Source organism: Martes martes, assembly GCF_963455335.1.
Source record: "Martes martes genome assembly, chromosome: 1".
NCBI lineage: Eukaryota > Metazoa > Chordata > Mammalia > Carnivora > Mustelidae > Martes > Martes martes.
The window spans coordinates 104,985,595-105,198,826 of NC_137888.1; the positions used below are offsets into that span (position 1 = coordinate 104,985,595).

Genomic DNA, 213,232 nt, shown 5'->3' on the forward strand with positions numbered 1-213,232 from the left:
AGAAGGACACACAACTGTGATCTTTAAACAGAAATAATCTGGAGAGAGCATCCCTGTCAACCCACCATAACTGCTATTGAATGTATCTTTACCTCATTTACTCCTTGATTGAAATCCCTCATGGAAACAATCAACTGATTGACACTAGTTCATATACCTAGCTGGCTGCTAAGGGCCAGGGAGAGAGATTCCACCCCTTTAGGGAGAGGAAGGCTTTGCTTCTTGCCAAAATGAATACAATATGGAATTCCCCAAATCTTGGGGTGGGGAGGAGGAATGCTTCATGGGCATTCTGTGCCCTGGCTTTCTTCTTCTGGAATGCATGGCCTCCAGCTATCTCTCCCATTCTCTAAAAGAGCTTAGAATTCATTTCCTCAGGGGAACTCCCATGACCACTCTCTTCCCACCTCACTCTGAGTTAGATGAGCTTTGTGCATCCACTTTGCCCCCTTTATATACCTCTGTCATGGTACTTTTCTGTTTATTTGACTCTTTACCTCCCTATCCCAAGTTATGGACTCTTAAAAATCAGCAACCATTTCTTACTTGGTGAGATCCAAGGATCTAGCCAAGAATCCATTCCAAGGGAAAAAACCAGCTGGAGTAAGAAGCCTTAGTGGATAGTATTAGAAAGCCCAGGTCACTGAAAAGTGAAAAGAGAGAGAAGAGAAGGCAGAGTGCCAATGACAAATGACCTATTTTGAATTTGCCTAGAACTGAAAAAGCTCATCAATATATGTTAAATAATATTCCTAATGATTTCCTAGCATCTTACATAACAGTGACTTCCCCTGACCTTAACATTAGGTTTGGGTTTCTGTCTAAATTTAGGTTTGGAGCAACCCTTCCCTTGCTTTTGGGTCCACCTCAAATGCTGCCTCTTCTATAAAGCCTTTCCTGATTTTCCAAACAGATTTATTCTTCACTCCTTGAGGACAAGGACCAAGTCTATCTTGTTAATCTAATTCTATTCCTAGGACCTGACAAAGCACCTGGCACAGAGTAGGTAATAAGTATTTGTTTGACTGATAATCACTATGGGAAGCATAAGGGGTATGTTAGGAAACAAAGGAATAGGGAAGTTATAAACTTCAAAATTCTTTAGTGGTACCTGGTTTGGTTCAAAGCTACTGCCTGTCTCTTGTTACGCTAACTGGAAGTCTTAACTGATTGCTACACACTCTCCTATTCCTGACTTATTCTGCTACTGCTATCCCTACCCCCTATCTATTAACCCTAACCCCACAACTGTAATGATCCTGTTTTTATCAAAATGTTATAAATTACTCCCAGAATAGTGATGTGAAGAGTTTTGTGGACACACACCCCAGCGAAACAAACATAACTGGTAAAAATGATTAAAAAAAAAAAACAAAACATTTAAATTCTCTAGAAATTGCCCTAAGAGCATATAGTAAGTGAAGAAACATTTATTCAAGAAAATCTACTAAAATTTAGCAAGAACAGAGTCTGTAGCACTCAAGCCACTGCACATTCCCAACCTCACCCTCCCACCTAACTCAAGTGACAGAAGCTATACTCCACAAGACAGCATCACCAAGAAGGTGAGGCTCACCCCCGTTTCTAGTTCAGGATATCTCCTAGGAAAGGGCAGGCCACTAACATTCCTCATTCCCCACATGTCCATGTTGCCTAGGCTAATTTCCAGGTGAGTACCACTGAGAGGCGAAGACCCCCTTCTTCCAGCCCCTCCCTCTTGTATGTTAGAGGTTCCACCCAAAAAAAGACAGTCCAAGCAGACCAGGGGCTACCACCCCAATACAGCACTCTGCTTGTAAAGATGACTGGCTTCATTTTAAACCAGTGTGGGGAAGTTCAAGCCTAAGGGAGGTCTTGAAAATCATGGTGGGGGGTCATTAAGAAGATCCTGGTAGATCCAAGAGATCAGTGAACAACATCATAGGCAAGCTAGTTTATCAGTGAGAACTAGGGAAAGAAACCAGCTAAGAAGACCCTTTCTAGGATCTGAACAAACCTCAAAGGCTAGCCTCAAAAATGAACTCTGCAAGGGCACCTGGTTGGCTCAAAGGGAAGAGCATGTGATTCTTGATCTTGGGATCATGAGTTTGAGCCCTATATGGCATGTTGCGATTACCTAAATAAATAAAACTTAAAAAAGAAAATTAACCCTGCAAAGGAGTAAAAATTAAATTGAACTTCATGAAAATTAAAAACTTCTGTGCTCCAAAGGATTCCATCAAGAAACTGAAAAGACAATCCATAGAATTGGAGAATATATTTTCTTTTTTTGTTTGTTTGTTTTAAAGATTTTATTTGTTTATTTGACAGACAGAGATCACAAGTAGGCAGGCAGGCAGAGAGAGAGGAGGAAGCAGGCTCCCTGCTGAGCAGAGAGCCCGATGGGGGACTGGATCCCAGGACCCTGGGATCATGACCTGAGCTGAAAGCAGAGGCTTTAACCTACTGAGCCACCCAGGTTCCCTGGAGAATATATTTTCAAACCATATTATCTGATAAGGGACTTGGATCTAGAGTATAGAGTGTACTAGTTTCCTGGGTTTGCCATAACCAAGTACAATGGACTGGCTTGTTTCCACAACAACAACAACAAAAAAATGTATCATGTCCCAGTTCTGGAGGCTAGAAGTCTGAGATCAAAGTGTCAGCAGGATTGGTTTCTTCTGGGTGCTGTGAGGGAGAATATGTTCTGTGCCTCTCATCTAGCTTCTAGTGTTTCCTGGCAATCTCTGGTGTTTCTTAGCTTCTGCTGTATCATCCTGATCTCTGCCTTCATCCTCATATGATGATCTACCTGTGTGCATATCTGTCCCCAGGCTTCCCCCATTCATAGGATACCAATTATATTGGATTAGGGCCCATCCGAAGACTTCATTTTAACTTGGTTAGATCTGTAAAGGCCCTATCTCCATAAAGTCATATTCTGAGGCGTTGGGGATTAAGACTTCATATCTTTGGAGGGAAAGGAGGACACAATTCAATTCATAATGTACAGAGAACACTTAGAGCTAAAACTATAAAGTAGGGGAGGGGCACCTGGTTGGCTCAGTTGGTACAGTGTGTGACTCTTGATCTTGGGGTCATGAGTTCAAGTCCCACTTTGGGAGTAGAGTTTCCTTAAAAAAAAAAATAAAATAAATAAAGAATAAAATGAAGGGGTACCTGGCTGGCTCAGTTAGTAGAGCATGCAACTCTTGATCTCATGGTCATGAGTTTGAACCCCACATTGGGCATGGAGCTTACTTATACAAAATTAAATTAAATTAAAAATAAAGTAAAATAAAATAACCTAGTTCAAAAATAGACAAAAGATTTGAGTAGACATTTCTCCAAGGAAGTTATACAAATGGCCAAGAAGCACATGAAAAGATGCTCAATATCACTCATTATCAGGGAAATGCACATCAAAAGCACCATTACATAGCACTTCATGCTCACTAGAATGACTATAATCAAAAAGATAAGTTCTAGGGCACCTGAGTGGCTCAGTTGGTTAAGCAACTGCCTTCGGCTCAGGTCATGGTCCTGGAGTCCCGGGATCGAGTCCTGCATGGGGCTCCCTGCTCGGCAGGGAGCCCGCTTCTCCTCCTGACTGTCCCTCTCTTATGCTCTCTCTCTCTCTCATTCTCTCCCTCTCAAGTAAATGAATAAAATTTTTTTAAAAACCCTTAAAAAAAGATAAGCTCTAAAACTTTTAGTTTAGGGGCACCTGGGTGGCTCAGTGGGTTGAGGCCTCTGCCTTCAGCTCAGGTCATGATCTCAGGGTCCTGAGATCGAGCCCTGCATCTGGCTCTCTGCTCAGTGGGGAGCCTGCTTCCTCCTCTCTCTCTGCCTACCTCTCTGCCTACTTGTGATCTCTGTCTGTCAAATAAATAAATAAATAAAATCTTAAAAAAAAAAAAACTTTTAGTTTAAATAAATTGAATTTTGAAAAAAGGCAAATAATGACAAATGTTGGCGAGGATGGGGAAAAAATGAAATCTTCACATGGCGGCTGCTGAATATTTAAAATGATTTTGCTCCTTTAGAAAAGAGTCTGGCAGGTCCTCAAAAACTTAAACACAGAGTTACCATATGACCCAGCAATTCGACTCCTAGGTATATAACCAGAGAACTGAAAACGTATGTCCACACAAGAACTTAAACACCAATGTTGGTAACAGTGTTATTTATAACAGCCAAAAGCTAGAAACAACTCAAGTGTCCGTCAACTGATGGATGGACAAATACAAAGTAACATACGCATACTATGGAATTTTAGTCAGCAATAAAGAGAAAAGAAGCACCATGCTACAGCATGGCTGAATTTTTAAGACATTACACTAAGCGAAAGAAGCCAATCATAAAAGGCTACCTATTGTGTGATTCCATTCATGTGAAACATCTGGAATGGACAAATCTACAGAGACAGAGGTAGGTTGGTGGTTGCCTGGAGTTCGGGTGCCAGGGGAAAATGGACAGTGACTGCTGAAGGCCATGCAGTTTGTTTTGGGTGATATGTTTGAAAACTGACGGTGGTGATGGTTGCACAGTTCCATGGATATATTAAAGACCACCAAATTATGCACTTTAAGTGGGTTAATTATGCGATGTTTGCATTATATCTCAATAAAGCTGTTAGACTTTAAAATTCAGGTAAACTCTTTCCTTCAAGAAGCTCATCCTACCCAAAGTCGCTATCAGAACTGGAGTTGACAATGAGAAAGAACAAAGAATCTTCCTTGTTTTTATCCTTGAAAACTAGAGACTTTGCCCGGACAGGGAGCCAGATCTATTGATAGATCATTACAATGCTATGTGTGAAGACCTGTCATAGAGAAACAATAGGTATAGTACAGCAAGCACAGTTGTTGTTATTTTTTTAAAGCCAAATGGTCCTAGGTTTGAACCCCAGCTCTACTACTACCAAAATCTACTTCCTCTATAAATTGTGGGCAATAATGATGAGCCAAGATACTCCTGAAGGAATCAAAGGAAATATTGTCATTGAATCATCTATCACAATGTCTAGGATAAGGCCATGCCCAGTGGTGCTCCTCACACTTCTTTTTGCACAGGAATCACTTGGGGATCCTATTAAATTGTAGATCCTGATCCAAGAGATCTGGGGTGAAGCCTGAGAGTCTGCATTTCTAACAAGCTCCTAGCTGATGTCTCTAGTATTAGTGGAGGACCACAGTTTAAGTAACAAGGCTACAAAGTACCCTATGTATGAAGTGCCAAGGAATATAGAGGAGGAAGCAGCAAATTAATTCTTTGGAGCTGGACTTTCCTTGAAAAATTGGTAAGGGAGTTTGCCAGGAATGAGAAGGATGACATGCATTCCAGGCAGAGGGAAGAGAATGAGTCAAGACCTTGAGTTTCCATAGAAGTGGAAGGTGACTTTGACAATAACTTCAGGAATGTAGGGAGGAGTAGCGAGAAACTGGGAAGTTAGACTGTAAATGATCTTAAACCTGATGTTAATGAGTTTTAATTTTAACCTAGGCTGGTGGTTCTCAAAGTATAGTCCCTGATCAGCATCACCCCCAAGTTTGTTAGAAATGCACATTTTAGGAGTGCCTGGGTGCCTCAGTCCTTAAGTATCAGCCTTCAGCTCAGGTCATGATCTGAGGATCCTGGGATCAAGCCCCACAATGGGATCCCTGCACAGTGGAAATCTGCTTCTCCCTCTCCCACTCCCCCTGGTTGTGTTTCCTCTCTCCCTGTCTCTCTCTCTCTCTCTCTCTCTCTCTCTCTGTCAAATAAATAAATAAATAAATAAGTAACTTTAAAAAAAAGAAAGAAAGAAACTCACATTTTAGGGGGCTCCCGTCTGGCTCAGTCATTAGAACATGCTACTCTTGATTTCAAGGTTGTGAGTTCAAGCTCCATGCATGGAGCTTACTTAAAAAAAAAAAAATGCACATTTTAGGACCCACTAAATCAAAAACATGGGAGGAGGGCCCAGGAATCTGTTTGAACAAGTCCTTAAGTAATGCAGATGCTAAAATTTGAGAATCGCTGGCCCTAGGCAATGGGGGTGGGGCACTGGGAGGTGTTGTAAAGGGCAGAGGTGGTCAAATTCCTGTTGGAGGAAGTTGGCCTGCCAGCTGAGAGGCATTAGACGGGGAGACCTGGAAGGCAACACAACCAGTTAGGAGGTGTGTGAATCCAGGTGTGAGAAAGTGGGCACCTGGCCCACGTCAATGGCTGAGGGAGGAGAGGAGAGAGAGTTGACCTAAGAATTAAGAAGGTGGACTCAGTAACACCTGGAGACCAATTAATTGGATGACACTTGTGAGGGTAAATGCAGAGTAGAAGGTTCCAAAGTTTCTATCTTAGATAATTGAGTGGGTGGTGAAACTACTAACCAAAATAGGTGAGAAAGGAAGAAAAATAAATTGTGGATGGGAGAAAAATGAGTTTAACTGTGGATAGGCTGAATGTACTTCAGGGTCATGCAAGGAAAAATGTCTTAAAGGTACTTGAAAATAATGGTCCAGGTGCAGGATAGAGGCTAAAGTCATGGTCTAGATTGGAAACTCATTGGTATGTAAGGGGCAGTTCAAGCTGTACACATGGAGAAAATTATTCAAGAAATGAGAACAGAACAATGACAGAAGACGTAGAAACTTCAGTATCCAGGCATTGGCAGAGAAAGAGGAGGCTGGGACAGAGACTGAGAAAGAACTATTAGAGAAGTTGAGGAAAATCAGGAAAGGAACATATTGAAGAAATCTCATGTGTCATACAGGAATGTCCTAGGCTAGAAATAATAGAAAACCTGGTTACAAGTTGTTCAAACAAAGGATAATTTTCTTACATAGCAAGTTGGCAGTCTAGACCTGGTACAGAGACTCAATACCATCATTAAGGACCCAGACTGTTGCTTTCTTTCTGAGCCACTTTTAAGGTGTTGGCTTATAACCTTATAGCTGAAAGATGGCTGCTGGACCTTCAGGAATCACATCCAAATTCAAGGGGACAGGGGGTCAAAGGCAGGACTAGCTGCAACTCTCTTCCATCTTTGGGAGTTCTTTTCATTTGTTGAATTGTGGTTTCATCTCGGATACTGAGTCACATGGTTACTCCTGGCTGCAGGGGAGGGTAAGAAATTGAGTGTTCAACTCTCCAGCTTCTATAGAAGGAGGCACAGGAGAACAGGTTGAGGATGGATATGAAGTCTGCCAAGTTGTTGTGCAAGAGAGTTCATGGTGCCTGGGTGGCTCAGTCAATTGGGTGTCTGCCTTCAGCTTGGGTTGTGATCTTAGGCTCCTGGAATTGAAACCCTGCATTGGGCTTTCTGCTCAGCAGGGAGTCTGCTTCTCCCTTCCACTCTCCCTCTGTGCTTTCCCTCTCTCTCTCTCTCTCTTTGTAGCAAATAAATAAATAAAATCTTAAAAAAAAAAAAAAGGAAAGAGTTCAAGAAAGAGAGGGACAAAGTGACCCAGGAGGAGAGGCACAGCTTTTTCCACCTTTGTTGTTGCATAAATAAATCTTTTATGCAAAATATTAATGTCAACACTGGGATGCCTGGGTGGCCCAGTTGATTAAGTGCCTGACTTTTGATCTCAGCTCAGGTCTTGATCTCAAGGTCGTGAGTTCAAGCCCCACATTGGGCTCCATACTGGGTGTTGAGCATAGTTTAAAAAAAACAAAAAAAGTCAACATTGTACAGCATACAGTATACAGTTAAGGGTAACAGAAAAGTTTTCCCAGCTGTTATACTCAATATTATGGGGCTTTGTTCTGTTGCTTTGTTTTTCTACTTTAAAACAGACAACCTGGGGATGCCTGGGTGGCTCAGTCATTAAGCTTCTGCCTTTGGATCAGGCCATCATCCAAGGACCCTAGGATTGAGCCCCACATCAGGCTAACTGCTCAACAGGAAGCCTGCTTCTCTCCCTCTCCCTTTCCCCCTGCTTGTGTTCCCTCTCTCGTTTTGTCTCTCTGTCACACAAATTAATAAAATCTTAAAAAAAACAAAAACAAAAACAAAAACAAAAAACAGACAACGTGCATTTGGAGCCATGAAAACCCAAATTCATTCTGTACACAGAATCTTATAGCTCAGATTCTCCACTTGGTCTTATCTACAATGAATACAATATAAAACAGCAAGAAAAATTCCCTGTCAGATTCTCCTCCTTTTGTTCCCTTTATAATGTGAACAGTTATTTTCTAGGCACATTTATGACTGTTCTGACATTATCTGTTTCTCAGTTGGGGAACACCAAATCTGGATGAGTTTACTCTGACTATATGAACAAGGTATTTTATAAGCATGGGAGAAACATAATGGTCATACGAAGTATAAAAGTTTGGAGATGTTTGGAGAATGAATGTTATTGCCCACGTGGTTCAAATCAGTGCCAAGGTCAATTTGTAGAAGACTGCTCTTACCAACTAAAATCCCCTGCTCACTTGCACTGGAGGAACTGAGATCTGATTGCAGGGGCAAAATCCAAAATCTGCCATTGTGAAGGCAGATTAAGTCTTCCAACATCAGGGTCAACAGGATAGCACTCTCCCCAGCAATTGATTTTTGAAACCTGATATATGCAATGTTCTTTGCTTTGGCTCAGTTGAGGCCACTGGAGGCCTCTTATTATATTTGGGAATGAGGGCTATTTACAGTCAGGATTATATCTCTTGACTAAGGGCATTTGGGGGCATTTCTAAAACAGATGGATCATAAAATAGGAAGCCAGGAAAACATCATGATAAAAACTATCAGAGGACCGTACAAGTCAATACCATCAAGGAAATTAAAGGATATTAAAAATTCTGTCAACAAATAAGCTCAGCACTTACTTATCTTTATTCAAAAACAAAAAGTAATGAAAATATCTCAGTACTGTATTAACTGGACACCTAAAGCTAATTAAAGATATAAGAAAATGTAACCAAATTAAAACCAGAAGCCTTCAGGCTTTAGAAATTCATGCTTTAAAAACTTGACCCAGAAGTTTAAGTAGAACTACTTTGCACATTCACCTTTTTACATTGCTTAGGTTCCACCAGAATGAACTCATATTGGTTGGTTGGAAATTTTATACTTATTTTACCTTACTTTTACAAATAATTTTCAGACATTTTTAGCCTATGCTCAGAGATTTCTTTCCTTTCCTTTATATTTTCCTTTCCCCCTTTCCTCCCCCTCTCCCTTTCTTTCTCTTCTTCCCTCCTTACCCCCCCTTCCTTCCTTCCTTTCCATCTCTCTCTCTGTCTCTTTTTTTTTCAGAGACTTCTTTTCTTAAAAATCAGCTTCATTGAGGGGTGCCTGGCTGGCTCCATGAAAAGAGGATACAACTCTTAAGCTCAGGGGGTTGTGAGTTCAAGTGTCCCACTGGTGTAGAGATTGCTAAAAAATCAAATAACCTTAAAAAAAAACCACTACAACTTCATTAAGATACAAATTTTTGCAATGAACATTTGCATACGGATTTTTTTTTTAAAGATTTTATTTATTTATTTGACAGAGATCACAAGTAGGCAAAGAGGCAGGCAGAGAGAGAGAGAGAGGAGGAAGCAGGCTCCCTGCTGAGCAGAGAGCCGGACGCGGGACTCAATCCCAGGACCCTGGAATCATGACCTGAGCCGAAGGCAGAGGCTTTAACCCACTGAGCCACCCAGGTGCCCCTGCATACAGATTTTGTGCAGACATATGCTTCCGTCTTTTTTTCAGGATTCGCCTAGGAGTGTAACTGCTGGGTCATAGGGTAACTCTGTGTTGAACATTTTGAGGAACTGCCAAGCTGTTTGCCAAAGTGGCTACGCCCTTTCACACCCCCATCAGCAGTGTATGAGAATTCCAATTTCTCCACATCAAGAGGCTTTAGTTTTCTAAGAAGTAAACACAGAGGACCCCACCAGTTCCAGTCACAGAAAGTTTCCTTCCAGGGCAAATAAATATTCTTTTTTTTTTTTTTTTTGCAAGAATGAAAACATGTCTTGCATCATCTTCCCCATTGCCAGAGCTTGGATTCTGTGGCGACTGCACAATCCACGCAGGCTAGAAGCACTAGTAGAAGGTGCCTGGCTGGCTCAGTCAGTGGAACAACTGACTCTTGATCCTGGGCTTGTGAGTTCGAGCTCCATGTTGGGTCTAGAGATTACTTTAAAAAAAAAAAAAAGGCACTATAGCTGGCTGCTTTGGGGTTATGATAGGATCCAGTAAGATCTACAAAGGTGGATATAGTTTTGCCAAAATCAAATAGGCCAAACAGATATTTGGTTTCTTGTTTGGACCTGGTTGGAAATAATCGTTTTTGTGTTTTCTTTTTTGTAAGATTTTATTTATTTATTTGACAGACAGAAACCACAAGTAGGCAGAGAGGCAGGCAGAGAGAGAGGAGGAAGCAGGCTCCCCGCTGAGCAGAGAGCCCAACGCGGGGCTTGATCCCAGGACCCTGGAACCATGACCCGAGCCAAGGGCAGAGGCCCCAACCCACTGAGCCACCCAGACACCCCTCGTTTATTTTTTTAAATTACTTTTTTTAAAGTTTTTAAATTCCTTTTTAAAAGATTTTATTTATTTGAGAGAGATAGAGAAGAAAGAACAAGTGGGGAGGAAAGGGAGAAGCAGGCTCCTGCTTGCAGGGAGCCTGGAGCTGAGAGCCTGATATAGGACTCGATCCCAGGACCCCAGGATCACAACCTGTGCCTAAGGCAGATATTTAACCGACTGAGCCACCCAGGCACCCCTAAAGGTTTTTTATTCTTGCAGTAATCTCTGTACCCTGTGTGGGGCTTGAACTCACAACCCCGAGACCAAGAGTCACCCACTCCACCCACTGAGCCAGCCAGAAACCCCAGTTATTGTTTATTTTTAACTGTATGAGTGTAATTCCCAGGCACTAACTACAATTTGCTTGGGGCTGTAAATACATGAGATCTCATTTAAGAAATTGAATTAATATTGCAACCTGATAAGGGAACGTCATTACCTTAAGGGCTCTGGGGTCCCACTCATGTTAATCTTAGGAAGTATGGATGGTCTTCCTAGGGAATAGGCCAGGACACCTGAATCTCTGGGTCAGAGTTTAGAAACAATTTTCCATTTAAGCCAGTTTCTGCCTCAGGCAGAACTTTGATTTTGCCATCCTTTTCAGGCTTTCCTTGTTTCCCTGATTGCTGCTTTCAGTCTGCCGGCAGGGCCCCTCACCACTGGAGCCCTGCAAGGAGCTGTTTGGCACATCTCCCCGACTGACGCCCCTCCAACTACAGACTGCTTTTCCTGGGTCAGCGTCACCACTCCTGGAACCTTTCTTGACTAATGTTAATTACAGTTGATATTTTTTTCTTTCATTACTATTGTACACTTAACTTCCGTTATCAGTCTCTTTCCTCCCACACATATACTAAGGAAGACATTGGCAAGCAATCTAGACCCCCATCCTGGGGGGTGCTTGGGTGGTGCAGTTGGTTGAGCATCCGACTCTTGATTTTGGCACAGGTCATGATCTCAGGGTCGTGGGATCAAGTCCCACATTGGGTTCTGCCCTCAGTGGGGAGTCTGCTCTCTCCATCTCTCTCTGCTCCTCCTTGAACCTCCCTCCATGCTCTGTCTTGAAAATAAATAAAGAAGTCTTTAAATCATTCATTCCCCTTTTGCACTTGAGAAGCTATAAGTGATTACACAAACTATATTTTTTCCCCAAGAGTTGACACTAAGTTTAAGCATATTGTCAAAATCTCCCTGACCTCAGTCTATGGAGATCAACTTTATTTAAATAAAACTGTTCCAAATTTAAAAGTTGCCTAACATTTTAGTTGCCTTAGCTCTATCATTTTAATCTTATATACTTGGGAATAAGAGATTACCTCAGAAGTATGACTGTCTCAGAAGCACGGAAACATAGCTAGGAAACACAGTTAATTGTTTCTCATACATATTTAACCTGAATATTAATATGTTTCTACTAGTTTTATCTGATCAGATAATGTACAAACAGAAATTTCCCAAATAATTTTAAAATTCTTACCCATGGAAGTTAGACGTGTCAATATAATATATTTTTTTTTTTAGAGAAAGAGAGAGTGCACATGAGCGGGGTGTGGGGTGCGGCACAGAGAGAGAATCTTGAGAATCTTAAGCAAGCTATAGGCCCCACATGCAGCCACACACAGGGCTCAATCTCCCAACCCTGAGATCAGGATTTGAGCTGAAATCAAGTGTTGGATGCTCAACCAACTGAGCCACCAAGGCGCCCGCAGTTTAATATTTTTAATTTTCTACTTGGTATAGAGTAATAATTCTCTAATGTCAAAAAACAGCATCTGGAGTAAAACAGTAGATGGCATCTGCCTTCTGTATAGAATGCCCCCCACCCACGCCAAGACACGGGGAGGGGAGGGGGCAGGGCCATCCACTGCAGCCAATAGGGCTTCTCTAAATGGTATGCCTGGGGGGTGTGGTGGCTAACACCCTAGTGCCACAGGGTTTGGCTGTGTGGCCACCTCCACCACTTCTTAGCGGTTTGACAAGTGACTCAAACTTTCTGTGCTTTCATTTTTTCTTCCACAAAGTAGAGAATAAGGAAAAAGTTGTTATTTAGATTAAATTTGTGAAGTGCTTGGAACATTGCCTGATAGGTACATGGTGTTACTCAGTATCTAATTATAGTAAGGTGGGTCCAGGTTACCAGAGCTTCTGATTTTTCATAGAAGGAGAAATCCAGATTGTTATGTGATATTTCTCAATGTTTGGAGTATTGGCTTTTTAAAAAAGATTTTATTTTATTTGAGAGAGGAAATGCATAAACTGGCAGGAGGAGGGGCAGAGGGAGTGGGAGAGAATCTCAAGCAGACTCCATGCCCAGCGTGGAGCCTGATGCAGAGCTCCATCTCATGGCCCTAAGATCCTGACCTAAGCCAAAACCAAGAGTGGATGCTTAGCCCACTGAGCCACCCAGGTGCCCCTGGGTGAATGTTAGGCTTGTTCTAAAGCAAGGTGTGACATCAGAGGCTGTGGCTATGCAACCTCTCTGAACTGTACTGTCATTCACTGCTATCTCGCCAGCTCCCACCAACTGCCTGATCAAAGCATGTTGACAATGCCACCCACCAGGTTCCCCAGGGTCATGTGGACAGATGCCTGTTTCAGCTCTTCTGATGGATGCCTCATACTTAAAATTGTCCCAAAGGGAATTTCGATTCACCCAAGTCCCAACTCACAAAATCTGTTCTTCTTTCAGACTCTCCTCCCGCCTTAGGAAATGGCACCACTCTTCCCCATTTGCCAATGCCAGAAACCTGCAGGGGTGGGGGATGACCTCAGTTCTTCTCCCACCCAATCTTCTCCTCCCAGCCCTACCTCCCCTGGTTGTGCGTTGTGAGGGTGAATGCTGACTGAGGAGGCCTGGGTAAGGAGGGGCCTGAAATCCAACCTCCAGCTGTGCAGGCTGTGTCTGCTGGAAGGAAGGGGGCTTTGTCTATATGTATTTGGCTTAGCAGGGTCAGGCTCCTCCCAGCTCATTACCAAGTCTCTTGTATTTTCTCCAAAATTCTCTAATCTGTCTACTTCACTCCATCTCTACTGTTCAGGGTAAGCTCTCCTCATTTTTCATCTGGGAGACTCAGTTTGCTTTCCAACTGTCTAGCTGCTGCTTTGTTCACACAACCCTCCAGTCATTCCCCACCCACTCACCAAGATAAGCAATCTTTTTAGAAGGGCAAATAAAATACATGGCACCCCTGCTTAAAGTCCTCTCATGACTTCCTGTTGTTTTTATGGCAAAGATCAAAGTTTTAACACCACCTCCTGTGTGATCTTGCTCCCACCCTCAGCCCCAGCCGCTCTGCTCTTTCCTTCTCACGTTGCCTTAGGTATTATCATGCCCCAATGGTTTCTATTGCCTTCAGGTTTCACTTAATGTGTTTCTTGGGAGGTCTTTCCCACCTGCATATTAAATGTGCTCCCCCTGTACTGGGCTGTCTTTACTTTGCCCAGTTCCTTAGTAGAGCTTATCTCTGCTATGGAAATGTGCACACTGTGTGCATGTGTGTAAAAATCTGTAGCCATGTTATATTTCATTAAATGGGGCAAACTTTTTCAGAGGCTCTCACTGCTATCAGGGGCTGGGCTAAACTTAAGCTTGACAATTAAAGTTATCTGGTCTTGAAAGGTCTCATTTGGGGTAAACATTCAGTCAGTTTCAAGTTTCAGTCCTGCCAGAACTTTCCCTTCCACACCTTGACTTCCCAAGATGGCCTGTGGGATCAAAGGGAAGCTTCGAGACAGTGGCCAGAGGGGTCCCAGACCTGTGTGCACAGCTGTGAGATGTAGTCTGGGTCCTCATTGGCTTCTGCTCCCTAGTCACTCTGGTCACCACAGCCCTGCTGGCATCAGCTGCAAAGGTTGTTGGCTGGCAAACATGATCTGTTGCTTCAGCACCTTGATATTCAGATGTCTGAATCTCACTCACTCCCATCCCTGCATCCCTGCTCCTCTTACCAGCCGACCTGGGAGCACTTTAGCTCTTGCTGGGGGCTTCTGCTCTGTTCATCCTTGGGGTCTTACTCACATTCTCCAGCCATTCCCTGCCAATCGGTCCACCACTACCCCCTGGTTTAGGATCACCTGGTCTCTGGCACAATACCCATTGTCCCATTCATGGCTCTCAGCCATGCTACTTTGCCTGGCAGGGAGCATACAGAGAGGTCTGTGTTTCTGGCACACCATCTGTAAGTTGAGGACAACTAGCAGCAGCAGCCTCTCTCTCCCCAAGCCACTCTCTGCATCTGAGCCCTGTTTAATGTGACCTATCTGCCAGAATTGGGAAGCCAACCAAGCTGGACTAGAGGAAGTGGGTTTCTAGCCCCACCCCTATGCCCAGTTAGCCAGACACTTCTATGTGATATCTACATGTGGTATCCAATTGGATTGGGGATCGCCAAATATGGGGTGATGATCAGGTGGTATGGGCAGTGAAAGGATTCACCTGAGGCAGAACAAAGGCACTAGAAGTTTATTGAAAACACTGCAAGGCAGCAGCAGATGGGACAGCAAAGAAGAGTCTCTGCCATGAGGCAATGGGAGGGGGCTGTTTCTAAAGGGGGATGGTGAGGAGGTTGTAAGGAGCCCACAGGTTAGTTAGGGCCTATGGATATTTTGAACTGGGTTGCCTGATGGGCCTGTCTGTACTCAGCCAGGTGGTTGCTATGGGCCCTTCATTCCATTGCTCAAGCCTGTTTGCCTTAAAGCAATCTCTACCTCAGGGTTAGATGTCAAAAGCAGGGAAACACTGACACATTCATGCTGATCTCTTATCCTCCCTCTTTCTCCATGAAATTTATTTTTTTAACCTCTCCAGTTTCTATTCTCTCTTTGGGTCTTAGCTTTAGGATCAGGGAGGACTTTCCTGGCCTTTCAGATCACATTGTCTATAAATTTCACAAGGGCAGGAACTCTTTTGTTCTTTTCTGATCCCTAGTGTGTAACACAGTGCTTGGCACACAGTGCCAGAACAAAGAACAGAAACGCAATAAAAATTTGCTGAGTAAATATTATTTATCTGTCTTTACCTGTAATATACCTTAAGGTCAGGGGGCCAGGGGTGATGTATTACAAACCCTTGATAATTCCCTTATCATGCAGAGCTTTGGAGTAAATTCCTGGCCCTACTCTTCATTCATTCAACAAAAACTTTTTTTAAAACATTATTTATTTATTATTGAGAGAGAGAGAGAATGCAGGTGTGTGTCTAGGGTGGGGGAGCATAGGGAGAGGGAGAGAGAGAATCTCAAGCAGATTCCTTGCTGTGCAGAGCCTGAGGACAGGTTCCATCCCACCACCGTGAGATCAGCACCGGAGTGGAAACCAAGAGTAGGAGGCTCAATCGACTGTGCCACCCAGGTGCCCCCAACAAATGCTTTTTGAGTGCACCCTGTGCAGTGTACTGGGCTTGCTGTTGGAGATAAAGGAGTATATTCTTTAAAACATTTTTATTAGACATTGAATACATCCTAAAAAAGCATACAAAGTTATAAAGTGAACTCTCTCTAAACCTACTACTCAGCTCCAGTGGTTAATCTTTTTTTTTTTTAAGATTTTATTTATTTGTCAGAGAGAGAGAGAACATGAGATGCACAAGCAGGAGAAGCAGCATGCAGAGGGGGAAGCAGACTCCCCTCTGAGCCCTACCTGGGGCTCCATGTAGGGCTTGATTGTAAGACTCTGGGATCACCAGCTGAGCCAAAGGCAGATACTTAACTGGCTGAGCCACCCAGGCATTCTGGTAAATCTTTATATAGTGAGTTGAACAGAGTGAAGGGTGACAGAAACAGATCGCTGGAGAGCTACAGCAGTAGCTGTATTGTAGGAAGAAAGAAAGGAAAAGGTGGGCTCAAAAGATACTTAGGAGCAGGGCGCCTGGGTGGCTCAGTTGGTTAAACATCTGCCTTCGGCCTAGGTTATGATCCCAGGGTCTTCAGATGGAGTCCCGAGGCAGGCTCCCTGCTCAGCAGGAGTCTGCTTCTCCCTGTCCCTCCCCGGCTCATTCATTCTCAATCTCTCTCTCTCTCTCTCTCAAAAACAAAAATCTTAAAAAAAAAAAAAATATATATATATATATACACACACACACACACACACACACACACACTTAGGAGGTAAATTGGATATGATGGATTGTCATTCACTAGTTGTATAAACTAGTTAAGTCCCAACCTTTCGGAGCCTCAATTTCTGCATCTTTATAATAGGTTAGTAATAACTATTGTTATATGTATCCCTAGCACCTAACACAAAGCTTGGCTCAAGATGATAAACACACACAAATCGTAACTACTGTTGTTATTACTGTAGAAGCTTCATATATGCTGGCAGAATGAATATTCTGTCAAACTTGAGGCTGGAACTCGCCATTTCTACTGAGGAAATGATAAAGAACGGTGCCTTTGCCAGAACGGACATCCATACTCCCCAGGCAGTGCGGCAGCACAGGCCGGGATCAGGGTCTGGGCCACCGCCAATCCCAGCTCCCTCCTGGCGCGCGCCCCAGCACGGGCTGGAGCCCTGGCCCCGCCCACATCCCTGCAAGTCCCGCCCCTGGGGCCGCGCGCGCCACCGCCGCCGCCGCGCGCGTCCCGCCCCGCCCCTGCTGCTGACGTGCAGGGCCGAAAGGGACGGGCGGGCTCTGCCGAGTCGTGTGCTTCCGCGGGCTCCGGGGTCGCTGGGGCCTCGTGGCGGGGCGGCTCCGCGAGGCTTCGCCCGCTCCCGCACCTCCCTCGTGACCTCTCGCCGCGCCCAGCGGGCCCTGCGCTTCGGCTGGAGACCGGAGAAGGGGTGAGTGTTGGCGGGAGCGGGATCGGACGGGCCGGGCGCGCGCTCCACTCTCCGGGGCATTGTCTGGGCGGGGGCGGCGCGGGCACGTGCGCTCCCCTCCCCCACCCTGCCGGCCGCGCGGCCCCGGCGGAGCAGAGGGAGGGAGCTGGTGACTGCAGAGGACAGAGGACCGGGAGGGGAGGCTGGTTCCGGGGTGAGTGTGTCTGTCGGGGGAGTCTCCGAAGCGGGAGCCTGGAATCTGGGTGTGTTGGAGGGTCCTTCTAAGGGGCGCAGCCCTCCCTGAGGGGATGGGGGGGGTCCCTTGAGCCCCAATGGCTGGAGCTGTCAGGATGTTAAGCTTGGTGGCCTGGGATGGGATTGGAGGCGAGATTTGGCTCCAACACTGGCAAGTTGTGGGTTTACCGACAAGAACCGTGGAATCTTCCTCCAACCTGTCGCCATCCTTACTGTCCTCCTCCCTCGCGAAGGATGAGTGGGATTTAGAAAGGTTGGAGGATATTCCAGGGATATGCCAGAGTTAAAGCCCCAGACGTGTAACAGGGTGCGGGGTTAGAGTAGAAAGCTTGGGAAAGTGAGTACTTGGAAGAAAGGCTGGTTTGGTGGGTTGTGGCCAGATTGCAGAAGACAGTGAATGAGGTTTATATCATAACCTTTTTTTTTCTATCATGAGTGTAATTAGGTTAAAAAATAGAAAGTAGAAGAGGAAAATAACAATCTCACAGCCCTTGACACCTCATTTTTAGACTGTTCATGTGTGTTTGCTAGAATTTTCATCAATGCTTATAATAGTTACAGAGTTTACCTACAATTTTCATTCTCTTTTCTCCTTAGGGTGTAAAAATGCGATGTAATATACACTATTCAGCAATATCCTTTCTTCTTAATAAGCAAGTAGCATGTATTCATCATAGAAAAATTAAAAAATATAGACAAGCAAAGTAAAGAGTATTCATAGTTTTACTGCCTGGAGAAATTGTGTGTTTTTGGTGTGTATGTTCTTTCAAAGATAGGAGCAGCTAATGCCCTGATTAGGAATTTAGTTTCCACAGGAATCCTTTGAAGGTTTTAAGAAGGCAGGTAGCATAATCTGACTGCTGTGTGGAGGAAGAGGGAAAGAGTGGGAGCTGGGAGATCAGTTAGGATGCTGTTTGCAGTACCGTGGGGCTAGGTCCATGGCAGCAGAGATGGAGTACAAAGATTTAAAAATACTTTGGAGGTACAATGAACAAGACTTGGGAGTGGGTTAGTGAGGGGATGGGAAGATTCTTTGCCTTTAAAAAAAAATTTATATATATATATATATGTATTTAATGATTTATTTATTTTAGAGAAAGAGAGCCTGAGTGAACAGAGGGAGGTGCAGAGGGAGAGAGAGAGAGAATCTCCAGCAGACTTCTGCTGAGCGAAGAGCTGAAGTGGGGCTCCATCTCGTGCCCTGAGATCATGACCTGAGCTGAAATCAAGAGTTGGATGTTTAACCAACTCAGCCACTCAGGCACCCCTTAATATATTTTTTAAAATTAAGCTCTGTGCCCAACATGGGGCTTGAACTCACGACCCTGCGATCAGAAGTTGCATGTTTTATTGACTAACCTGGCCAGATGCCCTGAGAATTCTTTGCATTTTGGTATTTGTTTTGAGCTACTGTGAGTAGATTTTGACATTTACTGAGAGGAAGAAGAATGGAAGAGAAATTTGAGGTGGGAAAAATTAGTTCTTTTTGGGTATATTAAATGTGAGATGCCTATCAGTTATGAAATTGGTATATTGAAGAGGCAGTTGGATGTACAGGTTTGGAACTCATGGAAGAGATAACCAAGACCTGTTAGAGAAAAATTTGGAGTTCATTACATATTGAAAGGTATGGGACTGTATGAGATCATCGAGGGAAAAAGTATAGATAGGTGAAAATTGGTGCTTTGAGGTCAGTACTGGAAGAAGATTGAACATAGGACAGGAGAAACAGCCAGTTGAGGTAGGGAAAAAAACCAGAAGACTTGTGTCATGGAAGCCAAGAAAAATAAGTTCATAGAGGATAGAGAATTGGCCCATCCATGCTTCTGAGAAGTTTGGTGAGATACTCAGTTGGATTTGGAGGTTGATAGTTTTGTCACTGTTATTACTATTATTATTATTTTTGAAGATTTAAAAATTTTTAAGTAATCTCTACTCCCAGTGTGGGGCTTGAACTCACAACCCAGGGGTCAAGAGTCACATCCGCCATCAGCCGAGCCAGCCAGGCACCCCTGGTTTTTGGTAGTATCCAGAGTTCTAGAAGTGGGAGGTGGAAACCAGATTGGAATAATTGATTGGGGCTTAAGGAAGTGAAGATAATGAGTGCAGATTAGAAAAACCTAGACCTTTTTTTGAGATGCCTTATTTCCATTTGCTCCAAAACTAAATTTGGTAGGATAAAAAATGGTGTCTTGTTTAATTTTTCATTCCTTGATTACTAGTGTGTTTGAACACTTTTCCACATATATAGGCCATTGGTAAATTTCTCTTTCTCTCCCGTGTATATCTTTTTGTGTTTATCACTTCTGGGAATTGATTGTCAAGAGTTCTTGTAGATACTGAAAACATGTACTTTGACATAGAGCTTGTAGAATTTCCCCCCTTAAGTATTTTTCCGTTCTGGGAATAAATGAGGTTATTACATATGCATGGTTAATAACGGAAAAGCCATATTTAACATTTAGCTCCTACATATGCTTCCCCCCCCCAATTATAGTAGGATACACATAAAATTTACCACCGAAACCATTTTTAAGTGTGCAGTTCAGTGGTCTTAGATACATTTTTAACAGTGTGCAACCATACCACCATCCATCTACATCACTCTTTTCGTCTTATAAAACTGAAAATCTGTACCCATTAAGCAGGAACTACCTATTCCCCCTTTCTCCTAGTCCTTGGCAGCCACCATTCTGTCTCTGTGACTGATTTTGAGTATATATATATATATATTTTTTAAAGATTTTATTTATTTATTTGACAGACAGAGATCACAAGTAGGAGAAAGGCAGGCAGAGAGAAGCAGGCTCCCCACTGAGTAGAGAGCCCCATGCGGGGCTCGATCCCAGGACCCCGAGATCATGACCTGAGCCGAAGGCAGAGGCTTTAACCCACTGAGCCACCCAGGCGCCCCTGATTTTGAGTATATTAAGTATCTCATATAAAGAGAATCATATAGTATTTGTCTTTTTCTGACAGGCTTACTTCACTTAGTATAATATTTTCAAGGTTCACCCATGTTGTAGCATGTGTCAGAATTTTCTTTTCTTTTTTTTTTTTTTTTTAAAGATTTTTATTTATTTATTTGTCAGAAAGAGAGAGAGCGAGCACAGGCAGAGGGAGAAGCAGGCTCCCCGCTGAGCAAGGAGCCCAATGTGGGACGCGATCCCGGGATGCTGGGATCATGACCTGAGCCGAAGGCAGCTGCTTAACCAACTGAGCCACCCAGGCGTCCCCAGAATTTTCTTTAAAAAAATTTTTTTTAAAAAGTTTTTATTTTAATCCCAGTTAGTTAACATACAGTGTTTTATTAGTTTCAACACTTCTGTATATTATTACCCTGTGCTCATCACAAGTGCGCTCACCTGTTTCACCCATCCCCCGCACCTCCCCTCTGGTAGGTATCAGTTTGTTCTCTGTAATTAAGAGTCTGTTTCTTGGTTTGTCTCTTTTCCTCTTTGCTCATTTGTTTCTTAAATTTTACGTATGAGTGAAATCATATGGTATTTGTCTTTCTCTGACTGACTTATTTCACTTATAGCATTATACTCTCTGGCTTCATCCATGTGGTTGCAAATGGCAAGATTTCATTCTTTTAAATGGCTGAATAATATTCCATTGTGTATATATTCCACATCTTCTTTATCCATTCATTAATCAGTGGACACTTGGGCTGCTTCCGTATCTTGGGAATTATGAATATTGCTGCTGTAAACATAGCGGCACATGTATCCCTTTGAATTAGTGTTTCTGTATTCTTTGAGTAAAGAACTTTCCTTTCTAAGTCTGAATAATATTCCAGTGTATTTGTACGTATCACATTTGTTTACCCATTCATCTGTTGATGAACACTTGGGTTGTTTCCATCTTCTAGCTATTGTGAATAATGCTGCTAAGAACATGGGTGTACAGGGGCGCCTAGGTGGCTCAGTGGGTTAAGCCTCTGCCTTGGGCTCAGGTCATGATCTCAGGGTCCTGAGATCGAGCCCTGCATCGGGGTCTCTGCTCAGCGGGGAGCCTGCTTCCCTTTCTCTCTCTGCCTGCCTTTCTGCCTACTTGTGATCTCTCTCTCTGTCAAATAAATAAATAACATCTTAAAAAAAAAAAGAAAGAACATGGGTGTACAGATACCTCTTCAAGACCCTGCTTTTAGTTCTTTCAGTATATATCTACCCAGAAGTAGAATTCTTAGATCATACAGTAATTCTGTTTTTAGTTTTTTGAGGAACTGCCACACTGTCTTCCATAGTGGCTTGCACATATATTCCCAACATTGTACAAGGGTTCCAGTTTCTTCACATCCTCGCCAATACTTGTTTTCTGGTTCGTTCTTTCTTTCTTTATTTATTTTTTGATAGTCATCCTAATGGGTGTGAGGTGATAATCTCACTGTGGTTTTGATTTGTACTTCCCTAATATTAGTGATGGTGAGCATCTTTTCAGGTGCTTATTTGGTCATTTCTATATCATTGGAGAAATGTTTATTCCAAATCTTTTGCCTACTTTGAGTCACGTTTTTTATTGCTTTCTGTTTCAGGAGTTCTCTTTATATATTCTGGATAGGAATCCCTTATTGGATATATGATCTGTAAACATTTTCTCCTTTGACTTGCCTTTTTACTCTGTTGATAGTGTCTTTGATGCACAAAATTGAAAATTTTTCATGAAATCCAATTTATTTTTTTATGACATGTGACTTTGGGGACATATCTAAGAAATCTTTGCAAATCCAATGTTGTGAAGCTTTTAAGAGTTTTGTTATTTTAAGTTTACATTTAATTCTGCGATCGTTTTGAGTTAATTTTTGAATATGTTGTTAGGTAAGCGTCTGACTTCATTCTTTTGCATATAGATACTCAATTTTTCTAGCACCATTTGTTGAAAATACTGTCCTTTCTCAATTGAATGGCCTTGGCACTCTTATAAAAAATCATGTGACCATAGATGCAAAGCCTTATTTCTGGGCTCTCTGTTCTGTTCCATTGGTCTGTATATTTCTCCTTATGGCAGTACCACACTGTTTTGATTACTGTAGCTTCTAGTACGTTGTGAGTCCTTCAGTTTTGTACTTTTTCAAGATTGTTTTTGTCAGGGTCCCTTGATACTCCATATGAATTTTGGAATGGGTTTTTCTATTTCTATCAAAAAATGTCATTGGAATTGTGATAGGGATTGTATCACATTTATGGATGGCTTTGGGGAGTACTGACTTTTAAACAATATTTTCCAGTCTGTAAACATAAGATGTGTTTCCATTTAGTTATGTTGGTTTTAATTTCTTTCACCAATGTTTTGTAGTTTTTGTTGTATAAGTCTTTCACCTCCTCAGCTAAGTTAATTCCTAAGTACAGTTGACCCTTGAACCACATGGGTTTGAATTGTGTGTATCCATTTATATGTGGAGTTTTCTTGATACAGTGCTATAAATGTGTTTTTCTCTTCATGGTTTTCTTAATATTTTTTCTAGCTTATTTTATTGTAAGAATACATATATAATACATACAGCATACAAAATATTTGTTAATTGTTTATGTTGTTGGTAAAGCTTCTGGTCAATAGTAGGCTATTAGTAGTTAAATTTTGGGGGAGTCAGAAGTTATACATAGATTTTTGACTGAATGGGCATTGGTGTCCCCAATCCCTGCATTGTTGAGAGGTCAACTATGTTTTATTATTTTGATGCTATTATAAATGGACTTAGTTTTGTAATTTCCTTTTCAGATTTTTCACTGTGTTTAGAAATGCAGCAGAATTTTGTGTGTTGATTAAGTATCCTGCTACTTGGCTGACTTCATTTATTCTAAAAGTTTTTTTTTGTGGAATTTTTAGGGTTTTCCACATATAAGATCATATCCCTCCATATTAAAATGCCTTCACTTCATTCATTGGATACACTATAATTTGCTGTAGACTGCTTCCAGTCTTGTATTAGAAAGTATACAGCAAGAGGAGAACTGACATTTAAATTATAGATCTGTGAGTGTAGTCCACATATGACAGTAAATTAAGAGTGTGAATTTTTATTGCCAGTCCTTGAATTCACTCCCATCTTCCTGCCTTTAATCCTGCTCCCTCTTTTATCCTGTTTCTATATTGCTGCCAAATAGAGGGTAAGGGTCAGTGCTTTTTCCCTCATAGAAAACAAGACTTAGGAAGCAAATTGTTTCTATAACATCTGTTTTGTAAGTTAGAAAAAAAGTTTTTAAAGACTGCAGTGTACTTCATGGATGAGTTGGAATTTGATTTGATTCTTAAAAGATGAATAGCATTTCAGTAAGCAAGAGAGAAGATAGAGGTGAAATATGAATCCATTGAAAAGTAATTGTGTTCAGGCATGTGAGCTTTGGTGACTGCAGACAAAGAGAGGTAGAACTAGTTGTCCAGCCAAGGATTGTTTATCCTGTTTACCTGAAGAATGAGCTATAAGAATGGTGTGTGGGGGGAGACCCGTTATGTGTTGGTAGTGAAGACTGAGGGTAAGGAGAATGCTAAAGGGGACTTCAGCTTGATTTATATGTTTTTTCATTTAGTTAATGGATACATTGGTGATTGTTATCTATTTTGTTTCTTAAAAATTAGTTTCTTAAAAATTAATTTGGGTGGCGCAGTGGGTTAAGCATCTGGCTCTTGGTTTTGGCTCAGGTCATGATCTTAGGGTCCTGGGATCCAGCCATGTATGGGGCTCCATGCTCAGCATGGAGACTGAGGTCCCTCTCCCTCTACCCCACCACTTGTGCTGTCCCTCTCTCTCTCTCTAAAATGAAGAAATAAAATCTTAAAAAAATTATTTTGAGAGCATGTGTACCTTTAAAAAAAAAAAGATTTATGTATTTATTAGAGTACAAGAGCATGGGTGCATGTGTGAGCAGTGGGGAGATGGAGGGGGAGAGAGAAACCCAAGCTGACTCCGTGCTGAGTGTGGAGCGTGATGGAAGGCTCCATCGCAAGACCTGGAGATCACGATCCCAGCAGAAACCTAGAGTCAGACACCCAACTGACTGTATCAACCAGGTGCCCCTAGAGTATGTATGCTTTATGCCTTTTTTTTTTTTTTTAAGTTTTATTGGGGCACCTGGGTGGCTCAGTTGTTTAAGTGTCTACCTTTATCTCAGTTCATGACCGCGGAGTCCCAGGATTGAGCCCCATGTCGGGCTCCCTGCTCATCGGAGAGCCGCTTCTACCCCTGCTCCTCACCCTGCTTGTGCTCGTGCTTTCTCTCAAATAAAATTTATTTTATTTTTTTATTTTTTTTTTTTAAAGATTTTATTTATTTATTTGACAGAGATCACAATTAGGCAGAAAGGCAGGCAGAGAGAGAGGAAGGGAAGCAGGCTCCCCGCTGAGCAGAGAGCCCGATGCGGGGCTTGATCCCAGGACCCTGGGATCATGACCTGAGCCGAAGGCAGAGGCTTTAACCCACTGAGCCACCCAGGCACCCCAAATAAAATTTATTTTAAAGAGAGAGCATGTGATCACAAGTTCAGGGACAAGGCAGAAGGAGAGGGAGAGAGTCTCAAGCAAGACTCTGTGTTGAGTGTGGACCTGTGGTGGGGCCTCATCTCATGACCCTGCGATCACCATCCCACCCGAAACCAAGAGTTGGACACTCAACCACCTGTGCCACCTAGGCACTCCGAGAGTGTGTATACTTTTTATAATTGAGATATTTATACTATTTATAATTGAGATATAATTCATGTAATATAAATTCATCATTTTAAAATGTATAATTCAATGTTTTTTACTGTATTTACAAGATTATGCAACCATTTCTACCATCTAATTCCAAAATATTTCCATCACCTGAGAAAGAAACCCCATACCTATCAGCGGTCAGTTCTGGTTCCCCCTTCTCCCCTGGCACCCACTGTTTGTGTCTATAGTTGTGTCTATAGTTTGTGTCTATAGTTTTGCCTGTTTCTATACATTTCATGTAAACAGGATCATATAACATGTGGCCTTTAGTATCTGGCTTCTTTCACTTAGCATGCTATATTCAGTCCATCTGTGGTGTAGCATGTATCAGTACCTAATTTTTTTTTTAAGATTTTATTTATTTATTTGACAGACAGAGATCACAAGTAGGCAGAGAGGCAGGCAGCGAGAGAGGAGGAAGCAGGGTCCCTGCTGAGCAGAGAGCCCGATGCGGGGCTCGATCCCAGGACCCGGGAATCATGACCCGAGCCGAAGGCAGAGGCAGAAGGCAGAGGCTTTAACCCACTGAGCCACCCAGGCACCCCACAGTACCTAATTATTTTTATTGCTTAATAATATTCTGTATGGGGGCACCTGGGTGGCTCAGATGGTTGGGCGTCTGCCTTCAGCTCAGGTCATGATCTCTGGTCCTGGGATTGACCCCCATATTGGGCTCATGGCTGCTTCTCCTTCTCCCTCTGCCTCTCCCCCTGCTTATGCTCTCTCTCAAATGAATAATAAAATCTTAAAAAAATATATTCTGTATGAACATACCACATTTTGTCTAGTCATCAGTTGGTAGATATTTGGGGTGCATACTTTTTCAGTATCGTGAATAATGCTGTTATGAACATTTACATTTAAGTTTTTATGCATACATGTCTTTTCAGTTCTCTTGGACATATACCTAGGAATGGAATTGCTAGGTCATACAGTAAACCTGTTTAACTTTTTTTTTTTTAAGTTTTGTTTTTGGGTTTTTTTAGTAATCTCTACCCCCAACATGGTGCTCAAATCCACAACTCTGATATCAAGAGTCGCAAGCTCTTCCTGCTGAGCCAGCCAGGCACCCCGATTCTGCTTAACATTTTAAGGAGCTGCCAGACTTTTCCACAGCAACTGCACCATTTTTACATTTTCATGAGCAGTGTATGACATTCCCCATTGTGTAGTCTTCATATTTTTTTGGCAGAATATTGAGTACTTGTGTGTGTCTGTGTGTATGTGTGTTGTTTTTAAAAATTTTAGTTATTTATTAGAGAGCCCCAGTGTGCTGGGAAAAGGGGGAGAATAGCAGAAGGGGAGGGAGAGGGAAAAGAGAGAGAAGGAGCGAGAGAATCTCCAGCAGACTCCATGGTGAGTGCAGAGCCAGTGCTGGGCTGGCTCACACGACCTTGATCTCACTACCACTACCAGGGCCGAAACCAAGAGTTGGGTGCTCAGCTGCTGAGCCACCCAGGCACCCCAGTTGTGTGTGTTTTTATAATTTTTTTAAAAAGATTTTATTTGTTTGAGAGAGAGAAAGAGCAGAAGCAGGGGAAGCAGCAGGCAGAGAGCGGGAAGAAGCAGGTTGTCCGCTGAGCAGGGAGCCGGAGGTGGGACTTGATTCCAGGACTCTGGGATCATGACCTGAGCCGAGCAGACGCTTAATGACTGAGCCACCCAGGCGCCCTGTGTGTGTTTTTACGTATGTCATTGAGGTACAATTGGCATCCACAAACTGCACAGAGTGTGCAATTTGGTAAGTTTCAACAGATTTATACACCTATGAAACCATCCCCGCAATCAAGATAGTAAACATATGTATCATCCCCAAAATTTTTCTTATGCCCTTTAATGATCCCTCTCCCCTCTTCTTGTCGTTGTCCCTTTCCCTGGCAACCAGTGATGGCTTTCTGTCACTGTAGACGAGTTTGCTTTTTATATAAGTGGAATGATTCTAGTATGTACTTTTTCTTAAACTGGCTTCTTTGACTCAGCATCGTTTTGAGATTAACTCATGTTGCTCCATGTATCAGTCCATTCCTTTTTATTGGTGAATAATACTCTGTTGTACAGATATATCACAATTTGTTTATCCATTCACCTGTTAATGGACATTTGGATAGTTTCCAGTTTTTGACTCCTGAAAATAAAGCTGTGAACATGTGCTTGCAAGTTTTTGTATGGACATAGGCTTTTATTTCTCTTGGTTAAGTATCTAGGAGTGGAATGGCTGGGTCATGTGGTAGAGTATCCTTTATAAGATTTTAGTATATGTGCTGCTGAAGCGAGCACGTTAGAGTATCCTTTATAAGAAACTGCCAAACTGTTTTCCAAACTGGTACCCAAAGGGTTGTAGCACTTCACATTTCCAGCAGCAAAGTATGAATGTTCCAGTTGTTCCACGCCCTCTGGCTGTGTTCTTTTGAACATTTAGTGAAGAAGAAAACAGACATAAAGACCTCTATATAGGAATCCCCTGCTTTCTGAAAGTTCACGTTATGCTGCTTTGGTTTTACAAAGAAAGATGGTCATAGCTTTTCTCACAAAAGCAGAAATCCTCTTCTGATTTCTTCTGGCTGGGGAAAACCAGTACTGATGTAGGTTTTTGAAAAAGTGAGGTAGTATAATGTGAACTTTCATAAAGTGGGGGATACACGTTTCAGTTTAGGAAAGGATTCATAGGAATGCTGCACTTCCATAGCAGGGTAAAACTGTAATCCATCTTCCAGATTAGTCCTTTTGGCATTTTCCTCCCTAAAGTAATGCATGAACAGGTTTGGAAAGTTCAGATGATGTAATCAGGAATAACATAAGTTATGACAAGTTCACATGTTGTAGTCAGGAATAACATAAGCAAAATCACTACCCTGGGCAGGGGCAACTATTGTTAATCATTTTTTAATATTTTCTTCTGTGAAAACCTACACAGACATGTATCAGCATTTTTTAAAAATCTTTTTTCTTCCCTAGTTTCCACAGAAGGGATCAAAGTATACATATTATTCTGAACCTTGCTTTTTTTCATTTCACAGTCTATTTTGGAGTTTCTTCCGTATTGGCACATTCTTTCTCATGGCTGCGTTTCAGTCTTACAGTCAATGTTGCTTTAAGAAAACATGAATTTGCTCCAATGCAATTAAAACATCAGGGAACTATTTGAGTATAATGTGAATTTCACATTTGCTTGTGTGATTTCTTCTGCAGGACATGCTAGGTGAATTCAGAGAACTGTACTTTGCTGAAGGGACTCCACAGCTGTATGCAGGCACACGCCTAGCAGATATCTTCTTGTGACCTTACCTTACTTCTCTGTTGTGAGCCACATCTGGTGCTGCAACTTTCTTTTGATTTCAGATTACCTTGTTCTACCACTTCACAGTAATGCACAAGCCGTAACCTTTCAGTACCCACTTCCACAAGCAAACTTGAGGCCTTTTTCAGGATGAAGTACCCTATTTATTGTAGTGTTTATGTATTTTGTAACCCTTTAATGTGTAAAACTATGCTACTAGTTTTATTAGATTCCCTTTTTTATGTTGCTCATGGCATTTTTGAATGTTGTGGCCTTAACTCCATTTTCCCCTTGCTTTGTGGTTTTTATTATACAGTTTTATGGTGATTTTTAGGAATGTGTATGTCACATTGTAATGGAACTGATTTATTCCATAATATGAATGTACATCATTTCTTTAAGTTTTTTTTTTAAAATTTTTTAGATTTTATTATTTGAGAGGAAGAACAAACAATCATTAAGGAGGGGCAGAGAGAGAGAGAGAGAGGAGCAGACTCCTCGCTGAGCAGTTCGCCTGATGCGGGGCTGGATCCTAGGACCTGGAGGTCATGACCTGAGCTGAAGGCAGACACTTAACCGACTGAGCCACCCGGGTGCCCCTCTTCATTTAAGTTTTATTTTTAAAACATCATATATACTGAATAACATGTATAACACGTCTATATATAACACGTCTTTTTTTTAAGGTTTTATTTATGTGAGAGAGAGAGAGAGCATGGAGGAGAGAGCACAGTTGGGAGGGGAGGGACAGAAGGGAGAGGAAGAAGGAGACCCCCCCCCCACCACATCCCATCCCCCACTCCCACCCCCACCCCCCGCCTGACATGGGGCCCTATCACAGGATCCTGGGATCATGATCTGAGCCACCTAGACTCCCCACAAAGTAAAAGAATAATAATAATAAAACAGCAAAAACCTGTTTAGCTACCACTTAGTCTAAGAAATAGGAAATTGCTTATACTTTTAAGTGTCTTTAAGTACTCCCCTCACCGATCATTTTATATTTTTTGAATATCTGAAATATTTTATGATAAAATCAAATTTAAAAGTATTACTAATCTGGGGCACCTGGGTGGCTCAGTTGTTAAGCATCTGCCTTCGGCTCAGGTCATGATTCCTGGGTCCTGGGACTGAGCCCCACATCGGGCTCCCTGCTTGGTGGGAAGCCTGCTTCTCGCTCTCCCACTCCCCCTGCTTGTGTTCCCTCTCTCATTCTCTCTCTCTCTCTCTCTGTGTCAAATAAATAAATAAATAAATTTTTAAAGATTTTATTTGTTTATTGGACAGACAGAGATCACAGGTAGTCAAAGAGGCAGGCAGAGAGGTGGGGGTGGTGGTGGGAAGCAGGCTCTTTGCTGAGCAGAGAGCCTGTTGTGGGCTTGATCCCAGGACCTTGAGATCATGACCTGAGTCAAAGGCAGATGCTCAACTGATTGAGCCATTTAGGTGGTCCGAGGTTAATCACTTTTTCTAAAGAGTTAATTTTTTTAAGTAATTTTTACACCCAGTGTGGGACTTGAACCTTCAACCCCAAGATCAAGAGTTGCAGCCTGCACCCTCCTCTGAGTCTTGGTTTCATTTCAGGTCATGATCTCAGAGTTATGAGGTTGAGCCTTGAGTTGGGCTCTGCGCTGAGCATGGAATCTGCTTAAGGGTCTCTCCCATACCTACCCCCTACCCCTGCATGCTCTCGCTCTTGCTAAATAAATAAATCTTTGGGGGGAAAAAAAAGAAGAACTGTGCACTCTACTAACTGAGCCAGCCAGACACCCTATCATTGTTATTTTTTTATAATGACTTTAAAAAAGTTTATTGGCTTGAAAGGGAAGGTATTATGCTGAGCAAAATAAGTCAGTCAGAGGAAGACAATTGTCATTTGATGTCACTCATACATGGAACTTAAGAAATAAAACAGAGGAGCACAGGAGAAGGGAGGAAAAAATAAAACAAGATCAAGTCAGAGAAGGAGACAAACCATAAGAGATTCTTAATCGTAGGAAACAAACAGGGTTGCTGGAGGGAAGGGGTTGTTGGGAGATGGGGTAACGTGATGTAATGAGCACTGGATGTTACATAAGACTGATGAATCACTGAATTCTACCTCTGAAACTAATAATACTCTATATGTTTGATTAATTGAATTTAAATTTTAAAAGCGAAAAATTTATATTAAGTAATCTCTGCACCTAGGGTGGGGCTCAAATTCATGACCCTGAGATCAGGAGTCACATGCTCCTCTGCCTAAGCCAGCCAGGTGCCCCTATTCTGACTTTGAGGTCTAATTCACATACTATAAAAATCACTCTTTTAAAGTACAAAACTCGGTGTTTTTGTTTTTGTTTTAGCAGATTCACAAAGTTGTGCAACTATCACTATATCTAATTATAGACAGTTTTTATTAATAGGTGGTTTTTTAGACCAGGGAGTGTTGATTTAAGGAACAACCGATTTTCTAAAAAATGTTTCATGTTTCGGCACCTGGGTGGCTCAGTTGTTTAGGCTTTCAGCTCTTGATTTTGGCTTGGGCACTGATCTCAAGGGTTGTGGAATTGATGCCTGGGTCTGGCTCACAAGCTGGGTGTGGAGGCTGCTTGGGATACTCTCTTCCTCTTCCTCTGGCCCTCCCTCTCTTGAAAGAAAGAAAAGAAAAAGTCTCATGTTTTAAGGTACTTATATCCTTTTTAGAATCTCAGCTTCACATTGAAAAGCACGAGATTTATCCCCATAGAATTTGTTGTCCATTTGAAAGCTCCAGTGAAAAATCCCTACTTAGTGAAGTGTACAAGATTTGGTTCAACTTATATATCCTCAGTGACTATGTCCAAGAATTTGACACAATCTTGATCTGGTCCAGTTTCTTCCTGTCCTTTCAACCTGGATTTGTAGACAAGCTTTGTTTTCTTTTGCTTCTCTTGGAAAAAAAACTTATATGGCTTCACAGTTGAAACAACAGGATTGTCGTATGAATCAGAACTGTCATTTCAGACAATTCCAGTCAGTGATCTTTGTCTGAAAGTGCCACTAGGGAAATTACTGGAAGCGTATATGACCTCCCTTCTTTCTCTTTTTTCTTTTTTTAAAGTTTATTTATTTATTTATTTATTCAAGCAATCTATATCCAGCATGGGGCTTGAACCCACGACCCTGAGATCAAGAGTTGCATGCTCCTCCAACTGTTCCTCCTTCTGTCAGCTTAAGAATTTGCCTTCAGTATCTCAAAACCCTTGAACATTTCAAATAGTTCACTCTGTCCAGAGAAAAGATACATTAAGTGGAGGGGTGGGAGAGGGTGATTAATGAAGAGTAAAACCTACCTAAGGCCAGCTCTCTCCAGTTTTTGCATTAATAGATCGAAGTGGTGGCATGAATTATTCAGAATAGCTGTTTTATTCTAAACTCTTTTACATGTTGCTTTGCAGACTGGAGACAAAGTACTGGTCTGAATGGATCCTGGGGCTGACCTTATATAGCAACTTGCGTGGTCTTATGCAATTTCATTTGTAATAGGAAAGTAGGTATTTTTGACCTGGAAATATGTAATACTTAAATAAGAACACAATCTTTTTTTTTTTTTTTAAGAGAGAGAGAAAATGGCAGGGGGAGGAGCAGAGGGAGAGAATCTTTTTTTTTTTTTTAAATTTTTTTTTTAAAGGTTTTATTTATTTATTTGACAGACAGAAATCACAAGTAGGCAGAGAGGCAGGTAGAGAGAGAGAGGAGGAAGCAGGCTCCCCGCCGAGCAGAGATCCCCATGCGGGGCTTGATCCCAGGACCCTGTGATCATGACCTGAGCTGAAGGCAGAGGCCTTAATGCGCTGAGCCACCCAGGCGCCCCAGAGGGAGAGAATCTTCAAGCAGACTCCCCACTGAGCACAGAGCCCAAGGTGGGACGATTTTTGACCTGAGCCAAAACCAAGAGTTGGATCCTTAACTGACTAAGCCATCCAGGCACCCCCAATAACACAATTTTTTTGAGCTCAGCTATCTAGCTTTTCTGTTGTGCTCAGTTCTTTGTATGTCCATACTGGGAATAGCCCATATCAGACGCTGACTACTGACCTCTGGTCAGCTACCCACCATTCTGGTCCAGTGTAAAATTGTGACGATTTTTACTTAAAAGACTTATCTTTTTTTCTATACCAGATGACTTGAAGAAGTAGTGATTATGTTGACCAAGAAATGAGAGTATATTCAGGTGGTTTCATGTATAAAATCTGGCTTAGAATAATTAGGATACAGTTTTTGTCAGTACCAACTTAAAATCAGAACAGAATCTTCTCCCTTTTAGATTTCCCTTGATATGAATCTTTCATATAATACCATACTTAAGATTGCTTGTATTGTGAAAAAAAGCATGATTTGGGGGACAGAATTACCTGTGTATATTTTCAGTTACCTGGGTCAATGGGAGATGACAGTTCTATGACTAATCTTCAAATAGAAGAAAAAATTTAAATTGACATTGAAATATATTTTGATTTTTTAAGAAGTTTATTTTTTTAGTAACCTCTGCACTCAATGTGGGGCTCAAACTCACAACCCTGAGATCAAGATTCACATGACTCTTTCAGCTGAGCCAGCTGGCACCCCGTCTTTTGATTTTTTTTTTTTTTTGAAAAGACTTCTTTATGCCAAATAATTTTTCTCAGTGTAATATTAAAATGGATATTTTTTCATATAGTACATATTGCGCAGTCTTTGGGAAGCCTTGGATGGTGTTGGGGTAAAAGCTGCTATTTTAAATTTCCAATATGTAGTTTATGAAATGGATGGTATATATTCGGATTACTGAAAGTCACTTGTGTTAATATATTCCTAAAGGTTCAACATTAGACAAGTGCAGTGCAAGTCACCTTGCTTCTAGATCTCCCATTGCTGAATAAAAGCTTCTAGTTAGTTTTCTATTTTTCTAATACCCTGCTGGATTGGGGGCACCCGGGGGGCTCAGTTGGTTGAACAAGTCTGACCTCGGCTCAGATCATGATCTCAGTGTCTTGGGATCTAGCCCCATGTGGGCTCTGTACTCAGTGGGGTGTCTGCTTCTCCCTTTCCTTCTCACTCTGTCCCTCCCCGTGCTCATTCTCTCTCTCACACTCAAATAAATAAATAAAATCTTAGAAAAAAATAGCCTACTGGATTGGATTTGTATCTGTATTCACAAATGAAAACCAGTTTGTCATTTTTCTCTGCTGATGCCTTTGATCATATCTTCATAGGTTTAGAAATACTGTTCTCTTTGTTGATAATTTTAAAATAGTCTTATTTTAATTTTCTCTTTGAGCCGTGAGTTGTTTAGAAAAGTATTTTGTTTTTCATATCATAGTGAGTTCTTATTAATGATTTCTTGTTTAATTTTATTAGGATCAGAGAATATGGCTATAACATTTCTGTGTTTTTTTTAGTAATTGTGACTTCATATTCCATCTTATGATTTAATTTTTTTAAGATTTTATTTATTCGACAGAGATAGAGCAAGAGAGCACAGGCAGGGGAAGCAGCAGAGGGAGAGGGAAAAACAGGCTTACCACTGAGCAGGAAGCCCGATGCCAGGCTTGATTGATCCTTGGACACTGGAATCATGACCTGAGCTGAAGGCAGATGCTTAACCGACTGAGACACCCAGGTGCCCTGATTTCATTTAAATGACTTTTTGTAGATACTTTAAACAGAGTATTCTCTGTTGCATTCAGAGTTGTATATAGCTGTATTTTTTTTTAATTTTTGTTATTATTTTTTTTAAGTAGGCTCCACACCCAGTGTGGGGCATGAACTAATAACCGTGAGTTCAAGAGTTGGCCCTGTACTGCCTGAGCCAGCCAGGTGTCCCTGTATGTAGCTGTTAAATCTTGGCTTGTAAATTGTATTATCTATACCATCTGTATTTCTATCTGTTGTTTTCTTGATCTTTTAAATTTCTGAGAGACATATGTTCAGATTCTCCTGTAATGATTGTGATTTCTGTAAATTTTCCTTGTATTTCTGGTTTATTTTGTACATTTTTGACATGTTGTTTGATATCTGGTTTATGGCATATCTTTGTGACTGTATCCTTTAATAGTAACATAACATTTATTAAATTTTTTCATTAAATTATCCTCTTTGTTATTAATTATGCCATTCTAGCTGTCTTTTCATCTGCATGTGTCTGTATGTATTAACTTCACACATCCCAGAGCACCTGGGTGGCTCATTGGGCGCCTGGCTGGCTCAGCCCTTTAAGCGTCTGGCTCTTGATTTCAGCTCTGGTCTTGGTCTCAGGGTCATGAGTTCAAGCCCCGTGTTGGACTCCACCGTGGAATCTACTGAAAAAAAAAAAAAATTAAAAACCCACAAACTTTGACCATCCCTTTATTTTAAACATTTAGCTGTAATACCTTTGAAAATACAGTAATATCAAATAGGTTTATAAGTACTAGGAGTGATAAAAGTTACCATAAGTTAGTAGTTGTGTTCCCTGTGGTTGTTTATATTTTGGCATGTATTTTAGTTATCCCTTCATTTATTTATTCAACAAATATTTTTTTTTAAATTTTATTTATTTATTTGACAGACAAAGATCACAAGTAGGCAGGGAGGCAGACAGAGAGAGGAGGAAGCAGGCCCCCTGCTGAGCAGAGAGCCCGATGTGGGACTCGATCCCAGGACCCTGGGATCATGACCTGAGCCGAAAGCAGAGGCTTTAACCCACTGAGCCACCCAGGTGCCCCTATTCAACAAATAATTTACTGAGACCTTCCAGGAACTTTGGAGGAGAAGATAGGGAATGCTATGTTGGATAGTGTGAATAAGGAAGGCCTTCTTTGATAAGGTAGACATTTGAGCTGGGATCTAGTAAAGCTAATCTGGGGAAAGAACATTCCAAGTAGAGGGAACCTTAAGTCCAAAAACCCTAAGCAGGGGCACCTGGCTGGCTCAGTTGATAGAGCATATGACTCTTGATCTTGGGGTTGTGAGTTCAAGCCCCATGTTGGGCATAGAGCATACTTAAGCAAACAGAACCCTAAGAAAAGATTGAGGTGTATTGGAGGAATAGAAAGAAAACCCATGTGTCTGAATCTTAATTAAGGATGCTGAAGGAGGCAGGTCCCAATTCATGGAAGATCTTGTAGGACATGTTAAGGAGTGTGATTTTATTCTTAAGTGTTATGGGAAGCCATGGGCAGATTTTGAGCAGGGGATAACATGATTTGATAAATATCTTTGTAGTTCTTATGCAAATTGAAGTATAAGTTACATTCAGTAAAATGTACAGGTTTTAGGTGTACAGTTGGGTAAGTTTTCAAACAGCCTATGTGAAATGTACCTTTACGATAAAAAATTTTCTCTCATGCCAGAAAGTTCCCTTATCCTTCTTTCCAGTCTGTTCTCATCACCAGCACCTGAACTACAGTTCTTTTTTCTTTTACCATAGATTAATTTGTCTGTTCTAGAACTTCATATAAATGGAATCATTCATGTGTGTACTTTTGTGTCTGGCTTCCTTTGCTTACCAGGATGAGGTTTTGGTTTTTGTTACTGTTTTTTTTAAAGATTTATTTATTTTAGAGAGAGACGGGGAGAAGAAGAGAGCGCTGCATGTGCACGAGTTGGGAGAGGAGTACAGGGAGAGGGCCAAGCCGACTCCATGCTGAACATAGAGCTGGTCAGTTGTGGGGCTCAACGTGACCCCAAGATCACGACCTGAGCTGAAACCAAGAGTGGGGCTCTTAACTGGCTAAGCCACCCAGGTGCCCCTCTAATTGTATTTTTAATTACACAATTTCCTTTTAAAATTACTTTTTTCTTGAGGTTTATTTCAAAGTATAGAACATTATAAGGTTTTGTTTTGCTTTTGGACTTCAGCTTTTTTCAAGAACTCTGACTTGTTTATGTTACTTGAATGGGTAAGGTAGGGTATTTGCTTTCTTACATTGTATATAGGGTAAAATGTACTTTTTGAGTTTAAATTGACAATATTTACTTTTTCTTTCTTCTTTCTTTTCTTTTCTTTCCTTTTCTCTTGTTTTCTTTTCTTTTCATGTGAGCTCTACACCCCGTATGGGACTTGAACTGACAACCCTGGGATCATGAGTCATATGCCTTACCCACTAAGCCAGCCAGGTGCTCTGACAATCAATCAATCTTTCTTTCTTTCTTTTTTTTTTAATCCAAAATGTGTTTGTTGGGATGGTTTCCCCCTCATCTTTTTTTTTTTTTTTAAGATTTTATTCATTTATTTGACAGAGATCACAAGTAGGCAGAGAGGAAGGCAGAGAGAGAGGGGGAAGCAGGCTCCCTATGGAGCAGAGAGCCCGATGTGGGGCTCGATCTCAGGACTCTGAGACCACGACCTGAGCCGAAGGCAGCGTCTTAACCCACTGAGCCACCCAGGCGCCTCGGTTTCCCCCTCATCTTGATTCAGGATGCTTTTAGTGCTTCTTCTGTCTGAAGGAGCATCCTTCCGTAAGCCTTGTTTTTCTCCTGTGTGCTGGCAAAGGACAGTGGAGCAGCTAACACACAAAACTACTGCTCGTGCATGGCTGAACTGGTGATTTTGTAGCATTCTGGGGACGCCACACAGTTGTGAAGTAGGAGTTGGGGCTCTGTAGCAGGCGCTTCTCGTGCTTCCTCTTCTCCTCTTCCAGGGACCAGTGGAAGAGGTTCTTCATGAGGGGATGTTTTTACACATGGAGAGGTCATCACTATTGGAAAGCTGTTTAGTTTTATATATACATACATATATATGCGTGTGTGTGTGTATACATACATACATACATACATATTTATTTATTTATTTATTTATAAGTAACCTCCATGCCCAGTGTGGGGCTTAAACTCACAACTCCAAGATCAAGAGTCACACACTCCACTGACTGAACCAGCCAGGTGCCCCAAGCCATTAATTTTTTATAATGAGCCTGTTTAAATGACATAAATATTTTATTTTTTTTAATTATTGTTTTAAGATTTTATTTATTTATTTGAGAGGGGGAGAGAGAGAGAGAGAGCGAGCGAGCGAGCATGAGCACGAGATGGGAGGAGGTCAGAGGGAGAAGCAGACTCCCCGCTGAGCTGGGAACCCCATCTATCCCGGGACTCTGGGATCATGACCTGAGCTGACAGCAGTCGCTTAACCAGCTGAGCCACCCAGGCACCCAGTGACATAAGTATTTTAAATTAGAGGAATCAGCATTACATACATTTTTGAATGTGGATGTGGTCCCATGGTATGGAGAAAATCCTTTCTCACAGACTAATTATAAACAGTGACAGACTTTTTTTTTTTTTTTTAAGCAGTTCACATTTATCATTTCTGTACTCTTTTGTTTCTTTTGATTCAAAACCTAAAGAGGATTAATAGGACATTTTGTTTCAAAGTTGAATCTGACAATATCTAGCAACTGTTCCTGTTTCCTTTTCATAAATCTCAAAGTCAGACAAGAGTCTGAAACTTAACATGACCAAGGGTCATTTGTTACACATTCCATTCTCTCACTCATTCCATCGTGATGAGAGCACACCCAAGCAGTTGTTCCTAGCCTTAGCTGGTGGATACTTGAATGTGGCATGTGTATACTTTAGTATTGTTCTTGCTAGACAGAAGCAGACCTGAGTTATTAAAAAGTGATAGTTCTAAATCTTTCTTTTTTTTTAAAAGATATTATTTATTTATTTGACAGAGATCACAAGTAGGCAGAGAGGCAGGCAGAGAGAGAAAGGGGGAAGCAGGTTCCCTGCTGAGCAGAGAGCCCGATGCGGGGCGCAATCCAAGGACCCTGGCATCATGACCTGAGCCGAAGGCAGAAGCTTTAACCCACTGAGCCACCCAGGCACCCAGGTCTAAATCTTTCTAAACATGTTTATCAGAAGCTCAAATCTATGCCCAAAGAAGATAGGAAAAGCTTTATTACAAGGGCTGCATGAATTACGAATGACCTTGGCAGTACAAATTAACTCATTGGTGGTTTCTTCCTTATCTACCCCAACCCTCCACAACCAAACTCTTCCCATTTTCCCCTTCTGTTTCCTTAGTTTTAGAGCAAAAAGAGCAAAGGAGAGTTTTTGCTTTATCCCTTAAATGAGGGTGAAATAAAATACTCTTTTCTTCAAAGATCCCCAGCCTTCCTGGAGAGGAGCTACTATTACTCTAGGGAGGTAGGAGGAGAATATTCAGATAATGAGGCCCATGGAATGGGTGAGTGAAGGTAATGCTGAACTCACTCATCTTTACAGATAATCTCATAAGACTCTGGAAAGCTGTAGGAGACAGGGTGTCACCAAGAAATGGTGTTGCACAGAAACAGATTTGAAGACCAGCTAGGATGTGTCTATATATCTGTTTCTAGGTTTATCAGAGAATAGGATATATGTTTTTTTTCCATCTGCATTAGAGTAGAATGAGGTTTGTTGATTTTTTTTTTAAAGAATGTATTCTTTATCTAATGGCCCAAGATTTTTTCATGTTGTCTAAAAGTAGTTGCAGACCAAATAGAGAAGGCAAGAACTTACTCTCACTTAAAAAAAATATATATATATATATATATATTTTATCTTATTTTTAGTAAGTGCTGCACCCAACGTGGGGCATAACTCATGACCTGAGGCCAAGAGTTGCATGCTCTACCAACTGAACCCCCCAGGTGTCCCATTATGCTCACTTTTTATAAGCTTTAGAAACAGAAAATAACAGTTGGAATCAGGGCCTCTACAGAAGTAAAGACTCATTTATATTCTAAATTGTAGCAGGTGTGTAATGATGGTGAAGAAACATTAAATGGCTTGATTCTGGATGTTTATAAGTGCTGGAGTTTTTAGAACATTTTGAGCTTATTACACAAGGTAGCAGTAACGGGAAAAAATGATCTCTTAGATCTAGGACTTAAATATATGTCATTACATAATGGGTTCCTCTCCCAACTAAATCATGTGAGCCTGTGTCTGGGATGGGTAATAGAACTGGACTAAACCAAGAAACTTTTAAAGTGTTAGTTCTTTTTTTATTTTTTATTTTTTTAAAGATTTTATTTATTTATTTGTCAGAGAGAGAGAGAGAGAGAGCGCGAGCACAGGCAGAGAGAGTGGCAGGCAGAGACAGAGAGAGAAGCAGGCTCCCTGCGGAGCTAGGAGCCCGATGTGGGACTCGATCCCAGGATGCCGGGATCATGACCTGAGCCAAAGGCAGCCACTTAACCAACTGAGCCACCCAGACGTCCCTAAAGTGTTAATTCTTTTTTAACTTTCAATAAAAAATATTTTTGAGTTAACATTTTTTAATTAATTTTATTTTAAAAAGTTAATCACCTCAGTAAATACATATTGTATATTTTTGCCTTTTGGTTAGGTAAATAACCATTAGTGATAGAACAGAGGTTTGGAAATCAGGGAGCTCTTCTTGTCTTTTCTGTGTTGTAGATTAATGCTTTAAGGGACAACTCATAACTACCCTGAGGCTGTCTTCTTATCTGTATACTGTATCAGTAGGTCCTCATGCCCAGTAAGGGAGTCACTAGCCACAGGTGGTTATTGAGCCTTTGAAGTGTGGCTGGTCCAAATTGAGATGTGCTCTAACTGTAAAATACACACTGGATTTTAAAGACTTAGCACAGAGATAAGAATGTAAAATATTTTATTGCTAATTTGTTTATATTGACTACATTGTTGGAATGATAATATTTTGGGTACACTGGTTAAGTAAAAATACAATAAAAATTAATTTAATCCATTTCTCCCCCCCCCCTTTTTTTTTAAAGTAATCTCTACACTCAGTATGGAGCTCAGTCTCATGACCCTGAGATCAAGAGTTGCGTGCTCTACCGACTGAGCCAGCCAGGTGCCCCTTTTATTCCTTTTTTTAATGTGGCTGCTAGAGAATTTTAAATTCCATACATGCCTGGGGTGCCTGGGTGGCTCAGTGGGTTAAAGCCTCTGCCTTTGGCTCAGGTCATGATCTCGGGGTCCTGGGATCGAGCCCTGCATTGGGCTCTCTGCTCATCGGGGAGCCTGCTCCCCCCCCACCGCCACCCCCCCCCACTTGTGATCTCTCTCTGTCAAATAAATAAATAAAATCTTAAAAAAAAATAAATTCCATACATGGCTCTCATTATATGACTTTTGGACAGTACTGGTTTGGACAGCATTTCCTAAGCTAACTCATGAAATATTACTAAGTGCTCAATGTAACACAGTTTGGAAGAGGAACAGTGTCCAGTAGAACTTTTTGCAATGATATAAATGTTCTGTATCTGCTTGCCACTGATAGCTGTTGAGCACTTGAAATATATTTAGTTCTGAAATTAAAAAATTGAAATCTGGGATGCCTGGGTGGCTCAGTCGGTTAAGCTTCTGCCTTTGGCTCAGGTCATGATCCCAAGGTCCTGGAATCAAGTGCCACATCAGGCTTTCTGCTTGGTGGGGAGTCTGCTTCTCCATCTGCCCCTCCCCCTGCTCTTGTTCTCTTGTTTTAAAAAAAAAAAAAAAGAAAAAGAAAAATTGAAATGTGGAAGAAAGGAACTGAATTTTGTATTAACTTTATTTTTTTTATTTTTTAAATTTTTAACTAACTTTAACCACATATGAGTAGTTGTTAATGTATTGGGTACTCTACTGATCTAGAAGATTTATGGGATTGTTTTATTTGAAGACCTGTACATATAGGACTTACTATTTTGCAAACTTGCTTAATATGTCTGTGATTTGGGTTTATTATGAGTAATGAAAAATGGTCAGTAACAATAATATTTATTGAGTACCTGTTATGTAGCAGGCACTGTGTAAGTATCAGAAAGAGGACTTGTATGATAAATTATTTATTAAGAGCTTAACTATATGTATTGCTCCTGTTTTGTATTATGAATTCTGAGATGCTATTTGGACTTTACCATGTTTTCATCAAAGTCTGGTTTCTTTCCTTGACTTATGAACGCCCTTCTGTGAAAGCCTGGCTCCTTTTGAAAAGTCTGAGCGACGTGCTACTTTGTTAAAGGATTTTCTCTTGAAAGGGAAACCTACATTTTCTGACAGATGATGATGGTTTGTTTTTGTTTTTAGTTAACTTAAAAAAATTACATATTTATCAGAGAGTGTGTGCATGCAGCGGGTGGGGGATGAATGATAGATAGAGAGGGAGAGAAAATCTCTAGCTGACTCTCTATTGTGGGGGGAGCCTGACACTTGGCTCAGTCTCACGACCCTGAGATCATAACCTGCGTCAACATCAAGTGTTGGACACTTAACCAGCTGAGCCACCCAGGCACCCCTGTTTTTAGTAAACTTTTGAAGTTAGTTATGGTTTTGACTTTAACAGGGATATATACATGTTTAGATAGAGTCTTAAGAGTTCAGTATTATGTAGTATTGATTCTCTTCATTTATGTGTACGCATACAGTTATAAGTACTAGCATCAAGCAGTGTTTGTTTATTTATTCATTTATTACTACTTCACAGTGAAGAACGAATGTCATTATGTCTGGACTCAAGCGAACAATCAAAGAAACCGACCCAGATTATGAGGACGTGTCTGTGGCCCTTCCAAATAAGCGTCATAAAGCAATTGAGAATTCAGGTATGAATGCACCTGCTTTGAGAAATTATTTCTTTGTTGAGATGTGCTTCCTTATAAGATTTATGGGAATTAAGACAAAATGCATTTCCACCGTTTTGTATAATTTGAAGAGGGGTTAGTTAAATGCTGTGTTAACAGCAGTACACCATGTGTGCCAACAAAGACCAAAAGACAATCACATAGACAGTGAAAGTGTCAATAGTGAGACTGGCTGAAAGTTTTAGCTATCATGGTATGTTGGGCATAACCATAAAGTCTTATAATATGTAGTATGGGTAGATGATAACGGATGGTACATGGATTAAGGTTTTTTATTGCAATAGTGCCATATTATGTTAATGTCTGTTGGAAATACATGGTCTCATCAAACTTGTAGTTTCATGACTACTATTGCTTAGGATAAGGCTAAAATTATTTAAATATATTATTTAATTCTGTGAATTAGATGTTTCATATGATTCTCAGATGTAGTGTAGGTAACTTAAAGGTGGTATATGAAGGACCTAAATTTGGAAGATTCTGATCTAGTTTAACCCTTGCACTTAGCTGCTAGTAGTTTAGGCTCAGAGGCAGGAAATTACTTACCCAAGATCATGTGATTAGTTGAAGAGCAAATTACCAACTATGTGTCTGTAGCTATCCAGAATATTTTAAGCTATCTCAGGAGAAGGTGCTGAATTTGGGTTTTTAAAACAAATTGTTGCTGAAATTCACTACTATTTATTCAAATAATAAATCTATGTAAATTGACACGGCTGGGTACAGAAGACATCCAAGTCATAAAGTGTAGCTCCACAAAGATTAGTGCCCCTAGTGTTGAAGTAGTGAAAGAAAATTTGTGTCTCCAAGTGCAGTCAAGTCCTGTGTACCTCCCAAAAGTCTTTGTGGACCAAAAATTATCAAATTGAATTCCAAATAATGAAAACATTTCACTGCAACCTTTCTCCTCATTCAGTTATTTTATTTATAATTATTTCCTTTCAACCAAGCCAAAGACTTGTGACATTTAGATCCATTACTCAAATGCATCAGGTGGCATGACTTTTTTAATAAAAATAAGAAGGAAAACCGATTGTTTTAGTGAAGATAATAATTTCACTTTAAATATAGTGTAAGTTCCCAGGTACTTAGCCTAAGCAGGGACAGTTTTTCCTGAGGGATAATTTGCTATTCTTCCTCTTGGTGACCATTCTGTGCCTAATCCCAAACCATATTTTTATTTTTCAGAATTTTGCTTGAAGTAGATTTGGTAGGATACTTCCTTTTGCTTATATTGTTTTGTTTTTATTTATTCCATGAAAGACGTAATTTAGAAGAGTTTCTCTCTAAGGAGCTTATGACAAAACAGCCTTCAGTGATCAAGGTCTCTGACTTCAGCCTCTTTTCCCTAAGAGTATCTGCTGGTTTGTACACACAAGGATATATATGTGTATATATGTATGTATATAAGGATAGATAGCGATACTAGAAAATACTTTCGCAATGACAAAAAGCAGTCATTTTCCTCCATGCAGACTATCCATAAGAATGCTCACTTATACCACTATTGGTTTGAAGTTGCCAATTTAATGGCATATTTTACAGGGAGAAAATTGTGTGGGTCATCAGAGGGTCCAAATTTTCTCTGGAATTTTTCATACACTCCAATTTTTCATACACTCCAGCATGCGTGAACATCATTTTTTTTTCATATTATAGACATAGGCTCATTTTGTATAATTCCCAGGGTTTTTTTTTCTTTTTTAAGGATTTTATTTTATTTTTTTAAAGATTTTATTTATTTATTTGACAGACAGAGATCACAATTAGGCAGAGAGGCAGGCAGAGAGAGAGAGAGGAGGAAGCAGGCTCCCTGCTAAGCAGAGAGCCCGATGCGGGGCTCGATCCCAGGACCCCGGGATCATGACCCGAGCCGAAGGCGCCCCAAGGATTTTATTTTTAAGTAATCTCTACACCCAGTGTGGGGCTTGAACTTAAAACCCCAACATCAAGAGTCTCATGCTGTACTGACTGAGCCAGCCAAATGCCCCAAAATTCCAGGGTTTTCAAGCAGTTCTTCGGCTCTTTTTTCCTCTTGTATCTGACATTTTAAAATCTGAGTTGCATATTACTTTGAGTAGTCATCATCTGAATTCTGTCACCTCTAGAGGCATTTTCTTTTATCCTCTTTTTTTTTCCTTTTTTTTTAAATTTCAAGTTTTTTTTTTAAAGATTTGTTTGTTTGATAGGGAAAGAGAGCGTGCATGGGGGAGAGGCAGGGAGAGATGGGAGAATCTCCAGCAGACACCATGACTTCAGGCTCTGTCTCATGACCCTAAGATGATGATCTGAGCTAAAACTAAGAGTCACTCACCTGACTGTGCCACTCAAGTGACCCCTTGAGTTTTTATTTAAATTCTCGTTATATAGTATGTTATTGCTTTCAAGAATAGAGGCTTTTGGGGGTGCCTGGGTAGCTCAGTTGGTTAAGCATCTGCCTTCGGGCTCAGATTGTGAGCCCAGGGTCCTGGGATCGAACCCTGCATTGGGTTCCCTGCTCAGCAGGGAGCTTGCTTCTTCCTCTCCTCCCTGCTTGTGCTCTCTCTCACTATATTTTCTGTCCCTCTCTCGAATAAATAATAAATAAAATCTTTAAAAAAAGAGAGAGAGAGAGAGGCTTTTTTTTTGAGAGAGAGAGAGATTGAGGGGTGGGGTGCAGAAAGAATGAGAGAATCCCAAGCAGGCTCTACACCCAGGACAGAGCCTGCCGTGGGGCTTGATCTCATGACCCTGAAATCATGCCTTGGGTGGAAATCAAGAGTTGGACACTTTGGGGCGCCTGGTGGCTCAGTGGGCTAAGCCTCTGCCTTCGGCTCAGGTCATGATCTCAGGGTCCTTGGATTGAGCCCCGCATCTGGCTCTCTGCACAGCGGGGAGCCTGCCACCACCGCACACCCCGCCCCCCGCCACCCCAGCCTGCCTCTCTGCCTACTTGTGATCATTTTCTCCGTCGAATAAATAAATAAAATCTTTAAAAAAAAAAAAAAAAAGAGTTGGACACTTAGCCAACTGAGCCACCCAGGTGCCCCAGAAGCATTTTTTTACTTTTGAATTCTTTGCTCGTTCTTTTAGGTAGTTGTGATCAGGAACTGCTGAATTGCTTGCTAGATCCTTCTCTACGGAAGGAAGTTCCCTGCCTTCTTTATGAACTGCTCTTATGTCACAGACTATACCTCCCCTCTAGCTATCTCTTTATTTTTTTTCTTTGGGACTATGGTTTTTCACAGGTCACCAAATATTTCTGTCAGAATCTTAATGGATTTCTTTTTCTTGTTCAGTAATTTTATTTTGGTATAATTCCAAGCAGAAAAATTGCAAGGAATACTTTTATGTCTTTTATCCAGATTAATTTGCCAGTTGTTTATATTTGGCCCCATTTATCAGTCTTTTTCCCCACCCCCAAACACACACACACACACACACACACACACACGTGCGCGTTCTCTCAGATACATACATCTCTGCATGCAGGTGTATATGCACATCATTCTTTTTAAATCGCTGGAAAATAAATTGGACACCTGTAAACACAAGTGTTATATTTCTAAAGAGATCTCTCTTATGTAATCGCAGCGTTATTATCAGAAGCGGGAAATTTTAACATTCATCCATTACATCATGTAGCGTTCAGTCCATATTCTGGTGTTACCAGTTTCGCAGTATTGTATTTTATAACTGTTTCCCTCTCTAGGCTCCAGTCCAGGATCACACAGTGCATTTTGTTGTCGTACCTCTTTAATCTCTTGTAATCTCCTCAACCTTTCTACCTTCCTTAACTCTAATGTTTGAATCATGTAAGCCAGTTATTTTGTAGAATGTCCTTCAGTTTGGGTTTGTTTGATGTTTCCTGTAATTAGATTTAGCATTTTTGGCCAGAGTGCCTCAGAGTGATGTAGACTTCTCAGTGCATTATGTCAGTTTGCCGCCATATTAGTGATGTTAACTTTTCATCATTGGTTAAGGTGACAGCCACTAGGTTTCTCCATGTAGGAATTACTGTTTCCTGGGTTTCTTCTTTTGCATACTGACTTAAATCATGACAGTCACTGAGTAATTAGACCTTGGATTATTTTATGTTCATTATGCAGCTCGAGATGCTGCTGTGCAGAAGATTGAGACTATTATCAAGGAACAATTTGCACTTGAAATGAAGAATAAGGAACATGAAATTGAAGTCATTGACCAGGTATAGTGGTGATAAATAAATTTATTTATTTATTTTTTATTTTAAAGATTTTATTTATTTATTTGACAGACAGAAATCACAAGTAGGCAGAGGCAGGCAGAGAGAGAAGAGGAAGCAAGCTCCCTGCCGAGCAGAGAGCCTGATTCGGGGCTTGATCCCTGGACCCTGGCATCATGACCTGAGCCGAAGGCAGAGGCTTTAACCCACTGAGCCACCCAGGTGCCCCTAGTGGCGATAAATAAATTAAAAAAAAAAAAAGCTGTTGCAAAAAAATCTGTTGATGGACTCATGATTTTTCCCCTTTGCTGTTCTTTTATTTATTTAAAGATTTATTTATTAGAGAGTGCATGAGCAGTGGGGAGGGGCAGAGGAAGAGGGAGAAGCATACTCCCCACTGAGTCAGGATCCTGATGCACATGCGGGACTCAATCCCAGGACCCTGAGATCATGCTCTGAGCCATACAGACGCCCCTCCCCCTTTTGCTGTTCTTTTAAAAAGAGTGTTCTCATTTTGGAAAAAAGGTGTATGTATATTTTTTTCCCCTATAAATGAAATTGCAGAAATACATAATGAAAAAAATTACTTGAAATTCCATCCCAAAAAAAAATTCCTTTTTGCTCTTGTACCCACTATTTTTGCAGACATTTCTCAATGAGTATGCATACATACACATAAATATACACTAACATGTCTGCATACTATTGTAAAATTGGCTTTTGTCGTTCCTTTAAAAAATCTTTTGTGGTGGGGCGCCTGGGTGGCTCAGCGGGTTAAGCCTCTGCCTTCGGCTCGGGTCATGATCTCGGGGTTCTGGTATCGAGCCCCGCATCGGGCTCTCTGCTCGGCAGGGAGCCTGCTTCCCCCTCTCTCTCTGCCTGCCTCTCCACCTACTTGTGATCTCTCTCTGCCAAATAAATAAAATCCTTTAAAAACAAAAAACAAAAAAAATCTTTTGTAGTGTGATAGGTAGAGATGGTCATTTTTATTTGCCTTTCTTCTATTATTAGAGAATTGAGCTTTTGATCATTTATATTTCTTATTTTATGAATTTTTTGTAGTATATCTCATCTGTGATTTCTGTTTTTTAAAGTAACAAGTTGACATTTGTTTTTAGCGACTGATTGAGGCAAGAAGGATGATGGATAAACTTCGTGCCTGCATTGTTGCAAACTACTATGCTTCTGCAGGACTTCTAAAAGTTTCTGAGGTAAGTCTTCCTCATCTACAGTCATTTCTGGCTATCCATATTTGGTGTGTGAAGGGGAAATTAGTGTTGATGTGAAATTCCTGCCTTTGAAACATTTCTTATATTGACCTTTGGAACTCAAGAAGCCTAGCCTACCTTCCTGGGAAAATACATAAACTTTCAATAATCCCAAGTATCGTTTTTCCCTTTATTTATTTTTATTTTTTTTATTTAGAGAGAGCATGAGTGTGGGGTAGAGGAGGGGTAGAGGGAGAGAGAAAATCTCAAGCAGGCTGCAAGCCCAGCACAGAGCCTGACACAGGGGTCAGTCTCATGACCCTGAGATCATGGCCTGAGCTGAAATCAGGAGTCATATACTTAACTGATGACTTAGCCACCAGGCACCCTAACATTTTTCACTTTATATTAAATCCTTCTCCAGCTAATGTTTAGCCCTGTTCCTAGGCTTTGTTAGGTACAAAGTTGAGTGAGACTGTATTCTAACTTGTCTTATTCTTCCTTTGGTTGTGATCAGCTTTGAAGTGAGTTTTAGATAGACTGATTTTCCTAATGAATAGCAATTTGTAGTTTCAGTAGGTACACCCTATTCAGGAAGCCCTGATGTTTTCCCCTCACTTCCTATGAAAAATCTCAAATCCACAGACGAGATTAAATAAGCACCTGTTTTTGCATCATATTCACCATCTTAACATTTTGTCATCTTTGTTTTATCTATCTTACTTTTCTATAAAACATTTGAAAATAAGTTCCAGGCATCATGACACCTCACCCTTAAATCATGCATTTCCTAAAGGATATTCTTGTATGACTTCGTGATATTATTTGATAATCGGTCCATATTCAGATTTTCCCAGTCATCCCCAAAATATCTTTAAAGCTGTTTATTGATGTAGGATCTAATCAGAGTTCAGGGGCTACATTTGGTTGTTTGGTTTCTCTAGACTTATTTTATCTGAAATAGTTCACCTTTTCTCCCCATGATATTGACTTATTTAAAGAGATCAGGCCATTTATCTTTATAGAATATCCTACATTTTGTGTTTATTTTTTTTTCCTTGGGTTATTCCTTCATTCCATTTTTCTGCAAACTGATAGTTAAATTGAAGTGAGAAGTTTCTGGCAATAATACTTTATAAGTGATACTAGATACCTCATATATCACAAACTGTTTGGAATATTAAGTTTTTACCACTTTGGTAATGTGATTGCCACTGGATTACTCCATTTATTAAGGAATAGGGATAGGATTGAAACTGAAACAGAAGTGTTTCTTCTTGTTTGATATTTTGATAATTTCCTATAACTTTTATTCATTTTTCATTTTCAAATTTCCTAAGTTTTCTCAATTAGAATTAGGTAATTCTCTTGGATAGTACTGGCTCAATGAGAGTGGTAGCGGGCCTGGGGAAGGTACAATGCCGTACTGGTTTGCATTGTCTCCCATGGTTTTTACAGGTGAAATGTACCATGTTTTGGCTTTCATGTCATCCTGTGTTGCTTGAGGGTACCTGGCGTTGGTCATACTCCCTATGTTGTCTTAGAGAAATCTGGAGCATTATTTGAATTTAATCTTAATGTTAGGTAGTTGTTTCTTCTACTGCAGGAGTTTCCCTAATATATACTAGAGTCTGAACTATTTTTTAGAGCTACCATAACAAATTGCCACTAGCTTCGTGGCTTAAAATAAGAGGAATTTATTATTTCATGATTCTGGAGGCTAACAGTCCAAAATCAAGGTGTTGCTAGACCATGTTCTCTGTGAAGGCTCTAGGAAAGAATCCTTCCTCACCTTCTCCTACCTTCTGGCAGTTGCTGGCAAACCTTGGCATTCCTTAGTTTGTAGCTACATCACTCCAGTTTCTGCCCCTATCTTCACATGGATGCTTTACCTGTTATGTGTCTTCACATTTTCTCTCTCCACATTTCCCTTTTATTAGGTAAGCCCTAATCCCGTATGACATTATCAACTTGATTACATTTGCAAAGACCCTGTTTCTAAATAAAGTCACAGTCACAGGTTTGGAGTGGACCTGAATTTTGGGGAGACACTCTTCAAAACAGGGCAGATTTTACTGTTATCTGTTACATGGTTTGCTATTGGATCCAACAAGATGGACATTATAAGCTAGTATCTGTGTGACATGGGACTTGTAGCTACTCTGTTTGAAGAGGTGGTTGTCTATTTAATGTTTTGTTGTTGTTGTTTTTAAAATTTGTTTATTATTAGAGTGTGTGAGTGAGGGCATGATGGGAATGGGGAGCAGAGGGAGAGAGAAACTTCAGCAGACTGCCTGCTGAGTGGGGAGCCTGACATGGGGCTTGATTTCATGACCCTGAGATCACAACCTGAGCTGAAACGAAGAGTTTGTTGCTTAACCAACTGTGCCACCCAGGCAGCACCCCTCCCCCCTTTTTTTTTAAAGATTTTATTTATTTATTTGACAGACAGAGATCACAAGTAGGCAGAGAGGCAGGCAGAAAGAGAGGAAGGGAAGCAGGCCCCCTGCTGAACAGAGAGCCCAATGCGGGGCTCGATCCCAGGACCCTGAGATCATGACATGAGCCGAAGGCAGAGGCTTTAACCCACTGAGCCACCCAGGTGCCCCAAAATACCCTTTATTATTGAGATGCAATAATTTTGTTGCTCTGAAATACTAGCCTCTGGCTCCTTTCTTATTGCTAAATTATGTTCCTTGCACAGTTTTTTAAAAGCTGGGCTTCCTAGAAATCGTAGAGTGTATCCCATTATAACAGAATACACTGTATTTTGTATCCAAATAACAAGAAACACAGAAATACTCCAGGCCTCAGTACTGGACTTATGACAAACTTTATATGTAAGTATGAATCATTTTAAAGCATTCTATACTACATTTTACTCCTACTTGGGAGCCATTTTACATATACATTTTTTTTATATCTTTATATATTTTATAGGAACATCGTATGTAGAGCAGTTGATGTGTTTGTGTTAAAGCAGTGTGAGGCTTATTTTTTTTTTTAAAGATTTTATTTGTTTATTTGACAGAGATCACAAGTAGGCAGAGAGGCAGGCAGAGGTGGGTGGGGAAGCAGGCTCCCTGCTGAGCAGAGAGCCTGATGTGGGGCTTGATCCCAGGACCCTGAGATCCTGACCTGAGCCCAAGGCAGAGGCGTAACCCACTGAGCCACCCAGGTGCCCTAAAGTCAAATCTTTTTTCCCATATGTTACTTTATATTTACCTCTATTTTTCATTTAGTTTCAGAGAACTTGCACCTTTAGCTTTTAGTGTTAGCACCTTCACATAATTATCACTTTCTAGCTTTTGTTGGCTCAGACCACATTAAGGAGTTTGGACTTCATTTTATGGGTGTGGGCAGATTTTGAAGGATTTTAAGCATGATCCCTAAATAGATGAGGATTTGGGGAAGACTAAAATTTACCTACTTTTGGTAGGTTTGATTAAAAGTTTGTTTTGTTTGCCTTCATTTTTGCAGGGATCAAAGACATGTGATACAATGGTTTTTAATCATCCTGCTATCAAGAAATTTTTGGAGTCACCATCTAGGTCTTCCTCTCCTGCCAATCAGAGATCAGAGACACCATCAGCCAATCATTCAGAAAGTGATTCTTTATCTCAACATAATGACTTCTTATCTGACAAAGACAATAACAGCAATATGGATATAGAAGAAAGACTCTCAAACAACATGGAACAGAGACCAAGCCGAAATACTGGAAGGGTATAATTTGATGGGTGGGAGGGAGAAGAGAAGGAAACTAGTATTTTTAAAGTATGTACGTGTTATTCCATTTCACCTTCATAGAAATTCTAGGAAGTAGATTAATTATATCCCTTTTGGAGATGGGGAAACTGAATCTCAAAGAGTTTACAGTTATTTTTATCTAAAAGTATCAGAACTGAGAATTAAACTGAATTAAATGAGAATTAAACTGAATCAGAACTGGGCATGGCACAATCCTAGGTGCCATCCACATTGATAAGAGAGAAACCTTGAAGAATTGGCAATTCTGTGACCTTGTCCAGGGTCTTTCCAGCTTGTCATGTTTGTTCTCTCTCCATCATTTTTGTGAAACTTAAATGCTTTTATAAGGTAATTTATAACTGGGGGAAACTTGACAAATAATAAATAGAATTGAAAACCATTTATTCCTCTTTGATCCTGCCAATTCCTTATTTGAGTTCCCATCTTAAGCTGCTCTGAACTTCTTAGTGTATAATATTTGGCTATAGAGCCCTTATTGGATGATTTTTCTCAGCCAGGTGTTCTGTGATAGAGGAGATATCCAGGTTGCTTTTTGCATATTCAGACATCAAGAATTTGATTTATTGTTTTTTTAAGAGTTTATTTAGGGGCACCTGGGTGGCTTAGTAGGTTGAAGCCTCTGCCTTCAGCTCGGGTCATGATCCCAGAGTCCTGGGATCAAGCCTTGCATCGGGCTCTCTGCTCAGCAGGGAGCCTGCTTCCCCCTCTCTCTGCCTGCCTCTCTGCCTACTTGTGATCTCTTATAAATATATATAAATATAAATATAAATATAAATATAAATTTATATATATTTATAAATATAAATAAATAAAATCTTTTTTTTTAAAAAAAGGAGTTTATTTTTTTTAAAAAAAGGAGTTTATTTATATATTTATATTTATTTATATATATAATATATATTATATATATAATATATATATAATATATATTATATATATAATATATATATAATATATATTATATATATAATATATATATAATATATAAATATATATATATAAATATATATATATTTATATATTTATATATTTTTTTTAAAAAAAGGAGTTTATTTATATATTTGACAGACAAGAGATCACAAGTAGAGAGGCAGGCAGAGAGAGAGGGGGAAGCAGGCTCTCTGCTGAGCCCAGAGCCTGATGTGGGGCTCAATCCCAGGACCCTGAGATCATGACCTGAGCCTAATGCAGAGGCTTAACCCACTGAGCCACTCACGTGCCCCAAGAATTTGATTTATTTTTGATAAAAATTAAATTTAAAAATTTTTCTGGTTATAAATTCATGTGTTCGTTGTTGAAAATTTTAAACTACAAGAAAATAAAAAAGTTATTCATAATGCCACCACCCAAAAATGAAAACTTTTTTTTTTTAAGATTTTATTTATTTATTTGACAGAGATCACAAGTAGGCAGAGAGAGAGGAAGGGAAGCAGGCTCCCCACTGAGCAGAGAGCCCAATGTGGGGCTTGATCCCAGGACCCTAGGATCATGACCTGAGCCAAAGGCAGAAGCTTTAACCCACTGAGCCACCCAGGCGCCCCAAAATGAAAACTCTTAATGTTTGGATTTATTCGTTTCTTACCAGTATTATTTCTGGGCAAGTACTGCATTTTTTTTTGGGTGGGTTTTTGTGTTTTGTTTTCTTTCTTTCTTTTTTTTTTTTTTTTAAGATTTTATTTATTTTTTATCAGAGAGAGAAAGAACAAGCAGGCAGAATGGCAGGCAGAGGCAGAGAGAGAAGCAGGCTCCCTTCTGAGCAAGGAGCCCTATGCGGGACTTTATCCCAGGACCCTGGGATCCTGACCCGAGCCAAAGGCAGCTGCTTAACTGACTGAGCCACCCAGGTGTCCCAAGATTTTATTTTTAAGTAATATCTGCACCCAACATGGGGCTGAAATTTATAGCCCCGAGATCAAAAGATCGCATGTTCTACCAGATAACCCAGTCAGGCACCCATTTGGGTGTTTTGTTTTTTGTTTTTCTTTTTGCTTTTTTAATTAAAAAGAATTTAGGCAATACTGGTTATAGGAATTAGAAACTTACCATCTTGTATGTAATATACATGCTCATGTTTATGTAACATATGTTTAGTACTGACTGTATACTAGGCACTTCTTTGGGAACTGTACAAAACAATCATGTGAGATTATTCTTATTTTTAAATTTTTTTAGAGAAAGTGGTGGGAGGGGTTGCAGAGGGAGAGGGAGAGAGAGAATCTTAAGGAGACTCTACGCTCAGTGCGGAGTCCAGCTCAGGGCTCAATCCCAGGACCCTGAGATCATGACCTGAGCTGAAATCAAGAGTCAGATGCTTAACCAACTGAGCCACCCGGGCACCTTAGGTTTTTTTTAAATTTTATTTTTAAATAACCTCTATACCTAAGATGGGGCTCAAACTCACAGTCCAGAGATCAACCATCATGTGCTCCACTGACTGAGTCAGCCAGGTGCCCCTGTTATCCTTATTTTATAGATGAGGAAATTGAGACAGAGAAGAAGTTAAGTAATTACACAAAACTTCACATCTAGTCAATGGAAGAGCCAAGATTTAAACCCTGGCAGTCTGTCTGCATAGTCAAACTTTAGTCATTTGTCTCTGTTACTTCTCACTGAAAAATTTTTAATAAATACAGAAGGTTGAAAAGAAAGTAAATTCCATTGACCCCTCTCCCCATTCCCATTTCCCAGAGGTAACCATTGTAAGTTTCTTGTATATCCTTCCATATCCTATTTGCATATACAGCACAAGGGTGTCTGTTAAAAACACATACATACACATGGAGTTATAGCGAACAAATTTTTTTTGCAAACAAATGCAAAAGATACAGTAAAATTACTTTATGCTCTGAGAGGTACCACAAAACCAGAGAATTTTGTAATGAATAAAAAAAAATCTGAGTTGCTCCAATCATACCATGATTTTATGGTTTCTGCCCATTGGAAATTGTCCAAATTGAAAGTGAAAATTGATTATGATTTCTTTCAGGACACCGCTAGTATTTCTGCCTCTCATAAAACAGAGCAGCGGAATGCTGATCTCACAGGAGATGAGACTTCACGACTTTTTGTAAAGAAAACAATAGTAGTGGGCAATGTGTCCAAGTGAGTATCCAGTTGAATTCTTTCACTTTCAGTTATCCATTTATGTTAATATTCTGGCATACTTTTATTATTGTAGTATTACTGTAGGATGAGGCCTTAAGGATTTTTTTCCCTTAAAGTCTTAGTTGTTTTAAAAGTAAACTTGACGTCCAGAGACTTGAAACTGCCTCAGTATGTCTGCTAATCTTTGACATAGAGTAAAATTGTGCTTGGTAAACATTTCTGAGACATGAGCTTTTATACAAATGGGGTATTTTTTTTTTTTAAGATTTTATTTTTAAGTAATCCCTGTATCCAAAGTGGGGCTGGAACTCACAACCCTAAAATCAAGAGTTGCACACTCCACAGGCTGAGCCATCCAGGTGCCCCATTTACAAGTGGTGTATTTTATCAAGCATATTATTGTGGATAAGTTATAAGAACTTTTAACTTTCTGACCTAGGTCTATCCTTGGGGGCCTTAGCTAATTGCTAAAAACTGTTTGTTGTTCAAATTGAAATGTTTTAAATTTTTAACAGAAAGTTACAGAGCATGTCTTGAAGACAGAATTTCTCCAAGCTGAAGGACTAGCTCCTTAACAATATGATCTCATGGTGTCTTGTGGGAATGGTGTCCTTTTGCCAACTATCTAGAAATGGATAAAGACATAAATCCTCAAATAGCATAAGAATGCTATTTTCTCACAAAGTCTTTATTTACCTTTCTCCTCCCTCATTAGGCGTATTTTCTCTATGCTCTCTTGTCATCTTTTTCATATTATATCATCATTTCCTATTTCTCTGTATTTTTCCCAGATCACACTGGAATTTCTTTAGGGTAGAAAGTATGTCTTGTTTGTTTTATATCATACAGTAGTTGGTATTCACTAAATATTTGATTGTTGAATAAGTTGATAGATTTATGAAAATTGTAATTATATTCAGTTATTGAAAAAGGATTCAGGCAGATGGTAATTATTTGGGGGGAAAAATCAGGTTGGGGGGAAATCTTCCAACCCTCAGTTAATGGACCACAAATAACAAACAAGAACATTAAAAACTTTTAAAAAAGAACGTTTAAAAACTTTGGGATAATAAAAGCAAAGATTTCTAATGTTCTGTGTGATAGTTTTAAAATGGAAGCATAAAATATGATTAAGGCAATTAGATTTCTATTTATAGATTATTATAGAATTAGCATACATTTAGCTAGACTCTGAGACCTCTGAAGTGTTCAGAGTTGGCATCTTAACAATAATGTAAGACCGGTCAGCTCAGAAAGTCCAAAACTGGAAATCTAGATGGACCCACCAAAAGACTGGGGAGAAATCATCATTGACATTTTCGAACAATTACACTTAATTTGTAGGTATTTGGGTTTTTTCAAAACCAGCTACAACTAAAATAATGGTTCATCATGGATTTTAGGGAGAGAGGGTATGATTGGCATTAGAATTATAAAGTCCTTGTTTGTTCTGGAAGAGGGAAAAATTACTGATTTACATTAGACTTGTTAAGAATATTAGAGTGTCTAAGATAATAACTAAAAGAGTAGACATAGTTTTTTTTTTTTTTTTTTTTAAGATTTTTATGTATTTATTTGTCAGAGAGAGCACAAGCTGGGGGAGTGGCAGACAGAGCAGGCAGAGGGAGAAGCAGGCTCCCAGCAGGACTCAACCCCAGGACCTTGGGATCATGACCTGAGCTGAAGGCAGATACTGAACCAAGTGATCCACCTAGGCAACCCTAGACATAGAGATTTAAACTTAAAAAGTAGTAAGAGGAGGGGTGCCTGGGTTGCTCAGTGGGTTGGGCCTCTGCCTTCAGCTCAGGTCATGATCTCAGGGTCCTGGGATCAAGCCCCGCATCGGGCTCTCTGCTCGGTGGGAAGCCTGCTTCCCCCTGTCTCTGCCTGTCTCTCTGCCTACTTTTGATCTCTGTCTGTCAAATAAATAAATAAACAAAATCTTTAAAAAAAAAAAGTAGTAAGAGGAAGATGGGGAAATTGAATGAAAAAAAGGGGGAGGATCCCTGATTCCAAAAGAAGGCAAGCAGGGACAGGAGAAGGGATGTGAAAAAGAGAAAGAACAAGACAAATAATATAAAATAACTTAGGGACGCCTGGGTGGCTCAGTTGGTTAAGCAGCTGCCTTCGGCTCAGGTCATGATCCCAGTGTCCTGGGATCGAGTCCCACATCGGCCTCCTTGCTCGGCAGGGAGCCTGCTTCTCCCTCTGCCTCCGTCTGTCAGTGCTCACTCTCTCTCTCTCTCTGACAAATAAATAAATAAAATCTTAAAAAAAATAACTTAGTAACAAATCTAAATATATCAATAATCATAAAAATTGCCTAGGGATTTAGTTAGCTATTTAAAAGATAGAAATTGGGTGCCTGGGTGTCTCAGTTGTTAAGCAGCTGCCTTCGGCTCGGGTCATGATCCCAATGTCCTGGGATTGAGTCCTGCATCAGGCTCCTTGCTCAACGGGGAGTCTGCTTCTCCCTCTCCCACTCCCCCTGCTTGTGTTCCCACTCAAAATACTTGTATGAATGTAAAAGATCTGAACATCAGTTAATAAAGTTGATCTAATATATACATATAGACTAGTACATGTAATAGTTGAAGCATTTTTTTTAAAAGATATTATTTATTTATTTGAAAGAGTGAGAGCAAGAGCAAGTGGGGGGAAGAGCAGAGGGAGAGGCTGAAGCAGATTCTGCGCTGGGTACAGAGCCCAGTGTGGGACCCATGTCACAGAGATCATGACCTGAGTTGGATGCTTAACTGACTGAGCCTCCCAGGTGCCCCTAGTTAAACATTTTTAAGCACTTAAGGAACATTTATGAAAAGGGACTACACAATAGGCTATAAAGTAAGCTTCAAGGACTACAGACTACTTTTTTTTTTTTTTTTAAGATTTTATTGTTAAGCCATCTCTGTACCCAACTTGGACCTTGAACCCACAACCCCGAGATAAGAGTGACATGCTCCACTGATTCAGCAAGCCAGGTGCTCTCAGACTATGTTTTGGTTTTGTTTTGTTTTTTGCAGATTTATTTATTTATTTGACAGAGTGCACTTGAGTGCGTGAAGGAGGGGCAGAGGGAGAGAGAATCTCAAGCCAACTTTGCACTAAGCACGGAGCCTGACCTTGAGACCAGGACCCAAAACCAAGGCTGGAAGCTCAACTGATGGTGCCACCCAGGCCCCCCCAACCAGACTACTTTTTTGACTACTGTTACAGTAAAGTTAATAGGTAGCAGTAGGAAAACTAGGAAACTTATTCCTTTTTTTTTAAGATTTTATTTATTTGAGAGAGAGACAGGGCACAAGTTGGGGTTCGGGCAGAATGAGAGGGAGAAGCAGACAATGTGCGGCGGCTCAATTCCAGGATCCTGAGATCATGACCAAAGCCAAAGTCAGACACTTAATTCAAAGAACTACCCAGGTGCCCCTAGAAAACTTTGTCTAGAAATTCAAACTACTTCTGAACAACACGTAAGTCAATGAAAAATCACATTTAAATATCCAAAATAAATAATGAAATAAAAATTTGTCGGATAACACTAAAGGGATATTTAAAAGGAAATGTTTATAGTAGAAGAAAATGGAGTAGAAGAAAAGTTTAAAATTAGTGAACTAAACATCTCATTTACACAAAATAATGCAGTAGGAGAAGCAAAGAAATTAGGGGAAAAAGTATACACACACTTTCTCTTCTCCTTAGTTAAACTAAGGAGAAGAGAAAGAAGACAAAAATATTAGAAATGAAAAAGGGCATAGCTACAGATGCTGTACTATTAAAGAGATAAATAATGAACACCGGGGCACCAGGGTGGCTCAGTGGGTTAAGCCTCTGCCTTTGGCTCAGGTCATGATCTCAGGGTCCTAGGATCGAGCCCCACATCGGGTTCTCTGCTCAGCGGGGAGCCTGCTCTCTCTCCCCCACCCCCCGCCTGCCTCTCTGTCTACTTGTGATCTCTGTCAAATAAATAAATAAAATATTTAAAAAAAAATAATGAACACCTTTATGCCAATGGAAAATTTAGGTGAAATGGAGAGTTCCTAGAAAAATACAACTTAGGACTTAGGAAAAACCTTGAAGACTCTTAGAACTACTAAGTTTAATTACTGATTTTTAAAACATTGCCATCACAAAAGCAAACCAAACTACTAGGCTTAGATTGGCTTACAGGCTGAGTGAGCACATAATTCCAGTTGTATACGAAATCTTCTGGGGAGGGATGTTTGGTTGGCTTAGTAGAGATTCTTGATCTGGGGGTCATGAGTTTGAGCCCCACATTGGGAGTGTAGAGATTACTTAAAATACAAAAAAAAGTAACCAGAACCCCCCAAAATCTTCTGGGGAAAAAGAAACAATTCTTGTCAGTTTATGTTATGAGAGTAGCCTAACTTTTTTCATAAGGCCAAACAGTTTGTAAGAAAAGGAGAACTGTAGGATATTCACAGTTGTGAATATAGGTGCAGAAATACTGAACAAAATCATTTGGAAACAATTCATTAAATACAGAAATGATAATACTTCATGATCAAGACATGCAAGTTTGGATTAACATTAGAAATCAGTATAATTTGGGCCACTGCGTTAGTAAGGGTAAGCATAGGCATAGGTAAACATAGAGAGGGCCATGACCATATTTTCCAACAGAATTTGATAAGGAGGCCTCATGAAATAAAGGGAGAGCTAAAGATACTAGTTTTACCATGGTCAGGACTGAAGGGAATGGTTTGTTTTTGCTTTTAAAAGGTGAGAGACCCGTTTTAACCTTCCTGGCAGCAATGGGTAAGAACCAGAAGAGTTCAGGGTTCTAACACCCTGAAAGCTGAATGAAATCAACACAAAGGCCAGAGCATCCCTAACCCAGTAATATGCCAGTTTATCTCTATCTCATGTATCAGCTTGGAAAAGCAAGGTTGATTTTTTTTTTTTAATTGCATGGTGGTAATCAGAAAATAAAACAAACTTTAAGGGAATGTTCCTTAGACCAGGAAAAAAAAGTTTAAAAGAAAAGGATTAACTGCAAAGACTCACTTTGCTTGGTTAGGTGATAGAGCTGTTAAATCTGGGTGGGATTCAATTTTTTAAGAAAAAGTTTTTTTTAGGGGAGTGGGGATATAACCTTCCAGTTATGGAATGAAGAAGTCATGGGGATGAAAGGTCCAGTATAGGGAATATTATAGTCACTGGTATTGTAGTAGCATATGGGAACAGATAGGGTGAGCATAGCATAATGTATTGTTGAATCATTGTATTGTACACCTGAAACTAATGTAACATTGTGTCAACTGTACTTCAGTTAAAAAAAAATTCAGCTTTATTGACATATTAATTGACAAAAGATTTAAAGTGCATATTATGATTTGATGCATGTATGCATTTTGAAGGGATTCCTGCCATCAAGTTAATTTAACAACACATCCCTCATCAACTCACTTTCTTTTTTCAGATTTTATTTTTAAATTATCTCTACACCAAGTGTGGAACTTGAACTCACAACCCTGAGATCAAGAGTCTTAAACTCCATCAATTGAGCCAGCCAGGCACCCTCTCGTGTGTGTGTGTGTGTGTGTGTGTGTGTGTGTGTGTGAACATTTAAGTTCTATTCTCTCAGTGAATTTTATTCTCTACATTAGTTACCAATTATACGTTAGATCCTCAGACCTTATCATCTCAAAGCTGAAAGTTTATACCCTTTTACCAACTTTTCTCTGTTTCCCCTACCTCCAGCCTCTGGTAACTTTTTCTGCTGTGTTTCTATGAGTTTGACTTTTTTTTTACATTTCATATATAAGTGATACCATGTAGTATTTGTCTTTCTCTGTCTGGCTTATTCCACTTAGCATAATGCCCTCCATGTTCATCCATGTTCTCACTAAAACCAGAATTGCCTTCTTATGACTGAAGAATAGTCCATTATCCACACACACACACACACATACACATACACAGACACACACACACACACACACACACACTCAGTTGACCTTTGAGCAATCTTGAGCAATTCTAGGGTAGGGGCACCAACCTCCTGCACAGTTAAAAATCCATGTATAAGGGCACCTGGGTGGCTGAGTTGGTTAAGCATCCAACTCCTTTTTTTAAGATTTATTTATTTAAGAGATAGAGAGGGGAGAGGGAGGGGCAGAGGGAGAGGGAGGGGCAGAGGGAGAGGGAGAAAGAGAATACTCAAGCAGACTCCCCACTGAGCATGGAGCCTGATGCAGGGCTCAATCCCAGGACCCCAAGATCATGACGTGAGGTGAGATCAAAAGACAGACACTTGGGGTGCCTGGGTGGCTCAGTGGATTAAAGCCTCTCTTTCAGCTCAGGTCATGATCCTGGGGTCCTGGGATCAAGCCCCACATTAGGCTCTCTGCTCAGCAGGGAGCCTGCTCCCCCCCGCCCCGCCTCTCTGCCTACTTGTGATTTCTGTCTGTCAAATAAATAAAATCTTAAAAAAAAAAAAAAAAAAGACACTTAACTGACTGAGCCACCCAGGCACCCCAGCATCCAACTTGTGATTTTGGCTCAGGTCATGATCTCAAGGTTGCTAGATTGAGCCCCTGAGCATTGAGCAGGGAGCCTGCTTAAGATTCTCTCTCTCCCTCTCCCTTTGTGGCTCCCCTCATCCTCCCCTCACTTGTGCACTCATTCTCTTTCTTAAATTAAAAAAAAAAAAAAATCCATGTGTAACTTGACTCCCTAGAACCTTAACTGCTAATAGCCTACTGTTGACTGGAAGCCTTACCGATAACATTAACAGTTGATTAATACATATTTTTTTTTTTTTTTTTTTTTTTTTTTTAAAGATTTTATTTATTTGACAGAGAGAGATCACAAGTAGGCAGAGAGGCAGGCGGAGAGAGAGGAGGAAGCAGGCTTCCTGCTGAGCAGAGAGCCCGATGTGGGGCTCGATCCCAGGACCCTGGGATCATGACCTGAGCCGAAGGCAGAGGCTTTAACCCACTGAGCCACCCAGGCGCCCCGATTAATACATATTTTTTATGTCACATGTATTATATAGTGTATTCTTACAGTAAAGTAAGCTAGAGAAAAGAAAATATTACTAAGAAAATCATAATGGGGGCTCCTGCTGGCTTAGTCTGTAGAACATACTACTTTTGATCTCAGGGTTGTGAGGTCAAGCCCCACACTGGGTGTAGAGCTTACTTAAAAAAACAACAACAAACAGACAAAAAACCAGAAAAAAATCATAAGGAAAAGAAAATACATTTACAGTATTATAAAAAAAAATTACACATAAGTGGATCTGCACAGTTCAATCCCATTATGTGCAAGGGTCAGCTGTATGTGTATGTATATACATCTTGATCCATTCATGCCTTTATTCGTTTATCTGTTATGGACATACAGGTTTCCATATCTTGGCTATTATAAATAATGCTGTTGTGAGCATAGGAGTGCGGATAGCACTTTGATAACCCATTTTCGTTTTCTTTGCATATATACACAGCAATGGGGTAGTTCTGTTTTTAATTTTTTAGGAACTTCTTGTTTTCCATAGTAGTTGCACCAATATATGTTCTCATCAGTAGTGCACCAGAATTCCCTTTTCTTCATGTTCTTGCCAACACTTGTTATCTTGCATATTTTTGATGTTAGCATTCTGACAGGTGTAAGGTGATACCTCATTGTGGTTTTGATTTGTATTTTTCTCATTATTATTAGTAATGTTGGCCATTTTTATATTTCGTTTGGAAAAAATTTTATTTAATTCCTCTGCCTACCTTTAAATCAGATTTTTTTGGCTTTTTTTTTTTTTGTTTGTTTGTTTTGCTATTGAACTGTGTGCGAATTCTTTATATATTTTGAATATTAACCTTTTATCAGTTATATGATTTGTAAATATTTTTTCTCATTCCCTACGTTGCCATTTCATTTTGCTGATGGTTTCCTTTCCTGTGCACTTTTTAGTTTGATGTAATCGCACTTGTTTATTTTTATGTTCTTGTTGCCTTTGCTTTTGGTGTCAAATCTAAAAAATCATTTCCCAGACCAGTGTCATGGAGCTTACTTATGTTTTCTTCCAGGAGTTTTGTGGTTTCAAGTCATTCATGTGTTTTGAGTTGACTTTTGTGTGTGGTGTAGGATAAGTGTCTATTTTCATTCTTTTGCACATAGCTCTCCAGTTTTCCCGAGACCGTTTAGGAGACCATCCTTTCCCTATTGTATATCTTAGCTCTTTTGTCATAAATTAATTGATCATATATGCATGGGTTTATTTCTGTGCTGTCTTCTGTTCCGTTGATCTGTGTGTGTCTTTTTATGGCAATACCATACTGTTTTATTACTGTAGCTTTGTAATATAGTTTGAAATCAGGAAGTATGATGCCTCCTTTTTTTTTTTTTTAAAAGATTTTATTTATTTATTTGACAGGCAGAGATAAGTAGGCGGAGAGGCAGAGAGAGAGAGAGGAGGAAGCAGGCTCCCTGCTGAGCAGAGAGCCTGATGCGGGGCTCAATCCCAGGACCCTGGCATCATGACCTGAGCCGGAGGCAGAGGCTTTAACCCACTGAGCCACCCAGGCACCCCGATGCCTCCTGTTTTGTTTTGTTTTTTCCCCTAAAAAAAGAGGTTCTTTGGAAGTCTTTTATGATTCCACACAGATTTTTTTTAAAGGATTATTTATTCATTTATTTGACAGAGAGAGATCACAAGTAGGCAGAGCAGCAGGCAGAGAGAGAGGGAGAAGCAGGCTCCCCACTGAGCGGAGAGCCCGATGTGGGGCTCAATCCCAGGACTCTGGGACCATTACCTGAACCGAAGGCAGAGGCTTACCCCTCTGAGCCACCCAGGCGCCCCTCCATACAGATTTTACGATTGTTTTTTCTTCTATGAAAAATGCTATTAGGATTTTGATAAGGATTAAACTAAATCTATAGATTAATTTGGGTAGTATGGCCATTTTAACAATAATAATTCTTCTAGTCCGTGAGCTTGGAATATCTTTTTATTTATTTGTATCTTCTTCAGTTTCTTTCATCAGTATCTTAGAGTTTTCAGTGTGCCAGTCGTCCACTTCCTTAGTTAAATTTATCCCTAAATATGTACCATTTTTGGTGCAGTTATAAATTATTTTCTTGATTTTCTTTCTGATAGTTGTTAGTGTTAGAAACACAATTGATTTTTTATGTCGACTTTGTATCATGCACCTTTACTGAATTTGTTTATTAGTTTTATTTTATTTTCATTTATTTATTTTTTAAAGATTTTGTTTGAGAGAAAGTGGGGGGAGGGGCCGAGAGTGAGGGGGGCAGGGGACAAGCAGACTCCCTGCTGAGTGCAGACCCTGATGCAGAGCTTGATTTCAGGACCGTGAGATCATGACCTGAGCCAAAATCGAGAGTCAGACACTTAACCAACCGAGCCACCCAAACACTCCTGTTTATTATTTTTAACTGTTTTGCGGTGGAGTCTTCACATATGTTCAAATAGAGACACTGTTCTTCTTCCTTTGCAATTTGGACACATCTCTCTTTTTTTTTTTTTCCTAATTGCTCTGGCTAGAATTTCCAGTACTATGTTGAATAAAAGTGGAGACAGTGAGTATCCTTGTCTTGTTCTTGATCTTAGAGGAAAAGCTTTCAGTTTTTCACCATTATGTTAGCTGTAGGCTTGTCATATATGGCCTTTATTATTTTGAAGTGTACCCCCTCTATATCGTTTGTTGAGAGTTGTTATCAAGAATAGATGTTGAATTGCGTCAAGTATTTTTTTCTGCATCGTTGAAATGATCATACGATTTTTATCTTTTGCTTTGTTAGTGTATATCATACCGATTAATTTGCAGATATTGAACCATCCTTGCATCCCTGGTAACTACCACTTGGTCATCATGTGTGATCCTTTTTTAATATACTGTTGAATTCTGTTTGCTAATATTTTGTTGGGGACTTTTACATGTATATTTTTCAGGGATATTGGCTTGTAATTTTCTTGTAGTGTCACTGTCTGGCTTTGGGGTCATGGTAATGCTAGCTTTGTAAAATGAACTTATAAGTGTTCCCTCATATTTTTTGGAAAAGTTTGAGGAAAATTTGTATCAATTCTTCACATATTTAGTAGAAACCATCCTTTACGCCATCTGATCCTGGAATTTCCTTTGTTGGGAGGTCTTTGATTACTGATTCAGTCTCCTTACTAGTAGTTGTTCTGTTCACATTTTCTGTCTTTATGAGTCAGTCATGATAGTATGTGTGTTTCTAGGAATTTATCCATTTCTTCTAGGTTGTTCACTTTGTTGGCATACAATTTTCATAGTTTTTTTCTTAAACATTTTACTTATCTATTTTTAAGATTTTATTTTATTTTAATTTTTTTAAAAGATTTTATTTATTTATTTGACAGACAGAGATCCCAAGTAGGCAGAGCGGCAGGCAGAGAGAGAGAGGAGGAAGCAGGCTCCCTGCTAAGGAGAGAGCCCAATGTGGGGCTCAATCCCAGAACTCTGGGATCATAACCCGCGCCGAAGGCAGAGGCTTTAACCCACTCAGCCACCCAGGCACCCCTAAGATTTTATTTTTAAGTAATCTCTGCACCCATTGTGGTACTCAGACTCACAACCCTGAGATAGAGAGTCACATGCTCTATTGACTGAGTCAGCTGTGTGCCCCTATAATTGTTCATAGTTTTATGATCCTTTGTATTTGTGTGATGTTAGTTGTAATGTGTCCTCTTTTTAAAATTATTTTATTATTTGGGTCCTTCTCTTTTTTTCCTTGTTAAGTCAAGGCAGAGGTTTGTCTGTTTTATCTTTTTAACAAAACAGCTCTTTAGTCTTTAATCTTTTCTCTTGTCTTGTCTCTACTTTCACTTTCATCTTTGTTATTTCCTTTTCTGTACTAATTTTGGGCTTAGTTCTTTTTCTAGCTCCTTGTGGTGTAAAGTAGATTGAAATTTTTCTTAATGTAGGCATTTATTGCTACGAATTTCCTCCATAAAACCTTTTGCTTCATCCCTTAAGTTTTGATATGTTGTATTTCCATTTTCACTTATCTTTTTTTTTCTTCATTTTCACTTGTCATAAGATTTTTTAAATTTCTCTTTGATTTCATCTTTGACTCATTGGTTATTTAGTAGTGTGTTGCTTGATCTTCACATATTTGTGAATTCCCAGTTGTTTTCTTGTAACTGATTTTTAATCTTGTTTTAAGTAGGAGTTAATTGTTTTGTTAGGGTTTGAAGGAAAAAAGAATTCAAGTTACTTTCTTTTTTCTCTTTTAGGTACATACCTCCTGATAAGAGAGAAGAAAATGACCAGTCAACCCACAAGTGGATGGTATATGTCCGAGGGTCTCGTAGAGAACCCAGCATTAATCATTTCGTCAAGAAAGTTTGGTTCTTTCTTCATCCCAGCTATAAGCCAAATGACCTTGTGGAGGTTAGGTAAGCACAGTTGAGTTATTTAATTTAAAAAGTACAGCTTTACTGAAGTGGAAGAAGAGTGATTTAACTTGAGAACATTCCCTTTAATTATTATATTATTAATAATTTACTTAGCTTTGGCTTTTAGTCACAATAGAGTTTTTTTTTAATTTTTTTAATTTTTTTATAAACATATAATGTATTTATATCCCCAGGGGTACAGGTCTGTGAATTGCCAGGTTTACACATTTCATAGTACTCACCATAGCACATGCCCTCCCCAATGTCCATAACCCCACCACCCTCACCCTACCCCCCTACCCCCAGCATCATAATAGAGTTTTAACTGTGGTTCCCTCTTGCATATTATTGTGTCCCTGAAAAGGCAGTATCTCCTGTCAATTATATTAATGGATTTTGCTCCCCCTGGAAAGAACTGAATTTATATAGATACAGATAAATATAAAAATGTTCCTATTTTTTATAAATATCAGAATATAGTAGAATTAAACATAGGATTCTAACATTACAGAAATAATCAATTTTGGAAGTTCCCCATGATCTCATCCTCTTAGAAGTAACCCCAGTGATATTTTTCCTACATATATTTACCTAGTATAGTTGCTGTTTGTTGTTGTTGGTATTATTATTTCAGAAAGATAGAATAATTATATATATATGCTATTCTGAAATTTGTTTCATTTAGGTGTATTCTTTTTTTTTTTAATTATTTATTTTAGAGAGTGGGAGCGTGTGTGACTGGGTTGGGGGACAAAGGGAGAGGGAGAGATAGAATCCCTAAGCAGACTCCCCACTGAGCATGGAACCCAAAGCAGAGTTTGACTCCAAGACCCTGAGACCATAACCTGAGCCAAAATCAAGAGTCAGATGCTTAACCAACTGAGCCACTCAGGGACCCCTATTTTATTTATTTATTTGAGAGAAAGAAAGATCACGTGTACGTGAGAGTGGGAGGAGGGGCAGAAGGAGAGCATCTCAAGCAGATTCCACACTGAACTTGGAGCTCAATGCAGGGCTCAATCTCATGACCAATGAGGTCATGACCTTTGCCATCCAGGCACCCCTTATGTGTGTTCTTTATATCTTTATATGAGGTTACATATCACATACACATTCATTGTGTGATTGTATTGTAGAAGTGGTTTTGGTTTATTATCAGTGAAATTTCCTATATCCTCAGCTCTCTTCAGAATGTTCCCTCTACTCCTGACTCAAATAAAACATGGCTATCTTCTGAGAACACTGCTTCTGACAACAGCTTTCAAGGGCAGTTGTTTTTTCCTCTCACACCATGTGCCATTGGGTTGGGGGTGGGGGGTGGTGGATGGGTGTGTCTTCCTTGCACATATTTGTGGCTTCTAGACCTTCTTTTTCCTTTTTCTGTCTAAAAATTTTCAGCTCTTTTGGAGCGTTGTATGATCCTTCTTGTTGCAGACATCTACTGATTTCCCAGTTACTTCCCTCTTTCAAAAATAGTTTTAGCACCTTATTGTTCTAATGTTTCCTCTTGGTGTCATTCTTAAGGACTTTGACATGGGTGTAGACAACTCACCGAGAACTCTAATTTCTCTGTTCACTGATTTCCTCACTTTTATAATGAGGTTATTATGGTAGTGATACACTGTGAAATCTAAGCTAAGGAGAGAAGGAAATTATATAAAGAGAAGTGAGAGGTAATGAAAGTTGGTGTGGGTAATAAGTGGAATTCCCAGTGGGTCAGAGGATAGTTGGATTAGGGATGGAGCTGGAAAGATGGGAATTGATAGGTGGTCAGAAAGTGACATACTGGGAAATAGGATTTTTTTATCTTCTTCTTGTGGATGACAGTTGTCCCAATATCAATTTATTGGTTGATCCATCTTTTTCTTGTATTCAGTGTACACTAAAGTCCCATATAAGTATGGATCAAATGCTAGGCTCTCTTAATATTTGTTTATGTACCAGTATTATACTATTTAAATTGTTTGCTTTATAGCATTTTCTCTTTGCATGGGTATGTTCCCTTGATGATTATTACTGTTATTCTGAGAATCTTTTCTTGGCCATTCTTGAGCATACATGTTGTTCCAGATTACTTTAGAATCCAAGTGTCAAGTTATGGTTTAAAATTACATTGAATTAATGATTTTCACATATTTTATGATATTGAATCTTTCTATCTCCTGTCTACCCTAGAGAATGAATCATTATAGTGGTTTTCAATGCAAATCAGATTTTTTTTCCTTTTAGTGTTCATAAACTTACTTCATTGCCTTGACATATTTCACTGGGTAGAACCTCAGAAAATTGTTTGATACTTTGTTTTTTTGTTTTTTTTTTTAAAGATTTTATTTATTTATTTGACAGACAGAGATCACAAGTAGGCAGAGAGGCAGGCAGAGAGAGAGGAGGAAGCAGGCTCCCTGCTGAGCAGAGAGCCCCATGCGGGGCTTGATCCCAGGACCCTAGGATCATGACCTGAGCCGAAGGCAGAGGCTTTAACCCACTGAGCCACCCAGGCGCCCCTGTTTGATACTTTGTTTTATTCTAATAGTGGAGTTTAATTGATAAAAGAGCAATTTCATTTTTAGGCTCTCCAACATGAGTGTTGAAAAAACCATGTCTTTAGCCCAGTATTCTGTGGTTTTTTGTTCTTGGTCATTGATACATTTCACCTTCTGTGAAGAATCCAGAAATAAAGAAGTCTGTTTGGGGATGGCAGTCCTATTTCTGTGTGAAATTACGTGTATCTTTTTGAAGTTTAACATTTCCGTAGGTGATGTCTGTTGGTAAGTCTTAGATTCCTTTTTTGCTTCCAAAAATACAGTTAGGGAGAAATTTCCTGTTAAAAGCATTGTTCCTTTTTCCTGGCCTTTATACAGCAGTCTTTCCTGTTCATTCACTAGAGTTTAACCAAAGTACGGAAACTAAGGAACGCAGCTGATTTGCTATATCCATTTTAAGAGAAATCCAACATACAAATAGTATAATTGATGCATATTGCAGAATGAATTTAGGCTCTCTACTTCACTGGAATTTAATGACCAGACATGTCATCAGTAGAGCTGTAATTCTTTTAAAGTTCACCATGCCTCTAGGCTCTGCTGCATCCGTTTCAAACTGCTGTCTCAGGTAGACCTTGTCACTTGACTCCAAGCCTGTTCTTTAATTTCTGTCTGAAACTATCCCAGCATCATGGTTACTTCTCTGACTAACTCAGCCGGTGTTCAGCTGGTTTCTCCCGTCCAGGGCAGTCTAGTTTGCTTTGCTTTCTTCTCTCTGGTAATAACATAGCTATTGCTTTTTCTCCCTTCTGAGCCACTCTCACACTCAGAGATTTTTCCTGTGTTGAGCCCTTCTGGTAGCTTCCTGCTCTGTTCTTGGTAATTCAGATCTGTTGTTAGATTTCTCTCAGGTTGTGTTCTTGGACTTTGTCTTTACTGAATTCATGTCTCTTCTTAGTTTTGCAAAAACACATCCCACTGAATGTTCCTTTCTCCCTGTCATCTTGGCATCTTCTCTCATTTTAGTGATTCCAAGCCACTGATTCATAATGAACATTTTCATTTTAAAGCATTCTCTCTCCCCCATTAACTTAAACCATATTATTTTTGAGTACATGACGTTCTCTCAGTTAAATTTAAAATGTTTTTATAATGGAAAATTCCAAACATACTCCGAAGTAGAGTATCTTGAACCCTCGTATACCGAACATCATTAACAATTTGCTAGTCTTTTTTTCATCAACTTTCCTTTTTCTTCCCTTCACAAATTATGTTTTGACTGAAAATTCTCCAGTCCAGTTAGCATTCACACACATTCCTCCTCTATCCACTAAAATCATCGTCACTGTTTGGGGAAGATCATATGGTGAACATATGTTCTTTTAAGTCCTGTTAGCAGATAGTTCCAAATAAATTGTCACTTTCAGATTGAGCATTTGTGATTTTTTTTTTTTTGAGCATTTATGATTTATTCTGTTTTTGCCAGAGTGGGGGAATAAATATGGGTGTCTGGGGCAGGGAACATATACCTCACAGCCTGTGTCTGTCAAGTAGTCAAGGATTCTAATATGTAACAGCCATCAAATCACCTTAGTTCCCTGCCTGTGAAAATGAGGACATTGGATTATATACTACATGTCTCTTAGCACTAAGTGTTCAGTAATTGAAAGCTTAATGTAGGTTTGAGTTGAATTTTTCTTTTCAGCATTTCAGTAAAATTCAGCATTTATTGATTGAGCTTCAAATGAGAAAATGTAAATTATTGTCAGATGCTGTGAATTTCTAATTTACACAGTATGAGAAAACATTTCCTCTCTAGAGCATGACTATGGCTTAATGTGTTAATGTATGCTTTTGCCTAGAGAGCCTCCTTTTCACCTGACCAGAAGAGGCTGGGGTGAGTTTCCTGTCAGAGTTCAAGTTCATTTTAAGGACAGCCAGAACAAGCGGATAGATATCATACATAATCTGAAGGTAACAACATGTTGCTCCCCTGAAATGAAGTACCTCTTTTTACCTGGTTACTTAAAGCTGTTGGTTAGGCCTCCTGAGAGAAGTGGCCAAGGACAGTGGAAGCAGGATTAATGTTTTTGATTGTGTTATGCAGGCTGCTGCAACACCCCTTTGTTCTCTGAAGGTTGGTGGAAGGTTTGCATTATAGCAGAATGTATATTCTTTAAAAAGATGAACTGGCCAGATTATCAGAAGACTTGAATCTCTATCAGAGCTCACTGTTACTGTGTTACCTGAGACTAAGTGACTAAACTCTTAAAAACAAAATGTGTTTACTTTTCTGTAAAATGGGGCAAATTATAAGCCTCATCTGTTTATCTTATAAGAATATGGGTATGTTTATCTTATAAGGATAAAGACAGAAGTGAACATGTTTTAGGAAATTGAAAGCACTGTACAAATTTGTCATTCTTTTGATTTGTATTTTAAGAAATTCTTCATTGATATAGCCATGTGGTTTATTATGCAGCCATTATAATTTATATTTTATGAAGTGTTTTCTATACATGAGGAAAAAGTACCAATCACAGTAAATGAAAATGCAGAGTACCAAACTGCATGTTATAGTATGAAGTTAACTGTGATTTGTTGAAGTAATCGAAGTAATGACATTGTGGGCCATTTCTCCTGCCCTTATTATCTGGTGCCTTTTTTTTTTTTTTCTAATTTTGTATAATAAACATGTTTAACTTTTATAATTGAAAGACCATTTTTAAAATGTTTTCCTAGTCCCTCTCTATATAGTCTCATGTAGATTTTCTCTGTATAAGCTATATTTCTAATATTAAACTTATCCCCAAAACACCCTTACTTTGTGGTTTACCACATTGTTCCCATTAGTGGCTCACAAAATTGAACTAAATGAATCTCAGTACATCTGCAGAATTCCCATTTTGTTCCCTTTATTGTGACAATACAACCTTTTCAACCTTAAGGCTGAAATTTGCCCTCCATTGGTGATAGACAGCACTGTTTAACGTTGTGTTGAAGTTATTTTTTTAGAGATTACTCTAAGATTAGATTGCTTTATGACCTCAGAAAAAAACTGGAACAAAATAAAGAATATGCAGCCACTTTGTTCAGAGGGGCAGGATATGGTCCCACTTAATTAGAGGAAGGTCTAAAATAGTTTGCTTTCCTTTTATCTTATTTTAAGCACTGCACATACCATCTTCTATCACACTACACCCAGCCCTAATTTCTAAAATAAAAGGAATTTTTTACATAGTTCTCATACTGTTATATTGTCTGTATCACTTAGAGTTACTGGTGGAAGATTGAGACATAATTTTTTTATGTTGTTAAACATTTTTGAACATTTTAAACACTTTTTAAATTTTATTTAAGCAATTTCTACACCCAGTGTGGGGCTTGAACTCATGATCCTGAGATCAAGAACCACATGCTCTACTGACTGAGCCCTCCAGGTGCCCCTGTTAAATACTGTTTTAAAATGACAGTATTTAAATTTTCCTATCAGCTTTTCTGGAAAACTTAATTTTACTGTTTGCTATATATTGATTGGACTTGAGGCCAATATGATTTTTGTTTGTACTGGAATATTCTTTGGCCTGTTATTTCTGTGTTAATTCTCAGAGCTATCTTGGATTCTTGCCTCTTTGTTCTAAATATTTGTTCAGTTGCTGACTATTATTCTTCATCATCTTTCTTACCCTTTGCCCTTCCCTCTCTTGCCTAGGCCATTATTCTACCATCTCCTAATTAGCTTCTTTCATTCTAATCTGTCTCCTTTACCCTCAGTGCTTTCTGTATACCACCATCCAGTTAGTATTCCTGAAATAGGAGAACCATTATGCTCTTCCTCTCTGAGAAACCTTCATTGAATTCCCTTTACTCAAGTTCGGACTTCTTGCCTACTGTTCAGGGCTTTTCACATTTTGACTCAATACACTTCCCCTAGATTATCTTATACTAATCTCCTGCGTGGATATACTACTCCAGCTAGGTCAGTTATTCATGCATGCCCCAGAAGTGCCTCGGGCCTTCTTCTCTTGTGTCTTTTTTTTTTTTTTTTTTTAATGCTCTTGCCCTCTCTAGAATGCCTGTGTGAATTCTTTCCATTCTTCAAGTTCAAGTTCCTATGTACTTTCCCTGACTATTTAAGCCTATAGTGACCTCTCAGTATACTGAAATGCTGAAATACTTACTCTATATTTGATATTGTGTGATTACATTAAATACTAAATACTCAAGTGTTAGAAGTATATACTATTTAAAGTTTCCAGAATGTATGAAATTCCCACATCCTGTATTCCTGATCAGCCGTCACCCTAGAACACAGTAATTCCCCAAACAAATCATTTATCTGTTTGGTAAATAAACTTTTGGAAGGTTCTTTCATAAATTTAACTAAAACTGTGCTTTTTTTTTTTTTTTAACCTTGATCTTATTTGTGTTCATTGATTTCTGGAGTAGCATAGGACAGGACTTTGTTTTGTTTTATAAGAACCCTAAAAATGTTTGGCAGCCTTCATGTCTCTCCTTAAATCATCTCCAGGCAGACCTGTTCTTGTAAAATTCCTTGTGTATTGTGCTTTCTGGTTCCTCTTGCCATTTTGATAGCAGTGCTATTTTTATCAATGTTTCAAAGTGCGGTCCCAAGAATGAAACATAAGCCAGTGTGCATTATGGAGAGACTATTATTTCCATGCTCTGAAGAAAATGAAAATGTAAAATTAATAGGCATACTGTTGGCTAAGATTTAAGTATTAAAACTAGATCTCTTCCATAGAACTAGGATGAATCCACCCTGCATTGTCTTTCTGTTTTGAAACTAGATCACATAACCGAGTTGTCATGTCTGTGTAGGCTGCTAAAGAACTCAGCCAGACTTGAAATCTACTTTTTGCGAGTCTTAAGAGTTTTCTGTTCACTGATTAATAAATCATCTTTCCTTTTTATCCAACTTAATAGTTTTCCTCTGTTGATCTTACTGTGTGATGTTTATTTTTTTAAAAAAGACTTATTTATTTTTGAGAGAGAGGGAGAGGGGGAGGGAGTATGAGCCGGTGGGGAAGGGAGAGAGGGAGAGAGAATCTCAACAGATGCCCTGCTGAGCAGAGAGCCAGACTCAGGCTTGATCTCAAGACCCTGAGATGGTGACTTGAGCTGAAACCAAGAGAGTCCATTGCTTAACCAGCTGAGCCACCCAGGTGTCCCTGTGCAACGTTTATACTGATAAGGTCCGCAGATCCTTTTTTTTTTTTTTAAAGAATGCTTTATTGCTTTAAACAAAGCAAAAATGCTGTCAAATAACAGATTGTTCATGTTAGACAAAAACTTTTTCTGATTTTCATTTTGTTTTTATTGAAATATAGTTGACGGATTGTGTTATATTAGCTACGGGTATACAGCATAGTGATTTAACAATTCTGTACATTACTCAGTGCTCAGCTCTATAAGTGTAGTCACTATACAAAGTTACTACAATGTTATCAACTGTATTCCCTATGCTGTACTTTTCATTCCTGTGACTTATTAATTATATAACTGGAAGTTTGTACCTCTTAATCCCCTTCACTTATTTTGCCTAACACCCTACCCCTGTCCTCTTTGGCAACTACCAGTTCTGTGTGTTTATAGGTCTGTTTCTGGGTGTTGTTTGTTTATTCTTTTTTCTTTTTAGATTCTACAAAAGAGAATTTGTCTCTTTCTAACTGAATTCACTTAGCACAATAGCCTCTAGGTCCATCCGTGTTCTTGCAGATGGCAAGATTTCATTCTTTTTTTGGCTGAGTAATATTCTATATTTGTGTATAGATCTTTTTTTTAAGTGCTGGAATATAAATAAAATATAGCAGTAAGAACTTAGCCTCTTTGTAAGTGTAAATTTTGTTTATATTATTAACATTCCTTTCTTTCCTCTAAAATAAATCACTCATGATGCTAATACATTGGAAGTGATTATTAGCATTGCCTATATTGCTTAAATTTTCATTTATTTTTTTCAAAAGAGTTTAATAAATATACTTTAAATATATAATTTTGTCATCTATATGTGTATTTTTATAGCCAATCTCTTTACGTATTTATTTTTAAAAGATTTTATTTATTTATTTGAGAAAGAGAGAACAAGAGCAGGGAGAGGGAGAAACAGGCTCCCCACTGGGTAGGGAGCCCAATGTGGGACTCGATTCCAAGACCCTGAGATCATGACTGGAGCCAAAAACAGAGGCTCAACTGACTGAGCCACTGTCCTTTTTTTTTAGAAATGATTTTTAAACATTTTTTACTTAATGGTTTTTGTTTTGTTTTGTTTTGTGAGGGAGAGAGAGAATCTTAAGCAGGCTACATGCCCCGCTCAGAGCCCAACTTGGGGCTTGATCTCACAATGCTGAGATTATGACCTGAGCCAAAATCAAGAGTCAGGAGTTTAACCGACTGAACCACCCAGGTACCCCTAAAAAATGATTTTGTTTTTTAAGTAATTGCTCCACCCAACATGGGGCTCACACCTACAAACCCAAGATCAAAAGTCACATGTTCTAGTGACTGAGCCAGCCAGGCACCCCCATAGCCGGTTTTTAAAAATATTTTTTACATCATCTTTGTAAATATCCAAGTGGCTTGTAATACTTACAAATGATGGTTTAAGATTTACTTAAGGGGTGTCTATGTGGCTCAGTTGGTTAAGTGTCTGCCTTTAGCACAGATCACACAGGTCATGATCTCAGGGTCCTGGGATCGAGCCCCACATCGGGCTCTCTGCTCAGTGGGAAGTCTGCCTCTCAGAACCCTCTTTGCGTGCTCTCTCTCTCTCTCTCTCTCAAATAAATAAATAAAATTAAAAAAAAAAGATTTACTTAAACATTTCTCTGTTACTGGAGGGTCACATTTTCAGTTTATGGTTATAGATAATGCTGTAGTAAATATCTTTTTGTGTAAAACGTCCTCCATTTTTAGATTGTCCTTGGAATGTTTTTAGAAGTATATAGTTTATATTAAAAGTACAATACCTGTATGTTTGAAGTTGTTTTTATTAATTCTACTCATTCTACCCCAATTAAGAGGGTTTTTGTTGAACTGATGATAGTTTATATTATGGAAAAGTAGATTCTGTGTTATGAAGACTTGTGATGAAAGGGGTTTTAGATAAGATTATATCCTAAGATTTATAAGTAAGCTCAGTGAAACTTTACACTCTTCTTTTGTCTTTTCAATAGCTGGATAGAACTTACACTGGCTTGCAGACTCTTGGAGCAGAGACGGTAGGTTTTTTTCCTACAGCACTATTTGAGACTAAGGTAAAATGGAAATTGATTTTCATTTTTAATTAGGAAAAAAAGTGAGTGCTTAATTTTTTAAGAAGTTTATCTTCCCCTATTTAACTTTAAAAAATGACAAAATGCACACAGAATTTAAATTTACCCTTTTAACAATTTTTAATTGTACAGTAAGAGTAAGTATTAAATATATTCACATTTTTGTGCAGCTATTGCTGTCATCCCCCCACGCTATTTTTCATCTTGGAAAATTGAAATGGAACCTATTTACAGTAACTTCCAGTCCCCTCTCCCTTCAGCCCCTGGCAGCCACCCTTCTACTTTCTGTCCTGTGGCTTTTTTGACTACTCTAAATATCATATAAGTGGAATTATACAGTATGGTTTTTTTTTTTCTTATGATTGGTTTATTTTACTTAACATAATGTTCTTAAGGTTCATCGATGTTGTAGCATGCATCAGAACTTCCTATGAAAGGCTGAATAGTAGTCCATTTTGTGTATATACCACGTTTTGCTTATTTATCTGTTAATGAGGACTTGAGTTGCTTACATCTTTTGGCTATTGTGAATAATCCTGCATGGATATACAGGTATCTGTTTGAGTCTGTGTTCTCAGTTCTTTGGGGTATATATGCAAGAAAGTGGAATTGCTGGATCATAATAGTACCTCTATTTTTTTTTTTTTTTTTAAGTAATCTCTACATCCAACCTGGGGCTTGAACCTACAACCCCAAGATCAAGAGTCACACGCTCCACCACCTAAGCCAGCCAGGTGCCCCATGGTAGCTCTATTTTTAATTTCTGAGGGACTGCCACACTATTTCCACAGCAGTTGCACCATTTTACATTCCTACGAACAGTGCACAAGAGTTTCAGTTCTCCATGTCTTTGTCAACTCTTACTGTTTTCTATTTTTTTGATAGTAGGCAAACTGATGAGGGTAAGGTGGTATTTCATTGTGGTTTTGGTTTGCACTTCCCTAATGATTATTGATGTTGAGTATCTTTCATGTGTTTATTGGGCATTTGTGAATCTTCTTTGGAGAAATGTCTGGTCACATCCTTTGCCCATTATGAATCATGTGTTTGGGTTTTGTTGTTGAGTTTTAGGAGTTCTCTTTACATTCTTGATATCATCTCTTTTCAGATCATTTGTGGATTGCCTTTTCACTCTGCTGATTATGTCCTTTGATACACACAAGTTTTTAATTTTTATGTAGTCCACTTAATCAGTTTTTCCTCTGGTTGCCTGTGCTTTTAGTGTCATATCCAAGAAATCATTGCCAAATTCACTGTCATAAAGCTTTGCCCTATATTTCCTTCTAAGAGTTTTATTGTTTTAGGTCTTATGTTTGGGTCTTTGATCCATTTTGAGTTAATTTTTATAAATGGTGTGAGGGTAAAGATCCACCTTCTTTCTAATGCATGTGGACACCCAGTTTTCCAGCACCATTTGTTGAAAAGACTGCCTTTCCCTGGGGTCTTGGCAACCTTGTCAAAAATAATTTGACCACGATGGGAGAGGGTGGTGGGGAAATGGACATTGGGGAGGGTATGGGCTATGATGAGTGCTGTGAAATGTGTAAACCTGACGATTCACAGACCTGTACCCCTGGGGATAAAAATACATTATATGTTTATTAAAATAAAAAAATTAAAAAAAAATAATTTGACCATATATATGAGGGGGCATTTTATTCCAGTGGTCTGTATGTCTTCTTGATACCAGTACCACACTGTTTGGATTACTATAGTTTTGTAATCATCAGTTTTGAAGTCAGGAAATGGGACCTCTGACTTTGTTTTCCTTCCCCATACTCCTCTTCCCACCTATTTTCTTTTGTATTAATGATAAACCAGCAGTAGTCATTGTAGTGAGAATTAGCTAGTTAAACCTTATTCTGTTTAGAGAAGTGTGCTATGTTGAATCAAAAGACATTTATTGAGCATATACCATATACTAGACACTGGTCCTGGTATTGGGGATACAGAGATAAATATGATAGTTACTGCTTTTAAGGAGTTATCTTCTTGGTTGTGTTGAAAATGGGGAGAAGGTATATAGTAAACAAAAGCAAATGAGATAATTTCACTTAAAATATGTGCTATAAAGAAGAGAGTAGCTGGGGGACAAGGGGGTTGCTTTAGCTAGGTTGGTCAGAGAAGACATCTCCAAGAAGGTGACATTTGATTGAGACCTAATGATGAGAAAGAGACAGTTATGCAAAGATTGGGAGGGAGCGGAATATAGTGTTCTAAGGCATAGAAACAGCAAATGGAAAGGCCCCGATTATATGATTGGTTTCACCGAGTTATCTATCTGTTAAACCAAACTAGATTACATTCTGGGATAAATCCTTTAGTTCTTAGATTGAAATTGCCTTTGCAGTTTGATTAGAAATCATTTGTCACATCTCTTAAGAGTATCACATTCTTGGACAGGTTTGGGGGTTTCTGTGACATTGTTGATGGATTCATGAGCCCCATTGTTGCCTGATTGTATAGGTAGTGGATGTTGAGCTCCACCGACACTCTCTTGGAGAAGACTCCATTTATCCTCAGTCCTCTGAGTCGGACATCTCTGATGCCCCACCATCTTTGCCTTTGACCATTCCAGCCCCAGTGAAAGCTTCCTCACCAATAAAGCAGTCACATGAGCCAGTACCTGATACCTGTGTGGAGAAAGGTAATATATATTTCCTTGTATAGAAATGAATTTTTCCTTGTACAGAAGAGTCGCTCTCTGGGGCATTCCTTTCTCTCATTTGCATAATATGATTTTGAACTGCTGCCTATAGAGCTGTAAGAGTATATGGAAAATAAATTTTCCATAAGTAGGCATGCTGCCTCTACTATACAGTCCAATTATGAAAATAGACAAATCTTTATTCTTATCAGAAACAAATTTTTCATGAAGTTCTACTGGTATTTTGTAGAATATTAAACTCATAAAAAGGCATTAAATGTTTATTTTTTTGATGATTGTAACAGTTTCTTCTGATATGTTACAGGAAGACTTTTTGGTTTTGGTACTTAGTTGTGTGAACAAGAAATTGAATGTAAAGTATCTAATCTTATTTAAAATACAGTATAACAGCTGACACCACAGAAATACAAAGGATTATAAGACTACTATGAAAAATTATATACCAACAAATTGGGCAACCTAGACAAAATGGATAAATTCCTAAAAACATACACCCTTCCAAAACTGAATCAGGAAGAAATAGAAATTTGAACAGACCAATTACCAGCAATGAAATTGAATCAGTACACAAAACTCCTGGGGCGCTTGGGTGGCTCAGTTGGTTGAACACCCAACTCTTGGTTTCAGCTTAAGTTGTGATTTCAGGATTGTTGGATCAAGCCCCACATAGGGCACTGTGCTCGGCAGGGAGTCTGCTTAAGATTCTCTGTCTCCCTCTCCCCCATCCCCTGCTTGCATGCATGCATGCATACTCGCAATCTCTCTCTCTCTCGAATAAATAAATAAACCCCAAAACAAGGAAACCTCCCAACAAACAAAAGTCCAGGACCAGATGGCTTCACAGGTGGAATTCTACCAAACACTTAAAGGAGAGTTAATACCTCTTCTTGTCAGATTATTCTAAAAAAACAGAAGAGGAATGAAAGCTTCCTAATTCATTCCATGAGGCCAGTGTTACCCTGATAATGAAACCGGATAAAGATACTACCCCAAAAAAAGAGAACTATCGGCAATATCTCTGATGAACGTAGATGCAAACAAAATAGTAGCTAACTGAATCCAACAATAAATTTAAAAAAATCATACACCGTGATCAAATGGGATTTATTTCTGGGATGCAAGGATGATGGTTCAATATTTAAAAATCAATCAGTGTGATAGGTCACATCAATAAAGAATGTATAAAAGCCGTATGATCATTTCAATAAATGTAGAAAAAGCATTTGACAAAGTACACCATTCCTGATAAAAACCTTCAACAAATTAGGTTTAAAGGAATGTACCTTGACATGATAAAGGCTATAATATAAGAAAAACTCACAGTTAACATCATAGTCAGTTCCCCTAAGGTCAAGAACAAAACAAGGATATCCAACTCTCACCACTTTATCAACGTAGTACTGGAAGGCCCAGCCTTAGCAATTAGACAAGAAAAAGAAATGAAAAACATCCAGATTGGTAAGGAAGAAGTAAAACTGTCACTATTTGCAGATGACACGATACTATATTTAGAAAACTCTGAAGACTCCACCAAAAAAACTAGTAGAATTGATAAATGAATTTAGTAAGGTCACAGGATACAGAATCAATGTACAGAAATCTGTTGCATTTCTATACATTAATAATGAAGCAGCAGGAAGAGAAATTAAATAATTGCATTTACAGTTGCACCAAAAAGAATAAAGTACTTAGGAATAAAATTAATCAAGGAAGTGAAAGACTTATACTCTGAAAACTATAAAACACTTATGAAAGAAATTGAAGGTGAGACAAACAAATGGAAAGATATTCCATACTCTTGGGTTGGAAGAACAAATATTGTTAACGTGTCTAGGCTGCTTGAAGCAATCTATAGATTTAATGCAGTCCATACTAAAATAACAACAGCATTTTTCACAAACTAGAACAAACGATCTTAAAATTTGTATGGAATTACAGAAGACCCTAAGGGGCACCAGGTGGTGCAGTCGTTTGAGCATCCAGTTCTTGTTTCAGGTCAGGTCATGGTCTCAGGGTTGTGGGATCAAACCCTGCGTTGGGCACCCTGCTCAGCAGTCTCCTTGGGATTCTTTCTTCCTCTCTGTCCCTCCTGTTCTCTCTGTCTCTAAAATAAATAAGATAAATCCTTTTTTTTAAGACGACTTTATCTATCTATTTATTTTAGAGAGGGCGTGTGTGAATGCTAGTTGGGGGAGAAAGGCAGAGGGAAAGAGAGAATCTGAAGCAGACTCCTTGCTGAGCACAGGGCCCGATGTAGAGCTCAATCCCATGACGCTGAGATCATGACCTGAGCCAAAATCAAGAGTCAGACACTTAACTGACTGAGCCATCCAAGCATCCATAAATAAGATAAATCTTTAAAAAAAAAAAAAAAGATCCTAAATAGCCAGTCTTAAAAAAGAATAAAACTGGAAGTATCACAATCCCAGAATTTCAAGATATACTACAAAGCTGGAGTGATCAAAACAGTATGGTACTGGCACAAAAAAAGACACATAGATCAATGGACTAGAATAGAAAACCCAAAAAGAAACCCATGCTTATATGGTCAATTAATCTTTGACAGGGGAGGCAAGAATATGCAATGGGAAAAAGACCATCTGTTCAACAAATGGTGTTGTGGAAACAGAACAGCAACATGCAAAAGTATGAAACTGGGCCACTTCTTAACATCATACACAAAAATAAACTCATAATGAGTTAAGGATCTAAATGTGAAATCTGAACCATAAAAATCTTAGAAGAGATTCCAGGCAATAATTTCTGTGACATCGATAGTAGCAACACTTCTCTAGATATGTCTCCCAAGGCAAGGGAAACAAAAACAAAAATAAACTCTTGGGACTACATCAAAATAAAAAGCTTCTGCACAGCAAAAGAACTGAAACTAAGAGACAGCCTACTGAATAGGGGAAGATATTTGCAAATGACATGTCCAAAATACACAAAGAACTTCTACAACTCAACACCAAAAAAACAAATAATCCAATTAAAAAATAGGCAGAGGGGGGCGCCTGGGTGGCTCAGTGGGTTAAAGCCTCTGCCTTCGGCTCAGGTCACGATCCCAGGGTCCTGGGATTGAGCCCTGAATCGGGCTCTCTGCTCAGTGGGGAGCCTGCTTCCCCCCTCTCTCTGCCTGCCTCTCTGCCTACTTGTGATCTCTGTCTGTTAAATAAGCAAAATCTTAAAAAAAAAAAAAAAATAGGCAGAAGACATGAACAGACATTTCTCCAAAGAAGACACACAGATGGCAACAGACACATGAGAAGTTACTCAGCATCACCCATCATCAGGGAAATGCAAATCAAAACCACAATGAGAGATCACCTCACACCTGTCAGAATGGCTAGAATCAGAAACACAAGAAAGAGCAAGTGCTGGTGAGGATGTGGAGAAAAGGGAACCTTCGTGGACTGTGGGTGGGAATGCAAAGTGGTGCAGCCACTGTGGAACACAGATACCTCAAAAAATGAAAAACAGAAGTGTTATATATAATATACAGTAATTCCACTACTGGGTATTTACCCAAGGAATACAAAAAACATGAATTTGAAAAGATACACTCACCCCTCTGTTTATTGCAGTATTATTTACAACAGCCAGATTATGGAAGCAGTCCAAGTGACAGATGAATGGATAGAAAAGAGGTGGTACCTATGTAAAGTGGAATATTACTCAGCCATAAAAAGAATGAATCTTGCCATTTGCAGCAGCATGGATTGATCTAGAGAGTATAATTCTAAGTGAAATAAATCAGAAAGACAAATACCGTATGATTTTACTCATATGTGGAGTTTACAAAATAAACTAACAAAAAAAAGAGACCAAAAAAAAAAAGAAAAAGGAAAAAAAAAAACCAGACTCTTAACTATAGAGAATAAACTGATGGTTAGCAAAGCAGAGGTGGGTGAAGGAGTGGGTGAAACAGGTGAAGGGGATTATGAATACACTTGTGATGAGCACTGAATAATGTATACAGTTGTTGAATCACTATATTATATACCTGAACTTATATAATACTATATGTTAACTGTACTGGAATTAAGAATGCAATATAAGGGGTGCCTGGGTGGCTCAGTCCATTAAGCATCCCACTTTTTTTTTTTTTTAAGATTTTATTTATTTATTTGACATACAGAGATCACAAGTAGGCAGAGAGGCAGGCAGAGAGAGAGGGGGAAGCAGGCTCCCCGCCGAGCAGAGAGCACGACGCAGGGCTCGATCCCAGGACGCTGGGATCACGACCCAAGCCGAAGGCAGAGGCTTTAACCCACTGAGCCACCCAGGCACCCCAAGCATCCCACTTTTGATCTCAGCTCAGGTCTTGATCTCAGGGTTCTGGGATTGAACTCTTTGTTAGGCTCCTCGCTCAGTTCAGCCTACTTCGAAAAAAAAAAAACAACAAAACCAAAAACCAGTATAAGATTCATTGTCAGGGTGCCCGGGTGTCTCAGTCAGTTAAGCATCCTGCTCTTGAGTTCCACTCCGGTCATGATCTTAGAGTCCTAGAATTGAGCCCTGCATTAGCAGGGAGTCTGCGTAAGCTTCTCTCTCTCCCTCTCCTGTCCCTCCTCCCTCAAAATTAATTTAAAAATTAATTTAATTTTAAAATAATTTAAAAAGGTTAATCAAAGGTATTTTGACTATGGCATTTTTTCATTTAGTAAGTATTTAAGTGTATGATTTAATAATTTCTCTGACCTATACATGTAAGATATAAAACTCGTTCTAAATGGTGTCAGTTTAATCTCCAAACCTACATTTTTATTTATGTCTGTTTATTTATTTTATGAGAGAGAGAGGAGGGACAGGCAGAGGGGAAGAGAGAGAATCTTAAGCAGGCTCCACATTCAGTGTAGATAGAGCCCAATGTGGGGCTCAGTCTCACAACTCTGAGGTCATGACCTGAGCCGAAGTCAGCAATCGGACACTTAACTGATTGAGTCACTGGGTGCCCCCTAAGCCTACATTTTAATGTGATGTTAATATTTTAGTCCTTTTACAAATTTCAGTCTTATTCCTCTTTAAATTTCAGTTGCATCTTCATGGGCATTTAATAAAATAGAACATTATTAGATTAAGTGAATGCTTCAAGTTATTCTTCTTGTCAATTTAAATAGCTTTCTAATTCAGAACATAATACACTTGTATACTTTTTATGTTGTATGTGCTTTATAGTTAATATGTTTTCTAATTTTTTGAAAGAAACATTTTAATAAAATGATTCTAAACTGATAATTTACATTTCATCCAATTATGTGTATAAAAGGGTTTATAAATACTGTTAATTATATGCATTTTACTGGAAAGTGGTTTAAATGGTTGTTGAAATGAGAAGGGATTTTTATTGTTTCATTCTTTAACCACAGTAGAAAGGTTTTATTATGTCTAAGTGATTCATGACTTAAACCATTTGCCTGTTTCATTTCAAATAGGCTTCCCAACCAACACGGAAGCTGAGAGACACACTACTTTTTATTCTTTGCCATCTTCATTGGAACGAACACCCACCAAAATGACAACATCCCAGAAAGTTACTTTTTGTTCTCATGGCAATTCCGCTTTTCAACCAATAGCATCAAGCTGCAAAATTGTGCCCCAAAATCAGGTTCCTAATCCTGAGTCACCCGGAAAATCCTTCCAGCCCATCACCATGAGCTGCAAGATTGTTTCAGGTATACAGATGATGTATGTCAAGTTGATGGGTATAAAAACTGTTGTAATGGCAAAAGAAAGTATTATGGCTTTTTTTTTTTTATGTCCTATTTTTTTTTTAAGATTTTATTCATTTATTCGACAGAGAGAGATCACAGGTAGGCAGAGAGGCAGGCAGAGAGAGAGAGGAGGAAGCAGGCTCCCCGCTGAGCAGAGAGCCCGACATGGGGCTTGATCCCAGGACTCTGGGATCATGACCCGAACCAAAGGCAGAGGCTTTAAACCCACTGAGCCACCCAGGCGCCCCGAAAGCATTATGGCTTTTTAAAAATTCTTTTAAGTAAGGTGTTTGTTTATTTGATAAGTAATGACTGTTGATTAGCAAAGCTGTCAACAAAGGGAAAACAAAAGTCGTTTCATATGCAAACAGTTTTTGAATAAGAAATGAAATTCAAAAAGGTCAACTTTTCATGTCCAAAAAGTGGTGGAGGTAAAATGTTTACTAGGATGTGTGGTTGAAACTATGGTAGGAATTAAGTTTTTGAATTATCTATGGAAACCAGAGTGACCAGTAATTAAAAAAAACTTAGAGCAGGCCTTTTGGAGTGAAGTTAAAGTTTGAAAGGTGGAACTTGGTTTGGAATTGAAATGTCTTTTATACTCTGCACAGTAGATAGAAAATTAGTCATTCCCGTTATCAGTAGGTAGTTCTGAGCCTTCATTTTCACTGAGATTGAATTATCTACTGTCTCATGATGGTTTCACATTTATGTTACGTAGACTTCAGGTAGGAATATACTTTACGGTATAGGTTACATGACTTCAGAAAAGACTTGCAAGACAGTCAGTAGAAATATGTAGGCAATGGGAGGCCTCTTAATATATGAAGGTGGAGAAAAGGAGTCTTCACTGCTAAAAATAGACAACTAAGCAGAAATATGATCCCAGTCTTTGAAATTGATGATAGGTGAGGATTGTGTAATTTTACCTCCCAGTTAGAAGCATTTTGGAACTTGCTGTTTCAGAGGCGGAATAGGCTGAACATACAAATTGGTTACAAGTTTAGAGAAATTCATGGATGACAAATTTGATTGACAAAAAAACCACTGAGGATGTTGAATGGTACATGGGTAATCTTTGTGAGTGTTCTGTGGGAGCAGGAATCTCAGGATTGTAGCTGACTAGGTATTGACAGACTTCTGTTTAGGGTGGGTGAATTCCATGTTTTCATGTAGGAAATTAGTTGTAAATCAAGACTCCTGGTTTGTAAGTCTAGCTGTTCACTTACTAATTTCCTATAATTTTAGTGTCTTGGAGTATAACCATTATTATAACAATTGGCCCAAGTTGTGAAGAGTTGGGTTATCTAGGGATTCAGCAGTTCCACACCATTATGTAAAGCTCTGCTTTTTTAACTTTAATGTGCCCATGGGATGGGTATGTGTGTGGGGGAATCTTGGTGAAGTACAGATTTATATTTAGTAGGTCTGGGGGAGCACCTCAGAATCCGTTTCTCAGAAGCTGCCTACTGATGCTGGTGGAGGGATGAGTCCCCACCTCAGCTACATGGCTGCTGTTGCTCAGTACCTGAAACATAGAGTCCCATTCTCTTTTCCCCATTTGTCGCCTTTGTCCTCCATTGTCTTCAGTGTTTTCTTAGAAGGGTTGAGTGTACGTGTTTAGTTTATTTCATTTCTCTTTTTTATTAATAAAGGTTCCCCCATATCAACTCCAAGTCCATCACCACTGCCTCGAACCCCAACTTCCACTCCAGTCCATGTGAAGCAAGGCGCTGCCAGCTCTGTCATTAATAACCCTTATGTTATCCTGGATAAGCCGGGGCAGGTTATTGGAGCCACCACTCCCACTACAGGTAGGCATTTCATCAATATTTGTGCGATCTGAAAGGTTAGATCTTTCGTAAAGTCGAAATCCTGGCATGACTTAGTAGCCATCTAATGGGAGAATGAAGTCTTTGTAAACAAGAGAAGGAACTCTAGAATAGTAAATCCAGTGCTGCTTCTCTGAGAGAAGATGTACTATATGTAAAAGTTATATTTTTTAGGAATTTACTTATATTTTCTTTTTAATTTCTAAAGATTAAAAGAGAACTAGAATTAATGTTCTTTTAAAAAAAAAAAAAGTTGATTTTGTTTTCATTTAGAAGACATTCTTTTTGGGCCTGCAAGCAAATGTGGTTATTTTCCAAATTAAGCTTCAGAAAAAGAATACCTTTGTGGCCCACATATGTTTCTCACCAGTCAAATTAAACTAAACTAAAAAGTGATCTTTACTTTTCTGTGAATAAGATAAATTGTGTGTGTGGGAGAGAAATTGAACTCTGCAGTTTAAAAAAGGGACCTCTGATAGGAAGAATAAGAACTGGATTTATTGTATGTGTCACCGTAATTCCCTATAGCTACAGAGTGCTTTTCAGGTTTTTTCCAAGTATTTGCACTAACATTATTTTATGTATTTGTTTTATTTAAACTATGTGAACACATGCTTCTAAATGTAAACTTTTCTATAGCTCTCACTTCTAATTAAGAGAAATAGTGAGAGAAAAGAGAAGTGACTATAAGGTCATAAGACTTTTTTTTTTTTTTTAACATAATTGATCTTAGCACATGAATATATGCTGGATCTTTCTAAGTAGTTTTTTTGGAAAAGTTAGGTCCTTTAACAGTGATTATAATTGTGGAACTCCTTTAAAAAAAAGCTGCTTTCAGAAATTACTTAATAGCCTTTTGAATAAATTCAGGGATGTCAAATAGGTATCCTTTGAGGATGGTTAGTTATAGGAATTAGCCAGTCTTTGCAGGCAAGTTTGATAAATGGAGCAGGTGATCAAATACCATTTTTGGTCTTGACTTATTTTTTACTATAGGTAGTGGGACTTGTTTTTATCAGACCCTAAAGGCAGGTATACATGTGGAGTATAAATTGCTTAATGTCACTAGCACTTTGGAATAGGTACAACCTCCTGGTGAGAATATTTTGAAGGAGCTAGCATTCAGTTAGATTCATTCATGTGGTACATCATTATGTAACCAATACCCTTATGTTCTGGTGTCTGTCTCTGTATACAGGTAGTGTGTAATGTCTGCGTACTTATTCTTCTGCATGTCCTTACTAGCTTCTTGTCTGTTTTTAGGTTAGTGAGGTGGTCAGCTTCATAGGAGGAATCCTTAAGTATGTTTTCAATAATTTCAGGGTTGTGAGTTTTCAACACTTAAAAATGAAAAATAGTGGGGCATAGGGGTAAGGTGGTGGAAAATGCTTTTAAATTCCATTTTGTAAATTTTACTTTGTACTTTATTTTAAAATCTGCTTTGCTTATCAGGAAGTCCTACAAACAAGCTCTCTACTGCCTCCCAGGCCTCCCAAGGAACAGGTTCCCCTATTCCTAAAATTCATGGAAGTAGTTTTGTAACATCTACTGTCAAGGTAACACTCTTATTGCATTATTGCACTTTTCTAGTTTGTAAACACAGTAAGTTCAAGCCCAGCAAGAATTTGTCAGTTGATAATGCAAATTTCATTAAGTAGAATCTTCGAGCTAATAAGCATCTTGAAGATCATCTACTCCAGACTCCCCTATCTTACTGTTGATTTTTTCCTAGTGTGGAAAATGTTTCTCAGAACTTCCATCAGTTGGACAGTCGGTATCTATTTGAAAACTTACTATGATGAGGAGGCAGCTATTTATAGGAGTTGGGGGAGGTCAGCTTTGTTAAAGACTTTTCCTTATAAAAATATTCATTGAGCAGCATTCTTCTTTTCTTCCTATATTTGTGCCAATAAGGAGTAAATACATATTTTTTCTATTTGTCAGCCATGTAGTTACTTGAAAATAATTATTTCTTTCTTCTTTTTCTTTCTTTCTTTCCTCCCCCCCCGCCAGGGTAAGGAAACCTGTAAAATTAGAACTTCAAATATGATCTGACTTGTTCAGCTAAGAGTGCTAGGTATCTGCTCACTGTTTGGCAGAGACAACCCCTGCTATTTTGGTTAGTTAGTTACTTGTCATTGTCATGGCTCCCTAGAGCTTTTGAGGTATAAACTGCTGTGTGAGAACTGAGAATTCAGAGGTCATCTCCTACATGACAAGTGTTAACACGTTCTTACATATAGGTACTTAACAGTGATGATACTGAATAGTTTTCTGTTCTAAGGTGAGGTTTTTCTCCCGAGTTCAGTGCTGCCTGTGAGCACTATGTTATATGAATGCCTAAATTATAATAATTGCCTTGAAGGTCTTCATTCTCTGCCAGTCAGTTTTTAATGTTTGTTAATCTTTTCATCACATGGTTAAGCAGTATTAACTTTGTTGCTTGTCCCTAAGTTATGGTAAATTCCCTCTGAGATTTACATTTTGTATTTGAGAACTAGAGACAAATATCAGTAATTTTGAGTGTTTACCTTTGTTTTGTTGGTTTTGCCTTTATTGTTTAAGTTCTTTCTGTTGTTTTGTTTTTTAAATCCCTATTGAAAAATTTCCCTCTGTGTTGGGTATTTATTTGGAGTAAAGACAACAAATCAAGTTGTGTGACTACTACTGAAAGGGTGTATATACTGAAACACTGTAGCTCTTTCATTTATTTATTTAGTGCCTAGGCTCTCCGGATAGAAAAGAAATAAAATAAGCCTTTCGTGGCTTACCATCAGGCAGGGGACTGGACATGCAAACCAATGAATCAGCCAAATGCTAGAGGTATATCATAGTTTTTCCAGCATACACCGGGGCCCAGATGAGTAGGTTCTTGTCAGGTTATAGCCTTTCCTTGCATTTGGTTTCTAAAAACAATAATTAAAATGCAAGGGTCTGGGCTTGGAAAACTCCACAAAGAGTTTTGAGCTTTTGGGGTTTTGTTTTGTTTTGTTTTTCAGGTATGTTTCTAGAGAATGTCACAGGTTTATGTTAAATACAAGGGTCTAGAATATTTGAAGTCAGTTATTTTATCCTAATTATACAATGTGTATTTTTACATACACAGCAGGAGGATTCTTTGTTTGCATCTATGCCACCTCTTTGCCCTATTGGGAGTCATCCTAAGGTTCAGAGTCCTAAACCTCTAACTGGAGGACTTGGAGCTTTCACAAAAGTGAGTATTTATTAGGGCATTATCCCACAAGTCAGTATGATTTTGTTACATAATTATTTTTGTGGCATGTTGGAATTGATTGACACTACCCTACAACATGTGACTTTTTAGTATGTCCTAATTCTAAGACCAGATTCTTTTTTTCTTTTTTTTAAGATTTTATTTATTTGACAGAGAAACAGTAAGAGAGGGAATTCAAGTATGGGGAGTGGGAGAGGGAGCAGGCTTCCCGCTGAGCAGGGAGCCTGATTCGGGGCTTGATCCTGGTACCCTGGGATCATGACCTGAGCTGAAGGCAAGTGCTTAACCAACTAAGCCACCCAGGCGCTCCCTAAGACCAGATTCTAAGACTTCTGTAACATGCTGCCATTTATTTAGTCGTGTCCACAGGGCAGCTCTTGGTATCCAGCAAGGTGGTAACTCCTGAGAGTACAAACTGTGTGTGTGTTTCTTTCTGCTGCCATTTGCCATCAAAATCTAGAACAAATGGACTAGGTCAAGTTTGCAGAAACATAGGATCAAATCCAGATCCTACTTTTGGTCCCTTTGATAGCTATTATGGCTGTATTTAAGCAGTATTTCTATCCTTCTGGTGGAGTCATTTTTTTTTTTATAGACCAGGCTTCATTAATTCCTGCAAGCAGAGTAGCTTCAGATATTAGTGGCTTTTCTCATGGGATGGTTATTCAGCATCATTATCATGTTTGTTGCCAGGTGATCATCAAACAGGAACCTGGTGAAGCCTCTCACGTGCCTGCAACAGGAGCTGCCAGCCAGTCACCACTCCCTCAGTATGTGACAGTGAAAGGGGGTCACATGATTGCTGTGTCCCCTCAAAAACAGGTCCTAACTGCTGGAGAAGGGACTTCCCAGTCACCAAAGATTCAGCCCTCCAAGGTTAGTGTTGGGTAGGGTTGGGGAGGTTAATAATATGTCAGTGAATGTTACTTGCTTGAGTAACAGGCAGGTGCTGACAGAATTCAGATGACAGGGTTGCTGATCCCAGAAAATCCTGTAGATGGAAGCTGTGTTGGAAAAGCAAGTTAGTCAGTGTCAAACCCGTCTGCTCTTGCAGTAAGCATTGACAAGAGCAGGAGCTGTGTTATGGAGGGCCCACGAATAGTCAAAGAGGCATAGGGATGCTATGTTATCTCTCAGGCAGTGAAGATGGTAGACTTCACGGACACAGTTGATTGCAGGTGTAAAATGGGTAGCTGATAGGACCAGGGTCAGCTGTTCTACTTGTTTCTCGTAGGTGAGTGCTGTAGTTTATACCTCTGATGTCCAGGCTGTGGCCTCTGTTTACTGATTCTTGACTCTTCAGAGAATTTATTTGCTTTATAATTTGAAAGTGTGGGGAACTAATATATCAAGACAACTGTAAAATGGCATATAGGCCCATGTTTTCCTGCATTGGTTGTGCTTATGAGTGCCTGTCTGTGTCCCATTCTCATTTACATGCTATCTAATCCTCATGATACGCTCAACCCCATTTTACAAATGAGGAAACTGTCCTGTGAGGGGTCAGGCAACTTCTTGAGAGCACTTTAGCTAATAAGTGACACAGGATTTGAACCCAGGTCTTCTGACTCCAAAATCTCCCATCACAGAGCTAATTAAAATTTGTGAGCCATTTTCTGGAACCTAAGCATGCTTTTAGAACATATAGAGTTAAATTATCTCATTTTAAGGGGCAGATACATTCTAAAGCTATCAAGAATATTATGGAAAATATTTTTCAACTTGAAAGGCAGCCTGTCTAGGGATAGATGAATTGCTTAGAGAGGAGTACTTTATTTATTCATTTTATTTTTAAAAGATTTTATTTATTTACTTATTTATTTATTTATCGGGGCGGGGGAGAGAGAGAGCACAAGTAGGCAGAGAGGCAGGCAGAGACAGAGAGGAGGAAGCAGGCTCCCCGCTGAGCAGGGAGCCTGATGCAAGGCTCGATCCCAGGACCCTGGGATCATGACCCGAGCGGAGGGCAGAGGCTTAACCCACTGAGCCACCCAGGTGTCCCCCCGCCCCCAGAGGAATACTTTAAAATAGAAAAATGGTTTTAGGTAGTTTGGTTTAGGCTAGATATCTGCACATAGATTGTAACAAAAATGCGTATGTTACAGTTCTAAAGTCTGAATGGTTCTAAAATCTGTAAGAATCCACTAACCACTTTCCCAAACTTAACCTGGTCATGACTCATCTGATGATTAAAAATACATAGATACTAAGACCCCGTCTCATACTTTCTGAATCAGAATCTTCTTCGGGGCCTTGGGACTCTGGATTTTTATCAAGCTCTCTTGCTCACTTGTATATTTGGCAGATTTAAGAACCACTAAGCTATAGCATCAGATCTGACTTTGGGGCTTCCCTAGCCCAAATCACTAGAACAGGTACCCCCAACTGCTCCTAATGCACTCACTATTGTTTTGGCCTTAGATTGTCAAATCTTTTCATGAATCAGTTACTGTTACCTAGACTTCTTACTCAGACACATCGTGATTCTTCAGAATCTGTTTTGCTTCACCAAAGATACATGGACTCACTCATTTAGGGTGTTTTTTTTTTTTAAGATTTTGTTTATTTATTTGACAGAGATCACAAGTAGGCAGAGAGGCAGGCAGAAGAGGGGAGGGGAGCAGGCTCCCCGCTGAGCAGAGAGCCTGATGCGGGGCTTGATCCCAGGACCCTGGGATCATGACCTGAGCTGAAGGCAGAGGAGGCTTAACCCACTGAGCCACCCAGGCGCCCCTCATTTATGTTTTTGAGCCAAAATAGCGTTGCTGTTTATGCCCAGAAGCTCTGGATAAGTTAGTTTCACTTTTTTACACTTTGCATTTTGCAAATCCACCCCTCTGTAATGCTGAACAACTGTATTGGCTTTCTTGTCACATTGCCACCTACCTCATGGCATTATTGGACTAAGAAAAAGTGGATAATTTTGTGCTGGAATGCTCTGAATAAAGTTTAAGGGCACCTGAAAAGAAAAGCCACAGAAGAGGGTGAAAGAAATGTACAGAAGCAGAAGAGCATGAGAAAAGACATACCCTGTTTATCCAGGAAATTTAGTACAAACTCTGGACTCCAGATAAGGAGCTGTCTGCAAGTACAGACTGTCCCTGGTTATTGCTGAAGTACATTCCTAGAAACTATGCCAGAAAATAGAAGGGTGAACAAAACGATACTGTTTTACCTTCCATTCAACTTTGGCTTACCTTTTTTCTGAAAGTAAAGAGGGGTGCTGCTTTTGCCATAAAACGGGACATCTGAGCATTTAGTGGGTTCATGTGGGAAGGAAGCAGTGTGGCATAGTAAAAAGAGTGGAAGCTTTGGAATGAGAGCTTGTTACAGATCTCAGCCACTCATTACTTGTGCGACCTGGGCGGGTTTGTATTTCTGAGCCTTGTGTTTTTCCATCTAGTAAAAGGAAATAATACCCTCTGTCTTTCAGACCAGTAGAATTAGTAATCATTGTGTATGGGGTGCCTGGGTGGCTCAGTTGGGTAAGCGTCTGCCTTTGGCTCAGGTGGTGATCCCAGCCTCTGGAGATAAGAGTCCCGCATCCTGCGTGGTCCTGCATCAGGCTCCCTGCCCAGCAGGACGTCTGCTTCTCCCTCTGCCCCTCCCCCTACTTGTGCGTGCGCATTTTCTCTCTCTCTCTCTGTTAAATGAATAAATAAAATCTTAAAAAAAAAAAAATCATTGTATGGGAAGGACTTAGTACAGAGCCACTCACTAAGTGATAGCACCTAAATGTGACTAAGGACAAGTCCTGTGTAAATATGCAGGAGTACCATGATCATTCTCATTGAGTACTAAATTGTAATAGGCTAAATTTTTCAGTGTCTGGAGGAAAAATCACACACACAGAATCCTCCCTTTCTGGTTGTTAAAGTAAATTTTGACTTGCAAAAGTCTGGACAGGGCACAAACAAAAACACTGAATCAAAGCGTGAGTCAAAGGGAAGTATTTAAAACAATAGAGAACAGAGAGTGTCTGTTTTGTGAAACTAGAAGAAAATTACGAATGCAGAGAGAGGTGGTGTGGAATGGGAAGAGTTCATGTTCTAGGCTAAAATGTCTTGTTAAGAAAAGAAAAACTAATTTGGGGTTGTAGTGTCCTACTTAAGAGTCTTCCTTATGCTGTCCGTAGACAGCTGTGCGTAGGATTTTCCCCAATAGATGCCAGACTTCCTCCCCCCTTTCTTCAGACAGGAGGTGGGGTTAATCTTGTGAGTGGTATGCTGTGCTGGATAAACTCTGCTAATGAAAACTGCCCTCCTGTGGCCAGTTTGGGATACCACACTTTATTTAGCTTGTGGAGAGATTAAATGTGTCATATTCTGGAAATTTTGAAGCAGGTGAGTGAGGATAGAGCTTGGTACAAGGTAGAAGAAGCAAGTTAAGATGCATGGAATTTCGGAAAAGAAAATAGGTCCAATCCATATGTATTTTCCTTTAAGATTTTTTTTCTTTCTTTGTTGGCTTAGGAACATGAAAATAAATTGTATAATATAGCTTATGCAGTGAATTATTAAGTTTGATATATTTAGAAACCGTGAAGACTCTTGTCTCAGAAAAAAGTTTGACTACTATAATAGAGAAATCCAAAGCCCATAAAACTTAAATTTTTTTTTCTTCTTCTCACACATAAAAGACCAGTAGGCTGTTCTAATATGTTGGCTTCACAATCATCAAGAATCTAGACTCCATCTTGTTCTGCCATTCTCGAAATTTGGTTCTTAGCTTATGGGCTACCATAGCTATTTCATTTCATGCCACCGTGTTCACATTTCTGGCCAGCAGGAAGAGAAAAAGGGGGTGTGAGGAGGCATAAACCAAAAGTTGCACTCATCACTTTTCTTCCTATCCTTCTAGTCAGAAGTGAGATGACCAGCACTAGACTGAGAAATGTTCTGTGTGGCCATGTCCCTATTTGAAAACTGGGGGCTCTCTTACTGTGAGAAAACAAATGGATATCAGGGTTCAACTGGCACTTCCTGTCATTACCCAAAAATGTTTTTTACATTAAGAAACATAGTACATAAGTACATAGAAAAGTGTTTGTTTTGACAGAGAGAGAGGGAGCCAGAGGGGTGGGGAGGGGGAGACAGAGAGAGAGAATCTTCAGTAGGCTCCATACCCAGGAGGGAGCCTGATGCAGGGCAAAGTTCTTGATTAGTAACAGTTTCTCTGCCACTCTGTGGCCACAGCAACACTCCATGTTGCCTGCAGAGTAAGGCTCATACAGTCAAAATAGATTTGGATCATCCTAAGGGATTGTTTTAACCAAGCCAGAGAGTGGGAGGATTTCTTTTCCACTCTAAGTTAACTTGCTTTTTTCCCCCATTGGTTCTTTGAGTCTTTTTTTTTTCTTTCTTTCTCTCCTTCCTTAAACTTATGTAAAAGTAAGAGGCTATTATAATGAACCGTATGTGCCCATTACACGGTTTCAGTAATTATCAGCATTTTGCTAATCTTACTTCTCTTCCTAGGATATTTTAAAGCAGATACTGGATGTTACATGCTTTAATTTCTATTTGACTAAATGAATCTAGGAATGAAGGTCCTCTGCCCTAGCCAACTGTGGATCCATTTGGTGCTCTCCATCCTTTGCGTCTCCATGTAACCTCGTGGATTACTGTTGTTTGGTTAATAATAACAGGTGTCTTGGGCTGCAGCAGCTGTCATTTACTGTGTATCATATCTTATGAGATAAATATTATCCATATTTGATAGATGAGGTGTTTAAGGCTAAAGCTCAGAAACATTAAATAACTTATCCCTCTACCAACTAGTGGAACAAAACCAGGAAACCAAGTCTGACTGCTTACAAAATCCTGCGCTCTTTCTTCTTTGTTACACTGTGGTTTATAACAGTTGATTAGGAGACCATTTTCTTTACATCAACTGTAGCATCCAAGTACATGCAAATGTGTTTTACTGTATTTACATGTTTGCAAAGAAACCATGTATGATTTAGTAGTTATTTAACTGGAAAGTTCCATTCATCAGTTGCATATGTTTTGTCATTTTGTTCTATTTCTTAGGTAATCGTATTATAATTATTATCATTGCTAATCCTGTTATTTTTTTTTAAGATTTTATTTATTTATTTGACAGAGAGAAATTACAAGTAGGCAGAGAGGCAGGCAGAGAGAGAGGGGGAAGCAGGCTCCCCGCTGAGCAGAGAGCCTGATGTGGGGCTTGATCCCAGGACCCTGAGATCATGACCTGAGCCAAAGACAGAGGCTTAACCCACTGAGCCACCTAGGCGCCGCAATCCTGTTATTTTTAATTTAGAAATATTATAAAGTAAAATACAGAGAATAATATAATCAGTGCCCATATATCTTCCATCCAAAATTAACATATCTGTATTTATTTCATCTCATATTTTCCCCAAATAAAACACGACAAAGTTGAAGTCCACTTTGTTCTTCCCAAAAGCAACACTATCATGAATTTGGATGTGTAGCTTTCCAATTCATACTTTGATTGCATAAATCCACAGCCATAAATAACATGTAATGTTGTGTGTTTTGAAGATTTACATGAAAGATATTTATACTCATATTTTTCTGCAGCTCCCCTTTCAGTATTTGTACTGTCAGAATTTGTTGATGCTGATATATGTAGTTCTAGCTCATTCATTTTTACTAATGTGTGCTATTCCACTGTCTGTCTTATACCAGTGTATGCATTCCTCTACCTGTAGGCATTAAGCATGTTGTTCCATGTTGTAGGCATTAAGTTTGCTGACAATTTTCTGTAGTTATAAATACCTTGTAATTATAAATACCTTAATTCTATAATTATAAATACCTACGCTACCTTGGGCCTTCCGTACATGTTCCCTTGAGCACATGTCTCGGGTTTCTCTAGGACATGTTTCTAAAAGGAATTGTTACAACATGGGATATGTGAATTTTCAGTGTCAGTAGATATGCGGTACCTCTCTGGAGTACAGATTACTTTTCTTTCTTTCTTTTTTTTTTTTTTTAAGGTTTTTTTTATTTATTTGACAGGCAGAGATCACAAGTAGGCAGAGAGGCAGGCAGAGAGAGAGAGGTTGAAGCAGGCTCCCTGCTGAGCAGAGAACCCGATGTGGGGCTCAATCCCAGGACCCTGGGATCATGACCTGAGCCGAAAGCAGAGGCTTTAACCCACTGAGCCACCTAGGTGCCCCCAGATTACTTTTCTTTAACAGTGAACAAATGTTCCTGTTTCCCCATACCCTCCAGCCATTTCTTGGTGTTACCAGCCTTCTAAATTTTTTTCTCCAGTCTGATGGGTGAAAAGTACTGATACTTTATCATTTTCATTTTAGAAAGTGGATCTTTTGGTATTCTTTTAATCTTATAAAAGTCTTTTCATCTAGTTTCTGGTGAGAAGTTCTTTTTATGAAATAACTGAGTGCAGTGGGAAACACTCTCCCAGTTTGCCATTCATTAAATTGTTTCTTTTAATTTAACATCCTACTATTGACTTTTAAAAGAGTTCTGTAGTATTTTCTTACTTGAAAGGGTTCTCTTTATAATAACCTTCAGAACCAGATATTTCCAGCTTGCATAATTTGGGTATTGGAGTCTTTTTTTTTTTTTAAGATTCCTTTTTAAAGATTTTCTTTAATAGAGCACGAGAAGGTCAGAGGGAGAAGCAGACATCCCGCTGAGCAGGGAGCCTGACGTGGGGCTGGATCCCAGGACCCCGGGACCATGACCCAAATTAAAGGCAGACACTTAATTGACTGAGCCACCCAGGCATGCCCCTACCCCCCTTTTTTAAAAGATTTATTGAATTATTTTAGAGCACACGTACACATGCACCTAGTGGGGAAGGAGCAGAAGGAAAGGAAGAGAAGCAGACTTCCAGCTAAGCACAGAGCCCACGTGGCCTACACACATGACCCTGAGATCATGACCTCATCCAGAATCAGGAGTTGGCCACTTAACTGACCGAGCCACCCAGGCACTCCTAGACTTCTTTTTTAACCAAATATTTACCTTTAAGGAAAGGAAAAATTAGAATTATATAGAAAAAGATAATTTTTCTTAAAAATTCGTTGGAAGAAGTGTCACATGTTATACTATTTAATAAATGATGTGAATCGTTAGAACTTCCAGAGATGAAGAAATAGGCGTTTCAGATGGGATAATACAGGAATGGTTACTGAAAGAGGTGATCTTTAAAAGAATGGTGAGTAGTGGAGTTTCTAGTTCATATATGGAAATGTTTATTGCACAGTTTTTTTTTTTAAGATTTCATTTATCTATTTGGGAGAGAATATGCATAAACAGAAAGGGGCAGAGGGAGAGGGAGAAGCAAACTCCCTGCTGAGCGGGAACCCTACACGGCCTCGATCCCAGGACTCTAAGATCATGACCTGAGCCGAAGACAGAGGCTTAACCCACTGAGCCACCCAGGCACTCCTATTGTAGTTTTTCTTAATGTGAAGTTTAAAATTACCTGGATATCCACACAGTAGTGAATGTTTGCATAGATTATGGTATATCTGTTCTAATATATTTGGCCATCTAAAAATGTTTTTGAAAAATAGTAACATTGGAAAATGCTTATAATATGATGTTAAATTTAAAAATTATAAAACTGTACATGTAATCCTAATCTGTGTTTTAAAATGTACATTTAAAAAATCGGAAGCAAACATATTAAAAATATTAAGAAGTTATTTCTGGGGGTGCCTGGTTAGCTCAGTTGGGTAGAGCATGCGACTCCTGATCTTGGGGTCATGAGTTCAAGCCCCACCTTGGGGATGGAGTTTACTCAAATAAATAAATAAAATGAAAGAATAAGATGTTATTTCTGGATAAGTAGAATTTTTATCTTTGTATTTCTGTACTTTCTAAGTTTTTTATTTAAAAAACATATAAAATAAGTTCTAGATAGTAGCTGGGGCTAAGACAGAAACTATAGCCTTCTACTGTAATAATATCTAAAATGTAAGAAATATCGTTCACATCTATCCTTGGCATTCCTAGACGATTACATTAGACTCTGTATGTTATACCTGGGGCTTTGCTTTGATCTTTGCTAGAAGATCTGTGACTGTCCTATTCTAAGAGCCCATGAAAGAACTGAGAAGAAGCACTGGTGTATTCTTCTCTATCTTCAACAGGTTGTTGGGGTGCCAGTTGGGTCTTCTTTACCTTCAACAGTGAAACAGGCTGTGGCAATCAGTGGTGGCCAAATTCTTGTAGCCAAGGCCAGCTCTTCTGTTGCCAAAGCAGTTGGTCCAAAGCAAGTTGTGACACAAGGAGTTGCCAAAGCAATTGTGAGCGGAGGTGGAGGAACCATTGTTGCTCAGCCAGTGCAAGCCTTAACCAAGGCTCAGGTCACTGCTGCCGGCCCTCAGAAGACTGGATCCCAGGGTTCAGGTAACTGATGCTCTTTTGGGGTCCTTTCAGCTGCAGCTGTTTCTAGACTGTTCTTTGCTAGTGGTTTATTTAGTTCTAAGAAAACCTGTTAGGTTGATGCTATAACCAGTCTATAAAAACATGTTAACCTTTTTCAGGTAACATTTTACATAAAGGTCTGTAAGTGGTTTACTTTAAGGGGTGTGTATGTGTGTTAGCAAGAGAAATAAAAATAGAGGGTATTTCTTGCTAACTGCTTTCAGGTCTGAAGGATGATTTTCATTTGACCATATCTCTACTTTGGATTGTATTCAGACTTAAAATCTTGGGGTGGTCATTTGTCAGCAGCATTTTGAGATACTTGACTACTGTATTCTCTACTAAATAGGTTTTAACACCTTGCATGTGTTTGAAGCCTTGATGTGTTGTTTCTCTGAGGGCATGAAAAAATATACCTAAGACATTAGATACATTTACCAATTTTTGAAGGTCATGATGAGGCTAAAGAGTTGTTGCAGTGAGTCAGAAGGACAAAAGGCAGTGGATGTCTGAGTCATTATCTTGTACACCTGCTGCTCATGCTATTTGTTAATTATTCTTGAAAAAAAAAAAAAGAAAATGTAGAAACCAAGTAATAAATGGAAAGAATAACCAGAATCAACTTTATATAAAAAAATAAAATAGATTCAGAAGAAAAAAGAAAAAGAAGGTAATGAATGTCCAAAATAAAAGATTTCAGAGGTGATGAATTGGTGATGACAGAGTCCATTCCTGGCATTAAAAATGAGTGCTTCAGATGGGTTGGAAAAAGTGATCTCTGGAGTTTAGAAAATGAAGTGCCTGAGAAGCGGGAGAATTAAGCAAGTCACTTACTGTGTTCTCACTGAGGATGACCATCGTTGGCATTCGAGCAAGACTGAGTGAGGAGTCAGTCCTCAGCAAGTGAGGGGAAGTTGCTGGGAGTTCAGTAAATGAGAACAGAGAAGGGTGAGGTAAGGTGGTAGAGCCAGGCATGAGCCTCACAGGAACCAGCAGGTTTTCTTCTGGAATGAGGGGTGGTGATGGTCTGAAAGCCACACTGAAGTGCACAAAGGCGCCTCCCCTAGTCGTGGCCCTCAAACACTGAGGTGAGATTCAAAAAATAGCGTTAAGCTAAGGGGGCTGCTGGGGAAGTCCTGTGTCTTCAGAGGACTCAGTGTTTAATTACCACAAAAAAAGATAATGTTCAAAGAGGTCGAGGGTCTAGAGGGTATCATGACCAGAGCAGGAATTCCTGGGGGCGCGGTGAAAGAGCTGGATGGGGGAGGAGGGAGTGCTGAGGAGGTGGGTTCAGATCGGGAATGCAGAGCAGTGTGGGCTGGACTCCGGGTGCTGGCGACTGACCAGAGAGGTTTGCTGGACAGTGTACAAATGTACAGTGATGTGAGGTGGAATGAGTTGTGGCAGTAGTAGAGAGGGCTGGCTCTCAGATTTTAGTCAGTCCCTACTGTTCTGGGGCAGCTTCCAGGGTGCTTGCTTCCCCAGGCTTTCGCTGGAAGATGGTCATGAGAAAGAGGACTCGGGTCGCAGGCTGGGGGGCTCTGAGAGTCCTTTGCCTGTGGTGACTCACATCAGTCTGTAGGCTTCATTTCATGGAGATTTGAATTCAGAGTCGCTGCAGAAATTTTGATGTGTACGTTTTCACTGAAGAGTCACATTTAGAGGTTTACAGCCGTGTGCATGAAAAGTAAATTCTAAGAGAGAAACAACGTAAGTGAGATTTTAAAAAGGTGAACGATCATTTCATAGTATATGTGCCAGTTGTTGACTATGGCGTTTTTTTAGTTCTTAGAAAGTGAGAGAGGTTAGAAGCCTTGTTTCAAATCTGTAGATTCATTCATTATTAAAAATTAATTAAAAGGGCATGAAACAGATTTCAGGAGGAAATATGTATTCATCCACAAATGAGGTTATTATTTCTTTGATTGTCTAAGCCATAGTACTTTTGAGAGTAAAAAGAGTCACTGTTCATAATGATTAGGACATAGGTGTGGAAATGGGACACAGATGTAAACTGGAACTGTCCTGGGCAAACTGGGACATATGGTCGTCCTATTTATGTACAAATACAAATTCCTTTGTAATTTATAGCAAACTCTTCTTATACATAAGTTATTTTTTAATAAGATGTTAAGATATTTAAGAATATCAGCCTTTTAAGTATTATGTATCTAGGAGAACTGTGCAGTTTACTATTTGTGTTTTTTAAATAAGTATTTTATTATTCTGTATTTTTAATTTTAGTAGTAGCATTGCCCTCAGTTCTAATTTGTCTTACTGTTTTTTCCTCTTAATTTTTTTTTCTTTTTTCCCTTTACCATTTTAGTAATGGCAACATTGCAGCTACCAGCCACTAATTTGGCCAACTTGGCAAATTTGCCTCCTGGCACTAAACTCTACCTTACAACGAACAGCAAGAACCCTTCAGGAAAAGGGAAACTGCTGCTGATCCCTCAAGGAGCCATCCTGCGAGCTACCAACAATGCTAGTCAGTCCGTCATTAAATCATTTGGTTCTTGGGTCTCTGGGTATGTTCATCTCTTCCACCCGAGGGCACCTCTTACCTGTTTCAGGACGTGTTTCCCTAGCTCTCTGTGGTGGTATGATGGTAGCATTTGCCTACGTGGATTTAAAACTTACACATAACTTAACTAGAAGTGGGTCTGAGTAATCATAGTCCTAGGAGGCAATACTGTTATATTTTCCATTATAGCAATTAGGTTCAGAGTCTGGGGTCAGAACAAATCGCACGAGAGTGGGATGGCTCCTGAGCCTGCGCTGGGAGAAAGCTGTCCATGTGAACTATAAACGAGAGAGTTCTTTTCAGTGGTATCTAAAAACCTGGGATACCCGGGGAGACGGTAGCTTGAAGCCTGTGTCATTTATTTTGGAGGGGATAGCAGTAGGAGGGGAAATAAGTGTCTCTGCCTGCTGTTACTCAGATGTGCACCTTAAGTTTGCCAGGTTTGGAGCTGGAAAGAGAAATACAGGGTCAGCCTTAGTGTATAAGCCTCAAAACCCCAAGGAAATTAGGTGGTTTATCTAGACTTAACAAACTTTTCCTTTGACCTATACAGAAAAACAATTTGGATAGTGTTGGAAAGGAAAGGGTAAAGGGAATTATTTCCCTCTGAATCAGAAGTATAATTGATATAGCAATTAGATTCACTAGAAACGAGCTGCCATTGCCAAATATAGCCTGTGAGCGAGTCACCATGTTGTTTACTGACTGTAATGGGTGATTTCTGTTCTCTCACCCTGGAATTGCTCCGTCCTCCCTAAGCAGTGGTATATAAAAGTGAGATGTGTAAGAAAAGGACAACATGAGGATTCCATAGTTCACCCAGAGAGACACCTAGGTTTTAGTTTATATACATTATATCACCAAAAGGGAAATAAAGAGGATCCAAAGGCTTTAAAATGGAATTTAAAAGGAGGTGGGGATGAGGCTCTGGAGCCATTATCAATATGAGGAAAACACAGTTTTTTAGGACAGAGGGAGGCAGAAAAGAGAGCACTGAGAAATTACAACAAATTCCAGCAGTGTCACTGAAATTGAATGAGAGGCCAGAACGTTGAGAAGCACTTTTCTGAGCGTGTAGTCTATACTTGGTTAGAAACTGTCAGTATCAGACTCTTCCTTGTCTCCCACAACAAAGTTAGAAGTCTTATTAAAAGCCAAGTTCTTCACTGTATGGATTGCTAAACTAGTCAGCTGTCCTTTAGTCGAAAGGAAATCCATTTCAGTCCTTAATTCTAGGGCATTCTCCTTACCCTTCTCACAGAATAGGTATATTACCACCAAAAGCCGGGAGAAAATAGGAACAGGAAGGAATCTTGCTATAAAGGAAATGTCTCTCTGGGCTCATCTGTTTTTTCTGGTAAGCTTCTTACTATTTCTTATGATGTTGCTGTCATTTTGTTGTATTTTCAGACCTCCAGTCTAGCTCAGCTGCGGGTAGTGGCGGCGGAGGGGGAGGCGGCGGCAGTGGTGGTGGAACAGGAGGGACCCAGAGCCCCGCTGGCCCAGGAGGGATCTCCCAGCACCTGACTTACACATCTTACATCCTGAAGCAGACCCCTCAGGTCAGAACATTTGTAACTAGTGTCTTTCAAATCATTTCGTTATTTAACAATGGCCTTTAGTTATAGTGGATTTATCTTTACATCTCTGGAATCAGGAGTCAGTACTAACATTTTAGTCACGTTATAAATCTGTATTATTTGGGTCTTGTTTCGTTTTGAGAGAAGGGGACATGGAGATTCAGAAAGACTTAAGTAACTTTTCCAAGATCTCTCTGCTAAGCCAGTCCTTGAATTTGGACTTAAACCTAGAGCCTTCTGACTCATAGATTGTTGCCTCCTAAATCTGTGAGGTAATTAATAGTGTTAATAGGCAGTTGAAAATTTTCTGTTGGAAAAGAGTAACCAAAAAGATACTATCAGGTTTTGGCATTTGGAGTTAGGCTAGATTCATGAATAGGAACAAATTTCTACCTTCTTTCCTCTTGCTCCTTTTAGTCTTGACTCCTTTCTAAGGAAGGTTGTGGAGTTTTGGTCTAGATGTTTGTATTGAGAAGGATGGGTAGTTATCAGCCTGAATAACTCAGATTTAAGGACTAGGCTGTGGAGCTTGCGTTTCTGACAGCCTCCTCCATAACTCCTGTGCCAAGTTTCAGAAGTGGGGATAGCTATTGCTGGTGACATCGAGAACAGAGCTGTTCTTTTCAGTTATTTTGGCTGAGTTGCAGAATTGAAGAGGGGGCATTATAGCTTGTATCATGGGACCTTGTGATTTAAAGAGGGCAAGTCATTTGAACTTCACAAATTACTGAGTAGGTCTTTATTTGTTTCTAACTTAGGGTACATTTTTAGTTGGTCAGCCATCACCCCAGACATCTGGAAAACAGCTGACTACTGGGTCAGTGGTCCAAGGAACACTGGGAGTCAGCACATCCTCTGCACAAGGACAACAAACATTAAAAGTCATCTCTGGACAAAAAACCACTTTGTTTACCCAGGTAAATATTCATATACCCCAAATACAGGCTAGTGATGGGATTTATTTAAATGTTTACAGCTTATCTCTTTCCACAAAGAAATTAAGGTTGCATGAGAAAATGAACAATAAAATAGAATAGAAAAATAAGGATAAAATCTTGAGATTTGGGGAAATTTAAGTAGAATGAGAAGATAAGGCCAGAGAGTTCTTAGACATGCAGACCGTTATGTCCTGTATAATATTTGCCAAAGCAAATCAAAAGGATGATCAGTTATAAAATTCACACTATTTGTGAGAGGCAAAAAAAATACCTACATATTTCCTTAAAAGAAATAAAATTTTATTAATACCTCATTCTAAAATTTCTCTGGGGGAACTTCATATATAGGAGATTCTAAATGTGTAATAGGTGATGACAGCCACAATATCCTTATACACTTGACCCTGCTCAATGTGGACGTTGGGGCGCCAACCTCTCATACAGTGGAAAATTCACATATAACTGGACTTCCCCCACTGTTAATAGCCTACTGTTGACTGGGAGCCTTACCAAAAACATGGTCGATTAATACACATTTTGTACATTGTATGTATTATATACTCTATTCTGACAATTAAATAAGCTAGAGAAAAGAAAATGTTACTAAAAAGTCATTTTTTTTTTAAGGAGCACCTGGGTGGCTTAGTCTTCAAACGCCTGCCTTTGGCTCAGGTCATGATCCCAGGGTCCTGGGATGAGCCCCACATCGAGCTCCCTGCTCATTGGGAAGCCTCCTTCTCCCTCTCCCACTCCCCCTGCCTGTGTTCCCTCTCTTGCTGTCATTTTCTCTGTCAAGTAAATAAATACAATCTTAAAAAAATATCCTATACAGAACTATACTGTACTTATTAAAACAAACAAGCAAACCCACAGGGGCACCTACCTAACAGGCTTAGTAGAGTATCTGACTCTTCATATCAGGGTTGTGAATTCAAGTCCCACGTTGGGCAGGGAGCCTTCTTAAAATAACAATTAAAAAAGCCCCACATATAAGTGGACATGTGTAGCTCAAAGCCCCGTTGTTCAAGAGCTGGCTGTAAAAAAAAGTAAATGCTGGGGGCGCCTGGGTGGCTCAGTGGGTTAAAGCCTCTGCCTTTGGCTCAGGTGGTGGTCTCAGGTGCTGGGATCAAGCCCCGTGTTGGGCCCTCTGCTCAGCAGGGAGCCTGCTTCCCCCTTTCTCTCTGCCTGCCTCTCTGCCTACTTGTGATTTCTGTCTGTTAAATAAATAAATAAAATCTTTAAAAAAAAAAAAAAAAGTAAATGCTGTAGGGGTTTTGGTACCTGTTTCTATAGAGTTTTTTAGTATAAGCCAAAGAATAATGACAGGGAATTTTAGCTGGGTGAGGGATGTTATAATTACCTGCCGGAGAATCTATAGCTAAATCTCAGAAATTTACCAAATGAAGCAAACAAGGTATGGAAGGATGTAGGCAGTAAGATACCATTTATCAAAAAAACAGTGCATTTCCTCTGTGTCTAAATCAGTAGCTCTCAAAGCATGGAATGTGGATATTGGACTTTTGTCAAATTTTTTTTTTCTGTGTTGAGAAGATCATATGGTTTTTCTTTTTTTGTTAACATGGTGAATTACATTAATTTTTAAGATGTTGAACCAAGGGGTGCCTGTCTGGCTCAGCTCGTGGAGCATGTGACTCTTGATCTCAGGGTCATGAGTTCGAGCCCTACATTGGTCATAGAGATTGCTTAAAAAACATGAAAGTTTTTAAAAAGTGTTGAACTAGCCCTTGTAGCCCTTGAAAACCCACTTGGTTTTGACATGTTATCTTGTTTAAAGGTATTGTTGGATTTCATTTCATAAAATTTTGTTTAGAATTTCTGTAAGGGTTATTGGTCCATGGTTTTCTTCAAAATTCTTGTCTGGTTTTGATAGTAGAGTGATGCTGACCTCCTAAAATGAGTTAGGAACTTTGCTCTCCTATTCACTTTTTTGCGAAGATTTTATGTAGATTTGGTATTGTTTCTTGACTGTCTTGAGTATACCAGTGAAGCCATAATGGCCTGGAGTCTTGTTAATTGGGAAGGTTTTTAACTACAATTTCAGTTTATTTACTAGATGCAGGACTATTCAGGTTATTTGTTTCATCTTGAGGGAGGTTTGATAAGTTATAGCTTCAAGGAAATGTGTCCATTTCATCTAAGTGGTTGAATTTATTAGAATAAAATCGTTCATAATTTTCCTTTATTATCCTTTTAATGTCTGTAAAATATTTGGATGGCCCCTTTTTATATCCTTTTCTTTTTTTTCTTTTTAGAGCAAGAGTGCCTGAGTGGGGGTTGGGGGTTTGCGGGGAGAGGCAGAGGGAGAGAGAGCATCTTAAGCAGGCTCCACACCCAGCATGGGGCGGCCTGCTGCGGGGCTTGATCTCACAACCCTGAGATCATGACCTGAGCTGAAATCAAGAGTCAGATGCATAACCAACTGAGCCACCCAGGCTCCCCCTCCCTTTCATTCTTGATTATGATAGTTACACATCTTTCCCTTTTTTTCTTGATCACTGATCTTTTTATATTCCTAGTGTTTGGTTTCTTCGAGTACTAATTTCCCTTTGGTCAGATGTGCTTAGTATTTAAACAGATATGAGGTCCCAGAATTCTTCAGGCAGTTCTTTAAAATCTTAGCTTATTTCTTCTTACCTGCTTATGGTTGCAGCCAGTGTAGTGACATTCTCCCTGTTAGGCTACAGCAGAACAATTATCGTTGCTTTTTAATAAGTATTATTTACGTAGAGCAGTGCACAGATTGTAAGTGTACTGTTCAGTGAGTGTTGACCAATGTGTAAACTCACGCAAGCACTATCCCAGTCAAGATACAGAACATTTCCATCCCTCTAAAATGTACCCTCATTTCCCTTTCAATCATCATTTTTCTATTTCTGTCACTATAGATGAGCTAATCTCTGTCCGTTCCTGAATTTCATGTCAGTAAAACTATATAGTATATAGTCTTTCATGTCCATTTTCTGTTGTTCTAACATGTTTTTGAGATTTATCCATATGTGTATCAGTAGTTTATTCTTTCTTCTTCTTTTTTTTTTAAGATTTTATTTATTTATTTGACAGAGAGATCACAAGTAGGCAGAGAGGCAGGCAGAGAGAGATGGGGGGTGGGAAGCAGGCTCCCTGCTGAGCAGAGAGCCCGATGCGGGGCTCGATCCCAGGACCCTGAGATCATGACCTGAGCTGAAGGCAGAGGCTTAACCCACTGAGCCACCCAGACGCCCCTATTCTTTTTTATTCTTAAGTAGTATTTTCTTGTATGACTTTTATTCTGCTGTTGACAGACACTTGGATTATTTCCGGTTTTTTATTATGAACCATACCGCTACAAACATTCTTGTATAGCTCTTTTGTGCAGTAGAATAGTTAGGTCCTAGGGTAAGTGTATGTGTATAAGAGAGTTTATAAGAAACTGACAAATGGTTTGCAAAGTGGTTGTACCATTTGACTCTCCCATAAGTAACATGAGAGAGTTCCAGTTGTCCTATATCCTCAACAACACGGAGGATCTTCTTCCTTTACATTTTTAGCCATTTTTGTGAGTATGAAGTGATACCTCATTGTGGTTTTAATTTACATCAGACTTCAATGAAAATAAATTATGCCACGGCTACTGCTTCTAGATTCTAGTCATGGCTTCTCCCATTACTAACTGTGTGGTCCTGGTAAAGCTACTGACCTTAATCTCTTCATCTGTAAAATGAGACTAGAACCTACCCTCTGAAGTTTATGACAAGGTTGAATGATGTAAGGTACATAAAAATGCTTTCTGCATTTCTGACACAAAGTAGCTCCTCAAGGACTGAAGAATGGTCTCTGCTTGTGGAGTGTATTAATTTGGGCATTAAACAATCATTTGGGCCAGGGGGTCTGCTAACTATGCCGGAGGCTTCCTGTTTTTGTAAATAATTTATTGACACACAGCCACACTCATTTCATGCTGTAACACTACAGCTGAGGAGTTGAAACAAAGACCATATGGCCTGCAGTGCTCTACACGCTTATGCCATTTACAGGAAAAACTTGCTGAGCCTTGATTTAACCCACTAAAACTGTAGTTTGTTGAATGGTACTACATTTGTTGAGTGGTAGTAAAAATCTGAGCCTGAACCAGCCTAGAGCACTTAATGTACCCATTTAAATCTGGCTCATCTTGTTTAGATTTTCACGTTTAAAGGTTACGTGTACAGATTCTGATAACACATGACATGGTATCTTTGCAGTCACTGCTGCCAAATAGTGACTTGCAAATGCATTCCTTTACTTACTCTGCATTAGGGGTAAAGGAATGTCTGTATGTAAAAAGTAAAACTTGAGAGCTTACTGGAAAGGTGCCCAAACACCTCATATGTGACTAGCAAGACCTTCTTGGATATGCTCTGATTCATGGGCCCTGCCTAGGTAAGGAATAAACTGTGCCTGTGAACCAGGGCAACTTTATTACTTCCACCCATTTTGTTTCTGCAGGCAGCCCCTGGGGGACAAGCATCGCTAATGAAAATATCTGATAGCACACTGAAATCTGTGCCAGCCACCTCGCAACTCTCAAAGCCTGGAACCACCATGCTCAGAGTGGCAGGAGGGGTGATCACAACGGCCACTTCCCCAGCTGTGGCCCTCTCAGCAAACGGTCCTGCCCAGCCGGTGAGGATTAGCATGACAGTAGAAAACTGTAATGCAACATCAAAGTAGTAAAAACATAAGATACTTAGCAGGTATACCAGTGGGTCATATTTATCTTTTTTAAAAACTTGAAATACAGTTCACATGCCATGAAATTCTCCATTTTCAAGTGTGCAGTTCTGTGGTTTTTATTATATTCTCAAGGTTGTGCAGTCGTCATCTCTATCCGTTTTAGAATGTTTAATCACTCCTCAAGCGAACTCCATACCCAATAGCCATCACTCCCTGTTCCCCCTCTCCCCCCTCCCCCCCACCCCCGATACTAGACAACCACTGATCTTTCTTGTGTCTGCTTCTTTCTCATATTTTCAGGGTTCATCCATGTTGTAGCATGTATTAGTACTACTTTATACCTGAATAGTCAGTATCCAATTTTATGGCCATATCACATTCTGTTTATATATTTATTAGTTGATGGACATATGGATGGTTTCTACCTTTTGACTATGATGAATAATGCTACTGTGAACATTTATGTTCAAGGTTTTGTATAATCATATGTTTGGGGGGGTTTTTTGCTGGTCATATAATAAGCTGTTTAACATTTTGAGCAACTGCCAGTTTTTCCAAATAGCTGCACCGTTCTAGACTCCTTCCAGCAATGTATGAGGGCTCCAGTTTTTCCACATCCTTGCTGATGCTTGTTCTTGTCCATTTTTTCTTGTTGTTATAGCCATTCTGGTGGGTGTGAAATGGTATCTCATTGTGGTTTTGATTTGCATTTCCATGATAACTAATGATATTGAGCATCTTTGCATATACTTATTGTTCATTTCTGTATCTTCTTGGGAGAAATTCTCTTCAGATCTTCTGCTCATTAGTTAGTTGGATTATTTATTCTTTTTTATTACTGAGTTTTAAGTGTTCTTTAGATATTCTAGATATGAGTCTCTTATTAGATTTGCAAAAATTTTCTCCCACTCTGTGGGACATCTTTTCACCTTCTTTTTTTTTTTATTTTTTATTTTTTAAAGATTTTATTTCTTTATTTGACAGACATAGATCACAAGTAGGCAGAGAGGCAGGCAGAGAGAGAGAGGGGAGGAAGCAGGCTCCCCGCTGAGCAGAGAGCCCGACGCGGGGCTCGATCCCAGGACCCTGGGATCATGACCCGAGCCGAAGGCAGAGGCTTTAACCCACTGAGCCACCCAGGAGCCCCTCTTTTCACCTTCTTGATGGTACTCTTTGAAAACCACAAAATTTTTCAATTTTTGATGAAGTCCAGTTAATTTTCCTTTTATTGCTTATGCCGTTGATATAACTAAGAAGCCATTGCCTAATCCAAAGTCACAAAATTTAAGCCAGTATTTTCTTCGAAGAGTTTTACAGTTGTAGCTCTTACATGTAGGTCTTTGATCATTTTGAGTTAATTTTTACATGGTGTGAGGTAGGGGCCAAACTTCATTCTTTTGTATATAGATAGCCAGTTGGCCCAGCAACAGTTGATATTTCCCTGTTGAATTGTCTTGGCACCTCAAGTTCTTTTTCAGGCTTTATCTCCTCCTACTAGACCTTTCATATGCCTAATCATATCACTCTTACTTTGTAGTTCCTTGAACATATCGTGTTCTTTCATGCTTCTCTTTCTACCTACTATCTTCTGCCAACTTCTGCCAAGAAACATTCCTTTGTCTCCCCCTTTCCTTGTCTTGAATTTTGAGGATTCCCCTAAAGCGCCATGTTTGTATATGAAGTTTTCCCAGTACTCTCCGCTTCCCATCCCTAGACAGAAACAGTAATTTTCCTCTCCATTTTAATACTACCTTGTACCTGTGCCTACTATAGCACTCATCATAGTTTGGTAACCCTGTCCTCCTTGAGGGCTTTTATCTCTGGGCCCTAGCATTTATAAATTTTTTTTTTAACTTTATTCATTTGACAGACAGAGATCACAAGTAGGCAGAGAGGCAGGCAGAGAGAGGGAGGGGGAAGCAGGCTCCCCCCCCCCCCCCGAGCAGAGAGCCCGATGCAGGACTCGATCCCGGGACCCCAAGATTATGACCCGAGCCGAAGGCTGGGGCTTAACCCACTGAGCCACCCAGGTGCCCCTGGGCCCTAGCATTTAATGTCATGCCTGCCATGTAGTAGATATTGGTGGGATGAATGAGACAAATGTTAAGACATTATAGTGAGTTTTTAGTAAAACTCATTTTATTCTACTTTTATATTAGTTTATGTCCTCTATTTGGTGTTGAAATATCCTTTTATAAAGTGATGTAATAGGTGGTGAGGGTTTTTTGGGTTTTGTTGTTGTTTTTAATATGGTAACCATTAAAAATTTAAAAACTTTTCTGGTCCATGAACCCTGAAAGTGTTGGAAACACCAAACAAGAGAGGCAATGGTATTTAATTAAATGACATGGCATTTAACAGGTAGATAAAAATAATAGCTAATAGGTAATATTTTGAATATACTACATGGCAGTCATTGTTCTAAGTAAGTTACACTGCTTTCTTCTTAATTTGTACTATTTTTGGCCCTGTGTGTGAGCAGTCAGAAGGAACAACTCCCAGTTCATCATCTGCTATCGGTTCTGTAGTGAAAACTTCTGGGCAGCAAGCAGTGTGTGTAAGCCAGGCCCCCATGCCAACCTGCAAGGCTGCAGCTCCCTCCGTCATCAGCGCCACATCCCTGGTGCCCACGCCAAACCCCATCTCCGGGAAGGCCACCGTGTCAGGTCAGTTATATCATAAGGACGTTCTTGCTCTCTGCCTTCTTTGGGCTAGAACATTTTTTGGAAGGTCTTCAATGATATTTTGTATAGTAAGTTGTTAAAAATAATTAACTCAGCAATATTTTCCATATAGCTGCTTTTTTGATAATTTATTCCTAAAATCTACACATAAATCCTTAAGTCCAAAATGGTTTGTGGATGGAATAATAATTTTTAAATGATATAACAAGATTTTAGCCATCCGGAGCTCTGTGGAGTTTTTTAGCTGCTTTCATCACGTAACTTTGTGGAGAACTGAAAATTTACTTTACTTACATTATCATTTTCTTTTTTCTTATCATCAGTTTGAATGGAAGACATTATAAAACATACTTTCATAAACAGTATATAAAATATAAGTTAGCCTTGATGACTCCAAATTATGATTTTTAACATTAGTTGTTCTGTTGGGTAGTGTTAGAGTGACATGTGTGCAGTCTGGCAAGATGGCTGCTCTCTTTGGGCCCACCCCAAATGGCCCCAGAAGAGTGTGCCTTTCACTTCATTCGTTAACATACAGCACAAATCCTGGAGCCAAATTGCCTTAGTTGAAAAACTTGCTTCAGTTTCCTTGGTTGTAAAATAAGGTTGATAATAATACTGACATACAGTTGAGAGGATTAAATGAATCCATATGTAAGTGCTTAGACTGCTGTCCGACATGTAGTAGCCATTATATAAATAATCGCCGCTATTAGAGAGTTTAGTATCCTTGTCTGCATTTCCTTGAACTCTAAAATCCAAAAAAGCTGTGAAGACCAAAGGTGTTTTTTTGTTTCTTTGTTTGCGTAACTAATTTTAGTGTGAAACCTGACCTCTGTTGGACAGGCTGTTTATATGTCTGACTATGAATATTTGTGTTTTGCCACAAAAATACTAATGTGCTTGAGGGCAGATACTCCTGTAAAATACAGTAAAAAGTCACAGCAGCGTCACACTGTTAGAAATGTTTCTGAACACTCTTAGCTTTTGTGTGACCTTGTTACAGATTGATAACAGCTTACCCACTGGCACTGATTGACACACAAAAACATACGTTAACACACACATACACACCAGTACCTTAGTGCCTTTGGATAAAAGATTGTGAGTATTGTTATTCTTATTGCTATTGTTACTACGTTTCATACGTGTCCCCAAGCCCCCATGTCTTTTTTTTTTTCGGTAGTTCGAAACCAGAGATAAAGGCTGGTAGTTTTTCCCACCTACCAGTTACCATTGAGCAAGTTCTAGTATAGGGAGTGCTGTTCTCTGCTAACGGAATGTTTGCAGGCACTGTGTTGGGACTGGAGTAGAAATTGTAGAAATAGAGGATCACTTTATGAGAAATATATGCCCTCTCCTTTTCTTTTTTTTAGAGAGCTCAAATGGGGGTTAGGGCGAGGGGTGGAGGGAGAGAGCGACTCTCCAGCAGACTCCCCACTGAGCATGGAGCCTGGTGCAGGCTTAATCCCACCACCCTGAGATCATGACCTGATCCAAAATCAAGAGCCAGGTGCTTAACCAACTGTGCCACCCAGACACTCCCGCCTTCCCCTTTTCTAATTAAGTTTTTAACATGAAGTAAATGAAGTCTCCTGGCTTTAAGTTCTCATTTCCTGAGATGCTGCTGGTGAAACTTTCTGTATATAATGTTTTCACAGAAGAGCCAAACTATTTTCTGCTGCCCGTTAATTTTTTTGTGTATATGTCAGCTCTGTTTTTACTGAGGTAAAATTTATTTAACTTTTTAAATAATTTTTAAATAAAATTTAATTAATTTTTTAATTTAATTTTTTGTGTGTGCATTATGGAGTATTTTGAACAAGGTCACTGTTGTGACTGGAGCAGAGTGAGCAAGGGAAAGAGTACTGGGACATAAAGTCAGAGTGATAGAGGCCAAATCACATAGGGCCTTCGGAGGTCATGTTAAGAACTTTGACTTTTACTCCAAGGGAAGCCATTGGAAGATTGAAAACAAAGGCGTAACATGATCTGCCTTACCTTTCCACAGAATCACTGGCTGTAGCGTTTAGACTAAACTCTGGGGCACAAGGTAGAAGCAGAGAGCAAACTAAAAGTAGTGGACACCAAACAAGAAAATTCGGTGGTGTATCAGGGAGTCCTGGCAATATCAAACTAAAAGAAGTACCAGAAAGGAAACAAAAGATAGTGGGAAGGAAGTGATCCAAGAAAGGAAACAGTTTATCTCAGAATTGAAGGGACAAACTTCCAAGCTCAAAAGGCACAGTGTCTGGCACAGCGAATGAAAAACACCTCACATGGAGGCACCGTTTGTTCATGAAATCAAGACACCAGGGACAAGGAGAGGATCTGACAAGCCATCAGAAGAAGAAACAGGAAAGTTCAGAAATTACATTATCATTGGGCTTCTCAGCAGTGCTGGAAGCCGTGAGCCTGCTCTTCAAAATTCTAGGGGAAAATGACTTGTAGCCAAGAATTCTGTTGCCAGCCAGGTCATTCCTGAGAGTGAAGGTAGAAATATTTTCTGACAGGCACAGTTCTAACTCTCTCCTATGTTCCCTGTCTCAAGACATTACTAAAATATGTATTTTTTACCAGAGTGAAGAGGTGTAGAGCAAGAAAGAGGAAGAAACGAGATCCAGTATAGAAGGAAGGCAAAAGGAATTCCCAGGGTAATGGTGAAGGATGTCCCAGGATGGCCACGGGTCCGCAGGCCTGGAAGACTCAGTGGTGCAGATCAGAGAGCTAGGGAAAGTTCTCTCTTAGAAAGAGTGAAACTAGAAGTTACCTATGAGAGCTGACCATACGGAGAATTATATAAGGGGGGAGGTGGTTTATGGCAGTTTTGAAGAAAGTGGGAAGACTTGGTAAGATGTTGAAGGAGAACTAAGAACTAAAAAAAGAGCAAATATTACCTCCAGAGAACAAAATGGAATCACAGTGTAGTGGTGTTCTTTGGATCAGTAGAGAACACTACTGGTGGTGAGGGGTGGAAGTGCCTTAAAATGCCTGTGTCTACCCAGATAGCAAGTCCGTATGTGCCATCAAAATTAAGGCCTACAGTAGACAGTCTTTTAAAGTTACTGAGATAAATATTAAAAGAAGGAGCCAACAGGGTTGAAAGTGGATGCTGCTGAGGAACTACATGAAGACAGGGAGAGGTGGAGGAAAGGATGGCTGTATTTAATTCAAAGCCTTTTTAGCACTTTATTTTCAACTGATAAGCCTATAATATTTTGATAAAAATAAGGATTTTAAAAATATGAAAAATCGGGTCATAGTTGTCTTCTCTGAGGGTCTGTCTCAGTAAGAACTTACCACCAGACCGATTTGACATTCATCTGTTCCAAAGAAAGATTCTCTTTTTTATTTAAGACTTTGTTTCAGAAAGTATTTAAGTTTCCTTTCCTTTTGCTCATACCCGCTGCTTTCCAGTGCCTTAAAGTATCTTGAGCCTCAAATCCTGTAGTTTTTCTTTCTTTCTTTTTTTTTTTTTTTTTAAGAGAGAGAAAGCGAACATGTGAGCAATTGGGGAGAGGGGCATTGGGCAGTTCCTAAGCAGACTCCCTACTGAGCGCAGAGCCTGGCTCAGGGCTGGATCTCACCACCCTGAGATCATGACTGAGCCAAAATCAAGAGTCCGATGCTTTTTTTTTTTTTTTTTAAAGATTTTATTTATTTATTTGTCACAGAGAGAGATCACAAGTAGGCAGAGAGAGAGAGGAGAAGGCAGGATCCCTGCCGAGCAGGGAGCCCGATGCGGGGCTCGATCCCAGGACCCTGAGATCATGACCTGAGCCGAAGGCAGAGGCTCAACCCACTGAGCCACCCAGGCGCCCCCAAGAGTCCGATGCTTAACCGACCGAGCCACGCAGGTGCCCCTTGAATGCTGTTTTTTTTTGTTTTTTTTTTTAAAGATTTTATTTATTTATTTGACACAGAGAAGCACATCGAGAGAGGTAACACAAGCAGGGGGAGTGGGAGAGGGAGAAGGAGGCTTCCCGCCGAGCAGGGAGCCCGATGTGGGGCTCGATCCCAGAACCCTGGGATCATGACCCGACCCAAAGGCAGACACTTAACAACTGAGCCACCCAGGTGCCCCTCGGGAATGCTGTTTTTAAGTTTTATGTGACGGCATTCATCTCTCTTTTGTTCTGTGTGCTGTCTCATAATAAAAGCACTTTTGTTTTTTACTGGCCCTCTGAATGCCTCCAGTAGCTGTGTAAGGGAAATGGGAGTATGGAAGTTACCCCTAAAGGAAAGTAGGAGAGGCTGACACTTTCTAGAATGGTAAGTGGGGGAGCACCTGGCTGACTTGGTCAGTTGAGCATTCCACTCTTGATCTTGGGGTCTTGAGTTTGAGCCCCACATTGTAGGTAGAGTTTGCTTTAAAAAAATGATAAATTGAGAATGTTTGATGTTTGGAAGGTAAGAGCTGCAAAGAGATAAAGTTAGAAGACATGGTGAGTACACAGATTTTCAGAGCATTCGATCTTCTATAGGGCTGGTGTGAAGGGGACACAGATAAACTGGTCACAGATTAAAGTGGACTCTGAATACTTTGGAACTAATTTTGGAAACATTCTCTAGGCAGCCAGGAGCCAGAAAAGGTTTTTTGTTTTTTGTTTTTTAAAGATTTTATTTATTTGACAGAGACAGAGAATGAGAGACAGGCAAGGGGAGCAGCAGGCAGAGGAAGAGGGAGAAGCATGCTCCCTGCTGAGCAGGGAGCCTGATGTGGGGCTCGATCCCAGGACCCTGGGATCATGACCTGAGCAGAAGACAGATGCTCAACTGACTGAGCCATGCAGGCGCCCCCAGAGAAGGTTTTTAAGTAGGAAATGACAGTTCTCCAAATCAGTATATAAAATTTTACATCCAGTTTGTACCTGTCACAGCTGTATACAGAACAAAGAAATTGTCATAGAAAACAAACAAACATAGGAGAGAACTATCTTAAAATGTGAATGCTGTTGTCTCCACAGCTGGACTATAAGTGAGATTGTGGGGCAAAACTCAGTCCTCACTGTCACGTCATTTTTTTCATTGTGAAATCTGCCACGCCCATGCCTCATGCTTCCAGCTCTCTGTTCGTTGAAGGGGTAAATGCCCTAAGACCTTCCTCCTGTGAGAACATGTGAATGCTCAAGAGGGCAGGACTTCAAGAAAGCATCTGATCTTCAGCTTGGCCTTATCTTCCAACTTGTTTTAGGATTGCTAAAGATTCACTCCAGTCAATCCAATCCCCAGCAGGCTGTCCTGACGATCCCCAGCCAGCTCAAGCCACTCAGTGTAAATACATCCGGAGGGGTACAGACTATCCTGATGCCTGTGAATAAAGGTAAGTCCGTCATCCGGGGGTGTGCTGGCCTCCATGACTGGGGGACAGAGGGCCGTATTCTGCTGGTGGCCCCTCCCCATGCGGCCTGCCCTTTGACCATCTGTTCTCCTTGGCATTTTGAACTCTGGAGCACCGACTCTCGCCCTGAATATGAACCCCAGATGATGCATTGGTTTCTAAGTAGCTCCCCATTTCTAAAGTTCAGTAAAGGATAGTATTTTAAGGATTTATGAGAGTTCCAGGCTAATTGGATTTTTATTTTCTTAGTGACAAGCCCCCATTTCCAAAGTTGAAGATCATAGCTCACTTACCCTTATACTGTCAGTAAACAGCCAACCTTGTCAAATCACTATATTCAGTAAGGACCTTTTTAACGTTGTACTGAAACTGTTTCTGTGCCATTCGTCTAAAATGAGGCCATCACCTGGGAGTAATAATTTTTATATTTCTTACAGCCTCTCTCTTTTTTTTTTAACTTGTTAGTGGTTCAGTCATTTTCTGCCAACAAATCCCCTGCCATTCTGCCTGTCGCTGCCCCAACTCCAATTATCCCCAGCTCTGCTTCAGCAGCTGTTACAAAAGGTAGGTAGTTTCTCACGGTATTTTTACCTGGAAGTTTTGTGTAAGACATTTTTATAATCTGGGTCCCTTGAATTTTAGCCTCTGTGAATCATTCACGTCAGAAATACAAACGAGTATTTCTAGTTTATATAGTAGATTGGACACTGAGGGAAACAGGGACGGACAGAGCATCATCTCCCCTTCAAGAACTTCTAATCAGGTTGAAGAGAGTAGTAGTAGACAGCAAGCAGTGATTGATAAATGTGGGATAAGTGATCTGGAAAGTGAATGCTGCAGTGTTTCAGTCTAGGATGTCTGGCCAGGGGCGGGGTGTGTGCAGGGTGGAGGACTTCATATGCAATATGGAATACGGATTACAGTCTGGACTTGAGAAGAGGGAAGCACTGTGAGGGAGCAGGAGAGTGAATGCCGTAAGGAGAAGCAGTAGAGACAAAGACTCAGAGGGCTTGTTTGGGGAAGTAAACCAATTAGGGGGACTCACCTGGGAGGTATAGTTGTGGTAAAGGAACTTCAGAGGGGCCAGGTGTTGGCAGGCTGGCCAGGGGGACATTTTGAGTACTAAGTAGACTGAGCTAGTGCTGTGGATTAGGTCTGTAACATCTAGAATACCGAAAGCTACCACGTGCTAAGAGCCTCAGGTGTACCAGGCACCACGCTAGCTGCTTTATACCGATCACTAATTCTCACAGGACTTCCAGATAGCTAGTAGGCCCTTTTTGCAGATGAGGAAGCTGAAGTTTGGAGATATTAAATATCTACTTCCCAAACCTTGAAAGTTAAAAAGCAGTGCAGTCAGACATTGAAGTACATCTGCTTTTCAGGCATGCCAGATCTTCCACAGTAGTCTTGAGAAAAGGTGGATTTGTAACTTACGGCATGAGCAACTAAAATGGATTTGCCGATTACGGTCTCCTGCCTTTTTTAAAAATAAAATTAGTTGGCACCTAGCCATTCCCGTTTATTTACATATGATCTGTGGGTGCTCTTTCATGGCCGAGTTGATAAGTTCCAGTCAAGGTCATAGGACCCACAGAGCCTAAAATATTTACTAATTGGTCCTTTATAAGAAAAGTTTGCCAACCTCTGATCAGAAGATACTGACAAAAGAACTGGTATCAGCCTGGACCGGCATTTCTCCTCAATAGCAGTTAGGTTTCATAGGCCTTCCTCATACAGATTCGGATTCAGTTGATTTTGGGCCGGGGTCAGAGCATCTCTGTTTTTATTTTAATTGTGGCAAAATCTTGTGTATTGAAATGCAGAGGTACTAAGCATACCATTTGATGAACTTTGTTATAAACCCATGTAACCCATTTTCCATTTCAAGATACAGAAATTTTCATTACCTTGTGCCCCTTTCAGTCAGTTCCCAACCCCCATAGGCAGCCGCTGTTCTGATTTCCCTTACAATAGAGTAGTTGCGTCTATTTTTTTAACTTTATACGAGTGGAAGCACATGCATGTCTGGTTGTATTTATTCACTGTAATGTTTTGGAGATTCATACATATTGTACCTGAATAGTATTCCACATTGTAGGGAATACACTAGAATTTGTTTATCATTTCTCCTGTAGGTGGACTTTAGGGTTGTTTCCAATTTGGGGCTGTGTGTACAATTCTGTGAGAGCATATTCTCTAGTAGAATAGCTCTGTCAACCTGAAAATGCTAATTATATAATTCTGTAGTTGTTTGAGGGCCAGATTAATGTGAGTATACTTGTACCTCTAGAACTGGAGTATGTGAGCTTTTTCTAAGGACTTTCTTCTGATTCTTGAAGTCTTGGAATCACTAGGGATTGAGGGAATATATACTGCTAACAGTGAAATTAGCAGGGTCATTCACTACAAGTTAATATATACATGTAAAAAGTTAATTTTTTTATATAGAAGTGAAATGCTAACAACCTACTAAACAGTTCTGAAAGTAAAAAGACCTAAATAAATGGGAGGATATACCTTATTGTTATAAATACAGTTGACCCTTTAAACAACGCAGCTTTGAACTCTGCAGGTCCACTTAACACAGATTTGTTTCAATACAGTACAGTACTTAAGAGAAAATATATTTTCTCTTCTTTATTATTTTCTTAATATTTTCTTTTCTCTAACTTTATTGTAAGAATACAATATATATTACATATAACATACAAAATATGTGTTAATCAACCATTTATATTATCGTTAAGGGTTCCAATCAGTACTACACTATTAATAGTTAATAGTGTACTACTATTAACTATTTGGGGAGTCAAAAGTTATGGATGGGTTTTCGACTGCAGAGATTTGGTACCCTAACCCTCCAAGTTGTTTAAGGCTCAACTGTAATTTATTATAAATATGATAAATTATATTAATTTACAGAAAGACCTGGTGTGTTATCAGTTTTCCCCCCAAAAATGACATGCAGAATCAATATAGTCCCAGCCAAAATGCCTGCAGTGTTGGGGTGTGTGTGTGTGTGTGTGTGTGTGTGTATAGAAATAGGCTAAGTCTAATATGTATGTGGAAATGCAAAGGCGCAGAATAGCTGAGGCAGTTTTGAAGAACAAAAAGGTAAGGGACTTAGACCACCAGATACACATACTAAAATGTTACAGTATTGAGATAAGGTTGTATTCAAGAGTAGACAAAATAATGGAATAGAAAAGAAAGCCCCGAAATAGACTCACACATTTATGGTCACTTGATTTGTGACATTCAGTAGGGAAAGGGTGTCCATTTCCATAAGTAGTGCTGGGTTAATTAGATGTATCCATTTAGGAAAACAATGAACCTTACACCATAAGCAAAAATTAATTTGAGTTGGGATGCCTGGGTGGCTCGTGGGTTAAGCCTCTGCCTTTGGCTCAGGTCATGATCTCAGGGTCCTGGGATCGAGCCCCACATCGGGCTCTCTGCTCAGTGGGGAGCCTACTTCCTCCTCTCTCTCTCTGCCTGCCTCTCTGCCTGCTTGTGGTCTCTGTCTGTCAAATGAATAAATAAAATATTTTTTAAAAATTTAATTTGAATTGGTTTATGAACTTATGTGAAAGGTAAAACAGTAAAGCTTTCTAGAAGAGAAGATAAGAATGTCTTCATGACTTTGGGCACAGATGTTTTAAGAGCAAAAAATGTGAACAGACCCTGCACAGAAGAGGGTATCCAGAAAGCTCATAAAGATGTGAAAAGTTGTACAAACTCATTAGTTACCAAGGAAATGCAAATAAAAGGCATAGTGAGATGATGCTGTTAGAGCACCAAAATTCGAAACACTGGCCATATCGAGTTTTGGCAAGGATGCAAAGCAGCTGGAACTCGCCTGCACTGCTGGTGGCACTGTAAATTGATATAGTCACCTAGAAAGGCAGTTTGGCATTGCCTAATAAAGCTAAACATACATCTGCCCTCGGTTCCAGCAAATCCACTTCCAGGAAGTGCACACGTACGTCCATCCATCAAAAGACATACGCAAGAATGGCCATTGCATTGTTATTTTTAATAGCTAAAAGATGCTGATGGACAGGATTATGTACAGTATGATTCCAGTTATGTGAAGTTCAAAGTGGATGAAAGGTGGTTGTCTTTGGCAGGCAGGGACCGTCAGAAGTGTAGGGAGCGTGGTTGAGGACTAGGAATATGCCATCTTTTTCTTCTTTTTTTTTTTTTTTTTTTTTTTTGAGGTTTATTTAGGTAAGCTCTGTAACCCTTGTGGCATGACCCCAAGATCCAGAGTCCCATGCTCTTCTGACTGAGCCAACCAGGTGCCCCAAAATACTCTGTATCTTGATTGGAATGGTGTCCATGGGCGTGTACATAGGCAGTTGAGCCATACACTTGGTATTTGTGCATTTATGCAAGTTTATGCATCAGTAGAAAGGGGGAGAGATGGAGCATATCTCATTTGTAGACCCTTGTTATGTAGGAAAGTACTGAGGATGTTGAGTACAGAAAGGACACGACAAAGGTCATGTGCTGATGTGCAAGGTGAGTTTTACGGGGAAGAGACTGAAGGCAGGGAAGCTGATGCAGACGTAGAAGGTGTGTGGTCATGTTCTTTTGATCCCAGAAGACTGCAGAAGTACAGGGAGGCACGTGCACCTGAGACACTGCTATCTTCCATCAGTAAATTTGGTAAGATTCAAGCCTGCTGTGTTTGGCTTGGCTGTTTTCAAGCACAGTAGATCTGATTTTTGCTTCCTGTCTTATGTGTCAGAACACTAAGATAATGCCAAAAGTTGACAAACTTAGCTGGAGAGATGATATCCAAAAGGGTACTAGAACTTGGAACGGGCCAGCGTTGTATTTTAACGTGGCAGTGTGTGTGTGCGGTTTAGTGAGGGGGCTATCGCGTAGCAGTGTGCTTGGCCCTTGAAGAAATATATGAAAAGCCACTTTATTGCACTGCCTTGTCACGAGCCTGGAGTTGCTCCCCCTGAGACCCGCGGTAACAGTTCTTCCCTTGTCTGCTGATCCTGTGACGCTGGGCGCCATCGCAGTCCCCCAGCTGTGTCCCTACAGCAGCTGGTGTGGCAGTTTCCTCACTGAGTCTCCGTGGAAGAGCTTTTGTTTCTGCCTGCACGTGTCCTGTCATTGAAGGCTTACAGCTCTTTTTTGTTGCTCTTCCTTTGTAGTAAAGACTGAACCAGAAGTGCATGGGCCAGGCTGCCTCTCCCAGGAGGGTCAGACAGCTGTGAAAACAGAAGAAAGTTCTGAGCTGGGAAACTATGTCATCAAGTAATTATTTCATTCCTTTCTAATGGAGTTGTACATTTGGTGTTTTACCGGGTACTTTTTGAAACCCATGCCCGTGAGAGCTGAGTTTGTGTAGAGTTGTGTCTGTATAGAAGTTAACGCTTTGGAGGGTGGAAGCCCTCTGCCTACGTGCAGTGAGCAGGTAGGGGTTCACTCTTGATGCACGGCCGGGGAGTCTTCACTTAACTCTCCATATCACCTTGGGGCAGCCATGGACTTATTGCCTCCAAAGCCTCAGGTGGGACAGATCTCCCTCCAGCGGAGCTTGACAACATGTGCTTTCTTTGCTGAATCCTTGGGCATGAAATTTCTCGTTGTGTAATTCTTGGGTGTGGGTACATTTTACACCTGAGTATCCACACACCCGCCTGATTGTTAACAGCTACCTCTTCATGGGCCGTACATACTCTTCTAAAAATACTTCATGAGGTTTTCTAATTTCCAAATTGGGAATCCACCTCTGATCATGTATTTTGAAGTAAGTCAGATTATTGGGGATGGTGGAAACTTAGCCACTTTCACATGATCGGTGACAGCATGAGCTGGAATAATCCTAAGAATAGGCATTTGTATATAGTAATGTCCTGCCCTCGTGGCAGTCAGCTGCAAAAAGGTATGTGGCTAGTTAATTTTAAAATACAGATAAAATGATATTTGTATAATTTCCATTTCTGGGGTCTCATCTAGTCTATGTTTAGAATTTTATCTGTGGAAGGAAAGACACCCCCAATATAATTGGTTAATTCCCTTGGAAAGAAGGGAATATATACATGACTTCGTGTGTGTGTGTGTGTGTGTATGGCTAGAAACTGTTGTATTTTCTACCTTACTATTCTTTTTTTTTTTAATCCCTCTCAGGATAGACCATTTAGAGACTATCCAGCAACTCTTAACAGCAGTAGTAAAGAAGATCCCCTTAGTCACTGCAAAAAGTAAGACCATTATCTGAATATATGGATGCATTTTTAAAGCTGTGAACTATTGGGATATTGAGTCACCTTGAATCATCTTACATTATAAAGTAATATGGATGTGGTAGTTACCTTAGGTGGTTTGGGTTCTAACTATAGTTCATTTGCAGGATCTTAGAATTCACAATATCTTGATCAACTAGTTGGTCTTTCATTGTATGTAAATTATAAGTCTGTTGTGTATATAATTAAAACTGCATTAGTTTTTAGTGTTTATTAATAAGGAAAGAAATAAGCATTTGCCTACAATGTGCCAGACTCTGCAGGCTCCGTACTTTTACTGTCTCTCGTGGGATAGGCGGTATCACCTCCCATTTTTACAGATGAGAAAACTGAGGACAAGCGAGGTTAAGTAACTTGCTCAGGATCACTAGCTGTGGGTGGTGAGGAAGAATACTAACCTCGGTCATTTTGACTCCAGAGCCATTAATCTTCTGTCACCCACTGTCCCTCACTTTGTTGAAGTGCACGATTATGCAGACTTACAGCAGTGAAGTCTGCTGTCACTGCCTCTTGTCAGCAAGACTGAAACAAACACTTGCTTCTCAGCCCCAGTTGTTCTGACAGAACCAGCTGCCTTTAGGGGGCAGGTGGCCTGTTGATACTTAGGTGTGTGCACTCGAGCAAGATGACTGCAGACGTTTACAGGCAAGGGAAGAAGCAGATTATCATATTACATTCATGGGATTATGAAAACAATAGGCCAAGTACAGACTGCTCTGCTTATTTTTTTTCTAACAGCAAAGAAATTACCTCTTTTCCCTTGGTTCTTGAAGCCTGGGGATCATTCTGATGTAGTTCAAAAGTTCAAAGTACACACTCAGGGACATTTTTCTAGCCCCACAGGAAAAATTTTTTAAATCTCTGTGTTTTAAAATTTTAGATACAAAGAGAATATTAGAGCTGGAAGGCAGGTCAGAAACCTTCTTTCCCACCAGTCATTTTACAGGTTGGAAAACTGAGGCCCAGAGAGGTGCCATGGGTTGCTCGACGCTACTCAGTGAGTTAGGGCTGGATCTCACATCTGCTCCTGCTGGCGCACGCCAGGTGCACTGCGCCCGAGGGGTAGGCAGGCTTCTGCCATGAAGCCGGTTCCCCAAAGGCCCCGTTGTTTGCATATACATGGATAAATAAGATGCCTTCCCTTTTAGGCAGAAGGCCTCTGTGTTAGGCTGCAGGAGAGCTTGGCCGGTAAAGAACACAGGTCCCATAAACAGGTCTAGAGAAACTTCAGGACATACCTCTAGCGAAAAAGATTTGACTGCAGCCATAAGTTTATTGAGAGTGTGCTGGATATGTGTGTTCTAGGTGAAGACGCCAGCTGTTTTTCTGCGAAGTCTGTGGAGCAATATTATGGCTGGAACATTGGGAAAAGGAGAGCTGCCGAGGTAATCCCAGTTGCTCTGCAGGCTTCCCAGAGCCTGGGGAGACGGTAACCAGAAAATACGTGCATTCTGGCTGCTTCCATAAACCTCGTCTGACAGAAGAGTGATAAAATTTACAGTGCATTTTGTTAAATATTTAATGGTAGAATTTTTTCCTCCATTTAAAATCTCAGTCTTCAAACACTTGTAGCTGCTAGCCTTTGATAGGTCTACTTGTTTCTGCGTTGATAAAAATTTCTAAACATCTTTTATGATTTTCTTTCACTATATGAAAATGAAACCAAGTATTTGTTGAGTACTTACAATGTGGCTGCTACTGTGCCCAGTGTGGTGGGGCTCTAGGAGAAAGTGGTACAGCCTAAGGCATATGCTTAGGAAGCTGTGAGAAGGTTAGTGTGATGGGTTTGGAGAAGTTCAGTGGGGAGAAGCTGGAGACCAAAGGTGGAGACCAGGTGGAAAACCTTTTAGGCCACACCTAGGAGTTTCAGTGTTATTTCATGAACATCAGGTAGAAGTTCCTTTGCTTCTTTTTAAAACTTTTTAAAAACACAATCAAATTAAAAAAAAAAAAAACAATTCTAACAAGTTAAGTTAGCATGATCATTTACAGTTGGGTGATTTATTTGAACACACTGTGAAGTTTGAAATTGATTATGATTTTAAAAAAAATTCTGTTTTTAAGTGGCAAAGAGCAATGACCATGCGAAAAGTCCTACAAGAAATCCTGGAGAAGAATCCAAGATTTCACCACCTGACTCCCCTTAAAACCAAGCACATCGCTCACTGGTGTCGCTGCCACGGCTACACCCCACCTGATCCCGAGACCTTGAGGAGCGATGGCGACTCTATTGAGGACGTGCTGACCCAGATTGACAGCGAGCCAGGTATGCCTTCAGTGGGGCTCCCTGGGCCTGTCAGTATCCTGAGAGGTGGTTTCATGGAACAGGTGCTCATCTCTTCTGCTTCCAAGGTTCTTGGGCTGGGCCGCTTCAGCCCTGGAGGACTTGAGGAACTGGGGCCTTGGCTCACCTGTAGCTGTGTGTTCTGTCTCCCTCTGGTCCCAGTACAGCCCCTACAGAACTATTTGTGCCTGAGTGTCCCCAGCATTGGGCCTCAGCCAGGAATATTCCAGCCTGTGGCATACGACAGACACATACTGTTTGTTCCAGGGTCCCCCTCCTTAGCATCATTTCTTCTTTGAAGACTTTGCTAATCCCCCTCCTTTCCTCCAGATGGAACTGACTTCTCCTTCCTTTGTGACCTTTTGACCCCTCATAGACAGGTCTACCCAATCTCCTCGAAGATGTAGGCGCTGTCTTATGTGTTACTTTATCTCCAGACCTCGCTAGGACATACCCAGTGCTGGAGACACAGATGGAAACCACTAATTAGTACTGCAGATGAGATGAATTGTTTTATGGTAAACAAACAAACAGTTGTGCTCTGTGGGGTTGGGAGCAGGGCATAAAGGATACGTGGGGAGAATATTTTTGAGTTTCACCTTAAAGAATAAGAAGGGTTGTTTTCTTCTCCCAACCCTACTTTTCTAGAAAAGCAGGAGCTCTACCTCCCAGTTTGAGAGAGCCTGGAGCACAGGGAGTGTATGTGTGAAGAAGGGGGGGTTCTTAAGACTTAGCACAAGTTCCATTTCCTCCATGAAGCTTTCCTGAGAGCCCTAATACAGGATGACCTCTCCTTTCTCTGAAATCCAGCAACACTAATTCCAGAACCTTACTGGTTTGTCAGAAATAAGTATCTAAGTTCTTCGGAGGACAGAAAGCATGTTGGTCATCTCCGTGCTTCACTGGCAGCATATGGGAAGCACAGCACGTCACACACACCAGGCGTTCTGTTACCGTGACTGGTGAATTTGTAAGGGCCAGTCAGTGAAACAGAAGAAGCCAGGAGCTGGATGCCCCACCACCAGCCTGCCTGGGTATCCTAAGCCCATCTTGTACCTGGTGTGGACCTCACTTCCTCATCCGTAAGGTGAAAGGATGCGCTGGAAGGTTCTGAGGTCCCCTCCAGCTTTGTACTCTCTGTTAGACGTTGTGTACATCAACGTCTTAAGGACGACACTCAGTGTGTACTATGTGTTAACGTACTAGCCTCTGAGCAGTGAGAGGGGCTCAGCTGGGTGATATTTATTTTCCTCGCTGTGCACTTTAAGATTTTCCAGACTTAAACAATATGAAAATGGGTTAGTCATTAGTATCTGGGGCTTCAGGGCATGGCCTAGATTTGGTGGTGTGAGTCCAAATTACATACTCTTTTGTCTTAGATCGCAGTCGCATCACGTATATAGGTAACACGAGTCACCTGTCTCTGCTTGTCTGTCTCATAAATTCCTAGTTCTCACGGTTACAGATCCACAGCATTCAAGAACTGGAAAGAAGGTCAGCTCCCTTGATACTGACCCTTCTTCTCTGGGTCTCGGACTGTTGGTCTTACGGAGATGGTAGGTCCTTCCCTGTGGCCATCACAGCTGTCCTAAGACTGACCCCCTCTCATTTAGAGTGCCCGTCGTCATTCTCTTCTGCCGACAACCTCTGCCGGAAACTGGAGGACCTGCAGCAGTTTCAGAAAAGAGAGCCAGAGAATGAAGAGGAGGTGGACATCCTCAGCCTCCCGGAGCCATTGAAGATCAGCATCAAAAAAGAACAGGAAGAAAAGCAGGAAGAAATGAAGTTCTACCTACCACCAACACTGGGGTCGGAATTTATCAGTGACATCACCCAGAAGGTAGGGATTGTGGCCTCTGCTGTTTCTTGGTCACGAGCCAGACCTTCAGTCTTGTACGTGGACGCCAGACTTGCCTGGTGAAGTAAAGGTGTGAATTTCTTCTGCCTGGTGAACTTGGGGTGTGCTCTCTGGGCATCCCCCCCACATCAGGGCAAGAAGACGAACTCCACGTGAAGAGGTTGCTTGCTGGACATGGAATTGAAGCAGAGGCAGCTAGGGATAGATAGTTTCTTCTTTTCTTTTTTTTTTTTTTTAAGATTTTATTCATTTATTTGACAGAGATCACTAGTAGGCAGAGAGGCAGGCAGAGAGAGGAAAGGAAGCAGGCTCCCCGCTGAGCAGAGAGCCCGATGTGGGATCCCAGGACCCTGGGATTAGAACCTGAGCCGAAGGCAGAGGCTTTAACCCACTGAGCCACCCAGGTGCCCCGGGATAGATAGTTTTTTACTTTTGTCTTTGGTATTTGCCTCCGTGGAAGCACCGCTCCTTACTTGAGAGGCCGAGCCTTCCTTGACATTTTTCTAGCTCCCAGGGCCCCTGCCTGTGGTATGGGTGTGCGCACACGCTACCCTGTGGCGCAGGAGAGAATCCCCTCTTGGCCTCTAGCAGAGCTCAGCAGTGCGGCAGCCTCTGCCCACCTGTACCCGGTACAGCTGCTTGGGACCCCGAGTGGAGGCGGTGTTTGTTTCATTTAGACAAGAAAATGCAAGATGGGGCGAGCACAGGTGCCAGCTGTGTCTTCATCACCTTTTGCAAACAGCGCCTGAAGTCTGATTCTAGGCTTCCCAGTGGGTTGATTCCACTATCAGGATTCCTGGCAAATCCTGGCCATGTTCTTCATTTGGGGGTGAAAGCAGGACTCTAATAGTATGTTTAACAACCACTCAGAAGCAGAGAGGACCGTGTATTCTCCCAGGTGTTACATTTTGTGTTACTCCCACCGAGTTTTGTCCAGAGTGCTCGTAGAGTTACTCTTTCAGCCGGCCAGCTCTTTGGATATCTGAGAAGTGTGCTTGTTTGGAGAGAGGTGGTTTTCAGTGTGGAGATAGGAACAAACTGCTTTTCCACTTTTCCAGATCGGGATCACCCTGCAGCCCGTGGCGCTTCACAAGAACGTGTACGCATCGGTGGTGGAAGACATGATTTTAAAGGTGGGTGCCGGCTGCAGCAGGCCCGTGAGCAGCTGCCGCCCGGGGCTGGGGCACCGAGGTGCCAGTGGGCAGGATAGCCTGGGTCCCGGGCTGTTCTGAGTAAGGGATGGGACAGAAATGGAACAGATCATAAGTTTTAGGATTTTTCATCTTAATTGGGCTTCATGTTTTCTGATTTTTTTTTTAAGATTTTATTTATTTATTTGACAGACAGAGATCACAAGTAGGCAGAGAGGCAGGCAGAGAGAGAAAGAGAGAGGAGGAAGCAGGCTCCCCGCTGAGCAGAGAGCCCGATGCGGGGCTTGATCCCAGGACCCTGAGACCATGACCTGAGCCGAAGGCAGAGGCTTAACCCACTGAGCCACCCAGGTGCCCCCATGTTTTCTGATTTTTATTTTTACTTTTTTATTTTTTTATTATTATTATTTTTATAGATTTTATTTATTTATTTGACAGAGATCACAGGTAGGCAGAGAGGCAGGCAGAGAGAGGGAGGAAGCAGGCTCCCCGCTGAGCAGAGAGCCTGATGCGGGGCTCGATCCCAGGACACTGGGATCATGACCTGAGCTGAAGGCAGAGGCTTTAACCCACTGAGCCACCCAGGCGCCCCTGTTTTCTGATTTTTAAAAGAACTAAATAATGGGTCTTCTGAGTGTGAAAGCATCTACGAGTTTCTGTGCTGATGTCACTCGAATGATACTTTTTAGTGCCTTCTGAAGCAATCTGAGATGAGTGCTCTCGCTGCTTTAGGACGTGACAGAAGCAAAGCCTTGGGTTTTCTCCACATGTCACAACAACAGAGAAACAGCCACAATTGTCCCAACCCTGGGCAAGAGGATGACAAACTAGCTTCCTTACCCACCCTGAGGTAGCCCTGCAGCTACTTTTCTGGTCAGACCCCTCTCCCAGTAGGGATAACTCGCCAATAACCCTCACCGGTTTTCCTTTTTTTTTTTAAGATAGAAATAACCCAGATTTCTTTTTTAAGCTTTTATGTATTTAAGGGAGAGCACAAGCAGGCTGGGGGAGGGGCAGAGGGACAAGCAACTTTGTGCTGAGCAGGGAGCCGAAGAGCGGCTTGAGCCTAGGTTCCTGGGCTTATGACCTGAGCCGAAGGCAGATGCCCAGCCGACTGAGCCATCTTGGTGCCCCCCTCAACCCGTTTTTCCTTAAAAAGTGTCTGATTAATGAACGTTTCCCTGCCGTTCATAATTTCTCAGAATCTTAGGCTTTATTTTTGTAACCTAGTATTTGTGGTCTATTATTTAGACCTTTAGTTTTTCCTTAAGGAGTTTTGATCCTTAGATACATTTGTTTGCAAAGTTTTGTATATGGGATGAGGTCAGATGTGTCCTTCCTCACCAGCAGGCACATGGCCATTTTCGAGAGTAATCCTGTCTTCTGTCATAGGCCACGGAGCAGCTGGTGAACGACATCCTGAGACAGGCTTTGGCGGTTGGATACCGGACAGCCTCTCACAACAGGTACCGAGATCTCTTTCGTCAGTAGTACTAGGGTTACAGATACTTCCTGACAGTTTAGTTGCCCGTGAAGAGGTTTTCTACCTCATCCAGTTGGAGATGGAGGTGTCAGTGTTTGGGACGCTCTCAGAACCAGACAGACTCAGGGGTCTTCTTGGTCATTTCAAGACTCTTGTGATTGTAAAAGCTCAGCTTTACCCAGAGGTCTGTATCTAGTCACTCCTAGTCACTCCTTCAGACACGCTGTTCATTAGGACTCTGTTCCACTCCTGGGTGGAACAAATGCCAGTTCTTTGTAAAGAAAAGATAATATTGACTGTGATGTGTTAGATGCGGGGGTCAGACATCATTTACGCTACCTGATTTGTTTTTCATGGGAGAATTCTACCCCCTTTTTAAAAGTCAGAAAACCAGGCTCTGAATGTTCCCTTTCCCTGGCTTTCCCAGCACTTACGTGGTGGTCCTCATTGGCCCTAAAGCTCACCCGCTCACCACTGCTTTGCTGCCCACTTATTATCACTGGTCGGGACACGGAGTTTTGCCTTTTTCCTAGGACCCAGAGCATGGCAGACAGCCCTTTTGTTGTTCCACATCCTGGCATTCCTTTCCAGGGAAACAAGTATTTTATCCCAGTACCCTTCAAGCCTGTCCTAAATTTGTAAAACTGTATCAAAAGCATCTGAGGACATAAAGAGGCCTACATCAGAGGACTATTAGGTCAGACTTCACAGGATTAGAATACATCGGGCAGTGCAGAAGACCTCTTTAAGAAGGAAGGAAGGAGAAACAGGAGTTCTGGGAATGTTCCTTGTCTTGTGTAAAGCCCAGGAGTGTGGGCTGAGTGCTTTCTGTGGCTCTGCTCGCCTCCGTCATCCCAGCTGTGGAGCTAGGGTGGCTGGGATGCTCTTGATAAGAAATTTATCCCCCTGGCCTGGCTCGGCTCCGTATCCCATGCCCCCTACAGACAGAACTGTGGTCCCACAGTTCTGCAGCCCTTTGACTCAGCCCAATCGGCTCAGACAGAACGACGAAAACATCGTTGTTTTGCTGTCCACTTTACTTCCTTCCTCTTTTCTCAATCCTCAGAGGCTTTTTTCTTCATTGTTCAACCAATGCCTGGGACTGAGAAGTCTGATTTGAGCCCAGATCGGGCTGGCTGTGAAAAGGGCAGGCCAGTCTTTACTAAAACTAAAGAAATTAATGGGAAAGGAGAGTGAGCAAGAACATGTACCTGGCCTCCCCCGTGCCAGGAAGCCCTAAATCATGCCTCAGTTCTGAACCCCTTCTGGGAGGGTGGGGTGGGGGGGTGGAGGCCCTTTTGATAAATTGATTAAATACTTCAGAAAATTGCACCTAATATGCTTTGTTTTTGGACAGGATTCCCAAAGAAATTACAGTGAGTAATATTCACCAGGCCATTTGCAACATTCCTTTTCTGGACTTTCTCACAAATAAACACATGGGGATATTGAATGAAGACCAGTGAATGGAATGAAGATGCCCTTAGAAAAGCAGGATTTGCAGATGTATCCGAAGCTTCGAACTGCGACGACTCTTCTCTTTGGGGAAGGAGGTGATTGTCTCTGTGCCTCGAAATATTATGGCTACCAAACCATTGCCTCCAACCTAAATCACTGTAACACCGGAGTATTCGGTCCCAGATCAGATCCCTTTAGGACAGAAGTTTCTGAGTCTAGAATGAAGCTGTGAGGGGATGTGTGCTCTGTCAGCTTGCATTTGCTCGCTCTCTGGAAAAGCTTTGGGACAGAGTCTCCGAGCTGGGCGAGGCCACGTGCAGCAGGTCCTTCTCTGGGTGTCAAGGGGCACTTTGGGCCATGCTGGTGGTCCACCTGTTCTGGGGCTACAGGCAGCTCCCAGTTACCCTAGTAACCTCTGGAGCCAAGCGGGGCTTCTGCCCTCACCCGGTGGCTGTGGCATGGGGGACCCCATCAGCCTTAGGGGGCAATAACGCCTTGCAGAAGTCAGCAGAGCCTGGGAGCCCACACGCTGTGCAGAAGTGTTTCCATGGAGCACAGGGACATTACTGCAGCCAAGGTCAGCAACGTCAAGGGGTAGGCAGATCCCAGCAAATGTCCGGGAAAGGTCTGACGGTAACCAAGCAGCTCTCCATAGGTCAGTAATGAAGAACACCCGCAAATCCCAGGCACCTGGCTGACCTGGACCAGCTTTGTGTGTGTCAAGCAGAGCTGGTTCCACAGCATTCACGGGGTATGCGGGTCACCCCGTGGTGAGGGACCAGTGGGGAGCAGCCCCTGGGCCAGGCCTGCTGGGATGGTGAGTCCTGTCAGTGGACTTAGTGCCCTGTTCTTTTCCACTCGGCTTTTCCAAAGAAAAGCGTTTCAAGGAAACACTGTGAGTGCCTTAGAGAAATGACTGCCGAAGCCATGAGACAGGAATGTCAGTGCTCAGAAGCAGTGAGAATAGATTGTGCCCAGATGCAGAGCCCTCTTGGCAGGAGAAGTGAACGGGAGGAGGAGGGTCCACAGGGCCTGCGTGATACTCAGTTCCATTACAGATACTTTGTCCTGACATAGTTTGTGTCGAAGGAAAGGAGAGAATTTATTCTGTGAGGAATCTGCTCAAAGGAAATTTGAAGTTTGTGAATCAAACTTACCCAGTCAACATAACTGAAGTTTCCATGAATTGTGTAGATGTTTGTGTCAGGAACAGAAGGCAGGGAGGTGACCAAGAGATCTGCCCTTCTCTATTCAGCATCTGAGGATTGCAGATGCACAAGGAAACCTGTTCAGTAAGGCATCAGGCATGCCCGGGCTCAGTAAAAATTTCAGTGCATAAAGGCTCAGATACTCTATACATTAACTACTGCAAGCGAGGCCAGTGGACAGGTGCATAAATTTATTCAGCAGCGGACTGTGACAGTTCTACAGGATGGAGGATTTGATCCCAATGAGAACAGATCGATTTATTACAGGTATGAAAGCCTAAAGTAATTATCTTTTTGCAAAAGAAATATTAAATCATTTAACAGTTCCCATATGTGTTAATGTTTCAGATGTATTTATATCATAACATGTAACATAATTGTGTAACAAAATCTACAATAAATCTTTTAGTATTTGTGTTGGGTTTTTCTGAGTTCGAAGCACTACACTTTGGTAGGTGGTTCTTCCATGAGGTCCGAAGGAGCTGGGATTGGGCAGAGGTTATAGGTATTTGTGTTTACATTAATCCTGCCACTTCTTTCCAAGAATTTGCAGCTATACAAGATAAAGGATTACAGTTACATAAAAGTCTGAAAAAAAAATTTAGAAGATGCACACTGACCCAGAAATAGGGATTTTTGACAGCTTGGGGCAAAGGAAAACTACCTAATGGACCTCGGTGCCTCCTCAAAGCCAAGGAAGGAGGGAAACCGTTCCTGTTGTCTAAGGAAGAAGCACACTGCTCTGTCTGGAAAGCTGAAACTGGTGTTTGCTGAGGTCTGGAAGAAGTTACTCCGGGGACACAGCCCTGCTGTGACCATCTGCTAGCAGAATGGCTAAAAAAAATAAAAAACCTAAAATGTAGAAACATTTCAGAAATGACCACTTTTTACATCCACCCTTAACAAGACTAAGGGCTTTGAAAGCTTTGGTTCTTCAAAGGCAGGAAGTTCTGCAGGGCAGAGGCGTTGGGATTCCAGATCCATAGCTTTCCTGGGACCAGACTTCACCTCAGCCTTTAGGGAATCGAAGTGTCTAGAGGAAGGAGAATAGGGGTGTTGCTTAGGCTCCTTTCCTGAATGTTGATCTCAGCCACGGTTTTGACTGGAGCCCCAGGACAGAGATTCATGTCCCAGGCAGTTCCTCAGCTGGAGACTCCCTCTTACTGACAGAAGCCTGTGTGAACAGCGCTGGCAGACCTGACCCCACTAAAGGGGACGTTCCCCAGTCTGCCCAGGTGGGCTGTAGGGTCAAGGTTTTTCAAAAGCTGCTTTTTAGGAGTTTGGCTGAAAATCCTGGTGTTAGTACAGGTATGAAAGTATTCTCATTCGTACTGGGTTTTTCTGAGTTTTGAAGCACCATGGAGCACAGAGGCGGGACCTTGGTCTCAGCGGCTGTGGGGGAGGACTTCAGGGGCACCACTCTGCTTGGGTGTCACGGTGCATCCTCAGGGCAAGTTCTGGCAGCTGCTGGCAGTGCTAACACTGGTTATGGAATCACTGATCCTGAACGCTTGCTTCTGGCTGAAATTAGCTGACAGATTGAACTTTTTAAAAACATTACTCTTTACAGAATTCATACAAAATGCTTATTATATAGAAACTTTAGCAAATATAGTAAGGTGTAAAAAACTTAGTTACCCTTAATTCCCCTTCCCAAAGATAACCACCATTAGTATTCGCTGCATTTTCCTCTGTTTTATATATGTGTATGACGTATGTGGTCAGTACCACACACCCGAGACTACTGTCTCAGTTGCTTTGGAAAGCCTAATGGGATGTTAGGCCTTACTAAGACCTAGAGTGGGTGGAAGTTCCTTCTTCAGAACCCGAGTCTTCTAATAATGAAGCCTAGTAAAAAGGATTATCGAGTTGGGGGTTTGGTGAAAAGCTGTCTGTTCTGGTGCATTCCAAAAATGTTCCTGGGCATGCAGTCTGCCTTCAGAGGCAGGCCACGTGAGGCAGGGGTGCCCTTGCTGCTGTGGTGCCAAGGCTGCCAAGAAAGGCAGGTCTGTGGGATTCGGCTGAGGTACAGCCTTTCGGTCTGGTCTGCAGGCTCTCAGGGAGAGAAGGGGGACACAAGCAGGGTCTAGGGAGGACTCTGTCAGTGGCTTCAGATGGGCCAAACCTGCAAGGGAGAATAGAGCCAGCTCCCTGAGAAGGAGGGGGGCCTGGGCAGGAAACGACAATTGTCATGTCTGCACAATTGTCATGTTTGTGCTTTGCTGGCCATTCACTGTAATAATAAGCACGCTGCCCGTAAACAGAAACTCCTACTAGCAAGGTAGGGGTGTTCTCCTTACTCTGCAGATAAGGAAATGGAAGCTGAAGCTGCTCACAGTGAGTAGAGAAGTCAGGAGTTAGCCCAAGACTAGCTTCAAAGAGGGTCTTTTCACCCTAGCCTCGGGGCTGCGGAGGGTGGTGCACATGAAAGAGGGGAGGTTGGTGTGTCCTGTGAATACCGCGTAAGACACCACTGTGGATGGCAGTCCAAAGGGAGAGACCTTGGGATTTGTCAGCCTTCAAGGGGCAACCAGTAATAGCCACGATCCGCCAAAGTCCAAGAGGATGATAAAGACGTATGAGAAGGCGCTCCAGGTTTATAATTAAAGAAATAAGCTAACAAGAAATTGTAACAGTACATTTTTGCATTTTAGTAAAATCTGAGATTGTACGGTTAATCTGTTCATTTCCCACAGAATGCATAGCAGCAGGCAGTCTCTTTTCTCTTAGAAACGTCTAACATGCAAACCAATGAAGTCGAAATAATAGAACCCTTTGTGTAAGCATATGGTTTTGGTTCTGCCTTTAAAATGATTCAGAGCATTTCCTTTGCTGCACTAAGAGGAAGGCTGTGCCAGCCAGAGCCAGCCCTCCCTCTGAGGGACCAGCCCGACTCCAAGTCCTCCGAGGGTTTCGGGGCTGGGAAACGGGAGGTCCGAGCCTGTGGCTGCGGCTTAACTAAATGCTCACCAGACGCAGCATGTGGGGGCTGGAGAGGGAGGAAGAGCCACAGGGAAATCCTGGAGTTTCCTTACCAAGAACTGTCCTTAGCCTGTGCCTCTAATCTCCAAGGGGGACAGAAATGCCTTCGAATGTTTGACCGCCGGCTGTGCAAACTGGGCCAGGCTCGCTCTGCATGGCCACGTGGGCTGGGACTTACCGGCAAAGGAGGCAGCTTTCCAAAGCCGACAGCTGCCTCCTCACAGTGAGCTCCCCCAACTGTAAGTGAGAGAGCAGGGTGGGAGTCATCTAGGTGTAGATAACATGTTAAAGTCTTTCAGAGAATGAGGCTAATGCCACTTCGTCCCAAAAAATGCTCCCAGTTCTTTGCCAGTATGTATAGTGTTCCCTTTTAGTCGTCAACTGTAAGGGAAAAAACTGGAATTAGTAATAAAATGTGGGGCTCAGAAACCTACAAGGTCAAGGACATTCATTCAGCACTTCAAGCACTCCTCATAAGAAGCCTTTTGTTAAAACATAAGGGTCATCTGGGCCCTAAATTACGTCTTTGAAATTGAAACCCTGTGATTCTCTGTTCCTTTGGGAAATGACATCCTAGTTACTCAGCATCATGGTGAGTCGCATGCAGGTAATAACCCAAGATCTCTTCAACCTGAATATGTGGCCATTTGTAGGCATCTCCAAGGACAATCCCCTTGGGTTACCATAGGTCACAAAGTTCTCATGCAGCCTGGGAAAACAACTAAGTGGACTGGTTCTTTGAAGCACCTGTTATGTCTGTGTTCCTCAGCCCGCACAGACCAATTCTGTTTACAACAGAATTGATCCTTAAGCTCTTCAGACTTAAAAACTGAAGGGAGGCCAAAAGAGGCAATTAAAAGATCTGAAGCCTTCTGTACACTTCTAAAGGAAAAAGAGGATGATTGAGGCCCAAAGCTGAGCTGGGTGCTACCGTGTCCATCCATGCCAGGCCCACAGCCCGGTGGCAGCCGGGGAGGAGTGGTGCCCACAGTAAGGAATAGGGTCCTTCCCCTCACACAGCAGAGGGGCCATCCCAGGATCTCACCCAGTCCCTGAGTGGCCGAGGACAGCCCCATCTTGGCGCCAGTGTGGCCAGTCACACATTGAGGATCCGGGGAGCTGAAGCCTGAAAGATGGCTGATGGGTTAGGGGTGAACTTCTTCTTCCCCTCAGGGGCCTGAAAAATGAAATGTGGCCCCATATCAGTGTGCCTTTCCCTCCACTTTCCTTCCCCACCACCTTCCATCCCAGCTCCAGGAAGAAAATTTCTGCCTCTTGTCATCCCAAGAGTTGAGACTGCTGACCTAAAGGGTCTGTGTGGGAAACATGCACGGGGCAGGTCACTGCATTAGGTCAAGTATGGCACCTGGACCTTTTGTTCTGCTCCCTGAAGCCTCCTTTGGGTGGAATCAGGAAGCTGAACAGTCCCAACCTCCCTTCCATCTTCTAACACAAATGCCAAGGACATGGAAGGCTCATTGTTACTGCTCAGCGGTCAAGGGTAAGATTGGGATTTAGGAGGGAAAGGGACACGCTGCTCGGCAGGAAGTCGCTCTAGGGAGATGCTCCCCCTTGGCCAGCAACAAAGGACCATTGTGGCTCTCTGCTAAAGGATGACTCAGTGCTCAGACACTACTGTCCTTGGCCCTAATGCCATTTTGCATCATCAAAATCCGACTCCTAGTCCCTAACCTGGAAAGGGGGCCTCTGTTCCCACACCCTCTGCAGCCGGGAGCCCAGCCCTTTTCCCTGCTGCACCCATTTCAGGCTGACCTGGAAGCCACCCCCGGGGCTGCTGTCCCATCCGGAGCTGTGGGTTGTGATGACTGTGGCGGGTCTTGCCTTTGTGGATCTTGGCGGCTTCACTCCGGTCCAGGCCTGGAACTCCTGTCTGGAATAGAGGACGCGGTTACCACCTGGCTCAGGATCAGTCAGCCCTCCCGACTCTTCAAGGGCCACTGCCATTGTCCTGTGCTGCTTGGAATGTCCTGGCCAATCTCCACTGCTAAATTGGATCCAGATGTGAGCACCTGGGATGTGCTGGGCATCGGAAACCAAGTCCCAGCCCTTCCTTCAGTGCCCCCTCTTTAGTCTCCAGGCAACTCTAAGGGGCCTGAGACACCCAGAACCAGTGCAGGTCAGTCCCTCCAGCCCAGGCCACTGGTGGCCCTTACATCCACAGGAGGGAGCTGGCCCAGACAGTGCCCGGCACAGCAAAGGTCTTCTGTACCTGGTTACAACAGAAGGAAAAATAAGTTCAGTATTAGGTTTACTTCTTAATAACTGGTCTTATTAACTCCTACAAAACAGACCAGATTATAGTGACTATCTGGAACAACCACAAGCTGGTCTGGCTTCTGCAGGACACCAGGCACACAGGCGCTCCTGCCTGGATGCAGAAGGGGAGGACCTGGGGGTGGCTGACTCCATAGATAGAAGTGACAAGGCTGGCACAAACCAGCTTCATGTTCTCGGAGTACATTTTTTTTTAGTTCACGTATTTATTTTTTTAGAGGGGGAGGGGGCAGAGGGAGAGAGAATGTAAAGCAGACTCCCAGCTAAACTCCCTGCTGGGCAGGGCTCAATCTCATGACCCCCAGATCATGACCTGAACTGAAATCAAGAGTCGGACACTTAACTGAGTCACCCAGCCGCCCCTCAGAGTACATTTTTTGACAAAGATTTAATTCCTCGGTTCCTTTGCACTAAGACCTATTTTAAATTCTCTCAACTCCTGTGCTAGACAGTGAGCTCGGAAGGCAGAGACCTGCTGTGTCCATAGGAGCACCTGGCCAAGACAGTGTTCTGTAGAAAAGTGTCCAGCTGGCCAGGGGCAGCACCCACATGTGGGCTGGATCCATTCTTATCTCCTCCCACCCACAGCCCTGGCTAGGTTTCAGGCCCAGAAGTCAACAATGCTGCCTTTTGTCCTTGGCAGCAGCACAGCTGGGCACCACTAGGCCGGCCGCTGGGGTAGGGAGCAGCTGTGTCTGTCCGTGGTCAGCGCTCAGGGGTGCCAGGAGGCGAGCTGGGCCCGGGCCCTATCAGATCACTTTTGCTTCTGAAGCTGCAAGGTTCCAAAGACCAGCTGCCCGAGCCATCTGCCATTCTGTTTCTCCTGGGGAAGCAGGTCCCCCTGGACGCGCCCTTCTGTCCCCAAACTGAGCTGAGCCTTGGGCCTGGCAGCTGAAGCCTGTCACCCCAGGGTGGCTGCAGGGGTCCCAGCACAGAAATGGATCAGAGACAGGAGCTAGAGCAATGCCCCCTGGCTGCTCCTGGGCGGGGCTGGTGCCAGAGACCAGTGAGGGAAGACCTCAGTGGGGATGGAGATGGAACCTCAGACCTAGAAGCAGCAGGACCCGTTGATGGCCAGGGAGAAGAGAACAGATTTATGGCTCTGGTGAAGAGGATAATAAAAACACAAGACAAGCCACATACGCCAGGTGCCTCCCCTGACCAAGCATCTACCTGGTCTGGGCCTCAGCTGGACCCTGAAGGCTACAGTCCCACTAAAAGCCAGGGGCCACCAGTGGCAATGCCGAGTGCCCTCAGTTCTCAAGGCTTCAAATGCCTTTTCTCTGAGCCTCAGCTTCCTCATGAAAAGGGCTACTGATCTCCGTGCAGGAGGCTATAATGAACCTTGGTGCCGGGCACTTCAGTGGTCCGCCCTGTGCTCCACCCAGGAAAGAAAGAGGTAGAGGACTGAGGAAGGAGGTCTTCCAGAGTGAGTGGAACTAGATCCTGGGCCAAAGGCGCTGAATGGCACCTAGGGAATCCCAGAGGGGAGAGACCAGGGCTGGCTGCAAGAGCAAGATCCGCAGCGCCCCTCTGGCCAAACCAGTGAGGCCGGTCAGTTTTCTCAAGAGGAGCAGGGGCTGGCGAGTGACCACGAGGACTCCGGTACCCTCGGGTTCTCTGATCTGTTCATTTTCTTTGTGAATTTCTTCAAACAGTTCACTCAGATTACGTGGGTCTTACAGGGAGTCAGAATGGTTTCCCACATCAAGTCCTAGAGCTAGAAGGTGAGGGGTTCCAGAGGTCAGCTGGCATGCTGTTGGGGGAGCCAAGTTCAGCGGTGGTCCTGGATCTAGGCCCGATTTGCAGGTATGGGGACCCCAGGAGTCAAGCTCTGGCTATGTTTTACAGAAGAGGAAAGCGTCAGAGAGGCCACGTGACCCACCAAGTTATAACCCCAGAAAACAAGAGCTCCGGTGAGTCCCAACTCCGTGCAGTAGCTTTCCACCACTGCAGGACCCAGCTCAAGAAACGAAGGGATGCAGAGACGGCAGCATCTCAGGGGTGAGACCTTAGGGAGATAATCTATGGGAAGTCCTGAGCCTGGTTTCTGGTGCTTGGTAAGCAGAGAGTAACAACTTGTACCTTTAGTATCACTGGAGCTGGGAGGACCCAGCAAGATGTTCAAACCCACCATCTGCTCAACACAAGTGAGGGGCCACTTCTTTTTTTTTTTTTAAGTTGTTTTTTTTTTTTTTAATTATTTATTTGACAGAGAGAGAGAGAGATCACAAATGGGCAGAGAGAGAGGGGGAAGCAGGCTCCCCGCCAAGCAGAGAGCCCGATGCGGGGCTCAATCCCAGGACCCCGAGATCATGACCCGAGCCGAAGGCAGCGGCTTAATCCACTGAGCCACCCAGATGCCCAGAGGGGCCACTTCTAAAAGCCCTGCCTTCGCTGGAACATTATCAGTGAGGAGGAACTCAGCAACCTGGAGGCCACTCACTCCATCATCAGTCTATTGGAATTATTAGAAAGCTCTTCCCTCCCTGAGCTGAAGCTGGCTCCCCGCAGGCTCTGCTCCTTCTCCTGCTTCTGGCCTGGAACATCAGTCATCTGAAGGTGCTACACACCCAGGCCCTCGGGCCTCTCACCATTCAGGCCCCTCCAGCTGGCTCACTGCAAGCACACAGCAGTCTGAACCCTCTGCAGCCTGGCAAGGGCCCGAGCTGGGCTCAGTGTTGGCCCTGCCCGGACGTTCCCCTGTGCATTTCAATCAGGGTGAGTGGGCGTGGGTGAGGTCAGGACCCATCCCACAACTACCTTCCCCATTAGGTTCCTGAAAAACTGCATGCCCATGAAGGAAACCCTGGGGAGATGGAACCTTCTACACGTCTTAAATAATTACTCTGTGGAAATCCCACCTTAATACAGTTGATTTTTTAAATAATAAAACCGAAGGGGAAAGTTCATACCTTTTTGCTCCTTTAATTCCACAGGTCGGAATTTCTAAAGAAACTGAAAGGAGCAAAGATGTTTAGCTATAAGGATGCTCATCACAATTTTTTTCTCTTAAAAAATGTGTTTTTTTAAAAGTAACACATGTACATGTTAAAAAAAAATAAAAAAACAAACAAACAGTTCTTGAAAGGATGAGAAGTCAGTCAGTGCTCTTCCGCCCCGGCAGCATCCCTTCCTCCCCGGCCCTCCCACCTCTCCCCAAAGGTTCCTGTGTTTCCACACATCCACCCAGAGATAACCTATTTGAGCAGATACGCGTATATCATACCCCTTTTAAAAACACAAACAGCAGACACACTGTTCTGCATTTTGGTTTTTTGACATACACCCATCCAAGATCTTCCAGACCTTCTGCTATCACGACATCCTAGGCTTCCCAGTAGCCCATCCTATGGTGGAGTCATAATTAGCCAGCTGCATCAGGAGCACAGGGGACTGTTTCCATCTTCTGCAGTACAGTGTTGTAACATACCTTAGATTCCTTAGTTCCCACCCCACATTCAAGGATACTTGCAAGGAAAACTGGAAATGAAGTACTGGATAAAAGCAGTGTTTTTAATGGTCTCAAATTAGAAACAATCTAAATATTCAATGATGACAGATTAATAATTGGAATATATATCAATATATGGACAAATGTAAATCCTTTGGATAAAACACTGCATGTGTACTAAAATTCCTGTTGTAAAAAAAAAATCTAGTAACATGAAGAAATCCAAAATTGATGGGAAAATGTGTACAGTATCTAAACATAGAAGAATTACAAATGGGTATGAACTCAAATCTTAAGGATTAGAAAGAACTACCAGTTTGGGTGGGGTTAAAGGAATTTGTTGTAATTTCCAGGTTTTCTACTACAAGTTTTGTAATAAGACAAATAAGAATGCCCTGAGTTGTCCAGGGGCAGAGCTAAGGTGGGGGCAGGGTTGGCCCATAGATCTCAGTCACTCAGCGAGATTCCCTAGGGGGCCACCTACTGGGAGCCCTGTTTGGTCCTCACCAGCAATGCATCCACAGAGGGCACCGGGCAGAGGGAGCTCAGACAGCTTGACCCGCACATACCCTGCCTATGGCGAGACCCACCTGGTGGAAGTTAAAGCAGATTTTAACTCGGTTGACCGCAGGGCTTTCTGATAGGGCTGAGGTGTGAGCAAGGTAGTGAACTCCCTATCAGCAGAGGTGCTCGCTCATTCACTGGCGTGGAGGGGTGCGGGCCGTTAGGGAGCAGCGAAGGCGATACCTCGAAGTGCACTGGGACCTGGGACTGAAGGGGATGACCTCCGAGGTCGCCTACAGCAAGTGGTGTGGGATGGGGGCTCCAGGTGCCTCCTCCCTCCCCACCAAGGTGGTCCTCATGGTTCACAGCCTTCACTTCCTCCTACCATGGGGTCCGGACTCGATGCACTCCCCTGCCTGAAGCCCCATACCTGTACGACGTGGTCACCACAGCCGAGTCCGTGTCGCCGATGGGGAGCACGTAGACACCCCGGCCAGGGGCCGTGGGGGGCTTGTTCCTGCGGCCGCCCACACCTGACCCACGCCCCTGCGGAGCATCCCTGGGCCCCGCGGGGGCCGTCCACACGCCGAAGTCCCGCTGGTACTGAGTGAGCGGCACGTCCCGGCCGGGGTCCCGGGTGCCTGCAGGAGACGGGCCCCTGCGGGAAGCGGCGCTGCCTGCACCGGGCTCCTCGCTCTCGAGGTCCGAGTAGCTGTGCAGGGTGAGCGGCACTGCCACGTCGGAGCGGTCCAGCTGGTTCCAGCGCCGCGCCAGGCAGCATAAGCGGCTGATGCAGGGCCACGCCATGCCGCCCTGGTGCCCGCCGCTCGGCTCCCCGCGCTCCGGGCGCACCGCCCCCGCCCAGCGTCCCCGCCCCCGCGGCCCTCCCCGCGCCGCCGCAGCACCGCCCCCTGGCCTGGGGGAGGCCGGCCGTGGAGGGAGGAGGGCCCGGTGGGGCCTGGGTGCGCTCCGCCAAGGAGCACGGACCGGTGGGCGCAGAGGCGGGGAGGTGGGGATGGGGAGGCGGGGAGGTGGGGATGGGGAGGCGGGGAGGTGGGGATGGGGAGGCGGGGAGGTGGGGATGGGGAGGCGGGGAGGTGGGGATGGGGAGGCGGGGGGTGGGTACCCCCAAACGCCTGCAGGCATTCACTAGTGTCCAGCTGGAAGGTTTCATCTTTTAATCCAAAGTTCCTTTAATACTATTTTCTAAATCGGACCTGTTTCGCCAAGAGCGAGAGCCCGGTGGCAACAACGCGGTCGCCCATGGTCCTGGGCCGGGATGGGCGCAGTCCGCCGCTGTCGGGCTGTTGGGGCTCGCAGAGCAGCCAGGGCTGCCGCATTTGTGCTAGGCTGCTCCGCGGGGACTCGTGGGAGGGTGCACAGAGCAGAGGTGCCGCGATGCGAGGATCACAGGGCAGACGGGGCGGGGTCATGCTTCCAGAGGACACGTGCTTGAATCAGCCAGTGAGTCACTATTTGCCTTTACGACGCTAAATTTGTAACAGCCAATCCAGTTTTCATTGAGAACTGGCATTAGCCCTCAACTGACCTTTCCCTGAGTTCTAAAATCCCTCATTTTAAAGCATGGCAACAGAAGACTTGGCGTTATAAAGCTGCCGTCTCTGGCCATTGTCCTGTAAACATTCCCTTCCCTCCTGTGCATGCACTCTTTTTTTATTGCAACGTTTGGGTAATCCTCCAGGCTAGAGGTCAGTCTGTTTAATGCACGACAGGGCATCAGAAACATCTCCCTGGCCACACTCAAAAGACTTCCTGAGTATCTGACACATGCCCTCAATGTGTACTGCAGACCATTGACTAATCACACGACTGAAACAGCATTAATTAGCCAGAGCTCCATCTCCAGCACATACTTGGACGGTCTCCAGTCTGCATCTTAGAGCAAAAAACTGCAGTGGAGCCCTGACCAGTCAGGACACAGATTCCTCCCCCAAACCACCCCCTCTCAGCTTCCAGTCATAGTAAAGTGACAGACAGCTGCGGTGGCCAGGCCATGGCCCAGGAGGCAGCAGGAGAGGAGCACACTGGGAAGTCACTGGAAAGTTACACACCTGCTCTCCCTGGGCTGGACAAGCTTTCTGTGACCTCCGTACTCCAGGGCCCTGGGATAGCCACTTGGGACACTGGAGAATACAATACTCCATCCTGCAGGAAAAAAGAAAAAAAAAAGTGATAGCTCTTCCTTTTATTTCTTCATCATTCATTAAGCAACAAAGAGCACTTACTATGTGCCTGGAATAATGCTGGGGGACCCCAGAGGTTCAGTGTAGTAAGCGACAAGAGAACTGGATTAAGCAAGTGGGGGAGGGCCCCGCCACCTGTAATGAGGGAGGGTAGTTGGTTCAGGGTGGAAATGCAGGGTAGGGGATTGGGAGGTTCAGCCAAAGGCATCAGAGGCTGGATCAGAGAGCCTCGGGAGCCACAAGTTTTTCATGGAAGACAATAGGGAATGACTGAAGTGTTTTCAGCACTCTGTGGCCATATGAAGACACACAAGGAAATTTTAGAGACCAGCTGGAGAATAGTCTGAACAGTCCAGGTTAGAGATAAGGGACTGAACTAAGGCACAGGCACTGGAAATGGAAGGGGCACTGGATTCTAGACATGGGAGGGGAAGAAATCTAGAATGGCTCCCAAGTTTCTGGCTTCCAATTGGTGAGATCACTCCTTAAGCCAGGAGTGATACTTGAGACGTCTATGCAGTGGGATCCCAGCACCTGAAACCATACCTGGTATACAGTAGATGCATGTACTAAGGACGGAAACAGTCCACAGGCCCAGAGCTCAGAAGACATCCTCATGAAGATAACTGAAGCCAGGGAAGGTAGAGTGAGACGAGACAGCTGCTTTCCTGGGGGCACCACACTTAACAGGCCAGTTCAGGAGGCACAGCCCAAGAGGCACATGAACCAGGCAGAACACGGCCTTTGGGTGCTCAGGTGTCAGCAGAGAAGCCACAGTGAGAGAACACCCTAGTAGGCAAAGAGTAGGGACAACTGCCAAAGCTCTCGACTGTAAGGCTCATGCTTCCAGGGCTGGGCTCTGACCCTTCACAAGGCCTCTCTCACAGACAGAATGGCATTTGCCTGTTGAAAGGCACCAGCACTGAGGGATGTTCTGGACAGAGAAGTGATTTAGGGACTTGACCTTCTAAATGCTCCCTCCCTAACCATCACACAGCAGGAAAACATGTCTTCACAGTCCGTGTCCCTAGTCTGCCCACAGCAAGACATAAATTTCATTTTGGACTCTGTACGAAATGTCCATGTGATCTCAGCCTCCTATCCCATCTCTGGGAAATGCTTCTTGCCTCGTCTGTGTCTCACCGGGTTGTTAGTGTAGTATGTTCATAATGTCAAAGCACAGCAGTGTGATCCCAAGCAGTTCCCACACACAACTACCCTGGTTCCTTACTGGCAAAATGAGGGCTAGGTCAAAAGAAACACACACACACTCTCTCTCTCTCCTGGAAGTGACATTAGGATAGAACCCTTTCCTGCCTGGTAAGAATAACTGGTATGTCACTAGAGAAGAATCTGGGGGAAAAAGAATATGAACTGTCAAATCCTACACAAGTCCTCTGTGTGGGGACATGCTACCTTTCAGCTCAGCACGGTGAGGTGGGCACAACTCACTCCTTTCCATAAAGCCTGACCCCTCCACGACAGCTGGCTGCACTCCCTCCAGGTGCAAGAACCGGTATTACCTCCTGAGGCCACCAAAGACAGAAAACTCTCCTATAAATCATCTCAACAAATACTACTAAATTCTCAAAATGTGTTTCCTAGAAATAATTTTCAATCATGAGGGCAAACACGAATTCAACCATAGGGAAGCTGTTCTGATGGCCACTCTGCTATTTCAGTATGATGTCTCAATTCAAAGAATGTACATTTTCAAATATAAGATGCAATTAGGCTCAGATTCAAGTCTGAATTTATCCAAGATATTTCCTTCTAAGGCTTAAATTAGCTACAATTTTAATCTAGAAAACGAAGCCTAAAAATAGCTTTTTGTATATGCCACTCACTGCCAGAAAACATTACCTTTCTTAGGAAAACTTAGAAAATACTACCTCTGTTATTTCAGTCATGACAGACAGAAGATTTGTTTGTTTTAACCTGCCAACCAACCAAGGAAAGGGGTAGGTGAGTAAGCAGAGATGCAAGAAGGCCAAAGTACAAAAACAAGCATCTGAGTCTCAGCCAGACCTTGCCTGTGGAGTTCCACCAAGTTCACAGCTCCCGCTACATCAAATATAAAACTAACAGCATGATTCCAGGGCAGCATCAGTGCTCTTCAAAAGGGACACACACCCTCTGTTTACAAACTAGAGATAGAAACCTTTATTTCACAACTTTGTCATAATTCACTTTCTAATAAGACATGTACTGGGGATAGAGTTTAAAATACTGGGAAAGCTCAGTGCTGGGTATCTTCCAGGCAGGAGCAAAGACGTGGTCACTCCAGGGCCGATGTGTCCTGGGACTCTTGGAGCAGCACAGGACACACACACCAGTCTCATCCAATCCCAGTTTTACTTTGAGCCGCCTCCTTTTTTGGGGCTGTTAGTCCTCATTTCATGCCAAATTTTCACCAGAGGCTCCCTGTTCTTCCAAATGAGTTCATGACCATAAGTGATATACCATCTGGGAAAAAGAAAAACAAACCAAGTTCAACATACTAATGTTAAGGGCCATGATGATATCAAGTTGACATTTTAAAAAATTGAATGCCATGGTCATTTACTATCTTGCTTATTAAATAGCTGATTAATTTATTTGCTGTAGAGCAATGATTCACCTTTAATATGGAGTATGTGAAAGGTCGAAGCGGGCCAGACCATGTATGACACGTACTACTATTGATTCACCACTGCAATTAAGCATCAATCCCCATGAAGACATGAGGAAACCAAGTCTCAGAGAAAGCAATTTGCTCAGGGGCTAAGAGCTTCTAAGCAGTCGGTCAAGAACTCACCTGAAGGTCAGACAGATTTTAAGCCTGGTCTCCTGTCACTACATTAAATATAAGAAATGTCAGCATTCGAAGTCACTAATGATGGCTTCAATAGCTTTTTAAGATTTTATTTACTTGAGAGAGCACAAGAGCACAGGTGGGGGTGGGCAGAGGGAGAAGCAGGCTCCATGCTGAGCATGCCAGGTTGCGGGGGGGGGGGGAGGGGGGCGCTGGGCTCCATCCCAGGACTCAGGACCCAGGACCTGAGCCAAAGGCAGACCTTAACCAACTGAACTATCCAGATGCAACAGTTTAAATGCTTCTCCTCACCTCCTACCTGGCTACACAAAGGGTCATCTGTTGATCCAAATTCTCCCCATCTTTTTTTTTTTTTAAGATTTTATTTATTTAGGGACGCCTGGGTGGCTCAGTTGGTTAAGCGGCTGCCTTCGGCTCAGGTCATGATCCCAGCGTCCTGGGATCGAGTCCCACATCGGGCTCCTTGCTCAGCAGGGAGCCTGCTTCTCCCTCTGCCTCTGCCTGCCTCTCTGTCTGCCTGCGTTCACTCTCTCTGACAAATAAATAAATAAAATCTTAAAAAAAAAAAAAAAAAAGATTTTATTTATTTGACACAGAGAGAGAGATCACAAGTAGACAGAGAGGCAAGCAGAGAGAGGGGGAAGCAGGCTCTCCGCTGAGCAGAGAGCCTGATGCGGGCCTTGATCCCAGAACCCTGAGACCATGACCTGAGCCGAAGGCAGAGGCTTAACCCACTGAGCCACCCAGGCGCCCCAACTCCGCATCTTTTAAAGTACAATTCCAATCCCCATTCTGCCATTTAAAACTGCCTGAAAGCAGCCTAAAGCAATGAGCTGAGGAAGCTGAAGCACCAAGAGGTTTAGTAATTTACCCTGCCTGGGCTGTGCAACTAGGGATCACCAGAAAGGACACTAGAACCTCATCTGACCCTGAAAGCTGTGCCCTCACCACTACTGCAGCATCTAGAGAGCACCTACTGGAAGTTGAGGAACACACAGTTGAGTGCCAATGAGCAGGGCCTGCCTTTAGAAGCCCAAAGGTCTATGTACTACAAGACTAGAAGCTCTACCTGAGAGGGGCACAGTAGTAGCATTAACTCAGGGGCACCTACCTTCCCCTGTCCTGAGCTAGGGGAAAGCTGGGAGGGCTTCCTGGAGGAGGTGGGATTCATTTGGAATGGCTGTTATTGAAAGCTGCATGACTGACACCTTTATTTTTGCTCTGGTTTGCCCAAACAGATTTCATGTTCCCTGAGGCAGAGACCAGACTCCGTTAATCTCTGCATCTCCCCAGACACCTGACTGAAAAAATGCTCTATTTAAATGGCTCAGATTGGTATCAAAATATCAGTTTAATGTTTCAATTTCTTAATGTTCTGGATGTTTATTATAAAGTACTGAAATCTTTTTAAAGTACTTGAATTTTAATATTCACTAAATATAGTTTAGTGAAAACTATATATAGTTTATAGTGAAAACTAAATATAGTTTAGTAAAAATGGTCATAATTAAAATGTTGAAAAATAAAGTAATCAGTAAATTTAGAGAAAGAAAAGACATTTTAAAAAACATGCAAATTAAAAGCCATGCTACAAAATTCTTTTGGGCTTAGTCAAATTTTGTGGTGAACTCAGAACAAGAGAAAAAGGATCACTTAAGATTCGAATGCAATTGTAAAACTCCTGCAAGAAATGAATCACTTGTCAGGAGCTCTCCATTAATAAAGGTCTTCCCAAGACACTCTGTAACCCTCTCATTTCAAGCGGAGAGTCAAATACTTGAATATTACAGGTAAACTGTTCTGATTATACTTGGAAGTTCAAATATAATTGGTCATTTGGCTAAATTAAAAGTAGGAAAACACTTTAAATTTATCAATTTCTTTTGATTTGGTGTTTTGGGTTTGTTCAGCAGCAGCTGCACAGCCCAGTGCTCACTCTGAAACTCAGCTCTGCAAGGACTAGCTGTGTGACTTCGAATAGTTGCCTTCTTTAAAGCAGTTTCTGGGATGCCTGTGTGGCTGGCTCAGTCAGTTAAGCATCTGCTCTCAGCTCAGGTCATGATCTCGGAGTCCTGGGATCAAACCCTAAGTTGGGCTCCCTGCTCAGCGGGGAGTCTGTTTCTTCTTCCTCTGACCCTCCTTCCCATTCACGCTCTCTCAAAAAAATAAAATCTTTGAAAAAATTAAAGAAAATAAAGCAGTTCCTTCCCATAAAATGAATACCCCACAGGGTTTAAGAGTATTAAATCAGCCCTTAGCTTGGGCACACAGCAAATATTTAATACATGTTAGCGCTTATTATTGCAAAAGTACAAGGTGAGGGACAGACTCAAGGAAATATGCAGGAGGATACTAAAGGAATCTTTACCATCAGTATGAATTTCTAAATATTTAGCTTTACTAACTGAGTTAAAGATGTTGGAAAAGATGAATTCTGGACGTGACTGAGATCTAGTAAATGAAAGGAGCTGAAATTAGAAACCGCAAAGAGAAGGGACTCCTCTGCCTTTCAGATCCTGTACTTTAAAATACATTTGACCCATTTATTTTCAGAATGGAAAAGGTCATCTAATTATAGTTCAGAAGAATAAAAACCTGCTGGGGAGAAGATCCTTTAAGTATAAATGGGAGGATCCAGAGAGATAAATTTAGAGTTCATAAAACAGAACCGTTTTTCCTAAGTCTTTATGTTTCTCACATTGTAATATCAGGTCAGTTTCTACTATTTATAATGTGCTGCTGTTAAAGCCAGAACTCACATATGCGATTCTTTAATCATCACTGAAAATTATAAATGGCATAATGGCATTTAGTTCCACCGCCTACTGGGCAAAACTGCTCCACTTAGAATAGATTTTTCTTTCTTTTTTTTTTTTTTTAATTAAAAAGCTTAAGTTTTCCATTGTTATGAAAAAAAAAAAGTAAAAACCAAATAAATGCCACAAAAAGCAACATTTATGCAGGAAAAAAACAGTCCATCAGGGGATCTAGTACATTCAATAGACAATGACTCTGCTGAAGGGACTCTCCTGGTCAGATGGGCTCCAAGAGTCCTGAGGTTCTGTGATAGTCGCTCTAGCGCCACTACGTTTTAGGCAAAATTCCATCGTGTGACACCCAAATGGAACATCTTGTGAACACTGTGCTATTGTACTCGATATGGTGTGATGGAGGTGGGAGGGACTTTGGATCTGGGTTTAAATCTTTGCTCTGCTCCTAGCTATCTGACCTGGGGAAGATCACTTTTGAGTCTGTTTCCCATCAGTAAAATGAAAGTAGTAAGAGTAGAATGGAAACCACTAGCTCAGAGCCTGCCACCTAACAGATGCCCAGGAAACACAGGTTTAGGATCCCCAGCCTCTACTTGTTCAGACAGCACCACACACCTGGACATCTGTCCCAGGCAATGTCCACTTTGTGTTTGCCCAGCACTGGTGACAGGGAGGTGAGTGGTGGCAGGAGAGGAGGCCTGAGAGTGCGGAAAGGAGAAAATAGTGCACACTGGGGGTGGGGAACAGTATCCCAAGAGGGGCTAGGAATCCTGACAGCTCCCGAGTTGGGGTGAATGGAGATCAAGGGTAGGTCAAAGGCACAATAGCTCCACCAACAACTGAGGCTGGGCCAAGACTGTAATTCTTCTCCTTCTACCTCATGTGGTGAAGCCAGGCAAGGCTAAAGCAAACTGTGTGCAAGTTTTCTCACCCTCCCACCCCCACCTGCCCCTGCTTCCATCCCAGAGTTAACTGCCTTGCTCTGCCTTCCTAAGGTGGGTGGGGGGAGAGGACCCAAGAAGGCAGTGTAGCAATCAGTTATACTCATACTTACATTCCAAAGAGAGCTCCCCCAAGATGTGCTGCATGATCAAAAAATTTCCATCCCAGGATCATTCCTGCTGTATCCATGGCAATAATGGCTTTTAGGGCCTGAAAGCCAGCAAAAGAGAATAGAACTGGTACAACTTTGATTCCTCCAGCATTGACATTTCTAATTTAAGGGCAAGAATTCAGTCAATGTAAAAATATCACCACTGTCCCCAGCACTTCACTTTATAAAAATACTCACATTCCCTGCCGTGAATGTGAACATTGGAAGGAAGATAATGGCGAGCCTCCCTTCTGGAATCTTTGTGCAGACAGCAGCAAGGACGGTCATGATTGCGCCTGACTGCAAATGAACACACATGAACATGTGAGAATCTCAATGTGCAGCTGTTTAGTGACTATAATATCTAAAGTAGCAATACTTTTTATTTATATTTATTTATTTTTATATTATTTATATTATATAAAAATATATTTATAATATATATTTATTTATTAAAATTTTATATTTATGTTATTTATTTTATATTTATATTTATTTATTTATATTTATAAGCCACACATTTCTAGGGTGAGCACAAAGTTTAAAAGCTTTTCGTTATTAACAGAGAAAATATCAGGCAAAGGGGCTGCAAGTCCACTGCACAGTAACCGCCTAGAAAGAATGAGATGTTTAACAACCAGCATGTGAGTGCTTAATGAACTTCAGGGATTTCACTGAATGACTAAAAAGAAATTCTCAAATTTCCACAAAGCCAATTCACCCAGAGTGTGATATGAATTTGCCCAAAGAAACCCACATGCATGAATTTCTTCCAAATATAATGCTTTTTCTATGAGACTGATGCGCTGCCTACCGCGCTAAGGAGGCACCATAACACTTTTTCTAAAAAACAAATACACACCACATGAAATTTACACTCTACTTCATAATAAAACTAAACATTTTCTTTAAAACCTCTGCACAAATGTTCTGCCTCAGGAAAGTGTGCCATGTCCCATGGTTCTGCATGACCCACCCATCACAGTATCCTCCCAGGGACACACACGTATCTGCCCGCCTAAGAAGCACTTCTCCCAATGACCTCATATTAGAGAATAAAAATCTAAATGTCAGGGTGCCTGGCTGGCTCAGTCGGTAAAGCACACAACTCTTGATCTCAGGGTTGTGAGTTCAAACCCCATGTTGGGCCTAGAGTTTACTAGAAAAACAACAACAACAACAACAACAAAACAAAACCCTAAAAAACAAAAACAAATCAAAAAACACCCTAAATGTTATAACCTTATGATCAATAAGTCAACCAATTCTTGTTACAGCTGAATTTCTTATTGTAGTTGAAATTATAATGGCTGTATTTTTAAAAATCATGTGTTCTTCCAGGTTGCCACATAACCTTTGTAACTTAAATGTACAACGGCTATAAAGTATCTCCTGGATAAATAATGCTAATTAAACTCTATGTTAGACATGTTCCTACTTCCTCTAAATGGTAGAATACTTGAGAAATTAGATCAAAATCCTTAGTTCACATTAAATCTCACGATAATCATCATTCACCTAAATACTTGAGGCCTACTTTATGCCAGGCACAATGCTAGATGGTGGGAGTACAGAGGGGAACAAAACCAGCAGTCCCTTCCTTAATGGAGCTTACAGCGGGGCAGAAGTAAAAACAACAAAACATGATCAGCTATTCTGGGGAAGCAGGGCATACTACGGCAGCACATGGAAGGGACAGCTGATGTAAGCTCAGGGGTCATAAGTGGCATCACGTTTTGCACAGAAGGATCACCAGGCACTGGCCCATCTTTTAGAAGGGGAGGAGATGAGAAGAGTGTTTCAGGCAGAAAACCAGCTTGCACCAAGGCTGGAGATCAGAAAGTATAGTGAGAGGGAGAAATGCAAAGAAGCTGAGTGCAGCTGGAGCCTAGGGGGAGGGCAAAGGGAAGCCAGCGCTTTAACTTCATTTGTCTTCTGCCAAAGTTCTCAGTTCTAATCACTTATTAAAATAATAAAAGTCTGAGGCATCTATCTGGCTCAGTTGGTGACTCAATCTTAGGGTTGAGTTCAAGCCCCACAGTGCATGTAGAGATTACTTAAAAATCCTTAAAAAAAAAAAATATATATATATATATATATAAAATAAAACCTTCATGAGGGACATTCTACAAAACATATTCCCACTAGTCTTCCAAAGTATCAAGGTTATGAAAGACAAGGAAAGACTGAGAAACCATCAGACTGTATGATACTAAAAAGGCACCATAATTAAATGCAAGGTAGTATCCTGGAAAAAAAAAAAAAAAACATCACAGGAAAATTGGAAATCCAAATATAGTCTGCAGGGTTTTTTTTTTTTGGTTTTTGTTTTAGATTTTATTTATTTGAGAGAGACAGACACAGCGAGAGAGGGAACAACAAGCAGGGGGAGTGGGAGAGGGAGAAGCAGGCTTCCCAACAAGCAGGGAGCCCGAAGTGGGGCTCGATCCCAGGACCCTGGGATCATGACCTGAGCTGAAGGCAGATGCTTAATGACTGAGGCCACCCAGGCACCCCTATGGTCTGCAGTTAAACAATGTCCTACCAATGTTAATTTTTTAGTTTGGCAAGTTATGGTTATAGAAGATGCTAACATAGGGAAAGCTATTGAGACATACACCTTTACAATCATCACGGCAAAAACTGATTCAAGCCAGAATAATAAATGGATGCCTCATATTTCAGAGAAGTGACAAACGAGACCCTGATACTTACATAAATCCCAAAGCATCTTCTCACAAATTACACATTGATTTTAAAAGGTAAAGGAAAATAGTAACTTTACAGTAGAGAAGCAGGATAACAACCAGTCAACAAACGGACATTAAGGGGCAAATGGGCATTAGGTGCTTCCATTTGGGGTTATCTGAGGATATAACATCACTCGTGTAGCATTCCAACCAAAACACACAATCAGCATCTTATCATGAGGAAACACACAAACCCAACTGATAGACATTCTAATAAATAACTGACCTGTATTGTTCAAAACTTAATGACATGGGAAAAAAGGGGCTGCCTGTGACAGGCTCCCTGCTTAACACAGTCTGCTCTGAGATGCTCTCTCTCCCCCTCTCCTTTTGCCCCTCCCCTCACTTGTGCACTCTTTCTCTCAATAAATTAATTAAATCTTTAAAAAAATATTTAAAAAATTAAAAACAGAATTATCATATGACCCAGTAATTTCACTTCTGTGTATTTATCCAAAGACACTAACTCAAAAAGGTATATGCACCCCCATGTTCATACTAGAGTTATTTACAACAACTAAGGGAAATAACCTGTGTCTATTGATAGATTATCAGATAAAATGTGGTGTACAAACACACACACGAGTACTATTCAGCCATTAAAAAGAAGGAAATCTTGGGGTGCCTGGGTGGCTCAGTCAGTTGGGCATCTAACTCATGACTTTGGCTTGGGTCATGATCTCAGGGTTGTAAGACTGATCCCCGTGCTGGGCTCTGGGCTCAGGAGGGAATCTGCCTGGAATTCTCTCACTCTCCCTCTGTTCTGCCCCACCCCACCCCCCACCCCCCGCTTGTGCACACTCTAAGATAATAAATAAAATCTTAAATGAATGAGTGAATGAAGGAAGGAAGGAAATCTTGCCATTTGTGACAGCATGGATTGACCTTAAGGGCATGCCAAGTGAAATAAGGCAGAGAAAGGCAAATACTGGATGATTTCACTTATGTACAGAATCTTAAAAAACAGCAACAACAACAACAACAAAAGCAAAAACAAATAAGAAACAAGCCCAGAACAGACTGGTGGCTGCCAGAGTCAGGAATGGGGAGGGCCAAAATGGGTGAAGGAGGTCAAAAGGTACAAGCTTTCAATTATAAAATAGGTAAGTCATGGGGATGTAATGTACAGCACAGCAACCACAGTTACTAATACTGTGTAGCATATTTGAAAGTTGCTGAGAGAATAGATCTTAAAAGTTTTTATCACAAGGAAAAAAAAAGAAGTGTAACAATAATTGGTAACAGGCTTAACTATGTTAACTAGACTTATTGTGGTGATCATTCTGCAATATATACAAATGTCAGGGGCGCCTGGGTGGCTCAGTGGGTTAAGCCTCTGCCTTCGGCTCAGGTCATGATCTCAGGGTCCTGGGATCGAGGCCCGCATCGGGCTCTCTGCTCAGCGGGGAGCCTGCTTCCCCCTCTCTCTCTGCCTGCCTCTCTGCCTGCTTGTGATCTCTATCAAATAAATAAATAAAATCTTAAAATATATATATACACACACACACACACACTTTTATATACATAAACAAATGTCAAATCATTATGCTGTACACCAAAACTAGTATGTTATGGAAACCAAAGCTCAGTTAGAAAAAAAGTTGCAGAAGATGTTCCAGCTTTTAGGAGACCATAGAGACATAACCACTAAATGTAGTACATGTTCAGAGGGGGAAAAATAGCTACAAAAGACATTATTGGGACAAACTGGAATATGTTCTATAAATGAAGGTATATTGTATCAACATTAAATTTCCTGAATTTGATAACTGAACTATGGAAAGATACAAGAATATTCATATTCTTAGAAATATACACTGAAGTATTTAGGGGTAAAAGGACATGATATATGCAACCTACTTGCAAAAAGTCCAGAAAAAACAATATGTATATATAGAGAAAATGGTAAGTGAAATGTGGCAAAATATGAAAAGCTGGTGACTGTGGTTCAAGAGTCTTTTGCAGTTCTTTCAAAGTGAAACACAACTTAAATGTAAAATGTAAGATAAAAACCTTTAAAAAAAACATAGGAGAAAACCTCTGTGACTGTAAGCTAAGCCAACATTTCATAGTTATGAAACCAAAAAGCATGATCCTTAAGAAAAAAAATTAGTAAATCAGACTACACATAAACTAAAAAATAACAGTCTTTAAATGACACTGTGGAGAAAAGGCAAGATACAGGCTAAAAGAGAATACTGGTATATCTCAAATCTGATACAGGACTTGTATATAGAATTCAAAACATATAAAGATCAGGCAAAATATTTGAACACTTCAGAGAAGATATATGGATAGCAAATAAGCACATGAAAAACTGATCAACATCATTAATCATTAAAGAAATAAAAATTAAAACCACACAGATATCACTATATACTGATTACAAATTAAAAAGACTGACCATACCAAGTGTTGGTGAAGATATGAAGAAACTGAAAATATCACACACTGCTGGTGGGAAAGTAAAATACTATAACCACTCTGGAAGACTATTTGGAAGTTCCTCAAAAGTTAAATACTTATTTGCCATATGATCTGGCCATTCCACTCCTAGGTATTAGCCCAAAAGAAATGAAAGCACACATCCACACGAAGTTACACACAAAGGTTCACAGCAGCTTTTCTGCAACAGCTAAAACTAGAAACAACCCAAATGTCCACCATGTGAATAGATATACATATTCTGGCATATTCATACAACGGAACATTTGCCACCCATTCAAAGAAGAAACTGATACACAGAACTTCACGGATGAAATTTCAAAATAACCACAGAGTGGGATGCCTGGGTGGCTCAGTTGGTTAAGCGGCTGCCTTCGGCTCAGGTCATGATCCCAGCGTCCTGGGATCGAGTCCCACATCGGGCTCCTTGCTCAGCAGGGAGCCTGCTTCTCCGTCTGCCTCTGCCTACCACTCTCTGCCTGTGCTCGCTCACTCTCTCTAACAAATAAATAAATTTAAAAAAAAATAACCACAGAGTAATGGAAGCCAGAACAGTAATAAAAAGGAGTACGTGCTGGATGATTCCATGAATATTAAACTGTAGAAAATAAGTACAAATGAAACTATCATGACAGAAAGGAGAGGAGTTATTGCCCAACAATGGGAGGAGAAGGAGAAGAAGGGGCTACCAAGGAACACCAGGAAACTTTCAGGGATGATGAATATGTTCATTATTCTGATTCTGGCATTGGCTCCATGGGTGTCCACATGCCTGAGCTTACCTATATATAAACTTTAAACACGTGCAGACTTTTGTACATCAATTGTTATCTCATTAAACCCAAGTTGCTTTTTTCTTCTTTTTTTAAAAGACTTAGAGGAGTCCTTTGTACTGCAACTTTTCTATAAGATTTAATTTCTAAATAGGATATTTTAAAAAAAGACACCTAACAGTGATTTTATAAAAGATGCTTCTATAGTTGACTATAATTGATTACCCCTATAAATTAAAGGACATTCTTTAAAAAAAAAAAAAAGACTATTTATTTGAGAGTGAGTGAGCAAGCATAAGAGTGGGGAAGGTCAGAGGGAGAAGCATAGTCTCCGCTGAGCTGGGAGCCCAACTCAGGGCTTGATCCTCAGACTCTAGGATCAAGACCTGAGCCAAAGGCAGACGCGTAATCAACTGAGCCACCCAGGTGTCCCAGGTCCTACATTTTCATACTAAAAACACTATTTCTGAAAAATAGCATCTACTTCCCTCAACCATCACTTCTACAAAGGGCTGCTTCAAAACAAAAGATTATTTGACGTTCCAGTAATTATTAATACTTTAAAGTGTTAGGAATCCCAGGATCCCAGAAATCCCAACTCTCTAATACATAGTTGCCAGCTGACCCAAACAGGGAAACTAGCTCAAGCTGCCTTCCCAGGAATGGGCTGGGGCAACTGCAGGATGGAAGAACAGTATGAATACCCCTTGGAAGGAGAACCAAAGACCTAAGTGAAAGTTAAGTAGGCAAAAAAATCCCCAGTGCTTAGGCTGAAAAAATGCGAAGAACAACAAGGAAACAAACCTCCACCGCTTATTAAAGGCACTGGTGAGTGTTGGTGGAGGCTGTGATTACACAGCGGAGGTTAGGAGTCCGAATTCTATCTTCCATATTTAAGATCAACTGTCTGCTCTTGAATACTGACGAAACTGGCTTCTGTGCAAGTCTAACACACAAGGTTTTTCTAAAATCCTGACTTCCCTTAACAGGGAGATCACTGGTTGTGTAGAAATACACACATGCATACAAACTGGCCTCCATCATTTGTTCGCTTTTCCCTGGTTCCCTAGTCCAGGATCTTTAATAGGTCACAGCAAATTCCAAGGATATCAGAATCACCGCAGAAGACTGTTAGCATATTTCCCCACAACACTTGCTGGGTCGTGGTGCAACATGTTATGCTGGACATATTTTTATTTATTCTAAAAGATTTGTTCTGCCTGGAACTTCAACATCTGCCTCCAAAATCTATAAGCACATACTGTATTAAGCAGACTAGATGTTAATGTCATTAAGTATTGGAAAGTTAGGGTGAACAGTGGCTCATCACCTTCCAGGCTTCACAGCCTATGAGCAACTCTAGTATGTTAGGTTTATTTTTAAACAAACTTAAAAAAGTCAACTCAACAAAACCCAAAATCACTGAAACCTTATTTTCCCAGAGGAAAAAAAACAAAACAATAAAATTATACATTTCTCCAAATGAGGCCAAGAGAATTTGATAACCTGATATAAAAACATTAAAATTGTTAGTTGGCTCTAGATTACTTCTCCATAGATGATTATGTTCTCCAACTAAAGTCCTCATTGTAGGTATTTTAATATGAAAGAAAATTCTCATTACTGGGCATTTCTACATAAAGCCAGTTTCTGACTGTATCTTATTGTACTTATTATAAGTTATTTTAAAGACGGAGAGCAGTTCCATTGTCCTTCTAGAACTTTCTCAAAGTGACCTTTACCTACACAAACACAAACATTTATGTGTCTAAATCTCAACTTGATTTTTTGACAAATGCTTGGGACTACCCCCAAGCAAAGATTCTTTATTTTTACCTTCTCTAGTCAGAGGCTTTTAAGAATATAATGAAAATGGACCCTTTCTCCTCAGAAAAATTTCACATTCATATATATCTTAGATGCAATTTCAGGGAGTCAAACCCAATTCGTGTAGACTCTAGACATCTGCCTCCACGGTTAGAGATGAAGATCTTTTATTCTCCACCAATAATTTATGTACACTGGTTATGTACTTGCAATCAATATGTGCATATAATTTTTTGCTTCATAAGTAATTTTCATAATTCTTTAAGATTTTATTTATCTGACAGAGAGAGAGAGATAGCGAGAGAGGAACACAAGCAGGGGGAGTGGGAGAGGGAGAAGCAGGCTTCCTGCTGAGTAGGGAGCCCGATGCAGGGCTTGATCCTAGGACGCTGGGATCATGACGGACCTGAGCCGAAGGCAGACGCTTAACGAATGAGTCACCCAGGCGCCCCTCATAATTCTTTACATAATCTTCATATAATTGTTCACATGTGTGATTTTTTCGCACTATGAATTTTAAATGAATTTGCTCTAAGGGGCTTTGTGTTTCCACAAGCTAATGAGTACAGCTAAAAACCCTGGCATTACATATGAAACAAATGTAAGAAGACTCTGAAAGGCTGAGAGAGGAAAGGAACCCTGGCTGGAACCCTAAGCAATACACAGTGGTGAGTCCCCTGGGTTTTCTTTTGGCCTCACGTAACTCAGACTTGGTTCTGGAGAAGCTCTTCACCTGGAAACACCAAAGAACTCAGACAAAATGGGTCCATCCCCACACCCTAAAATGCTGTGGCCAAAGGATCAAAAAAAGGTTGCCCAGCAAGACAGTCAACTTTTAGATAACAACCACTCTACTCCAGCCAAATACAAAAGAACAAGCTAAGGCCCAATCCCCATCAACAAAGGCTGAGCAGAGAGCCTAGACTTCTACCCTTGCAGACTGCAAGCGGGCATCCCAACACTGTTGATAGGGTAGTCAGTGGAGGCCATGCGGGCAGCAGTAACAAGGCACCCTGTTCCTCCTAGCCAGGAGAGGTGTACAAAGGAGGCTGAATTCTCAGGCCTGCCCTTTAATAACAAGAGCCCTCGTCCCCTAGGTGTCAAAGGAGGCTGAGTAGGAAACCTGGACCTCCACACCTCATCAGACAATAATGGTCAACGTACCCCCTCCCCTCATCAGAGCCGTGTCAGGGGGCAGCCTGATAAACAGTAGATTTAAATAAAATTAAAAGTCTCATAATATCCAAAATGTTCATGTTTCATTTAAAAAAATTACTCACCATACCAAGAACCACAAAAAGCTCAACTTGAATGAGAAAGGACAACAGACCCCAACAAGATGGATGTTAAAATTGGCTGACAAACAGTTTATCTTTTTTTTAAAAAGATTTTATTTACTTGAGAGAGAAAGAGCATGGGAGCATGCAAGCAGCAGGGAGGGACAGGGGGAGAGGATCTCAAGACTCCCTGCTGAGCGCAGAGCCCACCCGAGGCTTCATCCCATGGCCCATGAGATCATGACCTGAGCCAAAATGAAGAGTCAGATGCCCAACTGACTGAGCCACTCGGGGCCCTGTCTGACAGGCATTTTAAAACAGCAATTATAAAAATGCTTTAATGAGCAATTACAAACATGCTTGAAACGAGTGAAAAATAGCACAGAAATAGAAAAGCTCAAAGAAACAAGACACAATGAACAATGTAAACTTTAGAACTGAAAAATACAGTGCCCTAATTAAAAACACTCAATAAACGGGCCGAGGCAGAAAGGAAAGGACAAAGAAAATAATCGTAAATCTGAAACAGAACAGCAATTACCTAGTCTGGACAACAGAAAGACAAGACTGAGAAAAAAAAACAAATTTCTGGGACCCATGAGATTATAAGTGATCTACTGTCATGTTATCAGAGTTCCAGAGGAGAAAGAAAGGGTGAGGCTGAAAAAGTATTTCAAGCAGTAATGGCTGAAAATTTCCCAAAAAACATAAACTCTAGATTCAAGAAGCTAAGCAAACCTTAAACAAGATCAACACAAAGACATCCATGACAAGACAGGGTCAAACTTCTGAAAACTCAAGAAAAAGAAAAAAATCTTCAAAGAGACCACAATACCTTCCCTATAGGCAAAAAGCTATTTGAACAACACAGGATTTTTCTTCAGAGACTATGGAGGCCAAAAGAAGTGGCACAACATTTTTCAAGTGCCAAAAGAAATGTCAGCCTGGAATTTTTTATCCAGTGAAAATATCCTTCGGAAAGGAAGGGCCAGACATTCTCAAAGAATAACCTAAGAGAATTTATCACTAGCAGACCTACTGAAAGAATGGCTAAAGAAAATTTCTTCAATAAAAAGAAAATGATAGATGGAAATCTTAAAACATCAGGGCAGAAGAACAATGGAAAAAGTAAAAATTACGCATAAATACAATAGTTTTCTCCTTTGCTGGAATTTTCTAAATGATGTGTAGTGGCTGAAGCACATATGATAATAATAGTGGCCAATATTTTAAATGTATGCAGAGGAAATATTTAAGATAATTATAATTTGAGGAAGATACGGGAATGAAAATGGAGATAAGGTTCACTTCATTCAACCACCACACAACAGACTGTGGTAAGTGATGTATATACATATTGTAATATCCAGAGCAGCCACTAAGAAAGTCATATAAAGAGATACACTCCAAACACTACAGATGAATCAAAATGAATTCCAAATGAATCAGTTCTAGCGACCATTTTACCTGCAACCCTGTAGGAAGAGACTAAAGATATTTTTTTTTTTAGTATTTTTATTTTTATTTATTTTATTTTTTATTTATTTTTTTTAAAGATTTTATTTCTTTATCTGACAGAGAGAGAGAAATCACGAGTAGGAAGAGAGACAGACAGAGGTGGGGGGGGTGGGAAGCAGGCTCCCTGCCGAGCAGAGAACCCGATGCGGGACTCGATCCCAGGACCCTGGGATCATGACCTGAGCTGAAGGCAGAGGCTTATTAACCCACTAAGCTACCCAGGTGCCCCGATACTTCCTTAATTTAGCAGCTAATTTACTTTATGTACAGATTAAATCAGTGATACTGAAATCAATGAAGTTATAGTAAGTTATAATGTTGGTGAGCACATCTGGCCTATTAATAAACTACAACATCAAGTGAAAAAAATTTCTCTAACATTTTAACAAATGCTGTTTCCTACAACAAACACTTTTTTCCTATTATAATTAACTATTTTTTTTGCAGTGTTCGAAGATTCTTTGTTTATGTACAACACCCAGTGCTCCATGCAATACAGGCCCTCTGTAATACCCACCACCAGGTTCATCCTACAACAATCATTGTATTGATCTCTGCCATCTCAAGGTTAAGGGTTACATTCACAGACAATAAACTTCTTCTGAAAAGCAGACTAGAGAAAAGCTTCCTACCAATAACTATTAAAAAACAATTTTTTTAAAGATTTTATTTATTTATTTGACAGACAGATCACAAGTAGGCAGAGAGGCAGGCAGAGAGAGAAGGGAGGAAGCAGACTCCCTGCTGAGCAGAGAGCCCGATGCGGGGCTCGATCCCAGGACGCTGGGATCACGACCTGAGCCAAAGGCAGCGGCTTTAACCCACTGAACCACCCAGGCGCCCCTAAAAAACAATTTTTAAGTGAGATTCAGAATACACAGAGCTCTAGCTAAACAAAACCCTTACCAAAATCCAGTCAATATTCTTGCTCCCTAATGCCACTGTTAATTGACAAGTATTCAATAGTCCCCTTTACCCTTTGACAAAGGATTATGATGAAGCCAGTAAGATTAATACTTCTTATTTTCTAACACAATTTTGTCAATAGTATTTTATTTCTGGTGATTTTGTTTTCTTTAATTATGGGTGATAATAATTTTATCCTGGTGTGGCTCTACAGAATTTTGATGACTAAACAGGAACTCCCACTACATTTCCTAGTACATGCTCCTTATTATGCTAAGCTTTCTAAGCACACGTGCACTGCAGATCTGAAAGAGGTGTTATCCCCATTTTATATACAGAAACTGAAGTTCAGAGAGGTTCAGTAATATGATCTAGAAATCACAGGTAAGGGGCACCTGGGTGGCTCAGTCGGTTAAGCTGCTGCCTTCGGCTCAGGTCATGATCCCAGGGTCCTGGGATCAAGCCCCTCATCAGGCTCCCTTGGTAATAGAGAGTCTACTTCTCCCTGTCTCTGCCAGCTGCTCTTCCTACTTGTGCTATCTTTCTGTCAAACAAATAAATAAAAAATCTTAAAAAAAAGAAAAGAAAAGAAAAGAAATCACTGGTACTGGTAAGTGACAGAGCTGGAATTCAAACCCAGTCTAATTCCATAGCATGTGCCTCTTTTCATCTTGAACTTCAGTTTATCTGTAAAATGAGAGTAACACTTGTCTGAAGGCACACCAAAATGCCCTCCCAGAGGCACCTGGGTGGCTGAGTTAGTTGGGTACACAACTCTTGATTTCAGCTCAGGTCATGGTCTTAGGGTCATGGGATCAAGCCCCAAGTCTGGCTCTGCACTCATACAAAGTTTGCTTGAGGATTCTATCTTTCCCTCTTCCCCTCCCCCACTCTCGCTCTTTCTCTCTTTCCAAAGTAAATAATATTAAAAAAAAAAAAAAAAAAAGCCCTCCCAGATACACCCTCAATTACTGAGAAATGTCTCTGCACTCCCAGGACACCCAAAGTCCTCTAGAGAACACTCAGGGGGTGCCTGGGTGGCTCAGTGGGTTAAAGCCTCTGCCTTTGGCTCAGGTCATGATCCTAGGGTCCTGATATCAAGCCCCACGTCCGGCCCTCTGCTCAGCAGGGAGCCTGCTTTCTCCTCTCTCTCTGCCTGCCTCTCTGCCTACTTGTGATCTCTGTCAAATAAATAAATAAAATCTTTAAAAAACAACAACAAAAAAAGAACACTCGGCCTTTTTAGTGTGTATTATGTATGTATACAATGTTTTTTTCCCCAATTAAAATCAGAGTCCTTTTCTGTTTCATCCCAGTGGTCTTCGTTGCCTTCATATAACAGGTGCTTAGTCGGTTAATGAGGTAAAGGATAGGGTATGAAATATGTAAATTGTACTGGCACCAAATTTTATATATAAAACATTCCATGAAGGCAAAAAGAGGTGCTTAAGAAATCAAGTAGGTGATAGGACAAGATATAGGTCTCAGGAAATTAAGTACACACAAATCTGAGGAACACACACATTATGGGATGATTACATTAGAATTCTTTTTCTAAAAATGAACCTTCAAGAAGTTTCTTCAAATAAGAAATCCCCTATTTGAATGTATTTAAGTGATTTACATTTAAATATGTACAAAATGAATGTGTAGTCTTTAGAGAAATGTTATGCAAAGATTTCCATGTGCCTAGAAATCTGCCATTAAACTAAAAAGAAAACACATTTGTGCTTTTTTTGTGTTTTTGTTTTTAAGCATCCAGAACATAACTCCTAAAGACAGGAACTGCGAACATCTTGCTCACCGGCTGTATCCCCAGTCTCTAGTACAGTGCCTACTAGTCTAATCTGTGTAGCAGACACTCAAATAGGGACTAAACAGAAGGACAGAATACCAGAATCAAATCTGTAATTATTTTCAATTTTCCAGTGCTAGATTAGGCTCTTTGGTTTCTGGAGACAGGACACCCACTGTTCTGACTACTCTACTTAATTTGTACTCTTCCAGTAAGTATATATAAATGACCAACAGTCAAAAGCTATAGCCTGAAGTTTACAAGGCTCTACAGACGTATGAATTCTAAATTGGATACAGATTAGTATTAATGTAATTAGTATTGTTTCAAATGTTAATTTCCTGGCTTTGATAATTGTACTGTGGTTCTGTACCTAACAGTAGGGTAAAGGGTACATAGAAGTCATTGTGATAATTATGTGACTTTTCTGTAAGTCTAATATTATGTCAAAATGAAGTTAAAAACTAAATTAAGAAAATTTACATTAGAAATACTTACTGCACCAAGTGATGGTCCATATCTTCCTGTGGCAACTTTACACACATAACTGACAAAATTGGAAATAACACCTGGGAAATAAGTCACATTTTCATAATTTTAGTGAAGTATAAAAGTAGTTTCCATTCCTGATGCCCACCTCACAGAGACTAAGTGATGGATTTCTACCTAGGTCAGTACAAGGTGCAAGCATGAATACCTACACTATCACTTCAGATATTTATAAAAAAGGTCTGACCAACTGCACAACTTACTCAATGACATAGGGTCATTCACTTTACTTCTCAGTTCTCACTTTCTCATCTATAACATGAAAGAGACTAGTTCCAAACCCACCAACTGTCTGGGAATCCTCTGGGCTGCACTCCAAACACTAAATCAGATTCTCTGGAGTGGGACCAAGGAATCTATATTTTACTCAGCTTGCTAAATGACTCTGCTGCAGATCTAGACTAGATGATCTTTTACAAGTCCCTTTGGCTCCAGTGTCATCTAAGATGAATGTGGCTCATTTTTTAAAACTTCCTAGAGAGCAGGAATTAGCAGCACCTGAAACAGACCTGTTTGTACCTACAACAATACAACTAGTACATGGAGAAACAACTATACACTTCTATACAGGCCAAAGATGTTGCTCAGTTTCTAGTACTGAGGGACCAGATGCATGGGTATTTGAATAAAACTGATTAACCACCCATCCTGGGCCTTGTGGTCGATGCTTTTATTTAATCCTTTCCACAACCCTGTGTCACGAGAGAGTAAGTATCAATATCCTCAGAGAGTGTATAGTCTTTTCTGCAACATCAGATGGCAAGTAGCAGAAATAGGATCTAATAAAACTAGGTCTTCTGACCTCAAGCTCTCAAGTGCTTTTTTCACACTACAGTATGATTCCCAGATAAACTTTTTGTTTTTTTAAAGATTTTATTTTTCTGTGAGAGAGAGAGACAGCATGGGGGTGGGGAGAGGCGCAGAGCGGGCGAGGGAAGCAGACTCCAGAATCATGACCTAAGCTGAAGGCAGACACTTAACAGACTGAGCCACCCAGATGCCCCAATATACTGTTTTTAAATGAATGGACTTCAGGGGTGCCTGGTTGGCTCAGCCAGAAGAACATGTCACTCTTGATCTCAGGGCTGTGAGTTCAAACCCCATGTTGCGTACAGAGATTATTAAAAAAACAAAACAAAACAAAACAAAAAAACCCTTAAATTATTTTTAATTAAAAAAATAAATGAAGGTATTTCAGAAATGGATTTTTATGCTGTGTGTTTTTTAATTAAGTATATTTTGCAAGCAGGTAAAATTTAACTGACCACTTGTCAGTTTAGTAGCATCTAGGAACCTAGAATCCAGTACTACCATTTCCTAATTGAAATAAGGAAATGGTGTTATCTCCAGGACTGACTGGAGTGGTTCCAAACTAAGTTATATGCTTGCAGCAAAGACAGAATAAACTCATTCTTGACAGTTTAATTATTACAAAGTTCTGATCTAAAGCTTTCTGGAAAGTGAACACACTGTGGTAAATGAGCTTAAAGTTATTTAACAAAGATCCAGATTACTGAGACAGCCAGGGAATCTGGGAAGCACCTATTTATAAAACGGTGGACGTGAGCTAAAGAAACCAAGGCCTAATGAGATAAAATGACATTCTTAAATTCTACACTAAACCTTAACTCCTGTCTATCCTGACTTAAAACTAAACATACCTACATAATCTAAGAAGAAACCAGCAAAATGAGAAGCAGAAAAGATAACCCCGCTGGTCTGTGATATCCTTCTCTATATAGTTTGTACAATTCTCTATACACAACCTTCATGTGTAGAATATGGCTATAATCATTCCCTTCCTTCCTACTCCAGGTAGGTAAAGTGTTTATATGCTGAAAGATCCCCAGATTAAAGCTTTTTACCTGCAGATAAGTAAACTGCCATGAACTGCTCTTGACCCAGAATGTTCACTATGCTGGAGGAGAAGCTCCACAAAACATACATATTTGCAGCCATGTGAAACAAGGAGAAATGACTGAATGTTGACAGCAACATTGGAGAACAAAGGACCTCTATAAGAGGAAAAAAAAGAAGTCTGGTAATCACAGGACACACAGCCATGATCTAAAAACGATCTGTTTTAGATTTTTTTCATTACTATTATGAAAAACTCAAAATAAGAAACAAAAATAGAGCCAATTAAAAAGTTTAAATAAGATGGTTTACCATAGTATTTTTCAAGGTGGTAAAAACTTATCTTAAATTTCTTCTATTTAGTAAGTACCCAATAAAAATTCTCAGTTCAATGAAAGCAACTTTTCCTTATGGCAAAAATTACCTAGAAAAAGAATTAGTAAGCTATTTCTACTACAGATATGAAGTTGTTTAATAGTATCCTTCCAAGAGCAAACTTGTAGTGATCATAGATCTTGTGTCATTAAGAAATACATATCTACTATGTACAAGATGCATTTTAAGTACCTGGGACATAAGACTAAGAGAGATGAGGTCCCTTTCCTCAAGGAGCTTACAGTCTATCTTCTGGATTTTGCTTATAATTGTTGACAAGTAACTCATCCTTTATATAGCATTTCAATTAACATAAAACCTATTTCTTTCATATTACCTCTACCTCAAAATAAAGTCATGAGTAGACTTACTTGAGGCTGGGTTGGATGTGAAATATCTGATCATTGTCCGCTGTAGAGAAGGTACTCTCCATAAACAGAATACAAAAACGTTTGCCGCTATGATACCTACAAAATAAAAATATATAATTTAGGGACTTTAAAAATAGGAACAAAGAAAGTCTGAAAGTCCACCTGAATAAGATTTTCTACTACAATTAATTAAGAATATTATATACTTGGTGGGGGGTAAGGGAGGGCAAGTTAAGGAAAGTAAGTGAAATCAATGTTTTCAAGTATCAAACTATATGCACTGGTGCAGTCGGAAAATTCCTAGGAAACTGCAAATGCCCTAGAAGCTGACTTCCTTCACTTAGATCCATATTTTTACTTCTACAGAACAGTTTACTCTTCTCAATAAACAACAATCAGATCTATAATTATTGTTTGAAAATGGCCAAGCCAGAGACAAGTAATGTACAGAATTAGGTTCTTCGGCCAAGACCAGAAAAGCTATATTATATAACAAGCTTCTTTTTCCACAGGGAATAATATACTTCTTAAACTTATAGAAGTATCTATGTATCATCTGGATAAATGAAGATCCACTTGTCTGAGAAAAATACTTGTCAGATAAGAATTCAGGAATAATCTGGAAGAATTTTCCAACTGCTATTGAAACTGTTTACATGTGGGAGTTGGGTGACCATTTCGTTTTTCTGCAAGAACTAATGTGCTAGAACTACCACTAAATTGAGTAAGTTTATTATTTAATGATAGAATTAACTATTCAGTTATATTTTTGTGAAAAATCAAGTTTTTCTTAAAAACTACAAACTTTAAAAAAGACATTAATTTTAAGGTACCACAACTCCTTGCCCATGTACTAGGCACTCATCTACTTGAATTAAAGGAATTTAAACATTTACTCATTCCTCCAGTTTTTTTCAGCAATAGGCAGCTAGCTCTTTCACCTTCAGTGACAGTAAGCACGGATTCCAGTAAGAGGATTTATTTTCGAAGATACTCATTGTACGATCCCCACCGGCTGCTACGTCTTGGAGTTACCTTTGGCTTTCTGTGTTTGCTCGCTCTGTAAGGCTCTCAGCTATACCTTGGTATTACTAGTCTCTCCAGGTGTTGCTCTCCCATTTGACCATTAGGTAGGAAAGGAAGCTACCATTTTTCACAGATTCACAGATTCTCTCCATTTTAGTATCTGTAATCAGGATGCATCTTACAACTGGTGGTGCGTCACAACACTTTCAAAGATGGTGAGGACAGTACTCATGAAAGGATGCGGAAAAGAGGTCACAAGCAAGGCAAGTAAGAGAATTATGTATGCCTCCCAATGAGGAGCCTGAAACCCTGGGCAGGGATGGTGGGCAAAGGAAGGGTGGAGCCTCCTCAGATGGAGCAACAGCCCTCAGAAGGTTTATCCTAAGGAAGTGAGCAGTGATTAGTGTTGCTCGGGTTTTCTTAGTTTCTTGTGGAAGAGTTACACATCTTTATTACCCAGAGAATTCTCTGAGGTCTAGGCTCCTGTACATAGTGACTGCTATCTTGGCATAAAGAAGCCCTGAGGATAGTCTGGCCCCAGGCTTCCACTATCGCAAAGATAATTAGGGCTAAACAGTTAGCTCCAATTGTGGTACAATGCAAAGAAAGCAAGATGGGGTTCCCGATCCTGCCTGCTAGGCTGGAAAATGGCAACAACTACCCTATGTGTTCCACAGGCTACTTTCTGAAACCAGCGACAGCACACACTTCTGGAAACTGTAAGCACCACAGCTCTGCACAGAAGTAGAGTGTGTCTCTGGCTGAAGAGATTACAACTAGGGAAAGGACTTACAAAAGGGTAAGATAACCAAAGATATCAGGGTTAACAGTAATCAAAGAGTTATCATCGCCAAGCATTCAACCCAATGTAAGAGGACTTCTTTGGTAAAACATGACAGGATATTGGCACTGGAACACATTGTAGTTAAACCCCTCACTTCATAAACCTGTGGTCTACGATTAAGAATCCCATCAGTGAACAACTAAACATACATACCCAAACTACGCACACAAATCATTGTAATATGCTCACAAATTAAAAAGAAATTACAAAAGTAAAATCCAGTTATTTTCCTCCATGCATATCCTATTTTGAAGGTCAATTATAGATGAGAAAACTTAGGCTCTAAAGATATAAATTTTCAGAGCCAAGCCAGAATTCCTAATCTAGGGCTCTTTCTACTATACACAAAGACATGGATAGCCAACAGGATTTTTTTGACGTTGGTCACTCTAGGACTTCAGACCAGACAAAGGGCTCTTTATCTTGGAAACAGCATGGTTGGTCCCCAGAAGCCAGTGAACAGGAGAGGATATGTGGTAATCCTAGGCCAGAAGCAGCACTGCGCATTATCTAAAGAAATGGGTAAAGGAGCCCAGCAGAACTGACTCTGTCTTACTTATACTATAACCAAGGCAAGAAGCCTTACCCGCTTCAGCCTCAGTTTCCTCTTCTGTAAAATAGGGGTAATAAAATCTACTGTAAAAGAGTTGAGTGCTGATTAAATGAGAAAACATAATTAAATGCAGCAGTCACACAGTGAAAACCCATAAATGAAAGGGAATGGCCTTTTCTAAAGTAGAAAGTGGATGTGCCACTTAATTGCTTTGTGGTCTGCATTTCATCCCCTTCACTTTAGTTACCTCATTTGTAAAATGAGGATTTTATATATATCTTATATATCTTCCTGTATCTTATAAGAGTTGTAGTGAGGCTTTAAAAAAAATACTACATGCACCTACTGTGCAGAAACTCAAACAATGGTTCCCTCCTCCTCCTTTTCCTTTGAGAAGTAGAACTGCTTAAGGCCTTTGCCTGTATCTCCATTTAGAAGGAGTGTTACTCTCCTCCTGACTCAGTAAAACTCTTGGACAAGTCTGACACTGCTGATTTGGGAAGTTTGCTGCTGCCTCAACACCTACCTTTACCAAAAGGGATGCAATGGATTACATTAGTGACCATAATGAAGTAAGGACCTTGAAAAATTCTCTCCTTCACAAAGCAAATTGGCAAAAACTGTCAGAATCAACTTTTTCAGAACTCTGGAAACTAAAGGCTTACAGCAACTCAGCATTTAAGAAAAATGGTGAATCTCAATAGGAACAGCAAATTTGGGACATTTTAACTTGCCCTGGTTCCATCCCTTACTTTCCTGCTACAAGTTGAAGCTGTAAGCTATGAAAACAATCCACATTTCCCATGGAGCCTCAAAACCATGAGAGGTAACACAGGAAACTGGAACTCTTTCAAAGCCTCATTCCCAGAAATTGTTACTATCTGACCTATCTGGTAATAGTTCCCTGCAAGACCCCACTTGCAAGGCTGTCTATATTTGACTTGATTGGATCCTCAAGTGCAAAATTCCTTTTCCCAGGGGGCATTTGTCAAACACTATTACAGGCAGGTGTTTTAAGTTCATGGCTGCCTAAGGTGGTGGATGATATTTGGAATAAACAAAAGACCAAAAATCTTAAAAGGAAAAGTGAGGAATGGAGTGTACAATATATATTATATTATACCTCAATATATTCCTGGGATCTTGTACACCATAAGCATAACAAGAAAAAACAGACTTTAAGACAATATTTGTTACGAGACACAAAGGACATTGCATAACCATAAAAGATATAACATCTTCTTGATATATCAATATAGTTATTATAAACATACATGCTCCTAACAACAGAATCCCAAAATATATAAAGCAAAAATTAAACAAAAGGGAAAAATTAACAGTTCAACAGTAATACCTGGAGACTTCAATACCTTATTTGCAATAATAGATTAGATGATGAGCAAGGAAACAAGTCTTGAAGAACACTATAAACCAACTAGGCCTGACAGACATCTATAAAATACTCAACAGGTTCGCCTGGATGGCTCAGTTGCTTAAGTGTCTGACTCTTGATCTAAGCTCGGGTCTTGATCTCAGGATGGTGAGTTCAAGCCCCATGTTGGACTCCACGCTGGGGGTGAAGCTTACTTTAAAAAACAACAACAACAACAACAACAAGAAAATACATTCTTGGGACACCAGCTGGATCAGTCAGTAGAGCATGTGACTCTTGATCTTGGGTTTGTGGGTTTGAGCACCACACTGGGTGTGGAGATTACTCAAAAATAAAACCTTAAGTGGCCCCTGGGTGGCTTAGCTGGTTAAGCATCTTCCTTCAGCTCAGGTCATGATCTCTGGGTCCTAGGAGCAAGCCCCACGTTGGGCGGGGAGTCGCTACTCCCCCTCCCCCAACTCATGCTTCCTATCTCAAGTGAATAAATAAAATCTTAAAAAAAAAAAAATGGGGGGCCTGGGTGGGTCAGTCGTTAAGTGTCTGCTTTCCACTTGGGTCATGATCCCAGGGTCTTGGGATCGAGCCCCACATCCACGGAGCCTGCTTCTCCCTCTCCTCATGCTCTCTCTCTCTCACTCCCTCTCAAATAAATCTTAAAAAGAAACCAAAATCTCAAGAAAAAACACAAACAATATATTCCTTTCAAGCGCACATGTAACATTATCCAGGACAGACCATATGTTCAGCCACAAAGCAAGTCTCAAAAAATTTTAAAACCCTGAAATTATACAAAGTATGTTCTCTGACCACAATGGAATGAAATTACAAATCAATAATACATTGGAAGAAGTCATAAATATGTGGAAATTAACACACTCCTAAATAACCAGTGGGACAAAGAAGAAATCATGAGGGAAATTAGGAAGTACTTTGAAATCAATGAAAACAAAAATATAGCTGCTATGGACTGAATTATTTTCCACTAAGATTCGTATGTTTAAACCCTAAAGTGATGGTTTTGGGGGATGGAATCTTTGGGAGGTAATTAGATTTAGATGTGGTCATGAGGGTGGGGCCTCCATGATGGATCAATCGGCTTCTGTATAAGCGAGATACCAAAGAGCTTGCTCTTGCGCTCTCCCCCTGCTATATGACACAGCAAGGTGGCAGAGGAGAGAAGAGTTCTCACAAAAATCCAACCATGATGGCCCCTTGATCTTAGACTTCTACCCTTCCAAATTTTTTAAGATTTTACTTATTTATTTATTTGATAGAGACACAGCGAGAAAGGGAATACAAGCAGAGGGAGTGGGAGAGGGAGAAGCAGGCTCCCCCCTGAGCAGGAAGCCCAATGTGGGGCTGGGATCCCAGGACCCTGGGATCATGACCTGAGCCAAAGGCAGATGCTTAACGACTGAGCCACCCAGGCGCCCCCACCCTTTCAAATAAGAAAATAATTTTCTGTTGCTTAAGCTACCCTGCCTATGGCATTTTGTTATGACAACCCAAGCTGCTAAAACAATACTAAAATTTACAGAGCACGGCAAAAGTAGGCTGTGAATGCTACATTAAAAAAGAATAAAGAATTCAAATCAATAATCTAACCTTCCACCTTGAGAAACTAGAAAAATAAAAAAAGCAAATCCAGGGGCGCCCGGGTGGCTCAGTGGGTTAAAGCCTCCTACCTTTGGCTCAGGTCCTGGGATCGAGCCCCACATTGGACTCTCCGCTCAGCAGGGAGCCTGCTTCCCTTCCCCTCTCTGCCTGCCTCTCTGCCTACTTGTGATCTCTGTATCTCTGTCAAATAAATAAATAAAATCTTAAAAAAAAAAAAAGCAAATGCAAACGCAAAGCAAACAGAAAGTTTGGATGAATGAAGGTATAGGAAAAAAAAAAAATCAATGAAACAAAAGTTGGTTATTTGAAATGACCAACAAAATTGACAAACCTTTAGGGAGAGTGACCAGAAAAACTCCTCAAGTTACTAAAACTAGGAATGAAAGCAGAATGTTACTACTGACCTTTACAGAAACAAAAAGGATTATAAGGGAATACTATGAACAATTGTCTACCAACAAAGGAGAACTTAGATGAAATTGACAAATTCCTAGAAAGACACAAACTACTGAAACTGACTCAAGAAACAGAAAGTCTGAATAGGCCTATAAGATATAGAGATTGAATTTGTAATAATAATGAAAAACAAAAACAAAAACAAAAACCTTCTCACAAAGAAAAGCCCAGGACTAGACAGCTTTACCAGTTTATTACTTTCCTAGGGCTGCTATAATAAATTACCACACACTTGGTGACTTAAAACCACAGAATTGTATTCTCTTAAAGTTCTGGAGGCTTGAAGTCTGAAATCAAGTTGTTGCTAGGTCATGCTTCTTTCTAAGGACTCTAAGCAAGACTCCTTCCTTCCCTCTTCCCAGCTTCTGGTGGCTCTTGGCTATTCTTGGCCATTATTTAAGCTTACTGCTGCATCACTCCAATCTCTGCCTCAATCTCTTCCCATGACCTTCTTTTCTGTAGGTCTTTTTGTCTTCTCTTGTTGTAAGGACACAAATAATTGGATTTAGGGCCCATCTTAAATTTAGTATGATCTCACTATAACTCAATGTATGATCTCAATGTAAATTACAGTTAATCTACAAAGATCCTATTTCAAATAAAGTAATACTGAATTTCTGGGTGGACATGAATTTTTGTGAGGACACTATTAAATTTATTACAACTGGCAAATTCTAGCAAAGATAAATGGGAATTAACACCAAACCTTTTCAAATGCTTCCAAAAAAGAGAAGAGGAAAAAACATTTCTCAACTCATTCTAAGCAGCCAGTATTACCTTGATATCGAAACCAAAGACATCACAAGAAAACTACCAATATCTTTAATGAACATGGATAGAAAAATTCCTAAGGAAATACCAGCAAACCATATCTAGCAGTATATAAAGAGGATTACAAACCATGACCAAGTACAATTTATCCCAAGAATGCAAAACTGAATCAACATATGACAGTCACTGTAATAGTCCCTTATGAACAGAGATCGAAAGCCCTCAGGAAATACTAACAAACCAAACCTACCAGCACATAAAAAGGATTATAAATCATAAACAAGTAGAATTTATCTCAAGAATGCAAAATCAGTTCAACATATAACCAATGTAATATTCCATATTGGAAGACTCACTATTCCCAATCTGAAAACTTAGAACACAAAGCTATGGTAATCAAGACAGTCTAGCAAAACAATAGACATACAGATCAATGGAACAGAACTGAGAATCCAGAGTACATCCACGCATTTATGGTCAACTGTTTTTTTTTTTTACTGTGGTCCCAAGACAAATCAATAGGGAAAGAATGGTCTTCTCAACAAATGGTGCTGGGACAAGTGGATACCCATCCACAAAAGAATGAATTTGGATCCCGATCTCAAACCAATTACAAACATTAACTCAAAATGAACCAAAGGCCTAAACCTAAGAGCTAAAACTACAATACGCTCTGAAGAAAACTCAGGTTCAAATTCTTGTGATGCTGAATTAGACCACTATTTTCCTGACGTGATTGTTAGAGCACAAAATAAAAAAATACATGAAATGGATGTCATCAACATTAAAAACATTTGTCATAGCACAAAGTATAAAGTTGTCAAATGCCTGTTGTATACCTAAAACTAATGTAATATTGTGTCAACTATATTTTGACTAAAAATAAATAAAACTTAAAAACATTGTGCTTCAAAAAGCACTATTAACAAAGTGGTAGGACAACTCAGAGAATAAGAAAAAATATTGCAAATCATATATTTAATAAGGATCTAGGATCCAGAATATATAAAGAACTCTTACAACTCAATAAAAAGACAACTCAGAAAACAGGCAAAGTATGTAAACAGACATTTCTCCAAGTAAGAATGAATGGACAGGGGACCCTGGGTGGCTCAGTCAGTTAAGCATCCAGACTCTCGATTTTGGCTCAGGTCATGATCTCAGAGTTGTGAAACTGAGCCTCACATCAGACTCCATGGAGCCTGCTTAAGATTCTCTCCCTCCCTCCAACCTCCCCTCCTGCTCCCTCAAAAAGAAATGAATGGACAATTGCACACAAAAAGATGCTTAGCATTTCTAGTCACTAAGGAAATGCAGGTCAAAACCATGACATACCACTTGACACACATTAGGATGGCTTTAAAAAAAAAAAAAAAAAAAAGGAAATCAGAACTGGCAAGAATATGATGGAGAAACTGAAACTCTTGTGCCTTGCTGGTAAGAATGTAAAATGGTACAGCTACTCTAAAAAACAGTTTCGCAGTTCCTCAAAAATTAAACATAGATTATTGTTTGATCCAACAATTCCACCTCTAAATACACCCAAAGATCTGAAAGAAGGGACTCAAAAGAGAGACTTGTACATGAATGTGCATAGGAGCATAAGTCATAATAGCCAAAGATTGAAACAACCCAAATACCCACTGACAGATAGATGAACAAAATGTGTACACACATAATGCAAAATGATTAAGCCTTAAAAAAATAAATTCTGATACTGCTAAAATATGTACAATACCTTAAAAACAGTATGCAAAGCAAAAGAAGCCAAACACAAAAAATGTATTTTATAATTCCACTTATATGAGGTATAGGCAAATTCAAAAACAGAAACAGAATAGTGTCACCAGGGGTTAAGGGGAAAGGGAAATGGGAAATTATTTAATGGGTATAGTGTTTCTATTTGGGATGAAAAAAATTTTGGAAATGGATGGTGGTAATGGCTGCACAACATTGTGAATGTACTTCATGCCACTAAATTGTACACTTAACAGCTAAAATGATAAATTTTATGTTTTGTATATTTTACCACAATAAAATACAAAAAAATATGTAATCACTGATAATATCAGAAAAAAAAAAGAGGCAGGCAATAAATGGAATCCTCCTACAGTTCTTGGGGGAACGTAAAACGGTGTAGCAACTTTAGAAAACAATCTGGTAATTCTTCAAAAAGAAAACATGGGGAAAAGTAGATATCCACATGCAAAAGAATGAACTTGGGGCTCTTACACTATATACAAAAACTAACTAAAAATGGATTAAAGACCTAAATGTGAATGCAAAAGCTATAAAACTTCTAGAAGAAAACACAGGGGAAAAGCCTCGTAACACCGAACTTGGTAACAATTTCTTTGTTATGACACCAAAAGCATAGGCAACACAAGAAAAAAATAGACAAATGGGACATCAAACCTAAAAACTTTTGTCCAGGGACGCCTTAGTGGCTCAGCTGGTTGAGTGTCCAACTCTTGAATTTGGCTCAGGTCATGATTTTGGCTCAGGTTATGTGGGGCTCCTCACTGAACATGCAGCCTGCTTGGGATTCTCTCTCTCCTTCTCCCTCTGTCCCTCGACTCCCCCCGCCCTGCCCCACTTTCTCTGGAAAAAAAATTAATCAAAAATCAAAAACCAAAAAGAAAAACCAAACCCACAACAAGTTTTTGTCCAAAGTACACAATCAACACAGTGAAAAGGCAATCTACAGAACGAGAGAAAATGTTTGCAAATCATTTACCTGATAAAGGGTTAATATCTAGAATATATTAAAAAAAAAAAACTCCTACAATCAACAAAAAAGTCAAATAACCTGATTAAAATAGGCAAAAGACTTGAACATTTATCTAAAAACAGTCAATGGCCAACAAGTGTCTGAAGAGATGTGCAACATCACTAACCATCAGAGAAATGCAAATCAGAACCACAATGTGTCACCACACACCCATTAGGATGGCAACTATCAAAAAAAGACATGCAAGTAACAGGTGCTGCCAAGGATGTGGAGAAATTAGAACTCTTGTTCTTATGCACTGCTGGTGGGACTGTAAAATGTGCAACCACAGGGTACCTGCCTGGCTCAGTCAGCAGCAGAGCATGTGATTCTTGATGTCGGGGTTGTAAGTTCGAGCCCCATGTCAGATGTAGAGATTACTTAAAAGTAAAATCTTTAAAAATAAAATAAAATGGTACAACTGCTATGGAAAACAGTATTAGAAATTCCTCACAAAATTAAAAATAGAGGGGCGCCTGGGTGGCTCAGTGGGTTAAAGCCTCTGCCTTTGGCTCAGGTCATGATCCCAGGGTCCTGGGATCGAGCCCCGCACTGGGCTCTCTGCTCGGCAGGGAGCCTGCTTCCTCCTCTCTCTCTGCCTGCCTCTCTGCCTACTTGTGATCTCTGTCTGTCAAATAAATTAAATCTTAAAAAAAAAAAATTAAAAATAGAACTACCACATAATCCAGCAATCCCACTTTTGGGTATATATCCAAAAGAACTGAAAGCAGGACCTCACAGCTATTTGCATACCCATGTTCATAGCAGCACTATTCACAATAGCCAAGACATAGAAGCAACTCAAATGTGTCTATCGATGAATAAATGCATGAAAAATATGGTATATACACACAATGAAATAAATTATTTAGCCTCAAAAAGGAAGAAACTCTTATCACAAGCTACAACATGGATGAACCTTGAGGACATTATGCTAAGTGAAATAAGCCAGTCAAAAAAGGTAAGTACTGTTTGATTCCACTTAAATGAGGTTTACAGTCAAGTTTACAGAAACAAAGTGGCATGGTGGTTACTAGAGGCTGAGGGGGAGGAGGAAAAGTAAAAAAAGACTTTCAGTTTTACAAGACAAAAAAGTTCTATGTTTCATAACAATGTAAACATACTTAACACTACTGAACTGTAAACTTAAAAATGGCTAAATGGTACCTTTTACATTTTTACCACAATTTTAAAAAGTTAAACATGAGTACCACGTGACCGAATGATTCCACTTGAGGTATATATTAGTAAAAGAAATGAAAACATGTCTACATGAAAATGTATGTTAAAAAGCCCACTGCATTATCATAACAGCCAAAAAATGGAAATAACTCAAATGTCCATCAAGAGATGAGTAAACAAAACAGGATATATCCACATAATGGAATATTATCTGACCATAAAAAGAAATGAAGTACTGACACATGCCTCAACATAGATCAACCCTGAAAACATGACACTAAGTAAATGAAGTGGACACAAAAGGCCACATAGGTGATTCCATTTATATGAAATGTCCAGAACAGGCAAATCCATAAAGAAAGGAAACAGGTAATAGGCTGCTTAGGGCTGAAGTGAGGACGGGAATGGGGAGTGACTGTTAATAGGTATGGAGTTTCTTTTTGCGATAAAGAAAATGTTCTGGGATTAGATGATGACAGTTGTACAACCCTATGAATTCAGTGAAAACCACTGAACTGCATACTTTCAAGAGGCAAATTTTAAGATATGTGAATAATATCTTGATTGAAAGAAATATACCACAATTTAGAAATCACTGCTTGGTTCAGTAATCTCAGTCTATTTTCCTTAGCCCAAGGAAGGTAAGACCACCTCTTTTTCTACCACTATCCCACCTGGAGTCCAGTAGCTAAGTACAGAATACCCTCTGCTCATGTGGTGTGCCAGTTCACCCCCTCCCATAGCTTTTCTACCTGAAGGAAACTAGACCTGGCCAGTCCAGACACTGACCAGTATATACATACATGATAACCAAAGAACTGAGCTCAAGTGGTCCCCTACCTCAGGCTCCCTGAGAACCAGGACTATAGGCAGAGGATCACCCTCATACAGGGTTGGCCTCAGACAGCGACTACAATTTCTTTTCCTGGGCAGTATCAACAAAACTAGTTAAGCACTGGTCCCACAGCTTCCTGGAATCAAGAAGAAATCCAGAAAGACAATCCACCTTAAATCCTCCAAATGGGATGCAGATAGTTAGAAAATGATAAGGGCAGATGGAAAGAATGGGGCAAATTCACAGTAAAGGAGATGAAGACCTTTACAAACTAACCACAGAAGGGGTTATTTCTCTGCATCTTCCCTGTAGATGAGAATATGTAACCTCCTGTGTGAGCAACTTTTAGAAATAAATGACTTAAATGACTTATACTTAAAGGATATTTAAATTGGTATACAACTTATTTTAAGACAACTTCACAACACATAAAATTTTAAATGTATATATCCTGACCCAACAAGTTTATTTCCAGTAACTCATCCTAAAAAATATGCTTGCAAAGGGTGCAAATATCTCTCTAGAACCATATTCACTCCAGTATTATTTATAGAAGACTACAACCAACCTAAATACCCATTAAGAGAAGATTTGCTACATAGTATTCATTGGCATGAACTACTACAGTGCTATCAAAAAGAATATTCTGAGCCCAGGGTGCTGGTAATTTCCATTGCTTGCTCTGGGTGCTAATTACATGGATGTGTTCAGTTTGTGAAAACTGTACATCTGACATGCAATATACTTCAATAAAACAGAACAGACCTACTTATACTGATACAATGTCCTCTAAAATATTAAGAGAATCAAAAAAAATTCAGGTGCAAAGAAGCATCAATGCCTATATGCAAACACTTTGGAAGAACGCACAAGTGTAACTAAAAAGGCAGTAGTTATTATGGGGACAGAAACTGCAGAACTGGAAGTCTCCAGTTACAGAGACTTTTCACTGTTCATATTCTTTAACATGATTTTAACCTGTTACAATGCACATTTATTCATTTTACAATGACAAAGACTAACCTAAGTAGATGAAAAGGGCGCCTTTTCATCCCTGAGTGCCAGCCTGCTGTCTTGGGACAAGTCACTACAATTTGGGCTTTCAATATAAACACCCAGATACCGTGGGCTGGGAGCAGGCAGTGTGGTTCATCAGAAAGGTAATTTTTTTTTTTAAAGGATTTTATTTATTTATTTGACAGAGATCACAAGTAGGCAGAGAGGCAGGCAGAGAGAGAGAGGAGGAAGCAGGCTCGCTGCTGAGCAGAGAGCCCGACGCGGGGCTCGATCCCAGGACTCTGGGATCATGACCTGAGCCGAAGGCAGAGGCTTTAACCCACTGAGCCACCCAGGCACCCCCAGAAAGGTAATTTAATGGTGATATGCTATAGTAGAAAGTGAAAAGATATAACAAAAAGTATATTAAGAATGGAGTTTGGGGGAAAAAAAAGGTTTATTCCCCATCACTACTCTTTCTAGTTGTGTTAGCTCAGACAAGTTATTCAACCTCTTTGAGCCTCAGTTACCCCATCTGAACAATCAGAATATCACTAACAGGGCTCTTACAATTAAGATTAATAATAAGAATAATAGCATGTATGTAAAGTACCTATCCTAGTACTTGAACCTTAACTGGCACTCAAACATTAGTTTTGTTTTTCTTTACCCAGAAATAACTCCTGAAACCTGAGAAGTCAAGAATTTCAGGAACAGTGGCAAATTAAAAGGTTAAGATTAGCTGGATCCAGTGAGCCCTGCCTTACCAGAAACTTCAGGAAGAGGAAAGCAGACCTTAATCCAGTAGGTACAGCACAAAATCTTTGAAAGGTAGAAGGGTAAAGAAAATTGAAACTAGGGGCACCTGGCGGGTTCAGTTAGTAGACTATGAAACTCTTGATGTCGGGGCTGTGAGTTCAAGCCCCGCATGGAGTGTAGAGGCTACTTTAAATTAAATCTTAAGAAATAATAAATGAAAAATAAACTTTAGAGTTTGGAACAGAAGGGGCAAGGCCCTAGGGTGCAGTGGTGACTAACTTTGGAGCTGATAATAGATATGGACTAGTAGAGAAAAATGGGGCAATGTTTTCTTAAATTTCTCTTCCCATCCCCTCCTTCATCAAATACAATATTTTGGCAGGTTCTTCTCTCTCTGTTTTACCTGAATCCCAAAATAGTAAAGTCAGCATTCTGCTGAGCTAACAGGAAAATCTTGCAGGTATATCACAGGCATACCTGAAAGCTAGAAAGGTAAGGGAAATACTCTCCTTGGGGCTTGCCCAGGGACCTCCAGTATAGGCTTAAAACACTTGCAGATTAAGGCAACAGAACAGGAGACTAGCTGAAGTGTAAGAGCACCAGGCATAAGTTTTAACTTGAAGAATGCTTCTGGATGCTCCCACAAATACCAAGTGAACATATAAAAATTTTTTTTCAAAGCAATGTTAAGCTTAGGGAGATATTTCTGTGTAATAATGAAGATTAATACCAGAAAAAAAAAATCCCAAACCAACCAAAGGGGGCTGGGGGAGATCAAGGCCAGTTCTCTAGAACCTGTGAAAAAGTGATTCCCAGGGGCAGCAACTCCTCAGCCTTTAGAAATCACTTAGATAATCTTACAATAAGGATTTAGCATAACTGTTCATGTTTCTGTGGTTCAAAGCATTTTACACTCAAGCTGCTAGTTAGACCAAAATGTCCGTCTCTCCCTACTAATATGTCCTTTGTGCCAAATAACTGATTTGACTAAGAGAAAAGCAAAAGGCTAGGGGAAAGAAATCGGATTTTCAGTGGTGTCCAAATACCAAATACCCAGCTATTTACTGGGATGAGAAATGTTTTAAATTCTGATCCCAGGTTTCTTCAAATATTTAATGCCATAAAATCTTCACCATCTTCAAAGAACACTAGGTATCAACTAATTATGAGATACTTTGAAAATATCAAAATTTGGCTACCCTAAGGTTAATTTTGGTTATGTTCAGAAAACAAGCAAATAAACCAAAACCTCCCCGTTAATCCCAATGAAAACAGATGTGCTATTATAGTGCTATCTTTGAAGGCATCATATTTATTAAGACCTTCCTGACTAATCAATTCTACAGTATGGCAATATACCTTTGAAAAACCTCAATCCTTTGATTCAAGAGCCCATTCAATAATCATTTACTTAACAGATTTTAATCAAGTGCCTTTAGTGTGTGCAAGATACGTGCTAGTTGCTATAACAAAATGAAAACTCTCATTGTTCTCAAGGACATTGCATGTATAATTACATAAGACAGGTTGTGTTATAAATGATTAAAAAGTGTGGGCCACCTGGAGGGTTCGGGTGGTTAAGTGTCTGACTCTTGATTTCAGCTCAGGTCATGATTTTGGGGTCCTGGGATCAATCCCCAGGTCAGAGGTTGGGGGGTGGGCATGGGTGTCTGCACTCAGCAGAAGTCTGCTTTAAGGACTTTCTCCCTTTCCCTCTGCTCCTCCCTCAACTCACACATGAGCGCTCTCTAAAACAAATAGAATCTTTTTTTAAGATTTATTTCTTTATTTGAGAGAGAGTGAGAGAATGAGAGAGCACGAGCAGGGAGAGTGGCAAAGAGAGAAGCAGGCTCCCCAATGAGCAGGGAGCCAATGTGGGCCGATCCCAGGACCCTGACCGGAGATGAAGAATGATGTTTAGCCAACAGAGACATCCAGGTGCCCCTAAAATAAATAATATCTTAAAAAATAAAAAATAAATGATCACAAAGCACAATGAGTTCAGAAAAATCAAAGCACTTCTGTTACTGGCAAGACCCCCTGACCCACTGAACTCAGGAAACTCCCAGAAGTTTCTGCCTGTCACTTTCATCTTTTAAAAACTAACGAATTGCTGTAACAGAAAAAGAAACATTTGAGGAGGAACACTATGCAGATGAATCAGCAAGTGCCTGTTACCTCCGCTTCATTATAATATTAAAATCTTTTACCCTTCTGGATATTCATCCCAAGCCCTGATAAAAGGAGCCTGTTTATCCCTGTTTAGGGAGTCATGGATTTGGAAATTATTCCACATGGTATCCTTATTTGTACAAATAAAGATAACTGTGAGGCAACTCCACCTGGTGTAGTCTCTACCTATAGCTCACACAGGAACAAACTCACTTTGGCCTGGTTACACTTCCTGCAGGAAGCAATGTCCAAACCATAAGCTTGAAGACCAGTTCAGGTTCCAACACGGAGACAGAAAAAGTAAACCTTCCAGACAAAGGAAGGAGCCCAAAGGAGGAAAGATAAGCACCTTTTCTCCTCTTAGGTAGGTAAAGAAAATTAAGAGTACCATTAAGTCTAACCATATTTAAGAAAAAGCAGTATTTTGCTATTATTTCTCTAGAAGATTTTTTTCCTATCTGCATAATTGTTAGACTTTCAAATCCACTTCCCCAAATTTCTCAAATAACTAAGTCCATAAAATATTGTACAACTGTTACCTTGAAGAGCCAGATTTATCTTTCTGAAAAAATTTACAAAGAACAAAAATTAAATTATCATGGTGACATGCATGGCATGCTTACAATGATTTAATAAATGAAGACTTTAAAAACAGCATGGTGCAGTAAAGAGAAAATTAGCTTTAGAATGAGACAGACCTGGGTTTTGAAACTTAGCTCTACTACTTACTAGCAGTGTGACCTTTGAAAAGTTCCTTCTCTGAAAGCCAGTTTCCTTATTGGTAAAAAGGGAGATAACTACCCGGTAAGCAACCCTGTGAGGTAGGGAGAGAATGTGTATAAAGCATTCTGCATAAAGAAGGTACTTAATCAATGTCCCCTTTAATTTCTTTAATAGGATAAGTAATTACTCAACCTGTTTCACAAGCTAGGATTCCACAACAAAGATAGATTATTTGATCAGTAAAATACTAGATCGAAACTAGAAAATAAGTGACCCACTCCATCATGTACACCTTTAAGCCACAATACTTTTTATACTACTACATTAGCCTGAAGGTACAGAGACTGTCGTCTAAACCACTGGTGAGCAGGGTACAAAAGCCGTTGACTGTGACATACTGTACCTTTTGGTTTGATTTCTCTTCCCTTGAATGGCTAAAACGTGTAAGCTAACACAAACCTGTCACAGTCCGCTGGCCATCACTTAGGTTATTCCACCACTTGTTAATCTAAAACAGAAGGAAAATTGCCTATCACCATATGGTAAACACTTTCAGGCTAGGAAAATGAAAAAAACAGAGAGAAAATGCTTTGTGCATAAAAAGATTTCTCACATGCAAAAATTACCAGTACACAGACTTAACAGATATGTGGTAAAATGGACACACACGGGCTTTAGTCTATATTCTCCACAGAGTCACTGTTTAGCTCTGTGACCTCAGACAAATTACTTCTAAACTTCAGTTTTCTGATCTATAAAATGGAGACAGTAGATATGGAGCAATATTGTTGTGAGGAATATTAATAACAAAGCACCCAGCACACTTTCAGAGATATACAGGTATCAAGCTTACATGATTTATTTACCAGGTCCAATCTAGTTTTAAAATTCTAGCCAAAAATATTTTCTAAAATGACCTTTTAAGGTATAATAATAACTTGAGGTTCAGAAAAAGAGAGAAGCCTAATCTTTCAGAGACACACACTGAAATACGCCTAGGATTTGCTTTATAGTAATCAGTGGCAAGGCGGAAAAGGAAACAAAGGGGACTAAATGAAATAAAGTTGGCCCCGTGTCAATAATCACTGAAGGTGGATGACAGGCGTTCATTATACTTTTTCTCTTTAGTTTTATATTTGTTTGAAATTTCTCCATGATTAAAGTTTTAAAATAAAAAATATATTCTAATTATGATATTAAACCGCACTTTGGATACTAATACAGAAATCCAAGGTCAAAAAAAAAGTTATAGACCCATATATAATCATGCCTTTTTTATATTTATAATTTGTGTATGAGCTTTCAGACCTTACTCCCCACACATGTAGCAGTATGGCAGGGGTTCCCAGGGCTTTCACTTCCCATGTTATATTTAGATATTGTTTTAATTTTCTTTAACGGGCATGGATTTTATATTTTATAACCTATCATTTCACTATAAACCAATCCATCTTTGGATAAAGATTATGTCTTTTTCTTGTATCACTTTTCACCATTCTAGGGAACCATGTGAACCATCAAAACTATAACATAGGGCACCTGGATGCCTCAGTTGGTTACGCATCCAGCTCTTGGTTTCAGCTCAGGTCATGGACTCAAGGTGGTGAAATTGAGCTCCACACTCAGGGTAGAATCTGCTTGCGATTCTCTCCACCTGCCCTCCCCTGCTCAAGTACATGTGCGCGCTCGCGCTCTCTCTCTCGTTCAAGCTCTCCAAAATAAAATCTTCCAAAAAAAATACTTTATAATATAGACATGTTGGAAACCTGTAGCTTTCTAAGGAATCCAGGATTATGGAACAGATCAGTGTTACTATCTTCTCAAACACATGGTGCTGAATAAATCACTGTTAGCTATTGTCGCTTTCACCTGCAAATAATTATACCCATTGTCCTTTTGACACAAAGCCTCTCTAAAACAGGTACGGTTCAGGCTTTCTGCATACATCTATGGGGAAAATGAAGAATGAATACTTTTTTATACTTCGAAGAACCTTGAATTATCATTAGGAGAAAATTAAGAGGTCAGCAACCTTCTCTCAACTGCAGACGCATGTGTCATCAAAAAACAAGAGCAACAAAACAAAAACAAACCCAAAACAAAAGTGCATGAAAACCAAATGAACCACATATTAACTTACGGCCTCAATGCTCAGTAAGTATTGTCAAGTGAAATAAATATGTTTTATCTTAAAGGCAGTGCTGGTAAAAAAATCAGTTAAGAAACTGAAAGAGGGTCACCAGCTTGCATGTAAAATTATGGAAAGGTCTATATTTGTACCTTTTTCTTGCATCCTCATTCCCTGGGCAGTTAGAAATACTCCACAGTGGATATTTATCAGAGGTATGTAAACATGTCACAGAGAGGCTTTTCAAAATCCACATAATATCTCTACACCTAAGACACAGATGCTTTGAAAAACTGCCTGTGATTCTACTACATACTCTAAAATATTCCAGCAAGGTAATGCAGAACAGTAGCCCTTAAACTTATGGCTGAGACCCCTAACATATTAATTTTTAGCAACTATCCACAGTGATTTTTGATACATGTGGGTAGAGGGACAAACTTCCTAGAACACCATCAAGTACAATACTGCCAGATATACAGAGCGTGGATACTCACTTCAATGAAATGACTCTAAAGAAGAAGATTAAGTTCAGTAACTTTGTATCTACTGATCTAAATGTTATCAATCACTAACACTTCACAAATAACCAGACTTCAAAACTTGCGCTCAACCAGAACAAAGAAAGCCATGTTTATCTTTACCTCCTTTCTGAAGTCTCCTTCCTTTTGTGGTCTTATGCTATCCAGCCAATCAGCTTTTATACCATCAAAGTAACTCTGGACCCTGGATTTCAGTGATTCATACTGCCAAATAGCAGCTGATCCAAATGCACAGCCTGTAAACTATACAAAATTAATATATCACAAAATAAATTCAAGAGAGAAAGATCAACACATAGTTCCAAGGACAGTATTTCATTTTCATTGCTTCTTACAAAACCAAGAGAAGGAACAGGAACATCAGGCATAGTGAAACCTTATTAGGTGAAGAGAATACTTAACTATTTATTAACTTTACTATACCCTGGGGCCTGTTTACAGCTAGAAATTTCAAATAAAATTCAAAATATCGCATGAAATGTTATCTCAAATAAGAGGCCCATAAGTTTCTTCTCCAGGGCATACATAAGTGAACCAGATTCTAACAGCAATTATTAGAAGCACCTGGGTGGCTCAATAGGTTAAGCTTCTGATTCTTGATTGCCGCTCAAGTCATGATCTCAGGGCGGTGAGCTCAAGCTCTATGACTGGGTCCATGCTCGGTGTGAAGGCTGCTTAAGATTCTCTCCCTCCACACCCCCCAACTCGCGCAAGTGCATTTGCGCTCTCTCTAAAAACTAACAATAATAATAATAGCAATTATTAAATTCCCGTCATCATTTATGACCCCAGACACCACCCGGATCCTTTAAGTCCCCCTCCCCTTGTCTTTAAGGGAGCCCAAATAAGACAAACAGTATTTCACTACTACAGCAGCAGCAAGGTAGGTAACTCCTAGTTACATAAGCACTTACCCCAACAGTAAAAAACAAGGGCTTTACAAGGGTCCTTATAGGATAGGGAGAAGGATAAAAGACTGTTTCTTCTACGGGAGGAATCAAAGCACTTCTTTTGTATGCTTCACCACTTGTTCCTGTGTCTGATCTTCGAGGTTCAACCTTCCTGGGTGCTTTTCTGAATCCACATTTTTGCTGAATAAAAAAGTTAAACCTTTAAGGGGAAAATAAGAGATTAGCAACAGCTGCATTTTGCAAACATCAACCTCCGTAAGCCTCACTCTTTGGCCTGCATCATCAACATCTCAGTTTATTCTCACCCTGTAGCCCCAAAGAAACCAACATGCCTACTCTGAGCTAGGATTCTAAGTCAAAACACAGAACTGTACCCTTCCGGAAAAGGAGATGGGAGACACACAAACTATGGGAACTTTAAAGGGAACCTGTTAGGGCTGTTAACTGTATCAATCAGAAAAATCATTTGAATGATTCCTCTATACACAGTATGTAGTCTGGTAAAAAGCTGGAGAACTCCAAGTTGACGGTTTGAATCTGCACAAAATGGTTTTGTTATTTTGTCTGAAGTATGGTCAATTTCCAGAACAAACATTTAATTAAATGTAAGTATTATCAAACATTCAAATGTAAGTATCATCCTCAAGGGCACTCCAAATTCAAATAACTGCTTTCTTTTATAGAAGTACTATCATTCTAAGTTGATGGATTTTCCCTACTTCTCCCCCTATTTATTTCACTCTGTTCTAGGGACACCCACCAAATGTTTTGTAAAGGGTTTTGTTGCTTTGAGCCCTCACAGCCATACCTTAAAACATTTGATCACACTTACCAGCCCTACCTAGTTCCTATAAGATTGCATTCCCTATTCTTCAAATTCACTTTCCTGATGGCTTCTCTTTTCACCTATTCCTTAGTGACAGATATCCTCAAAGGCTCCAATAGTTCCTTTAAATGTTCTCTATTCAAACTCAACCCATAAATTCATGAAGAATTTTTTTTTTTTAACACTTCCCCTACACTGACAAAGCAGAGGCCCTTTCCTGTTTGTTCTCATCGTACTCTAAACATACCATCCTCCTAAACTCAAAGCTCCTTGAAAGCAGAAATCAGGTCTTCCAACACTTTAGCTGAATAAAAGAATAAATGTATTTCTGTGGCCTATATGACTTCTAAGTAAATGATTCAAATATATTTCTTTAGTCCTAACCTCAATCTTCTGGTCTTGTATTTCAAACTATATATTGAGTATTTCCGTTTGGATATGCTCTCAATTACTTTAAAACCAATATATTAAAAAGGAAACTCCTCCTCTGTAACAGCTCCATTTTCTGACTTCCTCATTCTTTCAGAGGGACAACAGTTTATCAATCACTGAGGTTAAAAACCTAGATGTCATTTTGGTGTTCTCGCCTTTATTCTTTTCCATCCAATAAAAAGCCAACTCTGTCAAATAAAATTTTTTTTCATTCCTAGTTCCTCACTTCATGCCTGTTTAACTGCAAACATTTTACCATGTTGCATGTTGTTCTTTTATCACTTTTCCCCAAACATTCAATGGTCCCTCAAATGCCTTCTCAGAGTGTCAAAAATCTCTCCCAAATTCCCATTAAACTCAGCTCATGCCTTCCGACCTGGAATACTCTACTTTTTCCTAACATACCTCATTGCTTCCAGTATTGCCCCACTCCAATTCATCCTCCACATTCTACTGGACACAAATGAAGTATCACTCCCTTGCTTTAAACCTCACAATGATTCTTCATCCTCCCACCAACTCAGCAATGCTACTCTCTTGGTACATCCCTTTGTTAACACTCTTGTGCCCCCTGAGAATTCATTTCTCTCCTCCCAGGAAGCCTTCATCAACCAGGGTGGGTGTCTCCTTTATACTCGCAGAGTTCCAAAGCATCCTGCATAGACTTTTTGACTTATGTCTATTATTGCCTGTACCACAACTGAAAAATTACTTTTGTATTCACTGTATCTCTATCACCAAGCCCAGCCCCTAATAAAGAAAAGGTCGATAATTATCTGTTAGAAAAAAGAAGGGGGTCAAGAATGACTGTTAGTTCTATTCTGAATAACTGAAAGGAAGGTGGTACTATTCGCCAGGACAAGGGAGCTCAGAAACACCAAAATAGGAAACTGTAAGATAAGACATGAAGAATTCCATCTTCGGCAGTATTTCAAATGCTTGTGGTCATGGCAGCTCTTATTTCTAGTAGCTAAAAACCAGAACTGTAATTCCTGTCAAAAGGGTAAAGGACAAACTGTGGTATATTCATACATTGGAGTACTACTCAGCAAAGAAACTATTGATCACACATCATGGAGGAAACTCAAAAACACTGTTGAGCAAAACAATGTTTCTCTTTAGGTGGTGGTTCTACAAGTGTATACATTCATCAGAATCCATGGCTGTGCACTTAATACTTACACAAAATAAAGTATTGCTAGCATTTGTAGGATACCCAGGTGGTATCTAGTAGGCATCTGGAAAAAACTGAAACTCAGAAAAATGGCATAGTGACTATTATTACTATTACTTGCCTAGTATGCTCTTTCTTCAACACTGAGTCCACTCCACAGTTCCATTTCTCAGAAGTCACATGGTGAGGATGGGTTATGGCGATAAAGTAATTTGCCTTGAAACTTTAATAATCCATAATTTATACTTCCAAATAAGTGCGATTCTTTTCAAGTAAATCTATTTTGAAAAGTGATGCACTTATTCAAAAAAGCCAATGTTGCTTTGAATAACTCTGAACTCCCTTCATGGCTCTCTTACTAGTATTATGAATATCCTTTGCCAAATACAGTTAAATAGCTAATCCCAAATCTGTATTTCTTTTTCTCTTGCCTTTTTCTACAGAGGCTAGAAAGGTAAGTATCTTCACTTTTCCAGCCTCCTTTAAGGCATAGGGTGGCCATATTACAGAGTTCTGACGAAATGAGAGGCTCAAGAATTTTTATGTACCTCTGGGAAAGATTTATCTATAAAAACAGACATTTCAGCAATGTCATACCTCTGCCCCATCTTTTTGCCTTGAATGAGGAATGTAATGCCTAGATTTCTTCAGGCAGTTACCCAGAATGCCAAGAGAAAGGTTAAGGGATTCAAACACTAACCTTGATAATTCTGAGCTGAGCAAAGACAGTAGTCATTTACCTCCACCATATTATGCTAACTATCCCCCCTCACTTACTTAAACAGTAAATTTACTTACAGCCAAATGCATCACTGATCACACCTTTAAAGTGGCAAATGTTAATCCCTTACAATTGGATTTAATTTTTATTTATTTATTTTGGGGGTGATTTAATTTTTATTAAACAATTCAAGATAACATAGAGCTGAGTTAATAAAGAAAGTACTACCACCACTTTGGGGCCAAAAAACAAAGGTGTGACATAAAGTAACAGGAATATGCTCCCTTTATTTTTAAGATTTTATTCATTTGTCAGAGAGAGGGCGCAAGCGCACAAGCAGGGGGAGCAGCAGGCAGAGGGAGAGGGAGAAGCAGACTCCACACAAGTGGACCCTGGGCCCATGACCCAAGCTGAAGACAGATGTTGAACTGACTGAGCACCCAGGTATCCTGAATATGTTCCCTTTAAAGATCACAATTTGTAACTAAGTGTTTTCTGGCTTTTATTAGAGTGAGAAATATGACGGATGAGACTATTTTATATTGCCAATAGTGTAATAATAGAAGACAAGTATTCACTCGGCTCGAATAAAGATTACTTCTTCTACAGTTCATCACCTCATTTAAAATTCTGAAGTGCAATGTTTGAAATGGAACATAAACACACCAGCAATCTGGGAATCTAAACTTGAAGCAAAGCCAGACCTTTTTCCTAGAATAGTATTTACCTTAGAAATACGAGTGGGGCCAAGGACACTGAGAATTATTACACAAGCTGGCCTGGGGTTAAGGTCAGATGCAGAATACATATATTAAGAATATATACACATTAAAAAAAAGTATACATACACGTATTGGGGAATCACAGTTGGACACACAGAACTTGTTTGATAGAACTAAGTACAATGTATTGGTTCACCAAACACCTATTTCTATTAACTAGCACACATTCATATGCCACAGGGGCCGGAAAGCTAAAAACTTCATTTCCCAGGTATCCTTTCGGTCATTATTACACTGGTTCAATACCTGAAGTCAGAATTGAATTTAGTAAGAAGGCAAGACATAATGCATCGATTTGATTTGCAAGTGAAAATAATGGTGAAGGCAGCATAGTACTTACTCTGGTCAGCAGATCCTGATTTGACAGAAACTTCCCCAGTTGTCTCATGTATTACCGCAAACCACCCCCAAAACTTAACTGACCTGAGACCAAAATTATTTCTCAAGACTTTATAAGTTAGCCACCCTCAACTGGGCACTCCTTCCTATCTCCCCTAGGGTCACTCACGCAATCCGTCATTTGGGTGCTCAACTGGAGATGGGCAGTCGAAGCTGGCTTCACTCCCACACCAGGAGTTTGGACTGGTTGTCAGTCAGCCCGAATGGCCTCTCAGTAATCAACAGGCTAGGAGGGGCTATCATGGCAGTGGGAGTAGTATTCCAAGAGGGTAAAATGTAGAAGCTGCAAGGCCTCTCGAGGCCCAGACTCTGGACCTTGCACATTATTTCTGCCACTTACTAATGATCAAAGCAAATCACAAGACCAACCCAGTTTCAGGGAACAGGGAAATCGACAACAACTCTGGAGGAGAGGAGCTGTGAATTATTACGACCATGTATTTTAATCTACCACATCAGTTGCAGCAGAGACAGTCATGACCATGAAAACTTAGTCTTAGAACAGTAGTGCTCAATCCTGGTTCCAGATTCCAGAACATGACACCCCCAAACATGCCACTTTGCCATAAAGACTATCTTGGGCTGAGGGCCAATGAGAAGCAGATATAATTAAAACTCTCTGCTCTGCCCCCATCTGCCTAAAAGCAGGATATAAATTTGTGAAGGTATGCCCACTACCCTCTACCAGGAAAAAACAGAATCATGAGACAACTCTAGACCCTTATGTGCTCAGAGAAGGCACCAGGAAAAATCTACTAAGTGCCCTTATATCCATTAGCTCTCTGGAATAAAGTCCTTCTCCTTTCTCTTGTCATTTCTCTAAAACTTTGCTGTTCTTTCGTTAAAATGCAATATAAGCCCAAATTCTAACCATCCTTTGTATTACTCACCAGGGAGTACTGCCATGTGTATGTGCAACGGACATATTCATAAGCTGGTTTTTCTCTTGCTAATCCATCTTTTCTCAGTCTAATTTACAGAGCCATCGAACCTAAGATTGGTAGAGGGAAAACAGCTTTTGTTTCCTTATACTACACATTAGAAGTGCCTAGTGAGCTCTTAAAAATTTTGTGCTATGGCTCCACTTCATAGCAATTAGAGTCTCCAGAGGTGGGACAAAGGCATCAGTAGTTTAAAGAGCTACCCAGGTGATTTTCATATTCACCCAGGGTTGATCTACCTCAGGTTTAAGGAAAACTTTAGTATACATATAAATCACCTGGAAATCTTATTAATATCAGATTCTAAATCACTAAGTCTGGGGTGGGGAAAATAGGAGATTCTGCATTTCTAAACAAACTCACAAACTTCTACCTGCAGGGTGGTTTGGGCCTGCCAGCTACGAATGGTTTTTGAATTTTTAAAGGGTTATATAAAGTAAAAGAGTATGTGACAGAGACCATATGTGGCCCTGTCATTTTCTATCTGGCCTTTCACAAAATAAGTTTACCACTCCCGTCCTAGATAATGCCTAAATCACTCTCTGACAACTTCAAGGGATTCAAGGATGGACATGTATCCCAATCAGGCCAATCTGGTCCAGTGAATTTCAAGATTTTGTCTGTAATACTGGAAAACTTTTTCTGCTGGATGTGAACCTAGGAGTATAGAGCCCCAAGAACTTCTGACAGCCATCTTACGACAAGGAGAGCATATTGAGAGAATAAAGCCAACGTTTAGGAAGCAGAGCCAAGCCCTGGAGAAAAATGGAATCCTGTTGACAATCTGAAACACCAAATCTTGCCTCATTAGAAGACAGTCCTACTTCTGGACTTTTTTAAAGATTTTATTTATTTGACAGACAGAGAGAGATCACAAGCAGGCAGAGAGGCAGGCAGAGAAAGAGGGGGAAGCAGGCTCCCCACCGAGCAGAGAGCCCTACTCGGGGCTCGATCCCAGGACCCTGAGATCATGACCTGAGCCGAAGGCAGAGGCTTTAACCCACTGAGCCACCCAGGTGCCCCAACTTTTGGACTTTTTAACTGCATAAACCAATAAATTTTCCTAATTTGCTTAGGAATTTGGTTGGAGTTGGGTTTTCAGCTACCACAAAAATGCTTTTAGATGAAGTACTTCATCACACCTTATATGACAAGGTACATTCTGACTTTATGGAGCTTTTGTTTTACATTTCTTAAAATGCAAAAACATGGAAAAGCATGATAAATGTTTCTAATTCCAAATGTTTGAGACCATATTTACAAGCTTAGGCTCTTTAGCTCTACTCATTCATATTGGTGCAAAAGATGGAAAAATAAATGACTTAGGGGCACCTGGAAGGCTCGGTCGGTTAAGTATCTGCTTTCAGCTCAGGTCACAATTCTAGAGTCCTGGGATCAAGCCCCGTGTAAGGCTCCCTGCTCAGCAAGCAGTCTTCTTCTCCCTCTACCCTTTACCCCACTCTCTTGCTCTCAAATAAATACATAAAAATCTAAAAAAAAAAAAAAGACTTAATGAATCACTTACCTGAAATAAGTTCAGAAAACAAAGAGAAACAACATGATAAAATGGATGGTACAGAGAGTGGAATGGGAGAAGAGGGTCATTAGCGGTATATACCAACTCATGAAGGCAGGCCTGCCTTTTAGCTCTGCTGCTTTGGTCCTTCCACCAATAACCAGTCATTTGTGAAAGCAGTCTAATGTGCTCAAAGTGGGAAGATCTCATCAATACCTGACTTACTACCAGTCACATAATTGTTATGGTTCAGGTTTTTTTTTAAGATTTTATTAATTTATTTGACAGACAGAGATCTCAGGTAGGCAGAGAGGCAGGTAGAGAGAGAGGAGGAAGCACGCTCCCCACTGAGCAGAGAGCCCGATGAGGGGCTCCATCCCAGGACCCCCGGGACCACGACCTGAGCAGAAGGCAGAGGCTTTAACCCACTGAGTCACCCAGGCGCCCTATGGTTCAGTTTAACATGATCCCCTAACTTTTAAACAGAAAAAGTCATACCTATGTATTAATTGGCTTAATGGTGAGTGAAAACATAGTTTTGTGGATTTTTTTTTTTTTAAAGATTTTATTTGTTTATTTGACACAGAGAAAGAGATCACAAGTAGGCAGAGAGGCAGGCAGAGAGAGAGGGAGGAGGAAGCAGGCTCTATGCCGAGCAGAGAGCCCGATGCGGGGCTCGATCCCAGGACCCTAGGATCATGACCTGAGCCGAAGGCAGAGGCTTTAACCCACTGAGCCACCCAGGCGCCCCTGTGGATTTTTTTTTTAATTTTATTTATTTGACAGAGAGAAATCAGAGCTAGGCAGAGAGGCAGACAGAGAGAGGGGGAAGCAGGCTCCTGCTGAGCAGAGAGCCCGATGCGGGGCTCGATCCCAGGACCCTGAGATCATGACCTGAGCCGAAGGCAGAGGCTTAAACCACTGAGCCACCCAGGCGCCCCAGTTTTGTGGATTTTTAACAGTGCAACTTAGATATATGTACAAGTCAGCACTAATGTCTATGTTTCTTAAGATTTTCATGAAGTAGAAATGGCCTACTGTTCAAATGGAGATAACATATGTCCAAGCATACAGACAATAGATTCATTCCACTTTAAAAGAAAATAAATGTATTTAGGGGAGTGGGGAATTCTACATAAACACTTGCATGACAAAATTTTCTTAAAACCCATCTGGAGTCAATAAATGGTAAATTAAACAGGGAAAATAGCTGAGCCACCAACTACTCTTTTAGTTCCATACACTGAAATTATGCAGGCTTCTTTTAAGCCTAAACCATTTCTTAGAAGTGCTGCCAGAAATTTGACAATGGTAAAGTTTCTGAAGAGCCTGAGATTTTTTCCTTTGTCTGTAGAGGGACAGATAGTTAATATTTTAGTTTTTATGAAGAAAACATATGTCACATACTGTTTTGCTTTACACCCCTTTAAAAACGTAGAAATCATTTTTAGCTGGTGGGCTGCACTGGGCCTGCCACAGTTTATAGAACTCTTATATCATTACCTGTATGGCAAATTCTCAGCCATGTTTCAGGCCTATCACATCAGAAACACAAGGATTGGATACAGAACTCTGCTTTTTAACTCTGCCTTTTATCTCTAACTTCATTCTTCTGTATACTAATCTTAGAACCACAGGAAGTCAAAGCAGACCAAATAAAATTACATACAAGGTAACTCATTCTTCTTATTAAATGCTTATTTCCAGAGGTGAGCAGGTATATACTCTATTTCAGGTTTACCTACATTCTCTTGAAACACATATTTTTCTATGCAACCACAAAAATGTCATTTTCGAACTTTACAAATAAACAGAAAACGTAAAAAAAAAATAGGGGCTAATTGTCAACATCACACCTTCATTTGTCTTTTTTTCTCAAATGGTCTCCAATTTTTACTGGAGGCTCTTCATTAATCAAGTTATTTTTTCCTTTGCTTTCCCTTCCTAACACATATTTTTAATATTACCACACCTGTTGCTTCCTGATAGCCATATTCATTCCTCCTCCCCCTCGAACCATGCAATTTTGGCTGGAATTTGGAATAAATTCTGCAATCTGGACAGCTGAACTCTATCACTACTTCCACCTGGCCTCCTCATTTTCCATCTCCCCGGGAGTTTAAGATTAGTGCCTGAAGCTCCAAGTTAAGGTGTATGAAGTTAAGCTACAATGCATGCAAGTTTTCACAAATCCATAATGTAATTCACCTAGGAGTGCTTGCAAGAACTACAGGTTCTTCCACTCCCCCGCCTCCCCTCCAACTTCTGACTTAACAGAACTAGGCTGGGACCTGGGAAATATAGTCTACAAACACTCCGGGTGATTCTTAAGATTAAGCAATGGCTCTACCATATTGGAGCCTCAGTTAGTTGCCACTGGCTAGCCCCTTTGTTGAACACTCTACTTTAACCTGCTACCATCAATCAGATGGGATTTCAGGCATCTGGAACCAACTCAGAAAACCGGGAAGGCTGCAACTCTGGATTAAAGAACAGGAACAAATTTCAAGTAAAAAACACATCAAACTCTTGGACAGCTGAGGGACTTTTTTTCCTCTTCAGAACTGACTTAAAAGCAGCAAATACTGATGAAGCATACTCTTCATACAGCTTCTACTTGGGAAAACCAGTACTGTAGTTTTCTTTCCAAATCATCTGGAAACTAAATATTCCAAGCTCTCCATTCTTCAACAGAAAAGCCTCTCTTACGACTGTGAAGAGGGCAAATGCCCTTTGACTACGTCTTCCCTTAGTTCTCTAAACGCTGAAGAAAGTAACTTGTAGTAGAAAACAGGTTTATAAAGATTGATAGAGAATCGGTTCTGCCATTGTAACATCTGTGTAACTGCTTCACTTAAAAAATGGGTCCAATACCTTCTTCGCGGGATTATGAGGCGTGACACGCAGCCCTCAGAGACTACTTCCCCTTCCCCTCACGTCCTTCCCGACGGGAAAGGGGTAGACGACGCGGGCTCACGGAAAGCTGCGCCGGGGTCGGTCACTGGGCACCCCGGCTGGGGGCACGGGGACACGGTGGCACGGCGAGAAGCGAGGGCTGGCGAGGCGAGAGGGGAAAGTAGGACAGAGAGAGGAAGAGATGGGTGAGGGCAAGGCAGCCCCACAGGCCTGCGTGGCCTGCGCCCCCGAGGATGCTCGGCCGAAGCTGAGGTTCCGAGGGGAAAGAAGCCCGGAGCGGCGGTCATTACCTGCGTCCGAGCAGTCGCGGCGGGGCCACGGCCGCAGTGAGCTCCTCGCAGCTGCGGCCACCAGCCGGCTGAGCCCACGCCTGGCCACAGCCCCAGCCTCTCTGTGCCCAGCCTCGCCACGCCATCTTCCCAACCTCTGCCCCACCATGGCCCGACCTTACCAACCCCTGCCGCGGAACCACTTCCGGGGCGCAGGCGCGCGGCCGGGGAGAGGGAGGGGGGGGACAAAAAAAATTTTTTTTAAAAACCATAGAGCTCCAGGTGCAGCCTAGAGCGCCCCCACGCCCGGCCGAGCCGAAGCTCGACGCACCGGAGGGCTGCGCCGGCGCCGCTGGGTTCTCCCTGCCCGGCGATCCTGGACGCGGGGCTGGCGCTGGACAGCACTGGGGCCTCCACCCAGTTTGCGGTTGAGGTCCAGAGGAAAAAGAGAAGGGAAAACTAGCATTTATTGAGTAACGCCACGTATCGGGCACTTAACCTAAGTGAGTGCCCTTTTTCTTCTCTCTCTCTCTCTCTCTCTCTTTTTTTTTTTTTTTTAATATTTTTATTTGTTTATTTGACAAGAGAGAGGGAACACAAGCAGAGGGGAATGGGAGAGGGAGAAGCAGGTTTCCTGCCGAGCAGGGAGTCCTGTGCGGGGCTCAGTCATGACCCCAGACCCTTAATGACTGAGCCACCCAGGCCTCCCCTAAGTTGCTGCTTTTAACCCTCACCAAACACTTGAGGCGGATAGTATCACCACTGTCTTACAGAGGCTCAGAGAGGACTAGAGGAACCATCATTGCATCATTGTACCTATGTTATTTTTCTTTTTTCTGCATCTCACCGTTTCATATTATTTTTTTAGAGAGAGAAAACGCTTGCAGGGGATGGGGGTGGGGTGGGGGGAGAGGGAGAGAGAGAATCCCAAGCCAGCTCTAGGCCCAGGGCAGAGCTCTTTCCGGGGCAGGGTTTCAGGACCCTGAAATCACGACCTGAACCCAAATCAAGAGTGCTGTGCTTAACGTACTGAACCACCTAGGTGACCCTCACCATTTCATGTTATGACACACTTAAGAGGATGTACCTCTGATCTTTAACAAAAAGTCCAGACCTGAAACAAAAATCTGGATTCTAGATGAAATACAAACTTCATGATTCAGCCCTTGCCTACCTGTTGGGCAGCCTTATTTCCTGCCACTCCAACCTACCTCTGACCCTAGCTACAGCCAAACTGTAGGATATGCAGTTTCTTAAAGGCGTTTTCTTAAAACTTAATGCCTTTTTAAGTTTTTTCTTAAACTGCTTTTCCGAGTGCATATACCATTCTCACTGTCTGAAACAACGTTTTCCCTTCCTTCCTTTGTCCTCTTTTCTGGGAGGCTGTAGGACAGGAAAAAGTTTTCCTCAACTGTCTTGGGGATCCCGAGCCAGGTCTGAGAATTATACTGACAAAGATTAGCAGGAAAAAAAGCATACAAATTTTTTTTAAAGAGATTTATTTATTTATTTGGGAGAGAGAGAGCGCCCAAGCAGGGGAGGGGCAGAGAGAGAGAAGAATCTCAAGCAGGCTCCCCACTGAGTGCAGAGCCTGATGAAGGGCTCCACCTTGCAGCCCTGAGATCATGACCTGACCCAAAAACGAGAGTCAAACACAGAACCGACTGAGCCACCCAGGTGTCCCGGAAGAGCATACAAATATTATTTTATTTTTACGTATATGTGGGAGTCTTCACAAGAGAACGAATATCTGAAGAAGAGACCAAAGCAGGAAGGTTTTGTATCTTTTAGACAAACAATAATTTGTGAAGAATTGACAGTGAGGTTCAGGTTAGGGTTAGTCCAGCTAGGGCTCGGTAGTCCTTATCTTTCTTAATGAGAAAGATAATGGTTGGTCTCTGGTCTTTGGCCTGTTGAGAGTCTGTCTCTAGGAAAGGAGCTATTTCCTGCCCTTTGGATTTACTGCCTCTTAATTGCCTTCAGCTCAAAATAATTTTTCTGTCAAAGAAGCATATTTTGGGGTGGCATATTCTGGTTTCCTTCAGGGCCTTTCCTAGACTCCAGTCTGATTTAGATGACTTCTGTTTGTGCTTTTATAGTGCTTTATGCTTATCACTATAGTAGTACTGTATTCATCCCATAAATAATTATGAAGCACCTTTAGTATGCCAGGCAATGTACTAGGATGTATTTTGGACGACACTATCTCTGACCCCACAGAGATTCTGCTTTACTGGGGGAAAAGGGAGCAAGTTAAAAAAAAAACAGGCAATTAGAACGCATTGTGAGAAGTGCTATGAGCCAAGAAACAGAAGGCTCTGTTGGAATTTAGAAGAGGGGGAAATACCACAGTTGAGGGATGGGGAATGGGAGACAGGGGAGAAGGCTTCCCTGAGAAACTGATGGAGGTGACCAAAAGAAGAAAAGGGCTGAAAGGTTCTAGGCAGAGAGAACAGGATTTGTGATGTCTTTCAGGGCATACCTTTTTGAGAAACTAAATTAAATTCACTTTGGCTATGCCATAGGTGTCAAGTCTGGGATTTCATTTTACCCCATTGACAAGCTAATGAGTTTGGTTGCTGGCAGAAAACTGGAGACTCCTGAGTCAGAGACCAAAGACTATTACCCACAGCTGAGCATTGTGTTTGCGAGGGTTCCCCCTTTCTCTCCAGCTCCCACAGTGGCAATGTATGGGCCAGATGGAGGCTTACTGATACTGACACTTTGACTCTGATTACTATAAATTCAGATAATAACATCTACCTTGTCACTTTGAGGATTAAATTACTTTGTATATTTCATGAACCAGTTGCTCATGGTTGACACTCAGTGCATAGTAGCTATCGTCGTATCATTATGAGGTAATAATTAGAAACTGATGTAGAAGCCCATCCACAGAAGGCTTCTTCACATCATCATCATTTTTATTTTATGATCATAAACAAATGTACAATGTGCTTATATGGGTGTATGGGAGAAAGAGATTCCCAACAACGTGTACTGAGCACTTATGTGCCAGGCTCTGTGCTGAGCGTTGCACACAACAATCCTAAGGGGAAAATTCCTGTTGGCATTCCATTTGACAGGTGAGGAAACCAAGGCACACAGAAATTGGGTTATTAAGAGCAATACTGCGATTTCAACCAAGGTTCAAGCCCATGTGAGAGAAAGCTTCCTGGAGAAGTTGGCCTTTGAATGGAGTAACAAGCAGGAAGCCAGGCAGGATGAAAGACAGACAGGAGCCTGGATGATGGTAGGAGTGGGAGTTAGAGGGTGTTGTGAGCTCCAGATAGAGGCTCTGAGTGTATTTTTCAACACCATCAAGCAATCAACTCGATTCCGTAACTTTCTACCTGGAGATAGTATCAGATTCCACAGGTTAAGAGCTCAGTCTTATAAGACTGCCCCCATGCCCCACTCCAGATGTCAGTCATAAATTCAGGCCATTACCTGTGCTTCTCACCAACTGGCTGTAGATCAGAGGTTTCCACAACTCTCTGACTGAGTTCAATTAATTTTCTAGAGTGGCTCACAGAACTTTCAGAGAAACATTTACTTATGTTTACCAGTTTATTATAAAAGATGGTATGAAGGATACAGACAGAAGGAGTACGCAGGGTGAGATCTGCATAGGAACTTCTGTCCTCATGGAACTGGGATGTGCCATGCTCCCAGCAAATGGATGTATTCACTAACCTGGAAACTCACCAAATCTCATAGTTGGAGTTTTTATGGAGCTAATCTGCAGCCTTCACCACTTCCTCCCTTCCCAGAGGCCTGGGGGGTAAGGCTGAAAATTCCAACCCTCTGATCTCTTGGTCTTTCTGGTGGCCAGCCCCATCCTGACACTGTCTAGGGCCCCTCACCTCATCACCTCATTAGAATAAACTCAAAAGGTCTTCTTATGAGTGGCAAAAGACACTCTTTTCACTCAGAAGATTCCAAGGGTTTGAGAAGCTTTTTGCCAGGAACAAAACCAAATATATTTTTTGTTGTACCAGAGGAACTGACAGAAGCTTAGGAAAGGGAGGCAAAAAGCAATTGGATAAGGGCTGCTGTGTTTTCTCCACCCTATAGCCTGCCTGGGCCACAAACAAGTGCCAGTCTTTCTAGGGCACAACTTGCTCAGGAGGAATCCGCCTGGACTCTCCAGGCCATAGGTATGATTCCACACAGAAAATGAGTTGTCTGTGAGAGAGCTTCAAGATTTCAAAAGCCTAGAGGAACTGGTAAGCTTGCCTGCAAAAAGGCTAGAGGCTAATTAATACATCAAGAATTCCCATCCTAATGGGACTTCTCCCAGCTGGGTGCAACAGCAGTATTGGTATCCTGCTAACTGAAATGTTGATAATTTTGAGTTTATATCTTTTAAATAACTCAAAGCAGAATGAGACATGCTTTTCTTAGGGACATATGGCTGGCTCAGTTGGTAGAGCATGTGACTTTTGATCTTGGGGTCCTGAGTTTGAGTCCTGTGAGTTTGAGCCCCACATTGGGCATGGAACCTAATTTAAAAAAAATATTTTTTAAAAGGACATGCTTTTCTTAGAAGTCCGACCTATTAAGATATGATGTATATACAATAAAATTCACCCCTTTAGGTGTATATTTCCATGATTTTTGACAAACATACTCGACTGTATAGCCATCACCAGTTATCAGACAGAACATTTCCGTCACCCCAGAAAGTTCCCTCCTGTCCCTTCATAGTCAACCCATAACCCTACTCCCAGACCCTTGCAACCACTTACCTGTTTTATATCCCTGTAATTTTGCCTTCTCAAGAATACCATAGAAATTGAATCATATAGTATGTCTCGGTGTTAACATATATTTTCATTTCTGTTGGGTAAATACCCAGGAGTGGGATGGCTGGGTTATATGGTGTCATGTTTAAATGTGTGAGATTGCCAACCTGTTTTCCAGTGAGGTTGTACCATTCATTCCCACCAGCAGAGTATGCGGGTTTCAGTTGCTCTGCACCTTTCCAATACTTGGGATTGTCAGGGTTTTGTTTTAGCCATTCTAAAAGGTGTGCAGTGGTCTCTCATTTTGATTTTGACTTAATATAAGTCAATCTTTTTAAAATAAATAAGCTTTGTCTGGAGACACAATATATCAAAACTTGGGGATCTTGGCGGGGGACTAGGGGTCAGGAGGAGTAAAGGGAGTGCTTGGTAGATAATTTGTTGAGAACAGTTGCTTTGGCTGCTGGTTTTGCCTGATAACAGTGAAGGGAAGATCTTCCCGTGCTGTCTGCAGCGGCATGCACTTCTTCCTTTTGGGCAGGAGAGGGCAGGAGAGGGCAGAAAATAAACGGCCCGGTTTGGGGCTTATTTATTAGGGGCCAGCATCAGTATTATTCACACGCAGTATTATATTGACAGTTTTTCTCAAATGTCTTTCCCTCTGAGCCTATTTCGCTGCTACCATATGAGGCTTGACTCCCCAAGCTAATCTGGTGAAATGACTCAATTCCAAACGTTAAGCAACCCTTTAAAATCCTTTCCTGCCAAAGCATAACTAACCTAAGAACTGAGCCACAGAAAATCAGCTACTGTTGTAGAATCCTTGTGAAGTCTCCTCCCTAATGTCACTGCACAGAACCTGTATTAGGGGGACCCATGAGCAGCCGAGCAGGGGAAAACCCTGTTCTTCTTCAACAGCTTTGGTGGTGCTGGGAGTCTGAGGAAGGACTTTGTGAGGGACAGATCCTCCAGAACCTCTCTCCCCGGCAAAACCTGGGCTGGAGCAACTCAGATGGGGCACTGCACAGATCTTCTGGGGCTGGGGCTGCTAAGTGCCCCAAATTATTGTAATCTGAGCTCTAGGCTCCCCACTCTGGCAGTTGGAACGAAAAGGTCCCGAGGGGGGTGTGACAAACATCAGGAAGAACTCCATCCAAGCCAACTGGTCCCCTGGGTCCACTCGATGCTCTGGAAGCAGAGGAAAAGGTTAGATGGTGCCAGCTGTCTCTGTGCCAGTCTCATCACACCCTCCACCTACCATCCATAACCCAATGTTTTGCCTGGTATCTGTAGAAAATGGCAGGAAAGCTTCATTGACCAGGAAGTTTTCATCCTTGTCCAAGAAGTGGCCTGGGTTGAACTGTTGGGGGGTCTCCCAACACTCAGGATCGAGGAGCACAGAGGCCAGATTGGGCAAGATGATGGTGCCCTGCAGGGAGAAGCTGGTATGGCTCCAAGAGCCTCAGGTGACCCAGCACCTAGCCCTGACAGCTGAAGTGAGTTCTGAGAACACCCAGTGTGCTGGTGACAGTGGCTCAGGAGCAGTTGGCCTCCAGAAGAATCCACAAGCAGCACTCCCTGGGTTCCTTTTGTCCAGGCTCACATCAGCAAAGTTGCTGAGCATTACACTTTTGGGGCTAAGGGCCACCCACCTTCATCCTGAAGACCCCCAGCCCAGGTCTAGAGACACAGCTGCTGCCACTTACGGAGAAGGCCAGCAGCTATTAGGCATGACCGAAGAGGAGCAGGTTCTGCACAGGGCAACATATAAGGCGGGCTGGGGGTTGGTAAGGCAAGGAGAAATGGAATGATAGAGAAAGACTGAGTAATGAGGCAGAGAGAAGGGAAGGAGACAAAAAACTTCCCTCTTTAGGACTGTGGGGAGGAGAACATGAACCCTAACCAGCCTAGCCCCAACCCTAACCCTCTTTAGGACTGGGAAGAGGAAAATTTGAACTCCAGCCCTAGCCCTCACTCTAACCTCAAAGAAGTCAGGAATTAGAAGGAGAATCAGCCTGATTAAGTGGGAACTGAACGGAGCCAAAGGCTCCCTACGGTGCAGGGACTGGTTACCATGTAGCCTTGGGCTAACAGGAAGGTCAAAGTGGAGCCGGGATAGAGTTGGCTATGGACCCAGGACCTGGGACACTCAACTCCAGGGGTTCTGAGGAAGCCTTCATACCTCGCAGGTCATTTAACAAACACCGCAGAATTAAATCGACTACTCCTGTGGGGACGAGAGGACTGGCAACAGGATTCTTGGTTTTGAGAAAGGTATCTTGGAATTGAAAACAAGAGCAAAAAAGTTGGCAGAGTTTGAAGACTGGATCCTAAAGAGAAACAAATAAAGAATGCAGAAATTCAGCTGATGTAAATACTTCCAGAAAGCACTTTCCTTTCCTTTCCTTTTTTTTTTTTAATAATCCATGTGGAGCTCGAACTTACAACCCTGAGATCAAGAATCCCATGTTCTGCCAACTGAGCCGGCAAGCTGCCCCTTCCTGTCTTTTTTTTTTTTTTTTAGTTGCACTAATGCAGACTCAAGGAGGGGCCTGATCTTAGCCATCTGGACCAACAGTCACCCAGAGCCCGTCTCTCTGCGGCTTTAAGGGGAGGGCTTGGGAGGCACACATTCTTGCTGCTGCATGAGTAAGCTATAGATTTATATATCCTGATTATAATCCTGGGAGTGTCCCCTGTTTTCCCTACCTGGAACAAAGGAACCTGTGCATTACGACACCCATTAATAATCATCTTCAGATGCAGAGGACCTTGAGCAAGATGCTCTTTACCCTCCAGAATTATTTATTTCCTGTTCTGGGTGACATTCCAGATTCCTTGCAAAGTGACTGTCTGGTCTTAGTGCGTGCAACAGCCTCAGAGGATAGCCTATCCGGTATGCAAAAAGGGCAACCCTCCCTCTCTCCCAAATTACAGAGCCATCTGCCTGCTGGGTGCCCCCTGGGAACTCTGCCAGCTTCTTCCCAGGAAATGGCAGTTTGGAGTTCACAATGAAATAGAATGAGAAGACAGGCTTGGAGTGCCATCTCTGTGTTAGGGGTTGTTGCTGTTGTTACTCTCACTCAACCTGATGGAATGGTGAGGAATGGTTTAGGAATACCTGTAACACTTACTGAACTGCTGGAAAGCTTTGATTCCTCTTTCAGGAGACATCTCCCACCCAAGTTGCAATAGCTCAGTATTAACTCCAGGCTATTAATGGCCTCCTGGATCTCTCATCACAGAACAATCTTTAGTATCAAATTGGCAGAAATGTGCTTTTTTTTTTTTCCTTTTTAGATCTTATTTATTTATTTGAGAGAGAAAGCGAGTAAGAGAGAGCATGAGAGGGTAGAAGGTCAGAGGGAGAAGCAGACTCCTCGTGGAGCTGGGAGCCTGATGCGGGACTCGATCCCGGAATTCCAGGATTATGACCTGAGCTGAAGGCAGTCGCTCAACTGACTGAGCCACCCAGGTGCCCAGAAATGCGCTCTTAATAAGGAAACTGATGGCATAAAACAACTGAACTCTGATTCCCTCCTTTAAAAAATTATTTTATCTGACAGAGAGACAGCAAAAGAGGGGACACAAGCAGGAGGAGTGGGAGAGGGAGAAGGAGGCTCACTGCTGAGCAGGGAGCCCAATGCAGGGCTCGACCCCGGGACTCTGGGATCAGGACCCAAGCCAAAGGCAGATGCTTAACCAACTGAACCACAAAGGTGCCCCTGATTTCCTCCTTTTTTTTTTTTTTAAGATGTATTTATTTATTTTATTCTATTATTTTTTCTTTTTTTTTTTAAAGATTTTATTTATTTATTTATTTGACAGACAGAGATCACAAGTAGGCAGAGAGGCAGGCAGAGGTGGGGGGGAAACGGGCTCCCCATAGAGCAGAGAGCCCGAGGTGGGGCTTGATCCTAGGACCCTGAGATCATGAGCTGAGCCAAAGGCAGAGGCTTTAGCCCACTGAGTCACCTAGGCACCCCATTAAGGTTTATTTATTTAGTTTAGAAAGGAAGAGGAAGGGGGGATGCAGGGGGAGGGAGAGAGAATCCTCAAGGAGACTCCCCACTGAGCATAGAGCCTGACAAAGGGCTGGATCCCAGGACCCTGAGATCATGACCTGAGCCAAAATCAAGAGTCGGAGGCTCAACCAACTGAACCACCCAGGTGCCCCAGATTCCCTCCTTTTTAACTTGACCTAACCTGACACAGCTTTTAGACCATCAGGGCCCAGGGCCTCTTGCCATGCCAACAGCAGGATGAGCCGATGCCATGGTCTGTGGTCTTGTACTCACATTCTAGTAAACATTTGCCAAGCTTGCTGAACTTGTTGGCCAGTTACTGCCAAGAACAGTTCAGTAATAGCCAGTCTGGCAGACCAGTGGACAATGCAAAACATCTCTATTCAACATGTCGGCTCATTTACTTCCTTAGAGAGGCATTTTTGGAGCAACAGGAATGACAGTGAACATGGTGGAAAGAGCAAAAACTTTGGAATGAGAGGGACATGAATTTGAAACTCAAGTCAATTACTGTATGTTTGGGGCACTTACTTGAGCTCTCTAACCTGGTTCCCTGTCTTTTAAAACAAGAGTAACAGTAACAGCAACTTCTAAAGGATAGCATTGCTAAGAAGAAGAAACACGTGAGAGCCCCTAGGAGGGCTCAGTCGGTTAGTTAAACCTCCGACTCTTGGTTTTGGCTCAGACCATGATCTCAGTGTCCTGGGATGGAGCTCTGCCTTGGGCTCTGTGCTCAGTGGGTAGATTGCTTGGGATTCTCTCTCTCCCTCTCCCTCTGCCCCCACTCTCAAATAAATAAAAAATCTTCAAAAAGAAGAAGAAGAAGGATGAGAAGGAGAAGGTGGAGGAGAAGGAAGAGGAAAAGGAGGAGGAGGAGGAGAAGGACACAGAGGCCAAAAAAGAAAGCAGAAGACGAGCTGAAAACCCAGTTTTGCCAACTCCCAGTACAGTGCTCATCTCACTGCATGAGGAATGTGGGGATCAGGCATCTAATATACTCAACAAAAACCTAAAAAAAAATTTAGTCAACATTGATTAAGAGCTGACTATTTTCAAGGGGAAGGGAAGAGTCTCCTGCCCTCCAGAATTCTCAACAGCCATTCAGCTCTGGCTTGGATTTCAAACTCCACTCAACACAACAGAAGCCCTCCAACTGATGAGATCCACCTGTCCTAGAAGTGGATTAGAGTAGCAGCTGTTCCTTGTGTCTGCCCGTTCCCCCCATTTCCCATCCCAAATGGCTTTTTTTTTTTTTTTTAAAGATTTTATTTAGTTATTTGACAGAGAGAGAGAGAGATCACAAGTAGGCAGGGAGGCAGGCAGAGAGAGAGGGGGAAGCAGGTTCCCCGCTGAGCAGAGCGCCAGATGCGGGGCTCGATCCCAGGACCCTGAGATCATGACCTGAGCCGAAGGCAGAGGCTTTAACCCACTGAGCCACCCAGGTGCCCCAAATGGCTTTTCAGAAAATTCCTTCCATCCACACATAGTGCTCCCCCCGGGCAGGGTTCTCTTAGTTTTCCTTGTGGTGTGACATTCATGGGGCAGTGTGCTTCTACTGCCTCAGAATCCTCTTCTGGGCAGAGGTAGGCTCTGCACAGTCTTTACCTTCAATTTTTGCAATCCCCCCAACAATCTTGCATTTGACAGGTGGGGAAACTGAAGCTCAAGGCCACCGAGGTAGTGAGTGGCAGGACCAGTGTCTGATGCCACTTCCTGCCTTCTAGTGGCCCTGGACTGAGAGGGAGGCTCATCTGCCTACCCCGTCAGGGCCTTCAATTGAGGACAGAATTACCACCTAGAGCAGTGTCTCTGGGGGCAGCTGAAAGCTTAGCTGCCACAGGTTTCCTCGGTGAAGGAGCCAGGAGGACGTGCCCTTTCCAAGAGAAGGTGTCAAGTCTCCAGAGCAGGAAGGCAACATGAGTAAAGCCAGCCCGCTGAGCAGAGGCTCCATGATGGGCCTGCACCCCCACACACCCCTCTGCTTCCCGGTCCCAGGGCTCCCAGTAGAATATAGCCTTCTCCTTAGTCCCCTCTGGCCACTCTCCTTACTCACCCAGCACTCTCAGGCAGCGTCACGGATGGACACAAGTTCCCGGAGTCTTTCCCAATGGAGTAAATCCATTTGGCCGTGCCAGTCACACCCAGGCCCTGCTGCTCAGTCTGGGACAGGTGGGGATACCTTCACTCCCCCAGCAGCCTCACCTCTGGCCCGTGGAGTCGACCCTCATCGGGCTCCTTTCAGCCTCTGCCTGGGAGTCTCAGCAGACTCCGTGGGTCAGCTCAGCAAGGGATGGGGGGCAGCCCCTGGAGTGGTGGTGTCTCCCCTCAGGATAGGCTACTCCTGCTCAGTATGATGAAACCTGAGCTCATGCTTCTGCTCTCTTCTGACCCCCCTGGAGGCCTCACCAGCATCCCAGTCACCATCCTCCACCCACCGCCAAGATCGGGGCAGGCTCGGACTCTTTACTTGTCCAGGGTCCCCACGTTTGTCGGTAGTCAAGTTCTGTAGCCTTTATTTTTGTTTCAGTTGTCCCAGAGCCAGACTGCTGGGCCGAGATCCTAGCTCTTCTCTTACGAGGTGAGTGACCACAGGCAAGTCATTCAGCCTCCACTTGCCTCGGTTTTCTCATCCGGACAACTGAGAAAGCCTCCTAACCCACAGAACTCTCTACCCATCCCGGTGCTGGCAGGTGTGCTCAAGTTGAGTCAACGGAGGAGAGTTTAATAAAGAGGTCATTTACTAAGATGTGTGGGCAGTGATGAGGGGAACCACAAAGCACAGTGCCATGCTCAAGGCTAGCCGCAGCGGAGTGCCTCTTCCTCTCGAGGCTTGAAGAGTCAAGGAACATTGCTGACTGCGTACACAGTTTTAGTGTGGGCCGACGGGAAAGTTCTGAGATGGTTGCTGGTGATGATTGCACACCAAGGTGAACGTACTTAATGCCACTTGAACTGTACCCATAAGTGATGGAGTCCATGATCAAAGGAGTGAGACTGATATGAAGCGAAGGTCAAGCAAAGCTTTATTTTGCGCCAGCACGGAGAATCAAACCGACCGGCCGGGGCCATCTCTTACGGAGAGAGTGATGACCCCCAGCTTCACAGACTAGCTTTTATAGAGCAAAAGCCATGTGATTGAGCCTGGCCAATTAGATTGTCTCCACCTGGCCTGACTCGTCCTTGCATTCTGGGATCTGTTATCTCCACCTGACCTGACCTGTCCTTGTATTTGGGCTCTGTTATCAGGGATTGGTCGACCATATTTTACTGGTTTCCCAGACTTGCTTTTAAGTAAGTTCCTCAGGGCGGGTGGGGGGGGGGGTGGTCAGTTTAAGTTTTACTGCAACAAAATGGCTGTTTAACCGAGATGGAGTTGCTCTGGCTAAGCAGGCCCCTACAATAAGAATTTAAAATGGTTAATTTTGTGTTGTGTATATTTTATGACTTTTTTAAAAGAAAGTTAAAGCACAGGGGTGTTGGAGGAACCTGCCCCAAGCTGGGTGGAGAGGGTCATGGGCAAGAGCTCTGGCCTTTGGTAGTGGGATGCAGCGGGGTTGATGGCAATTCTGCAGGGATGAGTGTCCCATCCTCACTCTCCTTCCCTCTCTGAGCTCTGTCAGTGCCTCCTACCGATCACATCCAGTTAGCAGCTGGAGGGTAAGAGATCCCATTCTACAATGGCGCAGCTCCTTTGGAAACAGTTCCTCAAAGGGCTAATCATAGGGTTACCATATGACCCAGCAATTCTACTGCTGGGTACACAATGACAAGAAATGAGAATATGTGTTTACACAGAAACCTGTACACATATGTTTATAGCAGCATTATTCATAATGTCCAAAAAGTGGAAACAACCCAAGTGTCTATCAGCTGATGAGTGGAGAAATAAAATGTGGAGTAATCATACAGTGGAATGTTATTTGGCAACAAAAAAAGAAGGAAGTACTGATACACGCGACAGCATGGACAAACCTGAAAACACAAGGCTAAGTGAAGAAGCCAAACACAAAGAACATATTGCATGATTCCATTTGCATGAAATGTCCAAGATAGCTTTGCTATGGAGGCAGAAAGGAAATAGGGGGATTAGAGGACATTCCATGGAAGTGTCCTGGGCAATGGTCCGTGCTTGTAACAATATTTGTTACTGCTGCCATTCCCACAACACTGCTTCCTGTTTGTTAGAAGCTGCCTTCCGCTCTCCAAAAAATCACGTTCCTTCTTCCTCATAACGTTGTTTCAGAAACTTCTCCCCTCCGAGAGCTTCTCTAGTCAACCCTATCCATCCCTCACCACTTCCTCCGAAAATGCCATCCCTCTCCCACAGCGGTCCTTGCCTTTTATTCCTTGGCTCTGTTGTCTACGTTTTGTGTCTATGCCTTCTTTTCCACGATATGACAAGCTCCTAAAACTGGGTACCAGGCCTTCCTTTCTTCTGGTTTCTTCAGATGTGTCACCCAATTGCTCAGAGTCCTGAGTTGCCATTGAGTGATGTGGTCTCACTGACAGGACTTGGTTACCCCAGGAGCCAATTCCATAGTGCACAAGCTTCCTCTGTGTGAGCACACCGAGCTTCTACATGGGGCTTCTTTCGTATACATCCAGACTCTTTGACCACTTCCTCTCCCCACTGCTGTGTGAGCTACTCAAGGCCAGTGACCATTCTCAACGGAAATATGTAACCTAGAATACCGTTCATGTCTTCAATGTAATTCAGATGGTTTGGCAGGTTGGGTACATGTGGATGGTAGTTTTGAGGGTGCTGGTGGTTGTGAGGGTTTTGTCGAGGTGTCAGCACAGATGAAAGTAGTTGGGCAGTGGCCGTGATGGGGACTGTTTTTGGAGATGGGGGTAGCATGGAAAGAGGGGTCTGTTGTCTGCCTTGTGACCTCACTAACCACATTCCTTTTGGCTTCAGCTCTTGTCTCAGTATCTTGGCCAGGAATATTGTCCAGAGCCTCCTCAAAATCAGCTATGGCATCTGAGGCCTTTTCTTTGAGTTGCAGAAATACATTACCCTAGTGGGAAACTTGCCTGCTCAATGCTCCCCGGTGTGTTAAGCTTTAAACTTGCCCTCCTCCCTCTCCTGCCCAAAGTCCCACTGTCTGGCTGCTGAGGGTGGGATGTGGCTCCTAAGCCAGATACATCCAGTACACAGGGCCAGATGGCCACTGGATTCCAGGGATGGCAGATCCAGGGACATAGATCTGGAATGGAAGGCCCAGCAGCGTACCAACCCTTTCTTCACAGCTTGGCCAAGGCCCTTGGTATCAGACTGTGAGGTGTGGGCTCCCGAGTGAGATGGTGGAGGTGGGCCACAAGGTCCCCACTTAAAGGGAAGCTCCCACGCAGGGTATGTCTGACCCTCTGGCAAACAGCCCACCCTCAAGGGGCAACTTACCAGGCAGTCTCTGTGAGTCTAGCCATCATCACCACCCAAGCCATGAGGCTCTCTGTTTTCTCTCTCACACTCTAGGCCAAGGATGGATAAAACTCAGACCCCTCTCTCCTGGTCCTCTAGGAACTACTCAAGTCAATAAGATGTCTTGGCTAAGCACCTTGCCCACATGATGTATTTTCTCATCAAATTTCTAAACCAGGTCTTTCTACGACACTATGAAGAAAGTTACAGCTTCCACTTTACAGAGGAAGAAAGAGCACCCAAGGAAGGTGAGTTGGTTTAATAATCCAGGTCTTCTGTCTCTACATTCAGTGTTTTCACTCCACAGCTGCCTCCCAGCTGGGACAGGCCAGCATACTCAAAAAGAAGTTTGCTAAAGGCTAAAACAGGTGTGAGACACTCACAGTTAGTTCTGCTTCCAGAGGTTCTGATGAAGCTGTAGAAGCCTCCTGTGCAAGGCCTTGCCTCATCCCAGGAGTACCTTTGCATCCTGCCTGATGCTGTACCCAGAAACCCCTTCTTCAAAGCTGAAATGCCCTTTCCTCTCCTCCTCCCTTCTCTGCCCACAGACCCCCTGCCAGACCTCCTTCTGTGGCCCTTGGAGAAACAGGAGATAAGGACTACATATCCCAGCCCAGCTCCAGGCAGGAGCCATTTCCCATACCACACTGTCCCCCATTGTAGATCTCTCAGCTCCCTCCCAGTAGATGGGGCTCAGGGGCTTTTTCCTACCGCTCGATCTACCCAAATCCTGTGCCAAATCCAAGCTCAGCGTCTGAAGGATGTTCCATCCCACCCCCCACATCTCCACCCACTATGAATGGGACAGAAGGTAAGTATCAGGAGATATAGAAATCCCTAGAGATGGATGAAATAAGAGGTGTGGCAGGAGAGGTTCCCAAACTTTTCTTCATACACCTAAACAAAGAGGGGCTTTTCTTTCTTATGTTTGTGTTTAACTTGCACATGGGCCCAGTGTCTCCTGGGAGTGACTGCAAGTAAAACGAGGTGACCTGACTGCCTCTGGATAGTTAGAGAAAGTCCCGAGGGACTGTAGCTGTTACTAGCGAGGGTTGGGGTCCCTAACCAAGGGAGGGCTTAAAGACTCAGACACCATATCCAGGGGACTGGGTGAAGGCCAGTGCTAGAGGACATGGCACTATTGGCACGTTTCATTACTCACTGTGCCTTCTTTCACTCTTGCAAGTATCCCAGGTTGACCGCCCCCCATAAACACTGTACAGCTTCTGACTCTGGTCTCCAGGCTTTGTAGAAGGGGAAATGATGATATCTGACAGTTTGCAGTGAACTTGGCGTCTAGAATTCTGCTGAGTGTTCAGTGGGGTTCCCCCAGGGAGCTGCTTTCTTCCAACCTCAGCTTTTGGGGGGGTGGGGCAGCACTATTCAAGACTTAGCTGAGTAGAATGATACTTACTAAGCACCTACTATACCTGAAACATAATATTTAAGCCAGGAATGACTAGGTATACAATGATTTAATGCCTTTATGAAGTTTATATTCATGGGCAGAAATACAAGAAAATAATCAGTTATAATACGCAAAGAAAAAGGAAATAAAAAGAAGAAAATTTAAAAATAATAAAAACAAGTAAGCAAAGGGTTGTAGGAACCTAGAGGAATCTGAAGAGAAAGGCTTGTAGAGGAGATAATAGTTGACCTGAGTTTAAAAAAAAAAAAAGTTTTATATGTTTATTTACTTACTTACTTAAAGTGCACTCTATGCCCAATGTGGGGCTTGAACTCATGACCCCAAGGTCGAGTCTCATGCTCTACTGACTGAGCCAGTCAGGTGCCCCAAAACATGGCTTTTTTAAACGAGAGGATTGGGACTCCTGGGTGGTACCGTCGGTTAGGCATCTGACTCTTCATTTCAGTCCAGGTCATGATCTCAGGGTTCTGAGATCAAGCTCCGTCTCAGGCTCTGCTTGGTGATTGCTTGAGATTCCCCCTCTCCCTCTCCCTCTGCACCTCCCCTGCTCTCAAACAAACAGAGAGGACCAATGGGTTCCAGGCTAATATTCAAGACTTAAAGGTTTCACGAGTAGAAATGGAAGGTTGGAGCCAAATAATGAACACCCTGAATGCTAAGCTAAAGAACATGGGCTGTTATTGGCAACTGTCCCCTGAAGATTTTTGGTGGAAAGCCTTTGACCAGCTTGCACTTTGGGTCAGCATTTCGACAGGAGCATGTACAATGGTCTGGAGAAGGACCATAAGGGCAGGGTTATGAGCTGTAGCTACAATATGAGAAAAAGAAGGGAGGTGGGCCTTGATGAGGGCAGAGAGAGAAGGCGGTGGTGGTGATGTGTAGGACTTGGAGTGATGGAATTTATCTGGAAGGGACAGGAGAGCTGAACTAATGCCAGGGTTCTGGTCTGGAAGACTATGGAGGCCATGGGACTGCTCACTCAGATAAGGAGCACTGTTCAGCTCTCGAGAGGCTGTCCGAGGCACTTAGAAGATGCCAGTGGAGGTGCGCGGCACTAAGGAGACAGGCCAGGCCTGTGCCTGTAGGAAAGATCCACGGGGGAGAGCAAAGGCCAGGGGCAGAAGGCAGGAAGTGCCTCTATTTAAGGAGCAAAGCAGGGTGAGAAAGGTGAGGGAGACCAAGAGATAGGACCCTGTTACCTTCTTGGAAGGTAAATCCAGGGAATCAAAAAAAATGGGCTATTTACCTTTGTGCTTAGTCCAACAGAACAGCCTGCAATGATGGGAATGTTCCGTTCCTGCTCCCTCCAGGACCATAGCCACGGGTCACATGCACCCACCAAGCACTTGTCAGGTGACAAGGAGAAACTGCATTTGAACTTCAGAGTCAGCCCCCTGAACTTTTAAGACAGTAGTTTACAAAAATGGCTAGATGTAAGATAGGATTTCGGCTGATGGTTGGCAGAAGCAACACAAATAGTTCAAAAGCTTTCTTGGCTGCATTCGACACAATATCTTGAGAAACTTTAGAATGAGTGCCTTTGGAATGGTA

The 213,232-nt window shown here is 41.3% G+C and overlaps 3 protein-coding genes across 7 annotated transcripts; 1 reads left to right on the plus strand and 2 right to left on the minus strand.

The window, feature by feature from the left end:
- The first annotated feature begins 17,086 nt into the window (after window positions 1-17,086).
- Window positions 17,087-132,258, plus strand: YEATS2 (YEATS domain containing 2). Its single transcript, XM_080797750.1, has 31 exons — window positions 17,087-17,272; window positions 41,902-42,019; window positions 46,147-46,244; window positions 47,360-47,452; window positions 50,930-51,175; window positions 54,207-54,322; window positions 65,565-65,726; window positions 70,072-70,183; window positions 75,406-75,450; window positions 77,971-78,151; window positions 83,608-83,847; window positions 85,542-85,700; window positions 87,171-87,274; window positions 88,825-88,932; window positions 89,647-89,829; window positions 98,075-98,333; window positions 100,678-100,839; window positions 102,286-102,437; window positions 103,214-103,372; window positions 107,879-108,055; window positions 110,589-110,772; window positions 115,985-116,113; window positions 116,597-116,695; window positions 121,306-121,408; window positions 122,285-122,358; window positions 123,706-123,785; window positions 124,465-124,666; window positions 126,298-126,524; window positions 127,601-127,675; window positions 129,086-129,159; window positions 130,534-132,258. The coding sequence occupies exons 2-31, from the start codon at window positions 41,920-41,922 to the stop codon at window positions 130,640-130,642; spliced, it is 4,212 nt and encodes a 1,403-aa protein (XP_080653876.1). The 5' UTR covers window positions 17,087-17,272; window positions 41,902-41,919; the 3' UTR covers window positions 130,643-132,258.
- Window positions 132,259-134,473: 2,215 nt separating this feature from the next.
- On the minus strand, window positions 134,474-141,884 carry MAP6D1 (MAP6 domain containing 1; the record flags this gene model as incomplete). The annotated part of the gene is made up of 4 exons (XM_080797813.1): window positions 134,474-135,205; window positions 135,870-136,001; window positions 136,598-136,715; window positions 141,508-141,884. 3 exons carry the CDS (start codon window positions 141,882-141,884, stop codon window positions 135,921-135,923), a joined length of 576 nt encoding a protein of 191 aa, XP_080653939.1. The 3' UTR covers window positions 134,474-135,205; window positions 135,870-135,920.
- A 3,305-nt stretch (window positions 141,885-145,189) lies between these two features.
- PARL (presenilin associated rhomboid like) lies at window positions 145,190-196,269 on the minus strand. Of its 5 annotated transcripts, none has more exons than XM_080797765.1 (11): window positions 196,079-196,269; window positions 195,747-195,927; window positions 186,085-186,280; window positions 185,273-185,413; window positions 182,904-183,008; window positions 166,404-166,499; window positions 165,666-165,815; window positions 163,750-163,820; window positions 150,159-150,260; window positions 149,922-150,019; window positions 145,190-145,747 (listed from the first exon to the last, which is right to left on the minus strand). In XM_080797765.1, exons 6-11 carry the CDS (start codon window positions 166,435-166,437, stop codon window positions 145,636-145,638), a joined length of 567 nt encoding a protein of 188 aa, XP_080653891.1. In that variant the 5' UTR covers window positions 166,438-166,499; window positions 182,904-183,008; window positions 185,273-185,413; window positions 186,085-186,280; window positions 195,747-195,927; window positions 196,079-196,269; the 3' UTR covers window positions 145,190-145,635. The 5 variants fall into 5 exon arrangements, with proteins under 5 accessions (XP_080653891.1, XP_080653890.1, XP_080653888.1 ...); XM_080797764.1 differs by lacking the exon at window positions 195,747-195,927 and adding an exon at window positions 182,507-182,591 and having other exon boundaries at window positions 196,079-196,231; XM_080797762.1 differs by having other exon boundaries at window positions 182,960-183,008; window positions 196,079-196,213.
- Between the last annotated feature and the right edge of the window lie 16,963 nt (window positions 196,270-213,232).

Coding starts and splice junctions, on each gene's coding strand:
- YEATS2 (XM_080797750.1), top strand. CDS start 41,920: ATGTCTGGACTCAAGCGAACAATCAAAGAAACCGACCCAGATTATGAG. Junction 42,020..46,146: donor TAAAGCAATTGAGAATTCAG/GTATGAATGCAC, acceptor TTCATTATGCAG/CTCGAGATGCTGCTGTGCAG. Junction 100,840..102,285: donor GCGAGCTACCAACAATGCTA/GTCAGTCCGTCA, acceptor TTGTATTTTCAG/ACCTCCAGTCTAGCTCAGCT.
- PARL (XM_080797761.1), bottom strand. CDS start 196,203: ATGGCGTGGCGAGGCTGGGCACAGAGAGGCTGGGGCTGTGGCCAGGCG. Junction 186,281..196,078: donor CCGCGACTGCTCGGACGCAG/GTAATGACCGCC, acceptor TTCCCCTTAAAG/GTTTAACTTTTTTATTCAGC. Junction 150,261..163,749: donor ATGGACCATCACTTGGTGCA/GTAAGTATTTCT, acceptor GTTCATTTGCAG/TCAGGCGCAATCATGACCGT.